This window comes from Leucopleurus acutus (assembly GCF_964270905.1).
Source record: "Leucopleurus acutus genome assembly, chromosome: 1".
Classification (NCBI taxonomy): Eukaryota; Metazoa; Chordata; class Mammalia; order Artiodactyla; family Delphinidae; genus Leucopleurus; species Leucopleurus acutus.
The window spans coordinates 190,883,793-191,172,150 of record NC_139142.1 but is presented as its reverse complement, the minus strand read 5'-3'; the positions used below and the strand labels follow the sequence as shown (position 1 = coordinate 191,172,150).

The 288,358-nt window shown below is 42.5% G+C and overlaps 1 protein-coding gene across 1 annotated transcript; it reads left to right on the top strand.

Moving 5' to 3' along the window:
* Window positions 1-65,802: 65,802 nt before the first annotated feature.
* PIP4K2A (phosphatidylinositol-5-phosphate 4-kinase type 2 alpha) lies at window positions 65,803-245,310 on the top strand. The gene is made up of 10 exons (XM_082846835.1): window positions 65,803-66,145; window positions 170,492-170,589; window positions 171,848-171,944; window positions 185,115-185,267; window positions 198,785-198,931; window positions 203,028-203,066; window positions 231,535-231,648; window positions 240,143-240,386; window positions 242,442-242,545; window positions 245,046-245,310. Exons 1-10 carry the CDS (start codon window positions 66,002-66,004, stop codon window positions 245,124-245,126), a joined length of 1,221 nt encoding a protein of 406 aa, XP_082702961.1. The 5' UTR covers window positions 65,803-66,001; the 3' UTR covers window positions 245,127-245,310.
* Window positions 245,311-288,358: the final 43,048 nt, after the last annotated feature.

The window sequence follows — 288,358 nt, the reverse complement described above, 5'->3', positions numbered from 1 at the left end:
TAAAACCAATCCTACACAAAAAATTAGAGTGGAGAAGACTTTGCTATTTATTCTATGGAGCTAGCATTACACTAATACCAACACTAAAAAAGGAAATTAAAAGGATAGAAAACTACAGGCCAATACTCCTTATGAACACAGACACAAAATCATTAACAACATTTTAGTAAATCAAATCCAGCTGTATACAAAAAAGGAACGCATCATGACCAAGCGGGGTTTATCTCAGGAATGTGAGATTCATTCAACATGCAAAGTTTAATAAATGTAATCCACCACATTAACAGACTAAAGAAGCTGTATGATCAGCTCAATTGATGCAGAATAATATTTCACATTTTTAACACCCAATCATGATTAAACAAACTCTCAGCAAGCTAGAAATAGAAGGAAATTTTCTCAGTCTGATAGAGGAAGTCCACCAAAAACCTATAGCTAACACCATACTTAAAAATTTTAAACTGAATTATTTTCCCCTAAGTTTGGGAAGAAGGCAAGAATTCCTCTTTTGCCATTTCTATTCAACAGGAATTCCTAGTCAATGTTATAAAGCAAGAAACCAAAATAAAAGCCACACTATTTTGAAAAGAAGAAATGGAGATGTCATTATCCACTGGCTATGTGGTTGCACATGTAGAAAATTCTAAGGAATCTACCAAAAAGCAACTATAACTTGGAACTAAGTCGATCAGAATTTGTAAAGAATTCACAAAACAATAATAGGACAACCTGATTTTTGAAATGGGCAAAAGATGTGAACAGACACTTCACCGAAAAAGATATACTAGTGGCAAATAAGCACATGGGGGAAAAAATGCTCAACATCATCAATCATAAGGGAAATGCAAATAAAACTACAATGGGCTACCACTCTATACCCTCCATAATGACTAGAATTTTTTTGGTTTTATTTGGGCAATACCAAATGTGGACAAAGATGTGAAGCAACTAAGGCCCTCATACACAGCTGATAGGAATGCAAAATGGTACAGCCACTTTGGAGAACACTTTGTCAATTTCTCATGAAGTTAAATATACATTTACCATATGACCTGCAATCCACTTCTGCATATTCACCAAGCAAAATGAAAATCGACATCCGTGTGAAGACACAAATATTCATAACAGCTTTCTCCATAATAGTCCAAAACTGGAAACACACCACACGTCATCAACAGATGAATAGAAGAACAAATTATAGATCACTCCCTGGCAATGTGAAGGGACAGACTTCTGAGATGTGCGACAACATGCCACACTGAAATTCGGTTTTGTTTGTTCTTTCACTCCCTTAGCTGCCTCTCCACCACACACACACACACACACACACACACACACACACACACACACACCCTCTGTCACTATATACCCCTTGAGATCAGGAACTGTTTCCTCTTTTCCTTTGTATTCCCAGTGCCTAGCACAGAGCCTGACCTATAGTAAATGCCCGGGAATTATGTATTGAATGAAAGAATATTATTGCTTTTCAGTGTTCATGATGTTCTTATTGATGCCAAGTCAGCTTGCAGCTTCCATATTCTGGGGCGTTGGGCTCTTTTCTTGTGTACTCTGGTGAAGCACACCATCCACTTTGACTTCCAGATGACTGGTCAGCCGAGTTGACAGTGGCAGTAATGGAAGCTTCTGCACTCCTGCTCCAGTCTTTCCTCTTGATCCTCAAGGGGTTTGAGCTAAGGTTTCTTCCATCCCTCCTTTGGGCTCAGGCACAGTGCCAGCCTCAGCCCCAGTGTTTGAATCATATGCTCCTTTGGCCAAGTTTTAAGAGCCAACTTGCAATTTGGCCGTTGCAATATGTTCTGACTCCTTCGCATGTGGTTTGAGCTCATTGATATTCATGAGCTTGCAAACAGGAGACCCATCTCACTGGGAGGCTGGGCAGTGGACAAAGGGCCCTTTCCTGGTCTCCCTGTGATGTTGGCCAGGCTGCTGTGCCCACTGAGAATAGCCCAGATGCTTCTAGAGGGATTCCTTAAGTCCCTGTCCAGATGGAACAGATCTTTCATCCCTGAGCTTTGGGTATCTTGGCCTCCAGAGATGAGTACCCAGAAGCCCACGTCGCTCTGGAAGACACTGACTGTGTTTTCACTTCTTGGGGACCCTGATGTGTATTTGATTCAGTTAAAAATGTGTAACCAGGTCCAGCATCCCACAGCAGCTAAGAAGGAACGCCAGAGCAGAGAGTAATGTCCACAGTGGCAGAGGTTGCTGCAGTTTCATGGGCCAGCAGCCGAAGAGATTGCTTTTTCTTGAAATAGGTTACTATTTCTTTTTTTTCTGGTTAGGTCATAGACTCATAATACAAGCATGCTTTTGCTTCCCTTAATTCAATTAAGCCATTTTCCAGAATAAGCTCTCTAGCTCCTCAACTGAGTTCATTAACTGGTGTGTGCACATGCATGTATACGTGTGTACATGGGTATGTAAACAAATTAGGGGCCTAACCTAGACGGGCCACACTTTCAGGGAGTTCCGGCACATGAGGGCCTCCTGCCAGCTGTAGTAAAATAACAGTACTGGAATGTTTGTATTCAGATACATAGGACATACTATGTGTCAGGCACTGTGTTAAATACTTCTCAAGGTTTATCTCCTTGAATCCTTATGAGGACTATGGGAGGTAGGCCAGTCATAGCCCCAGTTCACAGATGAGGGAACTGAGGCTTATCAAGGTGGAGTAATTTGCGCAAAGCCACACCTCCAGAAGTGATGGACCTGATTTTCAACCTCAGCAGTCTGGCTTCAGAACCATGCTTTTTACCACCACATGTTGAGTGATGGGTCAGCCCTTGGAATAACACCATCAGATAAAGAGGGTGGACAGCAGCCAACTCTAATTTTATATTGTTGGCTGTGAACGAGCCACCTTCTGCTCAAAGGGAAGAGCCCAAGTGTCTGGACTCTGACTTACAGCGCCGGTTAATTTTTGGCAGAAGGGACTGTTTGGTGTCTCTCCAACATCCTCTAACCTAGATGCACAGGAACTTGACCGTGGTTCCTTGAGGTGGGAAGGCGGGTAGTGATTTTCTAGGAGCCGGTGAAGAACTGTAACTCTGTTGGGAAGAGAGCCCTCCTGACTTCTGAGAAAGCAATGGGAGGATCCATTCCTTCGCTCATTCATCAAATATTTTTAAGCACCTCTTTTAGGGGGGAGAGAAAGGCAGCAACAGACCCTGCCTTCATAGAGCTTACAGTCTGGCAGAGAAGATGGCAGTTAAATGAGCAATTACAATGAGGTGCCTGAGAGCAATGCTACAGGAAGTGCTGGGAGCAATGGGTGCATGGGCCCTGGAGAACACTGTCTCCCATTGAGAAGTAACATCAAGGTCAAGGTCGGGAGACTGGAGAGGCTCAAAGGCAAACACCAGGATCAGCCCAACGATGAGGAGAGGTAGATGAAGAACACAGGGGGCTGAGGAGAGCCCCGTCTGTCCTCGTCCCAGGACATTTTAAGTGACCATCAAAAAATGTCATGAGCAAAAAAAAAAAAAATGTCATGAGCTCTCAGGGGCACCAGAACCAAAGGCCAAGGGAGTTTCAGGGTTCTGGCGTTTCTGCTAGTAGGCATGCAGAGCCACAACGTTTCTTATTCTCATTGCTAACATCAACCACGCCGCTAACCGACTTTGATCTATAGAAGCTTGATTACATTAAGCACTTGCTAAAAGAAGTTTCCTTTCTTTCCCTAAATACCATATTTTTTTTCACATATTGGATCTGCCACCCTCCCAGGGAGAGTGATTCATTTTCCAAAGTTGATTTTTCTAAGAAGTAAATTCTCATCCACTTTGAAAGCCTACCACAAAGTGACGTGGCAAAACCCGGGGAACAATTGCAATAATTAAAAACAGTGTTTCAAGTTTTCCCCAAATTTTCATCAAGTGCTCCCACAACAGAGGGGAGTCAAACCCTGCCCCCTGGAAGTTTGGAACATCCTTACAGCTCTCAGGAAGGTCTTCGAAGTTTTGTGGGGGTTTTTTGCCGTACGCGGGCCTCTCACTGTTGTGGCCTCTCCCGTTGCGGAGCACAGGCTCCGGACGCTCAGGCCCAGCGGCCATGGCTCACGGGCCCAGCCGCTCCGCGGCATGTGGGATCTTCCCGGACCGGGGCACGAACCCGTGTCCCCTGCATCGGCAGGCGGACTCTCAACCACTGCACCACCAGGGAAGCCCTTTTGTTTTATTTTAAAATGTTATACCAACATTAGTGAATTTTGTGTTAACTCTGTAACATCAGAGATTATTTTAATATGAAAACAGTATATTGCAGATGAAATCCTGCCATTTGTGACAACATGGATGGACCTTAAAGGTATTATGCTAAGTGAAATAAGTCAGATAAAGAAGGACAAATACCATGTGATTTTGCTCATATGCGGAATATAAAAATAAATAAATGAACAAATCCAAACTAACATAGATACAGAGGGCAGAGTAGTAGTGGTTACCACAGGGGGAGGGGCAGAGGTGGAGTAGGAAATGGGTAAAAGGGGTCAACTGTACGGTGATGAATAGAAACTAAACTTCGGGTGGTGAGCACGCTGTAGTGTATACAGAAGTAGAAATGTAATGTTGGACACATGAAACTTATATAATGTAGTAAATCAATGTTACCTCAATAAAAGAAAAGAAAAACTGTATTTGTCACCGAATCTTTGAATAGTTGATGCTCCAGGAAGATGAGCCAGCTGCATGCTCCAGAGCAAGAAAATCCTTTTCACTCTTTTTCATTACACAGTGCTTTTTTTAAAAACCATAAAAACCACCAGTAAGTACAAAAAATTTAGAGTGAAATTTGAAAATATTCTACAACACTTAACAATGGTTTCCTCCCCACTTTGGGCTGGTGATCCTAAATGTAACCCAGAAGGCTGCGATTCATCCTAGATCTCTTTGAATCTCTTTGAATACAAAGATTTTGTTTTTAATCTATAAAATGGAGACAAAAACATTTGCCGCATAGGGATGTTATAAGGACTAAATTGAATTAGCGCATGTAAAGTATTAGGCAATAATGGATACCCCATAGAAATCTGTTTCTTTCTCATAGATGCATCTCAGTGCAATCTAGACAAACTGCAAAGAAAAAAAATCAGTCTTGGGCTTGCCTGGTGGCTCAGTGGTTGAGAGTCTGCCTGCTGATGCAGGGGACACGGGTTCGTGCCCTGGTCTGGGAAGATCCCACATGCCTCAGAACGGCTGGGCCCGTGAGCCATGGCCACTGAGCCTGCGCGTCCGGAGCCTGTGCTCCGCAAAGGGAGAGGCCACAACAGTGAGAGGCCCGCATACCGCAAAAAAAAAAAAAAAAAAATCAGTCTTGCTAAATCAAGATAGAATTCTTCACCGAATTATCTGAAAGTCAAAATACTTAACATTTAAAACAGATGATTACGATTTTGGAAATTTCATTTCTGCTTTCAACTCCCCCGCTACTTTAGAAATTCATTAATTCCTTCTGTGCTGTGGTCTTACCATCCAAAGGTTGCAGTAGTAATACTGACTCCTTATGGAAATAAATGGATGAAAGAAAGACACTTAGACATACATCAGTGACTGCTCTGTGTACCATCCTTGACCATAGTCTTCTAAGTGCATTTCAGAAGTTTGATGAGCACCATCCTGATAGAATGAGAATTTCTCTTCTCCCAGGAACAGACAAGAAATACGAGGGAAAAGGGACAGGCCGACCTGCCGCTGGTGATGTAGTAACCACTGAGCTGGCCATTATAAGAACATTAATGGCCCTGACTTCCACACGTCACAGAAACCAGCACATCTGTAAAGGCTGGTGTTAGACTGACAGTTTGGAACAGATGATCAAAGACTCCCTGAGTGTCTTTTTCTAAAATTACTGCACAAGAAGACTGAAAAAAGGGGAGGAAAAAAACGTCATTGGACCTCCAATCTCTAACTTATGTTTTCTAAGTCACAATAGGAAATTCTGTATCATCAAATGACATTTAAAAGAAGAATCAATGATCATGTATGATTAAAATAAATATATATATATTCTATTTTTTAAAAGCACTATGAGACCTAAAATGAGCTGTGTAATGCAATAAATGAATTCAGTAGGAATCTGAATGAGATAAACCTTCCTATTACATTTTTTGCACAGTAAATTGCAATGTATTATTATTTTCTTATAAGCAACAAAAAAATGTTTTAATATTTAGGTATAAGTCACTGAGAATTATTTTTATAGCACATTTACTATATAAATAAAGCACATTTATTATATAAGTAAATTATATATAATATTATAAATTATACATTATTATTTATAATAAATATAAATTATGTATGATAAATATTATATATAATAAATATAATTTATTTATATAGTAAATGTGCTAACTTTAACTATCTTAATTAAATAAAGGACTGTTGCAAAAGATTTGATAGACAGTATTCAAAAAAAACCTGAGGCAAATTCTCCTTCTTACCTTGGTAAAGAGAGGGAAATATTGCATAAATGACTATGATACCCTGAAGAATTATTACATTTCTTTGATAAATATGATAGATGGAAATGGTCTTGGAAACAATAAGCTAGATATATAGGGTGACATTTTATTGTGCACATAGAATCCTCATTAGTTATGTGTTAGATGTATTTAGATCATACAACTATTGTTGGCATTTTCCTTAATCTATTTTGTTCATTTACTGCCTTCATAATAACCACAGTGCCCTGCAGGCAGAGTCGCACAAACTTAATCTTTTCCTGTTTGGTTGCATTTTCATATTTACAAGGCTCCTTGGAAAAAAGGGAGACCAGAGGAAAAAGATGCCAAATTGTCACATGAAATTAAATCTATGTCGTAAAAATGAAATGGTGCACTCAGCGCATGGCTGTGCTCTTTGCAGAATTAGATCTACCATTGTTTCTGGTCTTTCATGCTGCTAAGAACTACTTCTCGCTGTCTGGAAAATTCCTTTCTGAAATGATCTGTGCCATACTTCATATAAATTGCAAGATAGGATAATCTTCTGCATTTCACTAGCATTTCTAGAACTACTATGTATATAGATACATCAGCCTAAAGACAGAACACTAGCTCATAGGAGTAGTAAGAGACACAAATAGAAAAAGCACTGTTTCTGTATAGCCATCTGAGACTGAAGCTAATTATCGAGGATAATCTTTTGTCTTGATTTGAGCTGTTAACACTTGAAAATCTATTTCCTGAAATTGGCTTCTTGTTATGAATATCAAGGCATGTGAATCTCAAATAAACATGGAGGAGGCAGACTCATTTTAATTTCCTAAGAGTTACAATCAGATATTTTCATATATGTGTATGTTTATATCATGTTTACTATTGACATAAGATAATGGAATGGCAATAACAATGTGAATTTGTTGAATGCCCCCTATGTGCCAGGCATTGTGCTCAGTATTTTTCATGATTTATTTCCTTTAATCCACCAAATTCTATGAAGTAAAGACTCTTATCCCCATTTCACAGATGAGAAAATGGAGGTTTCGTGCCATTAAACAGCTTGCCCAAGGTTGTACAGTCAGTAATGGTGAAACAAGGATTTGAAATGAGACATTTTGACTCCAGCTCTCATGATCTTAAACTATTATTCTACCTCAAAAAAATTTTAAGGTAACTTGAAAGATACACACCACATATTAAAAGAACATGAATTTGGAGCACATGGGAAAGAGGTTAGAGAAGAGGAATGTCAGTGGAGCCAGGAATTAGGCCAGTACGTGAAATGTACAGGATTTGCTTAGCTTGAACCACGGATGTATTCTACACTTTCTAGCAGTCTTTGCAGAGACCAAACACAATGATGGGGCCTATATCATCAAACCAAACCATATGATTAAGAGAAGCACAACTATTCTTTATAGTCTGACGATAAAGACAGCCTCTTAAGGATCCTCGTAAACAGAACACCACGTAATGTAATGAAGTCCATTTTCAACAGAGTCCTTACAGTAAATGTGATGGTGCATTTCACAGGGCTCTTTCTTACTGCTCTGCCAACACAGGCAAATAGCACAATTCATTTAAAGCGATTCTCGAGAAAGCCAGCACCACACGGCCTAGATATGCAAGGGCCATCGGCAAGACCGGGGACACTCATGAAGCCAAACAATCTGCTTTTCAAATCGAAATCGAAACCAAAACACAAGTAATAAATTTACTGCCAAGTTTTCCCTCACTAACGGTAACAGCTTTTTGTCTGTAGTTGTGATATATGTACAATATTTTTCAAGAAGTACAAGTAGGGCTTCCCTGGTGGCGTAGTGGTTGAGAGTCCGCCTGCCGATGCAGGGGACGCGGGTTCGTGCCCCGGTCCGGGAAGATCCCACGTGCCGCGAAGCAGCTGGGCCCGTGAGCCATGGCCGCTGAGCCTGCGCGTCCGGAGCCTGTGCTCCACAGCAGGAGAGGCCGCAACAGTGAAAGGCCCGCGTACCGCAAAAAAAAAAAAAAAAAAAGAAGTACAAGTAACGAAGCATAGAATTGATATCTTAAGCAAGAGGGAGTTAAAATAGCATGTGGTTACCTTTACAGGTATCCATGACTTAGAAACACGTAATTTTTACATCTGCTGCTACACATTCCCCTCTTCTCTTGTCTGTCTCTTCTATGCTACCATGACAGGAAACACTGTGGAAAACCGTATGGAGCTTCTAGAAAACCTGAAGGTACAGAAGTAGACAAAAAAGAAGTTATAAAATTCAGTTGAAAAAAACCTGCTTATGAGGTTGTATCAAAAGGTCAGATTTCAAGACAAAGCTGGTCTTTTTAATAATCTTTGTTGGACTTCCCTGGTGGCGCAGTGGTTAAGAATCCACCTGCCATATGTATATGTATAGCTGATTCACTTTGTTATAAAGCAGAAACTAGCACACCATTGTAAAGCAATTATACTCCAATAAAGACATTTAAAAAAAAAAAAAGACTCCTCCTGCCAATGCAGGGGACATGGGTTCGAGCCCTGGTCCAGGAAGATCCCACATGCCCAGAGCAACTAAGCCCGTGTACTACAACTACTGAGCCTGCACTTTAGAGCCCACGAGCCACAACTACTGAGCCTGTGTGCCACAACTACTGAAGCCTGCGAGCCACAACTACTGAAACCCGCACACTCTAGGGCCCGCGTGCTGCAACTACTGAGCCCACGTGCTGCAACTACTGAAGCCCGCGCCTCCATAACAAGAGAAGCCACTGCCATGAGAAGCCCGCACACCACAACAAAGAGTAGCCCCTGCTCGCCACAACTAGAGAAAGCCCGTGCGCAGCAACGAAGACCCAATGCAGCCATAAATAAATAAATAAATAAATAAATTTATTAAAAAATGATAATAATCTTTGTCCCCAAATTATCTTGCCCCACACTATCTGAATTGCTTCATTTCACCTTGTTAGACTGCAAATAAATACCCAGGAGAAATAGTTTGGGGCTAGCAAGCATCCTCTTTTTAAAACTACAGTTTCTTCTGGCTGAGTTAATGATCTTTAAGTCATTCCTATCTAAGTATGAATTAGTTTAATCAATGACTATTCTTCTATCACTTAGCAAAGGAGATTTTCCTGGGGAAATACAAATACACAAGGTATTTCGAAGCCTCCAAAAGGGAAGAAGGCAGGTGCCCAATTATTTCAGAATTTTCCCAAGGCAGACCTTTCTTTCACCCAAGGAAAAGAGAAAAAGATATTTTCCTCTACCGTCCTCCTCTTTCTCTTCTAAGCAGCAAACATAAAAATAATCTGAGAAAGGGTAGCATAAAGGACACATTTATAGTGATAGAACAGTTCTGTATCTTGACTGTGGTGATGGTTACATGAATATGTACGTGTGATAAAATAGCATAAAATTAATGCACATACACAAGTGCATGCAAAACTGGTGAAATCTGAATAAGGTGGGTGGGTTGTACCAATGTCAATTCTCTGGTTGTGACACTGTAGTTTTGCGAGATGGTACCCTTGGGGAAAGAAGCTGGGTGACGAATATACGAGATCTCTCTGTATTATTTCTTACAATTGGGTGTGAATCTGCAATTATCTCAAAATAAAAGTTTTTTTTTTTTTTTTTTTTTTTTTGCGGTACGCGGGCCTCTCACTGTTGTGGCCTCTCCCGTTGCGGAGCACAGGCTCCGGACGCGCAGTCAGCAGCCATGGCTCACGGGCCCAGCCGCTCCGTGGCATGTGGGATCCTCCCAGACCGGGGCACAAACCCGCATCCCCCGCATCGGCAAGCGGACTCCCAACTACTGCGCCACCAGGGAAGCCCAAAATAAAAGATTTTAAGAGAAAAAAGTTTAAATCTTAGAAATAGACTTTTTTTCTTTTTCTTTTACTTTGTATCTATATGAGTTGTTGGCTGCTCACTAAACTTACTGTGGTAATCATTTCACGATGTATGTAGGTCAAATCATTATGCTGTCCACCCTAAACTTACTTATACAGCTGCATGTCAGTTATATCTCAATAGAACTGGAAGAAAAAAAAATCTTACAAATGGATCTTTCTAAATTCCTGGTGTGACTGTTGACCAAACTCACCCTGTGATTTCACATTTACTTGCCTTCGTTTATCTAATTTGCGCTGAACTCTCATGTATGCTTTTTGATTTTCTTTTCCTCTACCTGAAAAAAAAAAATCTTACCCTTTATGATCCAGCTTCGAAGACTCCTCTACAAATTTTTCTCTGACTCTGCTCACCTAACAGAATTGAACAAGTCTTATCCTGTGTTTCTATAGCATCTCAAATAGAGTAATAAAGGCTAGTACATGTTTAGCCCTTACTATACCCCAGGCACTTTAATCTTTACAACAACTCAGAGAGCAAGACGCTAGTACTCTCCCCATTTTACAGATGAAGGAATTGAGGTACTGAAGGTAAAATAACTTGCCCAGCGTCACACAGAGAGCAAGTGGCAGAGTCAGCTTACACAGCTGAGCAGTCAGCCTCCAGACGCCCCAGGGTAACTGGTGTATGTCCTGCCTCTTCTATGAATCACTGGTTATCACACGGCACATGGTGTTGAGTCGTTTGTATTCTCACCTCTCTCCCTTCCTCCAAAGGAAGAGTCGCCCACACTCGCTTCCTCCCCTTCTTCATCTCCCACTCGCTGTTCTACCCATTAGGATCTGGCTTCTGCCCCCACCACTCCCTTGAAACTAGAGTTGGCCCTCTATATCCACAGATTCCATCGTATCCACAGGATGTGACCAACCGAGGATGAAAAATATTTGAACAAAAAACGCAGAAAATTCCAAAAAGCAAAACTTAAATTTGCCACTCACTCGGCAACTATCCGCACAGCATTTACATTGTACTCGGTATTCTAAATAATCTAGGGATGATTTAAAGTATATGGGAGGATGTGCGTAGGTTATATACAAATACAGCGCCATTTTCTGTAAGAGACTTGAGCATCTGCAGACTTTGGTATCCTGGGGTGCGGGAGCGAGGAGGAGGTGGTGGTCCTGCAGCCAACCCTCCTGGGGGTACAGAGGGACAACTGTACACTCACAGTGGTCACCAATGACCTGAAGGTTCTCAACACTTTTCTGTTTTTCCCTGACTTCTCAGTTGTGTCAGAAACTTCCGACCCCTCTCCCCCTCTGGAAACAATCTCTTCCCTTGGCTTCCCCGGCCCCTCCCCGTTTTCTGTTTCTCTTTCCCTATTGGCTGCTTCCCCATCTCCTTAGTCTCCTCAGCTGCTTGCTCCTAAACTTCTATGCTGCCCTCCCCCGCCCCAGGTCAACTCCTATCCTACAGCCTTTTCCTAGGGAGCCTCCTCCACTCCCAATTCGTTCTTTGCAGCCCAGATATTTCTTTTGACCTCAACATCCACATAACCAGGTGTTCCTACCCCACCCTGGTTTCCTAGGTAAACCTCTATCACAGCACCTCTCTTTTATTAATTTTTTCTTAGCACCTTGCATAAAGCAGGTGTCCAATAAATATGTTTTTAAATAAGAGAACTTAGGTAAAACAGGTTGGAGGGTGTTTTGGTAAATCAGGCCAAAATGATGTTGCTATAAAGTATAAAACTCCACTGGAGAAGAAACTGGATTTAAAGACAGAACAGGCTGGGCTTGGGGGCTGATAAAATGCAGAGCTGGGAGTGAGAGTCAAACGTAACTTCCAGGTATCTGAGTGTAATGTGTGCAAAGAGAGAAGGTTGGCCCTCTTCTTTGATCAGCTTTCCAGATAATTACCAATATTTCATTTTATTTTGTTTTGCGCTGTGTAAGATAGACACAAGGGAGGAAGATCTTCTTCCCAAGCATTGGTTAACTGCACCAGTTCCACCAGCCTATAAGCACCATGAGAACAGAGACCCTGTCTATTTTGTCCTCAGTGCCTTGCCCGGGGACTAGTATATCCTAGGCATGCAACAAATATGTATTATTTTTCTATTGAGCATCTTCTGTGTACCAGGAACTATATTACATGCTTTGCATATATTTTCTTCTTTAATACTCACTACAATTCTGACACCAAGTTCTGATGTGTGGGGTTCTCACCGCACACCAAGCAATTCTTAGACACCAACTGAGTGCCCCACAATTCAACTCAGTTCCAACACTCTCTGCTTGGAGATAGTGTCAGATCCAGTGGCTTAAGGGGTCCTACAAGACTGCCCCTCACTTCAGAGGCCAATCTCAAGCCCAAGTTATCACCTGTGCTTCTGACAGCTATGGATCCAAGGTTCCCACAGCCTACTCTTTGGTCTGATTAATTTGTTAGAGCGGCTTACAGAACTCAGAGAAACATTTTACTCACTCGATTACCAGTTTGTTATAAAAGGATATGACTCAGGAAGAGCCCGGTGGTAGAGATGCTTAGGGCAAGGTATGGGGAAAGGGCACAGAGCTTCCAAGGCCTCTGGGTGCACGACTCTCCCTGAAGCCCCGTGTTCACCAATCTGGAAGCTCTCCAAACCCCGTCAATTTGGGTTTTTATAGAGGCTTCATTACATCAGCATGATTGATTAAATCATTGGCCACCAGCAATTGATTTGACTTCCAGCCCCTCTTCCCTCCTCAGAGGTCATGGGGGGGAGGGGGAGACACAACTGAACGGTCAGACTTTCCAGTCACCAGTCACTTCTGGCAACCAACCCCCATCCTCAGGTGCAGTCCCAAAGTCACCTCATTAACATTACAAAGACACCTTTGTTGCTCCCATCCCAGGAAAATTCCAAGGGTTTTAGGAGCTCTGTGCCAGGAACCGGACAAAAATGAAACGTATATTTTTCATTATATATCACAGTATCACACACACACAAAAAAAAACACATTTTAGGAGTGAGGATGGTTTGGAAAGGTTAAGTGGCTTGTTCAAGTTTATACTGCAAGTAAAGTAGCTAAGGCAGGAGTTAAACCTAAATGGGTCTGTAAATCAACTATACCTCAATATTTTAAAAATAATAAATTTTTTAAATATGGGGGAAAAAACCTAAATGGGTTTGGTACCAAAGGCTAACCTTAAATATGATACTATACATCCTTCCTATATGTAGTTTAATTTTCCAGGGAGATAAATTTATGTAATAGTGAAGAAACTTTGTATTCTATTACAAGTTAATCACTAAAATTATGTTGCCTATAAGTTTAAATTATACATAATGGCCCATCTCTGGGAACCCTGCCTCCCAGGTAATGAGCTTTAATCTAAAATACCTTTGTTTACCTCACAGGAAACATCCTGACCAGGCCCACCTGTGAATAACTGCAGGATGGAAGAAAGTAACACATCCCCTCCAGAGTCTGCCCGGAACCAGGACCTTACCCTCTCCCTTTTGGTATAAAAGAAGCTTGAATTCTAACTCGGGAAGACGGTTCTTTAGGACATTCGTTTGCCATCTTCTCGGTCTGCTGGCTTTCCAGACAAAAGGGCTATTCCTCGCCCCAACACCTCATTTCCTGATTGATTAACCTGTCGTGTGGCAAGCAGTATGAACTTAGACTTGGTAACAAATTTTGGTGAAGCCAGCCAGGAGCCTTGCTGCTGTGGCCAGTCTGCCCTGATTGGGTTCCAGTAAGGCCCTAGCAGCTACTGGGACCTCTTGTCCTGAGGATCTTCCCTTCAAAATTACCCGAAGCGGCACCGGCTGCCCCAGCACTTGGCAATTGGAGCAAGGAATGGACATCTGGGAGCTGACAGGTTCCATACAGTAGGGTAAGTCGCTCCAGGGTGTACAGCCAGAAACTTTATTTCTTCTCCGTTTGGGGCTTTCATTCTCCAGAACAGACCGGTTTGTTTTGTATTTGAGTGGGGTACCCTGTTGGAGAGAGGAAGTGATGGCCGGACTTTCACCCAATTTGTGAAGCAGTTTGTTTATTCGGATGCCAGCATTTTTGTGTGCCCTTTGTGCTTTGTTTGTCCTGTATTTAACAATGCTTGGCCACAGTAGCTGTTAGGATCTCCACAAGGGGTTTAGGCAGGGTTATCTTGAGACCCTGTGGACCATGTACTGTCCCCCTTGCTGTGTTAATTACCTCGTTTGTGGTCTCCTGTGTTGTTGGCCTGGATCCAATAGCTCTCCAAGGAGTCACATTGCATGGGGGTTGAGTTTGTGGTTCTTGTGATGTGTAAAACCCTCAGACCAAACTTGAGGGTTTATTTAGGATTTTCTGTTTTGTTTTAGTACCATTTCTCCATTTACAGACTGATGTCAAGTGGAGGAAAGGAACAGTAACAAAAAAACCTGTCCGTTCCTGTCTGAAAGTGGGACATTCTCAGGGACAGGAGAAAGGTTCCACTTTGTTCCTAGAATCACCAAAAGCCCCATCACAGAATTCAGCCCAGTTGGTTGATGCCAAGGCAAGAGGCATCCTTTTAATGGTTAGAGATTATCAATGGCTATTTATGGTGGCCTTTGGGTGGCTCAATAGCTATTCTGTGAAGGGTGATGAAATCCTCTATGTGCAAGCATTTGTGCTATTACATCAGGGTGGGAAAAAGTCAGACAGTTGTCACCTTATGGTAAAAGGAACCCAAGGGAAAATCTGTCATACAGGAAGGAAAAAGAAGGGAGTGAGGGTGAGGCTATGTTGCTCCAACCTCTGGCCAAGCCGGCTGTCCCAGCTGCCCCAGCTTTTATGGCAATATATCCACCCCTTCCCCACCTCCCATTCCCAGCCAGCCCCAATTCCCAACACTGGGGCTCACGGAATGGTTGAACTGGCTCCCCTTCCTTATAAGGATCAACTAGAAAATCCTATGTTAGTTCCTGGGGCACAGGGGCCTGGTCTGGTATCCCTGTCTAAGACCTGACAGGGCGCCCAGTTTGGGCCAGGAACCATTCCCGAGGCAGGGCAATTTCCCTTATGCTGTATCCCAGAGGGAGCCTACATGCAAACAGCCAGCTGGCTGGGTTTCTATGGGTGGATAGTCCTCTCCCCACCTCAGTCTTGTTTAATTGGAAAGATCGAAACCCCCCTTATAGGGAGGATCCTCTCCGAAGGATAGAATTGCTCACGTCATTTTTTTCTTTTTTAATTAAAAAAAATTTTTTTTAATTAATTTTTATTGGAATAGTTGCTTTACAATGTTGTGTTAGTTCCTCCTGTACAGCAAAGTGAATCAGCTATACATATGTATCCTCTCTTTTTTGGATTTCCTTCCCATTTAGGTCACCACAGAGCATTGAATAGAGTTCCCTGTGCTATACAGTAGGTTCTCATTAGTTATCTATTTTATACATAGTGTCAATAGCATATATATGTCAATCCCAATCTCCCAAGTCATCCCCCCGCCAACTCACTTCTATTTTTGCTACCCACCAGCCTTCATGGACAGACATACACATTCTTCTCAATGTGATGCTTTCAGGAGATGAAAGGAGAATGGTCGTTGATAAAGCCAGGGAATAAGCATACCAGCTCCACCTAACAGACCCAAATGGTGCACCTGAAGCCCCCTTGGCAGTACCCATAGCTGAACTAAGTTGGGACCCAGTGAGGGAGGAATTCCCTTATTAGAGCACTACCAGAAGTGCATCTTGGCAGGGCTTTGAAAAGGGGAACCAAAGCAAAAGAGTTTGAACGAAATTCAGGAGATTCAGCAAGAACCAAAAGAAGACATCTCTGAATTTTTGGAAAGAATTTATCAGGCCTACAGATGTTATACTGATGCAGATCCCAAGGCCCCTGAAAATACTAGAATGGTAAATTCAGAGCGCCTCAAACATCCGGAGAAAGTTGCAAAATTGAGATGGTGCATTTGGAATGAACCCTTCTCAGTTGGTAGATGTTGCCGTTTAAGCGCTCAACAACAGGGAACAAGGGCAGAAGAAAGAAGATGCAAAGGGGAGCACCATTTTTCTGGCATTGGATTCCCAGAAGGCAAGTAACCCAAAGAGAGGTGAGGCCCCCACTGGGGAAGGAGCAAAGCACCCACTGTAAAGAGGAGGAACATTGGAAAAGAGATTGCCCTAGGCTAAATAGGAAGGCAAACAATAAAAGACAGGAGCATCTCATATGGTAGAAGGAGAGGGGCACATTCATCTTCTGATGAATGGAGAGGTCCAGGGGCTTTGGATGAGCTGATTGACTTTCTGATAGACTTCAGGCGCAGTATACTCTGTGGTAAACACCAAGGTGGCGCAGAAAGCATCTCAATCCATCCCAATCACAGGAGTCTCTGGAGTAGAAGATCGTTCATTCTTACAACGTCTAGAATGCCAGCTAGGAGACCTCACCCTGAAACATAGTTTCTTATATATGCCAGAGTGTCCAGTCCCTCTTTTGAGCCAAGATCTTCTTTGTAGAAAAGGACAAAGAGAGGCCCAAAGAGTAGGGTTTCACTCCTGATCATACCTCACCTGGCTGGAAACGTAGAGTGCAAGGAATTGTTTTGATCCCTGAGGCAGTCTTAGGTACTGTGCTATGCGCAGTCATAACAGTACCCATTACCGGAGAGATGCCACCATACAATGGATTCAAAAGTACACAATGGGGCCTAACCTACCAAAAGACCATCCAGCGAGGCACTCAGAATTGCATGATTTGTGCTAAAAATAACCCAAAGACTGCTGTCAGACCTCCCAGATGGGAGCTCAACACAGAGGGACCAGCCCCACTGAGGACTGACAAATAGACTTTACTCAAAGGCCTCGAGCTGCAGGAAATCTCAGATACCTGCTAGTGTTTGTGGACACTTTTTCAGGATAGATAGTAGCATATCTCACCCAGGTAGAAAAGCCTCCGAAGTGGCTAAAGCCCTCCTTAAGGAAATTAGCCCTTGGTTTGAGTTAAAGCATTGCAAATTATCCAGTTTTGATGTGTTTTATTGAAAGAGTAATGTCTAAAACTGAGCCCATGAGAAAAAAATTTTTTTTCTCCTAAAAGAGTGAAATTGTAGAGACTACTAGGTCGTTTCCTTTTTAAATGATCTTCCCTCCTTTAAAAAAGAAGGGGAAAAAAAAAACCAAAACTGTTGTTTAATGTCCCAGAAAGTTTTTTGAAACAAGCAGTTTGTCCCTTTTTTCTAAGCACAAGGCCAAAAAATAGGAATTATTTGGCTTTCTCTTCTGAGGCAGATCTGTGTAAGCCTAGCCTGAGAAAATCCTCCTTGCCCATTAACTAAGGGAGCTGTCACAAAGGAATTCTGGGAATCATGATATGCATTTATACACAAACCGTCTGAAGGGAAACAAAGCTTGACCTGGTTTTCTTCAGAACGAGACCACACTTCTTTTTTTCTGCTCCCTTTAAAGATGGGGGGGCGGGGAAACAGCTTCAAGCCAACATTGCTATCTTCTCCTAAATGCTGTTAAATTGAGTCACCAAAAGGAAGATGGTTAACTATCTGGTATAATCTGATTTTATAGGTATTTTGACTCTTGATTGAGTAAAAACATGTTGCTTATCAAAAGAACACATTTACTAATAATAGATCATCTTTGCTGAGTGTGTCTAAGGCTCCTGGCCCCCTACCAAGCACTGTATGTGCCAGTTTATTTAATCTTCAGAACCCTGAAAGGAAGTGCTATGGTGAGCCCCATTTTACAGATGCCTAAACTGAAGCTTAGGGAAGTTGAATAAGGTGGTTGGGACTAGAGCCATTACTCTTGACCACTGGGCTCTAAACTTACAACTCAGTTATGGAGCCAGAACAAGAAGCTGCAAATATATATTTTTAAATTTTTATTGAGGTATAGTTGATGTACAATATTATGTAAGTTACAAGTGTACAATATAGTGATTCACAATTTTTAAAGGTTATACTCCATTTATAGTTATTGTAAAATATTGGCTATATTCCCCACGTTGTACAATATATCCTTGTAGCTTATTTTATATCTAATAGTTTGTTCCTCTACTCCCCAACCCCTATATTGCCCCTCCCCCTCCCCACTGGTAACCACTAGTTTGTTCTCTATATCCATGAGTCTACTTCTTTTTTGTTATATTCACTAGTTTGTTGTATTTTTTTAGATTCCACATATAAGTGATACCATACAGTATTTGTCTTTCTCTATCTGACTTATTTCAATAAGCATAATGCCCTCCAAGTCCATCCATGTTGTTGTAAATGGCAAAGAAGAACCTACAAATATTTAATAACACCAGTCAGCATACGCTGTCTGCCAAATAAATGGAATGAACTACTATCTACATGGAGCCCAGAAAAGGGATGCTTTCACTGCAGCAGAGGCCTGAGACTAGGAGGCAGAACTAAAAGGAGGACTGGCTTCTGGTTGAGTGGATATACTGATGCTTCCGCCAATAGCCTTCACTGAGGAACAGTAGTAAAAACCTCTTCAGCAGGCTAAGAAGGAAGTTTTTTTTTTACAAACACTTTATGTTGTTCTCTATGTGTGAAACCGGCTTTATGAACAGGCATTCGATCCTAGGAGATGTGTATAGAGAAGCCATCAGTTTGCCGTTGGAAATCTCTTTAATTCTCCCCCTTCTCACCCACTAGAGGAGTAGGTTCTTGGATTTCAAGGCCCTTCTACTGCGGCCATGAGTTTTCTGGGCTGTCAGTTTCTAGTGAAGGAAATCCTAGAATAAATGTGGACGATTATATGCCCTTATCTTGAACAGAAAGAGGAAAAGGTCTTTTTTCTTCTCCCATTTAAAATTGTCATATCTTCTCTGCAGTTTTTGGCAGACCTTTCAGGAAATAAGTTAGACTGACAATTTGGAGATCTCAGTAACTTTCTGGGCTACTTTATTTATTTTTTAAATTTATTTATTTATGGCTGCCGTGGGTCTTTGTTGCTGAGTGCTGGCTTTTTCTAGTTGCGGCGAGCGGGGGCTACGCTTGATTGTGGTGTGCGGGCCTCTCATTGCAGTGGCTTCTCTTGTTGAGGAGCACGGGCTCTAGGTGCATGGGCTTCAGTAGTTGTGGCACGTGGGCTCAGTAGTTGTGGTGCACGGGCTTAGTTGCTCCGCGGCATGTGGGATCTTCCCGGACAAGGGCTCGAACCCCTGTCCCCTGCATTGGTAGGTGGATTCTTAATGACTGTGCCACAAGGGAAGTCCTCTGGGCTACTTTAAAACATCCACTGTATTATGAATACAGTCTAAAATCATTGAAACATTGATTCTTTGTATTTCAGTACATACAACAGCTGCCTCGAATCAGAATGAGGAACAATAATCAACTGAGGGGAAAAAAGGAGGAATTTTTATGGGAGCTAAAATGTCTTATGTGACAGAAATATTTTAATAACTGCCAAGCACCTTACCCCATGCAAATATTGACTTCAAAGAAGTCACAACATTAAAGTTTGTTATTACTTCCTCCTTGCATCCTACACAGAATATAGGACTTCAGTACAGTTGGATAAAAAAAGTGTTGACCACTTAACACAGCAACTGCAGTAGCCTGGGCTGCAAATATGCCCTTCCTTCAGGGGTGCACATGTAGCCTATCTTCGGAGGACAGATTTGAAACAAAGGAAAAGGAAGTGGTGAAGGCAACTTCATCTTCAGATGTAGCAACAAACAGTGTGCAACCAAATGGGAATTTAAGGGGGTCTTGTATTTTACACAATATGTCGCCCTTTGCTTTTTTTGGGTTCATTTCATGCAAATACAGTAAGATGTCAGAACTACAGACAATTTACATGTGAGAACTCTCTGCTACCTAAATCGAAGCCTATGCAAATTGTACACTTCTCCTTAATCTCACCATTGATCAGACTCTTTGCCAGCCACTAAACTGTGACAAAACATCTCCTTTATTGAAATAACACATTAGCATTTCATAAATGAGTCCCAAATATTTGTGAGCTATTTTCAGACATAGTATTTATGAAACTATTAAAAACTCATTACTCTTGCCATCTTTTTTATGAGCTGAGTATTAAGCACAGGTTATTTATATCATGGTCCTAGAGACACTAGTAATTTTGGTCTGGGAGATATTTGCATTTAAGATATATCATGCAACTGGCATAAGTTTATTTATTTAGCATTATGTTTATACACTTATCTGTTGGTAGCAAGTCTAGCTTGTTCTTTTAAAGGGCTGTGTAAAGGGAATATATCATGTCTTTATTTGATGAATGTAGTTGAAGTGTCTTATGCTTTGAAGTGAGAACAGAGCAGTGTCTGGAGAAATCTGAGTTGGACGTTTACTCTCTCCATTAAACCGGACCAGGAAGGAAATAGGACCAACCCCAGGACAAAAATTATCCTGAGGTCTTTCCCTTCTGTAAAAAGAGCCTCAGACTTCCCGTTCTGTGTGGAATAGATGGAACACATGTTAGAACTGACATACACATGTCAGAGAGAGAAAAAGAAACATCTTGGGGCATCAAAAGGCCCCCGGGTGTGAGAGCATCAGCATCTGGTCCAAAGTGTTACACACACTTTGTTTTCTCCCAGTTAACTTCAAACGACACACACGTGTGTGTGTGTGTGTGTGTGTGTGTGTGTGTGTGTGTGTGTGTGTGTGATGCCAGCCTGAATGATGCTAGCTTCCTTGTCCATGTGTCTACGGTCTCATTTTTCAGAAGCTCTTACCTGAGACCAGTTTTGGGCAGTGGCCTGAGTATGTGAAGCGGTTATACTGATGCGTGTACAACCATCTTAAAAACAGTCCAGGGCGAGTTAGACAGTGTCCAGCAGAATAGGTAGGAACCCCTGGTCTTGGAAGCCAGAGTCCCTGTTCCTGGTGCTCTAGTTGTTTTCCTTGATTCCTGATCCTGAGAACCAGACCCCTCTGTCCTGGATCATTGCCTGCAGCCATTGCCTTGGACTTCTGTAGGCTTGTTTCTCCACGCTATAATTTTGATTTGCTAAGTAGGTCCAAACTGGCAATAACAGAGTGAATCCTACATACCAAAACTTAATCACACAAATGACCCTAGACCTCTTTCTTCCCCGACCTGTCACATCCAATTTATCACCCTGTCCTCTCAATTCTACTTCCTAAGCCCACGTGGAATCTGCCCTGGGGGCTCCAGGCTCACCGTCCTCTCACCTTAGGGTCTAATGACCTCTTACCTGGATAACTGCACAGGGTCTTCTCTAGCCTTCTCTGCATGCTCCCCCTCCAGCCCCTCCTCTCCAGAATGCTGAGGCGGGGATGCCCCAAAACAAAACAGCGATCATACCTACGCCCCTGGATAGGATAGAGAGCCCTTCCTTGCTTCTCCATGGCAGCTCTCCATGGCAGCTCCCCATGGCATCGAGAAGGATGTTAATGCAGCTGGGTGTGCCCTTCAGCATCTTTCCAGTATCCCCGGCCCCTCCCTGCCCTGTCATGCCTCGGCCACACCCACGTGAAACACTTTATGCCCCAGGCCCCTGCGCATACAGACTCTGAGTTCGCTCTTTTCCTTCGGGCACTTGCTCTTTTGTACGTAGCATTCGCTGGGCCCTGGGACCCTGCTTCTCCCCTGCTTCTCGTCCTGCAACTACCAGAGCATGCGTCACACTGTAGACTCATGGAGACAAGGCAGAACAGGGGGGGTGTGGGTAGCTGGTATAACTGTCAGAAATTCTGAAGAGAACACATGGCACCATCCAAACCTAATCTGAAAGAGATGCTGTTATTGTTTAAAGCAAGTAAAAGAATAAAAATAAGGTTTTCAAAGAACTGGAACTTTTGAGTTCTAGCCTCTCAAGAATAGTTTTTCTGTTCAAACGAATGACTACTGGACTATCTCTCCGGCTCTTTCTCTCTCCTGAAGGTGCCTCTCTCAGCCCTAATGACTGCAGGATGACAGTATGGAAGAATATTTTTTCACCCTGTCCTCAGTCAACCTTGGTTTTGTGTGTACGGCAAGGCCACAGTCACAGCTTTTATATGGCCAACATGAATTCAGAATGGACAGACCTTTCCCCCCAGACATACAAGCAATTGATAGCCACACAATCAATCAGATTAAAGGACACAAGAAGAAAAAAAAAGTGTGACATTAGACGGCATTTTGAGGAAATATCTAGTTGACAAGTCAGATAGATAACCTGGCATTTTCACCTCTCACCCTCTGAAGGGTTTAGTTTCAGTTCCTCCTCTGCCCTCATCCCTGTCTCTCAGTTTAGACTGAAACAATGAAGAGATGGAAAGATCAAACAAATAGATCTTTGTGAAACACCAAAAAGAAACAAAGAGGAACAGTGGGGTCTTGAGGTGGGAGGAGGGGGCAGAGACTGTGTCTGCTTGCCTTCCTGGCTCAGGGGGTAGAAGGAGAAGAGATGTAGCCATTGACAGGAGTTAGAGGAGGGCTGCCCACCTCCCCCCATCAAACCCTAATCCCAGCCCATGATGATGGGCTGCTCTTTAAATACAAGAGTATTGAATTTAGAAAATCGTCTGCTGATATTGCAGAGTGACTCTGGGGCCAGACTGCCTAGTATGGATCTTGGCATCTCCACCTACCGGTTAAGAGGTCCTGGACAAGTTTCTTAACCTTTCTGAGTCTCAGTCTCCTCATCTTTAAAATGGACATGAAATTGCACCAACCTCCCAGGATTGCTCTGAGGATAAAGATGAGTTAAGATAAAATAGAAAGCATTCAGAAGATTTTCTCAAGAAATGGTAGCTATTATTATGGTAAGCAAGATACGTAATTATTTTGGGCCCTGGTTTTTCAATCTGTAAACTTGAATTTGTTTTTACCAACTGGTCACTTTAAAAATAGGGGTATGAAAAAGCTGGGAAAATATGAACTAACACGTCAACTTGGGAGACGTATTGAGAAAGACTTCATAGTCACGAAAGTGTTTAACAAACAAGAAAAAAATAACCCTGTCCACACTTAATCTCACTTCTTTCAAACACTTCTCCCTACAGATAGCGTTCATTCTAGCTGCTCAACACATCAGCAGGCAGAGAAGACAACCATCTGCCTTGAGGAGATAAAAATGGAGTTTCTTCATCAACCCTCCAAGTTCCTGTGAAATCCAGATGAGAGGCTGAGTTTGTGGTCTTGTTGGCCAATCGTCTGAAAATTTAGAAGCTAACAGCTAGCTAGAATTTTAGTACAGACAGTCCCCAACTTGATGATGGTTTGACTTTGCGATTTTTTTGGCTTTACAATGGTGCAAAAGCAATCCAAATTCAGTAGAAACCATACTTCAAATTTTGAATTATGACTTTTTCCTGGGCTAGTGATATGCGGTCCAATCCTCTCTCATGATGCTGGGCAGGGGCCATGCCTCCCAGTCAGCCACAGGATCACGAGGGTGGACAACCGATACACTTACAACCCTTCTGGATCCAGACAACCATTCTGTTTTTCACTTTCAGTACAGTATTCAATAAATCACATGAGATAGTTAACACTTTATTATAAAATAGGCTTTATGTTAGATGATTTTGCCCAACTGTTGGGTAACATAAGTGTTCTGAGCATGTTTAAGGCAGGCTAGTTTAAGCCATGATGCCCTGGACATTAGGTGTATTAAGTGCATTTTCAACTTTCATGAGGGGTTAATTGGGACGTTTCTCCGTGGTAAGTTGAGGAAGGTCTGTACATTTTATGTGCCAGATAATGCTTAGCTACATTACATGTCTACCCACAGGAACCTTATGAGCAGAACTATGGTTATCCCATTTGACAGAGGAAGTACTAAGGTGTAGAAAGGTTGAGTAAATGGTCAGGTCTGTCTGACTTCAGATGCTGTTGGCTCAACCACTGTATTATGCTCCCTCTTTTGCTCCTAAGTATACTGGATAATGTTATTTTTTTACTGTTTAAGTGTGTTGGGTGGGGGAAATTTCCCCCTCTACCCTTCTTGAGTTTTTGTGGCTGGACTAATAATAAAATTGACACAAGACAGATTAACAGGAGAAAAAGAAACAAATTTTCATTTATACACACAGAGGTCTCAGGGAAATAGGACCTAGGAAGTGGTCAAAGCAGACAGCTTTTATACTTTTTAGACAACAAAACAATAAATTTGTGAGAAATTGACAAGACAAAGAAATTCAGTTTTTGAGTGCCCAATAAGTGAAGAATTTAAACAGAGTTTGGGCTTGGGGTCATAAATTAAAGAAGTAACCGGATTTGTTTATATAGGTTTCTTGGCCTGTATTCCCTATCTCTAGCGTTAAGGGTGTCCTTCCACCTCCAGATGCAGGGAAGTCACCTTTTTTATGGGAGATTTATTTCCGCTTTCAGGGAGACAGAAAGGAGGATCACAATGTCCCTCTTGCATTGGTCATTTTTTAAGTAACTTTAATTCAAAATAATCTGCCATTGTGGCATATTTTTGGGTAGCCTGCCCTGAGCTCCTGAGCAACATTTGATATTACTAATTTTGAAGTATTTTTCAGTTGCCAAATCCATATTCTAAAAATCATTTACGGATTTACCAAATGTGCTTTCCTGGGAAGGCCTGTCCTTCTGAGATGACATCTTTTCTACATTTGTGGATTAAATGCCCTTTTGAAAAATGGTCTCAGGCTGTGCTATAGTCTTGAATGTTTCTGTCCCTCCAAAATTCATATTTTAAAATCCTAACCCCTAACATAATGCTATTAGGAAGTGGGGCCTTTGGGAGGTGATTAGTTCATGAGGGTGGAGCCCTCATGAATGGGATTAGTGCTCTTAGAAAAGAGGCCCCACCTCCTAATACCCTCTCATTAGGGGTTAAGTTTCAACATAGGAATTTTGAGAGAAAACTTTCAGTTCATAACATGGTATTAGTAGAACGTAAATTTTCCTTCTTTTTAAAGAGAAAAAAACAAAAAACCTCTTATGGATCTTGCCAATTATTTCTTTTAATGGATAGACTAGAAAACTAAGAATATTACAGCATCCGTTGCAGAACCTTCACTAGTTATTTAGACTGAAGACCTCATGTCTCGATCATCGCTCTCTTTTCTGGAATCACAAGAACTTGCTCATACATCTTGTTAAAATGAATGGTCATAATTTGACTTGAACAAATCAAGTGAAAAAAGATCTTTTTAAGGCAATTAGGGAAATTAATTATAGACTGACTCATATGATACCAAGGAATCATTGTTACTTTATAAGGTATGATAATGACATTGCTGTTTTTTTTTTTTTTTGCTGTTATTTTTTAAAGTCCATATTTTTTAGAGACAGATACTGACATATATAGGGGTAAAATGATACATCTGGTGGGTTCCTTCAAAATACTTCAGCAAACTGAAAAAGTGAAAGAAAAAAGGGAGAGATGAAGCAAACACGTCGGTCTTAATAATTGTTTAATCTGGGTGATAAAGAGACATTTGTAATTATTTTAAATTTTTCATAGTAAAGATAAATATAATCATATGTAATTATTCAAATCATGTTGTCAAGTACCAATATGTTTTTTCCATTATTAACTATGTGGACTTGAATGATTTCCTCTTCTATGAAAATGACGTGAGAATATCCAATTTGTAGGTTGTTTTGGGGATTAAATGAGATGCCTGGCCCAAAAGAAGTATTCAATCAATGTTAGTGCCCTACCCTCCACTTTTCTCCCCCCTCTCCCATGCTGTATACAAATTCAGAATCATAAAATGATATTTAGGTAGTAGCTATTCACTTTTACCAAAGGAGGTACTATGGACTCTTAAAAACAACAAACTTCTCTAGTGTAGCTATATGATTCAATTTATAACTATAAAACATAAAGACAACTTTGCAGAAACATAATTTGTGTAAAATTAAGATATTGTTGGAATAAGAAATAATTGTCATTTGACATGGTGGTTATAAAAGTGTTGCTCCAAAATTAAATTTTTTAGAAATTCTGAATATTTTCAAAGTTCTAGTTTATTAAAATTTTTGTAATAACTATTTTATTAGTTTATGCAGCTAAAGTGTAGCTTATTATGTGGCTGGAAAAATCCTTCAGCCTGTATCACAGTTAAGTTGCTTAAATTTCTTCTTAATACAATTTTATGAAGCTGCTTTGAAGTTGTAAGTGATGCTGAAAACTTAGCAACTTTTCTGTAGCAAAAAAAAAAAAATAGGTTTCTCTATTGCTATAAATAATTATTAGTAATTTCCATAGGTATATTCACTCTTTTTATTGGTGTAATATGTTAAGGTTCTTAATGAAATAATAAAGAATAATGTCTAAATTAGAGAAAAAAGATCTTTGAAAGGTTTGACGAATCAAAGCTGCAAGGGACGCATTAAGAAGAAAACTGGGGCTTCCCTGGTGGCACAGTGGTTGAGAGTCCGCCTGCTGATGCAGGGGACACGGGTTCGTGCCCCGGTCCTGGACCATCCCACATGCCATGGAGCGGCTGGGCCCGTGAGCCATGGCCGCTGGGCCTGCGCGTCCGGAGCCTGTGCTCCGCAACGGGAGAGGCCACAACAGTGAGAGGTCCGCGTACCACACACAAAAAAATGATAGCAGAGTAAGACGACATGGAGCTCACCTCCCCGCACCAAAAAAATGAGAAAATAAGAAGAGCAGGCTTGGGCTTCCCTGGTGGCGCAGTGGTTGGGAGTCCGCCTGCCAATGTAGGGGACACGGGTTCGTGCCCCTGTCCGGGAAGATCCCACATGCCGCTGAGCGGCTGGGCCCGTGAGCCGTGGCCGCTGAGCCTGCGCGTCCGGAGCCTGTGCTCCGCAACGGGAGAGGCCGCGACAGTGAGAGGCCCGCGTACCGCAAAAAAAAAAAAAAAAAAAAAGAAGAAGAAGAAAACTGATCCAGAAGATACATTTTTCCCTAGCTTATTTCTCGGATCATCCTATTATTGATTACTGAGTGTAAACACAGTGCTATAAAAGGTACTCAATTTTTTTTTTTTTTAATTCACAAAAGACCAAATGCGTTTACTATGCTTTTGCCACACGGATATTTTAAAATTTTCAATTAAGACCTAACATTCATCATCTTCACTAGCACACTCGTGTGTCCAGACCCTTTTAAAGGGCATTGGAACAATTTCATAAGTTAAATCCTGTCAAAAATAACCTATCAGGCAGATGACAAAAGGAACCCTTGCTTTGAAGCTTGAAAAAAAAAATTGCCTTTCACTTTGAAAAATCATCTGTCTTTAGGATCTGTTTCATGTTTCTTCAAACGTTTCATGTCAACCTTTCCCCAGAGCAAAATCTGAGATGAAGTTGAGTAATTTATTGTCATGCTTTAAACATGTTATATTTATTCTTCCCTTTGATACCTTTTTTTCTCTGAGGTCCTTGGAAACACTGAACAATGAATTGACTCTTCCTGTGGATGCTGGGAAAGGGGACGCAATTAGCCAAAAGTAAGGAATAAGAGGTAGGAGACCAAGAATGGGGAAAGTGGCAGGTAAAGTTTCTGGGCCTAAAAATAAAAGGTCAACCCAGAAGTAAATATTACGGATATCAACAGGGGTAGGGTCCTTGCATCTGGTCTAACTTAAAGAAATCAAACCGAGTCCAGTAGTCTGTTTCAAACTGGAAAAGAGAGGGAAAGGCCTATTTACTGGCTGTCACAAACTGTGGTCAGTAGGTTCTTTCCATGTTTGTCTTTTGTCATCCTCATGACAACGCTGTGAAATACTGCCCCTTTCTCAATATGCAGATCAGAGACTGAGACTCAAAGAAATTATAAAATAGCTCTTACATGCCTTTTGTACCACAGCAGAGCTCCGTCTGCTCATTCTAAAGCCTGTGATGCTCCCCTGTCAGAAATCATCTTGCTAGAACATCAAAGTCCTGTTCTGTCTGTGGCCTGTTATTTTACTCAACTGTGGTCCCAAATCAATCAACAGCATATGAAAGAACAGATGTAAGAAAATCCTGGAAATTGAAGTCTTTTAAGACATAAGTTAAAGAAAATCAATGAGGAAATGCATCCAAATGGGACAGAGAAAAAAAAATCAGTATATTTGTTGAGTTGGTTTAAATGACCCATTTATTATCCATATTCATGGTTCTTTATCTTTGCTTGGATCATAGGACCCTTTGAGATTCTGATGACAGCTATGAAGCTGCATATTCACACAAATGTTCATAGGGCTTAAGGACCACCACCCGAGTTTATTTGGGTTAATAACCCACACTCTATATTATTCAGAGTGTAAAATGCATTTAAATGTGATAATGTTTATGCATGTAAATTAAGGACTTTTCAGATAATTTTATGTACTCTGCAAAACAAATTGCCTGAAACTTGACTACTGGTGATCGTACAACTTTTGAGTGGATCATTGGTGATTTGCATAATTTTGGACCCATCAATGTCAAGTGTTAACTTGGGCCTTGGACCGTAAATCCATCCATCTTAAAGAAACCACATTAGTAGGGAGCCATATAGGAAAGCTGTTGTTGGCATGTAAAAACAGTATCGCGGTTACTGCAAACAGTATCATGGCCCTCAAAGCTCTGGCGAAATATACCCCAGGGTGAATGCAAATTCCGTTGTTAATTTCACTTTCACCTGTTAGATGAAGTGACATCTTTTTTTTTATAAATTTATTTATTTTATTACTTATTTTATTTTATTTTATTTATTTATTATTTTCGGTACGCAGGCCTCTCACTGTTGTGGCCTCTCCCGTTGCGGAGCACAGGCTCCAGACGCACAGGCTCAGCGGCCATGGCTCACGGGCCCAGCTGCTCCGCGGCATGTGGGATCTTCCCGGACCGGGGCACAAACTCGTATCCCCTGCATCAGCAGGCAGACTCTCAACCACTGAGCCACCAGGGAAGCCCACTTACTTTATTTTTTTTTTGGCTGCATTGGGTCTTCATTGCTGTGCGCGGGCTTTCTCTAGTTGTGGCGAGCGGGGGCTACTCCTCGTTGCAGTGCATGGGCTTCTCATTGCGGTGGCTTCTCTCGTTGCGGAGAATGGGCTCTAGGCACACGGGCTCAGTAGTTGTGGCTCATGGGCTCAGTAGTTGTGGCTTGCAAGCTCTAGAGCACAGGCTCAGTAGTTGTAGCACAAGGGCTTAGTTACTCCACGGCATGTGGGATCTTCCTGGACCAGGGATCAAACCCGTGTCCCCTGCCTTGGCAGGCGGATTCTTAACCACTGTGCCTCCAGGGAAGCCCCATGAAGTGACATCTTAATTATTTCATGTAAGTTAGTACATGACAGGACAGGCCTGGGCCAAGGGTCCAAAACCCGACAACCCCCAAGCATTGAATGCACTGGTTGGCCCTCTCCCAAGGGAGAAGGAAGTTGTGAATGGAATAGGGACTTCACCACCCACCACTGCCTCTCTTCCCCAAAAAGTGAGAAGCAGCTAAAAGAGCACAGGAGAAAAGTGAGCCAGCAGATTGAGACAATAAGACAGCCTCCACAAAAAAAGATGGTGGTGAATAAGGTGGGGCACAGTAATCAGCTCTACAGACATTGTACATATTCCTAGGTTGCAAAAAATTGGTTTGCAAAAGACAGCACTTTAGGAAAGTGAAACTGGCAAGTTAAATTAGTCTACTTTCGTTCACTGTTCTTACTTAGCTTTCCACATTTTTATGCAAAGCGTCTATTACTTAATAGTACCACCAGCAAGGCGTTTTCTAGCGTTGGCTCTGCCACCAATTTGCTTTGAACACTCAAGAACTTCTCTTACACATAAAGGGAACTAACAGGGCTCTCCAGTTTTTCTAGTGTTCTGACAGTCTGTAATGCACTGCAGATACATATGGAAAATTTTCCAGTGGTACAACAAAAACAGGAAATAGGAAACTGCTGGACCAATTCAGATGAGGGTTATTCTCCACCCCTCCCTGCCTGAAGTAAGGGGACAACTAGAAGTTGGTCTGCGGGGCTGCTGGGGTCGGGTGCGGGGGGATTTGGATGTTTGAGTGGATAATTTTTTTTTCTTTTCTAAACTAAAAATTAAAGCCTTGAGACAAATTCTCAAAGTAGGCAGTTTATTCCTGGCACCATGCTACTCTCTGCCTTTCTGTCCCAACTTCGGGGCCTCCTGGCTATATATTTTCTCCAGTCCTTCCCACTCACCCCCCATGAAAGCATGGCTGGGACTTTGCAGACTCAGCAAGCCCAGCCCTCTGAACTGCTTCATGCCTCAAAATTCTTCCATAACCCCAGCAAACTTGGTACCCTTTATTTTTTAGATACTTTAAGAAAAGCAACCTTCTTGAGCCAATTTGCACTGATATGAATGACTAAGAGTCTTTTAACATTCAAAGGCATTTGCATTTTTTAACAATATCCTGGAGAGAGAGAGAGAGAGAGAAAGAGAAAGAGAGAGGAGAGGAAGCCAGCTTTTCAACAGGTAGGATGTTGGGGAAAGTAAAATGAGATTTTAAAAGAGAAAAAAAAAGGCTTTTAGTTTGAGAGCGATCTGAGCATGTGAATGCACCAGGTCTACTGAAGGAGATTCTTATACCTGCTTTACATGGTCCCTTTCCTCCTCCTTTTCTGAAACTGGAGAGGCTCTAAATGCTCCTTCCTGACCCCCTCCCTGCTGCTTGACAGCTTTTATGGGAGTAGCTGAGGCTTCAGCATGGAGATAAAGAATAAACATTTGCAATTGTCTGTTATTTATAAGTCAGGAACTGTTTATATTTATAAGCGTTCTAAAATTCCACTTCTAAAATTGTGACTAATAACTCCTTTCTCAAATATCATGTTAATGTTTAAAAAGCAACTCAAGAAATGGAAATCATCCCTCTTTGAACCGTACCGTTTCGCTCCTAACTCTGTTTCTGATCTTCTGAAAAACTCAAATGTGGAAGAAGAAAAAAAACACAGAAATTAAAAGAGATTCCTGGTGTCTGATTAGTTAAGAATTAACAAGTGCACAATTTGGGAAGCCACCCATATTGCAATCTTTCTGTGTCCCTTTGAGATTTATAAAAGTGATTTGGAGGTAATGAAAACAGGATCTGCAATTTTCTAGAAATTGCCCAATATTGAAAAAAATATATGTATACACACACACACACAAACACACACACAGAAAGTATATATGTGTGAATATATATATGCATGTATATATGTATACATATGTATATATTTGTGTGTATATACATATATAGACACACATACAAATATATTTGGATTTTACTCTAAATCTGTATATTTTATCCTCCAGCTCACCCCACTCATTTTAATTGATAACATCATTTTGTAATCCTTTGCATTAGAATAATAACATTTTAAAGCTATTGGTTTTAAAATAGGAGATCAAAAACAGCAAATATACTTAACACTGGGCTGCAACTGAAAGTTGCAGCTTTCCTCCTTATCACACAGTTCTATTAACACCAAAACTTTTAAGCTGTTACGTAAATAACTGTCAACAGAAATAAAATATGTGATTGCCTTTGCTCATGACGTGGACATGATTTGAGATCTGATTCAATCTGTGCTCTAGCAAAGGTTATTTCTATCATAGACCATAGGAGCAATAACCAGAATACCAAACATATATATTGTGTTTCCAGATATTTGGAATTGTACTAATCTGGACTGTTAAAGGGTCCTTTTGCACTGGATCAGCAAAAGGTCAACTTGCTAAAGTTGCTAGACAGGAAAGCTGTTTAGGTGGCAGAGCCTTCATCAAAAACTTAAGAAAAGACAGTATAGTTTTTTCTTGATTTTTTTTTTTTTTGGTAAGATCTCATCCTCAATGATAGAAGCTACATTAAGGAGATTTAGGAAATTGTAACTAGTGAGACAAAAATGGACGAAAGGGCAAAGGAAAATAGAAAAGGTCCCAAGGCTTTCTTTTGTCTATGATAAGCTGTTTTTTTCTAGTGATGTAACCTTCCCCTTGGCTTTGGGCTAGATCACCGTTTAACAAACATACAGTCTCCTCTTCAGCAGAGCCATGTGCTCTGAAATCCACACTGTTAGCACTAGGAAGGCACATGTTTTCTCTGCACAGTCTAGACACAGGTTGGATCCAGGGCATCAGAATTGGGTAGGAAAAAGAGTCTGGAGTCAGAGATGACTGAATTCAGATCCCACATTTGCCATTCATGAGCTGTGTGACCAAGGGCACTTTCCTGAGCCTCTGTTTTCTCATCTGTATAATGGGGATAAGAGAACCTATCTCATAGGTTGTTGGTGTGTTAATGTGCGTGTTGCACCTAGCATATAGCGGTATGGTGGCTGTGGTTCTTCTTAGAATGGCCGTGATACAATGACACAAGAGCTCTAATGTACCCTAATCTACCTTTTATAATCTGTGAGGACTTCATGGCTTTTGTGCATAGGACTGTTTTTCTGGATGAAATGTCACATGATGGAATAACTGCAGTGCCCTTTATAGGCTCTTCAAACAAGCAGCGCTGGGAATAGGAATGGGGCAACGTAATACTAGGTTTGAACTTTCACCTGATAAGTTACTTTTAAATGTTACCAAAATGGTGTGTTGAAGGGTATGGAATTTGTTCCCTCTTGATTGTCTCCCATTAGAAGTCCTGGGTTTAAGCCCAATTCCACCAGCTATTAGCAGGGTGATGCAGAACAAGTTCCTTTACATTTTGAAATTTCAGTTTCCTCATATGGAAAAATACCATACTCATATTTCAGGGCTGTTATGAGCATTAAAATAAAATAGTGTAGTTAAAAGAGCTGTGTAAGCTGTACAGTTCTAAACAAATATGATTACATTTGTAACAAAAATTAGTCATTCAGCAATGATATTCAAACCTTGTTTTAAAATTACTCCCTAATTACGGAGTTTAATATAAGCCAGATCTTTCTCAAAGCTCATCAAAGATAATTGATGTAAAGAAATATCTCACCTCATTTTAAGGGGCTGTGGAATATGCATTAGGATCATTGTATCAGGAAGGCTCTTCTTATTTACCATGCTGTGTGAAAGAAGTCTTTTTCATATTTCAATTTTAAAAATAATTAATACAAACCCAATAATGAACTCATTGAGTATGACTGCTAGTCAAAATGATTGCCTTTTTAAAAATGCTTTTTTCTTTATTTCAAAAAGCATACATACACACACATACACACACGTATTTTTGGAAGAAACTTTAGAAGATACAAATAAGCAAAAAATTTTTTAAATCACTTGGAATCTCACTACTCAGAGGTCACCATTATTAATATTTTAGGTTACAGGATTTCATGCCTTTTTTATATATAAATATATATGTAGAGAGAGAAATATAGATACGGCTATAGAGTTTATTAAAATGTTGTGTGAAATCATTTATCTCATAATATGACTTTTTGGTTCAATAATTCAACCCAAATATTTCCATGCCATTGCAATACCTTTTTAATGGCTTTCTGATATTTCATTGAGGACACAGCCCACATTTATTCAGCCTAGCCTGTGCTGTGAAATGTTTTGTTTATCTTCATTTCTTTCTGTTTTGAACAGCAATGTCATGAACATTCTTGCAGCTACATTTGCAGCTACATTTTTCTCGGATAGTCCTGGTTATTTCTTTAGAATAAATTGCTAGAAAAAGAATTACTGATTCAAAGAGTGTGTAAAATATTGCAACTTCTGGTACATATTGCTACATTCCCCTTCTGAGGTGATATGCCAGATTGATGCTTTCATTAGTATTTTATTAGAGTGCCTATTTCCTTCTATTCTCTTTTTTGTTTTACTATTATTGTACATTTTTATAACATATTCATTGAAGAATGCTTAGAAAGCATAAGCAAACAGAAAAAATTAAAATTTTCATAATCTCAGTACATGATTTAATATTGTTAGCATTTTGCTGTATATATTTTCAGTCTTTATAAGTATTTACAGTTCAATGTGTATATTGTGGCTTTTTGACTTCTTTGATGTATTTATTTTTCTTGTGAATTTGTAAAAGCCCTTTTACAAAACACAAGTTACAATTTTTTTCCTGTTTTTTTTATCCTTTAAGTTTTGTTTGTGGTATATTTTGATGTACATTAAGTTTTTTAAGAGTATATGTGTATGACTTGCATAATTCTTTTAAAAATTTTTTTGTATTTTTTTAAAAGATTTATTTATTATTTATTTATTTTATTTGTTTTTGGCTGCATTGGGTCTTAGTGGCAGCATGCGGGATCTTCTTTGAGGCATGTGGGATCTTTTGTTGTGGTGTGCAGACTCCAGGGTGCATGGGCTCTGTAGTTGTGGCACACAGGCTCCAGAGCATGTGGGCTCTGTCGTTTTGGCACACAGGCTCTCTAGTTCAGGCACATTAGCTCAGTAGCTGTGGTGTATGGGCTTAGTTGCCCCGCGGCATGTGGGATCCTAGTTCCCCAACCAGGGATTGAACCCACATCCCTTGCATTGTAAGGTGGATTTTTTACCACTGGACCACCAGGGAAGTCCCTGATGTATACTAAGTTTTTATTCTCATTACCCAAATCTATCCTTTAACCTTTTGTGTTATGCTTGAATAGGCCTTCTACATAAATTTTTTTTTTTTTTAAGTTAGCTTCTTAATCCATCTGGAATCAATTTGGCATCTAGTGTGAGGCTGAGAACCATTTTTTTCTTAAATAGCTAGCCAATTGCTGTAACACTTTTTTTGTTTTGTTTTGTTTTTTGTTCTTTTGCTGTAACACTTTGATTTTTCTTTTAAATCATCTTTTTTGTGATCAATGGGAAAGTCTTCATTTTCTTTGGACTTTTATGCCATCTTACTCTGTTTAATTGAGCTTTCTGGCTAGTACTGTGCCAGTACCACTGGTTAAATTATTATTATTTTTTAATTGCTCTGAACATGAACAATTTCCTCATTTATTTATTTATTTACGGCTGCGTTGGGTCTTAGTTGCTGCGCGTGGGCTTTCTCTAGTTGTGGCAAGCGGGGGCTACTCTTCACTGCAGTGTGGGGGCTTCTCATTGCGGTGGCTTCTCTTGTTGCAGTGTACGGGCTCTAGGCGCGTGGGCCTCAATAGTTGCAGCATGTGGGCTCAGTAGTTGTGGCTCGTGGGCTCTAGAGCGCAGGCTCAGTAGTTGTGGCGCACGGGCTTAGTTGCTCCGCGGCATGTGGGATCTTCCCGGACCAGGGAGCGAACCCGTGTCCCCTGCGTTGGCAGGCAGATTCCCAACCACTGCACCACCAGGGAAGCCCCAGGTTAAATTATTTCAGCTTCATCATAAAAGCGCATATAGGAGCACAGCAAATTCTGCCTTGTTATTTCTCCTTGGGAATTTTTCTTGGCTTTGCTAGAATGCTTGCATTACCAAAATAATGATTGCCTTTAAAAAATATTTTGACAGCATGTTTAGAGCCTTATGATGTCATGCTAAAAGAGAAAGTATTTTTTCTAATTAGAAATAAGTGTGTAATTGCTCTGTCCTCTCGTTGTGTCCTGTGCACCACGCTGAGGGGTACCTAAGTCTTTATTTTAGCAGTTTCTTCATGCCTGTGTCTCCCCCAGGATGACCCTCATGTGGGAAAGAGATTTTTGTTTTGTTTCTTGTCATGAGTTCCCCATCACCTGGCACTTCTCACACTGTAAGCAATCAAAAAATTTTTAAGCTTGCTGAATAAATAAATATCTAATTATAATACATCACTTTAAAATATTTCATTATTCTCTAAGAGAGCTAACTTTGTATCATAAGCTCTGCTCCTGTTTCCTTCCTTCTAAAGAATAGATGTAAACACACAGACACACAGACACACACACACATGCGCGCACACACTCCAAGGATTATACACGAACAGAATTGAGAGCATCAGTGAGCGAGGCATGAGTCACTCCAACGTCCCAAATGGAAAAATAAAATGGCAGAGGGAAAGAGAATTTCCAAAGTACGTGGGAAACAAATTATACGTGGAAAACAGCAAATTTTTCTCTTTTCTCTGATAATTTACTTTGCTTATTTTCATGAAGATAGAAAACAAAGCAAGGAAAACCTGATCCCTTTGTTGTAACTCAACTGCTGAGGACACTTCAATTGCATCAGCTCCCTCCAGCCAGCATTCTGCCAACCCGAGACACACACGTGTTGATTCATGTTGGTACACACAGGGCTGGCACTTATCGGCGCACAGATTTCTTACTGTTCTTCAGTGGTTCTTATGTTTCTTTATTGGTAACCCAAATTTTTGAAAATTATTTTTAAAGAAATGATTTGACCCATTTTCCACCAAAATTTCTAAGCATTTCTTCTCTATGCTACCCCTCTGTTCATCAGGTGGAATTCCAAATAATAGGACCATAGAATAATCTAGCATTTCATTTTCTTCAATAACTAATCATTGTACATCTGTGATTAATATGTATTAGAGAATTATGCAATTTAAAGGCAAGAGCCTGTCCACGGTTTGAAATGCATTAAAATAAGTGATGGGTAATATCAAACAAAAGTTACCTACAAAGTACAAAAGGGTTTTTGCAGCTCAGAAAGTTTTTAAAAGCTTTGGTATTTAGATTTTTATGTTTGAATTACAATATTATACGTAAACCCAGCACTTACATAGTGTTTACCATATGCCAAGAATTGTTCTAAGTGCTTTTCTCATCCTCAAGACAAATGCTAAAAATGCATCCTGAGATGCATGTACTGTTATTATCCCCATGTTACAGATGAGAAAATTGAAGTACAGAGAGGTTAAATAAATGACCTTCCCAAGAGCACACAGCCAGTAAGCATAGAGCTGGGGTTCAAACCTAGGTAGCCAGGTCCGGCTTAACCATTACACTATTTACCAATTCTGGCTTTAAAATACAAAAACATTCAGAGACCATGAAAGCAGTGAATTTTATTTGAAATTACTGCATTGTTGGCCAGAAGGTGATGACGAAACATGACTGATAAATTTGGAGATGAGAGTATCTGAAAATCAGAGCTAAACCTTTTTCTATTTTAAACCAGTGTTTTACTGAGAATGAAAGTGATAGTTTGGGGACTTGGAAATAATCAAGAAAGTAAAAATAGTTACATATTGAAACATATGAATTCTTGAGATAAAATATTTGGAATAATAAAGACAGAAATGTTGCAGGGCATCATCAATGAACTCTGTTCCTCAGCTTATTCAAAGAAATGTGATGAGAGATGAATGGCAGCATGCAAGAACAGCTGTCGATGTGTGTAATACACACCCAGAAAATATCCCAGGCCACATGCAATAAAGCTCAGATTTTAAATGCATCTTGATGTGGCTGCCCTACAAGGCTTGACCTCATCGACAGCAAATCAGACTTGATTTGAATTACAACAGATGGCCAGCCTAATGAAGGCAATGCCAACAAGAGGGAACATTTTAAGAATTAAGTGTGGAGAAGAGACAAGAATGTTAAATGAACATTGTCAATCAATGGGTCTAATGATCACGAGGATGTGTGAAAATATTTTAAGACTTAAAAATACTTTCAACATACAACAGCATTCACCCATCTGCAAAGAAATTATCAAGTTTTTAAGGGAATTATACGTGGAATATAGATATAAAAATGCTGAATACTTTAGAAAAAGCATATTGGACACTATTATGTTTTATTAGCTTGACTGAGAAGTTTCTGGAGATTATTAAAAAACTGGGAATTGTGTCATAGACTTTTTCACACAGGTGTGCATTGAATCCAGTGGTTGGCTGATAATTCCTTCCAGATTTGGATTTATCTGTTGCTTCCAAATTTTTATTATGTGCTAACGTTACAGAAATTCTTTCTAAAGAACTTGAAAATGAAGCCAAAGATATTTTTCTTTGTCTTCTAAACCTAAAGCAATATTTTGTTATCATCTGAGAGAAATGATGGATATTTTAAAATCATTTGGAACAGAACCAGTGAATAACACCGAAATCATCCTGAAGAGTTTCAAACTTAAACCCTTCCTTTCAAAGGAAAAGAAAAATTCTGAGAAAAATAGATAATGGCTATTTGTATCAAACATTTTCTTTACTTCATAGGAAGAGTGGAATAAAATTATTGGTCATAACTATAACTGGGTACTATCATATGGAATTTAAATATTTTTAGAGAGCAATTATAGCGACATGAAATAAATTCTAGGTTCACTATTTAAATGGAGTGAGCCATGAAATACAGCAATAACCAAACATGTATAACAATTTTACAAGCATGAGGCAAATGTGATCCTAGAACTTCAGTTTGAATGCAGCTACCAAAAGCTCAATTTCACCCACCATGATATCAACCTCAGTGACCCTGGCTGTTTATTTAACATAATTTTTCTTGTACCAGTTTTGTGCCTGCTCAGAGCTATTATTTATCGCTTTGATTTGGCCAATCACTAAAACAGGTGCAGGCCATTTTATATGCTTTTCTTCCTAAAAACCTATTTTAAAGAGTCACAATACAGTCGAGGGAATGAAAGCAGTTCTGTAAGGCTAGGAGTAGATTTGGGCAGGAGCAAGGAAGTCAGTGGCGAGACCTAAGATTGGGAAAGTCCATGGCTGTAGGCAGAAAGCTTTTGAGAGCTGTCTGCAGGAGTTGGCACTTTCTCCCGAGAGTACTTTAGGATAGTGATATGGTTGGATAGGCATTTTAGAAAAATGTCTCTGACAGCTGTCTAAAAAATGTATTGGGGGAAAATAAAAAGAAGCAAATGAGGAGACCAGAAATAGACGAAGAAAGATATGAGGGAATGGGATATAGTCAAGAGAAGGGCAACTCCTAACATTTGGAGATACAAGCTGGAGAGGAAATAACTCCTGAGTTTTTAAGTGTATCATTGTAGGGAAAAGTACAAAAGTGATCGTTTTGGTGTATCCCCAAATTCTAGTTAGATGAATGGCATCCAGTCCAGTGGTTTCAAAAAGCAGCGCCATTTTTATTGTTTATTTGGGATTAAATAATGCAAAAAGGAGACAGTAGCCAACCATTGGTCAGAAAGATGATGTATGAACTTTTAGACCCCATATACACAAATGGCTCAAAAGTATGTTTCCAGCCAGACCTCTCATCTGAGCTCCAGCCCATCTACCCCACTGCCTACTTGGATATCTTCTCAGGAATCTCAAAAGCATTTCAAAATTGACGTGCCTAAATCCAAACTTAGGATCATTCTCTCCAAATCTGATCTTCTTTCATTGTTCTCTCTCTCTCAATGATTCTTTTCATTCACCAAGAAAGAAGCCTAGCAGTCTAAACTGAAAAAGCTACATACTATTTGATTCCTTCTATATCACATTCTGGAAATGGCAAAACTATGAAAACAGTAAAAAGATCACTGGTTGGCAGGGGTTGGGATGGGAGAGAGGATGAACAGGTAGAGAACAGAGGACGTGTAGGGCAGTGAAAATACTCTGTATGATACTATAATGATGGATACATGTCAATACATATTTGTCCAAACCCACAGAATGTACAACACCAAGAATGAACCCTCATGTAAACTATGGACTCTGGGTGGTTATGTTGTGTCAATGTAGGCTCATCAATTGTGAAAAATGTGCTACACTGGTTAGGGGAGTGTTGATATGGAGAAGGCTATGCATGTGGGGGTAGAGGGCATAAAGAATTTTGCTGTAAACCTAAAAGGGCTCTTTAAAAAATAGACCCTAAAACAAATTTTAAAAAATAACAATTAACTGTAATGCTCTTTAGACTTTACAGGTATGCAAATAAATAATTTTCAAATTACAAAATAAAAAAGAAACCTAACAGTCACCTTTGATAGGTCCCTAGAAACCTGCCGTTTGCAATAGCTCATCAGTCAGCAACACCTGTTATCTTACTTCCTAACTCTCCCTTGCATCCATCCATTCTCCCTGCTCCCAAGGGATGCACTGCACAAATCTAGGGACAGCCACTCTTGTAAACAACAGAGTGAATAGCAGAGCTGCCTGGGGTTGGGCAAGGGTATGGCCCTGTCACCATCACCAGCCTAGCATACACTGTTATGGTCTCTTGCCTGATTGCTGCAACACCTTCCCTGTTCTGTTCTGGCCCCACTGAATCTGTTCTTCGTGCTTCAGACAAATTCCCAAACCCACATCTAGTTATGCATCTTTCCTGCTTAAAACCCTCATGTGGTCTCCCATTGCTCTTAGAATCAAGACTCAAGTCCTTAACAGGGTCTCCCAGGCTCTGCGCAGCCCTGCCCCTCCCCACTCAGCCCCAGCTCACATCGTTTCCCGGAGCTGTTTCTGATCCATCCCCACTGTCTTCTTTCAGTCCCGGGAACTGCCATGCTCCCTCCTCTCACTGGGATCTGCACGTGTGGCCCTCTGTCTATAAAATAAAGCTCTCTGCCTGGTTTATCCCTACCCATCTGTATCAGTTAGATGTTACGGCTAATAAATATTTCAAAACTCAGTCTCTTAAAACCACGATCACTTGATCGTGGCTGGAGATTGGTGGGTCAGCTGGATGGTTCAGCTGCTCTGGGCCAGGCTGGGCTGATCTCAGCTGACTCGCTCATAGGTCTGTGCTTGCTTAACAGGTCAGCTGGGGCCTAGCTGGTCTTGGATGGCCTTGCTCACATGTCTGGCAGTTAGCTTGTTGTTAGTTAAGGGGTCAGGGGCGACTGGGCCATGTGTCTCTTAACATCCAGCAGCCTAGCTCAGCTTATGCATATAGCGGTGTCGGAATTTTCAGAGGGAGAACCATGAACCCTCTTAAGGACTAAGTTCAGAGCTGACTCACCATCACTTCTTCTGCTAAGGGATGTCACAGAGTCAGCCCAGATAAAGACGGTCATTGAATAGATTCCCCTGATGGCAGGAGTCGCAAGTCACCTTGCAAAAGGACGGAAATAATTGGGACACTTCTGTAATTATCTACCACGTTATCTTTTAGATTTTGCCTCTGGATAAGCTTCCTTGGGGGAAGCCCAGATTAAATCACACTATTACAGACTTGCTCCAGGAACCACTCCTTCACTGCACTTGTCACAGTTGGAATTCCACATGTATTTGTGGATTTTTTTTTGCTTAAAGTCTGTTTCTTCCCCTCCCCACCCACCCTGCTTCTTCCCAGACTTAGAGGCCAACAAAAAGCTAATGTCCATTCGTGCTCGCCTTGGTATCCCCAGCATCTGGCACACAGTAGGTACTCAATAAATATTTGCTCAATGAATTATTTTACTTTACATTGTGTTAGTTTTAGAACAGATTCCCTGTCTCTTAATAAAATGCTTAAAAAAAAAAAGTGACCTTTTGCTTATATGGGGGAGGTAGCCAGAGGATATTGAGTCCTGTCCACAGCAGACCCTCCAAGTGATAAAGTGAGAATTATCGCCTCTTTGGGACATGTGGTCAAGAAAGAACTGCATGGAGAGCCATTGGGTGCTGGACAGTAGCTTCAGAACTTAATATATAGAGACTCTTAGGGTCTTCTCGTTCATTGAGGCAACACATATGCACGTACACACACACACATACACGCACACGCGTGCCCAGGAAAAGCAGCAGGTTATTGGGAAAAGAAAATGAGTTCCATTGTAAATTTATTGAGTTTAAGGTGTCCAGAGAACATCCGTGAATCTAACACTTGGGAGAGAGCTCAAGATTGAGACGGCTGGGGAGCTTACAGTGTAGACACTGGTGGGGAGCTGCAGCCATCGAAGCAGATGAGCTTGGGCAGGGAAAGAAGAGAAGCCTCAGCGTGGAACCCAAAGGACAATAATATTTAAGAGGCAAGAGGAACAATCAAGGAGCAGTGAGGGACGCTCAGAGAAATGAAAGCGGAATTGAGAAACAGCCAGTCTCAGAAGTTAAAGGAGGAAAGGGCCTCAAGAAGAAGGAAGCAGCCACTAGCTCTGAATGCAGCTGAGAGGTCAAGAAGATAAGATGCAAGAAAGACTGGTTTCCAAACGACAAACGCTTTAAGGTTATGAATTCTTTTCCCTCAAAGGATTATTTCCACTGATGTGTATATTCTGAAAGTCTTAAATACTGTGTAAGTTGCAAGAAGACAATTTACAAGCACTGCAATTCACATATTGTCCATTTTGTGGATGGACTTCTACTTTGGTTGATTAGGTAAGCCCTGTTCAAATTCCTGTTCCCTTCCCCCTGTGCTGTTTGGCCTCTCATTTATATGCATAGGTGAAGTTATTTTGATAATGTTCACTGCCACTTGCATCAGTAAAAAATGCCAGTATAGCTTAAGTATAATTTATTCCCATATTCCACTTAACTTCAGTTAAATATCATTGTGGCAAAGTACCTCTAAGAATAGCTTTTTTTTTAAAAAAAAGAAAGACTGTCTAATAAAGCAAATAGGACATGTTCGATCTCTACCAGCAAGTGAGAAGGCTATTGCCAGAGCTGGAACAAATTCATTCAGTTGTTAAATAAATGTTGGCTGTTGAGCTATCAACTGAAAAATGTATAGAATTCTCCTCTAAGTTCTGTCTTTTCAGAGAATTACAGTACAATTAAATTATAAAATCAATGAAAAGAGAGGAAATATTAAGCAAGAAATACTGAATGTTCCAAGTATTGAGGAAGCCCATGTCTTCCTTTGTAGATAGTTTTCTAATGTTGAACTAATCAGAAGCACGATTGTTCAGCAATTTTTTTTTTAAAAAAAGGCTTTTTAGAAGTTATCTTATCAAAAGTCTTTCAGATCCATTATTTTATTATATTTTTAAATAGAATTGAGCTGTAACAAAATGGGATACGTAGTGCAAGAGAAATAGTCTGACTTCTACCTACAACCAGGTAGCCACACAAAAATTTTTCCAATAATTTTCAATAATTGAGTCTCTAACTAAAGACTTTGATATTTCTACCCTTATAGATACCTGGGTTTTGGTGTCGCCATAGATTTATTCCTCAAAAAAGAAGCTGTAATTTTACCCCTGAAATAAAACAGTGATCTTGTTCCCCAGAGCATCTATTCTATAAATAAAGAAACTGAGCCTTCAAGAGATCAAATGATTTGCCTAAGATGGCAAAGGATAGAGGCAAAACTAAGACTAGCCCCCAAGACTCCTCCCTCCTGGTTTCCCCACCCTAGTATAGAAGTATTTATAGTAATATGTAAATAAATTTTTAAAATCAAATCTTATTTTAATCTAGTCGGATAACATTATCTAAGAACAATAACCTTTTTAAACAAAGAAACCTTTTAAAATGTTGCTATCTTGTTCTTGAGGTTGCTGTGTTATTTAACAAGGTATGTCAGTGAAAGATTACATAGTATTTGCATTTCAAGGCGTTCATTAGAAAACATTTCAATATTTACACTCAACCAGAGGCTCTGATAACATCATTTAACAATGAAAATGTTAATGAGAACTTGGTGCTACACTGTGGTAAATAATACTTCATATCAATGTAATGTTAATCTAAAGAGAATGGATAGATTGTGAAAATAGCCACAAATTCTTCCCTCCCTGCATGCATTCCCTTGTGAAGTGACTTTACAGATTCTCCTATTGGGGAGATGGAGTCTATTTCTCCACTCCTTGACTCTGGGCTTGGCCATGTGACTTGCTTTGGCCAATGTAACATCAGCAAATGTGACACAAGTGGAGATTGAAGCACTTGCACATTACAGCCTGCTCTCTTTTATCTCCTGGGGATTCCACTACCATGTGGAAAAGCCTGGGATTTCTACTGGTTAATAAGAGACTAGGTGATGTGGTCCCAGCTAAGAGGTGAGCCATCCCAGCTGAGCCTCCAAGACTAACGAGCTTCCAGTGTACCTGGATGCTGACCATAGATCCATGAGTGAGTCCAGCCAAGACCAGTAGAACTGAGCTCACTCCAAATTGCTGATCCACAGACTTGTGAGCTAACTGAAGCCACTGAGTTGTGGGGTGGTTTTTTACCCAGCAAGACCTAACTCATCCAGGGAGAGAGAATAAAAACCATCAGAGATATATTAATGTTTGGTAAACAAAGCTAAGTTAGAAAGAAAAGAATATTATCCTTTTTATCTAAGAAAAGAAACTAAAGCACAATGAAGTCCCACAACTTTCTCAAAGGTCACATTTTTAATATAATAAAGATTATGGACAAAAACAATCAAAATAGGTAACGTACCAGCTGTGTTCTAATTACTATTCTGTAATTGTTCCAGATACTGTTGTTCTATCAGATTAAAAGCTGATTTGGATTTTGGTATGCTGATCACTATTATAACTAAAAATTCTAGATCATCTAGGCTGTAGCCAGTTGGGTTGCAAAGTAATCAAAGAGAATGTTCCCCTAGTTGTGGGAGGCTGTATTACGAGATTTAGAGTGACTAAACTTTAGTTTTCATTGTTCCAGAATTAGAATGGGAATATGGAGGGTTTTCCTTACTGATACTTTGAGTGTTCTAGAATCTCTATATATTCCATGTATCTTTTTATGGGGCTGTGTTCAGGAAAGACTGTCTTCCTCCTACGGTTCTCCCTGACTCTTCCCACACACTACTACTACACTCACAGGGCTTCTGACACCAAGTGTAGGGATTTTCCCAAATACAAAAAGATTTAAACAAATATTTTTTAAAGGTTAGACTTTAAAAAAATCTCATTGGCAGGTACAAGGCTGTACCCTATACTTTTTTTTTAATTAATTAATTTATTTATTTTAATTTTTTGGCTACGTTGGGTCTTCGTTGTTGCACACGGGCTTTCTCTAGTTGCGGTGAGCGGGAGCCGTTCTTTGTTGTGGTGCGCGGGCTTCTCATTGTGGTGGCTTCTCTTGCTGCAGAGCACGGGCTCTAGGCGAGTGGGCTTCAGCAGCTGTGGCACGCGAGCTCAGTAGTTGTGGCTCATGGGCTTAGTTGCTCCGCGGCATGTGGGATCTTCCCGGACCAGGGCTCGAAACTGTGTCCCCTGCATTGGCAGGCAGATTCTTAACCACTGTACCACCAGGGAAGCCCACCCTGTACTTTTTATGTTGGAAATAATACGTACAAATGAGAATAACTAAAGACTATTTAAATGCATTTTCCCATACGTCTGGTACAGATTTTCTTAAAATATAACTCTTTGATTATGTAAATTTAATCTACATTTTAACTTATTTTCTAATCTATGTACTTCTAAGGTGTTTTGTCAAATTTCCTTTTATATTAAAGCAGTTCTTACTTTTTTGTTTTTGAGAAATAAAATGCTGCAGGTACAGCAACCCTTTCTTATCCCATTTATCTCTGTTCCTCTCTGGGGGTAACAACTATCTGTACTACAATGGTGAACTTCCCACCCTGTTTTTATATTTTCATTACATATATATGTCTCCATGAGTAATATATACGATTGTTTTATGTATTTTTAATACATACACTGTAGGGAAGGAAAAAAAAACCACCTTTATCTCTATCCTCCTAGGTTCTGTGGCTGGGTCCCTGGAAATTAAACTAACAAAGACAGATCAATAAGAGAAAAACATAGTTCATTAACACACATGGTAGAAACTCAGTGATGAGTAATTCAAAGTGGCATTAGAACTTGGGGCTTATATAGCATCTTGACAAAGAATAATACATTTGTAGAGAAGTGACAAGACAAAGGAAAAGGTGGTTAGGCTTTTAGGGGTGGCAAACTGTGGGAAGGTAAATGTATGGGGAAACTGAGGGAAGACAAGGGCGGTTGAGTGAGATTTGTCAGGCAAAATCCTCTCCAGGCTGATAGATCGAGTCTCTAGTCATCCCTGGACATGAAGAGTGATCAGGTGATGATGAGTTGTTCTCCTCTTATGTACAGCACGGTGACTACAGTTAACAGTTCTGTAGTGTATATCCGAAATTTGCTAAGAGAGTAAATCTTAAAATTTCTCATCCAAGAAAAAAAATTATATCTATGTGGAATGATGGATATTAATTAAAGTTGTGGTGGTCATTTCACTATATATACATATATCAAATCATTATGTTGTACACACCTTACACTAATACAATGTTATATGTCAATTGTATCTCAATAAAATGGAAATTTTTAAAGATAATAAACCAACAACAAAAAGTTCTCTTCCTGGTACTAGAGAGAGTACATTTCCTTTACAAATGGAAATGTATGTCCTGCTTTTAGCCAGACAGTGGGAGGGCAGAGAGCTTTTTTTTTTCCTGTCTGCTGTCTCTTAATTTATTTAAATATGTATCTTTCTGCGATATTTTTAAAATTCAAAATAAAGTAGCCAAGCTGTATCCCTTTATTTTTTCCCCAGCTTTATTGAGATGTATTTGATGTGTAATGTATCCATTTAAACACGTAACATCAAGTTCATTCATTTTAGCTGCTGTGAAGTCTTCAATTCAGTCATCCATTCTCCCACTGATAAAATTTAGGTTGCTTCTAAGTTTTTGCAGTGACAGTAATTCTTTAGTGTACACCTTTGTATGCACTTTTGTAGGAATATGTAAAGGCATTTCCCAGAGAAGTGGGATTGCTGAGGAACAGGCAATTCACATCATCAGCTTCCCTAGATATTGTCAGATTGTGCTGAGAAGTTGCACAAATTTACATTCCACCAATTTACATTTACTGGAATGCAGTGGCTAAGATTTCTGATTTCCTCACATCTTGACTAATTCTTTGCGTAATTAGATTTTTTAAAATCGGTGCCAATCTGATGGAAGAGATATGGAACAGTTTAGTTCAGGTTAGATTTCTAGATTACTCAGTAATCTGTTGTCACATGGCATCTAACGTTGCAGCTGAGAGATAGATACCAGTTTAACTGTCATCCTTTTTAGGTGACTTATTTCTCTATCTTTAATATTTTTCTTTGTCTTTGACATTAGGCAGTTTACTATAACATGATTAGGTGTTGATGTTTTAGTTCATTCGGGTCTAGACTAGGTGTCCTTACATTAGAGCCTTTATAACTTATCATGATTGAAAAATTCTCAATCATTATCTTTTAAAACATTGTCTCCTGACTTCTGTTTCCAGCAATTTGGTAAAATTTGGTGTAACCATCCAGGTACAGAACCCTTTTTAAGTTATGGATAAAAATAGGAAAGAATATGTTTCAAAAAGATGTTTCTCTGCTGTCGAGAATGTAAGGGAAAACAATCAGGCTGTAAAGCACTTGAAAGCATGATTTCCAATCACTCAACCCAGCGTTTAACCTGAGGGCATCTGGAGATCCCTGATGGCCCAGAATCTGAAGGCCAAGCAGAGTAAAGGGCAGACTAGAGGAGGCCCACAAAAGCCAGAACATTCCGCTAAAGATGATTTTGTAAATGGATGAACTAGGAAAGATATACCTTGAAAAAAAGTATTTGCCTGTATCGGCCTTGACTCTGGGTAGAGTAATAAGAGAGGATTGACAAGTCTGTAGCACTTTAGCCACAGTGTGTACTCACGCAGCTTGGGGAGCCAGAGTCATACTATTTGTATGGCAAAACAAGGTCCAAGCTGGCATCGTCTCTAAAGGAACATACTTTAAGCATAGGTCCCAAGGAATACCAAAATATTAAGTTCCAAACACACAGTCCTATTAACACCTTGAGTTTAGCCCAGTGAAATCCATTTCAGACTTCCGACCTCCAGAACCAGAAGATAATAAATTTTGTTGTTTTAAGCCATGCATTTGTTGCACTCCCACGCCCACATTCCCAATCCAAGCTCTCTTGGAGAGACCCCTGTCTTGAGGGAGAAGCAGCCCCCTGACATGTCAGCGTGTTCTGTCAGATTTACTGTGATTTGTTACAGCCTCAGGAGGAAACTAAAAGTCTGGCAAAAAGCCTTAAGTTTTCCCGTGGATTTAGTCGGTTTGCAGAAAGTAGCCTGCCCAGCACTTACCAAGATGAATGGCAAACTTTTCTGGCCCTTCACCAGGAAAGTGGCCGAGTTCTTTCTATTGTTCTCTTCATGGGTGGGGCTGACTTTTGAGCTCAGGTTTATGCACACGACTCAGTTCTAGCTTTCAAACCTGTGCAGAACCTAGGTCATGACTCCTAGGATTTGAAAACTTTAGCAGATGACCCCTCAGGCCTTTTTCCCATCAGCCTTAGGAAACAGGGCAAACATGGCATCATTTTCACCTAGTTATAACATTTCATTCTTTATTTCTGGCTTCTTTTTTTTTTTTTTTTTTTTTTTTTTTTGCGGTACGCGGGCCTCTCACAGTTGTGGCCTCTCCCGTTGCTCCGGACGCGCAGGCTCAGCGGCCATGGCTCACGGGCCCAGCCGCTCCGCGGCATGTGGGATCTTCCCGGACCGGGGCACGAACCCGTGTCCCCTGCATGGGCAGGCGGACTGTCAACCACTGCACCACCAGGGAAGCCCTCTGGCTTCTTAAGGTATCTTTTTTATTTCTGCTGAGCTACTTACTAAAAACATTTTTGTTATATTTTGTTATTTCATTTCCAAATAATATTAGGTTCAAAAGGACATTCAAAATAAAATTACAGACTCTTTGGAAAAGAGCAAAAATGAGGAAACCTTAAACCTGTGAGATGCAGGCAGAGTGGTAATTAGAAAATATTTACGTACTTTTTTTTTGGCCGCACTGTGAGATGTGTGGGATTTTAATTCCCCAACCAGAGATTGAAACAGGCCCTTGGCAGTGAGAGCACGGAGTCCTAACCACTGGGCCACCAGGGAATTTCCGAAAAAAATTTATGGATGTAAAGGCATATATTAGAAAAGACGAAAGATTAGAAATTAATCAACAAAACATCTAATCATTCAAGAATCTAGAAAAAGAATAAAGTAATCCACAGAAAGTAATTAAGAAATTTAAAAACTAAAATTAAAGCTATAAAATTATTTTAATCAATAAAACTTTTTTTTTGAAAGGAAGAATAAAATACTTGGAATTCTGTCAAATAAGATCAAGAAAAAAACAAAAAAAATACAACTTGAAATTGTACATAACTTCAGGTATAAAAGATATTAATAATTTACAGGAGATTACTATGTAGAAATTTATATCAATAAAATATAAAACCTAAGTGGATAATTTTCTAGAAACATGTATCTTATCAAAATTGAGTCCAGAAAACTGAACAGGTAAATAACTCCCCTCCAAACCCAGACATAGACACTCTGACAAGAGGGTTTTATGAGTGTTTTCTGCTGTACCAGATGAACAGATGGAGCATATTTTATTTAAATGTGATAGGAAAAACATGTAAAGTTTCAAACTTATCTGTTACCAAAACTATGTAAGATTTGTTAATAAGAATATCATTATAAACCAATCTCACTTATGAACATAGGTATACTAAAATGTTAGTAACCAAACCAGCAGATTGTTACATGTGTAATATAGTACATCACTGGAAGAAAAAAAAAAAGATTCCATTGACAAACGGGAGGGAAATAAGCAAAATTCTTAGAAGTAAACCTAACAAGAAATGCAAAGTCCTATATGAAGGAAATATAAAATTTTACTAAAGGTAATTTTTTAAAAATCTTAAAAAGAGAGAGAGAGAGGTGTTCTTTGGTGAGAAGTCTCAAGTTGTGAACTTGTAATGTTTCAGTTTAGTCTACACATTTAATGCAATCAATAAGACAAGTTTATTCTCAAGTTCATAAGAAAGAGAAAATGCTTAAGTACGGATAACAGATTACTGGAATTTCAGAGTCAAAAAATATTCCCATTTAAGTGAAAATTTTAATCCTAGTATGTATACCCATTTACATCTATCTATAGAGAATAGTCTACTAAATACATGGTGTTGGACATCGCCTCTTACCATGAACACAAACTCCAGAGGAATTAAAGAGCTGTAGATATTTCTTTAAAAAGATGGAACCATGCAAAGAAAATATAAATATTTTTATAATCTTGGAGAAGAGAAATGGACAAATTTGATTATCTAAAAATGTAATAGATCTTCAAAATAAATGACCCCTTAAAGTTGAAAACTAGCAATAGACTGAGAAAAAATATTTGCAACACATGCAATATATAAAGGATTAATATCCAGAATAAAGCACCACTACAAATCAATAAAAAATCAGAAAGACTCTGAACAGACAATGCACAAATTAATAAATACAGTCAGTGTAATGCGTGCTGTGCTGTGCCCTAGTCCTGAAGGATTTATTCCCCCAGCTGCTGAGAGGGTTGCTGGCTGACTGCCCTCAGCTGTCAGCCTCTCTGGAAATGACCCTCAGTGGAAAATAGTTGCCTCATCCAAGGGTATGTGCCTTCCCAGGGCAGCCTTCATCCAAGGACTGGGCAGCACAGGGGTGTAAGGGCCTGGCACCATGTGCTACTCAGGACAACTCCGAAGGGCCATCCTGACTTCAGAGTTCACCAAGAGGTCAGCTGAGGCCTTACTTGTGCAGCCCAACTTTTCCCTCTGCCTGTTCCTGCCTCCCTCCCTTCCCCCATGGATGGTAATCAAAAGAGCACTCCCTAATAACTTCCTGCACCCTAATCTCTGTCTCGGCATTGTCCTCCTAGAACTTGACTTGCAACAGTCAGTGAACATGGAAAGATGTCTTACCCCAGTTCTAATTCGAGAAATGAAAAAAAAATTTTTTTAAATCAAAGATCCTATTTTGCTCATTAGGTTGGAAACATTTTCAAAAACTGATAGTATCAGGGTCAGTGAGGGTGTGGGAGAAGAACATTTCATACACTATCAGAAAGTAAACGGGTACGTTATCTTTGTAAATTTGCCATAACCTGTCGATTCCACCTATAGGTACCTATCTTAGAGAAATTCTAGTACCTTTGTATAAAAAGACATATATAAAGATGTTTCATCGAAACATTTTTAATAGTGAACAACTGCAAACAACGGTACGTGTGCTGGTTTATAATCTCAGCTTTCCTTCCTTTGGGGAATCACCTCTCTGCACCTCACTTAGTGCAGGTGGAGCTGTCATTTACAATAGGCCTGTGATGGTTAATTTTATGTGTCAGCTTGACTGGGCTAAGGGATGCCCAGATAGCTGGTAAAACATTACTTCTGGGAGTGTCTGTGAGGGTGCTTCTGGAAGAGATTTGCACTTGAATCAGTAGACTGAGCAAAGAAGTTCCCCCTCACCGGTGTGGGTGGGCATCATCCAGTCCATTGAGGGCCTGAATAGAACAAAAAGGTAGAGGGAGGACAGATTTGCTCTGTGCTTGAGCTAGGACAGTCACCTTCTCCTGCCCTCAGACATGAGTGCTTCTGGTTCTTGGGCCTTTGGATTCACACTGGGACTTACCCCACTGGCCCCCTTGTTCTTAGGCCTTTGGGTGTAGACTGGAGCTACACCACCAGCTTTCCTAGACCAATCATGAGACTTCTCAGCCTCCATAATCACATAAGCCACTCTCATAATAAACCTCTTTCTGTAGATCTATATCTATACCTATACCTATGTCTATATCTATCTCTATATTTGTATCTATCCTCTTGGTTCTGTTTCTCTGGAGAACTCTGATTAATACAAGCCCCTTCCTCTATCTAGGCACAATGGCAAGCACAGAACTGAGTCCTGATCAACCACAGCATCTCATTCACCTGTACCAGTGACAGATCCAGAGGGGTACCCTGATTCCACCATGGCCAATCTGAGACCTGGTCTGGAACTGATGGATAGACACTGGTACAGAGGAGTTAAGCCAGGGGCTGTCAGGGACCCTCTTCTCTGGCCCATGAAGAAGCCTGTTGGTGAAATGAAACCAACACACACACACACACACACACACACACACACACACACACACACACACACACACTGGGGCTGATCAAGAGATGGAAGCACTGATCTTTGAAGCAATCATTCAGTCTCCACATCCAGCTATGCCTAAATCTTCTACTTCAGAAAATCAGCAGTTCCCCTAATTTTGCTAAAACTGGTTTAAAGTGTTTGTAAATCTTGCAGCCAAAAGAGTATTAACATAATTTGTTGAGCATTCATGGCCATAATTAGGGGACACGTTAAATAAGTGACAGTACCTATGTACCAGGAGTCAGCAAACACTTTTTCAGTAAAGAGCCAGGGAGTAATCGTTTTATTTTAGGCTTTGCAGCTCATACAGTCTGTGTTCACCTCTGCTGCTATGGTGAGAAGCAGCCACAGACAAGATGTAAATGTTGACAGTGGCAGTGTTCCCATAAAACTTTATTCATAAAACCAGGCAGCAGGACTTCCCTGCTGGTCCAGTGGTTAAGACTCCATGCTTCCAGTGCAGAGGGCCCAGGTTTGATCCCTGGTCAGGGAACTAGATCCCGCATGCCACAACTAAGAGCCTGCATGCTGCAACTAAAAGATCTTGCATGCCGAAACTAAAAGATCCCACATGCCGCAACTAAGACCCGGCGAAGCCAAAAAAAAAAAAAAAAAAAAAAAAAAACCAACCAGGTGGCAGCTGGATCTGGTCCTCAGGAAACAGTGTGCCAAGTCTTACTGTACCATGGAACCATGAAGTATTTTAAAAGTCATGTTCTTCTATAGATACTCATGTAGTAGGATAATATTTTGTGTCATAAACCCATAGCTTTTCATTCTCAGTAATTCCTTTTAACCTCTCTGCATTGGAGCCTTTGTACTTGTAGATGTTCTGCCTGAAATACTCTTTCTGCAGGTACCTGCCTGGCTGGCTCCCTTCCTCTTTCAAGGTCATGATTCAATGTCTCCTCAGGGAGGTGTTCCCTGGCAGTGCTATCTAAAATTGCAAGCACTCTCCTTTCTTCCTCCCTTGCTTTGTTTCTCCTTAGTTATTTTTCCCATATACATATTCTATATTTTTCTACCCTGAATGTTCTATGAGGACAGGTCTTTTACTCTGTGTTATTCTCTATTCCAAAGCTTAAAACAGGATCTGGCACATAGTAGATGCTCAATAAATATTTGTTAAATGAATGAATAAAAATGATACCATTTGGCTTCCCTGGTGGCACAGTGGTTGAGAGTCCGCCTGCCGATGCAGGGGACATGGGTTCGTGCCCCGGTCCGGGAAGATCCCACATGCCGCGGAGCAGCTGGGCCCGTGAGCCATGGCCGCTGAGCCTGCGCGTCCGGAGCCTGTGCTCCGCAGCAGGAGAGGCCGCAACCGTGAGAGGCCCGCGTACCGCCAAAAAAAAAAAAAGATACCATTTATTGACCACTTACTCTGTGCCAGGCTCTGTGGAAAGTGCTTTATTCATTACATTAATCCTCACAACAACCGTCTGCAGTAGGTGCCACTAAATCTCTGATCTGTATCTGGGCAGGGAAAATGCTGGCACCTATTTCCACAGAGAAAGGCCAAAGAGCAGAAAATACAAAGCGAAAATCCTTGGCTTTTCCTTCCAGAATAGGTCCTTGAAACTCAGAGAAGGTAATCATCTTGAAAGCCAGGGCATTTTCTTCAAGGGCGTTTTAAAAAATAAGAAATGTGAGGTTTTCGTGTAACCAAAAGCCAAGTATCCAAAGGATTTGAGCATAAAGGTTATCCTTAAATGATAGTTGGGATGAACATATGCCTTTTAGAGAGAGATGGGTAAAAACACTTCTGGTGTAGCCTGGAGATTTTCTCAGAGTACAAGAGCAGCAGAATCTGTCCCTGGTAAGGGGTAGGAGTCCCAGATCAGAGAAGGTCCAGGCCTTGGTGACTGGGTGTGTCCCAGGAGGCTGAGAGCCTCACAGAGAACAGCCAGGGAAGGACCAGGGCATGGAGCAGTGCTGACTGATTGAGGCTCCAAGGGGAAGCCCGGTAGCCCAGAGCCCCGGGGATTCTCTTAGGGAGCCTGGATGGCTGAGGGGGGAAGGGTAGGTGTGAAGGGAACTGGAGTTGGGCTGGGAAGTTTCCTGACCACAGGGGCCTAAGTAGAAGAGACTGTGCTGTGAGAGGGGTCATCTCGGTGGACCCCAGGAGAAGGGGATGCCCACAGTGCATCAGTGGTCCCCAGGCCACAGTGCATAAGCCCCCTGTCCCCATCCCAAGTCACTCCTAGGAAGAGGGGAATTGACTTTCACTGACAATTTACATACTGGAGACGGAGAATAACTCAGAGTTGACCGAGTTTATCCAGAAGGGACTCGACCAAGTTCTCTGCGGCTCAGCTAAGAACTGAGCTAAAAGCTAAATGAAGTACACAATGGATTAAGAAAAAAGACAATTTTGTATACATGAGATTTGTGATAATGAGATCAGTCCCTGTTACTAAACTATGGAAAGATCTCCAAGGCATAGTGTTAAGAAGAAAGGAAGCAAGTCGTAAAACAATACGTAAGGTATATTCCCCTTTGCAGTAGTCTTCCCCACTTTTATCCTCAGTTTTGCTTCTTGCCATTTTAGTTACTCATGGTCAACCTGGGTCCAAAAATATTAGATGGAAAATTCCAGAAATAAACAATTCATATGTTTTAAATTGTGCGCCATTCTGAGTATCGTGATGAAACCTTGTGCCATCCCACTCTGTCCAGCCCAGGCCTTGAATCATCTCTTTGTTCAGCATATCCGGCCAGCTAATCACTTGGTAGCCATCCTGGTTATCAGATTGACTGTTGCATATGGCAGTTCTTGTGTTCAAGTGACCCCTGTTTCACTTACTCATGGCCCAAAGAGCAAAAGAGGATGCTGGCAATTCAGATTATGCCAAAGAGAAGCTGCAAAGTGCTTCCTGTGAGAAGGTGAAAGTTCTCAACTTAATAAGGAAAGAAAAAAATCATATGCTGAGGCTGCTACGGTCTACGGTAAGCACAAATCTATCTGTGAAATTGTGAAGAAGAAAAAAGAAATTCATGCTAGTTTTGCTGTTAACACCTCAAACTGCAAAGTTAAGGACACAGTGGGTGATAAGGGCTTAGTTAAGGTGGAAAAGGCGTTAAATTTGTACAATAATATTTCTCAAGAGAGAGAGAGACCACCGTCACATAACTTTTATTACAGTAGATGGTTGTAATTGTTCTATTTTTTTAATGTATTTATTTACCTATTTACTTATTTTGACCTCCTGTTACTTCACATCCTCACCAGCATTTGGGTCTGTCAGTGTTCCTAATTTTGGCCATTCTACTAGTGCAGTGGTATTTTATTGTTGTTTTAATTTGTATTTTCCTGATGACATATGCTATGAAGCATCTTTTTATATGCTTAATTGCCATCTGTATGTATTCTTTGGTGAGCTGTCTGTTAAGGTCTTTGGCCGATTTTTAAACTAGGTGTCTACTTTCTTATTGTTGAGTTTTAAGTGTTCTTTACGTATTTTGGATAACAGTCTTTAATCACATGTGCCATTTGCAAATATTTTCTCTCTTCAAATGCTTTTTCCCCCAGTTTTGTTGAGATATAATTGTCATACAGCATTGTATAAATCTAAGATGTACAGCATAATATCAGTAATGTGACTTATGCTCGTCATGAAATGATGATCACAGTAAGTTTAGTGAACATCCATCATCTCATAGAGACACAACATTAAAGAAATAGAAAACAATTTTTTTCCTTGTGATGAGAACTCTTAGGATTTAGTCTCTTTTTTTTTTTTTTTTTGGCGGTACGCGGGCCTCTCACTGTTGTGGCCTCTCCCGTTGTGGAGCACAGGCTCCGGACGCGCAGGCTCCGGACGCGCAGCGCTCCGCGGCATGTGGGATCTTCCCAGACCGGGGCACGAACCCATGTCCCCTGCATCAGTAGGCGGACTCTCAACCACTGCGCCACCAGGGAAGCCCAGGATTTAGTCTCTTAATGTTCGTATATAACATGCAGCAGTGTTAATTATATTTATCATGTTACATTACATCTCCAGTACATATTTATCTTACAACTGGAAGTTTGTACGTTTTGATCACTTTCATCCAATTCTCCCTCCCCCGACCCCCAACCCCCCCCACCCGCCAACCCTGGTAACCAAAAATCTGATGTTTTTTCTATGAGTTTGTTTGGGTTTTTAAAAATTTATTTATTTTATTTATGTACTTTGGGCTGTGTTGGGTCTTCGTTGCTGCTCGCGGGCTTTCTCTAGTTGTGGTGAGCGGGGGCTACTCTTCGTCGCGGTGTGCAGGCTTCTCATTGCGGTGGCTTCTCTTGTTGTGGAGCACGGGCTCTAGGCACGTGGGCTTCAGTAGTTGTGGCACGCGGGTTCAGTAGTTGTGGCGTGCAGGCTCAGTAATTGTGGCTCGCGGGCTCTAGAGCACAGACTCAGTAGTTGTGACGCACGGGCTTAGCTGCTCTGCGGCATGTGGGATCTTCCTGGACCAGGGCTCCAACCCGTGTCCCCTGCATTGGCAGGTGGATTCTTAACCACTGTGCCACTAGGGAAGTCCCGTCTGTTTGTTTTTGAAGTATAATTGACTTACAAAATTATGTTAGTTCCTGGTACACAACATAGTGATTTGATATTTCTATACATTTCAAAATATTCACCACAATAAGTCTAGATTTGATCTGTCACTGTACAAAGATATTACATAGTTACTGACTATATTCCCTACACTGTACATTTCATATCTGTGACTCATTTATTTTGCAACTGAAATTTCTATTTTATTATTAGTTATTGTTGTTAATCCCTTACTGTGCCTAATGTATAAATTAAACTTTATCATAGGTATGTATGTGTAGGAAAAATCATAGTATGTACAGGGCTCAGTACTCTCCACGGTTTCGGGCATCCACTGAGGATCTTGGAACACATCCTCCAGCATAAGGGCACATTACTATATACAAATGGGAGCAGAGGGAAGTGGGAGGGGGAAGGGAGTAGGAGAGGGAGGGAGAAGGAGAAAGGAGAGGGGGATGTGGTGGACGAGTGGGAGGGAGACTTTCTCTTTTTAGTTCATGACCTTCTATACAGCTTGAACTCTTTACAGGAATGCACTTAACTACTTTTTATGTAAATACAACAATGAAATAAAGTGATGCAATGATTATGCTGCATTTTTTTTCTCTTTTACTCAAGAACCATCATTTCAGGACCACCCTCTCTGGCTCTGACCACCCAGTTTCCCTCCTTCCTCTACCTGATCCAGTGATCTTCCTCCATGTACCCCTACGGTCTCACTATAGCATGTATATAGCATTGGAAACAGTTGGCTGATGGATTTATCTTCTCCACTAAACTATGTGCTCCTCAAAGCAAGGATGCATCTTAGTCATGTTTGTGCCCAGAATCTTCTAGGACCTCAATACATATGTGATGAATAAGGAAAAAAATTATCATAAACCTATTTCTGACTTCAGATTTGTCCCTGAGTTCTATTTTATCAGGTTTTAAAATATTACTATTATGATCTACTTAAAATTTGAATATGAAAGCTAAAACATAAAAAGCCTAAATTAATAAAGGGAAAGCAGCATTCTTTGTTGAAAGTTAGTTTTCTGCCAGCTCTCTAAGGAAGAGCCATGTCACATTTAAGATGAAAGCACGAATAAAGGCCATGAATATAATGAATGATCAACAATCTCCGATCTTTAAAATTCAGGCCTAGAATTTTATGCAATAATGATTTCATCTATAGCCTCCTTTTAGTACATTTAAATATTAGCTGGCACAAAAATATTTAGGGGAATTAAAAGGTACTCTTCTGAGTCTAAGCAACCCAGGAAGTCCATCCCCCCCTCTTTAAACTTTAGGAGACATGACTAAGGCATGGCTGGGGGGACAGAATGGACACCAGATTATGATGACTGAAATTGACCAGCACTTTACAGGCTAGGCACCCAAACCTAAAACAGTGAGAAGACTCAGGCGTAGAATTCTGAAATCTTTGTACAGGTAACAGGGAAGGTTCAATGGTTTTGCATATTTCTGTATAACTTTCAGGGGTACAATTGGGGTGCGAAAATGGAGGCTTCCCAGGTTTGGGAGAAGTGGTGTGAGAACATTGATGTGCCTAAGGGATTCCTTTACAGCACACCTCCTGACTGAGAGCTGCTTCTGCTTACGCAGGAAGCAGGAACAGCTAAGTTCAGGAACTGAGAGCAGCGAGGAGGAAGTGGAAACAGCCTGGGTAGGTCTGGGAATCTCTCAGGAACCTCTCGTTCCTCTTTCCCACTTCAGTTCTTCCCCTCCCTGGCTTGCAGGACTAGACCTGCCCGGGGTTAACCAGCTCAGACCCTGGCTGCTACCAGGATAGGAAGGCTTTTGCCCTTTGTTAACTCTCAAGGCTATTGTTTTCTATCTTCCATTTGGTTCTCAAGCGCAGCAAAGACTATGGAAACCATCCCATCTCAGACTATTGGACACAGCAGCATGAAGATGGCTGTGATCATTTTCTTTATGCTGATTTCAGGTTACATTTCTTTGGATGTGTTTCAAATATACACATCAACTCTCTCTCTTAGGTTTTCTTTAGTGTAGCATCAGTATAGCAGATACTAGATGTGAGAATTAAAAATACTTCCATGAAAGCAGACTTTAGGGGAGATTTCTCTTTAGGTGCCTTTTTGTGAAGAGCAGCAGGCACTTAAACCAGGGTGCCCTTTGGTTGCAGGAATGTTAAAAAGGGCAAATGAGGCAGTGGCTGAGATCTCCCACTATGTGCCCCGTTAAGCTGAGGCCAAGTCGGCACTTCCTCCACACCCATCCACGTTAAAACACGACTGCCCCTCCTAGATGAATTTGCCCACTTTTGCCTTATCTTTATTGTCAAGATGTTAGTCCAATTCCCCGTCATCTCTTACCTGGATTCCTGTAATAATTACCTTGTTTGCCTCTCCATTTTGACATTTACGTTCCTTCAATCTATTGGGTCCACAGGGATTTTTTTTTTTTTTTTTTTTTTTTTTTTTTTTTTTTGCGGTACACGGGCCTCTCACTGTTGCGGAGCACAGGCTCCCGTTGCAGAGCACAGGCTCCGCACGCACAGAGCTCCGGACACACAGGCTCAGCGGCCATGGCTCACGGGCCTAGCCGCTCCGCGGCATGTGGGATCTTCCCGGACTGGGGCACGAACCCGTGTCCCCTGCATCGGCAGGCGGACTCTCAACCACTGCGCCACCAGGGAAGCCCCACAGGGATCTTTTTATAAACAAATCCTCAGCTTCCCAAGGGCTCCCGTTGCACTGAGAATAAAATTCAAATCCTTGCCAGGGTCTCAGTGCTGAGCCCTGCCTGCCTTGCCAACCTAGGCCTCCTGGGGTTCTAGAACGGGAGTTCTCATGGCTGATGACCCCCTCTGTCCAGGCTGCTCTCCACCCCACTGTTTACGTGGCTGACTGTTTCTCATCTTTCAGGCTTATGTATCTTTTCCTTGGAGAGGATCTCCTTGACACTCTGCCTATTTTCTATCAAGGTGCCGGGGTTATTACCTTCAGAACCCTCATCACAATCCGTAATTATAGGATTGTCTGTTTACTTGCTTCTACTCTATCCTCTCGATCTGTAAACTCTATGAGGGAAGAGGTCATACGCAGTACCTACAATGGTACCTGGCATATAGTAGGTGCAATCAATAAATAGTAGCTGCATGAACACGTTTTTTCTTAAGCGTCAATGAAAAAATAAATGTGGAAAATACCAACCGCCTTAACAACAGTCAGACTTAACTCATGCCACAGCCATAAGGGATTGGGCCAAATTCACAGGCACCCTGCAGGGTTTCCTGTCTTCCTAGTAGGGTCAGGGTTCCCGTGTTTTCTGCATCTGGACACCGTGGATTTTTCCCTTAGCCGGGACCAAAATCTCAGGCGAAAATCTTCTGATTCTTCTGGTCTTTTCATTCAACCTTGACTTCTGAAGGTCACACCAATTTCTATGGACATTGTTGATCAACAAAGAATGGAACCTCCCTTCTTCCCAGAACTAAGTGCCCGGTATTCTTATTTTTGGAGGCTCCACCCACTCATTGTATCAAGCATACTGAGATGAGTTCATATCCCACATTTAATACAATTCTCTTGCTGTAAAATATATTAGAAAAGGTGTTTAGAATTTTGCTCTTAGAATTTTTGGCTATGACTGACATTTAATTTTTGATTGGCTATTATATTTTTAGGCAATCATTATGTATCCTTGTAACACGAAACCTAACTCACAAACAGCTTCTGTCATATTTTTTTTCAAATGTTTATTTATTTTTTAAATTTATTTTTATTTATTTTAGTTTTTGACTGTGTTGGGTCTTTGTTTCTGTGCGAGGGCTTTCTCTAGTTGAAGCGAGCGGGGGCCACTCTTCATCGCGGTGCGCGGGCCTCTCACTGTCGCAGCCTCTCTTGTTGCAGAGCACAGGCTCCAGACGCGCAGGCTCAGTAGTTGTGGCTCACGGGCCCAGTTGCCCCGCGGCATGTGGTATCTTCCCAGGCCAGGGCTCGAACCCCTGTCCCCTGTATTGGCAGGCAGATTCTCAACCACTGCGCCACCAGGGAAGCCCTGTCATGATATTTTTTATATAAAATCTAAAAAACTTGTTAGTATTATGTTACGTGTTGTGCACAGTTAATAAAATGTTTATTAGAATATTAATTTTGCAGTTTTCTTTTGGAGTCTGTATTTTTTTTCCTGATTTCAAACTTTTTATAAAAAATAAAAAAATAAAAATTCATAGGCCCTATGCATTGGGGATATGATGTCTAATAGATAAAAACAACACTATTCTATTTTCCTCGTATTTGTAGCCTTCCTTTCTCTTAAGGACTTTTTGTGAACTCAGGGAAGCTTCCCTCCCCTCTACATGTAGAAAAATGGCCTGTTCCACTAAGACTTATTTTAACAATAACTATGATAAATAGCAAGAAGTAACTTAAAAAGCTGTTCTCTTATAGAAATTGAGCTACTATGTTGAATGCCATTACTGTGTTATTTATTTAATGAGGGAAGATGGTTGCATCTTTTTATAAAAGATGGATTTAGACAATAATTTAAAAATTATTATAAAAGACATGAATTTTTACAACAGTACAATGTATTTTCTTTTAGTGTTTTACATGTATACATACACAAATACATCTTCTAATCTTAATATACAATATACAATTTTGTATCCTATTTTTTCACTTATTTTAATATCATGATTAATGTCATTACATTTTATGTGAAATTACCATTTTTATTGGTTGCATTATAGTCTGCCATAGGGATCTACTGTAATACATTTCATTGCTCTGTCAATGTTGGAAATTTCTATTTCTGTTATGAAGGTATACATAATAAAGATATGATGATATTGGAGATTGACTCCTGTCCTCCACTCAGCTTCCTGTCTCCCAAGGGAGCGACTAAAGTCCTCTTCGTCTGCTTGGGGAGTGGAGGGGAAGGCAAAGCAGGCTGGGAAGTGGTCACCCTAGTGTTGGCTTTTTTATATACTGTCTTCCCTGTCCGATCTGCCCAAGTCAGGCCAACAAAATAACTGCCAACCAAGAGGAAGATTCCTGGAATTGCTGCCACTGTCCTGGAAGTGCCAGCCAGCTGCAGAAGCCAGAAGAATCACCATCATTTTCAAATGGGTGGACAACCCCTGCCAGCGGGTTCCAAACCACAGCCAGCTCAGGAGGCATTTGGATGGCACGGCTAGACCCTCAGAACTCCCGGATGGCAAGCTGTGTTGCATCGTGTCAACACCTTCCCCCCGCAAAAGTAACTCATATGTCACAATTGAATTCTTGGATCCCATTTATTTGGCTGGCATTCTGGCTGAGTTTGACTGTATATGCACTTTAATAATGGTCTTCTAAAATAATACCATTTTTAATGGCAAGGCTCTGGATGACACTACAGAAGATTGAATGGCCTTGTCCCACATTTTGCTCTGATCTCTTCATAGAGCAATGGAAAGCATAACAGCTTCCAAACAGCACTAAGGGAGTTACTGAATTTATTTTCTCAAGGAAGAATTCTAATTGAATTATTAAATTGAGGAAGTATTTTTTTTGATGAAAAGGGTAATAAAATAAAAATTCAGAGCATCCACCCTATTTCAACCTCCATTTCTGGTATTGCGTACCTTAGTTAACATAACACTTTCACCATACTCTCCTAGGACAGTAAATAAACTTGATTACAGTAAAAGAAAGTATTTTTTTAAAAAAGTAACAACAAGCAGAAGCAAGTCAGTATTGGGAGGCTTTCAATCTTCCCAACATTTCTTTCCTTCTTCTTGGTGAACTTGGCTGCTAGAGCATTTCTGGCAGCTGTGATGGCCTTGGAAGCTGGATGAACAGCCCAACAGGCCAAATGCAAAGAGGTGGGAATGGCCTTCTCCTTGACTGACATGACCACATCCCCATCCTGAGATGGAACTTCCTTCCTCTTCTTTCTCTAGCCACGCCTCTTATCAAGACCATTGTCGATTGTTGATGGTTGGGGTGCTTCCACCCTTGATATATAAGCAGCCTGAATTAGATGCTGAACCAAAGACATGTGTATTGTTTTGTTATCACACAAACTCCAAAGGAAAACAGTGATCAAATTGCTAAGTTGTTAAATCCAAATGTGGCTAACCCTCAAGTTTAAATATTATGCCTAACCTAACCTAATTTCCCAATAAAGTATTTCTAAATGGACCCCTCCACACACAGTTCCTGGGTGTAGAATCTTGTAACTTTGATGTGAGAGATGAAAATTTCCTTTTCATTTATTCATCAAAAGTTTGCCATAGGTGCTATGGGAAAGGGAGTATGTTAGGTTCATTGGAAGCATACAGAGTGAGTATAACACAGACCCTGCCTTCAAAGAGTTTGTCTCCCAACAAGTCAGGAAATCACTTAAACTTCTCTAGATCTCCATTGTCTAATGTAGATAATCTGAGAACTGGGTTAGGTACTTTCTGAGGTCATTTCTGCAACTCTAGAACTCCTACACCACATACATCCTCTGCAGAGTACAAAGGTAGTGTGAAAGGTCGTTGGCAAAAATCATCTCATGACCTATTCCTGAATGGCATTATCGTAAATGCCATTCAAAGTAAGTTAAATCACCCAAAATTCTGTCCCTTAACATGATTCTATTACAAACTCTAAAGTTTCTAAGAGAGTAAATCTTAAATGTTCTCACTGCACACTCACACACCCACCCACCCACGGTAATTATGTGTGATGTACGTGTTAACTAAACTTAAGGTGGAAATCATATATATATATATATATATATATATATATATATATATATATACACATCATCGAGTTGTTCACCTTAAACTTACCCCATGCTATATGTCACTTATATCTTAATAAGGTTGGAAAAATATTTCTGTCCTTTCAAAGCTACAGGTCTTCTCATTACTATCTGAAAATACCAGGTGGATTTTCATCTCCATGCCTGCACCTCAGTCTGCCCCTAACAGGGATGACACTGTGTGCCCATCCAGACCTTGTGCCCTCCTAAGTGAAACCTCACCTGACAGTGCCCACACATATCCATCTTCCCTTCCTGTAGGTTCATTCAACACTTTGTCATCACTAAATTCAGCTTTTAAGCCTTCACAGCTAGCGTGTCATCTTCCATTATTAATATACAGTTAAACCCAATAGAGCCGTCATAGAATAAAGTGCTATGGAAGCACTGAGGTGGATGGATTAATTTCAACTAGGGGGACCAGTGAGAGCACCAGGGAAGAGATAATATTGGAGCACAATTTTTTTCATGGACAGGACCTGGTAACAGGGTTTATGTGGAGTGGTGGCGAGAGGCAATAATCAGTGATGATCCTAAGCTTTGAAGCCTGGGTCAATGAAAATTTGTTAAACGAATGAACTTGTGGTTGGAGTAACGCAGTGACATGAATGCCATTTTCAATATAATAGAAAAATGAACCAACATGTGAGATGAAGGACAATGTTGAACTTGGTTTTAGACAATTTTTAAGCTGTCTGTGGGCAATTGATGTAGAGATGTTCAACGAGGCACTTCTCTGAGGTCAGGGGAGAGTTTACGGGTCATCCACAAGTACTCTCCATTTCATCTTGTATGTATACAGTGCTGTATGATTTATAGAGTGCTTTTCAGAGCCATTGTCTACTGTTGATTTTGATTCTAACGAACATCCTATGAAGTAGGTAGGGCAGGATTATAATTACCAGGCCCAGAGTAGTCCCTAAAGTGACCTTTGTGTCTGATTATTCTATTATTTTATACATTTATTTATTTTTGGCTGCATTGGCTCTTCGTTGCTGCGTGTGGGCTTTCTCTAGTTGCTGGCGAGCGGGGGCTGCTCTTCGTTGAGGTTCTGCGGGCTTCTTATTGCAGTGGCTTCTCTTTGTTGCTGATCACAGGCTCTAGGCACGCGAGCTTCAGTAGTTGTGGTGCGCGGACCCTAGAGCACAGGCTCAGCAGTCGTGGCGCAAGGGCTTAGTTTCTCCGAAGCATGTGGGATCCTCCCAGACCAGGGCTTGAACACGCGTCCCCTGCATTGGCAGGCGGATTCTTAACCACTGCGCCACCAGAAGTACCTTGATTATTCTATTATTAACACAAAGAACCTGAGGCTCAGAGAGGTTCTCTGCTCAAATAGGTGGGAGAACTGGGCAACCCCACCTCTTCTCACTGCAAATTCAGGTTGTTCTTTTTTTTAACCACTAAGAGTGGTGATGGTTGAGGCTGGGGGAGCAGATAACATTTGGGACAATAGTATGAAGCAAGAGAGAAAGAATAAGAGGATGTTGGGGCAACCCTTGTGTTTAAAAAACAGTCAAAGCAAAAAGGAGCAAATGAAGGTGACCACGTGACCTGTCACTTCCCACCCTTCGAGACTCATCAAGCTCCTTAAGGGATCAGGATCTGTCATGCTTTCTTTCCCTGAGAGAACCAAGCAGGTTAACTGGTACACAGGAAACCACTATACTTGAGGGGGAGTATTAATGACTTGCCCAGTGGGCTGAACAGGGTTATGATTACTGGGGAAGATATAGGGACAACAGGTTTTTAGACATACTTGGAATGGCAGCTTTCTGAGGTGGTTCAGGTATTCCCAGCATTAAGAAGGGCTAAATTTAGGTGTACGTGTATGAAGACAGTGAAAAGGTTTCCGCGGAAGGTGAGTGAGATGAATTAAACGGATATAGGAAACATCGCGGAGGATTTGAAACAGAAGGTGCAATTTGGGGCATGATTCTCCTGGCCAAACCAAGGGCTCTAAATGAGGAATCAGGGTCCCATCTAGGGAGGGCGTTAGTGGTGGTGGGGATGACAGCCCAGCGGCTTAGGTGGGAGTCTCCCTTCTGCATGCATGTGGGAAGGCCCAAGTTTAGGGTCCAAAAGGCCCGATGGTTAAAGGCACAAAAGGATTAATAAGTTCATTGCAGGGCTACTTTGGGAGACGGCCAACCATGTGCCCAGGTCCTTTCCCTCGGTGCTAGGGAAGCCCTGGTCTCCACGCAGCGTTTCACGTCTCACTAGCTCTCCTGATTCTTGGCACCGGTAAGCGGCGATGCCCTGAGCCTCCTTCCTTCGCCTGACCACCGTCTCTGGGGGCTCCTCTCCTCCGATCTCCCTACTCTCCCCATCCTTCCCTCTTTTCTCCTGAGGTGCAGAAGGGATACCTTGCGGGAGTCCTCACGCTCCCCGCGCCACACGCCCACCCCGCGGCCTCCTGGGCCGGCGGGGAGCTGCCGCCCCGAGCTCGCCTGCGACCCGGGGGCGGCCAGGCCGCCGCGGAGCCGGAGCGCGAGGGCGCAGCTTAACGGTCCCGCGGCCGCGCCTCGCGCTCCGCGCCCCGCCCGGCGGCGCCGCAGCTGCTGCCCGCCCGCCCCCTGCGTCATGACGCCGGCGCCCAACGCGGAAGCCGCTCGCGGCGCGCCCGGTCCAGCCGCGGGCTGAGCTCGGAGCCGCGGCGGGCGCGGGAAGCGGGCCGGAGCGCGAGCCGAACGTAGCCTCCCTCGCCAGCCGGGCAGAGCGGGCACCGCGGGCAGAGCGGAACAAGCGTGCCGGCAGCCGGAGCGGGGCACGGCGCGCCGGGGCCGCCGCCGGGGGAGATGCAGCTGCCTCCCCGGGCTGGCGTGTAGAGAGGGCGGGTCCCCGGCCTCGGGAGCGCGGCGGTGGAGGGGACAGAGGCGGCGGCCATGGCGACCCCCGGCAACCTGGGGTCCTCCGTCCTGGCGAGCAAGACCAAGACCAAGAAGAAGCACTTCGTAGCGCAGAAAGTGAAGCTCTTTCGGGCCAGCGATCCGCTGCTCAGCGTCCTGATGTGGGGGGTAAACCACTCGGTAAGGGCTCGGGCTGCGGCGCGCGGTCCCTTTCCTCGTCCTCGTCCTCCTTGTCGTCCTCCTCGTCGTCGTCCTCGTCCGCCGCCTCCTCCTCCCCCTCCGCCCCCTGCAGCTGCTGAGGGGCGGGGAGCCCGAGCGGGGCCCGGGCCCTACGGCTGTTTGCCCTCCGGGGCTGCCCGTTCGCCGCGGCGCCTCGGTGCCCCCAGCCCCGCGCCGCGCGCCCGCCCCTCGGGGCCGCCCAGGCGCCACTTGGACCCCCTAGGGACCTAGGGCCGGATGCAGGACGAGGGGGTCCCATTTGCAGTGGAGCCCTGCGGCGGGTACCAGTGTCGCCCCCGGTCCGTGCGTCCGCTTGCTGGCCGATCTGTCCCCTGCAGCCCGGGAACTGGGAAGTTTGTGCGGGGCACGACTCCTCCTGGGCTGTCACCCCGGCGGGGGCTGTTGGGGCGAGAGTCCCGGCGCTTTCTTCCTCTGCGGGGGCGGCGGGGGAGGTCGGGTCCTCCGCCGTCCGGCAGGTGTATCTGCCCGAGGCTGGGAGCCTATGAAGCCTCCCCGCACCAGGCACAGGGGTGAGAATACTGGAGATCGCGGAGCTTTGGGCAGCGGCTTAGTGCTTAGGTCCTTTTTTCCCTTTAAAGGCGATATTCTTGGACGCCAGGAATCTTTTTGGCAAAGATAAAGCCAATGTAAATATGGCTCTGGTGTTGAGCATCTTCCTCTGCTCCTCTCCCGCATCGCCCTGCCGCTGTGCCCGCTGAAGAGCTGCCTGGCGGGGAGTCTTACTCCCCAGACCTCCTCCCCCACCTTGGGGAGCCAGGCCGAAGTCGCCGACTGCGGAAGGGCGGCCTGGGGATGACAGCGGGAGGGGGTCTCGGCGGGCGCGGTGGACGGCTGTATTGAGTTGACTGTACCCGTTTGGGGGGGTTTGTTTCAGAGGTTGGAGGAGACGGCTTGGAAAGGTTAGCGTAACCCGCTAGCCCGAGGTCCTGGAGATGCGCCGCTGCGGGCTATGCGGACTGCGGTCTGAGGGTCCGAAATAGTTTCCTGCTGATCTTCCAGCGAGAAACTCTTGCAGTTTTAATCTTCTTGGGATCAGGAAATCTAATAGGAGCTGTTGGCTGAGCCATGAAAGTTTAAATGAGCCTGTGAATTTTGACCATGACCTTACCCACTGCAGTCGGTTAGCTTCTGAGGAGAAGTGTACGCTTGCCTTCCGTACTTTTGATTTCGATGGATGTCTGTGGGCCCTTTTCAGCATAATAGAAATGACAGAAAACCATGTTGGATTTCGAAAGAACATTCTCGGTGTAGTGAAGTTGGTTGAAATGGCTCAAAAGCATCGTATTTGTATTTTTCTTTCCCAGGCTGAGCTGGGGAAAAGGTGAAACTGTATCAGGATTGATCGATAGTGCTTGCAAGCAGTGACTGTTTTTAAGAAGGTGGAGACTTGATTATTCCTATCAGCCTAATGCCTGATCGCCTGGAGTTCATTTTAACTTCCTGATAACTTCTTGAGCAATTAAGAATGCAAGCTTTTGCAACAGCCGACACTACTGCATCAAAAACCCCCTACGTTTTATTAAAGTAAACAAAGTGTTATTTTTTCTGTGTAATAAGTGTACAGTTTAGAGTTATGTTCTAAATTTAAGTTTTTTTTATTATGTTGCTGTTAGTTGTTTTTTAAAAAAATAATATTGTTAGTTCTGTATGTATGGGTGCTTTTATCTCCTTTGAAGTTCTGGTGTTTTGGTCAGGAAAGTGTTTGTGTCTGAGCGTTTAATCTAGTAAAGTAGTGATGATAATATGCCACTGAAAGGGTGTGCTGTCTGGGAATTAGTCCCAATTCCAGTTTACTTTAGAAAACCTTGTAATTGTGTGGTGTTTTTACTGTACCCACTTCTGTTGCTACTTTATACTTTTGAATTGCTACATTTGTTTTAGAGTTTCTTGCTAATTGGAAATATTTTGAAACTACTTAAAGCTTATTAAAATAATGTGATTTGTAGATAGTGCATTTTCTTTTGCTTTCAAGAGAAGTTAGCAAGTCTAAGTGTAGTCATCCAGAGGAGTCGTTTCCATAGTATGCAGTATAACCATGTTATTCATTCAACAAATATATATCAGGCACATTGTGCTAGCCTCTGTGCAAAAGATTGCTAAAAATGCCCCTCACATTTTTGTCCAAATATTTTTATTTTTAGGGCTCGAGTTGACATAAGAAAGGTCTGTTTCACAGACTTCTTTTTAAAAATGTTTATTTTGTTTCTTTCTTTTTTTTTTAAAGAAAGGACGGGTATATAAAGATGAGATCTACACTCAGATGCCATGTGTTTCTGGTTGATTTCATTTTAGGTAACAAAGTCTTAGATAAATGTTTTCATATGACCTTGTATGCACCAAAGTCTACAGTATAATATGAGAATAAATTTGTCAGTTGTATTGTGTATGAATGGAGACATTTGAGAAAGCCTAGTAGAGCAGGAAGAGATCATTCAAATCAGTCCTTCCCTACATTTCTAATGTGATCAGGATTAATGGGAAAAGATGTCATGAACATAGCAATTTCTTGCTTTTAAAATTCATGTGCATTTGTCTTAAGGACATTTAGAAATAACCATATATTTGGAGCACTAAAGGGGAACCGTAGTCATCTACTACATGGAGGATCCTTCAAGCATTTTACAAGATTGGGAGTCATCTACACACCATAGTAAAATGCTCATTGGATCCATGTTCTAATTCTTTCTCTAATGCTGTTGACCTTGGGCCTGTTAACTATTTTTGTATCAATATTTGTATCTGTGAGTTAAGGTGATTGGAATGGATGATTTCCAACTTTTTTTCTAACTTCAAGATTCGACAGTCGAGTAGGTTCCTACCATTAAGTTGGGAGCCCCAGACTAGGAAGAATAATAGTGTATAACAAAAGTTGCATCGCTATTATAACCTTGCAAATGCAGCCACACTCAGGGAATTTTCAAGGCCATGGTTGGGGCAAGGAAATCTGTGGTGATTGCAAGAGATGTGTGAACTAAGAGTTTGTGGGATTGACTGTAGTCGGACTGCGTTGCAGTCTATTAAGTCCAAGTCTGTTTGATTGAAATATAGAAACTTGCAGTTAAGGTGGAAAATTTCAAGTCCATTGTGGTGGTAATTCTCAATGACAAGAATAAGCTTGACTTTGTGTGGTTAATTCGATATGTTACTGCTTTCTGACTTAGACTACCCATCAGTGAATGGATCACTGCCAATTTTTATTTTAAGTATTTTAAGCGGAGAATATAATTGAATACATAAAGGAAAAGATGACTTGAGGCAATTTTGTCTTGTTACATTTGGAATTAAACTAAAAACGATCAGGGAGTTAGCTTCTTACAATTATATTTTAATAGTGTGTGGAGAATGCATGTAGAATGTTAGGAGTCAAGCCTTGTTTTAAATAGATATTCTAAAAGATTTTTATGCGGAGTGAAATGAGGGCCTTTTAGAAATGAGTATTTAAAAGCCTATTTCAATATCTAAAGGAAGACCTTTGCATAGAAAAAATTGAAAGGGCATAAAACTTGTTTAAAACAAACGTAGTGTTTCGAAGTAACCAACATTAGTGTTCGTTTTTTTGGTTGCAAGCTGTGGAAATGTGGATGAGCAGAGGCAAAATCTGTAAATATTAGGAGGGTTTTGGAGGTCACAGTGGAAGGACAAATTGGTAAGCAGACCAGGAGAGCAGGGCTGGGGCTGGGCTTTGGCAATAATTGGAACCAGGTGCTTGGGTGTCGTTGGGTGCGTTTGGCTATATTCTTGCTCATTGCTGTCCGGTTTCCTCCACAGGGCGGGGAACTAATGCTTCCTGAATTTCACATTTTGTAATTTCCACCCCCCAAAAGGGTCTTTCTGTCTCCGATTCAGTTATAAAAGTCCAATGGAAGGATTCTGACTGGTTTGGCTTCCATCATTTGTGGCATTTCCCTAGACCAAGCCGCTGAGAAAAGGTGGCAGCTCTTGCCCATTGGAGTTGGGGAAGAACAGTTCTCAGAGAAGGGACAGGTGACATCAGGCAGGTATCCATCCTAGTGTTAGAGCTAGTACTTACCTAGTGCTCATCTAAGATTGTCTTGGTGCCCATGCGCCATGTTTTGTGTGTCTTGGCAGATAACGCGGTTTTCTGAGCTGAGCATCGTAGCCTTTGTTATATTCTCAACAAGGTCCTGGAATTGAAATAATATTGAAGAAATAGTGATGTCTTTTAGGTTCATGGGTTTATATTTGGGCACTGAAAAAGGTAAAAGAAGGAAACTAGGGTTTAAAAGTGAAATAACTATGAAATAGTGTCTGAATGGAACGTAATGAAGTAATTAAATGAGAACAGTAATGAGCTAGACATTAGATGAACCCAGTGAATGGAACCCAAATAACCATTCATTCAAGAACTAGTCTCACACAATTTTTCTTTCTTCCCTTTACTTTAGAGAAAAGAAGAATGCCAAGCACACAACACACACAACACACACACAGAGTTTATAATTAGGGAAATAGTTTCATACCACCTAAAACTTGGGACTACATCCTGAGAACAGAATACATTTTGTTCTCCATTTATTGGCTACCGTAGAATGAACTTGAATATTCAGAATGATGCCCTTGGCAAGACCATGATTTCTCTTTCTATGATAGGATTGTCTGCTGTCTGCTATGTCTTTAGAAAGATTTTCAGCAAGAATTGTAAATAAACAAACAAAATCTACCTTATGTTGATTAGAAAATGCAGTCCCCCAGAGTAATTAAATCTGCCAACATACCCTTGGAGATACAAATTTTGGAATTTAAGGGAATTGGTGCAATTTGGCCAAATGGTTTGTGTTCAGACAGGTTAGGTTCAAGTCCTGCCTCTGTCTTGATGGGCTGTTTGAGCAGATAGATGATTTATTCTCCTGAGCCTCAATTCACTCATTCTTACAAATGGAGATGATGATGATTACCTCACAGTATTATTTTGAGGGTAAGATAATGTATTTAAAGCCTAGCACTGTAATTGGCACAAAATAAGGATTCAGTAATTGATACCTAAAAATGAACAAATTCAGATGCTGTTAGGCTAGTAGCATATTAATAAGCGCTAGACAGGTGTTTCTTAAAATTTAATGTGTGTTTGAATCACCTGGGGACATTTTAAAAATGCAGATTCTGACTCAGCAGGTCTGGGGCGAGTCCTGAGATTCTGCTTTTGTCACACTCTTAGGTGATGAGACGCCGCTGGTCCACAGCCTGTACTTGGAGTACATACAGTAGAAGGAATATCGTTAAAAATAAGGAAAAATGTTCAGGATTTGTCCTCTGACAGCATGTGATGAATCCTTGGAAGAATGGTGACCATGTGATTGAGCTTGAAAAGTTAAGAGAAGGAATTGTGTGTTGAGAAAGGATACACAGATTTTTGATTTGAGATGTGTTGAGTTGCAGGTGATGGTGGTGGACAGTTGCGGGGTGTTGGAAGGTAGCATCGGAGCTCAGGAGAAGGTTAGGGCTGGGATGGAGAATTGATAGTTATCCATGCAGGATTGGTGGTTGAAGCCATGGGGGTAAATTCAATCTCTGAGGGAGAAATAGGAACACCTGGGACGCTTGGCTTTGAGGGAGGGGTGGAGAAGGAAGAAATGTGAGACAAGAGAAAAGTCAGCCGGAAGGTTAGCGGAATTAGATGTGCCGGAGAACACAGTGTTCATGGATATACTTTTGAGACAGTGATTGATTCGGATGTGTGTGTGCAGGTGTGAGAGCTTAAAGATTTATGGAGCCAATGAGTAGAAGTGGGGCAGCTTCTTCTAGAAGGTTAGAAGGGAGGTAAAAGATGCCGTTTTATTTAGGAATACCTAGGTATTTCCCTTGACTCTATATCTTAACATTCTCATCTCTACCAACCAAACCAGGTTTATTTCCTTTCTTGAACAGTTAAAAATACCTCCTAGCTTATTTCTCGGGATATACTTTTAACCACATTTCCGCTTTTTGTGCCAGGGACCCCACGGGAGTCCAGTGAAGGCTGTGGATCCCTTCTTAGAACAATGCTTTTGAACAAATTAATGAAAACACATAGGATACATCCTACCCAGTTCACAGATCCCCTGAATTCTATCCACGGACCACTTGAGGGTTCATGGAACCCAGTTAAGAACCGTCGCAAGAATAAGTTGGGGATGGTGTGGGGTGGGAAGCCCAGCGGCTCGGAAGAATAGTAGGAACAGGCAGAGGTTGAATTAATTACCTGCCGAGATCACAGTGCTAGTAGGTGGTGGGATTCAATCTCGTACCCTTAACCGTGGAACTGTGCTACCTGGGACAGGCCCGGGAGTTATTCATTTCTTGGAGATCTTTTCTTTCCTTCCTTAGTCTTAAAGGCTTTGACAAAGTATTAGCTATTAGCATGGAGAAAAAGAGAAAACAGTTTTTCCTTTACAGAAAGAAGAGCATTGCTTATATTCAAAGCACGTAGGAAGAGGGCATATATAAAACTTCTTTACGAAAAGTCTTGTAGGGAGTTTTAAAACAGTAACCTACCTAAAGATAAACCTTGACATTCAAAGTAAGCATAGTTTTTCACCGGTCCGCAGTGGTTAGGAGTTCAGGCTCTGAAACCACACTGTCTGGTTGGCTGTGTGACCTTAGTCACAATTCTTTTATGAAAGGAGATATTAGTAGTGCTTATTATGGAGGTTATGTGGGTTAAATACGTTGGTACTTGTAAGATGCCTAAAGAGTTGCTGGCACGTGGCAAGTTCTTAATAAATGTTAGCTTTCATTTTATCATTTTTAAAGTATTTTAAATGGCAGAACATGGAAAATTACTAGAGCGCATGTTAAATTAATTGTTCTCTTATCCTGGTTCACAGACAAAACATCACCATTGCACTTGGCATCCTTGTGCATCTTTGAGTTACAAGTTAATCATTTTAGAGTTATCTTGGTGCCCTTGCTTTGATGTCTTTTTCTGCTTTGTTATAATGTTCTTCTTTGTATCTTTAACGCCTTGATCAGGCAGTTCAAGGAGTCAAAAATGTAGTTCAGATTCATTAGTTACAGGTTGTGTCAGCTATTAATTTGATATTTCACCTTTTTTTTTTTTTAACATAAGGACACTGTGCAGGACGCTTGGGATGCAAAATGAATATATTGTGGACCGTACCTTCAAATTGCTCATAACTGCAGGGGAAACAGACATATGCATAAACATGTGTATAAACGACTATAGTATCAGGAATGCTGGGGTGGAGGGTGTTATATAGGGTGGTCAGAGTATAAACCTTATGAAGAAGACATTTGAGTAAAGAGATGAAGATGAAGGGGTTGGGCATGAGGATATCTGGGGGAAGGGCATTTTAGGCAGAAGGAATAGCTCATGCAAAGGCCCTGAGGCTGGTGCTGACTTGGCATGATTAGAAAACTGCAAGGAAGCCTGTGTGGCTGGAGCAGAGTGAGAAAGGGGGAAAGTGCGGGGGGTTTGGAGGTGGGGGCGACTGGGTCATGATTACTTCTGCCCAGGACTCTTGGAGAAGGTTCAAGAGGATGTGACATTGAGAGGCCCTTGAAGATGGAATAGAGTCTCCCAGCTGGAGGAGGCAAGGAAGGGTGTGTGTGGCCAAGGGGAAGTACTGGCAAAAGTAAGCCGACCGAGTGAACGATGCAATGCTGAGGGCTCTGCTGTGGCCGTGGCCTCGGGCCTCGCCGCTCACTCCAGGTGTAATCCACAGACACATGGCAACAGCCGTCACCCAGGAGCCTGCTGGAAAGGCAGCACTGTGGGCCTCTCTGCAGACCGTCTGGGGCAGAATGTGCATTTTAATAAGACAGGTGATTTGTAAGCACCTTCCAGTTTGAGAAGCACTGTCCGGGGTAACTCTTTGGTTTCAAACCCTGGGGTTCCCTGGAGGTGCCTCTGAGGCTGGGGGCAGGGGGCTGAGTTGGTGGGGGAATTTATCCCTCACCTCAGCCTCATCCAGAGCAGCTTGGTTTTGTTCTCATCGTTGTCAACTTTTTTTTTTTTTTTTTAATTGCGGGCAAGGAATACATACTGTACAGGTACAAGGGAAAAAAGGTTCTGCCACCAACATCGAAAACCACAGAGGTGAATGAGGGGGAGTGCTAGGAGATGGTCGAGAAGGTAGTTCGAGGGCAGATTTTCAAAGGCCGAGGAGGCTTTGTTTGCCAGAGAAAAACTTAACAGTTCTGACAAGGGCCACTTTAAAATTTACCATCAAAAGCAAGTGGTACTCAACCCTGGGACTGTACTATTCTCTCTCAGTGTGTTCTCTGCTCTCCTTAAACTTCCCTCTGGTGTTTTGTCCCTCTGTCTCCCCCACCCCCTAGCTGATTACCTTTAAGGCTTTAGAAGGCGTTGAACACGTAGAAGGTATCGCCTTCCACTCTCCCTGCTACCCAATCCACCAGCTTTTGGACACCGAATCCATCAGCCTGCAGATGCGCTGGAGCACCGTGCTGTCTAGTTTGCTGGCTGCTAGTCGCAGATGGCTATTTAAATCTCATTTAATTAAAATTAAATCTTATGATTCAGATTTCCCTAAAGTGCTCGATAGCCACCTGTGGGTGGTGGCCACCGAATTGGAGAAAAAGACTTTTTCTTTCCATTGTTGCCTCACTTGGTGTTGGACGGCGTTCCCGGCTCTGGGACCTCCCATCTCGGAAACAAAATAAACAGCCCTGACAGCGGAAACCCTCCTTTGGTGTCACATCTCTCATGTTAGCGTCCACTCTCCTTCTCTGCTCCTTGTTAGAGCAGAAGTTGAAAACCCTCGCCTGAAGCCGCTCTGTCCTGTGGTCTGTAGTGGCTGTCCGGCCCCCCTGCGTCCCACCTGCCATTTCCACCTTCACCGCTCCCGGGAAGCTGCCCCTGTCAGCCTCACCTTCATGTTTTCAGATCCAGAGGCCACCTTCTTGGTTTTATTCTTGTTTTCCTTCACTCCTTAGGTGCCTTATCGAACTCTTCATCCTTCTTTCAGCCTCTAAATGTTAGAGCGCCCCAGGACTCTGTCCAGGGTTTTCTTCTGGAACTACAGAGTGTATTTCATCTGCATGACCTTATTTGTTTAGTCCCGTGGCTTTTCACGCTCATAGTTAAGAAATGGACATCTTCCCTTCTGACCTCCCTGCCGGGCTCCATATTTCAATTTCTTATTTGGTATTTCACCTGACTACCTAACGGGCACCTCAGATGTGTCCCCACCAGGACTCCTGGTTCCCTCTCCCTGTCCTGCCCCACCTCCCGTCATGCCCTGAACTAATTTCTCCCTCATCTCAGTCAATGGACCACCATCTACCCAGGTGCTCAATCCCCAAACTCAGGAACAAACCTTGATCCTTCTCTTTTCCTCACCTCTCCCTCCTGATCCGCATTTCTGAGTTCTGACTCTGCATACTTCTCTCTTTCCGTATGAATTCTCTTCCTCTAGAACATGGCAGGGGCCCTCAGGTCCCTCGGGTGGTCCCTTTGCCCTGTCTCAGTCCCAGTTCTCAACAGTGGTGGCAGTGATCTTTCTGAAACGTAAATGATGTCCTGTCACTTCTTCAGAGAAAACCTTCCAGAGGCCTCCCTATATACGTATAACTGAATCACTTTGCTGTACCCCTGAAACTTACAAACATTGTAAAAAGAAAAAAATAAGTAAAAAAATAAAAACAAACTTGAGGGACTTCCCTGGCGGTCCAGTGGTTAAGACTTCACCTTCCAGTGCAGGAGGTGAGGGTTCGATCCCTGGTCAGGAAACTAAGATCCTGCATGCCTCGTGGCCAAAAAACCCAAAACATAAAACAGAAGCAATATTGTAACAAATTCAATAAAGACTTTAAAAATGGTCCACATCAAAAAAAAATTTTTTTAACAGCCAAATAAACAAAAAGTACAAACTTGAAGAGGAAAAAAAAAAAAGCCCGACCTCTTTCCAGTGGCTTAGACTTCTTACTGGCCTGGCCCCGACTACGCCCTGTGCCTTCTCCCTTCCAGCCACGCTGGTCTTCTGTTCCTTACACAAGCCAAGTTCAGAGCAGCCACAGAGCTCCTGCGTTTACTTTTCTCTTTGTCTGGAATGTTCTTCCCTCGGGCCCCTTGTCATTTTACTTTGTCAGCTGAAGGGTTGCCCTTTCCGAGAGCCTCCCTGACCACATCTAAAGAAGGCCCTCCACTCTCACACAGCTCTTATCCTCTCTGTGACACTTGACACTGTCGGAAAAGGAGGTGTTTACATGTTTATTACTTCTCTCCCCCCGCTGGGCTGTGAACCCGTTAACTTCAGCTCACCAGCAGCTGAGACCAGGTCATATTTGCTGCCACCTCCCTGCACCCGGAACGGTGCTTGCATGTAGTAGGTACCCAATAAATACTGTTGAATGACTTAGTGGAGCCGCTGAAGTGCTCCACGGGTGTGCTGTGAGCCCTTCCACGTTGAATTTTCATCAGCACGTAAGCTCTGTTTTTGCTAGGATTGAGCAGAGTGTTGAGAGCGGTTTGCTGAGCGGGTTGAGCAACGCCTGGGAGAGTAGGGGAGGACTCGCTGCAAGCTGGTGATAAGAGATGTGGGGTAACCACAAGCTGATGACAAACCAAGAGCCGATGGCCACAGCCGCCTGCGAGAACTTTGCCTTGTGAACACGGCAGAGAAGTTTCAGGGAGAGTCAACAGCTTCTCTCCTAGAACGTCACCAAGTCAATTGTGTGGAGGCCTTGAAAGCACTTCTGAACAATCCGAGACCTTATTTCATAGAAGAGCGCACTGCCATGTCATTTCTGCTTTATTCCCCGTAGTTGGGGCCTGTTAACAGCCTCAGGCATGCCTCTCAAAGTTCTAGCGTTCAGAAACGTGCCGTAAGTTAAACTTAAGATTCTTCAAGCATTGTGAGAATAGCGATGATACTAGTACCTTGAGTCTTCCGGGGTATCTTTCTACCATGTTGCGTTTCTGCTGGTTCTTAGTCATGGTGCCTTGTTCCCATGTTTGCTTGGTAATTTTGGCCATGAGCTGCTCATTTGCCTTGAACCATTACTCGAGGAGGATTTTCAAGTCTTGGAGTGAAAGTGTGTCCCTCTAGAGAGGATTGTCTCCTGGGCCAGGTGGCTTAGGGGCACTACAGACCAAGGCCATTGTAGACTAAGCTCACAGCTTGGGAGTTTTTGGACTTGCTGGTGATATACATTTGGGCTGCAGTCCCCTGGGGGTGGAATGGGTTTATTTTGGGATCACCTTTACGCTGAGGCTGTGACCCTTTTGGATCCTACCCTTACGGAGAAAGGGTTTCCCATTAGATCCCCACCTTGGGGATCCGACTTCTGTTCCTCTCAGCCCACGGGACCATCAAAGCCGTCAGAGTGAGTGGCTTCCGTGGGAGCTCATGGCTCTCGCACTCTGCTTTCACTCAGATTTTGGCAAGGTAACTCCTGCCTCTTCAGCGCTTTGATGCCTTTAAGGAGATGTATGAAAAAATATTTTATTCAGGATGTTTAGCTGTTTTCAGCGGCAGAGTTGATCTGAATAACCTATTTCCACCCTATTAGCGGAAATGGAAATCAGCATCAAAGTTTCTAAACAGAGGGAGTGACAGGCAACAAGGGAGAAGTCAGAGCCCCAGGGTGCTCGGGTGTTTCTGTGGCCACCCCAGGGATGGGTCAGTGACGGGACTCAGTGCCACCAGAGGAGACTCTGCTAAAGCCATTGCTGTCCTCTGGGTAAGAGGCGACCAGAGTCTGAACTAGGGCAGTTCCGTGGTGGCAGAGAGAGGGTGTCCCCAGAGATGTTTGGGAAGTTGACTGAGCTGGATTTGGTAATTACCCGGGGGAAATGGATGGGAAGGAGTTGAGGGCGACCCCAGGTTTTCTAGTTTGGGTACCTAAATAGTTTTCTTCCGTTTACACTCTCCATTACATTAACGGTTATCTTTTGGGCTATTAGCCAAAAGGAGTTCTTATTATCTGCACTTAGGTTACTCATATGTGGAAATGATGTTATTTCCTATTTTGGTGTTTTCACAAATCTTCCAATTTTTAGGTAAATCCAGCATTTGATGTACTTCATTTTGTAAAATGTCATTTTCATATCTAAAGTTCTACTACCAATAACCTGTAATTGGTTTAGGGTGGTTTTGTTTTTTTTTTTTGAGGTGTTTTCTTTAAGGCCTTAGAGGAAGCATTATGAAAAAGACAGTTTTTGCTTGTAAGGAGTTCCTAGTCCTAGTGGGAAGATAGGCATGTAATTATGTAAACAAGGTGCTAAATTGGTGAATTAACAGAACTGCCTTCAAGGTTTATTTGGTTGTAAATGACAGTCAGATCAGCTAAAAGAAAACACAGGGAGGGGTGATGGGGCAGCTCCTGGAACAGATGGGCGTTGAGAGTCCAACAGAGACCAGGATCCAAAGCTCCTCCTTCCTCGCTTTCTCGCTAATCTTTGCATCACTTTTCGTGAACCTTTTCTCTAATAATATTGTCTTTTCTCAGCTGCTTTGTACAAGTAGACCCCACACAGCAACTATGTTTATTTGCCCCCAGATCCAGGTCCATTCGGATGGCATTTAGTCACCCTACATCCTAATTTCAGATTTCGTATGAGGGAGAGAAGGGTAGAGACAAAAAAGAGAGCGGCCATCAGATCAGACAGCTGCGGCCATTGGGTCTCCTGCCGTGCAGGCTTGGCTGCTGGGTGGCACCTGGGTGGAGGGACAGTGATAGTTCTCAAGCCTTGGAATCCTTCTAGACGAGGGTCCCCTCTCCCCAGGTTGTGTGCACAGATCTCCAGACAACAGAGGCTCCATAAACTTCCCCGGGGAGAGTTAGTGCTATTTGAGTTGTATCTTGATGAATGAGTTGACATTCAAAGAGGCTGGAGAAGACGGTCATAGGCAGAGTAAGCAGCATGTACAAAAGCATAAAGGAGGCTTCCCTGGTGGTACAGTGGTTGAGAATCCACCTGCCAGTGCAGGGGACACGGGTTCAAGCCCTGGTCCGGGAAGATCCCACATGCCACAGAGCGACTAAGCCCGTGCGCCACAACTACTGAGCCTGTGCTCTAGAGCCCGCGAGCCACAACTACTGAGCCCATGAGCCACAACTACTGAGCCTGCGCTCTAGAGCCTGCGAGACCCAGCTACTGAAGTGCGCGCACCTAGAGCCTGTGCTCCGCAACAAGAGAAGCCGCTGCAGTGAGAAGCCCGTGCACCGCAACGGAGTAGCCCCCGCTCGCTACAACTAGAGAAAGCCCGCGTGCAGCAACGAAGACTCAATGCAGCCAAAAATAAATAAATAAATTTATTAAAAAGAAAGAAAAAAAAGCATAAAGGGCCTGTGTCATTTTCAGGGACCTGCTGAACCTTTCCTCAGGTGCCATTATGCTTCCCATCTTCTATTTTTACAGTTCTGTTTTTTTCCATTCTCTTGCATGTATTCCTTTTTTTTGGGGGGGGGGGTGTGCCTCTTGGCATGCAGGATCTTAGTTCCCTGACTGGGGATAGAACCCGTGCCCCCTGCAGTGGAAGCATGGAGTCTTAACTACTGGACAGCCAGGGAAGCCCCACGTATTCCTATTTAAATTGCTTCTGTTTACATTGATTCCTTTGGACTTGGTCATTTAGGATTCAAATCCTATCTGCAAGTTGCTGGACCCCCTAACATTCAGAGCTTAGTGCTATTTGTAATTGTAATAAACATGCTCTGTTTTTGTTTCCACCTGCATGTTGAGGAAGGTATTCTGTATTAACCGACCCCAGAATGAGGGACCTGGACGGCACTGCTATCACATCACCTGCACAGAGGCACCTGGGTGGAAGGGGCAGTACTGCCAACCACCCGCGGCAGAGGGCCACAGCTCCCTTTTTGTAATTTGCCTGCACAGAGGAAGTTCATCTTCTGATGTGCACAGAGGTGCCCTGTGTGCTAGCAGCTGCCCTGCTTTTCTCAGGTCATGCATCCCAGACTTCTCATCTGGAATTCCTAAGTGTTGGTATCCTGGAGGAAGCTTTCACGCGGTGGTCAGGCTGGATGGAAGAAAAGAAAGTGGGGTTTCCTTTACAGATTTGAATCTACTTTAGAAAATGCGTAATCATGCAGGCTTTTTTGCTATGTGCGTGTTTACATTACACAAATTAGTTTACACAAGTTTGGTCAATGGGGAGTGCTGACATACGAGGCAGAAATTGGTCCCTACACAGTTTTCCTTGGACACAGCACTGTTTAATGCCTCCAGATAACAGCAACTGGATGCAAAAATACCCGATGTGGCCAAAGGAGCAGACCAGGTAGGACAGCGGGACACCTGTCCCCCTTGTCCTTGCTTGACTCAGGTGGACAGGTCCAATGTCTTGGAAGAACTAATTTCATGGTTCTGTCCAGTCTATGTGCATTCGGTTCTAGTCTGTATAAACTCAATCGTTCCTTATATTATTTGTGTTGAATGATCTTCACAATTGTATTTTTAAAGGTAAAATTCCTTCTGTTTTTCTTAGGAATTAAACAGTTTTGAAGACGGACATGTATATTTTTAACATTTTTTTTTCTTTTTTTCTTTTTTTTTTTTGCGTTACGCGGGCCTCTCACTGTTGTGGCCTCTCCCATTGCAGAGCACAGGCTCCGGACGTGCAGGCTCAGCGGCCATGGCTCATGGGCCCAGCCACTCCATGGCATGTAGGATCCTCCCAGACCGGGGCACCAAACCGTGTCCCCTGCATCGGCAGGCAGACTCTCAACCACTGCGCCACCAGGGAAGCCCAACATTTTTTTTTTTAAGCCTTTCACAGGTTTTGAGTGTTCTCCCTAAAATCTATTTTAGTGTTAGGCAGAACCTAAAGTTTTTCAAGAACACACCTATCGCATTATAAATAGAAACATTTGTATTTACAGTTTATTTTGCATACCTGTACACCCAGATTGGAATCCCGCTACACACAAACACACACACAATCGCTGTCATTGTTTTTGTTTGTTTGTTTTGTTTTTCTAAATAAATTTATTTTTGGCTGCGTTTGGTCTTCGTTGCTGCACGCAGGCTTTCTCTAGTTGCGCTGAGCGGGGGCTACTCTTCGTTGTGGTGCACGGGCTTCTCATAGCAGGCTTTCTCTTGTTGCAGAGGCTCTAGGTGCGCCAGCTTCAGTAGTTGTGGCTCACGGCTCAGTAGTTGTGGCACACGGGCTTAGCTGCTCCGCAGCATGTGGGACTTTCCCGGACCAGGGCTCGAACCTGTGTCCCCTGCATTGGTAGGCAGATTCTTAACCACTGCACCACAAGGGAAGCCCAGTTGTCATTGTTTTGTTTCCAGGGATAGCCAAGTATGAATGGTGCTGGAAGCCTTGCTGACTGAGTCATCCATAGTCTTAAAAAATTTGAAGACACTCATCTAAATAAGCAGAAACTTAATTTCTTTACTCTTGAATTTCCTGAGTCATCCTCCTCCAGCCCGACCACGTTGCCCTCTCCGTCTTTCACATACCCAAGGCCTGCGGTGTTCATGCATCTTTCACAAGTCTTCCCTGACTCCTGACATTTCCATGCTCCAAAATGACCGGTTTCACTGTGCTGCTAATCAGCTTTACCTTTCTGAAACTGTGCTCTAGCTTTCTTCTGTGCCCAGAAGCCTGAGAAGAAACTTTCTCTTCAACTAACCCCTCCCTCATAGGACCAAGACCCCAGGCTTTTACTCCATTAGGAACTGGACTACGTTTCCCCATTGAAACAAACAGCCACCTTCCAAATGAACACTTGGAATACAACCCATTCATAAACCAGACTCTGCCTGCACACAGGTGAAAAGTTCAAATGCTTTGGCATAGCAAGAACTGTTCAGAAACAACTGTGATAAACCCAGAAGACACTTCTTTTTTTTTTGGCACATTGAGGCAAAGTAGGAGGACAGGAGCAAATTTAAGAGGCATTTTAAATGAAAAATATAGGTTAGGAGAAGCTAGTGTGTCCCTTTGACTTACTTTTCTTTTGCAGTTGCAGCATCAGATATTCACAGATTTAAAACATGTCAATGAAAATTTGGTCCAGTAAATAGGCCACAGTGAATATTTTTATTTTGTGTTATATGGAACTTCTTTTTTCTTATGTCTGTTTAGGTGAACTAGAGCTTTTCATGGTTTTCAGTGGCATTTAAGAGGAGAGACGTGTGTGTGTGTGTGTGTGTGGTATATTTTCATATGAAAAACTTGAAAAATATTGACAAATATAGTGAAGAATTACCGTGATCATTTTATCCAGAAGCAATCAATGTCAATGTTTTGGTGGGTATCTTTCCAATATCTTTTTAAAAAATCTCTTTGAGATTATACTGTCTCTATATTTCCTCATATCATTAAGTATTCTTCACAGTGACAATTTTTAATGACTGCCTAAAAGTCTAATGAAGTTTCAATAGCCTGTATATTGGTTCCAGTTCTTTGCTACCATAAATAATGGTGCCATCAACATCTCGTTGTATAAAACTTTTTCTTATATTGGATGATTTCCTTAGAACAGATTCCCCTTTGGGGGAGTTACTTGTTCAGAGGGTATGAATATGTTAGGCTCTCAGTACATGTTGCCCGGTTGTTTCACGGAGGGGCTGCACCCGTTTGTAGTCCCAGCAATGTGGGTGAGAGCCCTTTACCCCATCTCCTACTCTTTTTTTTTTTTTTTTTTGCGGTACGCGGGCCTCTCACTGTTGTGGCCTCTCCCGTTGTGGAGCACAGGCTCCGGACGTGCAGGCTCAGCGGCCATGGCTCACGGGCCCAGCCACTCCGTGGCATGTGGGATCCTCCTGGACCGGGGCACGAACCCGCGTCCCCTGCATCGGCAGGCGGACTCTCAACCACTGCACCACCAGGGAAGCCCGTATCTCCTACTCTTGATTGAGTATTTCTAAGTTGAACAGGAAAGATTGGAATAAAAAGATACATTTTTCTTTACATATATATTTTTAAGAGGATGCTAACTTTTTCAAGCTCTGTTTAGAGAAGTTTTAGGCAGAATAATAAAAGGGATGCCCACATGGGCAGTATGGGGGCGTCAAGTCTGGGGGATGGAGGACCGGCTGCCAGGTAGGCTGGCGGACAGAGGAGTCTGCCCTCTAAGGAGAGCCGCTTTCAGCTGACCCACTTCTCACAATTTCGTTCTTCCTTCTGCTTTAGAATCCTCAGTGTCTCTGAAAATAAAGCTTGATAATTTTCTAACTTCCTTCCTTCCTTTTTCTTCCCTTCCTTCCTTCCTTCCCTCTCCCTCCCTCCCTCCCTCCCTCCCTCCCTTCCTTCCTTCCTTCCTTCCTTCCTTCCTTCCTCCCTCTTCCTTCCTCTTCCTTCCTTCCTTCCTCCCTCTTCCTTCCTTCCTTCCTCCCTCTTCCTTCCTCTTCCTTCCTTCCTTTCCTTTCCTTTCCTTTCCTCCTTTCCTCCCTCCTCTCTCATTCTTCCTTTCCTTTCCTTCCTCCCTCCCTCCCTCCCTCCCTCCCTTCCTCTTTGCTCTGACATACAGTGGGACGGTGGTGTGGGTCACTGGAAGTTGGTGATTTGTCAGGCAGAGTCCTTGGATCTCAGAAGCAGTGCGGTATCCACTGTTTGTGGTTGACTCACTTTAACTGGTCCTACCCTACGTAACTTACGGTACACCGAACCCAATGGCGTTTATCGGCAGGCAAAATTCTCCAGCTAGAAGTATCCTAGTCAGGAATTTGTCATTAGTTATTTAGTCTTGCTGCTTCACATCAGACTTGACTTATGAATGATTCAGATGAATCTGTTCAGAAGATGTCATGGGCGTCCGGCGGAGTCCACAGTCAGAGTGTATGTGTTTGCTTTTTATCACCCGTGTGTAGTCCTGTTGTTGGCTTGGAGCTTGATTGTGTGTGCTGTGCGCTCTGCTCGACCTTATCTGATGTAAACATGTCAGTCACCTGTGCTGACTTTACAGCCATCCTGCAGCCTGGCAAGGCTGGGGAGGGGGGGTTGAAGCTTTAGCCGATTTTAACTGTGAGTGCCCGGCTCCTTACTGTTTAGATAACTGGTATACAGAAAGGAGAAAGCAAGGTAATTTTTCCTTTCGGCAGAAATGAATGAGTATACTGTGTATTTTCATAATATAATAAAATTACCTATTTTAATTCTTTTACACAATATAAAAAGTAACATTTCTCTTTTGCTGAAGAAAAAGAACTGAGAACATTGAAGAAAGTTGAAGGAACAAAGGGTAGAACTCTTAGAAAGAAAGGAATTCTTATAAACCAGAGCCGTCCAGATTAGCTGTTATTTCCACTTTATGTGAATGTGTTTTGTTGTGACAGTAGTAGATAACAGTTACCAATTTTCGGGAGGCCTAAATTACTGACTATTTCAGATGGATGTAGGCTTTAAAATTAGCCCCTGGAGAATACATTTGTTTAAAAATTGAACCTTAATTGATTTTTTTTTAAGCTTGAATTAGAAAATTAAGGGCCTTTTATAAAAGATGGTAATATATATTTAACTTGAGTGATTGAGTACCTAAGAGAGAAATATTCCTATCCTGTAATTATTTTAAAATATTAAATGCTTGATACAAAAAGCAGAAAATATTCTATCTTATTAAAGAAATCTCTTTATTCACGTGTTATGAGTCACAGACCATTCTGAATAGGCTTTGGGAAGTGTGTTGAATGAGAACATAGTGTGACTTCAGTTAAATAAACAATATCAATTTTTCATTAATTTCAAAATAAGGACTTTTAGAATTATGAATATAAATCTTTCATATTCTTTTTGTTTTAAAGAAATTACCTTGTTTCCTCATGTGAAAAAGTTTTGCAAGAGTTCAAAAAAGCTTCAGTGCACAGTAACATTTTGAAAGGAATTGTTGTTTTCCACTTAACCAGAGTGGCCAAATACTATTTCAGAACAAATTCATCCCCATTTCTGCAAATCTGAAACAAAAGACCATTTAAGAATTCATTTCAACTTGGTATTTATGAGAAGAAAAGACTGTTCTGATGATATGCAGAATAGTGCTAAATAATGAGTTATAAGCTAGAAATATTTACCTAAAACTATTGGATACACCGAGGAGAGACCTTCTATCCTGTGTTTCGTTAAAAAACAAAAACCAAAACACAGATCTTTCATAGTAGTACATGAATTGGAAATAATATGAATGTCCATTAGTGTGATATTTGGGCTAAGTGAAATAAGATGTATCTGTATATTGAAATACATTGAAACTATTAAACATGTTTATGGAGGTGAATGTTCTACTACGGAGAAGTGACTGAATATTGAGTGAGAAAGTAGCCAGTGCATTTAAAAAATACTACATGCTTTTCTGAGGAGGGAAGGGAGTGTGGATAATTTTTCACTTTCTACTTATATCTTTTTCTGTGTGTGATTACTTCTGTCTTTTTATAGTTTGATTTATTTTCCCCACTACTACTCATTGCAGTACTTTTACAGTTAGAAAAACAAGACATGTACTAAGGTGTGATGGGTAGAAAGAAATCTTTTACATATTGAATTTGATGAGGCAGAAATAACTTGTAAATTTCTGTTTGTGAAATAGGTATACTTGCTTGGTACAAGGCATTTTTTTCTTTGGGGAGCCATCTCAGGAAATCCTTTGACTTAAGGCGTTATTTATTGTATTGGGAGAAATGATTAAGTAAATAATGATTCTAAAGGTTGTTACTTTTTTGCAAGCTTGGGAAAAACAAAGATAAATTGGTGTGATTACCACAGATTTACCAGGTGTCCAAGTTTTTATTGTGCATCACACCAGGGGCAAAAATCTGAGCACATGCTCTCAACATTTGCATTTTAATTTATACGTGTCATGTGTGTACTACTGCATTATTTTATGTTTTATAATCTACAGGAATATTAAAAGGATGCACTAAAGATAAAATAAATATTAAAGCTAAGAACTTGCTCTTGTTAAAAATTATCATTGATATGTTGTGGGGTGTTTTTTTTACCTTAATGAAGGTACTGTGGATGAATTTGTACCATTGTCTTTAAAAATCTCGGTAAACAGCGGGGAAGCAATTTGAAAGTCTAGTCCTACATTCAGTTTATTTTGCTATTTGGTTTTAAAACTTAGAATAGCTGAAAAAAAGGTTACCTCACAAAGGTTTATTGATCCAAATGGACGAAGAGCATTATTGGCTAAATTTATTAACTAAAATTAATTCTCATTTTTAAACAATCTACCAGTTATGCAACAGTTTTGGTTAAAATCTGTCTGGTAAATTTCTATTTTCATTATGTTCTCACAAAAGGTATTAGAGTTTATATTAATAAGGATGAGGGAGTTCAAAATAAAAAAACCTTTTTATATTTATTGAAAATGTTAAAATAGGGCTTCCCTGGTGGCACAGTCGTTGAGAGTCTGCCTGCCGATGCAGGGGACACGGGTTCGTGCCCCGGTCCGGGAAGATCCCACATGCCGTGGAGGGGCTGGGCCCGTGAGCCATGGCCGCTGAGCCTGCGCGTCCGGAGCCTGTGCTCCGCAACGGGAGAGGCCACAACAGTGAGAGGCCAGCGTACCGCAAAAAAAAAAAAAAAAAAAAAGTTAAAATAGATTAGAAAAGTATTTCTAAGTTCTCTATTGATACAAAAGCACATCTCTTTTCAAAATGCTTTCTCCAGAGTATGTTTCTTTCCAAAAGGCAGCTATTTTCTTGCACTTGTTAAAACCTCATCTTTACCTTGAAGGGATTAAGTAAGCTCATTGAAAAAAAAAAAAATCTGCCAGTCCAGCTGTGATCATAGAATACGTCAGTAAATTTAGAACAAGTTCTTCTATGTATTTTGCCATAAAGTAACTATATCACCTCTGTATAGTACAAAATATTTTTGTGGTCACTCTTCACCTCATTGCTGAAAGGTTTTTTTTCTTTTTTTTTTTTTTTATAAAACCACAAAGATGACTTCCTACCGTAAATAAACCAGACGCTTGACATAGGGCCATCTAACGAGTGAACCCAAATGAGGGTGCTGATGTTGATCTAAGATGCATTTCTTTCCTTTTAAGGTAAAAAGAACGATGAACGGATGTTCTGGTCATTTTTTCTTGCACCAGTAGATTGATAGTCTTGCTTACTCCTCTCCCCATACACACCCCTAAGGAGATTCTTCTAGTACAGTATGTAAATGAAGGAGTGACTCCAACTTTACATCTCTTTCATCAGATTCTTTTCATTTCTTAGATTCCATCTCAAAAAATCATAAAATGTTAGAACCGGATAGTGCTTGCGACTTTTTTTTTTCCCTAATGGCTTCATTTTGCAGATGAGAAAGCAGACACAGAAATAAAGAGACAACACTCAGTGATGGAGCTGACGTTTCCCGACTTCACACCAGGCTAGTTTTTGTTAAATTCATCTCTGGAGAGTGTGTAGATGACCAACAGCTACCCAGATGTGGACTAGTGAAGATTTGTTGATAACTAGCTTCCTAGAGACTAATTTCCTTCCCACATCTCTCTGCTGTGTTCTTTTGCTTCCCAAGCATATGGCCTTGAAATCATCTTCATCTTTCTCTTTCTCCTTCCTTTTATCATAGACACGTATGCTTCGTCTAGATATTACTGAGTCTTCTTTCCTGAGAAGTAGCCTTCTAAGTGAATCAAGATGCAGTGTATCATCACTCTGACTCCTTTTCTTGATGAAGATGAAATCCTTATAGGTGTCAGCTCTCCAAAAACCTTTGAGGCTTTTCACAATGAAAATATAGGTAAAATAAAACAGAAAGCAAGCGGGGTGAAAATATCAAGTTGGAAAGAAGGAGAGGGCCATATATATTTACTATAAATTTTTGCAGTCTTGGTTAAGGACATTTGAACTTGAGACTTAGGTTTGAATTTCATAGCAGCCCTGAGAAAGCTGTTATATAACTATTCTTGTCTAATGGGAAGACAAATACTAGTTTATTTCCATTCCCTGGTTCTGAGGGGAATTTGCTATGAAGGGAGTTAAATGACAAAATGAATGACCCCGATTGAGTAAAAGAGGATTAAAATTATTGGATATGCATAACTATTTATTACTGACTTCAGCGAAAGCCGAGGGCAGAATGTGACACGGGGACTTAGTAATGTAGGCCAAGTGTATGGCCCTCCCCTCGTCTGGCTTTATACAGAGATAAAGCTTGAATAAATGATTGCTTTAAGGAATCAGCTTTTCCAGTCTGGCTTGGTGACAATATGAAGTCATTCTTGAGTGGCTAAGGACGTGTCTTCTACAAAGCTGACTGAGAGAAGTTTCATATACTGTAGGTACGTTGGTAGGTAGGTAGTGAAGACCATGTAAGATGAGAACCTGACTCGCGGACCCGTCATAATGAAGGGCCATCTCTGTCTAAGTCAAGGTCACAGGCAGGACCTGGATCTTTCTCAGAAGCATTCAGTAGCAGTACTAAGCTGAAGCCCCCAAATCCTGAGCTCTAGAGCAGGGAAGACAACGTTTAGGGTAGAGATAGCAAGTACCTGCCTTACAGGAGAAGAATCCAAATACAGCTTCCGTAATATGCTTATTTAGGAGCATATCCTACCCTACGCTCTTCCTCAAATGATCTGGTGTAGATTTTAGACTATTTTCTGTTGTCTAAGAAACTGACAGTTTTCTGATACATGGTCCAGATGGACAATGCCAATAATTCGTTTTCAGTAATTATTAGAAATGTGATGAAGAAAAGCTTATTTCTGAGACGTTAGCCGTGTGCTGCTTTGAAGTGTGTTCTTGAAAGTCACTTACGAAAGCCCTGTGGGTCCAGCCTTTGCCGAGAGCTGCGTTTCCTTTCTATCAGGGGCTCACAACTGAAAATGCAGGAAATGACATCCAGCTGTCACGGCCATGGATAAACCACCTCATCCTTTGTGGCATCAGGTGGGGCACACATAAATAAAGAACAATTCTAAGTGTTAGAGAACTTGTATTTTGTACAGATGACGGTGTAAGGACTTATATTTGATGATGAAAAGTAAGGAGTAAAAAATTTTAAAAACTCAGTAACCAAAAAGTTCTCTAAGTCCTTCTGGAGGAAATAAAAGCCCAGCCCCCTCTTTCTCATGCGACGACGCATATACACAGAAATCTACTGGGATAGAAGTCAGTCATCCCGAGAAGGCGGAGAAGGTGTGAGAGAATGAGAAGAAACCTGGGGCTCCGTCATATACAGATGTGAAGAAAAAAGTGATGGGTCTGGAAAAGCACTCCCGGTTTTTGACCTCCAAGGTCCTGTGAGACAGAGCAGGAGGGAAGATGACAAGGACTCAGGAGGGCACAAGCCTGATGTCGTCGGGCTGAGGACGGGTTGCCAGGGAAAGACCTCGGGGTTCAGCTGAAACCCAGCCGCCATCCTGAACGCCGCTAGTGAGCACGGAGTGTCGTGGGCAGTGTGGACGGCGGCTGTCGTTTGGCAACAGACACTAAACATCAGCGTCGTCTGAGCCTCCAGTCTTCTTCAGGCCTCCCCAGAACTCTTTGGTTTTCTTATTTGTCAAGTGTGAGTACCATCACCTCCTCTGCCTCTCCCAGTTTGTTCTGTGGGGACACATAAGATGACGTGAGCTCGGAGATTAAGGACACTTCCAATCCTTTAGCGGGAGCAAGTGCTGACCAAGGGGCAGGGGTGGTAGAGTGTTTGCTTGAGCACCCCACAGCCAATTTATACCCACTGCTCTTGTGTTTTACATTGAATCCCGTTGTTAATTTTTCTTCTCGTTTGGAGGAAATACATATATATTGATTTTACAATCCAGGCAGCGTTGCATAATAAACAAAGGGTTGGCCTTATTTAAAATCTTCTAGTTCGTGGACTACACGTTACGATGGTAAATAATCTCAGGAAATCTTTGAAGTTGAATGATTTCCAAGGAGGGGGTACCCTAAGCATTTAAGTGGGACCTGATTCTGTATTGGAGACTTATGAAAGACAGTCACACGGTGCCCAAGAGTTCAGATTTAGGAGCCAGACTGACTGGGTTCCAGTCCTGACCCCATCACTTGTTAGCTTTGTGATCTTGGGCAAGTTGATTAACCTCTCTGTGCCTCAGTTTCCTCATTTGTACAATGGCGGGGGATAGTACTAGCACCTAGCTCATAGGGTCCTTCTCCCCTGCCCCCAAAATAGGGTAGTTTTGAGAATTAAATGTGTTCATATACATAAAACTCCTAGGACAGTGCCTAGCACTAACTGCTTTTTATATTACTGTTATGATTCTACTGCTGCCACTGATGTAATGCTAATAAGGTTAAGATTAATACACATTTAAAGAAATAATTAGAATACAGTATTTTCTAGGGATAAGCAATTACTACAAGACTCTTTTTTTCCCCACACTCCTCAGGGTTCAATTGTCCAAAAAGAGTAGTAAGCAAATTTGGGCCTTGTTCAGGGCTGTCCTTAGAGTGATCCATCCTTTTTTGACATGAAAGCTTTTACCAAAGAAAAGCTTGAGCTGTCAGTGAAGACCCTACCGGGCGTTGTACCAACACCCTCCGTTTGCCGTGGTCACGCTTCGTTAGTTGCTTTCCTCGGGTTCCACTTTCCCAAGGTAGATAACACCAAAGCCATATATTCCTTTCGTGGTATTCACGGAGGAATACCTGTGTCTGTTTCATCTGAGGGATCAGTGACATTGCAGACCAGTCGGCTTGTTAACATTTCTAGGTATGTGAAAGGGGAAGAAGGGCTCTGAGTGGAGTGGCCTGGAGAAAGGGCGGGGGTGGGGAGTGGGGGGGCGGTGGAAGGAAGGAAGGACCTGGAGCTCAGGGGACCCCGCCCCAGCAGCCCCGTGAAGGGTTCCCGCAAGCCCCGCTTTGTGAACTCACCTAGAAGGAAAACCTTGCCCAGAAAGGAGAAAAGGGTAGGTTGGTGTCTTTCAAGTTGTAGACAGACATGTAGCCGAATCCTGACGTGATTCCTTTCTCAAATCTAAGTCTTGATGTAATCGGTTATTTGGAGATGTGCGGATAAATTATCATAAGCCCAGATCTTTGGGCTCTGGGTTCCAGACATGCACATACGTAAAGAACTGAACGGAAATAGGAGTGCCTCGGCTTTTGTGAGTAAAACACTTCATGCTTTTAGAAACCGTGCAGTTTTCCTATCACATGCCAGCACTACAACTGAAGAAATATGAAAGTAAATCCTATAAGGTGGTTTTTAACCTTGTGCTTGATATCTGAGACTGTGTACAGGTTCATTAGGTGCAGTCCTCTGTTTTAAGTCTGTACAGAATCCTGTTTTCTATTGACACCATATTTTAACTCTTGCGTGTTACGTGATCATTTTCAAATTTTTCTATTCATATTGCTTCCTTAACGTAGTCAGAAAATGTTTCGTATTGTTTTCATTTTGGTGGGCCCTTTTACTCCTCTCTAATAAGATGTGAACTGTATTCATTTTCAAAGTTAAAATATTAAAGTGGTGCTAACCCACTCGTTACCACACTGGCCTTTGTCCGTAGATTAAAACGGAAAGAAGAGCCTGCTTGCTTGCTTGCTTCAGTTACTGATTGTCTCTTTAACGTAGAATCACTGCCAGGAAGAAAGTAGTCTTTGACACCTATTAATATCACTTTTCAAGTCTCTGAAAGGAACCCAGGGGTTCCGTGTCCTCTCCCTCCATTCCTTTGTGGTGTTTGATGAAGATGTAATACACAGAGCTGATTGGAGATTAGATTTCCTTCGGTAGATAAGAACAACTGTCTAGGAGGTCAAGTTGTCCAAGGATGAAGTCAGCTGCCTGGGAATAATGAGTTTCCTGTTCCTGAAATTCTCCGACACTGCTGGGTCAGCACATTTCACAGTTTTTTCCAAGGTGGTAGACAAGATTCGTAAACATTCACACCCGGAGCAACTCCCATGGGCACATTGGGTTTGGGTGGCCTTCCTGACCCCCAGCCTTAAGCCCACCCCTAACCCCTCGGTCAGGAATGGATATCAAAGCGAGAGGCAAAGAGATACAGTGGTCTTGAATCTACTCACATTCCTATGTAAAAAGTGAATTATTACAAAACTGTAATTATTGCTGGTGTCAAATGACCAAGAACACAGTTGCTAACTGAGCAGTGCCCTGTTTCCAGCATTGGAATTGACAGCGGCTGCCCCCAAGGCCTGTCCTTATCCAGGGGTGGCAGCACCACGTAGGTGATGGGATTAGGTAGCTTTTAACTTTCTTTTTTTATTATTAAAGTATAGTTGATTTACAATATTATATTAGTTTCAGGTGTATAACATAGTGATTCAGTATTTTTATAGATTATACTCCATTTAAAGTTATTATAAACTATTAGCTCTACTCCCTGTGCTCTACAATGTATACATGTATCTAATTTTATATATCGTTGTTTGTACAGGGTCAAGTTTTAACTTTCTTGACCCTGGGGCTTTGATTCTGTATCATGACCAAAAATTCACAAGGAAAATTTTATTTTAATGACTCACTTTTCTTGTGAAATGTATTGCAGTTGACATTATGATTCAGAGAAGTAGAGACTTATGTCCTAGCCCATTCTGCCTATGTCCCTATGTAGCAGTAAGTACTTGACCCAATACTAAATATAAAAATCACTGGGTAAATAAAAGAAAATCAACTGAAGAATATGCACAGGTACTCTGTTAAACTCCTCTTAAAAATTATAGGCATAAAATCTCTTGTGCTATCATTATACATTATAATTTTCATTCCATGTCTTTAAACACTCTCAAATGAAAGCAGAACCATTTTAAGAATCAAAATCCTATTGAAAATGTAAACCTGAGAATTCCAGAAAAAAAGTACACATGGCCTATCTGCCATAGTTGACATTAAATGACAAGATTGTCACCAGTAACGAGGATTTTTTTCCTTTGCATCTGTTGCACGAGCATGAAAGTAATCCTTCTTAACCCGCTGTTTTTCGAGGCTGGACACTTGCCGAAACAGCCGACAGTACTAGCAGTCAAGCAGCTGTACATGTTGGGCTAAAGAGAAACAGCTGCGAGCAAGATGGGCATAAGAAATGCTCTAAGGACCCACCAGAGCACAACTTGAAATGATTTGGCCGAGCAGTGAAATGCTAGGAAACAGCAGTAATAGACCGGGCTCTTTCCCAGAAGTTTTCAAAGAACTTGAGGGTATTTTTACAAGTCCCTCTGCCATCCACCAGAGACATCATAACAGTTTTCAGCAGGTGACTCTGCTTCCAAGGATGATGCCCCAGGTGACTCTGGTGTCCTGTAGACCAGGAATCCCTTTGATAACAGGGAGCTTGAGCTGATAGTGTATATTGGGAGGGAGCTTCCAGTTTTCTGATAGACATAAATGATGTTTCACTAATATAGTTTCCTTTTGAGGTAGGAAATATCTTTAAGGGGATAAGTAGAGCTGGTATGTGTGTATGTATATATATATATATATATATATATATATATATATATAAAATAAACATGTACACAAAAGGGTATAATGACACGAACAAGTACAGTTCAAAGAATAATGGTAAACACATTGGCTGTAAGCTGGGGTTTGGGTGGGGGGCACAGAAAGAGAGGCTTAAAAGTTTTTCGACAACTTCCTCTGGCAAAAGAAGTGGAGGGACTGGCTGTGAGAGAAGAAACAAGGGACAGGACAAAGGATACTTAGTGTTGACTGTTAATATCACAGACATTGATGCTGGTTTTTAATAAAAGGAGACCCAGTCTGTAATATCTTTGAGATTGCCTGAATTTATGTTTTGATATTAAGCATTTTCAGACAGGAAAATAACAAACCAATGGGGAAGATAAGGCTGAAGGTGATCTGCCCCAGCTCTGAAGCTGTAGGAGTGGGCAAGCCAGCCTACTACATCGTGTACAGAAAGAAAACTGTAAAACAGTGCATTTAGAACCACTACAAAAAAAGAGCCTACATTATATGTAGCCAGTTATCGGGCTCCAAAGTTGTATTTCAGGATCATTCAGACTGTTTCTAACAGGTATTTGGCTGATGTGCTGCGTGTTATAGCCGATGACGTCCAGGAAATGCTGGGCGGTTCCAGGACAGTTATAAATATTTCAAGATCTTACGCTTTGAATCATGTGCACGCTTGTGTATGCGCTCTGTGTGTGTGTGTGTGTGTGTGTGTATGTGTGTGTGTTGCTATTTGGTAGAAGGGCTACAAGAGCGCTGGAAAGAGTTAAGAGGAACAACTAAAACACCTACCAAACCAGGAGAAGAAATTAAAATCAAAAAGGACTCTTCAGTCTGGAAAGATGAAACTGTGATTACAAACCAAAACAAAAACATAGGCTCATCTGACTTCTTTCCCAGCCCCTGCAGACCTGAACAAAAGTTAGTTGTTGATGCTTGAGGAAGAAGGTTTATAATAAAAGAAAATAGCTTTTGTTTTAACGTTTACAAAGCAGCTGTACCTTTGTCACGGGCTTGACCTTTACACAGCCCTGAGAGGTCAGAGGGCATGGGTCATCATTCACGTTTGACGGATGAGAAAACAGCCCAGGGAGCCAGTTGGCTGAGCAGACACTGTTGGGGGGGTGGGGGGGAGCAGGGGCGGGAGCAAACCCAGCTCTGACTCAGGCCCCGGGCAGTGGTCCCACCTCCGTGTTTGAAAAACTCAGGATCAATACGCCCCACATGTGGAGCCTGTCTCTTTGGTGACTTAAAATGTGATGGCAGACTCTAGGTAATGAAGTACAAATGTAAAATGTGAATAGTATTAAGATCCTCAAGGAAAGCCTTGACTCTGTGGTGGTATTAGCATCACTTTGGAGAGTCAAGGTCACAGACAGTAACCTGTCATCTCTTAGCTCCCTTGGTGAAAGGTTGGGGACTGAATAGGATAAGGTTACTGACTTGATCCAATATATAAAGTCTCGTCATTTTTGTTTGTACTGTACTATCATGTAAAATAAGTTTTTTTTTTTATCTTGGTATCAGAGATGGCCTCTGCTAGGCAAAAAAAAAAAAAAAAAAAAAAAAGCTGAAGGATCCAAAAGATCAGTCTTGTTTGAAAAAAGGACTGCAGGTAACACGGGAGATGATGGAACACTGCTCCTTTCCTGGGGCAGGGGCGCTGACAGCATTTTCAGAGGCAGATCATGCATATTTAAAGATTACCGGACCATCTGTGCCTCTTCACATGCCTGGTGAGAATGCCAAGTGTTCCAAACAAGGGTTAATGTGGTATGTTGACCCCTTAGCTGACGTCAGGTTCGAGTTGTCCCTCACTGAATAAAGACTAAGAGCCAGATTCAAATGCGAGGAGTTCACAGACGAGGCAGGTTCAATGTCAGAGCAGATACTCTTAGTATTTTAGAGGCTGTCATTCCCTCTGTACCTGGCAGCTTGGTCCTGCCACCATACCATCACCAAGAGCGTTGTTTGTTCCTTTCGTATGTTTTGAGCTAAACTGACAAGTGTCTAGTTGCCTGCACATTTTTTTTTTTTATGTTCCTGGATACTGTTAATGTGATCATCAGTATTTTTTTAAATCATTTGAATAAAACACTACACTAGGAATAAAATAACCAGAATAGGGTAGTTTTGTCATTTTTAGGTTGCTGGCATTTTCTAGTAAATAAAGGCAAAGTGGGCTCACTTGAGGTTGGAAGGCTGACACAGGAAGAGCACAGGCCTTACTGTTGTCAGTAGCAAAACAAAAAGAAAAGAAACCAAGAATTGAAGTAGTGAGAAAAGTTGAACGGAAGGTAAAACGGCTCTTCGGTAGAGCAGTTTGAGGGCAGTGAGAACTTTGGTAGCTGCAGGTTGAAGGTTCTACACAGGAAATGCATGTGGCTGTGTGTGTATAAGGTACTCAGCGGAGTATTTCCTCTCTTGGCATTTTGATATATCTTTTGAATTAACTATAGCACAGGGGTTGGCAAACTATAGCCTGTGGGCCAAATCTGGCCCCCTGCCTGTTTCTGTATGGCCCTTGAGCCAAGCATGGTTTCTGCATACAACCTAAGAATGGTTTAAAAAAATTACAAGAATATTTCATGACGGGTGAAAATGATATGACATTCAAATTCCAGTGTCCATAAATGAGTTTTATTGGAACACAGCTACACTTGTTTCGTTTGTATACTGCCTGTAGCTGCTGTTGTGTTACAGTCAAGCAGAGTCAACTAGTTGAGACAGAGACTGTATGGCCCACAAAGCCTAGAATATTTACTATCTTCTCTGCTATAGCCAAATATGACTAAAATCGAGTTTTCCCTCTTTTTTTTCTGTGATTTTTTTTTTTTAAATAGTGAAGTTTTAGCAAATGGAATGGGGCTGTTTATCAAATGAAGGGGCCAGTATTTTTTCAGTAGACTGCATCTCTTACAAGAACAGTAGAAAATAGGGGCCAGGGGCTTCCCTGGTGGCGCAGTGGTTGAGAGTCCGCCTGCCAATGCAGGGGACACAGGTTCATGCCCCGGATCCCACATGCCGCGGAGCGGCTGGGCCCGTGAGCTATGGCCGCTGAGCCTGCGCGTCCGGAGCCTGTGCTCTGCAACGGGAGAGGTCACAACAGAGGCCCGTATACCGCCCAAAAAAAAAAAAAAAAAGGGGGGGGGGGCCAGATAGCAGCCTTTCACCAAATACAAAGTTTATCTGTTGTGTTAGGGCTGACTCTACTGGTAATGGGTTTCTCTGGGTGTGTCTCCAAACTGCCTGCAGACAGGTTCCCCAACAATCCCTCCCATTCTTGCGTCACGTACTGCTTCTCTCCTCGACAGGCAGAGTCTGTGCTCTTCCCTCTGAATCTGGCCCATCTGACTTGCTCTGACCAGTGAAATATGGGGATTGTGATGCTCGGTGGCTGCAGGTACAGGCTTCCTGCAGTCCGCTTTCGCCCTCTTGACCACCAGCCTCCAGGAAAAGAGGCCTGAGCTGGACTCTCACATGGTGAAGGAGGGATGTGGAGAAGGAAGGCCCTCCAGCTGACAGCCATCACCAAGACCCAGAAGTCAGAGTGGGGTCACCTTGGAGAGTGGAGTGGAGCCCTTCTCGAATTGTGAGCCCACAAAATGGTGGTGGTTTTAAGCCACTATACTTTGGAGTGCTTTGTTATGCAGAATTAGCCAATGGGAAAAGTTGGGGGATATATGCGACTTTTTACTATGAAAAATGAAAGGGAAAAATATTCTCTAATATACGATATTAATAAAGGATCTGCAGTTAAATAATAACTACAGTCACATGCTTGCGTTCCTGGTGCATGTGGTTCATCTGAAAAATTAAATAGCTGCTTTTATGATTGTAAAAATAATGTATGCTTGTTGGATAAAATTTAGAAAAAGGATAGAAAATTCTAAAGCACAGTATTTAAATTACTCACCATTCTGCCATCCTAGAGAGAATCCTTTTTTCTTTTTTTTACAAATATATTCTTGTTTTATAAAATTATAATTATATGTAGTTTTGTACTCTGCTGTATTTGTTTACTATTATACCATCATTAAATATACTTCAAAAACATGGTTTTTAATGACCACAGCAGCCTATTTAAGTGGATTATAAAAAATTCACATAATTCAAAGGTATTTATTACAAGGTCTTCATCTTCTATTTCTAGGTTTGCTAGTTAGAGAATTTTTTTTACAGCAAACTTTTTTTTAACAGCTTTATTGAGCTGTAATTCACCTACCATACAAATGTACAACTTAAGTACCATTTAAAGTGTACAATTCAGTGTCTTGAAAGAAACCAAACCATATCACCCTCCCAACCCCCATCCCCAGCAGTAGGCAACCGTGAATCTCCTTGTCTGTAGTTTCATATAGCCTTTTGTGATTGGCTTCTTTCACTTAGCATAATGTTTTCAAGGTTCATCTATGTTGTAGCATATAGCAGTACTTCATTCCTTCTTCTGGTCAGATAATATACCATTATATGGATACATCCCATTTTATTTATCCATTCATCAGTTGATGGATATTTGGGTTGTTTCCACTTTTTGGCTATTATGAATAATACCACTTGAACATTCACATACAAGTTTATGTGTGAACATATGTTTCTGTTTTCCTCAGGTATATACCTAGGAGTGAAATTGCTGGGTCATGATGGTAACTCTGTCTAACTTTCTGAGGAATTACCAAACTGTTTTCCAAGGCAATTGTATCATTTTGCATTCTTACTACCAATGTATGAGGTTTCTAATTTCACTGCATCCTTGCCAACACTTAATACTGTCTTTTTGATTATAGCCATCCTCGTGGGTGTGCAGTGTGTTTTTGATTCACACTCCCCTAATGGCTAATGATGTTGAGCATGTCTTGATATGCTTATTGGCCATTTTTATATCTTTTTTTTTTTTGAGAAATCTCTATTCACATATTTTGCCCATCTTTCAATTAGGTTGTCTTTTTATTACGGAGTTAGAATTCTTTCTGGATACAAGTCCCTTATCAGAGATGTACTCTGCAAATCTTGTCTCACATTTTGTGGGTTTTCTTTCCCTTTCTTCTTTTTTTTTTTTTTGCGGTACGCGGGCCTCTCAGTGTTGTGGCCTCTCCTGTTGCGGAGCACAGGCTCCGGACGCGTTGGCTCAGCGGCCATGGCTCACGGGCCCAGCCGCTCCGTGGCACGTGGGATCTTCCCGGACCGGGGCACGAACCCGTGTCCCCTGCATCGGCAGGCGGACTCTCAACCACTGCGCCACCAGGGAAGCCCTGTTTCCCTTTCTTGATAGCATTGTTTGCAGCATTAATGTTTTCAATTTTGATGTTAGTCTGTTTTATCTGTTTTTTGTTGTTGTTGCTTCTGCCTTTGGTGTCATATCTAAGAAATGATTGCCTAAGCCAAGGTTACAAAGATTTTAGAGAATTTTAAAATATGTTATTTTATTCATTTATTTTCAACTCTACAGCTAGTACTGACAGGGGTTGGGTTTTTTTTTTTTTTTAAATGCAGACCCCCTCCAGGACAATGCATATGAAGCACATTTTTAAAAATAGCTTCATAATATTCTATGGTGGAAGAATAGACTATTTTCCACAGACCAACAGAGTGAAAGAAATGCAGAAAGTTTTGGAAATAGCCACTAAGAACGGTATCTCAGTGTGCCCCATCTTCTATGTGGATTTATTTTGGTGGTCCACATAAGGACACACACATACCCAGCGTATGTTGATGTATAAACTAATGGGATTGCTCTGGGAAAGTGGAGCCTGTGCTGGTTCTTTGCTGAGGTCCCATAACTGATATTTAATTTCTTATGTATTGTTGAAGGGGGGATTGGCAGGGCTAAGAAGGAGGTACCTGATGTTTTACAGGCGTTTGTGACAAAATAAAGACATTTTAGAAATGAAAGTCAAGCAATTAAAATCAAATATTATTTTTTGTATCGTTTATTCCTACTGGTTTAAAAGGAGTGAAAAACCTAGAGGAGTTTTAACTGATGTCCTGGCCCTGTAAAATCTATTTTAACATAATTACTGGTCAGCTTTTCACTTACAAGTACCAGAGTGGCAGGGTATGTTTTAGTAGTTTTATATTCTTTCAAGAGCCCTTAGTGGCCTGTCGTATTTGACTCTACCGTGGGACACACTCAGCCTCCTTTTAATAAATCTTCGTATCATTGCTGTTATTTAGACTCTGGTGAGAGGGCCACTTTGATGCCTCAGTGACTGACTGAGAGTTATAGTTTAGCTTCATTAACAAATTTTTTTCTGATGGTTTTAGAATCTGTTGTTGCCTGTTATGAGTTAAACTAAGTAAATCATTTATAGGAAACTAACAACTAGAGGTGCTTTTGAGGGCATTAAAAAAAATCTTTCTATTAATGGAAACTTTAAGACTTTTCAAAAGTAGAGAGAATAGGGCTTCCCTGGTGGCGCAGTGGTTGAGAGTCCGCCTGACGATGCAGGGGACACGGGTTCATGCCCCGGTCTGGGAAGATCCCACATGCCGCGGAGCGGCTGGGCCCGTGAGCCATGGCCGCTGAGCCTGCGCGTCCGGAGCCTGTGGCGCCCAACAGGAGAGGCCGCAACAGTGAGAGGCCCGCGTACCGCAAAAAAAAAAAAAAAGAAAAAATTAGAGAGAATAGTGTACTGAACCCCATGAACCTGTTCCTCATCTTCAGCATTTAGCATCTTAGAGCCGATTCTGTCTCATCGTTCTGTGCAGTCATCCTGCATGGCAGCCACTAGGGCTGTGGCTTTTGAACACATAGGCTGTGGCAGGTCTGAATTTAGATGAGCCTCGAGTGTAAGATACCACTTCACAGCCGGTTTGGACATTCTGCCCTCCCTCCTCAGGGAATCCTTCCCCGACTCCCATATCTAAACAAACCTTCCCTCACCCCTTTTCCCTGCAAACCCCTTGTTTGTTTGTTTCCTTTATAACCACAACTTTACAGCTGGTGGTTATTTAACTGTTTGACTTGCTTGGTAAGTTTCAGTCTGACTTCCCACAGTAATGTAACTTGCAGGAGTGGGGGTGGGCAGCCCGGACATGCCCGTGATTCGTGGTGACTACCCGGTGAGCGAGGGCTCCATGGTCGGAATATTCAACCCGGGTAGATCCCACACCTCCTTTTTTGCAAAACATAATTGTAATCTCCTTTACTGTCTTGATGTGAAACTCACAGATTACAGAAACAATCTACACACATAATTTAAAAAAAAATGAACAGAGTGCCCCAACTAGAATGTCCAAGAGAAATGTAACTTGTAAAAAGCAGCTAGCTTCCCCTTATTTGCTTCCAAGTCTGTCAGTCTATCTGTCTGTCTGTCTCTCTCTCTTTGCTGTAGCATGATTCTTAGGAGTAGAGGTGTCTAAGAAGCATGGAAACTGCTTTTGAAGGGACGATTCACCCAAAGAAAGTGAAGTGAAATGAAAGGGATTACTAGGGAGACAAGTGTCGATACAGATGTCAAGGCTAGTTAACATTTTGTAAGTACCCACGGTGAGCAAGGTACTATCTCCAGTTGCTTTAACGCTAAAATGTTAGGGAAAGTGAGAGTCGGCTTCCCGGTGGTTAAATGTTTCATTGTCAGCATGCATGAAATAGACATGACACCACATTAGAAAGAGGAAGAAGCAGAAGCAAAGCAAAGGTTCTGTGTAGAACCAAGAGGGTGGAGTAGAGAAGGTTTGCTTGCACAGCACATTTCTGCAGAAAATAAGTTGGTCTTTAGTTGGTGAGATGACTTCATTTGGCTGTAATCCTCTGGGATGGCTCTGTGAATTCAATAAAACAAAGCTAAAGAAAAACCTATTCTGTTTGAGGGAATATATAATTAACCCATAGAAATTAGTGCCATCCAGTATATTACTGAGGAAAAAGGATTAAATACTGGTATGAATAAAAATAGTATCTATTATTGTTCTCCCTGGGATAACAATTAAAAGGACTGTCAATCATTCTGTGCAAGGGTCTAGTTTATTATTGGTTGGGTTGGGAACAGTGTCTTCTATCTCCCTGTTACATAATAGTCCACAATTAGGTGAATAGTGGGATTTTTTTTCCCCTTTTTTCTTAAGGGTCTGGTGTGAGATGCTACAGGACCAGAAAAGGCAGTTATGGTTGTTTTGGGATTGTGTTTGGTATATGTTTGAGTGCTGTTAGAGGGATTTGTATACCTTTCAAAATTTCTTTGTTGGTATTGCATGCTACTTTTTAGTTTAATATATCCTCGACTTGAAACCAGACCCCCAGACCAGAACGGGGACACCTGGTTCTAGTTCTAGGTCTGCCTTTGACTTTTGTGGTCATTTTAATTAATTCATAAACATTGATTGCATTTTCCTACATTAATTTCTTGGAAAACAAAGCACTAGACCCCAGTTCCTGCCCTTAAAAAATCAGTTTAGTCATGATGATAAGCATGATGATAATGTGTATGGACTATTTTGTGATGTAGGGAAGGAGCCCAAACCATTCTTGGTGGGGAACAGTGGGGAAGACTTTCTGGAGGAGGTGATACCTGAACTCAGTGGAAGTTGCCACCCTGGGGGATCAGGCGATTTGTAGGATATTTGGGCCAGAGGCAATCGCACAGCAAGGCATATAGTATCTGGGTATTTTCAGAGGACTTAGTGGTCAGAGGAGTTATTGGTCCAAATAGTATCTGGGTATTTTCAGAGGAGTTATTGGTCCACCTCCTGGACCAGGAGGCAGGACATGAGATCCCTGGATCTGTTTCTGCACCTGAAAAAGAGGCTGAGTTAATATTAGAACACTTCCAAAGAACTCATTAATTTTCTTGAAAAATTTTACATTGCTCCTATAGGAGAAGAAAAATGTCTTTTTTTCCCCTTTGTCCATCATAGATTCATTGGCTGGGGCCCTGTAAATTAGGCTGACAAAAGACAGATTAGCAAGAGAAAAACAAATACAAGTTTTTTAACTTGTGCATGGTACACACACCTGTGAGTACCCAGTGATATGTAATTCAGAGGACTGGTGAGAATTGGGGGTCTATACCCCTAGTTTAGAAGGGAAAAGGGAGGGACAGAAGGTGCTTTTGGAAAAGCGAATGACCTTTTGGAAGTCACTGGAAGTCATTGGAAACGGGCCCTTAGAAGAATAGATGGGAGATGTAAGAGTTTGTGACAACAAGATCTGTCTGGCTTTGGTGCTGGCTTCTTTTTCCCAGAAGGGAAGATCAGAGTTGCTGCCAGAGATGGGGTCTATGACTGTGAGTTCTTCTGAGAGCTTCTGCTTTTAAGCAGAAGCTACAGAAGCTACAGGATTTCAGGAACTCAGATGCCTTTCAGCTTAAAATAATTCTTATGTCAACGTGGCATATTTTGGGGTGTCATGTCTTGATCCCCTTTGCTGTTCCTTGGTTGATAACATATTACCCCTCAGCCCACCTTTTTAGGACGTTGAGGGCTGGGTATTTACTGTCTGGCACTTGGCATCGTTTTGAACAAGCACATCCTGAATCAAGGTTGGCATGACTCAGGTTTGAGATGTCAGACTCTTCCTTACGTTTCCCGGTCTGTATCTGTTGGTCTTTATCTCCATGTCTGTCTTGTTCTGTAGGTCTCCATGTGTCTCTTTTTGCCCCTTCCTAATCTCTTCTGGAATTTATCCCTGCGTCCATCTCTTCTGGACCTAAATGCTTGTTTCTGTTTTCTCTAGTCCTTCCCCAGTTCCCATCCCCCATACGTGTAGCTGTCCCACACATTTGGCTGGATTTGCCCCTATGCATATCCTCAGGTATTCTTTTGTATTTTCAAATATTTGCACTAGTGAGAAATATGCATAAAAAGAGACTGAAGTGAGCATGTTTGTAAGGTTAAATCACTGTGGACAAGGAATCTCTTTATCCATTTTTGAAATTCTCTGGAAGCAGAATGTGAAGGTGTAAATAGATTCACTGTTTGAGGACACTGCCCCTGCTGATACGTTATTCATGGTGTAATGGAATTAAGGGTGTTAGATGGCTAGGCTCCTTTTTTCTTTTTTAACAATAACTGCATATTGTTGATTGGTCTTTATCCTTAAAAGAATTAGAATTACAAGGAGTCTTTTTGAGGGAGAACCTTTGCTTTAGGTTGAGATATACCTTATATGGTTTTCATTGTTAGAATATATGTAAGACATAGCTGCATATTTTTGTAATAATTTTGATCTACGTTGGAGCTTTGGTTGCTGAAAGAAATTATTTCATATCAACACGTTATTAGTTACTTTGATAATTTATTCTTCCCAGTGGGTGCCAGTCCAAACATTTTTATGTTTCTTAATGGTAATGGGCCTGCATCCTCCGTGAAAGAACAGCTTTCCTTTTACATTTAGCTAGAAGAAGATTCTTGGAGGAGAGTCCTGGACTGCTAATTCGTGTGTGTGTGTGTGTGTGTGTGTGTGTGTGTGTGTGTGTGCGCGCGCGCGCGCATATATGTGTAGATTCTAACTAAATCTGGAAATTAAGGCAAGTAAGAGTGAGAAGTGTCTTTTCTCAGTAACCTTTTTTCAAGTCTCAAATGACATTTCCTCAAGAAGTCCTGCCCTGGCTTGTTAGATCTGGTTGCACCCCTTTGCCCCCCGGCACCCCGTGTGTAATTGCTTACATCACGCCCATGATTACTCACACAGCGTGGAAGCTCCATGCAGCAGGGCCTTGCAGTCTTGTTTATTGCTGTATCTCCAGCAGTGCCAGGACTCAGGCTGCCCCCTTCCAGCTGCGTGCCCTAGTCACATGGTTCTGAGGATGAAATGAGATGGTTTAGGTCAACACCCGAGAACAATGGCTGACCATAGTACGTAATCAATGAATATCAACTCTTGTTAAAAATTAATCAGTGCTTTGTCTCCGTCCAGAAGAGACCAGCAGTTAAGGTTCACTAGGTTTTTCTTCCCCCTTCGTTCTTTGCATTTTTATTCATATTTCTGCAATTGTTTATTACTAAGGACATTAAATAAATAGTATTTAATTAGCTATTTTGATAATATTTTAGACCAATATATTCTTACTTCATATATATGTGTGTATATTTATAAATATATATGATTATATATACATGCATATGTGTATTATATATATACATGTATTATATATACACACATAAGTATATATAAAATGTTTTCCCCAACTCTTCACTAAGAGATTACCGTAAGCACCAGTATTCACCGCAGTGCCTGGTGAGTATTCAGTAAAGGGAAGGGCATTCACATAACAGTCGTTAGTCACTGGATGCCCAGTGTGAGGATGCCAGTGCGAGGATGCCAGTGTGATGTTTTCCTTCCTGCTCTCTCACTTGGAGTCCATTCATTTCAGGACCTTTGTGCTCATTGCAGCTATGACCGTACTTGCAATCAAATCATAGTTTCCAGTGTCACACTTACATTAGAAGTGAAACTAATCAACTGTCTTGCCTTTTTTTTTTTTTAATTAAAGGTTAGAATTACATTACTATCCCTGGCAAGAATTTTTAGTGGAAAAAGATAACCAAGCATTTTTATGATTAATGATAAGTACCAGTTCATTATAATATGTCAAGGAGTCATATTATAATGTATTTTTTAAGATTTCCGTGGTGTGAAGTAAACTGTTTTTAGGTACCATGGAGAAGTATAAGAGTGAGTTCTTACTGATTTAGCTTTGAAAGTTATATAAGCAATATAATCTTACGGTAAAAGCAGAAAATATGGATGAGCAAGAAATATAAAAATTACAGTCATTATTAATTGCACTGCTTAGCCCCTGGAATAGATCCTGGAACACAATACATATGTAATAAGTGGTTGTTGAATGAGAGGATGAATAAATGAACCCCTGGACTTTATAGAAGGGAGGCTTCGGAGCAAATAAGGGCACAGCTGTTTACATCTGGGAGAAATTAAGCAGGTAGAACTTGCAGAATGGGTGTGCAGTCTTTTTAATTGTCAGAATGAGTTACATTATGTGTGTTGTTATGGTTACTCCGTTAAGACTGCAGTTGATGGAAGCACTAAGAGACAGTATAGGTCATTGTAGTGTTGCATAATCATTTATACCTGGATAAATGCTGAGACCCCCTCCAACACTGTGATGAAGCCTCAGCTAGCACAACCTCCCTTTCTGTAACCATGGTCAGTATGTCAGCAAACAGATCATATTCATTTACACTGCGCTTCTGCAGATAAACAAATGTGCAGATCATAAATCAGAAAACCAGTCCTGTGTTTTGCTAGCAATGATTATTTGGTAAAAATTTAAAAAGTGAATGTGCCGAATCTTCAGTCCTGCACTGCCCTGGTACCTACTCCTGGAACTTCGTGAGTTGAAAACCATCGGTATGGTTGCTGTTCTCTGAGCTGTGACCTCCTTCCCAGCCAGAGCTTTGCCTCGTTCCACCACAAGCCTTGCTCTTCCAACTCAGTGGAGAGGAATTATGGGCCAGGGTTGTCCTTTCTCCTTCTTTCATAACTTAGTTTCCACTTCAGAGAGGTGTTTTTTTTTTTTATTGTTTATATAAACATACCTTCCCTCCCCTCTTTTCTTGATCTTCAACCTCTCCTCTTTCTCTTTGTGTGCCAAAAAAGTCTCCCCTAATTATAGTTGAAAAACATATGGTTAGCACTTGTGACGCCTCTTAGAGAATTTCAGAACCATACATTCTGAATTAAAGTGAGGCTTAAATAGTGTCCTCTGTCTCCCGAACTCTTGAAAGCTCCGTAGAAATGTTTAAATCGTCTTTCTCTCCAGTTAAGCATGTTTTTCCTAAATAAATTTAAACTGATAATTTTCTGTATAATAGTAGTGTATTATTAGCTAGCAAGAAAAGAATTGGTATTGAAACCAGGGTTTCACTAAAAATGAAACATGTAGAACAGAAGTTAACAGAAGCCAGACTTCAGAATTACAAATGGTTTTTTTCTCTATACTTTTTTAACTCCCTAAATTACCCACCATAATTTTGTATTACCTTCTTAAAAATTTTATTTTATTGAAGTATAGTTTATTTACAATGTATTAATTTCTGCTGTATTACTTTTAAATATATATATGCAATTCAAATTCATAAATACTTAAAATTTTCAAAAAAACCACAACAGAAGCCAGACTTGATACATCCCCAAAGTTTGCTATTAAATTTTTGCTATTAAATTGTCTCACTTGTTTGTTTTACAAAAACAGCCCAAATTATGTTTTGCTTCAAGCACCAGGCTTCAAGATGAGTAAAAATTTCTAATATAATTTCCATTAGTGTTTGGTTTTTGTTTAATGTCTAATGTTGATGATAGAATGGATATTGCAAAGGAAATTATTTTCTGGTATTTTCTGCACTGAAACCCATGTAATAGTATTCATTTACATATGGGTCATAGAATTTTGTGGACTCATTTGGAAAACCAACTTCTATTTATAACATTAAATTTTAGGGAAAATGCATTTTGAATTGGGAGCTACTTAACTTGTAAGCCAACAAAGGGCTTTTACTTTGTACCATGTTGAAACACGATCCAGAAGCATCTAGTTCATCTAGCAGAAGGAAAGCTTTTTTTGGTAATTAGCCAGGAAAGGCCTTAGTTTTCATTGACAACCCATTGTCTTTTAATTCGCTGACGAAAAACACCTACAGAGAAACTTCTAGAGAATTTTGAAAATTTTAATGCAGAGATTTTAAAAGAACAATTTAAAAATATTACTTATGTAAGTCCACTGAAAACTTCAGGATTTTCCATGGCTAAGAGTCATATCAATCATGAAAGCATGACCTATCTTCTAAAATATTTCAGAGGGGTTTTAAAACTGGTGTTCAAAGTTTTTTTCCAATGTTCTTTCTACAAGTGGGGAAAAGTGTCTGAAAGACACATATATTTTCTAATTAAGAAATACAAGTAAAGGATTCACTTTAGAAGAGAGTTTTAATCTTATAACCCTCCCATATTAATGTTTTGGTGTGAAAATGTGTGTCCAGGGAAACATGTAACATGAGAATTCATTCCTTTGTTAGGTGTTAATTGTTTTTATGACCATTAGTTTTATAAATGACCCTTTGTTTGTTGAAGAATGATTAAAAACCACATAGATGTGACTTTCCCACTTAAAACTTTTGGATGAAAGCCAACACATTCAAAGCCAAGGAGTTTATAATGAGATTTGAAGGTATTTGCTACCATAATTGTGATTTGATATTCTATGAAATAATCACGCAGTATTTCAAGAGTAGTATGCTGAAAAAAAAAAAAAGAGTAGTATGCTGTATTTGAATACACACATCAAAATTTGCTGGTTACTTTCTTTTTCCTAGATGGGAAATTTAATTTAAGACTATTTAATGGAATGTAATTGAACTGTATAGTTATTTTAATTTCCTTGCTACTTGATTGAGATCTTGTTCTTTTAAGCATCATATGAAACCATTAGTACCCACATTCGTACCTGGTAAAATAAGGTGTTTTACATGATGTGGAAAATATTATTCTGAATCTGATGAATTTTTGTGCCAGTTACACATTATTATTATGATTATTTTTTTATTTTACAAAGTTACAGTCTGTGTATTAGAAGCATGAGTATTTTTTTCTTCTCATTTTATTTGGTATAATTATTAATATTGTCAAAGTCTTTTCCTTTTTTAAAAGTAAGTTTTCCTAAAGTAAGTAGTGAATTGGATTCACCTGCCCTTTTTACACATGGCCCATAGAATGGCATCAGCCAGTGATGAACTTTCCTGTAGAGATTCGAATGCTGGTTATTCTGATGCTGTACTGGCATATCACTCATCAGCATAGAACTATTAAAACCTCTTTGCAAAGGTAATGGGAAAATGTGTATTTGGGGAGCAAAGGGGTAGCGTTTATCAAATGCAAGTGACTGCTGGAGCAGCTCTGTTTCAAATGGGGCTTCAACTCCGTGTCTGACAGGGCCTGTGGAAAAGTGCGTGCCCGGAAACAGTGCAGTGAGCGCTTAGGTCCTTGAGCAGACCTGCAGCTGGGGGTTGTGGCCACTGAAGCAAAGCGTCTGATGATAAGCCAGCTGCAAGATGTTTTCGGGTTTGGAGTTGCCTTCTGCGTAGAATTTTAGAGCTGCCCCTTGGTTCTCCCTAAGTATTTGAGTATATCGTTTTGGATTGATAAAATTTCAAAACAGACTTCCTAAATTAAGGCCTTCCTGCTGCATAAAAAGGTATTCTTTGATAAACTGGGGAGAGAGGACTTGAAAGGTCCTGGTTTCCTTTGTGACTTTTGTATATACTCAGTGTTTTCCCCCCTGGAGCTTAGATGGCTAGCATAAAAAACTGTGGTTGATAATCAGTAAGTTTGTCAATATATTTTAAAGTCATTATAACGCTCAACATTTTTCAGATGTTGATTTTGAAATTCATGGTGGAAAATTTTATTTTCTGTGTTCCTTAAGTAGTATCAATAATTAGAGTGTTAAAGATGTTAAAAAAATAGTGTTAGTGGCAAACAAAGATAGTATTAAAAGTAGCACAAACCGTATCATTAGAATTTGGGGAGACTAATTAAAATGTGGTCAGTGGGTATTTAATTTTTTCCTCAGGATATAAGTGATAAGTCAATCTCTACATGGTCAAGTTTATTAGAAACCTATCTCAAACATTGTAAGATAAGGCTATATGTTTATAGTCTTTCTGGAAAATGATCTGGAGATAACTATCAACATTAAAAGTATATATAGACCATAGCCACAGTCCCACTCATGTTAGTCTTTCCCTAGAAATAAAAGCACTGGGCAGGAAGGTCTTATATATACAAGTACATTTATGGCATCACTGTATATAGTGTCAAAATGTTGGAAACAAAGTGAATAACCTTCAGGAGTGGAATGGCCAAATAACCTGTAATACACTCATACTCTGGGATATTGGGCAGCTGTTAAAAGTGAGTTAGACCAATGGGTAAGAGTTAGACCAGTTGGGTGAACTCTATGATGTAGTTAAGGGAAAGAAAATTTCAGAGAAGTGTATGTAATAAGATTCCGTATTTTAAAAATACAGAATGTTTCTCTGCATTGCGTTCTTTTTTTTAACGTGTGTGTGGTTTTTTTCCTCTCTGCAGTGCTTTTACTGTCATATCTTGGGAGGGGCAGGAAGGTTAGGGGAAAAAAGTGAAGTGATAAGACAGCTGTAGAGCCAGTTGTTTATGTAGAAGTATCTATGTGTGTATATGTATGTCTGTGTGTCTCTATATGAATGTATTGAGTATATGCATAAAGATATGTATATAAAAATGTTTAAAATATTAATGTGGTCACCTTAGGTATTAGTATTATAGTAATGTTTTTCTGTTTTTTCCTAATTTTTCTCTATTTGAATTTTTTTCCCCCAAAAACCCCATGTCAATATAATGTGAACAAGAATAAAACTTCTTACAGCAGGGAACAAGCGAACAATGCCGTCTAATGTTCAATTGTGTGTTCCTGTCACTATGATATAAACCCCAAACCTTCAATGAAATGTGCTGCCTATGTAGAAATACATTTCTTTACAAAATGAAAATAATCTTTGGCTCTGGGATAGTAATTTGTATACATCATAAAGCTATTTTCTTTTGTGTTAAATCTGTGTAATAAATACCATTTATTAGTATTAAAACTTAAAAAGTAAGTTTCAAAATTGTAGAATTTTTGTTTAAAAACGCATGGATACCAGACTGAAAACATAAAGGGAAAAATATAGATATAACCACATAAAAATGAAAACGTCTTATCATCAATGCTTACTATAGTAAAATCAAAAGAAAACAATGGAGAAAACTTGGCAACCATAAAAGCATACTATTTTGTGTGTGTGATCAAGAAAAAACAATTCAGTAGAAAATAACATGATAAACATGAACAAAAAAAACCCAGAGATAAAGAAATATAAACAACCAGTAAATACAAAAATGTTCAATTATAGTAGTAAGCAAGGTAAATTAAAACAACAGTTATACATTGCTGATAAGAATATAATAAGGTCGGGCTTCCCTGGTGGTGCAGTGGTTGAGAATCTGCCTGCTAATGCAGGGGACACAGGTTCAAGCCCTGGTCTGGGAAGATCCCACATGCCGCGGGGCAACTAGGCCCATGAGCCACAACTACTGAGCCTGCGCGTCTGGAGCCTGTGCTCCGCGACAAGAGAGGCCACGATAATGAGAGGCCCGCGCACCGCGATGAAGAGTGGCCCCCGCTTGCCACAACTAGAGAAAGCCCTCGCACAGAAATGAAGACCCAACACAGCAAAAATAAATAAATAAATAAATAAATAAATAAATAAGCCAAGCATTTGAAGCCCTTTAAAAAAAAAAAAAGAATATAATAAGGTCTTTCCAGGCAAGAGTTTGGTGTGTGTGTGTGTGTGTGTGTGTGTGTGTATATATATATATATATATATATATAAAATTATATATACATATATAATTTTATATATATATATACATTTTAGTGCCTCAAATTATGCATATCTCTGACCCAGTAATTCCACTCCTTGGAATTTGTCATGATTTAGCTAATTAGAAACATCTTCCCAAAAAAGTATGTACAGTGATCTTTATTATGCAGCTCTAAGGGCCAAATATGAAAATTATAAATGCACAACAGTAAGGATGGTTAAATTATGGTATGGCTATACATAGTTGAGTCTTATTAATACTAATCATGATGTAACTGTATTTATATGGAAAATCAATACAAAAAATTGCAAAATAATATATATAGTATGATTTCCATTTTTGTAAAAAAAAAAAAAATATTTATAGAGTATTGCATGGAAAAAAGTCCGGAGGAATATATGTTGAGACACAGTGATATCCCTGGATGATAGAGTGAGTGATTTTTATCTTCTTCTCTTTGTATTTGTTTAAGCATTCTGAGATAACCTCAAACTTTTAATGAAATGTGGTGCCTACGCACAAGTGCATTTCTCGACTTATAAATGTAGCGTGTAATATTTTCACTTTCTACAATGAACATGTATTACTTTTATAATTAGAATAAAATGACTTTTCTCATTTGATAAAATGAAAAAAAGAAAAAAAAGCCAAAAAAAGAAAAAGCCAAGTGGAAAACCACATGGAAAAAACACACAAAGTTCAAAGTTAGAGGGGAAGAGGAGGGTCAAAGCAGTGAACATTTATTAAGCCCCAACTGTGTGCGAGTTCTTTGCATACGTTATTTCAGTTAAGTATTCCTTTATTTACTAAGTTAGCAAATATATATTAAACACCTACTATTGTGTTACAGTCACAACAAACAGACCTCTTTACAGAAAAAGAAATAGACCCAGAAATATGTCTTTGGAGATCATATGGTGCGTTAACTGGAAAGCCAAGGACTGACATCCAGTTAGAATCGCCAGGATCCTCTCAATTTACCGCTGACACGAAGCTCGAATGGTTAATCTGCCAGTGGTCACCAGACTGTTGGTAGGATTCGCAGAATATGCATCCTAATTCCAGGGTGATCCCAGAATATTAGAGTTTACCAGCTGCCTCCCCTCTCTTCTCATCCTGGGCTACATATTCTGGATGTTGGAGAACCACATGTGGGCTGCACTGCTTGTCCCAGACCTTCCTTCATATGTGCATTCCACCCTGTGTCCAGGCATGGTCAGATGGTCAGAATTGCATCACCATGTTTAGATGTCCCTGCCATTGGCTTTTAGCCATTTCCCCACCTCTCTGAGTCCAGATACACTGTTAGTATAATTTCTTTGTTTCCTGGCGGGGGTGCTGTTCGTTTCTAAGCCATTCAGGCGGTCCTCAGATCAGGCCACAGGTTCCTTATATGTTGCTTGACTTCACATCTTGTCAAATAAGCTTTTAATCTGGCTCAGGAGTGTATTTTCCCCCCAGATGAACAATGATGTGCCTTGCATATTAAAGGACAAAAGCTGAACACTGAAGGCAAGAATCCTTAATTATGTGTAAAATGTTTTCAACTGCATCTGCTGGCATGCTCGCAAGTATCAAGTTGAGGTTGCCTCTTAGAAACCTCACAGCGTTACATTTCAGAAATCCTCTTCAGCATTCAGCAGAATCCCACTGAAATGTTGGACCCAAACCAGAGAGAACGCTTCTGATCTCACAAAAGCCTCTTGGATCTTTGAGTTATATTTAGGAAAGTGGAAAAGGAAAGGATTTGGAATGTGGGAAGAGAGGAGATAGAACTGATGGAACAATGAAATCTGATAGAAAAATGAGATTAAACGATTTCAGTCTATCTATAAAAATGAAAATGTGGTGGAATAGGAAGGTGGAGAATGTAAGTAGATAAGAAATGGTGCAGATCCAGTACTGACTAGATATCTGATGTTGACCTGATACTGATTTGGTGTGGAGACTAGATAGCTTTTCACTTCTGCTTCCTCCAGAGTCATCGGTGGTTACTTACTTGGGTTTTCCTCTTGTCATGGCTTGTGCCCAGCTTTTCAGAGTCAGATGTTTCCAAGTCAGATGCTGTCATCTCTGCTGGTTAAGGAATTTTTATTCTAACTAACTGTAAGCTCCATTTTGGCCTCTGACTGAATTTCATAGGATTCTTTCCACATCCCATCCCCTTTCCTCATTTTTCCCAGTGTTCATCTGTGCTTTTCCTCCTGTGACTTGTTCTTTCATTTTCAGCCTCTTCTCTCTGGTCCTCAATCCTAGATTCTGCATCAAGTATCTGTAACGCCCTGCTCAGAAATACCAAAAAGAATATACTCATTTATTGACTGGTTCATTCAAACAGCGTTTGTTTGGTACCTACTGCCTATACCAGGTGTCAGGGGAAGGGGAAGAACATCAGTAAAAAGCAAGTTCCTTGCCCTCAAGGAGTTTATGGTTTAATTTAAAAGAACCTTTCGATTTAGACCATTGATTTCGACAACTAGAATGAGGTGCAAAGAAAAGTGTTCCAGAATGTGAAGGGCAATGGGCTGGCTGCTTGCACACCAGCAAAGGAGCAGCTGGGAGGGAAAGGGCTGAGTGGCTGAGGGTGTACTGTGAGCCTTGAGCTTCTCTCCAGCGGTGATCTCATCACCCTGTGGGTGGGATTTTCCATTTCTGGCAAGGAATCCCTTTGCTGTCCAGGCACACTGCTTTTCTGTTTCCTCATTAATATTGTCAGCCCTGCTCTTCCATTATTAGGAAACATCGCTCTCAAAGTCTGCTCCGTCTTGCCTTCTGATTCACACTTGGATTAAAATGGCCTCCTCTGAAGGCTTATTGATTGGTTCCACCTTGGGGACGGGGTCTGGAGGGAGGAAGGTGTCCTTGATGATGGGGGTTCCATGGCCCGCTTCAGAGCAAGTGACATTGCACGTCTTTGTTCTCATGTATTAAAAGCATTCATACAGATAGTATACCCTCATATACACAAGTCCGAATTAAAAACAAGATGAATTTGGAGGATAAGCATGCATCTTTCCTGGGAAAACTCCATCTGATTCATTTTAGGCGCTTGCAGATAACAAATGATTTTGTCATGCTGTGGTTTTGCAACTGTGGGTGTAAACAAAGGGTCTCGGTTAAAACACTCAAGTCTTTAACAGTGTAGATTAACTGGGGTCGTGTCCAGGTTCCATGGCACATTTTTTGCTTTAAAAAAAATGCTGCAAATTTTCTTGAGTGATAGAGGCTGTCAAGTATATTGAAGTATTTATTGTCGTCAGGAGATGGAGGATGTACAGATTATTAAAGAAAAATGTAAGGAAATGCTCCATCTGAAATGAAGGTTAAGATTCTTGGAAATTATTAGCAATATGAGTTCAATGCATAAATCTTGTCTTTCAGGAATAGGTCTTTTGAGCAAAATGAGACAGGCCTGTACTCGGGTGTGTGTTGAATGGGATCTGTGAGTCATAGAGCATATAGATCACCTAGGTTCTTTTCTCTCATCTGCCTTCCTGCCTGCCTTCAGAAAAAACAAGGAAGGGAGGGAGGGAGGAGGGAGGGAGGGAGGAAGCAAGGAAGGAAGGAAGGAAAGAAAAGAAAGAAAGGAAAGTCAGTTTTCAGGTGAACGTTTATTGAACGCTGATTATGTGCGCAGCATCGTAGCAAGGAGGAGGTGCCGAGGATGTAGGGATAAGTGAGATGGTGTTCACGCAGTCTGGGAGCCCACATCTTGCAGGGCAGACAGGCATGGAAACAACCATCAAAGCTTGCCGCAGGGTGTGATAAGGGTACGCTGTCTGCAGTTTGCAGCTGGGAGAGACTGAGTTCTTCTGTGGGTGGGAGGTATGTGGGAGGGAAAGCTGCTTAAGACCAGGACGTTTCAGCTGCATGAGATCACCAACCCTACCACAGCCCTGTCACCCTGAAAACAGCCTCTAGAAAGATCTCCAATAGATTCCCAATAGATCTGTCCCGTATGACCTCTGTCCAGTTTGTCCTTAGGGTGAGTCATTTTGTGGCTAAAAGGTGTAGAGTGACATGTATTGTGCGTATATGAGGTGATATATGCTTAAGAAAAGAAAAGGAAAGTCGTTGACACCTGCTTAAAGCTAGATTTCTCAAACTGAGCTCAACTCTTAGAAAGAGAAGGAACCAGGACCCACCCAGTCCAACCTCCTCCTGAGCTGAGGCCCAAGGGCTGGGGCTGTGTCTGGCCCGAGGGGAGCCAGGGACAGCTCCAGATCTCTGAGATTCTGGTTGGTGCACATTCCACAGCCCTGAGCTGCCCCAGGCAGCCTCCAGGAGCCTGGAGATCTGCTCTGGGGCCTTCTGGAGCCCTTATCAAAAGGACCTGAAAAGCTGTGGGTTTTGTGTGGGATTAAATATGACTTTGTGATCTTGGGTGAGTTATTTAACTTTTCTGAACTGAGTTTCCTCTTCTTTCAAGTGGAGATAAAAATTCATATCTAATGGAATTGTTCTGCAGACATTAGGAAATAATATATGTAAAATGCCTAGGATATTACTGGGTTTAGGATAGCGGCTTAGAGTTAATTAAAAAGGACATTCTCATCTGCATTCCTTTGGGATCTTTCGCTACATAGCAACTATATAATCCCTGTGGGTTGATGAGATAGAGATCTGGTAAAAATCTAGTGAAAGAAGCTTCTCATTTTTTGTTTTTTGAGGTTTTTCTTTCTTTTTTTTTTTTAACAGATAGGTATGGAATTTCTTCTAATTGCGATTCTTGAATTTGAGTAATTTTCACTGCCTCACTGTATTTCGACCTTTTTGTGGTTTAAACCGATTATCCTTCTTGTTTTTCTTCTCAATGTATTTGCATCATCACTTCAACATAAATTTTTTTTAAAGTTCTCAGATTCCTATATGTATGCAAAACATGAACGTACCATGGCTGATTTCTCCACCAGAGCATGGACTTCAAGTGTTAAAGATGGTATTACGTTGCAAAGTGTTGCAATTCTTTCCAACAATGAAAAAAAATCTCTTTCATTGTACTTTATGTCACATTCAACCTTGGAGTCATTTTTCATAACTGTTGCATTTTCTAATTGGCAATATTTTTCTAAAATGATTTATATTGTGGCATGACATTTTGTTGCCACATGTTCAACTTAGAGCAAAGCCTTGAAAGTCTAATTCTGAAAAGATCAACAAAAGTTTATCGAAAACAGTTTCCCTCTGGGTTGAGTCAAGTATTTTTGCATTTTACTCATCGCTGATTGCTTAGAAAAAAATTACACGTTTCTTTTTCTGTCTGTACATTTGGTGTCACATAGTTCTGTAGCAGTGACCTCAGTATGGTTTGTAACCTCCAAACTAGGTTGGTCCTATTTGTAAGTCCAGTTGAAAATGATTTCACAATAGTGCCAGCTTATATCCATCAAAGAAAAAAAAAAAGAAAAGATACTGGTTCTGAAATTTAGTATGACTGTAGCCATTTAAAAAGTCATAGTAATAATAATATTCCCATCTACTATCTCCTGTCTCATGCCTGGACTTTAAGCTTTGCAGGTAGACAGACCAGCTATACTATATGCCTTTCAAAGAGTCACACGTGGTAGAGAACACATTTCCAAAATTCAAGCTTGTCATCAAGTCTTGTCTTCCTTGGTGGGTATATTCTTTGAGAACACATTTATATTAAGAACAAAGAGGGGCTTCCCTGGTGACGCAGTGGTTGAGAGTCCGCCTGCCGATGCAGGGGATACGGGTTTGTGCCCCGGTCCGGGAAGATCTCACATGCCGTGGAGCGGCTGGGCCCGTGAGCCATGGCCGCTGAGCCTGCGCGTCCGGAGCCTGTGCTCCGCAACGGGAGAGGCCACAAGACTGAGAGGCCCGTGTAGCGCAAAAAAAAAAAAAAAAAGAAAGAACAAAGAGCAAGACGATTAAGGTCAGGACTTACCTGGCGGCGCAGTGGTTGAAAATCCGCTTGCCAGTGTCGGGGACACAGGTTCAATCCCTGGTCTGGGAAGATCCCACATGTCGCGGAGCAACTAAGCCCGTGCACCACAACTGCTGAGCCCGCGCTCTAGCACCCGCGAGCCACAACTACTGAGCCCGCGAGCGACAACTATTGAAGCCCATGAGCCTAGAGCCCATGCTCTGCAACAAGAGAAGCCACTGCAATGAGAAACCCGTGCGCTGCAACGAAGAGTAGCCCTTGCTCGCCGCAACTAGAGAAAGCCCGTGCGCAGCAACGAAGACCCAATGCAGCCAAAACTAACTAAATAAATAAATAATGATTAAGTTCTAGCCATCTGCTGTACAACATTGTGCCTATAAGTTAACAATACTGTATCGTACACTTAAAAATTTAAGAGGGTAGATCTCATGTTAAGTGTTCCTTTCACAATAAAAAAAAAATGAAGAAGGACAGAATGTTTAGTGTTATAGACTCTAAATTAGTTCTAGTTTTTAGTCTTTTTTGGTTTTGTTTTTGTAAAAATAGTCTTTCTTTCAGTGACATGGGTCTTTTTCTTTGCTTTGGAGTGTGGAGATTAAAGACACCCTTTTGGAATCCTTCAGGTGAAGAGACAAATCTGAAATTGCTCTTGGAGGAATTGTTATAGCCCCAACAGAAGTAAAAAATAAAATTTAAGAAGTTCCTTGAAAAGGCAAATGTTAGTCCCTTGAAATTTGGAGGTGTTGACAGAAGACTGGTGCTTTGTTCCTAAAAAATCACTCATCGCCCTAAGTGATCTGGGGTTATTCTCACCTGTTCTTCCTGGACACCCAGAGGGATAGGCAGAGGGCAAGAAGCATGGCATTACCAACAGCACTGTCTCCACCAGGCTGTGATGGGATTGATACTTAGGAGACTGTCTTATTCCATTTGGAAGTATGAGTTCTGAAAAGTAACAAACAGATGTTCGGTGTGTCCTTCGCAGTATTAGGTGCTAGGACAGAAACAAAACAAAATAAAACATATTCCTAGACCCAAGGTCTACATTAAACATCGAACACTGTTCTCGATATTGTTGGGAGCCAGAGGACACTTACTTAGGCTCAGGGAATTTAAAATCCAATTGGCAAATAATTTAGGACTCTAAGATCAGTTTTAATACCTCAAGCTGGCTTGATCAAGAAGGGCACTTCCTGTCCCACATGTACAGAATCCAGGTGTCGTTCAGCCTAGAGGCTCCCAGAGTTCACCACTCCCTGCGTCTTCCTTTTTATCTCAACGCCACTTGCTTGGTGTTTGCTTTATCTTCACCCTTGTGGTGGCAAGATGGCTTGGACTGCCCCAGCTCTACATTTTTCATCATTGAGTCCAGCAGGAAAGTGTCTCTTGCCCTAATAAAAGTTTGAATAAAAGTCTTGGGCCTGTCACTGGTTCAGACTGGGTCCTCTATCCCTGATGGTGTTCACGTGTTCCACTTCTGGGGCTGGGCTGGAAAGCAGAGAGGGGCTGGTTGCCCCAGGTAAGGACACGGGATGCCGTCACCAGAAGGAGCTGAATAGATGCTGAGTGGCAAGAACAGCAGGTGACCATCACAGGGAGACAGGACTAATCCAAGAGGAAAAAAAAATAACATGACATTAAACAGTTGGGGGCGATTATATAATTATTTCATCAAATGTGCTATAGGAGTTGAGGGTAGGGCTCTCAACTGAGGGCTGGAGTGATGAGGGCATTAAAGCTTCTTAGAGCAGACGCACGTGAACTTGGTCCTTAAAGATGGGTAGAATTCTTGGTTTAACTCTCCCAAGATGCTGACGAGGCTGATGGCTCATGCTGTCAGAATTAATGGTGTCCCTTCCAATCCTTTGTGAGTCTCCAGTGGAACAAAGCAACACTGCGTAACAGACCCAGCCGTTAGCCTGATAAAGGAACTGAGAAACTAAACCCTCCACCTGAGCAAATCATGGGTGTGACAAAATATGGGGGTCAACAGTATTTTTTTTTAAATGATGAATTATGGTTCAGATGCATGTTAGAATATTTTCTAGCCATTTAGTCATGTTTACCTTTCAATAAATAGTTACTGAATACCTATGCACCAAAATATTTTGAAGACTTTTTAAAGGAGAAAAGTAGGCTGCAGGATGGTTTCAGTAAACCCCTCCAGTTAGGGGTTCAGCCATCTGCAAATGATTTTGAACCCAAAAAGGCTAGAAGGAAATCCATCAAAATGATATGCAGTTGCCCCTGTTCTTGAGACTCACCTGTATTTTCAAAACAAATAAAATGTGAACCAGCTAAATCAAGAGGTGGTGGTGTCTGAAACGTGGAGCATCAGGCTTCTGCAGAGGTAGAGCAGGGATCTCTGCAGTTGTGAAAGTCAGGGCAGAGGTCACAGACAGGCCTTCCACTCCTGCAAAGAGCTCCAGCCTGGAAGATGCCATCCAGGTGTGCAGAGACAGGTGCAGTGTTAGCGAAACTTTCCACAGTGCCTATCCCGTTGGTTTAAGAACTCCTCCTTCCCTGGAAATCTAGGGAGCTCTGCCTCCTTGGCGTTGGGTCCAATCATTCTTCCACCTGGTGGTACCCCAGGACCTCTGTCAACGTATCTTGCATGCGCCCCATCTCCTCCCTCTCAAGACGCACTGTTTCATCCCCTGATTTCTTTCCCCTGCCGTTTCCTCGGCGAAGCTCCAGACCTGCTCTTGCCAGGGCCTTCCTCTTTGGCTTTAACTTGAAGAGTCGCAGGCGTAACCCTTCATAGTTTTCAAAACAGTCTCACACATCTCGTTGGATACCTTGTGATATAGCCAGACAATGTTCTAACGCCTATATCAAAGTGTGAGGAGAGGGCTGAGGGGTTTTCACTCGCCTGGAATCACATAACCAGGTCCTGTGGCTCCCGATCAGCTTACTTTCTGTGGCACTGCGTTGATTCACACTTTAGGGAGTGCTTTCGTCTCACCAGCAGAAGGACCAGGTCCTTTGCTGGGAATTGCATGGTGACCCCCCCGCCCTTGCATCTCTTTATAAGCTACCACCATTTGAAGGCCTTGCTTCTCAGAGACAACTAAATTAGTTCTCTTCAGTCTAGCTAACCACCATCCCTCCCAACACCTTTTAAATCCTGAAATCTTAGCCCGTGTTGAGAACACCTTTCACAGATGTAGTTGTTAATAGAATTCTCTAGTTTGTAATTTTTTATACTTTGTGATTGGAATCACTTGTCCACTAAGGATCTGTGTTTCTCCGTTTTTTTCCCCTCCTCCTTACACTGTAAGTTCTTGGAAAGCAAGAGCTGTGTTTTCCATTTCCTTAACGGTTGATGTTTCTCCTAGGGGAAAGTTCAAGAAGTGCTGAGTAACTGACCAGCCGACCTTGGGGAAATAGAATCATTTTCATCCTTCAGGAACCTTTTCATGGCATTTCTGGAAATGATTATGAGATTAAATTTTCCTGAAAAATTTCCTGAAACATCTGTTTTCCAAAATTAAATTGGAAATAGGAATGGCCTTGGGCATCTCTGCCCAGCAGAAAGTCATTTACCATTCCAGATCCCCTAGCCAGGAGATTTCCTTTATTCCGAGTTATTAAAATCTATGCCCCTTGGCAACAGGGACACGATGCACTTGCCCCAAAATCCAACTTTACGAAACGTACGGTCACTTCAGAGGCTACAGCTGTTTGGTCTCGGCATTAATACTGACCTACAGTTATTCAGATTGCAGACCTTCACCAAAGTCTCCACCAACTTTGGGAGTGTCAGATTGACATCTGTCAGAGCGATGGTGGGAATCTCAGAGCACCGCCTCCCAGCAGGATTCTTTAAGCCGACAGAAGAGGTGTCTGTGCAAGTTTACCCCCAGTCGTTTTCTCACCACCCCGTTAGAAGCTGCTGATGGGCAGGAAGCACCTTCCCCTCTTCTCTCTGTCTCAGGGCAGCGTGTGCAGTGTCTCTGCTGACTGAAGTCTCTGAGAAAAGATGAAGATTGCGGGGTGGAACCTGTAGCCTGCTGATGCTGGAGTTCACCTCCCCGGCGACACTGGGCAGTGCAGAGAAGACAGAAGGATTGAGAAGTTTGAGAGTTAGCTTTCTGCATCAGCCTGGCTCAGGGTCTCGGGGGACCTTCTCAGAGTGGTCTTTGGCGAGGCCCCGAACTTCACTTACATCCAGTTTGATTCACACCCCCAGGGGTGGCCTTTCTCATAAACATTTTAAAGCAGCTTTGAAGTAGAGCACGGAGCAGCATTTTCCATTGAGAATTATTTGTTTTCTGTTCATCAAACCAGCTATCATTTTCCATTTCCCTGCATCGCACATAATAAATATAACCTGAGTTCTAAGACTGAACTTAGCACACAGTAATAGACTTTAAAAAAAATTTTTTTTATTGAAGTATAGTTGATTTACAATGTTGTGTTTATTTCTGCTGTACAGCAAAGTGATTCAGTTATACATATACATTCTCTTTCATATTCTTTTCCTTTTCTGGTTTATCACAGGACACTGAGTATAGTTCCCTGTGCTATACTGTAGGACCTTGTTGTTTATCCATTCCATATATACCAGTTTGCATCTGCTAACCCCAAACTCCCAATCCTTCCCTCCTCCACCCCCTCCCCCTTGGCAACTGTGAGTCTGTTCTCTATGTTTGTGAGTCTGTTTCTGTTTCATAGGTTCATTTGTGCCATATTTTAGATTCCACATGTAAGTGATACCAAATGGTATTTGTCTTTCTGACTTACTTCCCTTAGTATGATAATCTCTAGCTCCAACCATGTTGCTGCAAATGGCGTTATTTCATTCTTTTTTTATGGCCGAACAGTATTCCATTGTAGATATGTACCACATATTCTTTATCCAAGTGACAGACTTTTTTGATTCTGAGTTTTAAGACACATTTGACTATCTTAAAAGCAATCGTTCACCTTCGACCCATAAAATAATAGGCTTGATGACTTTTTATCACAGATATTTAAACTTTCTGATTTTAATTATTTCTTAATGAAAGGTAACCACAGTGTTACATCACTCTGAAGACATTGCTTTGCCAAAGGAATCAGCCCACAAAATATCACAGTTCAGCTATAAGTCTATAAGACAGTTGCTAAAGTGGATAGTTAAAAATTGCCACGTGTGTAGCTTATAAATTTGTTCATGAATATCAAGTGGTCACTCAACCCACGTCAAGCACTGTCCGAGTCAGAGTTCAGTTACAGAAATCAGAAGCTACTGCAGCTGATATAACTAGATAATAAAGGGGCTTCCCTGCTGGCGCAGTGGTTGAGAATCCACCTGCTAATGCAGGGGACACGGGTTTGAGCCCTGGTCCGGGAAGATCCCACATGCTGTGGAGCAGCTAAGCCCGTGTGCCACAACTACTGAGCCTGAGCTCTAGAGCCTGTGCTCCACAACAAGAGAAGCCACCGCAGTGAGAGGCCCGCACACTGCAGCGAAGAGTAGTCCCCACCCGCCGCAACTAGAGAACCCCCCCCCCCCCCCCCGCAGCGACCAAGAGCCAACGCAGCTAAAACTAAATAAATAGATAATAAGTAATCAGATGGATTAGTGGGTATTAACAGTGGCTCAAAGAATCTTTGCAAATGCAGAAGAAGCGGCTCTAGGTTGAGCTGGAGGTAGGGATTCTGGTTTTATATCCAGAGGGCTACTGTCAAGGAAGTTTGAGAAATGTAGTTTTTAGCCCCCAGCCTTGGCAGTACAGGAAGGCACACAAGAAGGAGTGGAAATGGGGAATGAGTGCCGGCCAGGCTGTCCGATCCGTTGAGCTTGAACCTGAGCGGACTCTTGGGTGGCACTAAACTTAAGGGTCCTGGTCTGCTCTCCTGGGGAGACAAACACTAAACACATGACACCAGTAGCGATCAAGACAATCACGATGAGGCTGAAAAGGGCATGTACAAGATGTAACTTAATAATAAGTGGACTTGGGCTTCCCTGGTGGCGCAGTGGTTGGGAGTCCGCCTGCCGATTCAGGGGACGTGGGTTCGTGCCCCGGTCCGGGAAGATCCCACATGCCACGGAGCGGCTGGGCCCATGAGCCATGGCCGCTGAGCCTGCGCGTCCGGAGCCTGTGCTCCGCAACGGGAGAGGCCACAACAATGAGATGCCTGCGTACCGCCAAAAAAAAAAAAATAATAATAATAAGTGGACTTAATCTGAACTGGAGGTGGTGGTGGGGTGCTTGGCTCTTAAGGAAGATGCCTTTAAGCCTTAAAGATGGAGGTGAGCTTGCCAGGTGAAGCAGGAAGTGGGGTGGGTAAGAGAGTTCCAGGCGGAGAAGCACACATGAGACCTGAGGCTCACTGGAAGGAGGCGAGAAGGCCCGTTGGGGGAGTGACGGGTGACAGGGCTGCAGAGCTGGGCAGGGTCCTATCAGGCAGGGCTTTGAGATCCCAAGAAGGATTGTTTCCTAAAAGCAATCGGAAGTCATCTTTTGAATATAGAGTGATAGGGGATGAGTGTTTTGTTTTTAAACAACCCCCGATTTTTAAAAAATATTTGTTTATTTATTTATTTATTCATTTATTTGGCTGCACCGGGTCTTAGTTGTGGCACGCGAGCTCTTTTAGTTGCGTCATGTGGACTCTTAGTTGTGGCATGCGGGATCTAGTTCCCTGACCAGGGATTGAACCCGGGCCCCCTGCATTGGGAGCGCGGAGTCTTAACCACTGGACCACCAGGGAAGTCCCGCAGATGAGTGTTTTTAAATGATGCCAGCAGAGACCAGTTTTGAGGCTAGTGTGGTAGACAGACCAGGTGGTGGAGCTGGCTTGGATTAGGGTGGTGGAGATGGAGAGACGCAGATACGGATGCATATTTAGGAAGTGGACTCTCCAGGACTCAGGGAGTGATTGAGTGTCACGGGTCAGTGTGAAAGAAGTGTCAAGAATAAAGTTTCCTGGGGCTTCCCTGGTGGCGCAGTGGTTGAGAATCTGCCTGCTAATGCAGGGGACACGGGTTCGAGCCCTGGTCTGGAAGGATCCCACATGCCGCGGAGCAACTAGGCCCATGAGCCGCAACTACTGAGCCTGTGCATCTGGAGCCTGTGCTCTGCAACAAAAGAGGCCGCGATAGTGAGAGGCCCGCGCACCGCGATGAAGAGTGGCCCCTGCTTGCCACAACTAGAGAAAGCCCTCGCACAGAAATGAAGACCCAACACAGCCAAAAAGAAAAATTAATTAATTAATTAATTTAAAAAAATACAGATTCCCAGCCCCACTGTAGACTTTAAAAAAAAAAAAAGAGTAAAGTTTCCTGGGTTCTGGCATAATTAACTGGGTAGTGAGTGCTTTTGACCCATCTCCATGGAGCTGTCAGGAAAGCCACTGGATCAGAGGAAAGTGTGAGCTGGGGTTATAAATCGGAAGTTGTCACACCCAGCAGCAGAAGAGGGAGCCTTGGGAGAGGATGTAGCACGAGAGGGCCTGAGCCCGGCCAACCCTGACACGTAGAAATGGGCCAGAGCGGGGACAGCCAGTAAAAGATGGAAAAAAAAAAAAATTCAAGCAAAATCAGTATATTTCCAAAAAAGAGGAAACACTTCATCAAGTTTGGTGGGGAATCTTTACTTTTTGGAATAGACCACTTCTAAAAACTGGAGAGATGAATTCAGTATGTCCTGTTCTGCTAGCAGCTAGACCATGCCTAGAAAAGTTCATTTAAAATAATGAATTTGGGACCTCCCTGGTGGTCCAGTGGTAAAGAATCTGCCTTCCAATGCAGGGGACGTGGGCTTGATCTCTGGTCAGGGAACTAAGATCCCACATGCTGCGGAGCAACTAAGCCCGCGAGCCACAACTGTTGAGCTTGCGCGCCTCAAGAGAGCCCGCGTGCCGCAAACTTCAGAGAGAAAACCCGCATGCCACAACTAGAGAGAAGCCCGTGCGCTGCAACGAAGAGCCCACATGCTGCAACAAAGATCCCGCGTGCCGCAACTGAGATTCGACACAGCCAAATAACAATAATAATAAATAAATACTAAAAACAATAAAATAATGAATTTATTTCTATCATGTTAACTGTCAGCGGCATACCGTGAGTGATACCTAAATGTGAAACTATACTTTTGAGACCAGAAATCCCGATTATTAACAAAATCCAGCTCAAATATGGCCTCACATCGATAGAGCACTGTTACAGTGTGCCCTGATGCCTCATGGTGCCTGTTTCCATTTTACAGTTGAGAAAACTGAGGCTAAAAAAAAAAGGGTGACCTGACAGCCAAACATTGACACCCCCTAATAAATTCCTCGGATGGATCATCAGATCAGCTGTCTGTCACCTGAGAAGTCCCCAAGGGATGAACAAGTACAGATAACAGAGAGACTGGGGGTGCTCTTGTTGGTTTCCTGTAGCCAGATGGGAGGGGAGGGTGGTGTGAATGACCTTAAGGGAAACACAGAAAAGAAGTGGCTGGTGGTCGTTTGCTGAAGAAAAAATCTGCTTAAGCATTTTGGTCCAGGATCAGACCTCCCTCCTACACTGCACAAGGAGTCATGTTTTGTTCCTCTTATCAAGTTAATCCCCTGTTCCGTTGTGTAGCCATGGGCCCCATGGCTAGACAAGGTACCAGACGCAACATGGCACTTGCGTAGAAAAGAAATGGCAATTTGGCATGTATCGGGGCTCGGAATATTTTCTCACATTCCAGAGTGATTCCCATCACTCTGCCCTTTATGTGTGGAACATGAATCATTTGATAGCCAAGTTAATATTTTCAAAATGTGAACCTAACAAAGAAACTTCTCTTGAATCGAAAAATTATAGTCGAAGGAGAAAGAAACTTCGAGACATCATAGATTCATCTGATAGTCAGTGGAATACTGGAAAATGTTAAATTATTCATAAGTTGCTTGCTAACTGGTGAATAAATGCATGACGGAACATTTAGAATTTGGCAAAGCCTTCTAGAGAATCCATTAAACAAATGCATGCATGCTCAGTCTCACATTTGCAAGAATTTCTGGAGAAATTTTCTCAAAACTTGAATGACATATAAGCTAAACTCCAGTTAGCACTATGAATGAAAATATCCCAGTGCCTATGTTAGTGATTTTTTTTAAATCAGCGCTTTCCGACTTGTAAAAATGAGATTTTGAGATTACTTCTTGATGGTAAGGTATTGGTGTCAAGAATGTGCTTATTGCCCCTAAGCAAATACCTTTGGGCTACATTCTCATAATCAGAAACATCTCTCTGCTTTCTTATTTCAGGAATGTGTTTCTCCAGCTTTTATTGGCCAAATTGATCTCTCATAGACATTGTGGTCTGGCAAAGACACTTCTTGCTAGTTAGGCTTGGAGTAGGTTTTAAATAGTTACATTTAATTATATTTGTTGCCTTGAAGCAAGTGGAAAAAACACGCCTGTTTCAGACCACAAAGAGCAAGACATTTTTGTAATGTTTGATTGTGGTTAATCCATTTTCTGTTCTTCCTGGAGTTAAACTGCATTTAAAAAAAAAAAAAAAGTGTTCCAGGATCCCCTCCCATAAAATCAGAGAGATTTATGAAATGACCGAAAAGAGTCAAACTCAAATTAATGATTGTTTTTCAGTCTGAGGAAAAATACTTAAAAGACGCAGAGAGTTCATTGTCTGGGACAAGTGGTTAAAGATCTTCATAAAAATTTGAATACGAGGAATAATGAAAAGAAGCTGTTCTGTGGAAGAAAATTCCTTGATATTACTTTTCCTCTTCTTTGATACGGTAATAACCTAAGGGCCATTTAATGTTGGCGAACAGAAGATTCACAGAATGACTGCACTATGCAGCTTTGCCCCTTTATTTAAATGAGTGCTAGTTGTTTTTGTTGTCCGAATATTTTCTATTCATAATATCACTGATTATTTGGTGCCTAATATTCTTTTTTCCTTTTTCCTTTACTCAGTCTATTTTAAGATACAACCTTTGCAGAAAAAGAGAGAGAAAACTATATGTATAAACACTGAATGGTCTGTTAATATCCTGCAGAGGCTCACTGACTGGCAAGAAGATCAGTCAGGCTGGAACATCCCGGGATGGCTTTGACGGGGAGAGAGATCAAATTTGAACAGCCTTCAAGGATGGGTAGATGTAGGAAAGGATTTGGGAGGGTTTTTAGAATGATTTCCCAGGGGTAAAAGATACGGTTGAGATGTTCTCCTTGGTATTTTATTTTTATCTTCTAAATGTTTTTCTTGGAACATAATTCTTAATTCTTTTCTCACATTGTATTTTTTTTGTGGTTCTCAGCCCTCTGCTTCCAAGGGCTAAGGCTGACTTCTGTTACTCACTGGAGATTTTATTGCATGAAATTCAAAAGGGTCACTTTGCATATACTTGTTGTCAGTAGCATATTTTCATTGGGTCACTGTGGCTTAATTTGCCAGCTTCCTCAATGGACCCGATGCACAGCAAGTCTCCACAGCCCCATCCTCTGTGACCTTTCAGGGGCAATTCCCTTGTTACTTGGAACACAGATGCGATGGCTAGTTGTGGGAAGAAGCATTCCCTGTCAACCATCGCACCAGTCACTTTTCATTTTTTCCATATAGTTGAAGGCACACTGAATACTTGTCATTTTTTTTCTGTTATTGTCTTGCACGTTGTGATGGGTCTCAGGTGGGGTTTGAGAGGGGCTGCCTTAACCATCGAATCGTGCGAGTGTGTGTTTATCTCTAACTAAAACCTCCTGATGCTCCTTTCATTTTCTTGTCTGTGTCCCTGCCTCTACCTACATCCCAAACCCTTTCACAAAATAATGGCACATCTACTTTATGACAAAGCAGGAAAACACACACACACCACACACACACCACACACACACACACCACACACACCACACCACACACCACACACACACACACCACACCACACACACACCACACACACACCACACACACACCACACACCACACACACACCACACACACCACACACACACCACACACCCCACACACACCCCACACACACCACACACACACACACCACACACACACCACACACACCACACACACACACCACACACACCACACACACACACCACACACACACCACACACACACACACCCCCCACACACACACACCACACCACACACACACACACCACACACACCACACACACACCACACACACACACCACACACACACCACACACACACCACACACACACCACACACACACACCACACACACACACAGAGTATTTAGACACCGAATTATCTGGGAAGACTTAGAATGTGATCCTCCCTCCTTGCTGGTGCTACTGAATGACAGGCATGTGGCCACTCTTAATAGGCTTCTTGGAGCTCAGGAAACAATGAGAAGGATAATGACAATGGGAGTTATGAAACCTTGTATTATTTGTGGGATTTTTTTTTTCTGCCACGCCTCGAGGCTTGCAGAATCTTAGTTCCAGGGATTGAGCCCGTGCCCTCGGCAGTGAAAGCTCAGAGTCCTAACCACTGAACCGCCAGGGAAGTCCCAAAGCCTTGTCTTTATTCTGCCTTTGCCAGAGAGCCATAAAGCCTCTTTTAGAAAGTGGGTATCCATCCTGTTTAGAAAAAAACTTTGTAGTGTAAGCAAACAATATTGTTTATTTATTTTAAGGAGAGAAAACATCCATGGCGGTCAGCCGAGTTGACAGACGAGTCAACTTTCATCCTGTTTGTTTTTTTCCTGCTGATTCTTTTCTGTAAGAAGACTCAGTCTTCTTACAGAAAAGAAGGCAGTAATTAAAGAAAAGACTATGTCAGCCAATTTATCTTGAGAATGATCTTGGTCTTTCTTTGATGTGTGCGTCTAACACTTGGGGGTCGTCCTAACTCTGCAGGTAGGGGTTATAAAGAGAGCAGCTTCCTGGAGATTCTTCCAGGGAGATCACGCTGGCTCCCACCCCTGCTCGGGTTCAAAAGGGGAGGAAAACATGTCCCTCGTAAGTTAGAAACTCAGCGTAGAGACTGTAGCTTTTACTCTGATAAACAGATGGCATTCCCAACAATTATTCCCAGCAGAAGTAAGGGTGGTCTTGACTTCCTGCCATCCAAACTCCTCTGCTTCCTGTCTCTCGGAGCCCAAGGCTGTGAGTAAGAAAAATGTGTGTACTTAAACCCACCTAGAAGCAAAATGCAAGCAAAATACAAGCTCTCAGTTAACTTCCTTGGTGTGAGGTGAAAGAATAAAAATGCAGTATCAGACGGTTTGAATTATTTTTTAATAAAAAAATTATATTGAAGTGTAGTTGATTTACAATGTTGTGTTAGTTTCTTCTGTACAGCAAAGTGACTCAGTTTTATATATGTGTTCTTTTTCATGTTCTTTTCCCTTATGGTTTGTCACAGGATACTGAATATAGTTCTCTGTGGTACACAGTAGGACCTTGTTGTTTATCAAATTATTTTTTAAAGTAAGAATAGAGTTGGAACTCCAAGGAAATCTCAACCTTCCCTTCTCTTCTCTTGGCCCTTTCTCCAGCTACATTTGGGGACAGGCCCTGTCTTCATTGAGAGCCACATCATGACCCCAGACGTGGGTCCCTCATGACCAGAGAGCCAGCCTGCAGAAAACAGAGAAGATGTTTCTTTGTAGTGCATGTGGAAAGTTAGCTTTCAGATGTGGTCCTATTTGTTGATCTGCTGGGCACTACCAGGGCTATCAGTTTCCTAGGGAAGTTGATCATGAAATGAAAAGTGTTTTACCTGGGTTAATTATGTTATTAAATATTATATCCGATTGTAGCTGAGCAGAAAGAGGGCTTTGTCTCTGGGATACTAGGGTGCTTTCTGGAGGTTAAAGCCTGCAGCATGGCAGGGACCAGGGCTACCGACACTGCTAGGACCTGTCTGTTTCATCTTCTGCTTCGGCCCTCTCCAGGCCAAATTGTGGAGGATGCTGACAGCCTCCATTCTTTGTATCTCATCATTCAGCGGCAGGGAGAGGCCAGCGTGAAGCTCCCCAGTCCAACCTGGGGAAGAAGATTCGTTGCACCTGCGTGGGGCTGGGGCCAGCCCTGAACAGGGCAGCTTTGGCAGGGAGTGGGGAAGTCTGACGACCAGGGAATAGGGTCCTAGTATATGTCAGTAGAGTCCTGTGTCCTGTGTTAAACAGGTGGGTGTGGGGAGGGATGTGAGTGGTGAGCAGGGCATTCAAAAGAGGTGGCTGAGTGTGCATTAGATGAGTAAATATGAGGTCTCTTGAAGACAATAACAGTTCACTTTTTATGCCAGTGTCATCAGCTTAACGTGATCTCTGAGGATCTATTTTCTGAGACAGACTGTGTTTGTCGTGACACAGTGGCCTTGGTAAGCTCAGGACCATTTCAAAATGCCCTCAAGCCTGTTTTCTTCATTTATAAAATGAGGGAGTTATATTAGGGGGTCTGCAGGGTACTGGGTACCCTCTGAATCTAAAACTGCTTTTCTGTCTGCAGCGTCATTTGTTGTAGAATATCATAAATTTACCATGAGATTTGATGATAAATTTTAAAAGTGCTGTTGCCCTACAAGCATACGTTGCACTTGTCTACTTGATAAGTAGATATGGTATGATATGGTATGATAAGTTGATATGGTAGAGGCATTACAATATTTTTTTCAAAATGGAATGTGAAACATATTACGTATTTTTTTCCCCAAAATCTTTCTCTTGCTTCTTGGAACTGTGGATTGCCTTTTTGTTTGATAATTTTCCCCTAGATCTCATTGGGCTCCACCTCTTTGCTACATGCTTATATAGAGTCTTAAATGTTGTTCTCTTTCATCTAACTACAACTGCTTCTCCTTTATCTAAGCTGCACTTTACTTCTGCTTTGCAATAGGGAATACAAAACGGAGCCATGTTTAAGCAACTTAGTGTCGATCACTGGAGTCTAGATTCCATTTTCCCACAGGCTGAGAAGAAGGTAAATAAATTGGACCGAGCAAGAAGCCTGAATATTAGGATGTGCCCATAATTGTCTTTTTCAGCAGAACTCCATGAAGAGGGCAGGCAAGTCCCCGGGGCGGTGCCCAGGTCACCGGGAGTGCTGCCTTATCACACAGCATCAGCATAATCCACTCTCGGGGTCCTTTGTGGGGCAGGGGGTCTCGGCCAGCCTGTCTGCCTGCCACAGCTGCCGTCCTACCAGCCTATTCTGCTGCTCCTTAAATGCTTTCCCCTAATTTTTTATTCCCATGAAAAAGACGTGTCGGCCAACAAGCTGACACATCTACGGGATGAATCTCGTTTCTCATTTCGCCCTGCCCCAGGACTGGCATGCTCTCGTGTCTGTAGAAAGAGCACTTGATTGTTGCCAAGGTTTCTTTTGGTTCTAAAATACCTGGTGCTGCTACCAAGGGAGATATTGAAGGCGTGAATTTCCCAGATGTAATACCGTCATCATTCTTCCATGATTTATGAGTCCCTATTATGTGAAGCTAAACAAACATTTTCCTTCAGTATTCTAGAACTAATGAAAAATCCAGTGGGCTTCATGTAAAGGATTGTGTTTTAATAAAAGTGGTAATTCAAAACACCTGTTTAACTCGTGGCTCTCAGTTCTAATCAAAGCTCTGTTAATCCTTTGCTTGGGACATCTTGATTTTTCTTTTGCTTTTTCTTAAAAAAAAAAAAGACAACATACCCATTTGATTGAAATTTGATTCTTCTCAGTAAAACTGCCAGTTTTAATTAAGTTTGAAAATTGGAATACAGCTGTGAGTTGGATGAAATTCAGCATAGTAATTTCCTTCTCGTGTTCTGTGTGTTCTGCTTGGAGAGATTGTGGATTTGTGTAGATGAGGACATCGCACGACTAATTGTTCCCGCTTCGATGAATTAAATACAACTTTTTAGTTTCGTCGGTGTTCATAAAAGTCCTTTTATGCGTATTGAAGTAAGAGATCACTAAAAAAGATGCTCAGTTTTAAGCTATAGGTACTTCTTTTTATAGCTATAGCAAATAAGTTTTTTGATTGGGAAAATTAGAGGCATTTTGGGCTTGGAAAAATTGTGCTCTGATTTTAAAGAAATTTTAGGTACGGTATTCGTCTGCGATGGTGCACGCTCTGTGTTTTTACCGATTTGCATTCTTGGGTGTGTTATCCACTTTTTTCCTTACTCATTTCCAAGTCTGTTTGGACCTGATAAAAGTTGAGGATATACATACTTTTTTAAAAAGGCTCTTGATCATGACCCTTGAATGGTGAAAGTAAGAGAAATGCATTTATTTTGTCTCAATTAATTAAAATATTAATTCCTTTTAAACCTTCTTTGATTTCTCTTAAGTATAAACAGGGGAGCCCAGGAGGGCATTTTTGGCAAGCTGAGCTGTGGTTTCTGTGAGCACTTTCTGGTTTGCTTGCTTTCATGGTAAAAGTTGACAGTGATGTAAATGTGCTTCAGGTATTTTTTCCTGGTCTCATTGGATTATCTGTATTTGCCTTTTACTTTATTTTTTTTCTCTGATATCTTCCTTTTGATGGGTGTCCTTTTTTTTTTTTTTTTTTTTTGGCGGTACGTGGGCCTCTCGCTGTTGTGGCCTCTCCCATTGTGGAGCGCAGGCTCAGCGGCCATGGCTCACGGGCCCAGCCGCTCCGCGGCATGTGGGATCTTCCCGGACCGGGGCACAAACCCGTGTCCCCTGCATTGGCAGGCGGACTCTCAACCACTGCGCCACCAGGGAAGCCCTGATGGGTGTCCTTTTACTGAGGATTCCCCCCGCCCCGCCCTGCCAACTCTGATCACATGTTTGGGTAATTGTTTTTCCTATCAGTATAACCAGACTATTGATTGATTGATTAAAGTATAGTTGATTTACAATGTTGTGTTAGTTTCTGGTATACAGCAAAGTGATTCAGATATCTATATATAGATGTATATATAGAGATATATATATGGGTTATTACAAGACACTGAGTATAGTTCCCTGTGCTACCTAGTGGGTCACTGTTGTTTATCTATCTTACGTATAGCCATGTGTATCTTTTAATCCCATGCTCCCAGTTTATCCCCTCCACACTCACACCTTTCCCCTTTGGTAACTGTAAGTTTGTCTTCTCTGTCTGTTAATCAAACTAATTTGATTTTGCTGCCTCTGGTTGAAGGTACGGGCTAGTGCATCTGGTTCTGGCCTCGAGAATATACCTGCCAGCTTAACTACCCTGTTAGTCACAGCACACCCTCAGGGTGCTGTTAACAAAAATACTTTTATTTATTTTCGAACAGATGCCGGAGATCAGTGAAGATTAAAAAATGCGGATAGTTACAAGAAAGATTTTTACTTGGGTATACCACTGCTAATATTTTAGAGAAAAACTGTAATAAATATTCCAAGACACTGTAATTTTTAGACCATCTCCTTCTTTGAACTTCAAGGCCCCACAGAATTCTTCTAAAACAAAAACCAAAAGAAGTGTGTCAGAATTTCTTGTGATTGGACATAGAATAATAGTAGAAAAGTGTTTTTCTTTTTCCTTCCCTTTAAAAAAATTCCTGTTCATTTAGGGAAATGGTAGTAGACAGTTTCTATTTTAAATGTTTATTTTGAAAAATGTTTAGATGAGATCAAGAAAAAGTCGGAAAAAAAGAAGAGGGAAGGAGGGACAGGAGTTGTGGACTCTTCCTGCCCTTCCTTTTGGTTTCACACTTAAATATGGGATACTTTCAAGACATCCTTTAAGGATAATTGGAGGCAGGAAGTCAGGAAAATTGATTCTGTGGAGAGGGGAGGAGAGAAGTTACTGAGACAGGTTATAAGTTTAGGTCAAATCAACCAAAGAACATGGCCACACGTATATAGAAACTTAACAGGGAGCTATAAAGAGATTATTCAAAGAAAAGGGACAGTGTGGTAGAGACAGTGGAGTTCGTTTAATATGATGTGCTTTTAATATCTCTACACCTCATTTTATATCATATAGTGTTTTTATAAACATTGCTTAATCTACCTCATCAGGAAGGTGGATTATTTATTTATTTATTGTTTTTGCTGTGTTGGGTCTTCGTTTCTGTGCGAGGGCTTTCTCTAGTTCTGGCAAGCGGGGGCCGCTCTTCATCGCGGTGCGCGGGCCTCTCACTGTCAGGGCCTCTCTTGTTGTGGTGCACAGGCTCCAGATGCGCAGGCTCAGTAGTTGTGTCTCACGGGCCTAGTTGCTCCGTGGCATGTGGGATCTTCCCAGACCAGGGCTCGAACCTGTGTCCCCTGCATTGGTAGGCAGACTCTCAACCACTGTGTGCCACCAGGGAAGCCCCCATATAGTGTTTTTAAAGTCAAAACCTAATGCTTTTTATTTTTATTTCATTTATTTATTTATCTATTGATTTTTGGCTGTGTTGGGTCTTCGTTGCTGCTTTCTCTAGTTGCAGTGAGCGGGGGCTACTCTTCGTTGCGGTTTGCGGGCTTCTCATTGCGGTGGCTTCTCTCGTTGCGGAGCACGGGCTCTAGGCACACGGGCTTCAGAAGTTGCAGCACGTAGGCTCAGTAGTTGTGGCTCACAGGCTCTAGAGCACAGACTCAGTAATTGTGGTGCACGGGCTTAGTTGCTCCGCAGCATGTGGGATCTTCCCGGACCAGGGCTTGAACCCGTATCCCCTGCATTGGGAGGCGGATTCTCAGCCACTGCGCCACGAAGGAAGTCCCAATCCTTTTTACTTTAATTATATTAACTTATTCTTAGCAAGTACAGTCAACCAGGAAGATGAAACCTGCTTCAAAATGCAGGTTATTACCCAAAATGCAACCCTCCTGGAGCCCCGATGGAGATCACTAGTGCAAATTCCACTGTAGGTTTACAATGAACCCGGGGGACCGTTCAGAAAGAGGGATGAGGAGAGAATAAGGCAGCCAAGTTGCGAGCGCTGGGTCACCAAAGGGCAGATTTTCCAGAGACAATGTTTGTTTGCAGAGCCATCACAGAATTGCCTTGGCGCTTATTTTCAAATTATCCATTTAAATCATCCTGTGAATCCTGTGAGTCAGAAATGCCTGTTTCAAAGTGTATTGTGAAACCCTTTCAGTAAACAAGTACTGTACATCCTGGGACTCAGTGTGCATCAAGGCTAATTGTTGCAGCAGCGTGGTTTTCAGTTGCTCTGGTGCTGGTGGCAGCCGGAGTTCTGGGCTTGTCTCGGCCCCGTGGTTACTGCCACCCTTTAGCCTGTGCACTTCATGCTCCTTGCCTTGCTGCGTGTTACTTCACTGAGCACCACCTGGATGATTCCATCCAACCATTGAGCCTGACTTGACGAAGAGGAAAAGACCGTGCACCCCGTGTGCACTAGGGCATGTAAAAGGCTGGCTGTCTTGCGGACAGTGAGTCTATGAATAGAGTCCTTACACACTAAACTATGCCTAGAGTCTGGTTATGACCGGGCAGGTTTGTACAGCCCAGAGCACATCGGGCTGAGGGGTAGCAGCTCTGGATTCTGGTTTTGACGCTAGAAGTAATTAATTTGCGGCGCTTTAGAAATGAGTCACTTCTTTGGCTTTAATTTCCTTGTCTTTTGGTCATCTCTAGAACCTATCTGTTCTTAAATTCTGAAATCCATATTTGTAGATTATTATGGATGGAAACAACAGGTGAGAATGTAACAGTTTAAAAAGAGCCATCTGGGAATTCCCTGGCCGTCCAGTGGTTAGGACTTGGTGCTTTCACTGCGGGGCGTGGATTCGATCCCTGGTCAGGGAACTAAGATCCTATCCTGCAAGCCACAAGGCGCGGCCAGAAAATAAATAAAAATTAAAAAAATAAAAAGAGCCGTCTGGTAAAGGTGTTCAGTGCCAGAGGGACGAACCCCAGTCTCAAATCATGGGGCCATTTTCAATCTTCTGTGGAGACTGAGTGAGTTAACCTTTCATTCTGAACCTCAGACTTCTTCCACATTTGCTCTTTCTTGTCTCCCCACATACAGGTGCTTTGCCCCCATCTTTAAAATGTTCTGCAACAGTTAGTTATTTCTGTACAATAAATCACCCCAAAACTCAGTGGCTTAGAAACAACAGCTCTTTATCCGGTAATGATCCTGCAGTTTGGGCCAGCCTTTGCCAGGCCGTGCTTCTGGTCTCACGCGGCTGCCGTTACCTGGGGAACCCACCAAGGCTGGCTGGCCCCTGATGGCCCCTCTCAAGTGTCTAGCGGTCAGCTGAGGCTGTCACAGCAGCGGCAGCCCAGAAGGACAAGCCCAGGGCACAGAAACTTGTCAGGTTTGTGCTTATGGTCTTGTCTCCTCCGCTGATGTCCCACTGGCCAAAACGAGCCTCATGCAAGGCCAAGACCAGAGTCAGTGAGGCAGATGCTACCTGAGGGTGTGAATGTGGGAGAAGGGATCCACTGGGGACCGCTAATGTGCAGTCTACCACATATTTATCCCCTGAACTTATAGTTTAGAAGTTTGTACTTCAGATTTGAAGTACACATTTGTATTCCTTGTCCTAGATAGTAAACTTTCAGAAAGTAACAGTGTAGGTTTTGCTTAACAATATCTATGCCCTGTAGTGAAATGGGGAGGGGGCGTGTGAATGATTTGTGATGATAGGGGTAGATGTCTGTATCCCCGAGTGTGGCCAGGAGGGAGCATTCCCTGCTGCTTTCTGGTTCCTCCATCTCTAAGTACTCCTTTTCAGACTCCTTTGCTGAGTCCTCTTCCTGAAGATTCTGGCCACTTTCTTCTTTCATTCTGAATGAGTCCCTTTGCAGTGTTATCAATTTCTATAACGGCGGTTCTTCTGAAAGCTTTAATTACTATCTCTTTGCAGGTTACTTCTAAATATTTTTGGCCTCAGAACCACATTTGTAACTGCGTGTTAGACTTCTCCACATGAATAATCTGTGCACACCCAAAATAATACATCTTCTATGCACCCGAAATCTACTTCTCTTTCTGTATTTCCTATTTTCGGTAATGGCTTCACTGTTCTAGTCTCAAAGGCTCAAAAACCTCTTAAGCGTTCTGAGCCCCTCCCTTCCCCCCTCCCCTCCTGGGTCCCTGCCGCCACATCCTGTGCCCCAGCTCATTGCCTCAGGCCTCACTGTGGCCTCCAGGCTTCATCCTTGCTCCAAATTCCAGCCCACACAGTAAGGAGCTAAATCCTTAGATGGTCCTTGTCCTGTTACCCTCTGGCTCAGGACCTTCTGTACCTCCTCACTGCCCACGGAACAGAAACCAGCCCTCTGGACCCGGCACGCAGACTCCTGTCAGTTGGTCCCTTGAAGTCCTCCACGTCCCTGGCCATCCAGTGGTTAAGACTCCGCGCTTCCACTGCCGGCGGCGGGGGGGGGGACGCAGGTTAGATCCCTGATCGGGGAACCAAGATCCCGCCTGCCGCGTGACACAGACAAAACAAAACAAAAAAACTCCACGTCTTGGGCTTCCCTGGTGGCGCAGTGGTTGAGAGTCTGCCTGCCGATGCAGGGGACACGGGTTCGTGCCCTGGTCTGGGAAGATCCCACATGCCGCGGAGCGGCTGGGCCCGTGAGCCATGGCCGCTGAGCCTGCGCATCCAGAGCCTGTGCTCCGAAACGGGAGAGGCCACGGCAGTGAGAGGCCTGCGTACCGCAAAAAAAAAAAAACAAAACTCCACGTCATTTTCCAAATTAGTGCCGCGTTCTCTTCTTATCCAAACCCAAGTCCTTTCCCTCCTCCAAGCTCCAGCATCTCCTCAGACAAACTCCGTGGATAACAGTCTCTTCCTACCTGATGCTGTAGCACTTTTTTTTTAAAAATTAATAGACTTTATATTTTAGAGATATTTCAGATTCAGAACAAAATTGAGGGAAAAGTTCCAGAGTTCTCCCTCACCCCCGCCCCCAGGCGCACCACTACCATCACCATCCTGCACATCCAGGCAGTACCTCCATTCCAGTCCATGAACCAGCACTGACACCTCATTACCAACCCGAGTCCATAGTGTACATTGGGGTTCACTCTGTGTTGTACATTTTATAGGCTTTGACAAATGTACAATGACATGTATCCAGCATTATAGTATTATCCAGAGTATGTTCACTGCCCCCCCAAACCCCCTGTGCTCCACTTATTTTTCCCTCTCTCCCCCCAAAGCTGCTGGTACTTTTCACTCAACTTACATATGTCTGTTTCTGTCACTTGGTTTTGAGCCCTGTCGTCTTAGTCTCCCTTCACTACATAGATCTCTAAAAAATATGGATACGTAGATTACATCTTTAAAACCTCACCTGAAGAGCAGTAAATGTCTCCTATGGAAGGTCTGGATTTTACACAAATTGGTATTTTTGCGGGGGGAACACAGCACCAAGTTTACGAGGTTGCCTTTGGAAGAGAACAATGAACCTTGACAGTTAGGGAGACATTCTTCAGCTTAGCTCAGGTCAACAAGTATTTGGTGAAATTAGAGATAATCTTTGCTTCATGTAACAGTCGTGCTCCTTCCTCAATGGTTTCTCCATCGATTAAAAAATCTATGCTTCCTAAAAGCTTTGTACTCTGCTGAATTGAGAGACAGAGACAGAGAGTTGGGCCGTGGAAAAGAACACTTCAGTGGATTCTTCCTTAGAGCCACCTCCTTTTCTAACGTAGAATAACCACCTCTTAATTAGCTTTCTAAATTCAGACTTTTTCAAGATGGTGTTTCATTATAATTAAAAAGTGAGTAAACGCCAAACAGGTTAGCAGTAATGTATGCAGAGCATGATAACTGCTGCAGAGAGCTCAACAAAAGCATATACAGGGTTCTAAAGTTGTGTGAACAGCATTGTCAGCAAGTGTCTAAATGTTCCGCAGATCTGCAACCACTAAGGAAATGAAGGTTCACAGTAAACAAGAGATATTATAGGAAAGGAAGGGGAGACACCAGAGAAAGACATCATCACAGTTTCTCAGAACAAAAGGTGTGATGTGCCGTTGTCTCAGGTTTGCTAATGGTCATGAAGGAAACGGGCAACGTAACTTCTGGAACACAGTCCTGTTTTGGTCAAGCCTCCTTCCCCCATCCTCTTTCAACTGAGTTCTTTGGTCCTTGCTGTAATTTGTGGCCAGAAATTTTCCAGGCGCTCGGGGTTGCCTTGGACTCTCAGCTGCAGTGCATCTGCTCCGTGGAATGTCAGCTGTAGCTTCTCACTTTAGTTGCAGACTCATCAGGTCTCTAAGCCAAATAAGCATTTCTCCTTTTTCCAGTTTTACTGAGATATGATTGACGTACAGCACTGTATAAGTTCAAAGTGTACCGTGTAATGATTTGACTTCCATACGTCATGAAGTGATTGTCACAGTAAGTTTAGTGAACATCCGTCATCTCATAGAGACACATTAAAGAAATAGAAAAAAAAATATTTTTCCTTGTGATGAGAACTCTTAGGACTTCCTCCCTTAACAGCTTTCATATATAACACACAGCAGCATTAATTATATTTATCATGTTGTACATGGCATCCCGAGTAATTATTTATCTAAATAATCACATTTTGATGTGACCACAATTTGTTTTAAATGAAAGTCAGCAGAGATTTACTAAAGGTCTTCTCTGGAGCAGCACCCCGGGGATATTGATGACAATGACAGCCAGGCTCGATGACCAAGTGCCAGGCAGTGTTGTAGACTCAGTGGGGTCCTCCCAGCAACCCCAAGCACATGGGCTTGTGCTCCGAACACTGCGTCTGAGATGCCTCGAAAAGATACACTATCTTTGTCTACGTGTAGAACTTTCACTTCCTGTGGCCGGTTGTCCCCAGGCTGGGGCGAGAATTTGAGAAAACAAAACTACCCTAAAATGCTTAGTATTTGTTGTCTCACCTCTTTGGTTGTCACTTGTATGAAGTGTTTTTAGAGCATAAAATTATGAACAGCTTTTGGGTGTGGCATCACAGAATGACAGCCCAGTTGCGAAGGAATCAGCGCCGTCCGGGAGGGGGAAATCTCCCCCTCTCCCCCTCTCCCTACCCTCTCCCCCTGCTGAGTTCACGTGGCTGGACTAAGAATCAGATCCACACAAGAAGGATTCACCAGAGAAACAGAAACACATTTTAATTCATGCGCAGGGAGGTCTCACAGAAACGGGACCTACAGAGTGGCCAAAGTAGGCAGCTTTTACATGTTTTAGACAAAGAAATCAATTTGCAAGGAATTGATGGGACAAAGAAGCTTAGGTTTGGAGTACCCAATTAGTGAAGAATTTGAACAGAGTTTGGGCTTGGGGTTGTCAGTGAAAGAAGTAACCAGGTTTGTTCATATAGGCTTCTGGCCGCAACTCCCTGTCTTTGGTGATAAGGGTGTCCTTCCACCTCCACAGGCAGGGAGGGCATCTTTCGTGGGAATTTATGTCTTGCTTTCAGGGAGACAGAAAGGAGGGTCAGAGTGTCCCTCTTGGGTTGGCAGTTTCCTAAGTCACTTTAATTCAAAATAGTCACTATGCCACTGAGGCGCGTCTGGGGGTGGCCTGCCCTGGGCCCCGCCATTGAGGCGCATCTGGGGGTGGCCTGCCCTGGACCCCCACGGCACCCCTTCCCTCTTGGGCTTCTTGCCCCATGTCCCTCTCCCCCGCCCCCCGCTTTCTCCCTGCACCCTCTCCTCCTGGGAGGAGCACCCAGAAGGTGCAGCCTACACTGAATGATGAGGGTAACCTTGTTTTTTCCCTCTCTTTACCAACTGACCGGGCAGAGCTGGGATTTTTTTCCTGAGGAATTTCTACTGTGGGTGACTGGGTAACCTAAAAAGAGCAGAAAACTGTGTAAACTTAAAGTGGACAAGTGTACTTTACATAGAGCCTTTGGTTTGTTTTAATTAGTTGCCATCTGCCCCCTAAGCAGTTTTCCTCTGGTTACTTTAAGTAATTGAACAGGCGGTTTTTTGGTTTGTTTGTTTCTTTTTTAAATTTGTGTCCTTTTTATTTATTTATGTGTATATAAGACAAGGGGCAGTTGAGTGCCATGGCTGAGAGCCCAGGTTCTGGAGTTGCTCTGATGGCTGAACAGAATCAGGCCACACTGTGTAGAGGTCACTGTGACCTTGATCCAGTCACTGAACTGCTCTCAGCCTCCTGTCTGTTTAGGGCTGGAGAGTCTAACAGTCCTGTTCATTTCACAGGCTTGTTAAAATGATTACCTAAGAAAGACTATAAAGCAATTTGCAGATACCTGACACATAGTAAGCCCTAAATAAATGTTAGCCTTGAGAATGTGTTGTTGTTAATTTTTAGAAATAATGAATGCTGAGGATGAAAAGGTGCTGCATAGATAGAAAACCAAAATAAATAAATAAATAAAAATAAAACAAAAAATAAAACCCAACTGCTTTCCAAAAGTAAGGCTTTTTTTCCCCCCCCCCTTGACTGGGAATTATTCATAAAACTTGATAATGAACAGAGTCAAGAATATATCATTCCTATTCCCCTTGACTTTTTCCCCATAATTTTAATTCTTAAAAAAATAAGCATTAAGGATCCATTCATTGATTCATTCATTCAACACTGAGCCAGGCACTGAGCCTGGTGCCTGGGCTGTAGATACCTGTCTTACCCCTGAGGGACATGCTTCTTGTTCATGGAATAGAACAGATGGTACTCTTGTCCCAATGGGGCATGAGAGAAATATTCCAGTTAATACTATATAAAATGCATATGTGGCATAAGAGCTGCAAATTGACGTAAGACCAAGTTAACTTCAGTGAACAGGGTGCAGATGATTGAGGAGAGAAACGATGGATGTTCTATACTAAAAACACAATTTTAATTTTTTTTAACTTTTTATTTTAAAATAATTTCAGACATAAAAACGTTGCAAAAAATAGTACAATGAATTCCCATATACCCTTCATCTAGATGTTACCATCGTACGTAGCCAAGAATACATTAATGAAATCAGAACATTAACACAGATACGATGTTATTATGAAATTAATAGATCTTATTCACATTTCCCCAGTTGTCCCATTTTAGTTTCCTTTCTGGTCCAGGATCACGTGTTGCATTTGCTTGTCTTATCTCCTTAGCCTCCTTCCGTCTGGACCAGTTTCTCCATCTTTTTGTGTCTCTCTGGATCTTTACGCTTTTGATGAAGAACACTAACCATTTTCTTTTAATAGAATGGCTCTCAGTTAGGGTTTGCTTCCTAATGATTGGATTCAGATTATGTGCTTTTCATCAGAATACCAGGTTATCGATACTGTGTCCATCTCAGTGCATCATATCAGAAGACATGCGATGTTGATTTATCTCAGTACTGGTGATGTTAACTTTGATCTCTTGATAATAGTGGTATCAGCTTCCTCCACTGTACAGTTAATTATTTTTCCCTTTGTTCTTAATAAGCATTTGGTGGGGAGATACTTGGAGACTATGTAAACATCCCGTTTCTCACCATACTTTTGCTCATTAATTTTAGCATCCATTGATGATTCTTGTCTGAAACAGTTATTACTATAGTATTTGCCAATTGGTGATTTTTTTTTTAAATTGCCGTCATTCCTTCTACATTTATTAGTTGGAATTGTATTGTAAGGAATCACTTCCTCTTCTCCTCTGTCTGTTTGTTACCTTAGCATGAACTCATAGATTCTTATTCTTTGGGTTACAATCTATTATTACTGTTATTTACAAAAAGGTTATTTAAAAAATTATATTTGGGAGAGGGAGTATCAACACCAAGTTCAAGTGCACATCGTTTGGTGTGGGGAGTGTACCATGGTCTTATCTGGGCAGCGTACATGACTTGGCTCCTGACCTGTGAGAAGTTGGCATCTTAGTTCCTGCCAACCTTCTTTCCATTCACTAGTGTTTGCTCTTGTAAAAAGAGTGAGAGAGTTGATGTGTCAAACTTGGCCTGAGTCTTTGGCTTAATTGGGATGGAGGACAGAGGGAGCTGAGAGGACTCAGAACTCAGGTGCATCGCAGTAACTGGCAGGTGATGAGTCAGACCTCAAATTTGCACACGTGTCTAAGCTTTACTGGGTGTTGTGGTTCCTGAAAGTAAGACTTGTAGAACATGAGTTTTCTGTTACTCGTTTCGAGTCTTTTGCTCTCTTCTCTGGCTCTTTCTAAAATTTTGCTGATAATCACACAGTTGCCAATGTCTAAAAACAGAACACCATGGTCACTGGTGTAAAGTGAATAAATGCAGCAGTTCTAGAAGCTGCTGACTTGATGGACTCACATTTACAAGGTAAAGCAGAACTCCATTCCATGTGTTATAAAGATCATCTCGATCTAGTTAGATGTTTAACAGTCATTTAGTAATTCTGTATTTTAATATCTAATTAGAAACGTGTAACATATTCTGAATGGCTGCAAAGTAGAACATTTGCAACAATCTTTGTAACATCACAGTATATAATACATGCTGTCAGGACTCTCAGTTTTAGTGTTCTATGTCATAGGGTTAGAGGAAAGAGTATAAGCTGCGTAATGAAACTGTTTTTGCAATCATCGATGTACTATAAGTCATTGTTAAAATTGGCAGTTGGGTGGAGGAAATGGTATTGTATCATTAACAGCTTCCTATCAAACAGGAAGGCAGTCTGTCCTATATACTCTATTCATGCTGTGGCCTCTGGTTGGAAACCTAGCCTAGTGGGCAAGCAGTTAGTCAGGAGGAACCTGCTTATCAAGTACAGACCATCATGTACACGATCCAATCAACTAAAAGGTCAGACTTTTGGGGAGAACATCTGTCCTAGTCCATTTGGGCTTCTGTATCAAAATGCCACAGACTGGATGGCTTATAAACAGCAAAAATTTATTTCTCACGTTCTGGAGGCTAGAAGTCCAAGATCAAGGCACAGGCATGGTCACGTTTGGGTGAGAGCCCTCTTCCTAGCTCATAGCTGGCATCTTTTCTCTGTGTCCTCGCTTAGCAGAAGGGTGTAGCCATCTCTATGGGGTCTCTTATGAGGGCACTAATCCCACTCCTGAGGGCTTCACCCCTATGACTTATGCACCTCCCAAAGACCTCACCTCTACTACCAGCATATTTAGGGGTTAAGATTTCAACATATGAATTTTGAGGGAGCACAAATAGTCAGACTATAGCAATACCTAATACCTCTTTCTGTTTTCCATCATTTAGCGAACATATCTTTTTTTTCTTAATCCCGTTTTGAAAGAAATCTTTTAGAAAGGAAGGTTTTCCCCCCTCTTTAGAATTGAGCATATTTATTGCCATCAATAATTACAGGCTCTGTCATCTTTGTTGTGAAGTAATACTTTACATAGGAAGTATATATCCCTCTAGAGTGTTAAAAAAATAGAAAAGATAGGAGAAAATGGTGAGATTGGGTTAACAAATCAAGACATTTTCTAAAGCTTTGGTGAGGTTAGGCCTATCTTCTCAGTAAAAGTGGTAAACCACCTCAAATATTACATTTGGCTATGTTATTATTTGTATTTTAAATTTATCTACAGTGTTATTTACTTATTATCTAAAAGTCACTCTTGCTTTTTGAAATATAACATAGAATTTTTTTTTAACGGACAGCCTTTTTTTATAGTTAACTTGGTTGATATTTTGCTTTCCTTGAAATAAAAATAGTCATCCCCCTCTAGGTTACTGTGTCATTTGGGATATTACTGTCCTTGTCTTAGAGTAATCCAGGGTCTCTCGAGCTCTTGATGAATCCACATTTTTAAAGAACTCAAGTAGATGACATTTAACCAGATGTTAAGTAAAGTATTAAGTAAAGCATGCTTATGATAGCTGGTTTCTTTTTCTTTTTTCTTTTTCAGGCTTTCAATAGTGTTTATTTAGAGATGGTGAGATTAAAGATGCTTGTGTATTAAAACAATACATTCTTAAGCTTTATTGAACTAAGTTTGATTAATACTCTATTGTTTGATTTGCTGTCAACAAATTATATGGGAGTGGGAGAGGAACTTGTGTTTTGTTTTGTTTTGTTAATGTGAGGAATTACTGTTTCCTTAGTGTAAAGTAACACTTTAAAGTACTTAGGGCAGTGGTCCCCAACCTTCTTTGCGCCAGGAACCGGTTTTGTGGAAGACGATTTTTCCACAGACCGGTGGGGGGGGGGATGGTTCGGGATGATTCAAGCGCATTACATTTATTGTGTACTTTATTTCTATTATTATTACATTGTAATACATAATGAAATAATTATACAAGTCACCATAATGCTGACAGGAGGCGGAGCTCAGGCTGTAATGCGAGCGATGGGGAGCGGCTGTAAATACAGATGAAGCTTCTCTCGCCCGCCTGCCGCTCACCTCCTGCCGCTCACCTCCTGCTGTGTGGCCTGGTTCCTCACAGGCCGTGGACCAGTACCTGGGAGTTCGGGACCCCTGACTTAGGGTACCGTTTTTTCTGTGATTTCTGGGCCTTTGGATGATGTCAGAGGTTCATGTAGTATAACGATGATTTAAGTAAGAGATATGAACATCCTTTGTAAGTTTGAAATGCTATGCCGATGTACAAAAACAAACGTTATCTTCCTCAAGAATTGCTCAGCTGGTAGAATTAGATAGGGTTGGAGAATATTTAATTTATTTGATTTTATGCCAGTAAAATGATCTTTCCATAAGTCATCTTGCATTCTATCAGCCCAAACTTTGATAACTTGGTAAATAGGAGTTAGTCATTGGCATTGCAGGTTTTGGTTTTCTGAGGGATTGATACAAAGAGCAGGACTTGTCTTTGCTAGATAAAATAGTAGAGTCCCTTTTAAGTTTATAAGTGATAGATTTAGCTTAAAATCTGTTCAGCAACTATTTCTTGTAGTTGGTCCCTGGGCTGGGCAGGAATGTACAAAGATGAATAAAATCTAGTTTCCACCCTTAACGTGCTTATAATCTATTGGGGTAAAAAAGCTGACTATGGGCCAGCTTTTCTTAATATGAGAAATTTTGCTTTATTCTGCCGTTACGGCAAATGCCTCTAGTCGCATAGTCTCCATAGTTTGTCCTTAGATAAGGGGTCATTGGGGCCCTTGAATAATTGCTGTCACTGAATATCACGGGGATTCTTAAATCCAACAGTAAAGGCCTTGATCATAGTTGGAGGGCAGTGATGAAAAGCATAATTTGTCATGTACTGTAGCAGGGTTTTAAGTGGCTTTCCTTCTCTTTGTTCACATATTAGATTTTGGTTTAACAAATGCAGGTTTATTTCAAATATTTCTTAGAGCTCACATCCTCAGTGAGCAGAAAAAAGCAATACAGTAGTTTTTGGCTGCCTTCCTGTTCATGGTCTACCACAGAGAGTCTGAGTTTTGTTTTCGTTTTTATCTGGAATTGGTACCAGTGAGCATTGGTTAAAACTCTCGTTCTTCACTTTCAAAGGTGTAAGTGGTTCCTGTGTGTCATCACTGAACATTTCCATCAGGCCACAGTGACTTGCTTGTGGCCAAAAGTGTCCTTTCCTGCTACTGAGAGACATAGGAAAATTCAAGCCCTTTGGCCTGTCCTGAGATACTGTGTTGACCTGTGACAAAAGGGGAAAAAAAAGAGAGCATGAGAAAAATTAATAATTAACAATGAAACAATAAAATTTTGGTCTTTCTCTAGTAGAGTTAAAAAATATTCATGATTCTCATGGAACTTCACACAGCATTGCCTTGATTTAACCTTAAGTAGGTTCAGAGGTATCAATAGAAAACAACCAAATTGCCAGGAATGAACTTATTCAGAGCTGCCAACACATGGATTTGGAGTTATGCCGCGTCTCTCTCTAGTGGATATGCCTTCTACCTGAGATGTGACTGATGAACTTTGTTTAGCCCTTTAAGTCATGTTTTCCAAAGGCAAGCATGCTTCAGACACTGAACCTTTAGCCTTTAAGATCAAAGAGGAAAATAGACGTGAATGCAAAAGTAGACTCCTGAAGTTAAGGCAAAGGAGACGTTCCTGAGAAAATATTAAAAAAACGAATGCACTATTTTAAGATCTGCCTCTTAAACCTCATACCTTACCTTGGAGAGACCACTTAGGGCAGCCCTGTGTCCTGTGTTGTTCCTGGGAATATATTTGTGATGCTGGCGCAGGGAGTGGATTAAATGCCCTCCTGCAGTCTTTTCCTTATCTTAATGAACACCATTAGCCTCAAATGATTGAGAAAAAAGATGATCGAACTATAATGAGGGGGAATTCCCTGGCTCTCCAGTGGTTAAGACTCCGTACTTTCACTGCTTGTGGGCCTAGGTTTGATCCCTGGTCAGGGAACTAAGATCCCACAAGCACAGACAAATTGAAAAAGAAAAAGAAAGAAATATAATGAGGAAAGAGAAACATTTGGATCTTTTGTAACAGCTAAGAGTACAGTTCCCTGTCCAGACTTTTAGAAGTTTCCAGGTTTAAAATAGAGACACAGATGTAGAGAACAAATGTATGGACACCAAGGGGGGAAAGTGGCTGGTGGTGGTGGGATGAATTGGGAGATGGGGATTGACATGTATACACTAATATGCATAAACTAGATAACTAATAAGAACCTGCTGTATAAAAATAAAATAAAATTCAAACAAGAAAAAGAAAGAAGACAAAAAAAAATCAGATGAGCAGTGCCTGGATTAAATCTGGTGTGTTGCATCCTTAATTCATGTTCATAGCATGTGGAGAATGAGAAATTGATGTCGGTTGAGCTAATTAGGAATTAAGAGTCTCTGTCATCTAATTCTCTGGGGACTTTTGCTTACCTATTTTTATAGCTGATAGAGTACATAGAATGTAGTGGGAGGAGGGGGAGAAAGGAGAGATTAATTTATGCAAAACTCATGTGATGACAAGTACTCTTTTTCCTAAAATAATGAAAACAAACAGCATTTTTTGTTCTTTTGATAGTTTGTGAACTAGGAGTATTTGTGGATAGGAGATCTATATTCATTGGTGTGACATCTTTTTGAAAATTAATGAATCATGAAATGGTGACAGTTTTTTTTTTAAACCAGGTTAAATAAAAGTGCTTGTTACTTGTATTATTTGTAAAACACTTCAGGACATTTATTTGTGAGTCTGTATGCACCTAAGTAAAGGGTTAAAAAGATCCTATTTTCAGCCATGAAGAAGAAATTAGCCGAGCTAATGATTATTTTTTAAACCACACCCCTGTGCTTTACAGCAAATGGAAAATAAATTTGTATCTGTACAAAAAAGTGATTTTCTGTAGTTCAACGTGATGGAAGTGTAGGTATTTTAACTGAAATCTAAGTTGAGCTTATCCTCAAATTTCAGAAGCATTTTCAGTGACAAAAGAAAATTATGTAAGAAATGTAGTTTGGTATGTCTTAGAAACAGTATCCTATTGTTCTGAATAAAATAGCTTTGGTCTGTTGTTTGCTAAACAATTATTTCTTTTCTGGACAAAACTTGAGTTGCCTATTGGCTTTCATTTTTTAGAAAATGCATTTACACATGCTTGAAATAGTCTTTTAGGCTAAAGAATGTAACTCACCAGGAAAACATGATTAATTCAGCACATCAGATAAAAAGGCTCAGAAGCAGGTTACTCTAAAGTTTTTGAACAAAATGTATTTTAGAAATGGGGGAGGGGGGAGGAGAAATTAACCTAGAAGATTGTGATTAGAAGATTGGGTACTAAAAGTGCGGTTAATCCCTTGCAATCATTTGATATACATTTATATTCCCAACTTTCAAAAGTTTGTGCAAACTCCTCCCACCTGTGCTAAGCGGACGCATCCTCCCACAGACCCACAGAAGGGGCTCAGCTGGACCCCTGCTCCTTTGTAAAATATGGGGCCACAGGGGTGGCTGCAATACCATTTCTTTCCATGGGGCACCCCCTTCGGGACTGTAGGGTCCAGTGTCAGAACCGTGTGTGCGAGGTTGGCACGAGCATAGGGCTTAGCGGAGAGGCGTCTAGTTCTACCTTTTCTCATGATCTGAGGGAGGCCGTTTACCCTCTCTGCTGAGTTATTTAACTTTATTTCTCATCTGCTCAGTGAGAATAATCCTACGTCATTGTTACGAGGGAAAAAGCAGGTATATAAGAAGGTTTTGGTGGGGACAGTTTTTAAAATGAGCTGTTGCCATGGCCAAGCGAATGCTGAACCGTATGCCTGCCTCTGGCCAGCACAAATGTATCAGGATCAAGCTTCTTCCTCACTCGTGATCACTAAATGCTCCGAGCCGCAGAGGGCCCGCTGGCTTCCTGGGGGGAGGGTGCGGGGGGAAAAAGAGGGGGGAGAGGATTCTGTCAAAAATACCTGGGGACTTTTTATTCTACAGAACACACAGCCAAATTCCTGTTCCCCACCACAGGGCTAGTGGATGGGTAACGATAGGTGCATTTTGAAAAATCCCCCATAGAACGATGTACTCCAGCTTTTTTTTTTTTTTTTTGCGGTACAGGGGCCTCTCACTGCTGTGGCCTCTCCCGTTGCGGAGCACAGGCTCCGGACGCGCAGGCTCAGCGGCCATGGCTCATGGGCCCAGCCGCTCCACGGCATGTGGGATCTTCCCGGACCGGGGCACGAACCCGTGTCCCCTGCATCGGCAGGCGGACTCTCAACCACTGCGCCACCAGGGAAGCCCCCAGCTATTTTTGATCACACATCATGTGGATGAAATTTAAGCATGCTAACATGTATACTTATTTGTACATAATGTTCGTATGCAAATCTTAATGTTGTGTACATGTTACAGCATCTCCAAAAATGAAAAATGGTAAGATTAAATATGTTAAAATAATTTTAACACTATAAAAAAGTCTTTTGCCCTCATTAAAAATGATTAATTTTTTAGTGAGAGAAGTATACTTTGTGTATTTGAAGAAAAATTTGTCTTAATATTGATTTTTTTTAAAGCTACCTCTAAGGTTCCATGTATTTTGTTTTTATTGGAGTATAGTTGATTAACAGTGTTGTGTTAGTTTCAGGTGTACAGCAAAATGACTCAGTTATACATATACATGTATCTATTCTTTTTCAAATTCTTTTCCCATTTAGGTTATTACAGAATACTGAGCAGAGGTCCCTCTGTTTTATAGTAGGTCCTTGCTGGTTATCTGTCTTAAATATAGCAGTGTGTACATGTCAATCCCAAACTCCCAGTCTTTCCCGCCCCCCACCCCGCTTCTTGGTTTTAATGGCTTTTGTTTAATGGCTGAAAAATATACTCACAAAGATTTATAAATGGAAACAGAAGAGGTGTATCACTAGCCATTGTCACTAAATCATCATATGCCTTGTCTCGGCCCATCCTGCCAGTTTCAGTTGACTTGACAAAGCTTTTAGTTGACTTTCAGATGTTAAATTTTAATTTTCCTGAAAACTTTAAAATTTACTGGAAGGTATTGTTGTTTTTAAAGTTTTAACAAATGGGTTCAGCATCCAGTAACAAATAAGCTTTGAAACTCTTTGGCAAGATTTCTAATAGGCTGGAATAGTCTACTTCCAAGGTTTTGAGTGTGCTGATACAGGAGTTTTCAGATGGCACAGTTACACTGTTTTTGGCTACAAGATCACAAAACAGTGGAAACATCTCCCAACATCTGTTTTCTTAGAACCTTCTCTTTTCAAAGCTTTGGTTTCTCTTAAAAAGCAGTTATTTTCTTACCCCATGTTGAGTCTTTACTTTGAAAGGAAGCTTAACACGTGTTTATTTTTTTGCTTCTCAGTAGCATGCTACTGACAGGCACCTCCCACCCCTGCAAAGGTCCACGAATTTGGAACACTTGTGTTTTTGCGAAGGAAAAGTGCATGGCTCATGCCTTAAATTCCACAGCTTTTTAAAGTACACGGGTCTGCTTCCCTCTCAACCACACACAGTGGTTCTTTGAATATATGGGATAATTTAGCAAATACCAAAAGCAGAAACATGTTAGAATCCTCTTCACTTTGATGCAGCTATAAAGGAAATCATGCAGGCTACATAATTTGTTCTCATCCTCAAGTCTTAAAATACTGACCAGTATTTTCTGTGTATCTGCCAGTAGTAGTTGCCGACAAAGGAACTCATTTGAATTTGGTGCCATATCGGTTTTTCATGTACTTTTGGCCATTTTTACCTTAGGTGGGAATAATGAGTGGTATGTGGTTTTTAATCCTCGGCTGTTAAAGGAACCCAGAAAGTAGCTTCAGTATGTTAATCATTAAATTCGTAACATTTTGTGGAGTGCTAAACTTGGTAGTTTAGTATTACATGACATTAAACATCATTGAAAAAACTACAGCTGTTTGTCTTTGGTTGAGTGCTTAGTTTTTAAACGACTTGCCCATTTTGATAGCTGTCCTCCATCTGTCATCAGCTAATGTCTCAAGGTACAACGTACTAAGACTTAGGGAAGTGTACGTATATCAGTTAACCAAAATGTATGGGAGTCCACATTTTAAACAGTCTTCTCAATAATTTCAGTTGTTCTCGAACTATTCTTGTCCTATCTGATTAAATCATCAGTTCTTTGACCTCATGAATAGTCAGTGGAGAGAATGTGGCAGAAGCTCGGCTCTCTTAGCGCTGCCATAGTCTTGTTAACTGGTGCTTGTGTTTTTAGTATTAGTTTCACTTGGTGGTTTCTTTTTGGGTATCCTCTTAAGCACAGGTCTGTTTTTCGAGGGTTGATTTAGCTTAGTTAAATCCAGATGGTATGTTCTGTAAATCCACCCAGGTGGGCACATGTAAGATGCAAGCCATTGCAACACACCAGGCATGGACAAAGCTGGGGTGTTTCCCGCTGCCAACCCCTCCACTGCCAAGACGTGGTTCCTACTATTTCTTCAGGTGATCTCCCCTACAATATACAGCACATGACAGTTTGATATATGGATTGCAGAGGCCATATGTCAAACTGTAAAATAAATTTCGCGAAGGTTAATTTTCTTAGATAAAAGATAAATAGAAATGCTCCAATCTCCTTGCAGGGGAACATGCACCGCTTGTGGGGAACCATTGACTTGGAGTTACATGATATGCCCCTGAGGTAGAAACTTCACGAGCGCTTTGGTTTTCCCCTTCATCATTATTATGAGAATAACCATGTGAGGAACTTCACCTCCAGCCCAGACCCCCAAACCTGCTCCTCTAGCTTTTAGGTACTTCCTATAAGTTTCGTATACAAATGTATGAATGTATAACATTTCTCAAAAACAGAAATGAGGGTGTATTAAAGGCATCTTGCTCTTTTCACTTCATACTGTTTCTTAGAGAACTTTCCATATTAGCACACACAGATATTCATAATAATAATTTCCCCTGGTATTTACCCCTATGCTTATAGGTAATAAGCTTATACTGTTGTTTATGAATTTGTCAATTATAGATATCACCTGTTGACTTTCTGCCATGATAGATGATGCTATATTTCCTGTTCCTTTTCATTTCTCCTTCCATCCCTCCTTTTGGCTAAAACAATACACAGCTTTTGGTTAAAGGAATGGTGTTCACCTTACTAGGCCTCAGATTTTTTTGTTTGTTTTTGTTTTTTTCCCGGTGGGGTGGGTTTTGGCTGTACTGCACAGCTTGTGGGAATCTTAGTTCCCTGACCAGGAATCGAACCTGTGCCCCCTGCAGTGGAAGCATGGAGTCTAACCACTGGACTACCAGGGAATTCCCTGCCTCAGTTATTTTGAGTACTTTGTGAAGTACTGAATTTGGTGATTTAATATTATGTGATGTTATATATCACTAAAAATTGTAGATTTCTTTCAGTCCTTTTCTTCCATATTAGAAGCTTTCCTTCTATATCTGGTGGTTCATTGCTATCCATTCAGATTTCAGAATGAGATGTTGGAAAACAGATCCCGCCCTCTGGGCACGTGGGAACGCCTGACCTGCTGGGCTTTTACATGAAGGTGGGTGGGGAGTGGGACAGCCTTTCTCAGCGGCTGTTCCTTCTGAGAGGCGTGGCCACTGGATTTGGGTGTGTCTGGAGCAGAGCAGAGAGCAAGGGCTGAGGTCCCAGGGGTGACAGCGGAGATTTCCACTCCTCCCGTGCCCCAGCCCAGCCCTGCTCTGGGCCTGGTGTTCCCAACTCTGAAGCCTCCTGGGTTCAGTTCTCTAAAGAATCCATCCCCTGTCTCCCGCGGGGAGCCGTGGTTGGCAACGGGCAGTGCACCTTCTGTTACCTGAACCCTGGGCGCCTGGCCTCTGCATCTCTGAAGCAAAGTGGCCATGGGCACTGAAGTAGCATCTTTCTCTCCTCTTCTATCAGTTAACAATCCTCCCTTTATTTTTTTGTCTTTGAAAGATTCTTTGACATTTCTCCTCTTATGTTGTCCATGTTACAGTTTTCTTTGTTAGGGTTGTTTTTTCCATTGCAAGCTTCCTTTATTGTCATTTTAGCAGGGTTTCTGGAAGGGAAGGAGATAAAAACGCATGGTCAATTCATCACTTGACACGGGAATCCGGGAAAGCTATATAAACTGCATAATGGTAACCTTCCTCATATTGTTCTTTCTTGTGCAATAAAACAAGCCGCCCCTCTGTTCTGCTGATGGAAAGGAAAACAAAAGTTCAGCCCTAACCAAATCAGGAATTCAGTGCTTCCCTTCTGGAATCTTAATATAGGTCCCAACTGCTGAAAAAAATCCTTTTTTAAAAAAAAAGAAATGCTGAACTATACATGTTCATCCCCTTCTCCATCATCTGGTAGGTTTTATTGATCGTGTGTGAGTGATAGGTTTTCTAAATGCATGCGATCTCTCACTGATTTTTCAGCAGATGTGGTCCCCTGGGTGTACCGGGGAGATAGCTGTCTTCCACACCGGACTCCACCCTGTCTTCTTCGTAGCCAGCCAGGCCCCACTCCTGGAGGGCTGTGGGACTTAGGGCCCCCTGCCAGAATTGCTGGCAGCATCGGGTCTTCCAGTGCCTTATGGAAGCCTCTCTTTCACAATCCACTTGGGGGACCCTCCTTTTAGGGTGACCTCATTGCAGGATGAATATCCAGAAAGCCATCAGGAAGTATTCAGTGATTTTGGCGTATGTTAGATCTCTGACTATGAGAAGTAAAATATGTTCATTGGAAACTTTCAGGATCAGTTTCCAGAAGTGTTGTGTCCTTGCTGCTAGCATTCATCTCCCCCAGATGAAAGAGGTTTATATCCATTCTGTCTTCACTAAGTGTTTTGAGTGTTGTATTTGGATGTCTTCAATGGCAGGTGTCAGAAACCTAACTTCCGCTGGCTTAGAGGGTTGGTTGGTTTGCGTATCTGGGAGGTACTGCGTGGGTAGGCTGGCCTCAGATACACCAGGTCATCTCATCTCCACCTGGCTCTTGTCTTTCTCATTCCACCTTTCCTGTGAGTCCACCTTGATGCTCCTCTGGAGACACAGTCACAGGCAGCTGCAGGCGTACATCTCCGTTTAGCATCCCTTCCACATCTTTATGTCGATTGCAGGGAAGGCCCAAGATCATGCCTGTTCTTGATTATAATACTGGAGCTGTGGCTTATCTTTCTACCTTGTCCCTGCCTCCTCCACCCATATTAACGCCATACTTCATGAGGTCTTCTGTTTCTTCTAGGATTAAGAGAATCTCTGGGGACAGTTGTTTCACGATTAATTTACGTTTGGGAGACTGTCTGCTGCATGCCAGGCACTGGAGCCGAGGGGTGGCCGAAACCCTGGGATGAGCAAAGACATTAGGCCAAAGACTATAGGGAATGGTGGGTCCTGTGCCCGACTAGGGGCGCATCTCTGCCACTACTCAGCGCCGGGTGAGTGATGCTGGGCAGGATGCCAGATCTTCCCTTTTTTCAAAGAAGCCAGTATGTAAGCCAAATCCGTATGTAGATTTTCTCCAGTCTGAAAAAAATTGGTGATTAATTCAGACATTTTCTAAATCACAGTCTAGGCCAAACAGTACATCATTTGCAATGTCTATCTTCTCCAACTCACTTTTTAAAAGTATAAAGCGAGATCATGAGAGTTGGGGGCTTCCCTGGTGGCGCAGTGGTTGAGAGTCCGCCTGCTGATGCAGGGGACACGGGTTCGTGCCCCGGTCCGGGAAGATCCCACATGCCGCGGAGCGGCTGGGCCCGTGAGCCATGGCTGCTGAGCCTGCGTGTCCAGAGCCTGTGCTCCGCAACGGGAGAGGCCACAACAGTGAGAGGCCTGCATACCGCAAAAAAAAAAAAAAGAGTTAGAACAATTTGCCCAAGGGTAGGCAGTGATGAAGTGGTAGGAGGACCAGGGCTCTGTCACAGGTCTCCTGACTCCAAGCCCGGGCTCCTTTTGAATGGACCACATTCACATTGTTTTCATCAGCAAATTTTTCTTGAATTCTTTTAAAGCCTGTATTACCTCTGTAATAGCCTCTAAATCTTTGGTCTATTTCAATAATTTCATGTCAGAGTCTTTGGGAGGTAAAATTTTAATGTGACTTCATTCTTTTCGTTGAAGTTGGCCACAGGTCAACCAGTGAGAAACACCCATCAGAAGTGTCTGATCGAGCTTGAAGATACCACGTTGACAGATGGTCTATGGTAGAGTGTACGTCTCTGATACAAATTAAAGTAAGATTCTAAGCAAGAGTTTAAGTATTCCTGATGATGTTTTAATTTTAGTCAAGTAGTCATTAATCAAAAGATTGATTTAATGATCCTTGTTCAACACAAAAATCCCCTTAAGGTTACTAACTTGGGCTTTTGAGTTTATAGATGCTGGAATGGCAGACCTTTGTACTCTGATTCACATCTCTATCCAGCTTTGCTATGGGAACACTTTTATTTGTCTCGTCAAAATAAAACATTTATTTTCTAGACATCTAAAGGTAGCTCACATTTCAAAAGAAGGCTTTAATTGAAACCTACGTGTGTCTTTGCTTTTGTCTTATCTGCACACAGAAAGATATTAACTTTTAAAATATGGTAATCTTAGAAAATGAGTGTTGATGGAGCAGTTGTTGAAAATTGACCTCTTGCCTCAGGACAGATAAAAACACAATTCACAAACATTTTCAACTGCTTGTTTTTTCCTGCCTCTGTAATTGACTCTAATTTGCCGTGTCTGCTCCTGTGAAACCTCAGAACTTTCAAATTGCTGTTCAATTTGCAGTCTAAGTTGTAATGAGAGCCACACCTTTCCAAGAGTGGGCTTCATGCTAGAATCGTATTGAGACATCAGTTTTTTAAATTCTAAATTATTTCAACCTATATTCTTTACAAGATTATAAAACTATTTCCAAATGAGAGCTGATGTTCAAGTTAATATATATAATTTAAAACATAGAATAAGAAATTAGATATCAAAAAGTAAAAATGAGATTAAAAATTTTAGGTGATCTTCTCCCACTGCCACAAACTTGTTAAGAAAATTAGTAGAAAAAAGTCCTTTTATGATATTCTTTGTTCTGAGATTGTTATGGTTGCTACCACCACCATAAAATAGAAACTTCAGTATGTAAATTGGTGGCGGTATCCCCATTTTACAAAGAAACAGATATAATTCAAGAATTTTTTAGAAGTCGTCTTCAGAAGGTATTTGGAAGGGGTGGTCATAGGTATTGCACCTAATTTGGACAATTCTGTACAGGCCAGGCAGGCTACCTAATTGCTTAAAGTTTGTTATTACAACGCTTAATGTTATTACATCTCTCTGCTTCGTGGCTGCTCCCCAAGCTACCGCTCCCCACCCTCCCCAGAAACAGGGAGGCAGATGGTCTGGACAAGAGTGTGGAGAGACTTGCACAATCTTGGTGACCTTTTCTAGGTCACGCTATGGAAACTATTTTCTTAAAAATGCGCCGGAGGTCATTTTGTACACCTTTGGGGGAGAACCAGGGAAAGTTCCCATTCACATTTAAACGACCCCTGCTGTTTGTGGAACAGGGACCAAAGCATTAGACCATCCAGCTGTGATTTGTTCCAATCGCTCTTGGAACACCCTCAACTATTATCTCTTGGTAGTAGTAATTTTAGTTTTCGACTCACTCACTTCCTAAAGCCAATGAACCCTGGGGCAGAAATGTTCAGAGTAAATTATTGGGTGGGAGGAATCCTATGCTTATCAACCATAGAGTCATAAAGGAATTTTGTGGGGGTTTTTTTAGGATGAGTCCAGTAAGTGGAAAGTATCTATTTTCAGACACAGATATGAAGGAATATGGAGGGGGGAAAAGAGATTTTTTTGTTTTAACATTAATGGTGAATTTGTATCCCTTTTTTTAAATTGTGAAGTCAGGATTCTTTTGTAGAAGCTAGACGCAATTGCAAAACTTGTAAAGTCTAGGGGATCTGGTATGACATATTTATTGATTTCCCTAAGAAATTAATTAAAGTTAAAATAGTATCCAAAATTACAGTCATGTCAAGTTACACATTATAGTTCTTTTTCCCAGTGGGTCCTTACTGATCTTGAATCCTTTGTGGTTATGTTGTTCCGTTTTCTCATTGTTCAGTCTACCCTTTTTATTATTATCATCATCAAGTTGTGTTTTAAAATATGCATTCATATTTAAGTGGTAGGAAATGTTCAGGAGATAAAATAAGCCTGGTTCAATCTGTGTCTTGAGATTTTGAGGAGGAATAAATAGCCCTTTTAAGATAATTCCCACTCCTGCCGTGTCCGACTTGCTCCAATCTGGGACGTGCTCCCCCCACCAGTGCCCATGTACCAGCTTCCATACCCAGCACCATACCCCGCGGCCTGATGTGCTGGATGCCTCCTGTTTCACCTGAATGTGGCATAATTTGTAGTGAATTGTCTATTATAATCAGATTAAATATCTCAGTGTCTACTGCGTGTGAGAGATTTCTGTTTTTTTTTCAGTCCTTTTTGTGTAAACTTGGCTGAATGAAAACCAATACAATTCTGCATTCGTCTGGGAACATAGTATCTAGGGTGCATATATCTGAATTAATGAAGTGTCATTAATAATGCCTCACGATTTATAAACATGGTTTTGACTGAAAAAAATCATGTAAATTAGTGAAGTTGATTTTTTATATGTCTCAGTGTGAAATGGCTATGCGAGGACACGTCTGTATGCCTTCACTTCAGAACCATTACCATCTGGGTCTCACTTATTTATTCCTTGTCCAGTAGTTGTTTATCATTCCCAGGTTTGCAGCTTAACCGCAAACTCGGTTTTCTTGCCAGTGTGAATTCAGTGTTACCTCTGCAGGAATGACACCCCTTGCAATCAGCAGATTTAATACACAAAACAAATAAACAAAGGCCATGTTTTGCAGCATTGGAGGTGACTTGAGTGGGATAGAAGTTTGAATGTTTTGCTGAAGAGAGTGATCAAGATACCTTTTGTGAGTTGGGTCATTTAGTAATATAAAAGGAAAAGTAAGTCACATGAGTTTTACTGTACCATGTGTTAATCATGCTTTTCATAAGGGAAAACTCAGCAATTTGCTTTAATAAATAATGGCTTTCGGGCTTCCCTCGTGGCGCAGTGGTTGAGAGTCCGCTTGCCGATGCAGGGGACGCGGGTTCGTGCCCCGGTCCGGGAAGATCCCACATGCCGCGGAGCGGCTGGGCCCCTGAGCCATGGCCGCTGAGCCTGCGCGTCTGGAGCCTGTGCTCCGCAACGGGAGAGGCCGCAACAGTGAATGGCCCGCGCACTTTAAATAAATAAATAAATAAATACTTTGGAAATCAATTTCGTATCCTTTAAGGATACTATTTATGATTCATTAGGATTTAATGAAACTTTGAGGAATATTTATTTTCTCCTTTTTTTGTGTATTTTTTTGTTTTTTATTGAAATATAGTTAATTTACAGTATTTTCCCTTTTTTTGAAATGACAAGGGATGTCAGAGAAATGAAAACTTCTCAGTGATACAGGTCTTTGCAAAGTTAGATTGCGCTTATTAAAATCACAGCTGATGTCATTGTAGGTTATGGCGCGTATCCAATTAAACATGCATTTAATCATTTATTCTAAACATCTGTTTGATTACTCCTTAAAGAAAAAAAAGGAAAGGACTCCTTTAGAAGTTTTTAACATGATGAAGACTTGAATTTCAGGTGGATGGTTTCTGACGTTGCTGTGACTCTTGCCTCAGAGGCTGTCAGGATCTCCAAAGGATCTTAGGGTCAGCCAGCCGTGCTCTCTGACTTGCATATTTGAGGTAACTCATGTGAGTTGCCTGACTGAGGAAGGTTTAGGCTGGACTAGTTTACCTAATCTTACTAAGCCTCAATTTTCTTATCTGGAAAATGGAGATAATAATACTAGTACCTACTCCATTTGGTTAAAGATCAGATGAGATACGGTGTCTAGAGTGTTGAATGTGATGCTTGGCAGGTGTCCACTAAGTATGAGCAGCAAGGTTAATGCCAAGTATTAATGTGAGTCAAGGCCAAGGGTAGCCTAGACCTCACCAGCTCCCCCCACCCTCCTCCCTCTACCATCCTCCATGTCAACAATATCTTCCCCTCTACACACTCTCCCCCGACTCTAGAATTGTAATACAATCAGGAACACTTGGGCACTTTGTACTAAACCTTTTCCTCACCCTCCCACCCTCCACTTTGCCCTTGTGTCTGTTGACGTTCACAACAAAGCTTCTTTATTTAATGTCTTATGTTGGGCTCCGGCACTGTCCACTCTGATGCCCAGTGGCTCAGCGGAAAGACTGGGCTGGTCCACATCAGTCTGTTGGACTGACACGGTATAAACAGGAACAAGAGGCCCTTCCCAGGGCACCGGGGAGAAGCCTACAGCTTCTCTGTGTGGGAGTATCTACAATATACAATCATGAGCGTTATAGGACTCTGAATGTGACTGTCAACACAAATAGAAAATGAAAAACTATTTGCCCAAGTGGTTTGATAACTATTAAGTATAAAGTGGTATTGCACCTTTGTTGTGAGAGTTTATTAAATATTTGCAACCTGAAGGAACTTTAAATGTTGCCTTCATAATACAACTAGTGCTTCCAGTTTATTATTTAACTAACCAAATAAAAGTTTAATAAGTAAACTCCAAAAGCACTTTTATCTCCATAAATTAAAAACTATTTGGATTTCATGATGCATGCTTATTCCTGCGGGGTGTGTTATTTTTTCCTTCAAAATAGTAATGGTTAACACAAATCTTTTTGTTTTCTTTCATGAATATTATGTAGCATATATAAATGAAACTATATATGTGTGTGTGTTTCCTATATATATAGAATATCTATAAAGACAGGAAGAAAAGTATAAATGCTTTGTTAAAATACTGATGTAAAGGGCTTCCCTGGTGGCGCAGTGGTTAAGAGTCCGCCTGCCGATGCAGGGGACACGGGTTCGTGCCCTGGTCTGGGAAGATCCCACATGCCGTGGAGCGGCTGGGCCCGTGAGCCATGGCCGCTGAGCCTGCACGTCCAGGGCCTGTGCTCTGCAACGGGAGAGGCCGCAACGGCCCGCGTACTGCAAAAAAAAAAAAAAAAACCTGATGTAAGCTAATGATAATAAACCATTATTAGTTGTGCCACCAGTTTCGAGGTAGGCCATGTAGCAGTAGAATGGTTGAGCTAGGTAGAATGCCAAACTAATAAATTAAAATTTTCTCAGACTGAAGACTTTGAAACCCAAGAATTTTGTCCTAAAGTCTGAAAGTTCACAGTCCATTGCCCTAAGTGGAAGATAGAAGTTAACAAATAAAATCAACTCAGACTTATTCAAGATGATAGCTCATTAAGGTGAATTAGAGACAAGGATATATTTTAGTTTGTGTGATGTCAAAGTAATAGGCTACAGGAGAGAATTATCCAGGCCTTTCAATGATCAGGCAGCGCTGTAGTTAATATTTTGGTAAAACTTATGAATGACTGGTGAGCCCTATATATAAAAAAATTAAATGTGCTTATAGAAAAAAGGGGGGGGCTCACGGATACACTATTGAAAAATATTGTTCACTACTTAAGAGGTTCTTTTAAGTGGTAGAGCCTGTGGTTTGTGAAGTGTTTGTGTGCAAATCATTAAATCTAGCTATTCACCTGACCAAGGGGTGTGGGGAGAGGATGGGGGGGGGGTGGCTGGCGCATGGAGAGAAACCCAAAGGAAACGTGAAGGCATTGTGAAGGAAAGGCATTGTGGAAGAAATGCTGATGCAGTAGCTGTCTAGTACAACTCAGTGGCAAGCTCCTCCTCGATTATAAAGGCTCGGCCGTACCAGGGGGTGCTGTAATCTGCACAGTGAGACATTAGCATTAGACTGGGGGATCGCTATGGGTCTCCGTTATTTTATTTATTTATTTGGAAAAATGAAGAATATTTAATACACAAAAAAGCACAACAGAATCAACAGGTCTTAAAAGCATTACATAGTGCAAACACCAGAAAGATACAGAGCTATTAACTTGGCGGTGCTTGTAAAAGGTTAGGCAGGAACTCATGAAAATCTCTCCTTTGCTACGGGTCTCTTTTAATTTCATCATGATTGGCTTTGACTTCTCGTCTCTTTTCTTCTCAAATAACGAGGGCCAAACATTCCCTTCTTCCTGGGGAACTCTTGGTTTGTGAAGACGGAACTTGTCGAAATGTATTTAAATGAAACACTAGTCACGTCTCTCCATCTTTCAAGAGCCACATCGGGCTTCACTCCCTCCCAGAAGCCCTTCCGCACACCTGTCACAGGTCCCTGCCCTGAGTTCCTGGGACACTTACTGTCTGGACTCTAGCTTTCCTGCTCTGCTGCTTTGTCCTTCACACTGTGTATGTGCTGCCCCATCAACTACAGTGGGAAACTCTTTGTGGTCGGGGATGAGTGTTTTGTACTGACTTTCCATTTCTGAGTGATTATCCTAGAATTAATTCCATTGCTCTCTCCGTGACACTTTGTGTCATCTTTCTGGCACACCCAACTAGCAAAAACCTCAGACCCAAAGAAGCCCAATCATCCTCTATCAGCAGCTTCTTCCTGCGGCCCGGCTCTGGGGAATGCCACTGCACGGGTTCGCCTGGTGCCCTGCACACTAACCATCACCGCGAACGGACTCCCAGCTCTGCCCCAAAGCCCAGCCACATTTCTCTCTTCAGACTTGTTCTCCCACATCCTGCAATCACTTTTTCAGCTTCTCTGTGTTCTCTCTAAGCCCCCGCACCGCTCGGCCTGCCTCTCACCCTCAGCAGGTCGTCATGGCTCTCCTTCCCAGAGAAAAGAGGAGCCCGTGGAGGGAACCCCGTCTCCCCTGGGGCAGGTTCTGCCACGCTGCACAGCCCCTGTCCCCTTTCCCTCTTCTTGATGGAGAGACTGACTGCCTCCCCAAAGCCATTCCCTTCAGGCAGGCTGGGAGTCCGGAGCCCACACCTCCCCAAGAAGGAATATCCCGTCTTTAGACTCAGCCCCTTCCTCCATCCCTCACCCCTCCGCATCTCTCTCCTTCCAGACTTCTGAAAACCTAGCCAGATCCGGGTCTGCCTTCTCCCACCTCCCCCTGCTCTCCTCAGCGTTCCCCAGCCTGGTTTCCTTGGCTGTCCTCCATCAGAGCCCCCAGCCCAAGGGCCCCAAACGCTTCCAACTGCCATGTTACAATCACCGTCCCACTCCGCTTCTCAGAAGCATTCGCCACTGTTCGTCCCCTTCTGTTCTCGACTCGCTCGCTCCTTGCTGCCCACGAGCTGACCCTGCTTTCACTCCCTCCCTTGCAGGCAGTTCTTCCTGTTCGCCTTCGCCGCCCCCGTGGATAACCTGTGTCTTACACACAACGTGCCTGTTTTCCTCCCTCCCACCCCACTCCTCGTCTCCCCGGGAATGTCAGAGCCACAAGTCCACCTGCCTGCCTGACACACATAAGGTGTCTCAAGAGCACATCAAATTTCACAAGTTCAAAACTGGACTCTTCCCTTGAAGTGCGCTCTCTCGACAGATGCACTACGCTGTCCTGTCCCACAAGCGCGTGTTTAGACCCGTGCTGTATCGCCAGAACCTTCTCCCTTCCCCTCCGCCCCGTGCGTCCTCTCTTGGAGCGCTCCTGTGGCCTCTTACAGCCCTTTTAGGCGGTTCAGCGCCATCCCGTCTCGTGCGCCTGGATTCCTGCACTCCTAACACATTAAGCTGCCGTCTCTCCAGTTAACTGAACCCCCCACACACAACCCCGCCACAGGACCTTTGCATCTGCGACCCTGCTTCCTGGAACCCCTGTCCCCTCCCCCTCGTGCTCCAGGCTGGCCCCTCCTTCACCTCCATCCCCGCCCTGGGCCACGCCTCCGTCCCGCTTGCTCATAGCCCGATGACCTCCTTCCTCCTGACACTAGTCATTGTTGGAACTTTACATTTGTGCACTTCTTCAGCTAACATGTGGGCCCCTCTGGACTGTGGACTGGGTGAACACTGGTCTCTGCACGGCGCCCAGCAGAGCGGATGCTCACATAACAAGGCTGGGTATGGAACACATATGGATGAGGGAAATTCACAGATCACACATTCCATTTGGGCTGGAAGGTTTTCATGTTTTTAGAACAAAACATTTTTCAGAGCAGGATCTCCAAAGTTCCTCTTTCCCTGCTGGCTTTCTAAGGAAGATACTGTTGTTACCAACACAGATCGCAGCAGCACAAGAGTGGAATGGATGGATTTCCATGTTCCTGCTGCCAGGTGGCGTTTTGCTTTCTCAGAAATCACTGGAAGCACAGATGCGACAGGAATCACTTATTATGTTCTCTCCAACTTTCTTCTGTATAATTTGGTGAAAGCAACATGAAGTTGTCTGCTCCTTCACTTTTCCTTGTCACCCTGTAAATTTCCTTTGTTTTTATTTATTCTCTTCTATTTCCCATACGATATTGAGAAATGGATTTAATTGCCATCCAGCTTCATTCTAACTGTGCTTGTCACAAGTCTTGGTTTCCAGGTCTTATTCTCTCTCTCTCTCTCTTTTTTTCCCCAAACTTTGATATTCCAGTGCTAGCATAAAGAGATATAGATTTTAATTTTTTACAAATATACTCTGAGAATTAGTTAATATTGTAAGATACATGAGTAAACTGAATGGGAGAGATTATATGATTTTAAATCAGTCTAGTGGAAGTTTCATACATTTTTATGGGCCATAACACAGAGGAGATTTTAATAATATAGTATAGAATGGGCTAAAAGTGATGTCTGATTAAGTTATTGCCATAATTTGAGAGGAACAGAATTGTAATTTGGCTTTGCACAAATGCAGTTGATATAGCGTTATCCCAAGAAAGCTGTTTGCTTGGGAAGGTTATAGAGATCATCAGTTTATACGGGCTGAGGATTAACTGGTGATTGTAATGAAGGTCGTTTGAGGTGAATATAAAGTGGTTATATGTTATAATCCAGTACAATGCATTTAGGGGATTATTCTGATTATCTTATTCTATAATTAGATTATGTCATTTGCTCTTTTAAACATCTGCTGCTGTTTATAGCTGTGGTCCCCAAACAGTGCCCTGGGGCACTGCAGCAAATTCACAAGGAGTACGGAGGGAGATTTTAAAATTTCAAGGGAAGCAGGGCGCTCTCTACATCTGTGAGACACCATGCAAACTGCTGGTTTGAGGGAGTTCACAATTTCAACTTTGTACTACTTCCTGTAGCACAGTGATAATCTTTAGGAAGCTGGAATCTCAACGGTTATATGAAAAGAAAGCAAATACCACACGAAAGTCAACGTGGATCCAGAAATGAGGGTGGTGGTATCCAATCTGAAAATCTGTGCAGTGCTCAACATAATATAATTCTATACTAATTATTATAAGTAGTAAATATTGTATGAATATATATTTTATAACTGTAGCTGATAGTTTGCATATAAGTTTTTTTGTCATAGGGTTTTTAAAGAAGTATTAAATTTTTAGACCAGTCAGTTCTTTAACATGATTCAAAAATCAAAAAGCGTAAAGAGAAACACGGTGAGAAGTCTCCCCCATCTCGGTCGATGGCAGCTCCATCTTCTAATTGTTCAGACCAAAGCCTGTGAGTGGGCCTGAGCTTCTGTCGTTCTGACACCCCCGCTCAGAGCTCCAGGAAATCATGTCTCTACTTTCCGAAAATATCCACAATCTGACTCCCCGTCTCTAACTACACTGCTGTCGTCCTGGTCAAAACAGGGTATTACGGGACTTCCCCGGTGGTCCAGCGGATAAGACTCCGTGCTTCCACTGCAGGGGGTGTGGGTTCAGTCCCTGGTCGGGGAAGTAAGATCCCACAGGCCACGAGCCGCGGCCAAAAGAAACCCAAAAACCAAAACAAACAGGCTATTACTACACTTGCGTGTAACTGGTCTCCCTATTTCTATGACTGTGCCCACCACCCCGTCATCTTTCTAAGCCCTAAGTTCACTGATATCATCTCTTTATCACCCAGAAGCTGCAAGAGCTCCCTTATCTCTCAGAGTAAAAGCGAGTCTTTCTAGTGACCCGGAAGGCCCTATAGGAACCCCTTGCCTTTCCCGCTGATCTCAGCTCTTACTGTTTCTGCCCTCACATAATCTGCTCCGGCCACACTGGTCTCCTTGTCCCAAGCATACCAGGCATGTCCCTACCCGAGGGCCTTTGCACTGCAATGTTAAATCTGATCTCCTCCAAACTCTGGCCTACTTGAATCCACCCTGTTTTAAATACTTCAGTGACTCCCACCTGTGCCCTGATGGGTGCTCCCTAGCTCTTTTGTCCTGCTCTTTTTCCTTTTTCCATAGCCTTTTAACATAGTAGATAATTTACTTCTAACACAGTAATTTACTAAGTTTATTGTTTTATCTTCTGGCTCTTCCCACTAAAACAGAAGCTCCAGAGGGCAGGCATCTTAATCTGTTTTGTTCCACAGTGTATCCCAATCATCTGGAAGAATACTTGGCCATAATATAATAGGTATGCAACATATTGGCTTCAATATGTTGTTTAAAAATCTCTATCTTTCTTAATTTTGTGTCTGTTTAAACTGTCAATAAAAGCACATTCAAATGTTCCTCTATAATGATGGATCGCCCGTTTTCCCTGAGGTCCTAACAATTTTTGCTCTATACTTTTCAGGCTAATTAGGTGCTTATAAAATATGAATCCTATCTTCCTGGCTAATTGAACCTTTTATCATTGTGCACAGACCTTCTTTATCCTTAGTGATGCTTTTGTCTTCAAGTTATCAGTTTATTTGATACTAATAAAAGTAGGCTAGCTTTTCAGTAATTTTTAGTACTATTTAATATATTTTTTCTGTCCCTTTTGATGTATTTGAGTTCTTATGTTTTAGGTGTGTCTCATGCACATACCTTATAGTTTTTAATTCATTATGACAGTCTTTATGTTTAACTGCTAGCCTATTTATGCCTATTGTGATTAGGTATATATCCAGATTTATTTATATCACTAACTTTCTATTTGTCCCACTTTTGTTGTGCAAATTTTTATCTCTTGCTTGCATTTCTTTTTTTATTTTTAAAATTTATTTACTTATTATTTATTTTTGTGTTGGGTCTTCGTTGCTGTGCACAGGCTTTCTCTAGTTGCAGCGAGTGGGGGCTACTCTCTGTTGCGGTGTGCGGGCCTCTCACTGCAGCGGCCTCTCTTGTTGTGGAGCATGGGCTCTAGGTGCGCAGGCTTTAGTAGTTGTGGCACATGGGCTCAGTAGTTGTGGCTCACGGGCTCTAGAGTGCAAGCTCAGTAATTGTGGTGAACGGGCTGAGTTGCTCCACGGCATGTGGGATCTTCCCGGACCAGGGCTTGAACCTGTGTCCCCTGCACTGGCAGGTGGATTCTTAACCACTGCGCCACTAGGGAAGCCCCACGTTTCTTTTTTTTTTAATTGAGTTTTGTTTTCTTATTCTGTTTTTCCCCTTCTACTAGTTTGGAAGTTATCTACTGTGTTTCTTATTCTTTTAATGTTTGCCCTTGAATTTGTAGCATAATACTTAAAGTCTGCAGTTAATATCTTACCTCTCCTCCTGAACAATACCATGAGCATTATAACCGTGGCCATCTACTTTCCAACTCATACTCTGTTGCTATTCAGTGTGTATTTCTGTCCTTTTTAATCTCATAAATTTGGCATTATTACTTTATATAGATGATGTTTACTTACATTTGTCCTCATATTTACCAGTTTATTTACTTACTAATTCTTTTTGTTATCTCAGACCTTCCACCCACAATGTTTACCTTCTTTCTGAAGTATATCTTTAATAGAGTCTAAATAATGTGCTTCTAAAGCTTGTAAGTTCCTCTGGGGAGGTGTGTTGTAGATAAGTTCTCAGTTAAAAGCCTTTATTTTGCTCTCATTTTTTTGAAACATAGTTTTTTTTTAAATTTTTATTGGAATATAGTTGATTTACAATGTTGTGTTAGTTTCAGGTGTACAGCAAAGTGAATCTGTTATACATGTACATACACCTACTCTTTTTCAGATTCTTTCCCCATATAGGCCATTACAGAGTACTGAGTAGAGTTCCCTGTGCAATACAGTAGGTCCTTGTTGGTTATCTAATTTTTGTTTGTTTGTTTGTTTGTTTTTGCGGTATGCGGGCTTCTCACTGTTGTGGCCTCTCCCGTTGCAGAGCACAGGCTCCGGACGCGCAGGCTCAGCAACCATGGCTCACGGGCCCAGCCGCTCCGCGGCATGTGGGATTTTCCCAGACCGGGGCACGAACCCGCGTCCCCTGCATTGGCAGGCGGACTCTCAACCACTGCGCCACCAGGGAAGCCCCTAGTTATCTATTTTATATATAATAGTGTGTATATGTCAATCCCAATCTTCCAATATATTGAAAGATAGTTTTAATGGGTTTGTCCCACATGTGTTTTTTTTCCAATATCCTGAAGCAGTAAGTCTGTTCTGACACTGTCTTCCTGGAGATCGAATCAGACCCCACAGGTTATTAGCCCAGTCCCACAAGACTGCCCCTTCCCCGACTTCAGTTACCACTCACAAGTCTAGGTTGTTACGTGTGCTTCTGACCAACTGGCTATAAATCAGAGGTTCACACAGTCCCCTCCTCCAGTTCCATTGTTTTGCTAAGCAGCTCACAGAACTCTGAAAAACATTTATATATGTTTACCAGTTTATTATTATTATATGTTTAAACATTTGTTTAAACATTTTATATGTTTAAACATATATGTTTAAACATTTATATATGTTTACCAGTTTATTTATTATATATGTTTACCAGTTTATTATTATTAGTATCAAATAAACTAATAACTTTAAGACAAAAGCATTACTAAGGATAAAGAAGGTCTGTGCACAATGATAAAAGGTTCAATTAGCCAGGAAGATAGGATTCATATTTTATAAGCACCTAATTAGCCTGAAAGTATAGAGCAAAAATTGTTAGGACCTCAGGGAAAACGGGTGATCCATCATTATAGAGGAACATTTGAATGTGCTTTTATTGACAGTTTAAACAGACACAAAATTAAGAAATATACAGATTTTTAAACAACATAAACATAAAGGATACCGATGCAGAGGTACATAGGTCCCGAGTGCAGGAGCCTCTGTCCCCATGGAACTGGGGTGCACCACCCTCCTGGCGTATGGATGTGTTCACCAACCCAGAAGCTCTCCAACTCTTATTGTTCAAAAGTTTACATAGAACTTCATCTCCAGCATCTCCCCTTCCCCTTCCCTGAGGTCAGTGGGTAGGGCTGAAAGTTCCAACCATCCAGTCACTTGGTCTTTCTGGTGACCAGCCCCATCCTGAGGCCATCTAGGGGTCTGAACCTAAGTCACCTCATTAGCGTGAATTCAGGTATGCCCCGAAAGGGCTTCTGGGGAACGACAAAAGATGCTCCTGTCACTTAGGAAGTTGCAAGCGTTTTAGGAGATTTGTGCCAGAAACCCAGACAATGGTCAAAATATATTTCTTATTATACCACAGTATACAATTTTATGTTGACAGTAATCTTCCACTCTGAGGATATCCTTCTACTGTCTGTGGGCTTCCAGTTTTGCTGTTGGGAAGTAAGCTGTCAGTCTGATAATCATTTTTTTGTTGTGTTCTGTCTTTTCTCTCTGACCACTTTTCTTCTCTTGGTTTTTGGTATCCTTTAGTTTAGCTGCAGTGTCTCTAGGTGTGGATTTCTTCTGTGTACATTAGGTATTATGCATCTACAGATTTATAACTCTCACAGTCATGAAAAATTCTCAACCATTACATCTTCAAATATTATCTCTTCCCCATATTCTGTATTGCTCTCTTCCTCTAAGATTCCATTTAAACCCACTCCACTCCCCGTCTTAACCATTCTCTCATATATTACGTTTCCATTCTTTCTGTCTGTGGTCTTCTAGGTAGTTTTCTCAGATCTACCCTCTGGTATACCAGTTATCCAATCTGCTGCGTAAATACTAGGTCAGAGGCTTTTTGTTTTGTTTTCAAGTCAACAGTTATAGTTTCCATTTTGTAAAATTTTTATTTGATTCTTTTTCAAGTCTGACTGGTCATTTTGAAAGTCTCATAGTTTACTCATTTTTGCTAGTCCATCTCTTACTCTCTTCATACATTTTATTCATAGTTTTTATTTTCTATTCTGTATCTGATTGTCCTACCAGCTGAAGCCTTGAAAATAACATCAGTCTTTGTTGCTGTTGACTCCACTCTTGTTGTCTCTGTGAACTCATATTTGGTTGAACTTAATCTGTGGGAATCCTGGAGGTCTGTGTTAAGGGTGTTTTCTTCCAGGCACCCTTTACATTTACTTCCACTGGGTTTTGGGACCACTTTCACTTCCTTCAGGGGTCCTAGTTTAATGTTGAAGTCTTGGGTTGAGCTCCGCAGTTACGCTTTGACCCAAAGTGTGAAATTGGCATCTATCTTCAGAGAAATCCCTCCTTTCACACTTACCTGATGGTCACCACATGCCCTATGGACGATTAAACTCACTTTAGGGGAAGGAAGGTCTTGAAAATTTCCTTCTGCTTTCTGTGAACCCAGCAGTGGGTTAACAACTCTGCTCCATCAAGAACCTCATTCTGTTTGTTTTTGTAACTGAGAACCCTTCCAAGTATCTCACATTTACTGGAAGTATAAACCTTTAAAGTGGTTTTTATTACTAGCAACCAGGGAGTTATCACTTGGGAGCTAAATGCAAAAATAATTAACCAAGAGAAGGTTCAACTTTTTCAAAGTCAGGTGTCAAAAGCTGTCCCTGTCCCTGCCATTCACTGGAATGTAAACCGAAATGGATTTAACCTTTTGTTCTCTGTAACCACATAAAGATGTGTCTTTGTCTTGACCCCTGACCAGCCCATCTCCCTCTCATCCAATTGCAGGGCCACATGCTTCCTTCCTTTCCTTCATGAAGGTTCCTCTTCTGGTAAATTCATGCCCTATCCCAATACTTATTTTTAAATTAGTTCCCACAAGAAAGGTAAAGACCACATGAATGGCAGTGTTCCTTTTTAGTACCCCAAAGTGTGAAGAAATAGTCTTATTGATTAATTCAACAAATATTTATATCAGAAATTAAAAAGCCCTCTTTCTCAGAGAATATTTTTTTTGTTTTTTGTTTGTTTGTTTTTTGTTGTTGTTTTTGTTTTTGTGTTTTTGGATTTTTTGTTTGAGAGAATATTTTCTTTACAGAGGGAAATTGACCTGGACATGGGATCAAAGGAGCTCTGGGTCAAGGCTCTGGAGGGGCAGTGGGAGGGTGGACGGGGAGAAGCAGGGACAGCTGGCCCTGAGGGTTCACCCTCCAGAACCCCTCCCTTGCCCCTGCCATCCGGGGGGCCAGCGGCAGACAGGGCTGAGCCGGGGAGTTGCAGCCGATGTGTGCTTGGGGGCAGTGGTGACGACTGATGAAAAGAGGGGAAGGCATCAGAAGAGACGATTTGGGGCAGGAACAGGGAGGAATGTGGGCCAGGAAGTACAAGCATCCAGGAGGTTTTCTTGGTAAATTACACGTTTAAGTCAAGCACTTCCCACCTGGATACTTACCACCTGTGCCATTTATTTTATATTTTTCTAGATCAATGAACTGAGCCATGTTCAAATCCCTGTTATGTTGATGCCAGATGACTTCAAGGCCTATTCAAAGATAAAGGTGGACAATCACCTTTTTAACAAGTAAGTACAAGCACAGCCTTTTGTACAACTTACGTGGCTGCCAGGAGTGTGAATTCGAATTTGAATTTTTGTGAATTTCTATAATCACATTATTTTTCAATGGGTGAGAGTGAAGTTTTGCTGATAAAGTTTATCCTGTGATAAACATAACCATCTGTCATTTTCAGAGAAGCAACAGCAGGCCCTCTTGGGTAATATCTTTTTGCATACGGCATATTGTTCTCTGTGAATATCTTATATGTTAAAAGTGATGTTCTCATTACTGTTTAAATGTTTGAAGCTGTACATTGCTTGGATTCTTTTTTTTTTTTTTTTTTTTTTTGGGCAGCTATGGACCTCAGCTCTCTTATACAAAACTCTCCTGATGATTCCTTTATGAACAGAAATGCCTACTTCCTAAAACAATAAAGAATGAAGGCGCATTTTTATAAAACATAATTGGATGCTATGTTGGGCATTGAGACTATTTCTCCCTCTTTTGAATGTCATTTTAGACATCATTATGGACCACCCTCTGTGGCAGGCAGTCCATTGAGAGCCAGACATACACCGATGTATAAGAAACAGTCCTGCCCTCGGGGGTTCACAGTCAGGCGGGTGGTTGAAAATGGACACATATACAAATTACCATCACTTAGTGTGTGGAGTACCACAGTGGGGGCACGGGGTGTGTGTGTGTGTGTGTGTGTGTGTGTGTGTGTGTGCGTGTGAACACAAAGGGGGAAGCAATTCTGAATGAGTGGGATGAGCCCCAGAGAAATCCCTCCCATGTGAAGATCAATTGTGAAATTCCTTAATGGGGCCATTGTTCTAATGTGAAGCTGATGTGTTAATTATTCTCATAATGCCCTTTAAAGGTTGACCTTTTGAAGGGATCTTTTCTATGTGAATATAGAATGTGGTATGTATATAAAAGATAAAACAGGTCGATCTAGGAGTGAGAGTCAGTCTTGTTTTGTAAGATTTCATCAGCAGGCAACCCAGGACCAGTGTGGGAGCCCTGTTTGTGGCTCTCTGTGCTGCCCCTCCCGGCCTCGCCAAGCTCTTTGCTTTTCCTTCACCGTTTCCCCTGCGTGTCTGTCCCTTCTGTCCCCCGGATCCTACTGTGGGTTCTGGTTGGCCCCTTGAAACCCACCTGTGCCTTCTGTGGGTCAGGAACCCCCAAGTGCTTCTTTGGCTGCAGGAGAGCATGATGGTGGCAGATTCGAGTCTGGTTCACTGTTTGTACGTCTGAACTTTATTCCCCAACCTGTTTCAGAGAAAACATGCCGAGCCACTTCAAGTTTAAGGAATACTGCCCGATGGTTTTCCGTAACCTGCGGGAGAGGTTTGGAATTGATGATCAGGATTTCCAGGTGAGTTGCTTTCGTAACATTCGTTTCACATGGGTTTCATCGTGCCTTTTGCGCTGTAAAATGGGATTCACATTTTTGTCATGACAAGTAATTAGATAAGAGTAATTTTCATTTTGTATGAGAATTTTTCAGTGTTCTTTCTGAAATAAAGGGTTCTTTCAGTTAGGGACCACTATACAATATGATTTCAGTAGTCCGCAGAAGAAATTATTCTTTGGGAAGGGAGCAAGCCTGTGAGTTTTATATAATATTCTCACTTACAGATGAAAGCATTCTGCCCGCAGAGCTTCCTTTTGATTTTCTGCCCTCAAACGGGTTGGCAGCCCCTAGGGCTGTGTATGTGTGTTGAATTCACATTTCCTTTATTTGCAGAGGCCACTTAGGAATCTTAGAAATTTGTTTTCGTTCTTGCTGATTTGCCGAATTGGCCCACCCTGGCCCTCCCCGCGGTATTTTGTCAGAGACCCCCTTAGAACCCTGCAGTGCCCAGCGGGCTAGTGACTGCAGCACCGCTGTCACCACCGGGAGCCCGCCAGTCCCAGGCACACTTCTGTGCAGCCCCGTCTCCTGCTCTTGGGACCCACCATGTAAAGATGTGCCCTGTTGCTTTTCTCCCCATGTTTGCTCAGTTCTCAATTTCAACTTTCAAAATCGCTGTCAGATCTGGTCATTTCTGGTCATCTCTCCTGAGAACAGACCAGGCATCAGTTACCTGATTTTCACAGAGCTGGCCAGATTCGTAAAAGCCAAGGATTTTTTTAAGAGCAGAAATCTAAGTCAGGAGATACAAGAGCTGCTTTCTGGTCTTTTATGGCAGGCCGTTTATTTTACTGTAAGAGTACTGACTTATTTTAAATGTGGTAAACACTTTCTCTCGTTTGCCCCAAACCAGAAATCCTTTTATGTTGCATTACGTGTCCTGTTGCTGCCCCGGGTGACCTTACAAGGTGAATACTGGCACAGCTCACCCTGTACTTTCCCTTAAAGAACAGGGCCCTAAGGCAAATCAAGCTTAGCCAGCATGCTTTCTTATAGATCTGTGGGCCTCCCTGCCCTGCCCCATTGTTGAAAGTTTCCAAGAATCTCTCACAGGCTCACTCAGGCATGAGAAGCCTTGAAGCTGCCATGTTTTGAAAAAGCAACGCTGGCCAGGCTGCCGGTGACGTTCCCTCCTCTGTGGACCTGGCCAAGGTTTCCACGGAGGTCCGGGCTCTGAGCAGAGGCTCGGGTGCACCCCGGAGAGGGTTGAGGGGAAGTGGGCGGGGAGGGTGTGAGCGCTCGGTTTGCTTTTAAAAACTGCGATGGAGCCAGTGTTCAGGTGTGGGCTTCATGTGTAAGAGAGAAAGAACTTCGATCACACTTGGACTTGAATTTACTGCTGCAAAAGCCAAGTCACCTTTAAAGAATAAATTTTGGAATTGTAAAAAAGCCTCGTATAAAATAAAAAGGAATCATTCTACATTATGTAAGAACTGTTATTACATTTCAAGAGGCCTATGAAAATAGTATGCTTTGAAAAGAATGAACAGCTGATAACTTTGACATCCTAAGAAAATCTCCTCTGACTCTGCTGCTACATTCAAGTGTGTATCTTCCTTTGTGCCCCTCCTTTTTTTTTAAATTTTAATTTTTAAAAATAAAATAGCTGTACTGGCGTTTCACAGAAACTGACTTTCAGGGCCTGTGCTACAGGATCTTGTTAAATTCCTCAATTCATTACCACAGTGAAGTCCTTATATTTCTTCTGAGAACCAGCCCTGTTAAATGAGATCCCAAGTGGATCTATTAGATCCTTAGTTGCTGAAATACTAAGACAGGAACGGGGTTTCCCTCTCTTTTTCCCCCCTAAAAACAAAACCATGTAAGTTGATATTTAAGTAAGTGCAAATTGCTGATACAAACTTTGAAGGCAAATTAGGCGAGTGGAGGATGATTCACACGGAACTAATTGGCAAGTCTGTTAAGGAGAGATCAGTACAAGGGAGAACCGGTGTGAGTGTAATTAATCATTTGAACACCACTCCTTCCCTCAGCCATGCCTGGTGCTTTTGGCATTTAGATTGCTGCTTTCTCTTTGGCAACTGTATTTCTATTTAAAAATAAAAAAGTGGGTGTTTACAGTAACTTTAGTAAACCAGACATACACAGTCCCTCTGCACCCAGATTCCACCAACTGCAGATCAAATTGCAGTTGGAATCTGCGGATGCGGAATCTGCGGATGCGGAATCTGCGGATGCGGAATCTGCGGATACGGAGGGCCGATTGTACTGGCCCCATTTCTATGTTCCTTTCCCAATATTTGTACCTCTTAAAATTTTTTCAGCTGGGGCAGGGCCCCTGAGTTTAAACGGAAGATAAGATCGTACACATGGGGCTTAGCCCACCTTGTTGGCTACTTGGTTTGGAAAACGGAGGAAGTTGTGCCAACAGTGGCTCTGGCTTGGTGCGTCTGGGTGCCCGCGCGCCGCAAGCCAGGGAGGAGGAGTGCAGTGCGCTTGCGGGGGCCGGCGGGGCTGTGGTCTCGGCTCTTCGGCTCACCACTGCCCGGACACTTCATTCACTGTGGCCAGAACAGGTAACAGGTATCAGTTGACACCTAGTGCCAAACTGAACTCTTTCTCAATCTGATTTAACAAGTGGGATCAATGACCCGGCGTCTCATCCTCTTCGGAGGCACTGGATGGCTCAAGGGGCCCAGGCCCCTCACTGTTCCCCTTGCCTTGCTCTGTTTAATTTTCAGAAGCGCTTGCTCATTGGACAAATGACTTTGAAATCTCTGTGGCGAAAAGGAGTTCCACCGTGCGGTTCATTTAGTATTCAAACCTTCATGTTATATCAAATGGATAAATGTTCGCCACCTGCCTTGCGTGTGTGAATGCAGTTTTGCTGCACCTGAAAAAAGTCAGTATCGATCCATCTGATCAAAGTAGAACATAGTAATTAGCCAACTTAATTGACCTCCGTCAGCCAACTTAAACTTCTTAAAAGGAACTGAGAAACATCCCTGCTGGGTCCGTAAACACTTGTATCTTTCCTCTGGTTTTGATTTCTTGAAAATGTCTTTTAAAAACAACTTCTTTTTCTTGCTGTTAAAGATAAATTCAAGCAGCAGTTCTAGAATACTCATTATTAACAGTGTCACTGAACATACATATGTAAACCTGTGTGCGTATGTGTATGCATGTATGCTCAGTGCTTTCAGATTCAAAATTTTCTCCAACTTATTAGGGCTTTTTAAAATCACTTCACTGGTTTGTAATATGCACAGAGGTGAACTGTGTTCTGATCATTGTTGGGACAGTGTGACTCCCCATGACCGTTCTTTTAAGATGTCTTTCAAGTTGAATGCTCCCCCAGAGGCCTCGCTGTTATGGTTGCTACAGTTCTGTTCTTCCATCTCCTCTGCCACTTTAAGCTCTGCTCCCCATAGGTGGATGATTTCACGCACGATTATCAACTCAGTGTGTGTTTATTTGCACCTACTGTGTGTAAGGCTCTGTGATAGACATCACAGGGAATGCAGAAGAGAAGAAAGGATGAAGGAATTTTTTAACTATTACATGACAGATTCTGTATTAGATGCTAATGAGATTTACAGAAACCCAGGCATCTTGATTTTTAATGTTCTTCAAGAAAACCTGCATCCCTCTTTCCAGTCTCTCATAGTATCAGAACCTCTTATGACAGGCCTGGGAAGTCAACTAGAGGCTTCGGTTGAAGTTTCTGAGCTGCAGGAAGGATTGCCCACCAGAAACCAAAAAGTTATACAGGATGGCGATGATGCAGTTAAAGCTAAATACACCGTATAATAGAAACTGAGCCCTCTGGTTCTTTGTGGAGGATAATACTAGGTTTGCTCTTCCCCTGCTGCATCTTCCGAATTAGAATCGCTCGTTATTCACATTTGATGCATTTTCTTCTTTGTATTGGTAACAGAGGATTCTAATTTTAAAATAATTAATTTTAAAAGCTAACGTTTTAGGGCTTCCCTGGTGGTGCAGCGGTTGAGAGTCCGCCTGCCGATGCAGGGGGTCGCGGGTTCGTGCCCCGGTCTGGGAAGATCCCACATGCCGCGGAGCGGCTGGGCCCGTGAGCCATGGCCGCTGAGCCTGCGCGTCCGGAGCCTGTGCTCCGCAGCGGGAGAGGCCACAACGGTGAGAGGCCCACGTACCGCAAAAAAAAAAAAAAGCTAACGTTTTAAACTTTTGATGTTCTTGTTTCAAGTTTAAAAATAAAATTCTCACGATGAATAGCGGACAGAAACTCCACCTGGGCTGGAAGCCAAAGGGCACCCCTCAGATTGGACATCTCTCCTGACAGACTTTTGGGAAAACTCGCTCCCAGCCCATCAGCATCCTCAGATTTTTTTCACCTGCTTTTTCTGCTTTCTCAAGTGTTGAACCAATTACTGCCCCACCACAAACTGACCCCACCTGACAGCTCAGCCTTGCTGTTGGCTTGCGTTTTCCATTCCTGAGCCCACGTTGGGTTAAGTCTCCTCGTTTTCAGCCGAGCGCTGACAATCATCCCTGCCAGGGAGCTCCTGTCCAGGGCAGATGCTGCCTGTTTGCTTATCAGGAGCCTCGGACGCAGGCCTCTGGTATTTTAATCTGAGTCAAGTACCAACCCGATCTTTGTAAAGGCGATCTCGCGGCGCTCAGTGACGTTCCTGCAACTTTTCTTCTTTCTCTGCTGGTCATTACTGTTCATATCTGTTTCCTTCTTTTCTGGTAAGTTGTTTCATGATTAATAAGTGTTCAATTGCACAGTGTTCTGCCCCCCTCTGCAGTGAAAGCCATTCCACGCCTGGGATCACAGCTCAGACTTTCTTTGAAATTCCCCAAGAGCATAACACAGGGCTTTAAACACAGTGGGCTTTTAATAAATCCTGATGATGATGTTAGCACGTTGGTCTTCCCCTCCCTGATGAGGTCAGAGGACCATCTGCTCACTCAGATCCGTCAAACGCAAACCCAGGTCCAGGCTGTGGCTCCCGGCTCCTGGGCCGTGTGATTTGAGGCGTGTAATCGTAATCCTGAGTTGTCAGCAGGTCAGGTGTCAGGTCCATGAAACAGGTAGCCGGAGTTGGGAGAAAGAACATTTTCCTGCGAGTTGAGAAGCTGGTTTGCGTCTTGGATCTTCAGTGACGGATACTGTGACTTAATCTGGTCGCTTAGCCCTGGTAGGTCTCAGTTTTCTCATCTGTGAAATGAGGGAGAAGGACTCCATGCTCTCTGAGGCCCTCCCAGCTGTCACATTTCTGAATCTGTTATTAAGTCACGGCCAATAGGTCACTGACTGTCACTCAGGTTCCTGTACATGATACTGCCGTGTCTCCTTTGTAAGGTGCTGGCTTTTACACATTTGAGCATGGCAGAATTGATTGTACATGGCCTTCCTGTTGACTAAATGGAAAAACTTTCATACATTATTTTTAGCAGAAATACAAACTCATATCAAAATGGAAAAAAAAAACCCAAATGTCTGTAAGACTATATGAGTAGTTCAAGGGTATTAAATGTTCAAAATGCTTGGGTATTGAAAAAATGGATCGGGGACCGTAATGGTTGATGTTGATAGATTGTGACATTTTTATGAGAAGTATAGAAAAATTGGTGGCAAAGATGAGCTAATTAAATTGACATTTCCTCCACCCCCTGGAGGCCCCAGTAATCCTGGACCTCCCACTGTGGAAATAAACATCTTCAATGCAGACTTTTAGAGGCTTGGAGGCGAGCACCATTAATCCCTTTCTTTGGGGAAAGGAGAATAAATTTCCAATTATAAATGTAGGAAGGCCATTCAAGAGTGAGTTTCATCTCTCATTATCTTCCTTTATTTCTCATTGAGGGCTGACATGGCACTAGAGATTCAAACACAGCTCTTGAGGTTTGAGATGGGGTGTGGTAATGCTACCCACCGGGGTTCTTGGACTCCTTAATCAACAGAAATTGATAAGAGGCCAGAGGAGAAATTCAGGCAAGGCCTTACTGGGACTCATACTGCAGCACTAGGGAGCGAAAGCACGTAACAGGTGCCCATGCTCGCTCACTGAGTGGGCAAGCTGGTCCTTTAAACGGGGTGAGGGTGGGGGTGGGATGGAGGGGGGCTTAGGGTGGTCAGCCCCTCCCCCAGGTGGTGCTGGGCGCAGGGATCGTGTGCAGGACCCTGCTTTTCTCCCGACACCTCAGAAGTGGCAGTTGTGTTTTTGGTCTTCTTGTATCTTGTTCACAATCTGCCCCGGCTGCATGCAGTTGTTTTTAGTCCCTTACAGTTTCCTTGTATCTCTTGCTGGAGGAGATGCTTGTCCAGGTGCAAGCAGTGCAGCAGAGGGTCCCAGGTCCCAGCCTGTCTGTGTAGATCTGTGAGGTACTTGGCTGTGGAAAACAGGAGTGGTGGACAGTGAGCTTACTTACCCAGAGGCAAGATCGTCCAGCAAAATGGACTAAATCATCCTGCTCTTACGTGCCCTGCATCTACTAGCTTTGCCCTAGAACTTTAATTTCTTTTTTTTTTTTGCGGTACGCGGGCCTCTCACCGGTGCGGCCTCTCCTGTTGCGGAGCACAGGCTCCGGACGCGCAGGCTCAGCGGCCATGGCTCACGGGACCAGCCGCTCCGCGGCATTTGGGATCCTCCTGGACTGGGGCACGAACCCGTGTCCCCTGCATCGGCAGGCGGACTCTCAACCACTGCACCACCAGGGAAGCCATAGAACTTTAATTTTTGTCCAGCGGTTTATGGTATCCCCAGCTCCCCAGCAAGCCTGGCAGCATCCTCAGCAGCAGCATGGGCTGGCTGTCACGGGTCCACCACACTGGACTGAACAGGGAGCACCCATGATGTCGCCTCGCTCGCCCAGACACGGCCCAGGGTCGCCTACAGCTGGACCCCTCGGGGTGATGCGTGTGCTCCGGGGACTCGGGGGAAGAATGTTTGGACCAATCACAGCCGCCTGTGTGCTGGATGATTGTGCAATAGGAAATGTCCCGACAGGCAGATCTCTAGGACAGAAAGTGGATGAGAGGTTTCCTAGGTGGGGGGTGGAGGGAGAATGGGAGGGACTGCTTATGGGTATAGGGTTTCTTTTTGAGGTTGATGAAAATGTTCTAAAATCCATTGTGGTAATGGTTGTTTAATTTTGTAACCGTACTAAAAACCATTGATTTGTATGCTTTAAATAGGTAAATGGTCTGGTGTGTGAATTGTATCTCAGTAAAGCCACTAGGGAAGAAGAATGTTTGGAGTTTCAGATTAGTTTATATTCAATAGAAGAACTTTTTCCCCCTCCACCATTGATTTTGGCTGCCTTTTTCTTGATGTAGGGGCTTATGTTAATAGTATTTCCACTTAGAACAAGTGAATTTAAGGAATTACATAGTTTATAATATACAACTATCAAACGCATAGAAGAAAGGGTAGCCAGTGAATAAAAGCAAGTTTGTTGCTGTTTGCGTACATTTATCATTAGATTTCCCCCAAACTAAAAGCAAATCATCGTCCATTTGCTAAGTCTCCACAAACTGAAAGCAGTAACACATTAATGAATCCTAATTAGTAGAGCAAGAAGGAAACCTAGAGACCATTAAGTCCTACTGTCTTTCCTTGCAGATAACCAGATAACAGAGTAAGGAGTGGAGGGTCTGACTGCCCTCAACTTCTCACTGCTTCTCTTTCTGCCATACATGCTGAGACCTGAAAACCTGAAAAGGACAGAAAGGTAGTAAAGGAGTGACGGTTGTGGGCAGACGCTATGTCAGATTTCTATTACGTCTGTATTTTCAGTGTTGAATTAAATAAGCCTTTTAAGGCTCTGCGTTGAACGGGATTGTGGATTTTGTGGTAGCCCAGTACGTTACACAAATGACTTTCCAGACCGGCATCCCAAGGTTGCTTTTCTAAACCTTCTCTCCCCTCAAGCCCTCCCACAACCCGCCGCGGCTCACCCTCCTTGCCCTTGCTGCCACCTCAAGGTCACTAGAGGCCCGGCCGTCAGGCTCCCTGACGTTCCCTCCCCTGTACCTTCAAGTCCGTTGGCATCTTCAGCCAGCCTGCTTTCCTCCCCTCCTCGGGAAGGGGTCACCCCAGCTCTCCTGGCTACCTCCCCCGTGCTTTCTCCATCTTTTAAAGAACTGGCCTACTCTCTGCCATCCCTCCTGCCCTTTGGCTGGAGAGGATGCTGGGAGCTGAGCAGGGGCCACGGATAGAAGGGAGACCTAGTGGGGCTGGAATTTTTGACTTGAAACTTACTTGTGTAAAATATTTTAAATTCTTTTTCAAACTGCAAGTGGTTCTTATTGAGGGCTGTGGAAAGTAAGCCGTGAAATGGAGAGTATGAGAGTGACAAGAATGTGGTTCTTGATCTTCACTGGGTAGGAACCAGAGGCTTGGCCAGGGTGGACTCAAGAGCCAACTGAAGGGACTTCCCTGGCAGTCCAGTGGTTAGGACTCCTTGCTTCCACTGCAGGGGGCACGGGTTCATTCCCTCGTCGGGGAACTAAGATCCCGCCTGCCACACCGTGCAGCCAAAGAAAGGAGCCAACAGGAAGAACCCATTCTGTAAGTCCTTCATTTTTGACTCACCAGCTCACAGAGTAGTTTGCTAATGTTGATCTGCACCTCTAAATGTCTTCCAGGTTGAAATTTGCTATTTATAATGATAGCTACCATTAAGGAGTGCTGCTGTTCCAGGCACTATTATCAAAACTCTGTCTTATCTAATTAACCCCCAGGCAAACTTTTAGTGATGGTGATTCTCATCATTATTACCTTTCTACTAGTACGGAAACTGAGGCACAAAGAGCTTAAATAACTTGCCCAAAGTCACACAGTCTTAACGTAGAGCACCCGTGTGTGATGCTTATCCTGTCTTCTAGCTTCAATATCAGAGCTATTTGGAACTTGAAAGGTCATCAGACCTCTGCTTATGACAATATGAACCTGAGAGAATATGAATAAACTAAATGTAACACAAGAGATAGTTTTGATGTTCAGAACCCTCTGATGAGTGTGTACATCATGGGCTTAGACTGTCTGCTCTTCTGATGGCTTCTAGACTAGGGTAGGTCTATTAGGATAGTTCAGAAGACCAGTCGGGGTGGAGGCCTCTGCAAGGCCCTCCACGGATGCCGTCCCACTCAGGTCTCAAAGCAAGTGGTTTCTGCCCTCTGGGCCTCTGTCTTCTCATCTGTAAATTGGGTGGTTTGGAATAATCTCCAGGGTTGCCTCCACCTGTCATGCTCTTTGATTATGACGTTTATTTACACATAAGGGGACCCTCTGGGGCTTCTGGAGGTCACTCCCCAGCTCTGTTTCTCTCAGGCCTTTCTCCTCCTGGCCTCCCAGACTTGCCCAGGCACCCTGTATGAGGCTATGGTTCACTCTTCCTTTGTGACACAACAAGGGACACTGAGGAATTTCAATATTCAATTTCTAGATAGCAGACTGTTTTGACTACATTCCATGTGTGTCCGCAACCTCCTTCCCTTAGCTCGTCCTCTCGTTCTTGCTGAAATTGTCCAAGTACATCTGGAACCTCTGATGTGTTATTTCCATGCTGCTCTAAGAACTATTGCCATCTCTCTTTAGTCCTGGCCCAGATGTCCTAAGCCATCATCATGCCCCTGCTCAGACGGTGGTTGGACTCTCTTGTGACTGGACTTACGCTGGAAAACATCAAATCACCTTCTGAGGCCTGTGCTGCCCTGCACTTCCTAGAGCCATATCTTCGAGGAAATACATTTTTTAGAGTCATAGGAGGTCTGAGGGAGAGACCTAGTTCAGCCTGCCCCCTCCCCTGGGCTTATCCTCTGTCACTTTATAGTCCCGGGAACTGAGGCTCAAAGATGCTGAATGCCGTATCCAAGGGTCGGTGAGTGGAGAGAATGTTCTAGGTCCCAGACCAGCACCCTGCCTTACTCGGTACTGCCCTTACCAACACACACTCACTTCTATCTCATGTCAAAGGTTACAAAAAGTCAGTGATTATGGTATTAATTAATGGCAAAAGTTTAGCCTTGTCTTTGTAAATTGCCCCTTTTTGTTACCTCAGAGGAAGCTTTTAGGCGGGAGCCTTAGGCATGTCACTCGGTTCCACTGTACCCCAGGGTTTTATTATCTTCAAGTGGAAAAATGCACCTGGCTCTTTCTATCACATAGGAGTGTTGTGGGAATAAATGAGTATGGATTTTTCCAGGCCTTAGAGCCATTCCAAGGATCACACATTTTGTGTAAAATTGCATTCACTCTTCTGATTGTTTGTCTAAGGCTTTCTTTAAATCTGATTCATATATTTTTATATTCATAGTGATTATAAAAGGTACATTCTGAATTTTGACAGTGTGATTGTTCCTAATTTCACTGGTTATTGGAAAACAATGAGCCTTAAAAAAATTCTTCCACACATTGGAAGTAGATATTGTGGGTTGGGACTACTTATGTGATTATTGAAAAATTGAGTTAAGGCAGAATCAAGATGAGAATTTGTAAAGTTTTATTTGCCAGGCCATTATGGGAGGGCCTATGGCCTTATACAAAATCTGTAATAAATAATTATCAATGTCTGAAACTGAAGGGAAAGGCAAAGAATTTGGAAGGAGATAGCATGTGTGCTAAGGAGTTTGTACATTTTTGACTCTGCCTTTCTAGCCCTTTAGTTTGTCAATCCATACGTTGCTTTGAATGTAGTAGTATTAAACATTTCATTAATGAATTAATGCAGTGAATGCAATGAACTATCATTCTTCACTGTAAAGTTTCACATTTTAATCAAACCAGAGTTGGACAGACTATAATGGGACAGGCGTTCAGGCAGGTACGTTTGTAATTATAGCACACTTAATACACTAGACTCTCCACGCTCTGCACCAGACAGATCCCCTCGTAGCCACGATTCAGTAGACTCTTGGTTCTCACGTGTGGTCTGCAGACCTGCTGCAGCTGTATCGGCGTCTTCTGCTGCTTCAGACGCCCCATCCCACACCTGCCAGGTCAGACGCTGCATTGTCACGTGATCCCCAGGTGACTCCGTTGCTCATTAGAGTTTGAGAATCGCTGACTCTGCAGCTTTCAGTTCTGTTCTTTCCCACTGGTCCGTAATAGAATGTTACATTTTCATATCCAGTACGCCTAAGAAAACAGGCTATGAAACTGATGCTGCTGTAATTCTGTCCTTTGCTAAATATAATTATCCTTTACTATTCCCCCCTCCCCCCAAAAAGTTATTTTACATGTGTTGTCAGTTTTACACAGTTTATAACCTGGTCCGCCTGTCTTTCATTAAGTTGATTGTTCCTGCTTTGATTTTTATCCCTGAAAGTAATTTGTAATCTTACAGTTCCTAGTGTTCTTGTTTTATTTGGAATAACCTTTTACAAATTAATGTTTGGGAGGAAAAAGACCGTTAAGCCAAGAGCAATGATTGCTGTTTTTGGCCAGTGTTTAAAACCCCCGAAGAGGGCATTCACTTTGATTTTCTTCCCTTTTGTTCTTAGTAGGAAGTGGTATAAAGGAGGAGTTTTATGTTTGAGGGAAAAAATCAATATAAGTAAGAATCAGACTCTTGTTGTTATAGCCATTTTCATCCTGAAAATCCTTTTCCTCCTTCGCAGCCTATCTGATGAGTTTCAGCTGTCTTCATCATTTAACATGGCCAGTTCCTGCTTTTTAAAATCATTGGGAGTTACACTGATTTCCCGCCCCCTTCTCTCAAGTTTTCTCATAAGCTAAGGAAAGCAAATTCAGTTAATTGGCAGGAGCGGCTCTGCACTTGGCAGTTGTGCCCGGCTACATTCAGATCAGGATGTGCTGTCTCAGGATGTAAAGACAGCAGCCGAGGTGCCAGGGCTGGTCCTGGAGATGAGAACGTGCTCACTTCCCTCAGCCCGAGGAGGCCCTCCACAAGTTGCTGCACCACCGCAGTGTCACTAAGACCTCACACGGCTCAGTCCTGCTGGATTTCATCTGGGAAAGAAGGAAAGGTTAGGGAGGCTTGAACATTCTAGACTGATGGGGAACTCTCACTGACAGTCATGATGCAGTGATACCACCTGCCTCTCTAAAGATATCTGTGTCCCCCTAACTAGACAGACTTTGGTTCGTTGGGGCTTTCAAATGCCCACTTCGGGAGAGGAAGGTGAAGTGGGACTGTCTTTCCCTGTGAATCCCTCATACGCCGTCCAGTGGGGCTGGGCAGGGAATGGAGGTCGGTTCTCAAGGGCACAGTTAGCAGAGGCGAAGACCAGGCTTCCTCAGATGCTGGGGGTTTGCTGATCCACTAGCCTGGTGACCAGTGTAAGACGGTTGGGGGAAAGCGGGACAGACTTCCTGGAGGCTCTAGGAAAACAGATTCAAACAGGGGAGTCACAGGTGAGAGCAGGGGAGACAGCAGGAGTGACAGTGAGTATGGAATGGAATGCTAGATCCTGGAGTGAAGTGATTGCAGAAGAGCGCCCGCTCAGAGCCCTGCCCCATCCTCTCCAGGAGATGAATCATCCTCAAAAATGGCTGAAGTGGGGTGGAGGATGGGCCAGGTCAGAAACTTCTGGAGCTGGGTTAGAGCACACCTGCCCAGGCCAGGCCCTCCCAGGGCAGCCGTGGGCCACAGGGTTTAGTAATTAAGTTGTTTACTACTTGAGTAGTTGACTAGTTGAGAACTTGGGTTCCGAGCCAGCCATACTGCAGATGGCATTCTGGCTCTTCCCCTTACTAGCTGTGTGACTTTCTCCCAACGATTATACCTCTCTGATCCCCATCTCCTCGTCTGTACAACGACGGTGATATCACTAGTAACCATTTCATGGGAATGTTATCAGAGCTGGGAGAAGTCCTCTGTGTATAACGCTTGGCAGAATACCTGTCACACAAGGAAACACTCAGGGAAAGTAAGATGTCCTTTCATGGCTGGAACCTAATTTTATTGAGAGGGAAATCTCAGCTCTTGTCCAACTCAAAAGAACAAGGTGAACAAAGTAACTTTGATTATAATTCTAGACATTAGAATCGCTGTTTTCCTTTCTGCCATTTGAGGTACAATGAATAGAAAATGTTGTCCTCCTACTTACCAACTTCTTCCAAACACAGATGTTTTTGAAAACTTGTGGTGACAACAAATGACCTGGAAATTAGTCTTTAACCGGTTCTCTTCCCTCCTCCCCTGTCTTCCCACGGGAAGAATTCCCTGACCAGGAGTGCACCCCTTCCCAACGACTCCCAAGCCCGCAGCGGAGCCCGTTTCCACACGTCCTATGACAAGAGGTACATCATCAAGACCATCACGAGTGAAGATGTGGCTGAAATGCACAACATCCTAAAGAAATACCACCAGGTAATGTTTATCTTTATGTGAAACTCTGAGAAGGTTGACATTTGTGACAAATTATCATCAAGGCCAAAGATTTAAATATATAGTTAGGACATGACTAGAACACATTTGACAGAAAAATTCCCTCTAGCTGTGTTTTTAAAAATTACTGTGGCCGGATTACCGACAGTTAACATTTAGGAATGAATAGATCGGTAGTTAATAGACGTAACACGTTTAATCTAAATACCCTTCTGTACAATAGTTGTGATGATTACCACTCTGATTTTAAAATCACTCTGCTTAAGGTTTGGCAACATTTCGGAAGTGATTTTGCACGTGCTGGAAGTGAGGTGCTGACCTCTGAGTATTTATCCATTTACACCTACAGATCCTCTCCTGCTTGCACAGGTCTCTTCCTGTCCTGGCCCCAGAAAGGCCCACCGCCCCCACCACCACCACTCACAATCTCCTGCCCAGAGAAGTTTCTGATTTTAGAAAGTGTTTGTCTACTCACCACCTCCTTTTCACGTCAGCATTATCCCCTCATCATCACCTGGGCATAAAGTGAAACTACCCTTGGGAACAGCCATCTCTTTCTGTTTCTTTCCCACCCCCCAACCCCCCCTCCCCGACTCCCTTCCTCAGTACGTTCCAGCACAAGGGCCTGGTAGAGCACACGATCCCAGCCCCCAGCTAGAGCTGTATGAGGTCATACTGTGAAGTAGTAACAGCATGAAGTCCCACGTCAGACAGTCCTGGGTGCAGATCTCAGCCCTGTCACTCACTAATAGCCACGTGACTTCCAGACTTTAAAGCCTCAGCTTCTTGATTTATACGGTGGAGATGGAAACATCAGCTGACTCCGGAGCCCTGACGATTGTGGGGCAGGCACTCAGCACAGTGCCTGCCACACGCCAGGCTCTCCACACGTGGTGGTGGTCATAGCAGTCATCAAGTCCTACACCAGTGGCCAGTAACAACAGTGTCACCTTGAGAAAGTGTAGTCTTATGGCATGAATATGACCATTGATGGCAATATCGCAGCAGCCACCTTGAGAACTGGTGTTTAAACCACACACTGAAACACACACAAACATACACACACGCTGTTGCTGTTAACCAGAGGCTTCTCAAGTGTTTAAACCATCACATCAAGTACCAGCCTCTCAAAGTGACTCCTTCAAAGGTACTGCTTGGTTGGATTTGTAGGCTCTGAGGTGCCTGTAAAAGTCAGCTTCCTTCCTTTACTGTCACGCTTTCTGCTGACATCAGGAATTATTTCTTTTTTTTTATAAATTTACTTATTTATTTATTTCCTTATTTTTTGGCTGCGTTGGGTCTTCGTTACTGCATGCAGGCTTTCTCTAGTTGCGGCGAGCGGGGGCTACTCTTCGTTGCGGTGCGCAGGCTTCTCATTGCGGTGGCTCCTCTTGTTGCAGAGCACGGGCTCTAGGCACGCGGGCTTCAGTAGTTGTGGCACGCGGGCTCAGTAGTTGTGGCTCGCAGGCTCGCAGGCTCTAGAGCACAGGCTCAGTAGTTGTTGCTCCGTTGACATGTGAGATCTTCCCGGACCAGGGCTCGAACCTGTGTCCCCGGAGTTGGCAGGCGGATTCTTAACCACTGCGCCACCAGGGAAGCCCCAGGAATTATTTCTTGGCAGTTGCTTATTCTTCTCAAATATGAACAACTGCATTTTAAAAAATTTTTAATTTTTTTTTAACATCTTTATTGAGTATAATTGTTTTACAATGGTGTGTTAGTTTCTGCTATATAACAAAGTGAATCAGCTCTACATACACATGTATCCCCATATCTCCTCCCTCTTGTGTCTCCCACCCTCCCTATGCCACCCCTCTAGGTAGACACAAAGCACCGAGCTTGATCAACTGCATTTTGCTTGCAGTGAGGTCTGTGAACATCTTGAAGCTACCTTCTGTTTCTGGAAACTTAGGACTGCCCCTCATTTGTTTTTCTCAAAAACACTGTTCAGCCTCTAAATCCATTAAACATCTAATCAATCTTTTATAACATCTATTCCTTTTGAAATCGGTCCTACAGCGCTTATGCTGTTGCCGATTGTGAAGGAAATTTTGAAGCGCTGGGTTAGTACCTATGAGGGTAAAAATGCTCAGGCGTTGGCTTCTGAATAAATGGAATTCTAGGACGCAGCTTTAGCCATTCACTCCTCTCTGGAACTTAATGTCGCGCTGATGCATTCTTTTTCTGCTTTCTTTAAATTGTCTCAGAACTCTTAAAGCAATGTGATACTTCAGTGACTGATGAAAACATATTATTCTGATAAGTGACTATGATACTATTCTAATACAGTGTGACATGCAATTCAAATATCAACTTCTTGATGACATCTTTGAGTTCAGAATTTTTTGACTATACAGAAATTACAGTTTGAAACGTCTCCTCTGGGGTAGTTACTGTAACAAACATGCAGATTTGACATATCATCATTATTACATAAAATACATTGGGGAGCAAAATATTAACATGCTCCAGGGGCTGTCACAGTACTAAATATTTCATTTCACTGCTACAGAATGATTATTTTCTTGGTATATTCTTTATCCAGAAAAAGCTCATTTCTCATTTCTTCAGCATCTGTGTTTTGCTTCTTATAAAAAGTATTTTAAATATAAAGGGTCTTAGTGTTAACCTTAAAACAGAGTGTTGTAGGTCAATTATTCTTGAAAAACAAACAAAGCCATAGAAAAAGGGATCAGATTTGTGGTTACCAGAGGTGGGGGAATTGGATGAAGGTAGTCAAAAGGTGAAAGCTTCTAGTTATAAGTACTTGGAATGCAATGTACAACATGATAAATATTAACGCTGCTGTGTGTTATATATGCAGGCTGTTAAGAGAGGAAATCCTAACAGTTCTCGTCACAAGGAAAATACGTTTTTCCTATTTCTTTGCTATTGTGTCTCTGTGAGATGCTGGATGTTCACTAAACTTACTGTGATCATCATCTCATGACGTATGTGGGAAATCAAATCATTATGTGGTATACCTTAAACTTTGTACAGTGCTGTATGTCAATCATATTCAATAAAGCTGGAAGAAAACAAGTTTTAAATAAACAGAGGTAAAGGGTCTTAGTGATTGAGAGTCACCATTGTTAATATGATTTATTTAAAGGACACTACATTGAAAGTCAGGAGACCTAAGTCATAGTTTGTCACAAACTGGTTACTTAAGCGATCTCTGAACCTCAGTTTCCCCATCTGCATTTCATTCACCCTTTCATTCGTTTGTGCATGTATTTACCCTCTTTCTTCTTGAAGTGTAATTGACTTACAATATTATACTGGTTTCAGGTGGGCAGCATAGTGCTGCGATATTTTTATAGATTATGCACCACACAAAGCTATTATAATACTATTGACTGTTTTCCCTGTGCCGTGTATTTACTCTTGACCTAATTCCAGAGAGGATGTAAGGTGGCCCAGACTACTTTTAGGATTTATGTCTAGTCAAAATTTTTCTGTCTCCTGCTTCAGTGGGGACTGTCAGTTCATATATTTCTTCTTGCTTTTTGTTGCTTTTACCTTCGAATGTGCCTTTGCTTCTGAAAATCCCCACCCCGTCTGGACAGGTCAGTAGGCGTGTTCAGATCCCAGATCAGTAGATGGACAGGCTCTCAGAGAGGGCGGCTCCTGCGGAATAAATTGGATGGGCTTTCTGACAGCTTTGGTTACTCTGTGGCGCTTGACGTCTCTTTTTTCTTTTCTTTCATTGTTTTATTGTTTTAGTAAGATATATCCGGAGGTGCAGCTGTATTCTGGAAGGTTAAAATTACCCCGAGGCCAGCCTCTGGAGAAGTAGAACATTGCTAGATATTTAAATAAATTCCTCTTAGGGTTAATTTTCTGATGAGCCAACCTCACCAGCAGTGCTGTGTGACAGGTGGTTTTCAGGGCACACACTCTGCAGCTGACTGCTTTGCTCCCGACCTGCTGTGTGACCTTGGCCAAGTTTCCTATCCTCTCTGCACCCACTTCTCTGTCTATACAATTTGGATAATAGTACCTCCTTCATCCAGTGTTGTACTAATCAGGTGAATTGATATTTATTATATAACCTGCTCAGAGTAGTGCCTGGTATATGATAAGTGCTATGTAAATGATCGAATAAGATCATTAAATACCTTTCTTGCACATACTTAGTTGCCATAGTCCCAGTGTCGAAATCATTTGCTCTTTGAATCCACTAGGGGGCCTGGTTTCTGGTAGAGTGTGGCACAGATGGAGAAAAATCTGAAGATTCAAACCATGAGGAGTTAGATTTTTTTTTTCCAAGCTCCAGCATCTTGCCTTAGTCCTTATTTGCTGCCCAAATCCTACCCTAATTTCCACTGTTCGCTAAGAAAAAATAGCATCATCTTTCAGACGAACGGAAAATTTATATTAAGCAGAGCAAACTTTTATGTCTCTTCCTTTTTCTCTTTTTTTATGGTTGGGAAAATAACTTAGTGCTTTGGTGTAAATATCCTTTTCTTCAAATTTCTGTTAGGTTAGGACAAACTCAGGTCTTACAAATTACGATTATCCAAAGAAGAGGGGATATATGTATATGTACAGCTGATTCACTTTGCTGTGCAGCAGAAACTAACACAACATTGTAAAGCAGCTATACTCCAATAAAAATTTAAAAATATAATAAATAAATGGCGATTATCACCTGATTAGCTGAGCAATGCTGAAGAGCATTCAAAAAGGAAAAAATGGTCAAGAACCTTCTTGAATGTCTTATTTCTTCGAAATTGACTGATTTTTCTTTTTTGACCTGAATTCATTGGGAGTTTTGGTATCGTGTGGCTTCGGCTTTAATTAAGAGTCAATGTCAATAAAATTTTAGAAATTTTAGCGGAGGGAACAAGTTCCAATGCAGATGATCAAGAAATGCCTTACAAAAATAGTGTTAGGAATATCTTTTACGTTTTTGAAATGTAGTGTTTAAATTTATTTGTTTTTTATTTCGAAGTGACTGAGTTGACAAAACTGATAAAGTAACCTAAAAATCCTTTCCTGTCCTTTGTTATTTGGGAGACAGCACCTTGAACCAAATCTAGAAGTTACACCTAAAAATCTGAAATCCTTGTTGAAAAAGCTAGCTAGTACCTCAAGTTTCAGTAAAGGATTGGGGGGTGAATGCTTGACTTTTTTGGAACCTCCTTGGAGTACATCTTTTTATCCTCCCATGAAGGACAGTCACATTGGCCGCGAACAGAGAGAAACCGAGAAAATAGGTCCCTTAAAAGCCAAAAATTAAAATTTAAAAATTGAGGGCGTGGTGCCCAAAGAGAAGAAGTTACACACTCCTTCAGCGCTTCCCAAACTGCCGATCATAGACGGAACCCCCGCGCATCTTGTAAAAAATTCACATTCCAACTCAGTAGATCGTGGGTGGACCTGAGATGCCGTGTTCTTCACGTGCTCCCGGGTGATGCTGACGAAGGCCCTGTAAGTGGCAGCACAGGACCAGCTTTCCAGAGCAGGAGAAACGTTCCGAGTCTGCTCTCTGGCTTTTCTGTTCTCTTTGGAGGAGAGGCCAGTCGAAATGTGAAAAGCACATTAAAGTGTTAAGCCCTGTAAGCACCTGGAACTGTGAGATTCAAGGCAACTCCCAGCAGAGCCTCTGTGCCTTCAGAAGCTGCACAAACTTTTCTTGCTTCTCTCTTAGTAAAGTCTGGAAGGCGCTGCCACCTCCAGGGTCCCTGTGGCCTGGGGAGCACCCCTTCCAGTTCCACTCTGCAGACACTTTGCAGGTGGGGGCGTCACCGTCTGTTCCCAGCGTCCCAGCCGTCGTTCCCCAGGTTTCCAGCTGCGCAGCCCACTCAGCAGCAAGTGTTTCCTGCAGCACGTTATCTCCAGTTTCTTGAATTCCCGTTGTTCTTTTTTCTTCATACATCGCCTGTCTCCCCGCCTCTCTCCAGCATCTACGGATTTGACATTTTCATTCCAGCCTCCACGGCGCTTCACTTTCCTTTCCCGTTTTCCGTCTCCAAACATCTCTGCTCCGTTTGGGATAAATTTCTCAGCTGTGTCACCCACTCCTAATTCTCTATTCAGCTGTTCTAATCTGTTGCCTCCCTGTCCAATGGTTTTTTATTTCAATGATCATATTTTTCCTTCTAGAAGTTCCATTTAAAAAAATCCACCAGTGCACTCCTGACCGTTTTTTATTATATATGCTCATTTCTGAACTTGCATCCTTTTATTTCTTCAAATGCTCTATGCATAACTCTTCAAGTTCTATTTCCGGTAGTCCTAAGCGCTGCCATTCCTGGAGGTCCTGAATCTGTTGCCTCTTGCGTCTGCTGCTCAGGAGTGACTGGCCTGAGCAGAAGGCCTACAGCATGTGGAGTCAGGATACTGATTAGGGATGGAAGCCAGTGAGGGAGGAGGAAAGGAGGAAGACTGGACAGAGGGGGAGGGGCAGGCTGCCAGCCAACCTGGTGGGGCCCTTTGGGGTCCTCCACCCAGATGCGGCCATGTTGGGCCAAAGGGACAGGAAGGCAGGCCCAGAAGGAGCTGCCAACCAAAGGCTGCTGACTGCACTGCAGAGCTGGGCAGCCAGGCCTCCCAGAGCGCGTAACACCGGGATGCTTGGGGCGGTCCATCTGCATTTCAGTTGTAACCACTGAGTAAACTCCATCTATACTTATGGTAAGGTGAGTTTTTTTGTTTTGGTTTTTTTTGGCCACACTGCACGGCTTGTGGGACCTTAGTTCCCCAACCGGGGGTTGAATCTGGGCCCTTGGCAGTGAAAGCTCAGAGTCCTAACCACTGGACCACCCGGGAAGTCCCTGATAAGGTGTTTTTTACAAAGCCATATCATCTTTAATGATGATGTTATGTATGGGTCTCTAGAACAGCATAACAAACAGAGTTAGGGGCACCAATGTTTGCATTCAGGTACATTCTGCAGTATCTCAGTACTAAGAATGTTTGTAAATACTGCAGAGGAATGTTTATTCCTTTTAAGCCTGCTTTTTATTAAGTTTAAGAAAAGTAGTAAAATTTTATACTTACATTAGCTTAAATGGAGTCATCCTTACATTCTTTTATGACTTAAAACTATTTGAAACCGAAAGATATCATATTAACTGACATGGACCATTATCCCAAAATTCAAGGAATTTTGAAGGCTAATTCAAAATATTCAAGGAATGTTTGGATTATTTATTTATTTGGTCCTTTTAAAGCAAACCAATCCTTAATTTCAGGCTGGCTTCTTTCTTTTCTTTGTCTTTTCTTCCTTCCTTCCTTCCTTTTTTTCCTCTTTCCTTTTTCTCTCCTTCCCTCCTTCCTTCTTTCCCTTTTTCTTTCTTTCTCTCCCCCCCCCCACCGTTATGAAAAGAATGTTGTTGCAGCGATCTGTAAACATAGGCAGAGGCACAATAAGGATTACAGATAATTTAACCTTTCAAAAACATTAACTGAAGCAAGACTTTACATTGAAGTATTAATTTGATGCTATATTAAATTGTCACTTCAAGCCTCTAAAAAAAATGAGTGAAACATGATAATAACAGCAATTTCCAAGAGCTGGAGCCCAGGTTCACACTATCATGCGGAGATATAAATATTTATCCGTTCCAGTACATCACTTAGAATCCTCTCTGCTGAAACCTTCAGTCAGCTGTGAGTCTTTTAATGGCATTTCATTTTGCATGAGAAGAAGCAACAAATCGGGGATTCATAATACTTGTTATTCTTGCTGAGCACCCAAGAGCAAAGGAAACCGAGATCTTGTGGCTGTTGCATTTTATGTTTTTAAAATTCCTATTTCACCACGTCAATTTGTCATTACATTACAGTTCTGACAAGCTGTTATATAGGAAAAAGCTCTAAGGGAGACTAATGAAGAGATAAAATTTGCCTTTACTGGTGACACCATGGAGTTTTCGTACAAGAAGATATTTTTTAAAAGAAGACAGAAAAAAGTAAAAACTGTTATTGGTTACAGATGAACATTGCCAGCAAATACAAGTGTCTGAGAAGCACTCTTGGAAAACACAGAAGCCACTGCAGGATAAATGACAACGCAAGGTGACACGAGGCATCCAGCTATGAAAATGCAAAAGTGAAAAATACTTAATAAAAAACAATATTTTAAAAATGCAAATGTAGGTCATGCCGTGAGTTTAACACTGAGAATATGGACGCTGATCCCAAGAACACTTGTGATGGTTTTAGCTCCATATAGTAAGTGTAAGAAGAATTGATGACCATCAAGGTCACTTTTTAAAAATTTGGGACTAACTGTTCCATGCCTTATTCAGATGGAAGCTCAGTGTCATCACTGAATCGCAAGCATCTGAAAGCTGCCAGTTCATGTGCCAGACAAGACTTTCCCTGTTTGATGTGAGAGAAGGTGACCTAGAGAGCCTGGAGGGGTGGAAATAACAGGCCAGCTTTGGGCCACAGATGGGAAGGCCTCTGGGAAAGGAGCGGATCTAAGGAGCCACTGAGAGGAAGGCTCTGCAGGCTTGTACGTACACAGCTGGGGCCCTCAGAACAGTCAGCCCTCTGGCAGGTGTGTGCTCTTAATTCCTGAGCCACACGTGGATGACCAGCTTCGCCAAGTGTTTGGTCCACTTGTGACCTCTTGTCTCCCTTGGGACCTCAGAGTGGCACAGGGCAGAAGTCCACAGACTCATCTGACCTCTAGGGAAGAGTCTACTGGGTGGCACTAGGGCACTGCACCTGTTGAGTCTGTAAACAGATTTTAACATGGCAGACAAGGAACATCTGCGTTATGTCCTTTGCCAGTTAGGCAGGATTGCCTTGTAGCCACATCAGAACAGTGGTTGAAAGTGAAAGAAATACCTACACTTATTTTTATTTTATTTTATTTTATTTATTTTATTTCATTTATTTTATTTATTTATTTTTTGGCCACGCTGAGCTGCTTGGGGGATCTTGGTTCCCCGACCAGGGACTGAACCTGTGCCCTGGCAGTGGGAGCACCGAGTCCCGACCACTGGACCGCCAGGGAATTCCCCTACACCGTTTTTAAAGAGTGACCCTCGGGATTAAGTCGCTATTTCTCCATTCTTGTAATTACAAGAATTCGAAATTAAGCATTTAAAAAGGATGAAGCAAAGGTTCATCCTTAGATTGTCTTGTAATCAAATCAACAATGTTAAAAAGAAATTAATAGATGCTGAGGCTGTAACTATTAAACAAAGGTTGCTCGTGCCAAAAACCTGATCATGATACTGTAGTGCTACCAATACACCCTTTTAAAATAATTTTTGAAGCATTTATTTACAGGTTGTTTTGTTAATTTGTCAGTGGTTAAGCTTTTGAAGGGGAAGTGCTTAGAGTTCTGATCCTAAAAGCAATATGAGTGAGAAATATAATTTTTTAGTGTTTCTTTCACATTTACAAAAATATCGCCTCACTTTATAAATAAATACACACACATGCAACGTTATTCATTTTTGGTAAGTCTGTTCTGTGGAGATTCCCTGAAATTGGGAGTTCCCATCCTGCATTTAAACAGAATCCATTTCTCAGGGAGCATTTGAGGAGCACATCAGGTGCAAGCTTGCCTCCGTCGCCCTTTCCTTCCCTACTTCCTTTCCCACCCCTCGCCCCAGGGTCCTGGTTTCGTCTGGCTCCTGCTTGAATCACCGCCATCCTTGCAGTGCTGTTTCCCTGATCTTCACACCCTTCACAAAACCCCTATGCTCTCACTACTAATCTTATGCCTCATCTCCAAATGCAGAGACACAGAGAGGTTGAATAATTCCCCAAGGTCACACAGCTAGTGAATGTGGAGCTGGATCAGGAAGGCTCGAGCAGCGTGCTGTGGCCATGAGTTTACAGTCTCCCTAGATGTGGGATAACGTCCAGTAGTTTGTGGGGTGGGGGAACCCTCATAGATGTGCCCACTGATGTAGGGGGTGTGTGCACAGCATTTCCTGGGTCAGCTGGTGAAGAATCTGAGGGGAATCGTATCTGGGCCTGTTTGTGTCAACTCCCACACGCAGTGACTCCGTGTGCAGTGGTGCCCCAGCCCAGGTGCTCACAGACCCAGTGAGACCTTCCTCCACTGACGTGAAGCAGCGTCTTCCCGGTGCGCCCACCCAGAAATTCAGTTCACGGGGAGAATTTTCTCTTCTGCAAAGTTTTGATGCATAAATGCTTTCTAAACCTTTGCTACCAACTGCTGCTTGTCAATACTGAACTCTAACGTGAGAGGCTTTCTGTGGTTGTGGTTTTGTACATATTTATAAACTCAGGAGTTTTAAGTTTATTAACTCTCTATTTTTCAAGGTGTTCATCAGAGAGCCTCATAGGTGAGCCTTGCCTTTGAGAACAAGTGCACATAGAAACTTGCTGGATGAAGTGGATCAAATTTGATCTGTTTTTTTTAACATGGAGTAACTTATGTAATCTTAAAGATAGAGGAGTTGTAGAATGTAATCTGTGTGTGTGTTTTCCCCTGGGGGAAAAAAACAGCTTGTCGGTGATTTCCTGTAGTCAGGTTTCTTTAATATATTCATCAATATGGTTAGTGGTCAGTATCTGCTGTGTTCCGGGTGCTCTGTGACTGTACCAAGATTTTGATCTAAGAGATATCTTTTACCAGCAGGACTTTTAAAAGGTAGGCCATGATGAGAATAACTGAGCAGAATGGCACAAAGGCAGGGGACCTGAACAGCCAAACTGAAACCTGTGTGCCTCCATGTGTTTAAAAGGCCCATCCAGCCATCTCTCTTCAGAGGTACCAGACAACCACTCTCTTTTGTTGCTTTACATCAGATGTGAGAAATCTTCATTTCAGCCAAGAGCTCTTTACCACCTATTTTGTATTAGCGAAAATCAAGTTAATTTACTGTTTTTTGAAAGGCGAGAAATAGAAAATGTTCCTCTGATCAGACTTTGCATTAAGAGCAGGTTGTGGGTGAAACTCAGAAAAATCCATCAAACTAAAATATAGCTCAATTATGGTCGGTAAGATTTTTTTTTAAGGGCAGGAGCATCTTTAAAGTCTTCCAAAACTCTGGGTGGCAAAAATCAAACTCCTCTACTGATGCTGTTCATCTTTTCTTTAATGATAAAAACTAAAGGCTTTTAAAAAAAAAATCTTAAGTTGGTTTAATATTATCAGAGTTGATTATTACAGTGTTTACCACTAAAAAGTTTGAAAGGGCATTCTGATTACTTTCTTATTTTTATAAAATGTTCACTGTACAACAGAAAACTTCGAGCAGAATAGTTTTTTTTTTTTTAAAAAAGGAAGAAAGCAGTTACCCTAAATTTCACCATTACCATAGTGACCATTCTTCCAGACACATCTCTGTAAATAGGCACAACAGGTACCATTTTTACAATTTTGGAATCATGTTATTCATGCTGTTCAGTTATCCTAGAGAGTTCACACACATGTCATGGGAATAAAAGAGCTTTTTTGAAATCTTCTTTCCCCTTCATTTTAAAGAAAGGAAAACCTAACTTTCCTTCGGAAAGTGCAATGGGACCCAGTTTGTAAGGATGGTCTTTTGAGGAGAAGTGTCTCCATCTTGTGGCCTTTTAGAGTATCGTCATTCAAGACTGATAAACGCATGTTGTGTTTTTGCAACTCTCCTTGGAAATGGTGTCAGTTCTGGGACTTGTTCAGTGGATTTGATGAATCCAACGTGGGGCCAGAGTGTGTCCATCTGTCTGTAGACTGGGGGCAAGCCCTTTTTCACACCGCTGCTCTGGTGAGCAGTTTATTTATTTCTTCACTGACATGAATTTTTTATTCAATGTCACTTGTAAATATACAAAGTATTCATTTTAATGTATCCAAAAAAAGAAGAATATTTTTTCATAAATTATTTTTTTTAATTTTATTGAAGTATAGTTAATTTATAATGTATTAATTTCTGCTGTACAGCAAAGTGACTCAGTTATACATATATATATTCTTTTCCACTGTGGTTTGTCACAGAATATTGAATATAGTTCCCTGTGCTATACAGTATGATGTTGTTTATCCATCCTATGTATAATAGTTTGCCTCTGCTAAAATCAAATTCCCATTCCTATCCTCCCTCCCCCTTGGCAACCACAAGTCTGTTCTCTATAGTTGTGAGTCTGTTTTTGTTTCATAGCTATGCTGATCTGTATCGTATTTTAGATTCCATATATAAGTGATATATGGCATTTGTCTTTCTCGTTTACTTCGCTTAGTATGATAATCTCTAGGTCCATCCATGTTGCTGCAAATGGCATTATTTAATTCTTTTTGATGGCTGAGTAATATTCCATTGTGTATATATATACCACATCTTTATCCATTCCTCTGAGGATGGACATTTAGTTTGTTTACATGTCTTGGCTATTGTAACTAGTGCTGCTATGAACAGAGGGGTGCATGTATCTTTTCAAATTATCATTTTTTCTCAGTATATGCCCAGGAGTGGGATTGCTGGATCATATGGCAACTCTGTTTTTAGTTTTTTTGAGGAACCTTCATACTGTTCTCCATAGTGGCTGCACCAATTTACATTCCCACCAACAGTGTAGGAGGGTTCCCTTTTCTCCGCACCCTCTCCAGCATTTGTTATTTGTAGACTTGTGAATGATGGCCATTCTGACTGGTGTGAGGTGGTACCTCATTGTAGTTCTAATTTGCATTTCTCTAATAATCAGTGATGCTGAGCATCTTTTCATGTGCCTGTTGGCCATTTGTATTTCCTCTTTGGAGAAGTGTTTTTCGAAAAACCAATCTTTGATTGGGTTGTTGGTTTTTTGTTGTTGTTGAGTTGTATGAGTTGTTTGTATATTTTGGAAATTAAGCCCTTGTCGGTTGCTTCATTTGCAAATACATTCTCCCATTCTGTAGGCTGTCTTTTCATTTTGTTTATGGTTTCGTTTGCTGTGCAGAAGCTTGTATGTTTGATTAGGTCCCATTTGTTTATTTTTGCTTTTATTCCTTTTGCCTTGGGAGACCAGTGGGCAATTTAAACATTAGAGTCTGAATAAGAAACAGGAAAACCAGGACTGGAGCCCAACTCTCCCAGCTTCTAACACTGAGCTTTCTCCACAATGGCCTTTTTAACCTCGACTTCAACACTGTTAAAGGAGTTGATCTTAGTGGCCAAGTCACGCTGCCTCTCAACCTCATGAAATCATCACAAAGGCTTCTAGGGAGGAAGATGGCAGCCCCAGGTAGAGTGTGATTTCACTTTAAAGGAATTACAGAAAGGACCAATCACTTGTCCTCTCACCCTACACCATTATATCCAAGTTTTGACTTTACAAATTAGTTTGGAATGTTAGGGAGAAAATATCTCTCGAGATAGAGTTGAATTTTATCTGTGTCTGCACGGTGGATGCAGACCTGTACTGCTAAAGGCAGTACAAACATGGTCATTTTCTGTAAACAGGACATTAATAGTTGGATAATAAACCATTATCACTTTGTATAAACACCAGAGCAGAAGAGTTACATTTTACATCTGAATGAACACCTTTTGACTGGATCATTTCCCCCCCTTTTTTCTTTCTCTCCTATGCAGTATATAGTGGAATGTCATGGGATCACCCTTCTTCCCCAGTTCCTGGGCATGTACCGGCTTAATGTTGATGGAGTTGAAATATATGTGATTGTTACAAGAAATGTGTTCAGCCACCGTTTATCTGTATATAGGAAATATGACTTAAAGGTAAGACTGATTTTTATTAACTTTTATTCATTAAGTTTGGTCATCCACGTTGTATGTAATTGATCATGCTGAGCACTTAGGAGGCGCCCAGAGCACAAAGCTGCCAGGAGCGCTCCTTTGTGTTAAGCGAGGACCACTTGTACCTACGAGAGATACCATGTCTATTTTATTCAACAAGTATGTATCAAACACCAGCTATGGGCCAGGCACTGCTTTAGGTGCTGGGAATAGCTCGATGAACAAAACAGACCAAACCTGCTCTCAACGAGCTGACATTCTGGTGGGTAAAGATGGATGGTAATAAGTAAAAGGGGTAAGTAAATCATGGAGTATACTAGGAAGTGATCAGTGCCATGGACAGAAGTAAAGACGGGAAGCATGGGGAAGGGATGCGGTTTGGAATAGGGTTTTGCTTCACTGCAGACCTGAAGGGAGGTGAGGGATAGGCTGAGGAGCAGGCCTGGAGACAGGCTGTTTCAGAGACCCCAAGTGAGGGGCGGACCACTGGAAATTCTGATTGTGGAGTGAGGGGATCTGACTTCTGGGATCACCGACATAGGCAACGTCCAGGTCAGGAGCTGGCAGGCTGTGACCTGCCTCCGTGGCACAGCCAACATGGCCATTTTTGTAAATCGTTTTATCGGAATCCCACAGTGCCTGTGGTTTGTGTATCGTTATGTGGTTGCACTGTAACAGCAGAGTTGAGTAGTTACCATAAAGACCGTTTTGGACCACAAAGCCTGAAATACTACCCCTCTGACCCTTTTCAGAAAAAGTTTTCCAACCTTTGGTCTTCATCAGTGGATCTTGAATTTTTTTTTTATCATCTCAGACTCCTTCACACCCTTAAAAGAGGACCCCAGAAAGCTTCTGCTTATGTACTGTATTATGTACTAATACTTACAATATTAGAAATGAGACATTGAAAAAAACTTGTTTAAAATAGTAAAACCATTACATGTTAGCATATCTTTATGAAAAATACCTTCCAAATCAAAGAGTTTAGTGGAACAGGTAGCATTGTTTTTTTATCTTTGCAAATCTCTCTAATGTCAGGTTTGGTGAGACAGAACATCCTGTCTGGTTTGGCTGTCCACCTGTTGCCAAGTTATTTGATTGAAGTGTATGAAGAAAATCAGACCTTACACAAATATGTAGTTGGAAAAGGAGAGGAGGAGTTTTTAATAACTTTTTCAGAAATTTGTGGATGTTTTCCTTTGATATCACACCTTAACCTGACAAGTGGTAATGTCTCAAAGCTGAGTTACAGTGTGGAATCTGAAATCACATCGGTGAACTTTGCGCACGTTGGCCTGGCTACGTCATGCTTTGGTCATTTGGAACGATGGATTGACTGAGTTAGGTGAACTGCTTCCTCGAGGCTATTCATATGTTTTATGACAAACTCCACTAATACCATTTGGTGCCACTGCTGGGTTTGTGCTGAACTGCCAGCAGTTTTACCCACCATTGTATCTGCAGTATCCGTGCAAATATCAAGGTGGTGAAATAGGCAAATAGTGTCTCAGTATTATTATAGAGATAGTTTTGCCTTTGCAGACCCCTGGGTGCTGAACTATGCTTTGAGAAATGCTAGTCTAAGGGAGGGGGAATGTTCTAGGCTTATCTCCTACCCTCTGCAGTTAAGCTTCCCAAATACAGCTTTGCTCTGTCCTGCCTCCGAGTCGTAGCTATTTTACAGGTGGAAATCCCAGCCTACAGGGCTACAGGGCTCTTTGGAACCATCTCCCTCATGAGGCCCTTGGCAGTGTTACTTAGCTCACTCTGCTGAGTATTATAGGTCTTTTCATTGGCCTGACTCTCCCGTGTAAGAAGCCAGTTGACCTCTGAAGCCACATGTCCTGGTTTTTTACTACTTGTTAGCTGTGTGCAAGATGCTGAACCTCTATGAGCCACAGTTTCTTCATCTGTAGAACAGAGGTGATCTTACCTCCGCTGCTGTGAGGATTAATGAGATATGTATGTGGCACGTCCACCGTAAGGCACGGCATGTGGGGAGGAGTGGATGGATTTTCATTGTCTCATCCATTCTACTGATAAGTCCCTTAAAGGCAGTTGTTTTGGTTCTACTTTTTCATCCCCCGGAAATGCTTAAGGTTAGTGCCTCTATCTTAAGCATATCCTGCTTGAGCATGTCCTGTTCAAGCATATCCTGATGTAAATTATGCTTATAGACTGGATGTTATAGTTTTAACCTTGGATGTCATGATTTCATCTCCCTTTTTAGCTTGTAGAGTAAACTTTTCTTGCCAGTACTTGCCATTGTGAGAGAACCTGGGCATCTGGCATCATTTCATGGCTCAGACTCTCAGCCTTGACTGACTTAACGTTTCTAATTTTGTTTTAATTTTTAAATTCTGAATGAATTTAAATTTGGATGAGTTTTTCCAGGCTAATGCTCTGCATTTTTACATAGAGACGAAGCTTCAGTGAGAATTAGGAGCAGAGTAAATTATATCGTAGAGGGGAAAACACACACAGAGACTAAAAAACTTGGTTAAAGATACAGAGACTCAGGTATTACACGTATTTAATACCTGAGGATTTAGCCCCCCCCCCCTTTAAATTTGGGAACATTCTTTGTTAGCAGTCAGTGTACAGAGGAAGAGACGATGGCCCGAATTCAAGAATCTGTAAAGGAAGAAACAAACCATTGCAGGTGACGGCTGCTGGGCTCAGCCAGGCAGAGGGCTCTCCTTCACGTGCTGGGTCAGCTTTGTGCTCCTCCGACACATCCCCCAGAAGCTTCGAGCATCTTCCCTGGGTTGGCAGCAGGGTCTTTCAGATCCACCAGACCTGGGAATGCTGAGCATGGGGCAGATGGAAAAGTGGCCCCAGGGACCCCCTGGCCTGGGCTTGGCCCCCTTCCCCAGTACAAGGAGTCTCCCCAGCTGTGAACACGTTGCACACATCCTGACTAATGCCTGAGCTGCTTGAAGGCAAGATGGTCATAGAGCAAAAATGTTAAGAGTGGCCAACCTAGAAGCTACTTTAAATTTTCCCAAGTCACATACACATTCTCTTAATGATTGGCTAATGCAAGTATTCCAGGCCAATAAATATCTATTTAAAACATGGTCAGGTAAATGGATCGCTCCAGTGACCTAGTCATAGTCTGGGCATCCAGTGCTGGCAGGGGAGGGAGAGCAGTCAGTCGGGCCATGATCCTCCTCCAGCCGTTCACTCAGCAAACACTGGGCGTTGCTGGGTGAGACACTGCGATGGTCACCACGGAGCACAAAGGATAAATGCTCACTGTTGTATTAACAAAGTTAGGAATTCACTGGCCATTTGTTTCCTAATCTATCTTTTGCATTAAGATCTTCCACAAACAAAGGACAGTTTCTGTTCTTGAACTCTACCCCAAAGCACCCCTGTCGGCATCAGGAACGCTCTGTCATTTCAGACAACACAGAACCGAGGGCATCATTTGGAAAACCAGTGCAGTAGAGTAGAAATTGCTGCGACCAAGAACTGTGTTTTCTTCTACTTTATACCTCTGTGCTCAGCCTAGGTTCTGACACAGAAGCGGTGCAAGGAGACGTGTGTTTGAAGGGACCTCCAAAGTGAAAGGGGCCGGGAAGTACCCACTGGGTCTTAGTCATGGTAAGTGAGGAAGCACATGCATCAGTAACCCTAAGCCAGGGGAGAGGGCATTCGGGGGCCAGGGCACGCCCCCACCTAGAGGACGCAGCGTGGGAAAGAGGCCTCTATGCCCCAGTGGTCACTGCGGCCAGCTGACGGCCCACTTCACTTTGAAGACCCTCATACCAACCACTTCTGACAATTGATGTTTGACTCCACGTTTAGTAAGTCATTGTTCACGTGATTGTCGGGTTTTCTGATTTCCAGCAGGAGGACAGGAACCAGGGAGAAGACAGCACAGGTGACACGGCAGGGAAGGGGTTGGAGACAGGTGGACAGAAATCCCTGCAGAGGGTGCAGCACACTCGGGGAGGGGCCAGAGCAAAGTCGGTGCTCATTTATTTCCGTGCTCTGCCCCGGAGTGTTTGCATATTTCACGTGAAGCTGATACCTCGCGTGCGCATGGTTTCATTATCTCTTTCTCTTTCAGGGCTCTACAGTGGCTAGGGAAGCAAGTGACAAAGAAAAGGTAAGTGCCCGGCATCTCTCTCACCTCACTCCCGCGGACATGCGGTTCTAGCCATTTCCCCTCCGCTACAGTGAGAAGCTCTTCATGGGCCTGAGGGACGTTCTCCTCCAGTTCTCTCCCTCAGGTTGGCTGCCCTGTTGGACAGTGAAGCAGTTATTAGTTTGAGGTGTGTGTGAAACATTTCCTATCAACGTGATCTTGAGAAAACAGCCGCCTCTGCTGTCAGCACGCTCCAAACTGGCAGGTACAGCCCAGCACCCGAGTCCTAGCCCCACGTTATGACTAACAGGGCAGGTGTGACCTTGAGTCAGTTTCTCTGCCTCCCTGAGTCCCAGTTTTCTCACCTGTAAAACGACAGTGTTGAGCTTCAAATTCACCAATAAAATATTGGCTTAATGAGCTTCAAACTCCTTTCCAACTATAAAATGTTAAGATCTCATTAGCGTATTTTTTGTGTGTAAAGACTTAGGGATGGACGAGGAGACTCTTTACTTTCTTCTGAGTCACTGGACATTAAGTAATACTTGAACCACATTTTGTTGATTATGCAGGATTATAAACAGATTCAACTGGAATCAGTTTAAGAATTTGGGAGGCAGCTTTCCGTGTGCAAACCTCAACTGCCCAAAATGGGGATTTGCTTACGTGAAAGGCGCCCCGGTGCTCTCAGCTTACTCCTCATGATGTTGAGGTGCCTTTTCTTGACCAAACCATTTGAAAGCTGGGCTCAAGGTTTTTGTTTCTAAATTAAGTTATTTAGGATGATATCACTCAGTTTGGGTTTGAATTTTACAGATTTGGAAATCTCCTTTTACTTATTCATCCAGAAGTTTGTGAATGTCTTTATGGTTACTGTCCTAGCTTCAGGGGCTAAAATAATGAACCACACACACATGGCCTGCAAAGCGATCCAGACATTAAATAGGAAATGACAGTATCATGTGGTAAGTGCTTTGATAGGAAACACGTAGCAAGGGCACCTAAATCTGGCTTGGTGGTCTTCCTGGAAGAGGTGATTGGAAACCTGAAGGATGAGCAGCAGTTGGCTAGAGAAAGAGGGAGCACTCGGTGCTTTCATTGGAGGCTGGGATGAGGCCGCACAGGTAAGCAGGGCCATCTAGAGTGGCTGTGGAAATAACCCAGAATAGATGGTGGCCCGACCTGGGGTGGTGGAAGAGGATAGAGAGATTGAGGAAGAAGAATCCACAGAACTCAGAGCTTGAATATGGGAGGTGAACAGTGCCAGGGAGTGTGTGTGGAGGGAGGGTGACTCCAAACTTTCTGGTTTGGACAGTGGGGGAGGTGCTGATTCCACTCATGGAAAAAGGAAGCAGGCAGAGTAGTTAGAATTGTCAGCACAGCATCAGAACAGAGATGTCCAGTAGGCATGAGAGGGCTTCAGCGGGAAAAGGGGGCTTGGGAAACCTGCCGGGAAGGATGATCAAAGACAGGGAAGTGTCAACGAGGTCACCTAGGATGAGCCTAACATGAACACTCACTCAAGTCCAGGAAGCACGGAGAGCCCCATACAAGATAAACCCAAGGAGGAACACACCAAGACACATATTAATCAAACTGCCAAAAATTAAAGACAAAGAAAAAATATTAAAAGTATCAAGGGAAAAGCAACAGTTGTTAACATACAAGGGAACTCCCAGAAGGTTATCAGCTGATTTTTCAGCAGAAACTCTGCAGGCCAGAAGGGAGTGGCATGATATATTTAAAGTGATGAAAGGGGAAAACCTACAACCAAGAATACTGTATCCAGCAAGGCTCTCGTTCAAATATGACAGAGAAATCAAAAGCTTCACAGACAAGCAAAAGCCAAGAGGATTCAGCACCAGCAAACCAGCTTTACAACAAACCCTAAAGGAACTTCTCTAGGCAGAAAATAAAAGGCCACAACTAGAAACAAGAAAATCATGAATGGGAAAGCTCACTGGTAAAGGCAAACATGAAATAAAGGTAGGGGATCATCCACACACAAATATGTCGTCAAAACTAGCAATCATGAGAACAGGAGAGTACAAATGCAGGATATTGGAAATGCATTGGAAATTAAGAGACCAGCAACTTAAAACAATCTTGTATATATATTGACCGCTATATCAAAACCTCATGGGAACCACAAACCAAAAATCTATAGTAGATACACACACAAAAAAGAAAAAACAATCCAAACACAACACTAAAGATAGTCATCAAGTCACAAGAGAAGTGAACAAAAGGGGAAAGGAAGAAAAAAGACCTGCAAAAACAAATGCAAAACAATTAACAAAATGGCAATAAGAACATACATACCTGGGCTTCCCTGGCGGCGCAGTGGTTGAGAGTCCGCCTGCCAGTGCAGGGCACACAGGTTCGTGCCCCGGTCTGGAAGGATCCCACATGCTGCGGAGCAGCTAGGCCCGTGAGCCATGGCCGCTGAGCCTGCGCGTTCGGAGCCTGTGCTCCGCAACAGGAGAGGCCACAACAGTGAGAGGCCCACGTACCACAAAAAAACAAAACAAAACATACATACCAATAATTACCTGAAATGTAAATGGATTAAATGCTCCAGCCAAGACATACACTGGCTGAATAGATACAAAAACAAGACACATATATGTTGTCTACAAGAGATGCACTTCAGATCTAGGGACACATACAGACTGAAAGTGAGGGGATGGAAAAAGGTATTTCATGTAAATGGAAATCAAAAGAAAGCTGGAGTAGCAATACTCATATCAGACAAAATAGACTTTAAAGACTGTTATAAGAGACAAAGAAGGACTCTACATAATGATCAAGGGATCAATCCAAGAAGATATAACAATTGTAAATATATATACACCCAACATAGGAGCACCTCCATATAAAAGGCAAATGCTAACAGCCATAAAAGGAGAAATCAACAGTAACACAGTAATAGTGGGGGACACCCACTCTCATCAATGGACAGATCATCCAGACAGAAAATAAATAAGGAAACACAGGCCTTAAATGACACATTAGACCAGGTGCACTTAATTGATATCTATAGAACGTTCCATCCAAAAGAACAGAATACACTGTCTTCTCAAGGGCACATGGAACATTCTCCAGGATAGGTCACATCTTGGGCCACAAATCAAGCGTTGGTAAACTTAAGAAAACTGAAATCATATCAGGCATCTTTTTCAACCACAACTCTATGAGCTTAGAAATCAGTTACAGGAAAATAAGTGTAAAAAATACAGACACGTGGAGGCTAAACAATGTTACTAACCAACCAATGGATCACTGAAGAAACCAAAGAGGAAATCAGAAAACACCCAGAGACAAATGACAACAAAAACACGACAATCTAAAACCTATGGGATGCAGCAAAAGCAGTTCTAAGAGTGAAGTTTATACCAATACAATCTTAACCTCAGGAAACAAGAAAAATCTCAGATGAACAACCTAACCTTATACCTAAAGCAACTAGAGAAAGAAGAACAAACAAAACCCAAAGTTAGCAGAAGGAAAGAAATAAAGATCAGAGCAGAAATAAATGAAAGAAACAAGAAAACAATAGAAAAGATCGATTAAACTAAAAGCTGGTTCTTTGAAAAGATAAAATTGATAAACCTTTAGAAGAAAAGGGAAAGGACTCAAATCAATAAAATTAGAAATGAAAAAATGTTACAAGTGACACCACAGAAATACAAAGGATCATAAGAAATTACTACAAACAACTATATGCCAATAAAAAGAACAACCTAGAAGAAACAGACAAATTCTTGGAAAGGTACAACCTCCAAGACTGAAGGAAGAAGAAATACAAAATATGAACAGACCACTCACAAGTACTGAAATTGAAACAGTGATTCAAAGACTTCCAACAAAGAGAAGTTCAGGGCCAGATGGCTTGAGAGGCGAATTCTATCAAACATTTAGAGAAGAGTTAACACCTACCCTTCTGAAACTCTTGCAAAAAATTGCAGAGGAAGGAACACTCAGCTCATCCTATGAGACCACCATCACCCTGATACCAAAACCAGAAAAAAGATGCCACAAGAAAATTACAGGCCAATATCATTGATGAACATAGATGCAAAAGTACTCAACAAAACACTAGCAAACCAAATCCAGCAATACATTAAAAGGATCATACATCATGATCAAGTGGGATTTATCCTAGGGATACAAGGACTCTTCAGTATCCACAAATCAATCAGTGTGGTATACCACATTAAAAACTGAAGAATAAAAACCATATGATCATCTCAATAGATGCAGAAAAAGCTTCTGACAAAATTCAACAGCCGTTTATAATAAAAACTCTCCAGAAAGTGGGCATAGAGGGAACTTAACATAATAAAGGCCATATATGACAAACCCACAGCTAACATCATTCTCAATGGTGAAAAGCTGAAAGCATTCCCTCTAAGATCAGGAACAAGACAAGGATGTCCACTCTCACCACTATTATTCAACATAGTTTTGGAAGTCCTAGCCATGGCAATCAGAGAAGAAAAAGAAATAAAAGGAATCCAAACTGGAAAAGAAGAAGTAAATCTGTCACTGTTTGAAGATGACATGAAACTATACATAGAAAATCCTGAAGATGCTACCAGAAGGCTACTAGAGCTAATCAATGAATTCGGTAAAGTTGCAGGATACAAAAGTAATACACAAATCTCTTGCATTCCTATACACTAACAACAAAATGTCAGAAAGAGAAATTAAGGAAACAATCCCATTTACCGTCACATCAAAAAGAATAAAATACCTAGGAATAAACCTACCTAAGGAGGCAAAAGACCTGTGCTCTGAAAAGTATAAGAAACTGATAAGAGAAACCAAAGATGACACAGATGGAAAGATATACCATGTTCTTGGATTGGAAGAATCAGTATTGTCAAAATGACTATACTACCCAAGGCAATCGACAGATTCAATGCAACCCCTATCAAATTACCAGCGGCATTTTTCACAGAATTGGAACAAAAATTTTTTTTAGTTTTTATGGAAACACAGAAGACCCCGAACAGCCAAAGCAATTTTGAAAGAACGGAGCTGAAGGAATCGGGTTCCTTGACTTCAGACTATACGACAAAGCTACAGTAATCAAAACACTATGGTGCTGGCACAAACACAGAAATGTAGATAATTGAACAGGATAGAAAGCCTAGAAATAAACACACACACCTGTGGCCAATTAATCGATGACAAAGGAGGCAAGAATATACAATGGAGAAAAGACAGTGTTTTGAATAAGTGGTGCTGGGAAAACTGGACAGCTACATGGAAAAGAATGAAATTAGAACATTCTCTAACACCATACACAAAAATAAACTCAAAATGGATCAAAGACCTAAATGTAAGGCCGGACACTATAAAACTCTTAGAGGAAAACATAGGCAGAACACTCTGACATAAATTGCAGCAGTATCTTTTTTTGATCTACCTCCTAGAGTAGTGAAAATAAAAACAAAAATAAACAAATGGGACCCAATTAAACTTAAAAGCTTTTGCACAGCAAAGGAAACCGTAAACAAAACAAAAAGACAACCCCCGGAATAGGAAAAAATATTTGCAAACAAAGCAGCCGACAAGGGATTAATCTCCAAAATATACAAACAGCTCATGCAGCATTATGTCAAAAAAACAAACAACCCAATAAGAAAATGGGCAGAAGATCTAAATAGACATTTTTCCAATGAAGATATACAGATGGGCAGAAAGCACATGAAAAGATGCTCAACATCACTAATTATCAGAGAAATGCAAATCAAAACTACAATGAGGTATCACTTCACACTGGTCAGAATAGCCATCATCAAAAAGTCTACAAACAATAAATGCTGGAGAGGGTGTGGAGAAAAGGGAACCCTCCTACACTGTTGGTGGGAATGTAAATTGATACAACCACTATGGAGAACAGTATGCAGGCTCCTTTAAAAACTAAAAACAGAACTACCATATGATCCAGCAGGCCCACTCCTGGGCATATATTCAGAGAAAACCATAATTTGAAAAGATACATGCACCCCAATTTTCACTGTAGCACTAGTTACAATAGCCAAGACATGGAAGCAACCTAAATGTCCATCAACAGATGAATGGATAGAGAAGATGTGGTACATATATACAATGAAACATTACTCAGCCATGAAAAAGAATGAAACAATGCCATTTGCAGCAACATGGATAGACCTAGAGGTTATCATACTAAGTGAAGTAAGTCAGAAAGAGAAAAACAAATATCATATGATATCACTCATGTGGAATCTAATTTTTTTTAAATGATATAAATGAACTTATTTACAAAACAGAAACAGACTCACAGATTTCGAAAACAGACTTATGGTTACCAAAGGGGAAAGGTGAGGGGTGGGGGGATAAATTAGGAGCTTGGGATTAGCATACATACACACTACTGTATGTAAAATAGATAACTAACAAGGACCTACCGTAGAGCAAAGGGAACTCAATATTCTATAATAACCTATATGGGAAAAGAATATGAAAAAGAATGAATATATCTGTATGTATAACTGAATCGCTATGCCGTACACTTGAAACTAACACAACATTGTAAATCAGCCATACTCCAATACAATTTTTTTTAATGAATAAAAATTTTTAAAAAAGAAGTGAGGCAGGACTTCCCTGGTGGTGCAGTGGTTGAGAGTCCACCTGCCGATGCAGGGGACGCAGGTTCGTACCCCAGTCCGGGAGGATCCCACATGCCGCGAAGCAGCTGGGCCCGTGAGCCATGGCCGCTGAGCCTGTGCGTCCGGAGCTTGTGCTCCGCAACGGGAGAGGCCACAACAGTGAGAGGCCTGCGTACCACAAAAAAAAAAAAAAAGTGAGGCAGAGAAAAAGGAAACGGTGGCTCCTTTGACAGTTTATATTTTTACTGTGCATCAGTGACTATATTTTCACACTTCCAACCTCTGTGTAAATCACCGTGACGCCACCGGCTTTGGCCAAAAGCAGCAGAAACAACAGATTGTCAACTTCTGTTTACATGTTGCTATGTAAACATTTTTTCCAGGTGCCAAAGACTCAAGCCGGTGTTTGAGTTTTAGTCCATGAGAAACTCAGAGGCTTAGTATTATTGGGATTTTCTGCTAGGAGAAAATATCTGGGCTGTTTAAAGAACCACACACTGGCATTGAAAGAAGGCTTTTTCAGCGTCATCAAAAGAAGGCAGCCCCGGAGTAAGAGCTGTGGCCCTGATGCTGTGCGCTACTCCACAGGGGTTGCTCTGTTTTTATTTCGTTCCCAGGTCTCTTGAGACTACTGCTAGTGGCCTTTTTTTTCTGTTCATTTTGATGTGTCCAGCTTCTAGGCCCAGGGGCTTGGTCTGCTATGACAATAACAATGCCAAGAAAGACAGTTACAGCCAGTGGGGTGATTGCTGCAGAATCCGAAGTCCTAAAACAAGGACACATAGGAAGGAAAGCCACAGTATTTGACGTGGCTATGACGGCTCATCCTCAAGAGCAGAACATTCAGTTACCTGTCTGTCCCTCCGCAGCTCTGCCTCTAGACACTTGCCAGGAACCCAGGGCATCTACCACAGTTCCACCCCCCGCCTCACCAAAAATGTTTAGCCCTTCATTCGTGTAGGTTTCTGTGAAAAAGACATGAAATTACAGAATGTGTTTAACAGAAACCCACTTTTCTGAGGATGCTGCTAGGATGCTTTTATCGTCTATTGAATGTGCACAAATTGTTCCTCAAAACATCTCCCCTGGAGGTGGACTTAGAGACGTCAGAGACAGGAGGTACCTTAAGAGGTCAGAGTCCCATTTCCCCACCTCACAGGTGATCGATTTGAGACCCAGAAGCTTACGTTGCCACACAGTCGGTGACAGAGGCAAAACCTTACCTTAACTGCGGGTTATTTTTTTTATTGTTAATGTACTGGGATTTAAAAGGTAGGTAATAGTAACCAACGTTTGTTGAACAGAACGTATACTATATGCCAAGCCTGTTGTAAATTTTACACCAATTTGCTCATGTCATCCTGACCACCACCTTTAAGGTGGAGGCTATTATTACTTCCTTTGCGTCAATGAAGTTACTTGACAGACAGGCTGTAACTTGCACCACAGTTTTGACATGACACAGCCGGGGTTCCAGCCCAGAGCGCACATTTCTAACCTTCTAAAATGTTTGAGACTTATTTCGTTTTTTTAAAAGAAGAGGATTTATTATCAAAAATTCATATTACCCCATGAATCATGAAGATGAACAAGGAAACATTTCACTACAATGTTTCATTGACAAAAACATGTAACTCCAAACCAATATGGTACTAAGGCAGTTCGTTGAGTCTTGATTTAAAAGTAAAAAAAAAGTAATGAAATAAATCGTTTGGCCTCATACCATGTTGGCAAAAATAACCAATTCATATTTCCTCCATTTAAGAAGTGCAGGTATTTCTGTAAGTACAGCCTGTTTCACTGTATCTTACACTATGTAAACATGAGGCTTGTCTACGCAGTAGCCCCTAGGAAGAATTCAGTGCTTTCTACTTCTTTCTGGGCTTGGGGTTCCTGATAGCTATTCTTCCAGGAGGAGCAGCTCCAAAGCATCATCCGCCTGCCCTTTTAGCTTACTGGCGCTCACTGGGCACAGGCACTCACAGAGGAAGTAGCTTGAAGACGTGGGATGTGAAAGTAATTAAAACTGGTAATTTCTGGAGACTGTGCCTGCCTTGACAATAGGACATGATGTCTCTCTGATATGGCAGTTTGTTTATAATCTGGCGACAACCAAGAACATTTACTAACTGTAACACATAACAGTAAATGAAATGTATTAATGGAGCTGAACTCTTAAAACCCTTGGGTTTTTAAGTTCAAAAAATTTTCTTTGCTTTCCTTTTTCTGTCAATTTTCAGGTTTTCTTTCCATGATCAGTTAATATTTTTGACTCTTCCAAAAAGCATGCTGTTCTTTGTCTTCACGAATAAAACCATAAATTATCAAAGCATTCATTGTTATCTCTAGTTAGAAATAATTGGAGAAGGCTGAAAATATTTTCTACATTTTAGCCTTTTATAAATGAAACGAAATGGTCTGCAAGAATATTTTCATTGCAATCATTGTATAATCATTTTCTACGAAATTGCAAAGAACAGTTTTCACAGAGTCTCCATTGATGTGGCTTAATTAGTAATCTGAATTCTTAGTTTTTCTTTCATTTGCGTCATTGTAGCTGTTTTAATTTCACATACTTTTCGCTTGTTGGTGGTAAGTTTTAAAACTGTCATTTCAGATATTTCGTGATATAGGTGCAGAAAGGTCCCCTCCCTATGATTTGAGCTTGACACGTAATTAGTGTGATTTGCATTAGCATAATAATGAAGATGGAACTGAAGGAAATAAAGAAGTTATATTCCAACAATAATGGAATCACTTTCACGGCAACAAGTATCAGAACATGCGTGTACAGATGTCTTGAATTTTTTTTGTAAAAAGAGCAGAACGGTGGTTTTTTTTTTTTTTAAACCGTTGTCAGATTCTGACAGCTGCTATGACTTGTTTTATTCTTTAATTCTTTCCTTTATTAATGGAAGGGCATCTTCCATTCATGGCTCCAGCAGTATCGCCCCCTCTAAATGAGACAGAAATGCGAATCTCCCTGGTGGTCCATCTTTTCACAGCTGCACTGCAATTCCAGTGTGACATCAAATTAGTAATTATAGCTGAGCGGACCGCTTTTTACAAATGACAGTCTTAGCATGCTGCCAGCAAGCAAGCTACCCAGCAGGGAATCCGGGCAAGTAAAAGAAAACATAACTGGACTCACTTGATTTCTGGGGGATTTGACCTGACTCTTTAAAGAGTCCATGTTCTTGAGAGGGAGAGAGAGCGAGTCCTGGGGATTTACACAGATATGCATTTTGTTCATCGTTCTATGCAGTTCTTCTCAAAACTCATGTCTGGTTTTATTAAGTAAAGTAAAGCCTGTATAATGGGGTCATTGGGTCACAATAAGAAGATTCCTTTTAACATCTAACCTTCTCCCTGGAACCCGTTTGAAAGAAAACAGCTGCCCTGCAGTTGGCATTTGTATAACTATATTGGCAATAATCGCTGTTGACACTTTGATAATGGGCTACAAAAAGCTGCCTGGTCGATTCTTCAGAATTGTAAATTGCCCTGGCAATTAACTGACTGTCACCATCTCTGACATTTTACCTACTACTGACTGAAGGTTCAGGAAAATTAATCATTAATACCCTCACATCAAAAAAAACAAAACAAAAAACAATGCTTTCCTAAACCAGTTTTCAGCATTTCTTTTGTGATCTTTAAATTGCAACGAATTATAATTAATTACCACCTCCATCTGGTTCTTTAGGATGAGTTAAAGGCAAGGTAACAAAAGATGGTAAGCTTGGAGCATAAGGTACAAAACAGCAGTGTGTCCTTCTGGGAACCTTCCTTTGCTATCAGTTAAAAAGCGCTTCCTTTTCCGTTGTCAGTGGATGATCAGTTAATGGGAGATTGTCAAGGTTTTTAGGCCCTCAACTCCGCTAATGCTTTAACCTTCTGTGAAATTCATTTCTTCTGTGAATGAAGAAAGATTGGTTTCATTTCTTCTGTGAATCATTTCCCTTTGCCAGCCAGTGTTAGACACAGCTATCCTGGCGCCCAGAGTGCAGGGGGAAATACGCCATCCGGGCAGAAGCAGGGCCATCTGCCTCCTGGCCCAGAGATGTTTTATAAAAGGGGGTCTGGAGGGGAAAGGCACCAAGCAGAGCCCTAGCAAATCTGAGTCCCAGCCCCTGCTCTGGCACTAATGGAAGTTTGGGGTTTGGGGATAAATCATCTGACTTCGTCTTCATTTATTAAAGGGTTTCATTGGTCCTCATGCTTTAGTGTTTGCAAGAATCCCTTTTTTCAAATGAGGCTTTCCCTCCCACAGAGGTGCACTTCAGCAGACTTGACAATCACTTAAATCCTGTCTGCTCGAGGCATGGGTTAAGGTGATTGCTATTACTAATGGAAAAAATGGTCTGAACTCTTACATAAGTTTGCAGATGTCTGAGCAAAGCCTTAAGAACCCTATAATGTAAAAACCATGGGGGTCATTCTGGGAAGCGGAGTTTTAAAGTGAGTCCTTTGGACTTTGGTAAGAGTGGCATGTGAAGAAGAAAGATAACATGAAGTAACTCCTGTGAGCATCTCCCAGATGACAGCATTAGTCCTCAGGCCAGACTGGTTTATGGCAGTGTATAAACTCAGTTTCACTGGAATGAACTGAACTCAGATTATCCCAGTCATACAGAAGCAGTGTTAGATGTGGGAATTTTTTTTTTTAAGCTGACAACTTACGCAGTTGGTTTCAAAAAGAGTTGGGGTGGAGACACAACTTCCAAAATATAGTATGTGGCTTGAGTTTAAGCCAACCTGCTGCAGATGTATAATAAAACAATAAACTTATGATGTTCACTAGATTAGTATTAAACCAGAAACCATACGACTTAGCAAACTTCTTGCATTTTCAAGATTTTGACATTTCTTAGATTATCACCATCGACATCCGTGCAACAGAATCTTCCAATCAGATGGAAACAAATCTATTTTGTAGGGCTTGCACATGGTTTAACTGTCACATCACAGCTCATGAAGGAAAACCAAACTGTCACCATGTCACTTAGAGTTAAAGGGTCATTCTGAAAAGTCTGACAGTATTAGAAAAGGAGTAAGTTTCACTTCCTAAATATCAGCTTTTAGGGAAAATAAATAACCAACAGCTGGGTTCCACCAGGCATAACAGTTCTAAATTGTAGAATTATGGTAGGGCTCATCCGGTTTTGTGCTTCTTAGTTGCAGCGCTATTTCTACAAGTATGTTGAGGTACATTCTCTTTCTACATTTACACAAAGAGATTCAGAATAAAAATTATGAGACTTTCGTATCCAGATGCTGGTCACAAATGTGTACATTCTCATTGTGGAAATAACTAGTTATTAAGACATGTTGGATCACTTCCCAAGCTGTGAACTTGTGTAGACACCATGCTTATGTTGTTAAAGGTTATATGTACCTTTTGTGAGAAAACACCTGCCATCTTTGCCACTTCTGTCTGAACTTTACCCATATTCACTAATTTGCCTTTCCATGTAACAAATCTGTGGCTTGGATATTTTGAGAAGCAGAACTGATTTTATTATAAAATCTTTAACATCTCTTATTACCCCAAAACTGATACCACATATGTGATGTTATTCAAGCAAATTATCTTTAACCTAGCTCCAATGTAAGGATTACCTAAAAAGTCTCCCGTTTGCAGAAATATTTCTGGAGTATATCTTCAGCCCCAGAGACTCTGATTTCTTTTTGAATTTTATTTATTTTTTTATACAGCAGGTTCTTATTAGTTATCCATTTTATACATATTAGTGTATACATGTCAATTCCAATCTCCCAATTCATCCCACCACCACCACCACCACCCTGCCACTTTCCCTCCTTGGTGTCCATATGTTTGTTCTCTACATCTGTATCTCTGATTCTGCCCTGCAAACCGGTTCATTTGTACCATTTTTCTAGGTTCCACATATATGCGTTAATATACGATATTTGTTTTTCTCTTTCCCACTTACTTCACTCTGTATTGACAGTCTCTAGGATCCATCCACGTCTCTACAAATGACCCAATTTCATTCCTTTTTATGACTGGGTAGTATTCCATTGTATATATGTACAACATCTTCTTTATCCATTCGTCTGTCAAAGGGCACTTAGGTTGCTTCCATGACCTACCTGTTGTAAATAGTGCTGCAATGAACATTGGGATGCATGTGTCTTTTTGAATTATGGTTTTCTCTGGGTATATGCTCAATAGTGGGATTGCTGGATCATATGGTAATTCTATTTTTAGTTTTTTAAGAAACCTCCATACTGTTCTCCATAGTAGCTGTATCAATTTACATTCCCACCAACAGTGCAAGAGGGTTCCCTTTTCTCCACACCCTCTCCAGCATTTGTTGTTTGTAGATTTTCTGATGATGCCCATTCTAACTGGTGTGAGGTGATACCTCGTTGTAGTTTTGATTTGCATTTCTCTAATAATTAGTGGCGCTGAGCAGCTTTTCATGTGCCTCTTGGCTGTCTGTGTGTCTTCTCTGGAGAAATGTCTATTTAGGTCTTCTGCCCATTTTTTGATTGGGTTGTTTGTTTCTTTAATATTGAGCTGCATGAGCTGTTTATATATTCTGGAGATTAATCCTTTGTCCGTTGATTCATCTGCAAATATTTTCTCCCATTCTAAGGGCTGTCTTTTTGTCTTGTTTGTAGTTTCCTTTGCTATGCAAAATCCTTTAAGTTTCATTAGGTCCCATTTGTTTATTTTTATTTTTATTTCCATGACTTTAGGAGGTGGATCAAAAAAGATCTTGCTGTGATTTATGTCAAAGAGTGTTCTTCCTATGTTTTCCTTTAAGAGTTTTATAGTATCTGGTCTTACATTTAGGTCTTGAATCCATTTTGACTTTATTTTTGTTTATGGTGTTAGGGAGTGTTCTAATTTCATTCTTTTACATGTAGCTGTCCAGTTTTCCCAGCACCATTCATTGAAGAGACTGTCTTTTCTCCAGTGTATATCCTTGCCTCCTTTGTCATAGATTAGTTGACCATAGGTGCATGGGTTTATCTCTGGGCTTTCTATTCTGTTCCATTGATCTCCATTTCTGTTTTTGTGCCAGTACCATATTGTCTTGATTACTGTAGCTTTATACTATAGTCTGAAGTCAGGGAGTCGGATTCCTCCAGCTCCATTTTTTTCCCTCAAAACTGCTTTGGCTATTCGGGGTCTTTTGTGTCTCCATAGAAATTTTAAGATTTTTTGTTCTAGTTCTGTAAAAAAATGCCACTGGTAATTTGACAGGGATTGCATTGAATCTGTAGACTGCTTTGGGTAGTAGAGTCATTTTCATAATACTGATTAATCCAATCCAAGAACATGGTATGTCTCTCCATCTGTTGGTATCATTTTTGATTTCTTTCATCAGTGTCTTATAGTTTTCTGCATACAGCTCTTTTGTCTCCCTAGGTAGGTTTATTCCTAGGTATTTTATTCTTTTTGTTGCAATGGTAAATGGGAGTGTTTTCTTAATTTCTCTTTCAGATTTTTCATCATTAGTGTATAGGAATGCAAGAGATTTCTGTGTATTAATTTTGCATCCTGCAACTTCACCAAATTCATTGATTAGCTCTAGTAGTTTTCTGGTGGTATCTTTAGTATTTTCTATGTATAGTATCATATCATCTGCAAACAGTGACAGTTTTACTTCTTCTTTTCCAATTTGTATTCGTTTTATTTCCTTTTCTTCCTGATTGCCATGGCTAGGACTTCCAAAATTATGTTGAATAATAGTGGTGAGAGTGGACATCCTTGTCTTGTTCCTGATCTTAGAGGAAATGCTTTCAGTTTTTTACCATTGAGAATGATGTTTGCTGTGGGTTTGTCATATATGGCCTTTATTATGTTGAGGTAGGTTCCCTCTATGCCCACTTTCTAGAGAGTTTTTATCATATGTGGGTGTTGAATTTTGTCAAAAGCTTTTTCTGCATCTATTGAGATGATCATATGGTTTTTATTCTTCAATTTGTCAATATGGTGTATCACATTGATTGATTTACATATATTGAAGAATCCTTGCATCCCTGGGATAAATCCTCCTTGATCATGGTGCATGATCCTTTTAGTGTGTTGTTGGATTCTGTTTGCTAGTATTTTGTTGAGGATTTTTGCATCTATATTCATCAGTGATATTGGTCTGTAATTTTCTTTTTTTTGTAGTATCTTTGTCTGGTTTTGTTATCAGGGTGATGGTGGCCTCGTAGAATGAGTTTGGGAGTGTTCTTTCCCCTGCAATTTTTTGGAAGAGTTTGAGAAGGATGGGTGTTAGCTCTTCCTAAATGTTTGATAGAATTCACCTGTGAAGCCATCTGGTCCTGGACTTCTGTTTGTTGGGAGATTTTTAATCACAGTTTCAATTTCATTACTTGTGATTGGTCTGTTCATATTTTCTATTTCTTCCTGGTTCAGTCTCGGAAGTTTATACTTTTCTAAGAATTTGTCCATTTCTTCGAGGTTGTCCATTTTATTGGCATAGAGTTGCTTGTAGTAGTCTCTTCGGATGCTTTGGATTTCTGTGGTGTCCGTTGTAACTTCTCCTTTTTCACTACTAATTTTACTGATTTGAGTCCTCTCCCTCTTTTTCTTGATGAGTCTGGCTAAAGGTTTATCAATTTTGTTTATCTTCTCAAAGAACCAGCTTTTAGTTTTATTGATCTTTGCTGTCGTTTTCTTTGTTGCTATTTCATTTGTTTCTGGTCTGACCTTGATGATTTCTTTCCTTCTACTAACTTTGGGTTTTGTTTGTTCATCTTTCTCAGTTCCTTTAGGGTTATGGTTAGATTGTTTATTTGAGACTTTTCTTGTTTCTTGAGGTAGGCTTGTATTGCTATAAACTTCCCTCTTAGAACTGCTTTTGCTGCACCCATAGGTTTCGGATTGTCGTGTTTTCATTGTCATTTGTCTCTAGGTATCTTTCTATTTCCTCTTTGATTTCTTCAGTGATCTTTTGGTTATTTAGTAACGTATTGTTTAGCCTCCATGTGTTTGTGTTTTTTACATTTCTTCCCCTGTAATTGATTTCTAATCTCATAGAGTTGTGCTCAGAAAAGATGCTTGATATGATTTCAATTTTCTTAAGTTTACCAAGGCTTGATTTGTGACCCAAGATGCGATCAATCCTGGAGAATGTTCCATGTGCACTTGAGAAGAAAGTGTAATCTGCTGTTTTTGGATAGAATGCCCTATAAATATCAATTAAATCTATCTGGTCTATTGTGTCATTTAAAGCTTGTGTTTCCTTATTAATTTTCTGTCTGGATGATCTGTCCATTGGTGTAAGTGAGGTGTTAAAGTCCCCCACTATTATTGTGTTACTGTCGATTTCCTCTTTTATAGCTGTTAGCAGTTGCCGTATATATTGAGGTGCTCCTATGTTGGGTGCATGTATAATTGTTATGTCTCTTCTCGGATTGATCCCTTGATCATTATGTAGTGTCCTTGTCTCTTGTAACATTAAAATCTATTTTATCTGATATGAGTATTGCTACTCCAGCTTTCTTTTCATTTCCATTTGCATGGAATATCTTTTTCCCTCCCCTCACTTTCAGTCTGTATGTGTCCCTAGGTCTTAAGTGGGTCTCTTGTGGACAGCATATATATGGGTCTTGTTTTTGTATCCATTCAGCAAGCCTGTGTCTTTTGGTTGGAGCATTTAATCCATTCACGTTTAAGGTAATTATTGATATATATGTTCCTGTGCCCATTTTCTTAATTGTTTTGGGTTTGTTTTTGTAGGTCCTTTTCTTCTCTTGTGTTTCCCACTTAGAGAAGTTCCTTTAGCATTTCTTGTAGAGCTGGTTTGGTGGTGCTGAATTCTCTTAGCTTTTGCTTGTCTGTACAGCTTTTGATTTCTCCATCGAATCTGAATGAGATCCTTGCCAGGTAGAGTAATCTTGGTTGTAGGTTCTTCCCATTCATCACTTTAAACAGATCATGCCACTTCTTTCTGGCCTGTAGAGTTTGTGCTAGAAATCAGCTATTAACCTTATGGGAGTTCCCTAACCTTATGGGAGTTCCCTTGTATGTTATTTGTCATTTTTCCCTTGCTGCTTTCAATAATTTTCTTTGTCTTTAGTTTTTGTCAATTTCATTACTATGTGTCTTGGTGTGTTTCTCCTGGGTTTATCCTGCCTGGGACTCTCTGTGCTTCCTGGACTTTGGTGGCTATTTCCTTTCCCATGTTAGGGAAGTTTTCAACTATAATCTCTTCAGATATTTTCTTGGGTCCTTTCTCTCGCTCTTCTCCTTCTGGGACCCCTATAATTTGAATGTTTGTGCATGTGATGTTGTCCCAGAGGTCTCTTAGGCTGTCTTCATTTCTTTTCATTCTTTTTTTTTTTATTCTGTTCGCAGTAATGAATTCCACCCTCTGTCTTCCAGGTCACTTATCCGTTCTTCTGCCTCAGTTATTCTGCTATTGATTCCTTCTAGTGTATTTTTCATTTCAGTTATTGTATTGTTCATCTCTGTTTGTTCTTTAATTCTTCTAGGTCTTTGTTAAACGTTTCTTGCATCTTCTCAATCTTTGCCTCCATTCTTTTTCCGAGGTCCTGGATCATCTTCACTGTCATTCTGAATTCTTTTTCTGGAAGGTTGCCTATCTCCACTTAATTTAGTTGTTTTTCTGGGGTTTTATCTTGTTCCTTCATTTGGTACAAAGTCCTCCGCCTTTTCGTTTGTCTTACCTTTCTGTGAATGTGGTTTTCCTTCCACAGCCTGCAAAACTGTAGTTCTTCTTGCTTCTGCTGTCTGCCCTCTGGTGGATGAGGCTGTCTAAGAGGCTTGTGCAAGCTTCCTGTTGGGAGGGACTGGTGGTGGGTAGAGCTGGATGTTGCTCTGGTGGGCAGAGCTCAGTAAAACTTTAATCCACTTGTCTGCTGATGGGTGGGGCTGGGTTCCCTCCCTGTTGGTTGTTTGGCCTGAGGCCACCCAGCACTGGAGACTGCCCGGCTCTTTGGTGGGGCTAATGGTGGTCTCTGGGAAGGCTGACACCAAGAAGTACTTCCCAGAACTTCTACTGCCAGTGTCCTTGTCCCCATGGTGTGCCACAGCCACCCCCCAACCTCTGCAGGAGACCCTCCAACAGTAGCAGGTAGGTCTGGTTCAGTCTCCTTTGGGGTCACTGCTCCTTCCCCCTGGGTCCTGATGCGCACGCTACTTTGTGTGTGCCCTCCAAGAGTGGAGTCTCTGTTTCCCCCAGTCCTTTTGAAGTCCTGCAATCAAATCCCACTAGCCTTCAAAGTCTGATTCTCTGGGAATTCTTCCTCCTATTGCCGGACCCCCAGGTTGGGAAGCCTGACGTGATGCTCAGAACCTTCACTCCAGTGGGTGGACTTCTGTGGTATAAGTGTTCTCCGGTTTGTGGGTCACCCATCCAGCAGTTACGGGATTTGATTTTATTGTGATTGCGCCCCTCCTCCAGTCTCATTGTGGCTTCTCCATTGTCTTTGGATGTGGGGTATCCTTTTTGGTGAGTTCCAGTGTCTTCCTGTGGATGATTGTTCAGCAGTTCCAGACTCTGATTTTTATGAAGTTACTTTGGCAAGCCTGATGAAAAGGGGCTTATACTTTCTTTTCAAGTTTGTTTTTATTCAGGTGAGCTTGGACTAACAAGTGTAGCAGGAACATAATAAGCAGTCCCTAACTTGAGACAATAGTTAGTACATGTTTTTTCTGTTGTGCATTCAGCTCTGAGTGTCATAATATGGCCCATCAAAGGGACACCAGGCAGCAATCTTAGATGTCGAAGGTTACAATTAGACTTTTTAAAACAGGTTGTCCAATGAGCACATTGAGGAAACAGTCATTTCTTTCTGAACTACAAGTCCTGTAATCACGGAGTGCTATGCTGTGCGTTATCCTTTGCACTGAAACCTTCTGGGGCCAGAATCCTGTTGGCATTAAACACTCGAGTGTGACAGAAGTACATTCCATCTTTCTGTTAAGGTTTCCATGCTTAAACATGACTCTGTATTATGTAAATTTTGGCTCTGTGCATTTTTAAGTACATGTATTTTTTTTCTTTTTCCTGTTAGTGGCAATTTAATAGACTCTTTGCAAAAGTTAATTGTATAATGATGTTAAATCCAGTACATTGTAGTTTGAATTCCGTATTTAAAGTTTTTGGCTGTAAATATAGATTTTAAATATTTGATTTAAAAATTTTTGAGTCATCCAAAAGACATTTTAGTGACATTAAAGATCTAATTAAGATTTCCATGTAATTTCTGGCTTCACTAACTCTTAACACATTCAGTATTACTAAGCTCCATGCAAATGACAGCAGTCACGCACCAGGTCACAGAACCCAATGAAATAATTAGATATTACAAACAGGTTAACTTCTTTTCGAAACAGAAGATTTAAATCCTTTTGATAAGCATTATCTTTTGTTTTCAGAGAATGTGCAAAATTTAGTAATTTAAAATTTTAAAGTTTATAAAAAGTGCTAAATATTTTTATATTAGAAGGGAAGTTCTAATGCCTTGTCTTTTTAAAAAACCTCCTGTCTACCGTTCTAACGGGAGGAAGCAGAGCCCCGTGCTTCCTTTGCCCTCCTGGAATCTAATTTTCTCTCTGGCCACTGCATTTACGCCTGGGTCTTTGCCGAGCTGGCCACAGAGGCACAGTTCTAAAAACGAAAGCTCTGGACTTTGTAGCTCTTCGTTCTGAACATTTGTCCTTTTTTAATCTCAAACCCCTAGCCAAATCTCTCCTTAGAGATCATTTATATCTTTTATTGAACCCTAGGGAATCCTTATATTCAGAAGCATTTATACACTTAGAATACTATCCACACATTGGTTATCTTCAAGCCCTGATGCAGTTGTGTGTATACCTCAACTCTCAGGTCCACTTGTGTTTTAGTTGCACATAAAGCATCTTTGACCATGACTGACACTGTTAATAGTGTGTTTCTTACTATTGAAGAATATGGACTTGCCAAGCGACAGCCTATATAATACTGTGCCTTAAAAGAAACTAAAAACTGGAAATTCCCTGGGGGTCCAGTGGTTAGGACTCAGCGCTTTCACTGCATGGGCCCAGATTCGATTCCTGGTTAAGGAACTAAGATCCCACGAGCCACATAGCGCAGCCAAAAAAAACCCCAACAAACAAAAGACTTTTCACCCAATAATGTAGTTACAAAAAGCAGGGGCGGGAATGTTTATAATGAAACAATTTTCTTTTTACAGCTCATAGCAAGTGAAGTGTTCCCAAGGAGCTTGTTACTTTCTAGTTTTGGGGTTGTTTTCTGGCTACTGGGATTCCAACTAGTGAATTTTTGCTTTAGGTCAGCAAAATCACATTCACTAAATTACCCACTATCATCACCTACTTGCTGAGAAAAACTAAACACGTGAAAAATTAAGGTAAAACAAAAGTCAGCAAACTTCTCTCTTTGGCCATAGATATCGAAGTATTTTATTCCATAGTAATAAAATATACTTTATTACTCTAAAAATTTAACTTACCCAATTATTATAAAGCAACATTTTATTCTCACTTGGGTTTCAGTGAGGTTTTCTGGCTAGGGAGAGCTTTTGCGGTGACGAGAGGTCTTTCTGACCAAGAGAATTCACAGTCAAGGTTTGGACAGCAGGCAGGGTAGGGGCTTATGCCAATGTAGCCTCTAGTGCCCCTTGTCTGATACAGTGAAGTGAAATAACCTTGCACTTGTGTGTGCTAGGTGTGTGTGCAATAAGGAAAGTATCTTCAGAACTTAAAGGCCGTGTGTAGAAAAGTCACGTGAGGTTTGTGCCTAATAATAAAACCTGAAAACAGGCAATTTTAAGCATGGCTTAGGTTACTGATACCCCAAATTTAAAGAGCCTACTTCTTTTAGAAAATCAGGAAGGCTAGAAGACGATGGGCAAGTCTGTATTCTTTAGTAGTTCGAAACACTATGTAACAGTATTGGTCACGGTCAAAGCTAATGTGTAACTAAGACGCAAACTAATATCTAGTGAGTTCTCATTGCCAAGCACTGTCATTTCATTCACACGCTAACCCTACTGGATAGGTATTATTAATATTCCACTATATAGATGAGGAAACTGAGGTTGCCTATCTATTGCCTAGCAGCTGGGTCTAAACACCCCAACTATTATAAAAGTGTTAAATGTGCTTTAAAAATATGCAACTTAAAAAAAAATCTTGCTCTGAATTTATCAGTGATGAACTTTTCTCTAGATACACACGCCATACTTGAGAATATGACCAGCAAATAACAAGAACATTTATATATAACTCTCTACATGGCAAGCAGGGCCCTAAGCTTTTTAGGTGTATGAATGGGTATAGTCCTCACAACAGTGTGGTTTGCTAACCCCCATTTAAAGATGAGGAAGCCAAGCCACAGAGAGGTTAAGTAACTTACTCTAAGTCACACAGCTAATAACTGGAGCAGCTGAGATACAACCCTGGCGGCCTGGGTCCAGTCTGTGCTCAGAAGCTCATGCTTCAGTGTCCCAAGTAGAAATCTGGGCCATACTGAATCTACGTGGGGTCTGGCATCCCCCAGCATTGAAAGTGCCAGGGATATTCACTCTGCCAATTTTATCCACACAACAAAATAAGGATAGCTCGGTTGCAGGGGGACTGACATCGCTCTGCTTATGCCTTTAGCTGTGTTTGTACATTGACACATCACATTAGTAGAGATGAATGCCATTTTGAGTCCAACCCACCCTAGTACAATCACTTCCTGCAAAAGGGAACTAGCCAAAAAATACCTAGAAACAAATGACAATGGAGACACAACGACCCAAAACCTGTGGGATGCAGCAAAAGCAGTTCTAAGGGGGAAGTTTATAGCAATACAAGCCCACCTTAAGAAGCAGGAAGCATCTCGAATAAACAACCTAACCTTGCACCTCAAGCAATTAGAGAAAGAAGAACAAAAAAACCCCAAAGCTAGCAGAAGGAAAGAAATCATAAAAATCAGATCAGAAATAAATGAAAAAGAAATGAAGGAAACAATAGCAAAGATCAATAAAACTAAAAGCTGGTTCTTTGAGAAGATAAACAAAATAGATAAACCACTAACCAGACTCATCAAGAAAAAAAGGGAGAAGACCCAAATCAATAGAATTAGAAATGAAAAAGGAGAGGTAACAACTGACACTGCAGAAATAAAAGAGATCATGAGAGATTACTACAAGCAACTCTATGCCAATAAAATGGACAATCTGGAAGAAATGGACAAATTCTTAGAAATGCACAACCTGCCAAGACTGAATCAGGAAGAAATAGAAAATATGAACAGACCAATCACAAGCACTGAAATTGAAACTGTGATTAAAAATCTTCCAACAAAGAAAAGCCCAGGACCAGATGGCTTCACAGGCGAATTCTATCAAACATTTAGAGAAGAGCTAACACCTATCCTTCTCAAACTCTTCCAAAATATAGCAGAGGGAGGAACACTCCCAAACTCCTTCTACGAGGCCACCATCACCTTGATACCAAAACCAGACAAGGATGTCACAAAGAAAGAAAACTACAGGCCAATATCACTGATGAACATAGATGCAAAAATCCTCAACAAAATACTAGCAAACAGAATCCAACAGCACATTAAAAAGATCATACACCATGATCAAGTGGGGTTTATTCCAGGAATGCAAGGATTCTTCAATATACGCAAATCTATCAATGTGATAAACCATATTAACAAACTGAAGGAGAAAAACCATATGATCATCTCAATAGATGCAGAGAAAGCTTTTGACAAAATTCAACACCCATTTATGATAAAAACCCTGCAGAAAGTAGGCATAGAGGGAACTTTCCTCAACATAATAAAGGCCATATATGACAAGCCCACAGCAAACATCATCCTCAATGGTGAAAAACTGAAAGCATTTCCACTAAGATCAGGAACAAGACAAGGTTGCCCACTCTCACCACTCTTATTCAACATAGTTTTGGAAGTTTTAGCCACAGCAATCAGAGAAGAAAAGGAAATAAAAGGAATCCAAATCGGAAAAGAAGAAGTAAAGCTGTCACTGTTTGCAGATGACATGATCCTATACATAGAGAACCCTAAAGATGCTACCAGAAAACTACTAGAGCTAATCAATGAATTTGGTAAAGTGGCAGGATACAAAATTAATGCACAGAAATCTCTGGCATTCCTATATACTAATGATGAAAAATCTGAAAGTGAAATCAAGAAAACACTCCCATTTACCATTGCAACAAAAAGAATAAAATATCTAGGAATAAACCTACCTAAGGAGACAAAAGATCTGTATGCAGAAAATTATAAGACACTGATGAAAGAAATTAAAGATGATACAAATAGATGGAGAGATATACCATGTTCTTGGATTGGAAGAATCAACATTGTGAAAATGACTCTACTACCCAAAGCAATCTATAGATTCAAAGCAATCCCTATCAAACTACCACTGGCATTTTTCACAGAACTAGAACAAAAAATTTTGCAATTTGTATGGAAACACAAAAGACCCCGAATAGCCAAAGCAATCTTGAGAACGAAAGAAGGAACTGGAGGAATCAGGCTCCCAGACTTCAGACTATACTACAAAGCTACAGTTATCAAGACGGTATGGTACTGGCACAAAAACAGAAAGATAGATCAATGGAACAGGATAGAAAGCCCAGAGATAAACCCACGCACATATGGTCACCTTATCTTTGACAAAGGAGGCAGAAATGTACAGTGGAGAAAGGACAGCCTATTCAATAAGTGGTGCTGGGAAAACTGGACAGCTACATGTAAAAGTATGAAATTAGATCACTCCCTAACACCATACACAAAAATAAGCTCAAAATGGATTAAAGACCTAAATGTAAGGCCAGAAACTATCAAACTCTTAGAGGAAAACATAGGCAGAACACTCTATGACATAAATCACAGCAAGGTCCTTTTTGACCCACCTCCTAGAGAAATGGAAATAAAAACAAGAGTAAACAAATGGGACCTAATGAAACTTAAAAGCTTTTGCGCAGCAGAGGAAACCATAAAGAAGACCAAAAGACAACCCTCAGAATGGGAGAAAATATTTGCAAATGAAGCAACTGACAAAGGATTGATCTCCAAAATTTATAAGCAGCTCATGCAGCTTAATAACAAAAAAACAAACAACCCAATCCAAAAATGGGCAGAAGACCTAAATAGACATTTCTCCAAAGAAGATATACAGAGTGCCAACAAACACATGAAAGAATGCTCAACATCACTAATCATGAGAGAAATGCAAATCAAAACTACAATGAGATATCATCTCACACCAGTCAGAATGGCCATCATCAAAAAATCTAGAAACAATAAATGCTGGAGAGGGTGTGGAGAAAAGGGAACCCTCTTACACTGTTGGTGGGAATGTAAATTGATACAGCCACTGTGGAGAACAGTATGGAGGTTCCTTAAAAAGCTACAAATAGAACTACCATATGACCCAGCAATCCCACTACTGGGCATATACCCTGAGAAAACCATAATTCAAAAAGAGTCATGTACCAAAATGTTCATTGCAGCTCTATTTACAATAGCCCAGAGATGGAAACAACCTAAGTGTCCATCATCGGATGAATGGATAAAGAAGATGTGGCACATATATACAATGGAATATTACTCAGCCATAAAAAGAGACGAAATTGAGCTATTTGTAATGAGGTGGATAGACCTAGAGTCTGTCATACAGAGTGAAGTAAGTCAGAAAGAGAGAGACAAATACCGTATGCTAACACATATATATGGAATTTTAAAAAAAAATGTCATGAAAAACCTAGGGGTGAAACAGGAATAAAGACACAGACTTACTAGAGAATGGACTTGAGGCTATGGGGAGGGGGAAGGGTAAACGGTGACAAAGCGATAAAGAGGCATGGACATATATACACTACCAAACGTAAGGTAGATAGCTAGTGGGAAGCAGCCGCATAGCACAGGGAGATCAGCTCGGTGCTTTGTGACCGCCTGGAGGGGTGGGATAGGGAGGGTGGGAGGGAGGGAGACGCAAGCGGGAAGAGATATGGGAATATATGTATATATATAACTGATTCATTTTGTTGTGAAGCTGAAACTAACATACCATTGTAAAGCAATTATACTCCAATAAAGATGTTAAAAAAAAAAAAAAAAAGGGAACTAGCCTTAGACTTGGGCTGTGCTGGCCTTGGTCCTGGGTTTGGTTGTACGCAGCCTCACTCCTCTGGCCAGGCTGGACAGACTGGGGAGGGCCATGTAGGAAGAGCAGGCCCATCCCATGCCTCAGCCTCCTTGGTGCTGCCTCCCAGTAAGTACCACGTGAGGTACTGCAATTCCCCATCACGTTTGGAGGCTGCCAGTCTACATGAAACTGGCCAGGAAAACTTAATTCAGAGCTAATAAGTGAAGACTCAACCTACGACCACTTCAGAAAGGTGGCTGACCGCTGGCTGGAGGCCGGCGTCCGAGTCCACAGTTCAGAAGTGTTTCTGAGCTGATGTCTTCAGCCCTGGTGTTTTCCTCTGCCCTCTGGCTCGTATCTGCATTGAGCTAGAAAGGGTATGAAAGATGCCCATTAAAGGAACCAGACCCAGTGACTTTGACGCTTTCAAAACTCCCCGCTAAATGCAAGTAATTCAGTGTCACAAAACAAAGGGTGGGACCGGTTGCTGCCCACGATTATTTCTGTGCTGCTCTGCAGACATCACCTTTGTGGGCAGTGTCACACCGAGAGTTTATGATGTTCATTAATTCATAGCAAAACGGTTGCCCTCAAAAAAAAAAAAAAAAAAAGGTGTGTCTTTAGTATAAATGCTGCTCGTTATCAGAGGGATATATTGACATTTTTAAGAAGCCAGGCAACAAGGTTTTCTTGAGGGTGTGTTACTGTCAGGTGACTTCATCCTCGTCATTCAGTTTTTAGTAGAAAAAGTTCATCTCTGTTTTTAAACATCTTCTATGCAGCATTACTGAATGCTCACGGCAGTGACGACACTAACCACTTGCCTCACTATTTAAATGTCACAGGGGTTTTGGTCGAATCCTCAGTCATTCAGCTAAAGGTCGAGTTGTACTAAGAGTCAGGCAGCCCGGGTCCGCATCTCAGCGCAGGAACCGGCTTACCAGCTCCACTTACCAGGCTGTGAGACCTTAGCTGTGTTGTCTCACTTAACCCAGTTTCCCTGTTGGTAAAGTGTGGATAGTAAGAGTTAAGGTTGTTTCGACGAGTAAATGAGATAATGCACTTAAATAAATAGATGCCTGTCAAGGGCTTAGCAGGGTCTCCCCCTTCTACACATATGCAAACGGCCTGGAGGGGGTCCAGAAACTGGCCCCTGGCAAGTAAGGGGTGGATGGAGGGTGGGAACCTCAGGATTCATGTCTCCAAAACCCTGTGCTCCTAAAGCCTCTGCCATCCTGCTGACACCGGGGGGTGGGCATTGGTGGACCAGTGCTGGGTTCCTCTAGCAGCTGCCCTAAGGACCGGCCTGCACCTCTTGAGCCTTTCAATATGCCCTTAAGTCTTTTAACCAATCTGGTTGCCCTTTTTTGAATTTGATCCAATCTAAATTCATCCCTAGTGCCTGCGAAATTCACAAGTAAGCCTAGTAATAAAGTACAGGGTGTCCAGAGTGTTATGAGGTAGGATTATACTCTCCCTGTCACATGAGGTAATGCTGCTGGGGTGACCCTGAAATGGCATTCATCTGCATTAATGAGACTGGTATCACCAACACGGGTCGCTTACCGCTGTCTGTAGCCTGTCATCCCTGCCTTCAGGTTTCTCGCACACACGCACCCACGCACAAAAACCCGTCTCCCCTGCTCTGCTTGCACATACAAAATAAGTTGCAGAGTTCAGGCAGCTCTTAATCCTCAATGCCCCCAACCACACACCACCGTCCCCTAAACAGACAAATGCCCAAGCTGTCCAATGCTTGGAGAATCATGACCCTCTCCATCTCCTGTGTTTGTGCATAAATCTGGCTTCAGCGCTTTCTAAAGCACCCCAGTTTGTACCTTTGACAAAGCTTCTCCGCTGGCCTCTGAGTTTGTTAAACTTCAGATCCTTGCATTTCATTCACTGTGAAACTGTGTTTCAGTTCTAGGAAAAGAACTTCAGGTCTGTGTGCTTAAACATTTAACATGAACACGCCATCTTCACATTCAGGGTTTTCTTTCACATTTTACCTTTTTAAATGATGATGAATTTACAGAGTTAGTCTACCAGGCCCCTCCCTAGTTGTTGTGTAGAATGGCACTGCATCTCATTTCCCCAGACTCTGACTCGGCATAAAATATTTGAAAGTAGACCCGTCTCTCCCTAAGAACCGTATTCTTTATCTATAGGCCTTACAAACTCATGCTGCCTTGTTTTCTTACCTACTTGCTTTGGTGTGTCTCATACAAGATTACAAACTCCGTTAGAATAGAAATGTTGACCTATTCATTTTTATGTTTCTATACGTGACATTCAGTAACGGCTTATTGAATGGGATCTTTGGATTTCTGAGCTTTGCTATACCTGCTTTGTAAGGATAATTATTTTGGCAATAGTTATATCGAATTCGAAACTCACAAAACTGCACATTTTCTCAAAGTTAAAATGAGTAGCAAAGCTAATTTAGAATTGCATAATATACATGCATGTGTGTGTGTGTGTGTGTGTGTGTACAGATAGATGTGAGTAGTCTACATACATGTGTGTGTACCTTACAGAAAGAAAGGAAAAAGTGAGCAGTTTAGGGATTTGGATGGTGGTTCAGTAGACAGATGTACCCAGTGAGCTTTTAATCACTCTGAATGAGGGGGAGGTAGTGTGGAGACCAGGAAGGACAGTATGTTCTTTCCTTTTTTTTTCCCTCCCCATTTAGTTCACACTATGGAAAGGAGGCATTCATTAGTATACTAAGAAAAGCAATGTATTATGTTGGATTCCTTTCAACTGGAAGAAATAAGCAGGAGTGGTTATTTCTTATAAGGTCAGCCCAAAGGTGTGGGGAGGGGTTTTGAACTCTCCCAGAATGCAGGTTGCACGAAGTTGAATAATCCACACTATTTTAAAGGTATATGCCTCTATTATCTTATATGCTGCAGTACAAACTGGTTTTTTGGTTTGTTTTCCTTGCCTGTGACCCATATTTTGATAATCACGCATTACTTTGTGTTGCTCAGCCTAAGTTGCCAGCTCACTACCCTCTCCTTTATTTTTAAAGGGTAGAACTTCTCATCTTAATATGCTTTACTCTAGAAAACATTTTCCTTCCATATTGCCCAGATGCAAACAGAGTCTCCTTCTTGGAGTGGTGCGCAGGAAGGCTTAGAAGGGCAGATCGCTAACCTCTGGCTGCATATTCTCCCTGACTCAGAAATTAGATAGGATTATGGGTGGTGCTTTTCTGAGCAAGACAACATGTTATTTGTAACACGAACCCAGCAAAGGCTATCCCAAAAGTGTGTGTGTTGTCAGGGACGGGTGGAGTTGAGTTATACCAGTAAGAAAATTGAGGGTTCCTGACAAAGAATTCCAAGGGTATGAATTCTATACCTAGGAGACTTCTTGTGAATCTTCTTTAAGAAAGTGAACCTAAGAAAGCAGTCAGGTTCGTTCATATGAAAACCATGAAATCTGTTACAAAAGCCTCATAATATGGAGTACACCTGACCCTCCATTCCTAGTGGAAATGCTTCCAGTGGTCATAGCTCACTGGTGCCCCCTTGCGGCACTCAAGCCACCTCACATGTCGTTGCCTTGGGTAAGACCTCTGCGGTGAACAGGGCAGATTCAGCTTCCAAGAGTGGAAACTTAACCTCCAGGACTGGAGGGCATACATGTCTTTTAGATTTTAGTCAAGCTTCTTTCTTACTCTTCTTCTTTTTTTTTTTTAGGCCAAAGAACTGCCAACTTTAAAGGATAATGATTTCATTAACGAGGGTCAAAAGATTTATATTGATGACAATAACAAAAAGGTATTCCTGGAAAAACTGAAGAAGGATGTTGAGGTAAGAAAAAGAAACTCAGTATAAGGGACGGCCCATTGTATGAATGTCAGCAGTACTGGGTTTTCAGGAGCTCTTAAAACCGTCTCTTTAAATCGGCAACCGAGGCAAAAACATATGTTGTACATTATCCAAAGCAGATATAAACAGGTATATCTCACATGTGATCTGGTTTAAAAGAGAAGTGTGCCAATTCAGCAGCTCCCCCCTTTAGAGGACAAACAAAAGCAAGCACGCGGCGCCTTCTGGTCTCCCCTCCCTCCGGTACCCGTCTTCTCTGTTGGGTAGGGGGGTAGACTGACTGCCCACGGCAGCCAGGGCTGGGGCCGAGGGGCTGAGGGCATTCTGTCAAAGAGCACAGCGTGTCGACAAGTGGATAGTAACTACCTGAATTCGGGGTTTTCTCCATCTGAACCACATCTTGGTGTTGCAAAACCCAGCCTCAGTTGCTTAGTGCTTCATATTTGCGCCAGCCTCTGTGGAGTTAGTGACGTTGGGCCCATCAAGACAGCCTTGCCACCGCATGGGAATGGCACAAAGGCAGTTTAGGACACCAGGGTCATGCGGGATGTTGTGAGAAATAAAATACTATGTGGAAATGGGCTTTGAGTCTGTAATGGAGCTCTCTTTGTAAATGCTGTTTTACGAATTAAAAATACACCTTTCCCTGTCTTCCATTTATTGTAATTGCATTGCAGTTCTCCCACCGAACTTCCTTATATATAATTCTTCTAGAAATAAATTCAGGAAAAACGTTCTTTTCTTGAAGTTTGTTAGGTTACAAAACAGTGCAAGGAGAGTTCTAATTTAAACAGTTACTAAGCTATGTTTTTCTTAGCTGTTACTTTTTTTTTTTTTTTGCGGTATGCGGGCCTCTTACTGTTGTGGAGCACAGGCTCCGGACGCGCAGGCTCAGCGGCCATGGCTCATGGGCCCAGCCGCTCCGCGACATGTAGGATCTTCCCGGACCAGGGCACGTACTCGTGTCCCCTGCATTGGCAGGCAGACTCCCAACCACTGCGCCACCAGGGAAGCCCTCTTAGCTGTTACTTTTGTTCATGTGTGTGCAGTTTTTGTTTTGGTTTTTTTAACTTTGAAGTACAGTTCTCCACATACCAGTACAGATCTGCTCCTCAGAGAGGCTTTGTGGAAAGATTTTCCTGTGTCATTAAAAACAAAATGACTTGGGAGTTCCCTGGCGGTCCAGTGGTTAGGACTCGGTTCTTTCACTGCCGGGGCCCAGGTTCCATCAGGGAACCTGGGTCAGGGAAATAAGACGCCACCCCCCGGCAAGCCCAGCCACATGGCCAAAAAAAAAAAGAACCCAAACAAAATGACTTGGGCCGAAGAACACATGTCATGGATTAGATTATATCCCCCATGAGGGTAGAAGCAGTCTTTTTAATCTTCTAACATATTTCATTGCAAGACATGCAGACTGACCAAATTAGTTCATGATTATTTTTAGGTTATAAATTATTTTAAGAAATTTTTTTGCACTTTAACCTACATCATGTATATGCTTTGATTAGAACCTAGATATTGGTTATTTATGAAGGATACAAGTGTCTTTTTTTAAAAAGTTTTTCTCCAGTTTCTCATTATTAAGCATTTATTTTTCCTCAGTTGTCAGTGGTTTTTATTAAAATGCATATTAGCTAAGTATTTCCCTTTTACTTTGGGGTCAACTTGATCTGATAACAAAGTGACACAGGTAGACATGCTCTTTGAGAATTTTACTCATTATTCTGCAAGTCTTTGATCCCAAGAATCATATTGTTTTAGCAATTATGGTAAATAGGCCTTAGGGTTATCTGATCTGCTGGAAAGATGGTTTTCATCTTTTCTGTCGGCTGTATATTACTATGATATTTAGACCCCACAAACAATGTAACTGAAGCCGTTCAAATTTACAGTTGAATTACACAAGGATTCTCTTCGCCCTTTCACTGTCTCTAACAGTGTCTTGATTAGAGGATTTGGATAATTTTAACCCCATCCATGGCTCTCGCACTTAGCTGTTTTGTTGAACTGGAGGCAGGGCATAAGGCGTTCTTTCATTTTAATAAATTCTCAATGGTCGGTAAGTGTCTAGTTTTGAAATTCATGCAGAAGCATTATTAAATTTTTAAGCAGGTAATTATGGTGAAGTAGCTTGACATCTGATCTTGATAATGAGACTAGAATGTAATCTCGTTTCATTTTTCCATCAGGTCCATGCTTTCTAATTTAGCTGGCCGGCCTGTTTAAGTACAGGATTTGGGGGTTGGGGGCTGACTCAATGCTTTAAGTAAAAGATGAGTTTACTACAGCTCAGTAAATATTTTTGTAGGAAAATTAGAACCTAGGGGCTTTTTTCTGCGTTTGAAATTCTGTTCTATTCATATGCCGCTCAAAGTACTTTAGTTCTGATAGCTTTACACGTGAGTATCTGTGAACCCTTTTCTCCAGAAGAAAGCACTCTACGGAGAGTGAGAAGTCACTTTTGCCCTCTGACCCGCTTCTTGTCCGCTCTGACCAGGGCCCACGCTTATCTCTCGTCAGCTCACACTGGGATCCAAATTTCACACAATGCAAAACTGTGCTTTGTGTCCTGTGGCATCCGCCCCATCATAGGCCATCTCATCCCTCACGTCTTGGGTCGGCGGTGGGGAGGGGAGGGGGCACTGCGGGTAGCAGGATGGTTGGCAGCCAACTTTTACAGAGCATGTAGAGCGTAAGTCCTTCCTGTGCAGTCATTCTCTCCCTTCATTCTTCTAACTCCTTGAGGCTGAGTGCTGTTATCCCAATTTATGGATGAGAAAACTGAGCCCAGAGACACTATGTAATTTGCTCAAAGACACACAGCTACTAAATTCAGACTGGGATTTGAGGCCACTGGCAGCCACACTCCTAAACTGCTGATATAACATGCAGGTTAAGGATGAGACTGTTTTCAGATAAAGTACTCCAAGAGAGGATTATTACGGCTTTCAACAAGCGATTAAATATAACTGAAATAGGGATGGTTGGAATTTTAATCCTGCATCACAGATGTGTTGGGAGGTGGTGATTCAGCAGAACAAGTGTGTTAATAAACTTAGTAAAAAGTAAATTCAAATCTGTTGTAAAGAAGTTTTTTTTAAATTTTATTGTAGTTGATTTACAGTGTTGTTTGTGAATTTCTGTACAGCAAAGTGACTCAGTTATACATATTCTTTTTCATATTCTTTTCCATTATGGTTTATCACAGAATACTGAATATATCAGTAGTTCTCTGTGCTGTACAGTAGGACCTTGTTGTTTATCTGCTCTATATATAATAGTCTGCCTCTGCTCATCCCAAACTCCCACTCCTTCCCTCCCCCACCACCCCTCTTGGCAACCACAAATCTATTGTCTGTATCTGTGAGTCTGTTTTTGTTTTGTAGATATATTGATTTGTATCGTATTTTAGATTCCACATGTAAGTGATATCTTACGGTATTTGTCTTTCTCTTTCTGACTTCACTTAGTGTGATAATCTCTAGGTCCATCCATGTTGCTACAAATGGCATTATTTAATTCTTTCTGATGGCTGAGTAGTATTCCACTGTATATAAATATATACCATAACTTTATGCATTCATCTGTTGATGGACATTTAGGTTGTTTCCATGTCTTGGCTATTGTAAATAGCGCTATGAACACAGGGTGCATGTATCTTTTTGAATTATAGTTTTATCTGGGTATATGCCTAGGAGTAGGACTGCCGGATCATATGGCAACTCTACTTTTAGTTTTTTGTGGAACCTCCATACTGTTTTCCATAGTGGCTGCACCAATTTACATTCCCCCCAACAGTGTAGAAGATTTCCCTTTTCTCCACACCCTCTCCAGCATTTGCTATTTGTAGACTTGTGAATGATGGCCATTCTGACTGGTGTGAGGTGATACCTTATTGTAGTTTTGATTTGTATTTCTCTAATAATTAGAGATGTTGAGCATCTTTTCATGTGATCCCTATCAAATTACCCATGACAGTTCCCACAGAACTAGAACAAAGAATCCTAAAATTTATATCGAACCATAAAAGACCCAGAATTGGCAAAGCAATCCTGAGAAAAAAGAACAAAGCAGGAGGCATAACCCTCCCAGACTTCAGACAATACTACAAAGCTACAGTAATCAAAAGTGTGGTACTGGCACAAAAACAGACATTAATGGAACAGAATAGAGAGCCCAGGAAAGAAAACACACACCTACAATCAATTAATCTTCAACATAGGAGGCAAGAATATAAAATGGGAAAAAGTCTCTTTAGCAAGTGGTGCTGGGAACGTTGGACAGCCCCATGTAAATCAATGAAGTTAAAACACACCCTCACACCATACACAAAAATAAACTCAAAATGGCTTAAAGACTTAAAAGATATGACACCATAAAACTCCTAGACAAGATCACAGGCAAAACATTCTCTGACATAAATCGTACCAATGTTTTCTTAGGTCAGTCTCCCAAGCCAAGAGAAATAAAAACAAAAATAAACAAATGGGACCGAATCAAACTTACAAGCTTTTGCACAGCAAAGGAAACCCATAAACAAAATGAAGATAACCTATGGGAGAAAATATTTGCAAACGAAGCAACGGACAAGGGCTTAATTTCCAAAGTATACAAACGGCTCATACAACTCATCAACAAAAAAACAAACAACCCAATCAAAAACTGGGAAGACCACCTAAGCAGACATTTCTCCAACGACAACACGAAGGAGAGTTTATTAACAGCTCTTTAGCCACAGTTGTCTAGAAGGGTTTGTGTGTGACAGGGCTCATAAAAACCTTGAGGGAGGTACTAGCTCAGATTTGGTATAATGAGGAATTAATTATGAAGGAAGCAGATTAGGTGGGATATTCTGAGGGAAAAAGAGGCTGATCAAGGTCTGGTGGATAATTATTAAATAGGAAACCATGGGACCTAGAGATTATAAAGATTTTTAAATCTTCATGCTTTGAAATCTTATGTATTTAGAAATCACTGATTTGAGTTAGAAGCTTAAAGGGATGACAGAAAATAGCAAATGTGTATTAAGTTCCTAATGTTAGCTGGAGGTAGACCCCTCCAGGGGGCCCTGAACCCCTCTTCTCTTTGGGGTCTGTCATCTTCAGCCCACAGTAGTTTTGTGATGCCCAGCAGGGACTTTCTCTAGCAAGAATCTCAGGTCTGCTGCTGCCTTGTGTTTCCCTCTGCTTTAGAAGAGATTTTAAACGGCGTTTTATGACAATAAGAGCTGAGGAGTCAATGGGCTCTTTAGCACATCTCCCCTCTTGGCCCACCTCACTCGAGCCCGTCCCCATGTTTAAGTTACCTACTTGATGAAAAAAAGGTTTTTACCACAGTAACCACACGGACAATGATAAAACCGCGTCCGCTGTTACACGCAAGGCACTTTTCATGGCCTCCACTACATTCCCTCTAATCCTTTCCACACCACTGTGAGTTTAGTGGTGGTGTCCCATTTCATAGTTAGAATAACTGAGGCTCAGAGAGGTGAATTTATCATCAAGGCACAGAGCTAGTAACATAAAATTTAATTGCCCACCTGACTCCAAAACTTTTTTTTAAATCTTTATTTAGGATTATCTGATACTTTAATGGGTCACCTTTATCAGCAAAAGCTACACTCTTAACCACTGTGCTGTCCTTGGTCTTTTCCATTTCTGTCTCAGCCGCACAGATTTGAAGATTTATATAATCCCCATTTCTTATATAATCCCCATTTGGGGCTGCAACTGGTTTCCTTGATCTTGAGTATGTCAGAACAACTTCTTGTCAAGAGATGCATTTTTCATTTCACTGATAGTTTAGTGGGTGATGCTGGGAGCTAACTTCACTTTTATTTATTGAATACAAATGTTTCCTTACTGGGAGAGGAGCCTAAGCAGTGGTCTGACCACAGATCAGAGACCCAGGAAAGGAGCTCTGGGCCTGGCTGACGTTGTGAGAGCAGCACAAGTGCCAGGGGAAGACGTGGGCCTGGAGACCCATCCTACTTCATGTGGCAGTTCAGCCCTGGTCATCACCCCTTCCCTGCCTGACCTTTGGCAGGTTAATTACAGGCAGTCCCTTTTGTACTCTCATACATAAAGCACACCTGATAGTGTATTTGTACGGTCAACCATCTGCAGGTCAAACAAACCTACGTGTTAAAGAGAGATTCTGCTCTGCAGAGCAAAGATATATCGTAAATGGGGCTTCCCTGGTGGCGCAGTGGTTGAGAGTCCATCTGCCGATGCAGGGGACGCGGGTTCATGCCCCGGTCTGGGGGGATCCCTTGTGCCGCTGAGCGGCTGGGCACGTGAGCCATGGCCGCTGAGCCTGCGCGTCCGGAGCCTGTGCTCCACAACGGGAGAGGCCACGGCAGTGAGAGGCCCGCGTACCGGAAAAAAAAAAAAAAAGATATATCGTAAATGGTCTTGTTTTGCTTCCAGTAGGTGCTGCCTCTTGCAGTCTCAAAGGAAGGTCTTTTTGTTGGTGCTTTGTTCTTCGTTTTTATTTGGTTCGGGTGGTTATTCTTAGAGGAAAGGGCCAGGGGAAATTAGGGAGAGGTAAGGAGGACTGGGGAAGAAGCAGCAGGCATCCTGTTCTCTTGTTCAATAAATACCAAGTAGCAACATCACTTACCTGGGAGTTAGGAGTGCAGCGAGGGTGTCACCGAACCAGGCTCGTTTGTGCCCGACGTGCAAGCCGAACGCAGAGACGCCGAAGTTTGCAGCAGAGAGGGTTTGTTCGCAAGGCAGCCAAGCGGGAAGAGCAAATCTCAAATTCGCCTCCCCAAGGCAAGGGGCTCGAGGTGTTTATGGGACAAGCAGCAGCGGCGCTGCCTGAGGCCCGGGGAGCGTGAGGAAAGGCGACTGGGAAAAGGTAGGGGAGTCGTCTTTCTGCACGGATTTAACTAGGCTACTGGCCTCTGCGCGATCCAAGGGTGGAGCTTTCCATCCTCTGCACGTGTGAAAAGACCCTCACGCATGCCCAGTTGGAGGGTCAGTGTTCCTATCCAATCTCAACCAACTCAGCTCAAACTAGACACAGCTGACTCCAAGTTTCTAGAAAGCAGCTGGGCAGACAGATATCATTGTTTAGGCTACGTGCCCCTTGGAGGACATGCAAGTCTTAAAAGACCTTGATTAGTGAAGGCAGGTGAGATGGATTTGACTAATAATGGCAGTTTCAAGGGCAAAATCGGCCAGAGCCCCGGTCCTCACGGGGCTGCGCTGTTTGGGGAAGATAGAAGTTACTCAAGTCATCTAATGAGTGTGCAGCTAAACCAGGTGTCCTTAAGGGAAAGTGTGCAGTGCACACATGCCCGGCAGGAATCGGGACCGGCTTCCGTGAGCAAGTGCCCTGCAGTTGAGACCTGAAGGTCAAGTGGGGGGTGAAGGGGCGCAGTGAGGGGGCCAGAGGCCAGCACAGGGCTCAAGATGGCCCGAGAGGCGATGAGGCCAAACTACCCAGGTCCCGAGGACAGTGTTAGAGTTTGTTTCCACCCTGTGAGAAACGATACTCCACTGAAAGGTCTTAGGCAGGGGCGTGACCAGATCAAATTCTTCCCTTGCCAAAGGACCAGAAGGGGAAGTTCGGGCAGCATGCAACCTTTGCCACTTCCCAGGGACCTTCCAAGGGCCCAGAGGGAGAAGCAGGGATGGGGCAAGGGGGCTTTTGCCTTGTTACCCTGCAAGCGGAGCAGGACCTGGCCCGACCAAGCCCCACGCTGCACCCACTACACACATGTGGGTGGGAGATGTTGCCACCCGGCAGTCCAGCTTCTCCAGCTGTGCCCAGACCTCTGGAGGGCATCCAGGGTACGCAGTGGAGGCGAGGGGAACGGGCCAGAGAGAGCCCCCAGATAAAGGGGGTCGGTCGGGGCAGGCACTGTGCTGGGCATGGGAGGGGGTGATGGAGGAGCGTCTCCGGCTCCCGCTTCCGTCAGAAGGAAGCCCCCCAGCAGGCCTGAAGGGCAGCGCTGAGCAGAGACACAGGCATTTGCTGGTTGACTGGGACACTGATGCTTGTGCTTATTTGTGATGGACGGCATAATACTCTCCTCCACAGTGTGCTGCGTTTCAAAGTGCTTTTCACAAGCCGTTCAGGGGCTCCCCTGGAAGCTACGTGGGAGGTCCCTGGTTTCCCCATTAGCCAGTCTTAATTGTTCGGAGAAACGTTTTCTTCCCTGCGTCTCCTTGCCAGCCATGCTCTCTGCTCTTTGGTGTAGTACGACCTCCGTGTGATAAATGCATCCCTCCCAGCATCCCGCTTTGCATCTCAGGGAGGTAATCCTAGCTCTGAGCCAGCCTTAAGTGCGAGGCTACAGCTTTGGCTGGAGAAACTTCCAGGGACCGTGACAGCACCGTTAAAGAGGCTCCCGGCTGCTCCTGGGGAAATCTTCTCGCCTCTGCCGCCCTTTTGTGAGCTTGCTGTCTTTAACTCTGGGGTTGTGTTTAAGGCATAACTGACCATGTCGCTTCCCACCTTCCAGTTTCTTGCCCAGCTGAAGCTCATGGACTACAGCCTCCTGGTGGGAATCCACGATGTGGAGAGAGCCGAACAGGAAGAAGTGGAGTGTGAAGAGAACGACGGAGAGGAGGAGGGGGAGAGCGACGGCACCCACCCTATTGGAACCCCTCCCGACAGTCCTGGAAATACGCTCAACAGCTCACCGCCCTTGGCTCCCGGCGAGTTTGATCCAAACATCGATGTTTATGGAATTAAATGCCATGAAAGTAAGTTGAGTTACTATCAACTCTTTTTACCATTGGTTGGATTTTTCTTTTTGCATGATCTGCTGGTAATCATCACCCCGGTTAAAAGCATGCTGCCCTGGGGCTTCCCTGGTGGCGCAGTGGTTGAGAGTCCGCCTGCCGATGCAGGGGACGCAGGTTCGTGCCCCGGTCCGGGAAGATCCCACATGCCGCGGAGCGGCTGGGCCCGTGAGCCATGGCCGCTGAGCCTGCGCGTCCGGAGCCTGTGCTCCGCAACGGGAGAGGCCACGACAGTGAGAGGCCCGCGTACCGCAAAAAAAACAAAAAACAAAACAAAAAAACGCATGCTGCCCCGTAAGACTCCTTCTCAAGAGTCCCAATCAATTGATTTCGGGACAAAGTATGTTAAAGGTAACTGTAACCTCTGGTTTTGAACTGTAATGTGATGAGGTCCTTGAATTGTGTGATGTTGAGGGAACAGAGTGAAACCACACAAGTGTGTGTTGTACATACACAACACACATATGCACATGCTTGTGTAAATGTCCATACCATATATCAGGAATGGTTTAAAATATTCTTTTTCTTAGCTATCTCTATTTTATGTGGATCTCAAGTGTCACAAGTCTATCCTGAGCTAGGTACTTACGTGGTCCACTCCAAACCCCCTGTGGACATCGTGTAGGGCAGGCATCTCATTGCTACCAGCCCTTTCCTTCTCAGGAGTGCTGAAGCTGGCCCAGGGTGTGGGATGAGAATCTCCAATTTGCTGCTGTGTCTGTCCTCTGCTCTTTCCCCCATTAAGGTGTCTGTGGCCCTCTTCTCTAAAGTGAGATCCATCTTTTCTTTTTTTTTTTTTGTGGTACGTGGGCCTCTCACTGTCGTGGCCTCTCCCGCTGTGGAGCACAGGCTCTGGACGCGCAGGCCCAGTGGCCATGGCTCACGGGCCCAGCCGCTCTGCGGCATGTGGGATCTTCCCGGACCGGGGCACGAACCCATGTCCCCTGCATCGGCAGGCGGACTCTCAACCACTGCGCCACCAGGGAAGCCCGAGATCCATCTTAATCCTCAAAATCTGGGTGATTAGATATTTGTAGGAATATTACATGCTACCTTAGCTACTTATACATGGGAAAAAAAATTTAGAGATAAAAGCAGGCCTCTGATTTTTTGAGTAATAAAAATTGTGGTCCATCATTGTTTAAAAAAATGTCTCATGGCATAGCAGTCAGGTGAGTTTGAGATTTATTTATTTATTTATTTATTTATTTTATTTATTTATTTATTGCGGTACGCGGGCCTCTCACTGTTGTGGCCTCTCCCGTTGCGGAGCACAGGCTCCAGACGCGCAGGCCCAGCGGCCATGGCTCACGGGCGCAGCCGCTCTGCGGCATCTGGGATCTTCCCGGACCGGAGCATGAACCCGTGTCCCCTGCATCGGCAGGTGGACTCTCAACCACTGTGCCACCAGGGAAGCCTGTTACGTTTTTTATTTTGCTCAGCAAAATTGTTTCTTCAACACAGAAAATCAGATATAGTCAAATGTACTTTTTTGTATTATTCATAATTGCAACAGCATCATATTTGTGGAAATATGTAGAAGATGGGTACTGTAGGTGATATATGCCTTTATCCAGTTCTGATACTAGATCCAATGAGAATTAGTGAACAGCTCATTAGGAACAGTATGTAATGGTAGAAAGTATTAGGGAGCATAATTACTTCTACTTGTTTTAGAGTATTTTTTAAATAGCATTTTTCTTTATACCAAAGCAATATACAATCACTAAAGAAAATGAAGATTAACAAAAACAGTCTCAGCCTTGCACCTCTACTGGTGATATCCTGAGGTTATATTCTCTTTTTTACTTTTCAAATTGAGAGAGAATTGGGGACAGAAAGTTAAGCTGTTTCACAGGGATATGCAAGACTTTTGAAAAGCCTCTATTGCCTGTGTTTTCAGACCCCTTCGACCCCCGCCCCACTGAATCCCTCGCCTCTTCCTCCGTCAGCAGCTCGCACTCTTCCAGGTGCTGTCATCACCTGTCCCACAATCATCGCTCTCATCCCTTACAGATTCGCCTAGGAAGGAGGTGTACTTTATGGCAATTATTGACATTCTGACTCATTATGATGCAAAAAAGAAAGCTGCCCACGCTGCAAAAACTGTTAAACACGGCGTAAGTATCTCCGTTTGGTTTCCCTCTCTGCTCCCTGCTTCCTGTCGTGCAGGGACCGGCTCAGGTCCGCTCCTTTCCCCTGAGCTGCCCACAGGCCTTCATTGGCTCTGGTTCCCTGCAGGGGTCACGCTCTGATGCGGAGTCAGAGCCAGCACGCGCTCGGACCGCCGCTCCCAAGTCACTTAAACCCGGCGCGGCTCTTCTTTCACCCGCCGGGGTTATTAACAGACACATGCATCGTGAGACTATTACACGGATGCTTTTTTGTTCGAAAAATGTTTCAAAAGACAAAAGGGCTAAATGATGACAACTAAGAGTTTTAATATGAAATGTTCAGAACTGAAGCACTATTCTCTGCTTCAGATGCTTCCAGGATACACAGTATTATATTCCTTTCCGCACCGCAGATTGTAATTTTTTCTACTACAGAAATTTGTTGAGCGCAGGCGCAAAGTTGAGTAATACGAACCCCTCACCTTTGCTGTCCTTGCTCAGAATTCTCACTGTCCGGGCCTATGGTAACTTGTTGAGTCCCCGGGACGAGCCTGTGAGGGAAAACCAGTGCACTCCTGCTTACAGGTGAAGAAACTGAGGGCGAGAGCTTACTTGCCAGCCAGGATCGCGTCCTAGGCGGTGGTAGAGGGAGGGCTGCTCCTCAGGACCCAGCCCCACCCCCAGATCTCCCAGTGAGGCCCGCCTGGCCGGCTGGGCTTCACAAGTCGTGAGTCTGCACTGTGCCTGCATCGCAGGGATCCGTTTTGGCTTTCAGGCGCGCCAAGAAGGCCACAGACCCCATCCCACAGGGATGAGCTTGTGCCCTGGCTCGTTCACACTGGCAGGAGAGATGCTTCCCCAGAGTGTGGAGCCGACCAACACGCAGCAGAACATCAACCGCTACTAAAGGCTCTTTTTCTCTATTTTAAAGTCAAACAGGCTGTCGTGTCAGCAACGGAACCAGCCTAACACCATACCCCACTTGCCACAGAAATATTTCAGTCACACCGTCAACTATTTCTGGTGTGCCCGCTGTGTGCAGCGCACGGACCACGACCTACCCAGCCCACCGAACGTGTTAAGAATCCTCTATCGGTCAGAGAGAAGGGTACACAGCAGTTCTCACACGGGGGTCGGCACTGCCGCCTTCTGAGCACCATTTGCAAACTGTGTGCCTGACAGATGCACCACCCCTTTCCCTGATTCTGAGTCCAGCTCAGGAGGCTGGGGGAGGGGCCTCTAAGAGGCTCGGGTAATTCTGATGCTCCTCTCTGGTTGAACCACCTGGGTGTATTGCAAGGACAGAGCTGGGCCAGAATCCTCTCTCACCTTTCCAGTGTGTGACCTGGAGGAAGCGCTTTGGCGCTTCAGTTCCGCCAGCTGATGAAGGGGTCCTAATGGCTTATTGATGAGATTTTTGTGGTGAACAGACTGAACAGTGGGGGGCGCTCCGTGTTTGTTCCCACCCCTCCTCAAACCTGCTGTGATATTCCAGACCACGTGCAGCTGGAAACGTGCCGTAGCAAACATGGCTTCATTTGCATCTCCCCTGTAATCACCAGCTCAGCTCCGAGACACGGCACACGGCCTAAAGCTGGGTGCAGTTTGTGTCAAGCTGCTGCTGGGAACCATTCTCTGCCTTCAAAACTGGGGCTCCTCCATGGAGATCCCAGGGGCCCAGGCCAGGCTTGGAAATTACAGGTTCTCCTGTGAGCTGCGTGTGTAAAAACAGCCTCTGGTGACTTAGTAAAACTCTGGTCCTGACCTTTGCAGCTCAGGAGGCTGGCTGGTAACTGGGGGGGATCTGCTGGCCCTACTGTGCCCTTGTCATAGGAAACCCCCCACTGAGCCTCTGCGAGGGGCCGGCTTCCCAGCTCCAAGCAGGTCTCTGTGAACGGGGACGATGGCACCCGTGCCCGTGCCCCTCCGGGGGAGACGCAGTCACAGTGCTGTGTCTCGCCTGCTTACGGGGCCAGGAAAGAGCCCCGGCAGCTGACACCGCCCCTGCTGCTGTGGCCGTCGCCCCTCATTTCTGAGCACCCAGCCGCTTACCTCGGTCCTGAAAAATGAACACGGTCCTTGTGTCCTTGCCATTGGAGTTTCCCTTTGGCCAAACGTTGCTGTTTGTGTCATTCTCAAGGAATCTCCAATCTGCTCTCTTGAGAAACAGAAGCATCCTCCCTTGGCTTCTGAATGTAGGCCACGCAGATTCCACATTTGACGGGAGCATCTCAAACGTGGTTGGTAGGATTTTTTTTTTTTTTTTTAGTGGCAGCAGTCACAGTGTGTGTGACAGTGGCATCTGTTGGTCCTACGACTCTGCCTCGTTTTCACACACAGATTCCTAAGAGCCTTGGCTATTCAGACCAATATCCAAGCTATTCTGAGTTACGAGTAGAGGCTGCACAGGTTTGAAAATGACTGGCTTCATATTCAGCTGCAGTGGAAGTTCCTGCAGCTACTGATAGTAATTCTGTCATTGTTCCTCTCCTCTCACGCTGCCCAGGCTGGTGCGGAGATCTCCACCGTGAACCCAGAACAGTATTCCAAGCGCTTTTTGGACTTTATTGGCCACATCTTGACGTAACGTCCTGCATGGCCGAAGACGGACGTGAGCGTGGGAAGGACAGAGGTGGCTTCGGCACAGGAAAAATGAAAACCAAACTCAGTGAAGCACACCTCCTCGTTTACATCTTCAGGCCAAGATGACTGATTTGGGGACTACTTGCTTTAACAGCTACCTGATATTTCCCAACATCACTCCAGCTATTTCTGACTTGGGTGTGTATGTGGGGGGGCGGGGGGGGGGGCGTGCGTGCGCACGCGCACGTGAGCATCTTAAAAACTGATGGATTGGTTGATGGAAACCGACTTCGGTCAGAGTGTGTTTGGAGTAGTAACCCTCTGATTCCAGCTGTGGATGAATGGATGAATGAGTGAGTGAGTGAGTGAGCACATGCAGGGGGGAGGGGAGAAGGCGATGTCAGACCACCCAGGTTGGCACCACACGAGAAACTGTGGATCAGTTTATCTTTTGGAGTTGAAAGATGTGAGACGGTAATCGTAATAATAATGGAGATAATAATGATGATGATAATAATAATGATGGTGATTAAAAGGAAAAAAAACTTACTGCAGATGTTACACTTCTACCACGCACGCTGACACTCCTTAATAGTTGCACCCCGGGCGCGGGACGGAGGAGGCTGGCATCTCCCGCGCATCCTGGTTCAGGTGTCGGGACTCACGGTGTCTGGGGACAAAGGTCCCTCCTCCAGCAGGAAGCTGATGCCCCTAGTGTCTCTCTCTGTACATTTTCACCTCAGTAAATACGCCCAGGAACACTGCTTGCTTCTCTTTTCTTGCCTGGAGCTTCTTCACTGACACACTCTTACGTTGCAACATAGTAATTAATGCTACAAAATAAAAATAAAGCTTACCTGAAAAGTGCAGTTTTGGGCAATGGCATCTACATCTCCCATGGTGGGAAGGTGAGCAAAGCATTTAGAACTCTCAATTTTCCAGTTAAACAGTGGTATTTTGTTATGAATTTGCCTTTAACTGAAACCCTCAATATTACTGTTTACATTATTAGGAAAACAGGGATATTTTTGAATCTAAAAATTTAATGTACAGCATGTGATTTTTGAAGTTTACATGTAAAGTCACTTTACAGTGTAGGTGAAATGTCTGTCATATTTTGAAGTGTATCCTGCAGTCACATTTTAATGGTAGGCGGTCTTTTACAGTAAAAGGAAAAGGGTTGTTTTCCTCCGATGCACATTTATCAACCTAATGATTTTTTTTTTTTAAGAAAATGTTTAACCCAGATCTGGTTACACAAGTTCATTGCCCTAAACTGTGCTGACTGTGTCTAATCAAGTTATAAATTTCCAACATCGATCATGTATTTACCAACTTCCTGGCATTTTCTGAACGGTGTCAAGCTAAAATATTAGACTTGCTTAGAATAGGTTATCAACTCATACACTGTGCTAAAGCTGTGCCTTTGAAATTCTTTGTTTAAAACGTGAGATGATTTTTGTAGGCAGGTTCAGAAAAGAAAAAAAAAAATCCACCCCTCAGTAATTACTTACAGCTCAACAAATACCCCGCACCATACTGCCTCTGCCAGTGACTTTCCTTCAGGGCTTATCAAGTCTGCAACTGTGCCCAACGTATGTGAGTTGACTTCAGAAAACACCAGGTGACAGCAGCCGGCATCCTGGGACGCCAGCAGCAACTGACTTCACAGAGATCTGTTATCCTCAACAGACGATGTCAACAGCACTGTGACCTTGTTGTACAAATCTGTATTTTTTGTGTTTAAATTAATTGAGATGGTGATTTAGTATTCCCCCCCACCACCACCATTCATTCTGGCGTTGAGTCCCTTTCAGTGCTCTGAAGTTATGCTGTAGTTTCTTTGATCCAGGATTACAAAAGCGAGACCCTGAAGTAAAGAGAAGGTACCCGTACATTATTTGAGTAACTGTTTCCTTTGTGGCCAATCCGTGTATGCTTCTAGAAGTTTACAAAATGCTTTATTTTTGTCTGTAACAGTCTCTGTCATCCGTTCTGTTGATCAACTCTTCGGACAGAGTGAGGAAGTTTGCCTTGTATCTCCTAGTGCTAACAGTACACTCCAGTCATGAGCCAGGCTTTACAAAATAAAGCACTTTGATGACTCACAAGGTGGACCCTTTGTGCCTCTCTCAATTGTGTGTCTCTCTATTGCAAACAAAGTTTAAATACTCGGTACCAAGAGTGTCTTTAGCTGATCCCTGAAGAAGTAAAAGTAAAATTGAGTCTTTTCACGAACTAGAGCTTTGCCTTCAACCTGTGAACTATTTTATTAGTATAAATGATAGAGACTTCCATAACAAAATCAACTTACTGAAAGACGGACAGAGAAAAGAAATCTCTTCACTAAATACCCTTTAAAGTTACACAGTCTTATTTTTTAAATTTACCAACCATAGTTCTGTGTGTCAGCGTTTTTTTGGAACTTTACTGGGACACCATTGGTGGCTAGAAGGCTTTTTAGAGCGTTCCATTGTCACTGGTGCCAGGTGAGCAAACACAGTTCAGCTGTAGCACTTGTTTTGAAAATGCGTAACTGTTGTAATGCGATTGAGATGCGAGGGAATCATTTGAGCGCCATGCACTTTTCACATTTGCTGCATGCACGTTGGTCCTCACAGAACGTTAGATGAACACGGAAGACGGCATCCAGCTGAACTGTGCCAGTAAAAACATGCCAGACACACCCTCAAACATCTACCTCAGCTCCACACGCTGGGGGGCACAGTGGCCAGGACCTGGAGCTGTGACTGTGCCTCTGACCTCACATCACTCTCCCTTCCTCACTTCCAACAACCCAAGAGCTGCAGCCCTTCTGACGCCCACTACCCACGACCACAGGCATCCTCCAGGTCTTTTTCAAGATAATGTGCCACATTTATTGTGGTATTTATATATTTCCTGACCATTTAGTATGTTTAAAACTGTGCTATTGTTTGTATTAATAGGCTCCTTTTTTTTCAGTGTATCACTAATGACATTTTCGGGTGTTGTGCCCCGATCCCATCATTCCCATGAGCTCTGTGGTTTTTACTGGGCAATTTTGCACAGAGCAGGGATTTTTAGGAACATATGTTACACTACAGCAGAGCTGACTGTGGTCAGCAGGGAGCTTAAATTCCATTTTCTTTGTGGAACACAGACATTCATTTTCATTTTGGTTATTTCATTTCGTGGGTTGAATTCACATTAGTCCCAGAAAATTGGTTATTGCTAATTCATAGAACGACCAGCGTTGGTCTGAAGCATTAATCCTTCATGCGGGACTTATGGAAACACTGGTTAAGGGTTAACTACAAGAGATTAGGCACTGTATATAATACTAGTGAAGTGGTAATGCATATAATATATAAATGTGTAAAATGAAGTGGGGGAGTGGAAAGAAGGCAAGGCCGGGAGGTTTAAGCCCTGGAATTCTTAGCATCCATGGACTCTGGAGGCCCCAGCACCACTGCACACGGCCTCTCCAGGAATTCTGTAATTAACACAAAAACAGTGGTCACAGTGTGTGTCCTGCACGTGTACAGCCTTCTTCCAGCTCTTAAAATCACACCCCATCTCTTCCTCTCTCCCTATCTTAAACAGCACTTTACTCTGCTCCAGTCACGTGACTGCTTTGTTAAAAATGAAAGTTACCTCTGAAGGGCAGAAACCTGCCCGCCGTTTGGATTCCCGTGCACGGAGCTACCTGACTCGCCTGCTCGGTCCCGGCCCTGCTGCAGCCCCTCTTCACACGCGGCTGGCCTGGCTCTGCAACCGTCGGCGCACCGTAAAGTGGCCCAGAAGACCGGCGAAGTGTCTGGAAAAGTAGAATCGACAAGTTCCCGAGTGATTATTGAAAGTCCCTTCATAAACGGAAACCCCGTCATCTAAACCAAATGTCCTTCAGAAGTTTAGTCCTGTTTTTGTGATTCTGTGAAAATCCTGCCAAAGGGCCATTAACATGCCGTAGTCTATAATTTTCTCACTCTTAAATACTTGTTTAGTTTAACTTCATAAGAGAAGGACAAAGGTTAGGATTTCTCCAAATCCACCGTGATATGTCTGTGTTTTATGGAATCCTACACGTGCTGCTGGGAGAGGTTTCCCCAGATGAGGAAACCTTGGCCCAGAGAAGCTAAGGGACTTGTCCGAGGTCACATGAGAGTTGACGGCAAAGCCAGGGCTGGGACTGGGCTCTGCGGCAACTCAGGATTGAAAGTTGAATGTGTGAGCAACGGACCTGGTACCCCCTGGGGCTCCAGAGCTCACGGCCACCCCTCGTCTGTCAAAGCTCTTCTTTCACCTGTCCCTTCAGCTGCCTCTGGAGAGCCCTGCCTGGCATGCACCCTCTGGAATTTTATAGCAAATGGTCCACACATTTCATTTTATGAGAGTCAATCTATATCATTCCATTTTCCTATCATTTTCTCCTAGTCCAACAGCATTTTATTACTGTCACTTGACTTTTTAAATCAAAGGGTCTCACTGGGGAATATAAAAATATCCCTAGACCTACTGAATGGCAGTCTCTGGAGGTGGACCTTGAAAATCTATGAACGTTTCCCAGGTGCTTCTGATGCATGACCTGGTCTGGAAAACACTGTCTTGTGTTTTCCCTCCCAATGAACTGATCACTAATTTTAAATATTTTTTGTAATATGCTTCCCTCCCCCTCCTTCCTACCTCTCCCCCTCCCCCTTTTTCTGTACTTGTAATATATGAACAAAGTAGTTTCTTATTGATTAGAGCAGGGGTCAGCCAACCACAACCTGAAGGCCAAATCCAGGCCACCACATGATTTTTGTAAATAAAGTTTTATTGAAACACAGCCATGCCCATGCATTCACATATTTTCTATGGCTGCTTTCAAACCATAGTGGCAGTTTGTAGAGTTGTGCCTAAGACTGATGGCCCACAAAGCCTAAAACATTTCACCATGTAGCCCTTTTCAGAGAAAGTTCGCTGACCCCTGAAAGAGAGCCTCGTTTTAGTATCACAATGTAGTTTCTACAAAACCATGGACTTCAGCTACAATTATCTACATAGATCTTTCACCTCCCATCTGGAGACACTGAGATTTCTTTCATTCTTTTACTAAAGTTGTTGCGATTTCATGATTGCCCTTGGTTTTTACTGAAGTTATACTGTCCTTTGAGTTTGTTTTTCAGTACATTGCTGTGGTTATTTAAATTAACATCACAGTTACCAGTGGAGCTGACTGTCTGAGACACCCATTTATAAAAGGGTCATAACTTCAAGTCATTCGGTCAGTTGGTTAAAGTCCTGTGAAAAAGGAGGCCTAAGTTCTTCAACATACATGACATTTTCTTAAGAAACAACTTACAACATACACACTTTAAAAATTTTTTTGGCCTCAGGTACTATTAGTTAAGGTCTCTGTGGCAACTAATACATGCTATTGCTATTTTTACTTAATTTTACCAAACCTCATAGTACTAAAATGTAAGAATTTGGTTGCACTGTGTTTACATAGTATTTTTTCCTCTTAAGCTTCTTGGTGGTCATGGCGGGGGGGGGGGGGTCAGTGCCTTAAATGACCTCAGATAGTTTCCCCAAAATTCCAGAAAGGACCTTCTTCTGGCTTTGGTTGTACTTATATATCCCCAAACCAGGGTTTGACCAGGCAAAATAAGGGAGTTTTCCATTTAAATTCTGAGAATTGAAATCATCCTTCTCCCATCTGCCCTCTTTTTTTTTTTTTTTTCACCAGACTGTGGAGTTGATTTCCTAAAAATTAGCAGGTCTTTCTAAGTCTCTAAAGATAAATGAATAAAGAGTGAATAAAACATGTTACTGCAGCAAATGCAGATGCACTGCTGGGCATGAAAGCAGAATATCCTCACATTGTCAAACACAAGGCCCCCAAAATCAAACACTGAGCGTTTAACTGTGAAGTCATTCATTTTTTCCTCTAATATTTTCCTACATGGGGTTACTTAGTTTTTAACTAAACAAAATGCCATAAACTGAGCATCACCTCTTCTGATCAAAAATAAGCAGCAGCAAAAACGCTAAAAATACACAGATGAATTGTGTGTACTGATCACAGCTCTAGAGACCAGACTCAGGGGCATCTGGGATTTGCTGACTGGGCTCACATCCACTGTTCCCATGTGGGTGGAGGATACATATGCCATTGATGTATAGATGTTCTTGGCTTCTTCCAGTCTTCTTGGCTATTCTAAATTATGTTATGTAAAATGGGGTTTACATCATCAATGTGATAAAACTTAATTTTGCAGTCTTTATAGTAACTCAGGTGTTTACATTATGCTTTACAGTTTATAAAGCACTTTCCTTCACGTTCTCTCATTTAAATCTCATACCCATGGTTTTATTTTTATTACTGTTCTCCTTTCACAATTGAGAACACTGAGGCTCAGACAGGTTGGTTAGCTCTGAGGTAGTGAGTCACAGAGCCAGGTGGTCTTGGCGTTCTCTGCACCGTGTCCAGTGTTCTTGGCACTACATCCCATCACCTCTGCTTTCATGTTTCCCAAACTATTAGATGTCCTATCCAATTTCCTTCCATTTAGTGCACGTGGAGTCAAACTGCTTCCTACACCTTTGTATTGTACTTCATCTGATTTGGGCAGTCATAGCTGGCTTGCCTTGTTTACAGCTCTTTAAACCTGGTGCCTTCTGAGACTTACCCCCATGGCTTCCCTAGAGAGCAGATGAAAAGAATCAAACACTAATCCGGGTGTCGCTGTGAAGGTATTTTGTAGATAGGATGGAAGTCTATCATCCGTATACTTTAACTACAGGAGATTATTAGAGACAACCTGGGTGGGCCTGAGTCAATTAAGCTGAAAGGCCTTAAGGGCAGAACTTAAGTTTCCCAGAAGAAGAAATTCTACCTGTGGACAGGAGCTCCAGCTCATGCCTAAGAGTTCCAGCCCACTCTTCCTGGGAGTCTGCTCTATGGATTTTGGACCTACGTAAACAGTCCCCACCGTCGCATAAACCAATGCCTTGCAATAAATGTCTTAATATGGAACTCCTACTAGATGGGTTTTTCTGATGGAACCCTAACATACAGATCTTCCAGAGCTTTTTCAAAAACAAGGGGAAGAGGCACTTCTGGAATGATGGGATGAAAACCTCTGAAAAATCCACTCCTCCATGAAAGCAGTCAGAACTAGCAGACACTGTCATACTCAACTTTCCCAGAACTCTGGACATGAGCCAAAAGAGACTTTACTCAAGAAAACAAGTGAATCTTGGAAAGAACAGTGAGCTCTCTGTGTTTTATCTTACCTCATGTAAATATGAAACGAGGTCCTTTGAGCTGAAATGAGAGTGAAGTCAGCAAGATGGTGGCGTAGGAGGCCCTAGACCCTCCTTCCCCTACTAACACACCAACTCAGCAGCAATTCACAAAGTCTCTTTTTGAGAAATCCAGAAAGCAAGTGAAAGGCTCCTGCGCCTGGGAGAACACAAAACTAGACCCACTGAAGTCAGCAGGAAGATTCAGGTTTCCTTTTCGCTGTTGTCCCTGTACCTGGCACAGCACCCTACCATCAGGAAGAGACCCCCTCGCTCTCTGCTTAACCCAGCGGAAAGAAGGGATTGCTTTACACATCCAGCACCCCCTCAGCTCCTCCAAGGGGCCTCCTCAGAGGACTAGCTTCTGCCTTCTTTTTCTTTTTTTTTTTTTTGGCCGAGTGGCTTACAGGATCTTAGTTCCCCAACCAGGAATTGAACTGGGCCCACGGCAGTGAAAGTGCCAAGTCCTAACCACTGGACCGCCAGGGAATTCCTGACTAGCTTCTGTCTTGCCAGTCCTGGAGCTCTGACAGGTCTGGAACAGTTTAGCTGCCTGGGGTAAAACAGAATTGGGGCTTGGGCTGGCAGATGCCACAGACCTTCCCCCTGCCTAGCAGACAGTGAGTGGATGAGAAACCCCAGCTGTCGGCACCCTCTAGGGAGGGAAACAGCTGATCTGTACATCTACCACCCAAACTTCTCCAGGACTGTCCGAAGCACTAGCATTGGTCTTTCCAGTCTTGAATCTCTAACAGGCGTGCACAGTCTAGCTGCCTGGAAGAGAACAGAGACAACAGTTTGGACTGAGACGCCAGAGCTCCCCCCAGCCCCCTCACAGCACAGAGTAGCTGACAAAAACAATAGCTGTCTGCTTCTCCCTGAGGAGGGAAAGAGTTGACAAAGACCCCCGGAATCTCTAACTGGGCTGATTGATGGGGGTTTTCTCCTGTACAAGACCAGTCCATGAAGACTGGAAGATGCACCTGTTTTGTCCAATGCACAGATACCAACACAGAAAGTCAAGGAAAATGAAAATTAGGCAAAGATGTTCAAAACAAAGGAACAAGACTTGTATCTAGAATTCATCAAGAACTCTTACGACTCAACAATAAGAGAAACAAATTTTTAAACGAGGAAAGAATTTGAATAGACGTTTCTCCAAAGGAGATACACAAATGGTCAATAAGCACTTTGAAAGATGCTCAACATCATTAGTTATTAAGGAAATGCAAATCAAAGCCACAGATCACTTCACTCCCACTAGGATGGATAAAATTTAAAAGACAGACAACGGCAAGCATTGGTGAAGATGTGGAGGAACTGGGACACTCAAACACTGCTGGTGGAATGTGAAATGGTGCGGCCACTTTGGAAAACAGCCTGGCAGGTTCTCAAATGGTTACGCATAGGTTACCATAGGACTCAGGAATTCTATTCCTAGGTATATACCCCAGAGAAGGGCTGCATGGCTTCTAGAAGAATCTATTCCCTGCTTTTTCCAGCATCTAGAAGCTGCCTGCATTGTGGGCTTGTGGCCCCTTCTTTCATCTTCAAAGCCAGCAGTGTAGCATCTTCATTTCAATCTCTCTCTCTCTTTCCCTCCCACTCTCTCCCCACCTCTCTCTCTGACTCTGCTTCTGTCGTCACATCTCCTTCTTGATTAAATTAGCTAGTGGTCCATTTTGTACTTTCTTCCCAAAGGACCAGAATTCTGATTAATGGATTTGATCTACTATTTTTGTTTTCACTCTCAGTAATCTCTGCATTTATCTTTATTATCTTTTTCTGCTTTCTTTTAGTTCATTTTATTGTTCCTTTTTTCCCTAGATTTTTGAACTGGGAATCTAATTCATTTATTTTCATTTAAAATTTGTACTTGATATATGTGTTTAGGGCTATGAATTTTTTTCTGAACATTGCTTCTTATAATAGAAGTAATATGCTCTTGCTTTATAGACTTTTCATTATCATAACTTTTCAGAAATTCTGTAATTTTTGTTTCTAATTCCCTTTTAACCCAAGAGTTGTCAAATAGAAATTTTTTTTTAGTTTCCAGGTGTAAGTGCCTTTTTATTGTTTTTAGTTTCATTTTTAATTTCTAGCTTTCTTACATTGTGTTCAGAAACTGTTAGTAACATCTGACTTTAATGAAGGCCTGTCAATGATTTCCTTCTGCCCTAATATACGATAATTTTTCAAGACTGTTCCTATGTACTTAGAAAGAAGGTATATTCTATATTAGCAGGGAGTAGTGTTTGATACACATCCAAAGGATTCAAAGACCCAGCGTGCGCAATTCACTCTGTCAGTGATATTGTCTGAACTGTAACCCACAATAACTGTACGTCCCAGTTTTTGTTGCTTTGTTCAAGTTTACACACACTTTCAAGTGACCAAGAGCCCCCACCGCCGTCACACACTATCACTCTCAACTTCACTCAGATTGGCTCTGCTATCAAATCAATGGCAAAGTTTTCACTCACCTCTTTCTGATGACCACAATTCGAATTTTCCTATAGTCTTTAACGTCACAATCCTGGCGAGTGTGCATGACCCCCAAACACCGGGTGCCCTGGGGCAGGCTCAGAGCCGCCACAGAGCTCCGGGCCAGCAGATGCCGTGTTCCCGCCGCCATCTTGCTAGGCTGACGCTGGCGTGACGTTGCGTCTGTACCCGCATATGTGCACTCTCACTATCCTTTAATAGGCATCCTTTGACTCCTAATTTATGTGTACAGCAACATACAAGCTTTCTCTACTTTCTCTCTCTCTCTCTCTCTCCCCCTTCTCTTCCCATTTTGAGCTGCATTCTTTCTACTTTCTCAGAACATACATGTTTCTATGTTATTATTATGCCCATAATCTCACCTTTATTTTAGCCATGGATCTGCAATTAAATATGGGACATGCTCACCATCCGTCCTTTTACCCAAGTTTCCCCAATCATCTCTTATTAGGTCAGTCTCATCCCACTGAGCCTCACGTGAGACTCAGTGCTGACAACTTAATTGCAGCTTCATGAGAGACCTTTAGGCGGAGGCACCCAGCTAAGCTGCGGGTAGATTCCTGACTCACGGAATCTGTGAGATAATAGTTGTTTGCTATTTTAAGCTGTTAAATTTGGAGGTAATTTGTTATACCAAAATAGATAACAAATACCCCAGGATATCTCAAAGTTGATCGTCTCAGGTTCATTTTGAGTGTGCCCAGTTGCCCCCCCCAGCTTTTTTTAATGTGGTGAAATACACATAACATAAAGTTTTCCATTTTAATCATTTTTTAAGTGTAGAGTCCAGTACCGTTAGGTACTTTCACACTGTTGTACAAACTATCTTCAGAACTCTTTTCATCTCACAAAACTGAAACTCTATACCTATGAAGCAACAGCTCTCATATCCCACCTCTCCCCCTGGCAACCACCGTTTCACTTTCTGTATCTATGAACTTGACTCCTCTGGATTCTTCATATTAGTGGAACCATAAAGTATGTGTCTTTCTGTGACTGGCCCCTCTCACTTAGCAGAACGTCCTCAAGTTCAGCCATGTTGTAGCCTATGTCAGAATTTCCTTCCCTTTTAAGTACAGTATTCCATTGCATGTATACACCACATTTTATTTATCCATTCATCTACTGACAGACTTGGGTTGCTTCCACCGTTTGGCTACTGTGAATAATGCTGCTATGAACATGGATGCCGGCAGGTCCTTTTAATAGACAGGTTCAGGGTTTGTTTGTTCATTTCCAGAAGTTTTCTTGGATTATAATTTTAAACATTAGTTTAGTTCCATTGCTTTGATCTTCTGCAGGGTCTCCAACTATAACAATATTGGACCTACTTCGCCCTCCATTTCAACCAGTTTTTCTATGATCCATTTCACATCTTAATTTACCTAGTTTTTTGTCTCTTGATTTTTTTCCCTATGTTTTTCTTCAAAATCCTTTATTAAAATTTCATTAGAATCTATTCTCCTTTGGATACCTTGTAATTGAACCTTCGTTTCTGAGAAGATTTTGTATTTTCCTATTGTTTTCCTGAGTTCAGTATTCCCCTGTTTCATATCTTATCTTTTTCTTCTCATTTTTGTTCTTTATTTTTGTATTTCTGGTTCAAGATGTTTCATCAAATCTCCAAATGCTGTTCGAACATATTTAATCCAGTTTGAAGTATCACATTATAGTTTTCTTCAGCTTCACAGCTGTTTTTCTGGAGAGAATTTTCACTGTCGGAATACCGTGCTTTCTAATTTTACAACAGTTTCGTATGGATGGGGTCTGGTCTCTCCTCTTTCCTCACGTTTCCTCAGTAGGGTGGGAGGAGGCATTGGCATGCTTTTTGTTTCTGCAGGATCTGTCATTTTCTCCTCGTTTCCTTCCCTCACTGCCACATCTCCAATAGGTACCTTCTTTCCCTGTAGAGCTGAGTCTCCCCCAGAAGAGAGAAGGAGACTTGGCGGCTTCTCCAAGAGGCCACTTCCTTTCCTACACGCGTGCCAGCTGCTTCCCTGTAGCCAGTGCTATGAATTACCAAGTCCTGACTTGCATCCTGTATTTTCTATTTGGACTGTTTCTTTCTGGGAGTAACTCTTCTGTCTTCTGTACCCCTCTGCTCCTTTTTCTTGAGTCTCTTAAGCTTCCTTTCCCCTGCTGTCCTCACCCATAGGTTTGCAGTGGTGAGTGGATGAGGTGAGGACAGGAGCTGTTGGAATTTGGTTAGTTTTCTACCTACAGGTCATTTGAGCCTCATGGTATTCTCTATCTCCTCTTACTGCTGAAGAGGTGGGTCATGTGTGGTTTTATTTGCTCTCCTTATTGGATTTATAGGTATTTGGGGAGGGGAAGTGGGAAGATTCAGAATTGGGCGGCCACCATTGTCCTCCCAACCTGAAAGTTCTGAGCTTTACATCGTGTTCCCTGGGGTTGGGACCTGGGTCCTCTGCTCACGGTATAAAACCAGTTCTAGTCAATCTCAACTACTTTCATGACTCCAGTTACCAACTGTACACCATTAACTCCCACATATGTATCTCCTGCCCAGACGTCTCCTTTGAGATCCAAAACTTTAGCTAATTGCCTACTCATCCTCTTCATCTGAATGTTTCAAAGGCCCTTAATTTACAGACCCTGCAAACACCAAACTAAAGTCATGCTATTATCTTCTGCAAACCCAGGCTTCCTCCGGTGTTTCCTATCTTACTCCCATCTGTTTAGGCGCATAAGCCAATATCTTAGGAGTCATTCCTCCCCAACCTCAATTCCATCACCCCTCTGACATCCAGTAATATCACATCCTCCACATTCTCCCTCCTGAATGTCCCTCAGATTCACCCACTTCCTCCAAATCCACCCACCCTGTTTAAAGCGCCAGGCTTCACTCAGTTGCTCAAGCCACAAACCTGGGAACTTCCATTACTCATTCCTTTCCCTCATGACCCCATACCATCCATTAGAAGATCCTGCTGGCTTTTCTTTCACAGTATCTCGTTCCATCAACTTCTCTGTTTCCACGGCTACCATTCTGGTCCAGGCTGCCATCATCCCTCACCGAGCACCCTTTGGCTAAAAGGTATATTCTCTTCTTCCTGAAAGGTAAATCAAAGCATATCGCTCACATAAATAAAATCTTACAGTGGCTCTCATTGTACTTAGAATAAGATCCCCTCCTCACATGGCCTGCCATACCTTAGATCATATTGCCCCTGCCTGGGTTTTTGGGGGGTTTTCTGTTATTTATTATTGTCTTATTCCTTCAAAAGAATAATTTATTAAAGTATAGTTGACACATAACATATTAGTTTCAGGTGTACAACATAATGATTTGATATTTGTGTACACTGTGAAATGATCGCTACAACAGATCTAGTTAACATCCATCAGCTTACATAGTTACAAATTCTTTTTTTCTTGTGGTGAGAACTTTTAAGATCTGCTCTCTTAGCAGCTTTCGAATGTACGATACAGTATCGTTAACCTTAGTCACCAACAACTTATTCTCAGACTGGTTTAAGGTTTGATTTCTTGGAGCTTCCTCTGGATGGGGGACGTGGTCAGGTGTCTGTGCTTCAAAGGGCCCTCGTAATAGACAGTGGGACCAGCACACGGCTAGTTCTCCTTTCTGCTGGTGGCTGCGAGCCTAGATATATCTGCTTGCACGTTAAGCAGAGAGGGTGATGCATGGCAGCTTTTAAAGCCCTTGTGTTTACAGAGAAAGCTGTGAGTTCACCTTGAGTTAAATTCTCACTTCCACATTCTCCACACCCCCAAGCAGATTTCATAAGTCTGGTCACACCTAGGTGCTGACTGGCGGGGCCTTCTCGTGGCTGAATTAAATCACACATGTCAGGGATGGTACCAGCTGCATATAGATTCACCTCATTATTCTTGGAGTGAATGTCAATTCAGCACTTATAACTTTTTTTGTGAAAAATAGGACGTGATGCTCTCCCCACCTTTCTCCTTTTTATTTCCTCACTTATTCTCATGTATTTGTTATTCCCCAGCCAGAATTCTCGCAGAGGCAAAAACAATTGAAACATGTGAATCAGATGTCAACAGCAAGCCCTGATACTTGTGCAGGGAGCAGCCTTAACAGTCAGCGAAGGAAGGAACGGTGCTGCACGCGCGGACTGGGTCCCAGACGCTTATAAAACCCGGAAAGAGCCTGAGAAAGCACTGCCACGAAACGAGATCTCTGGACGAACGGAAAAGGCCTCTAGGATCTGACAGCACAGAATTGACATCATAATCTCCCACCTAGTACACTGTGTGGACCTGCTGCTGTGTGCTAAGCTTTGTGTGAGCCACTGATGATGTAAAAGTAAACGAACTAAAATCAAGGCGCTTGCGGCCCAGCATAAAAGGTAACGGCAATGTCCTGCCAGCACTGGAGGGCTAGGGCTCCTGAGGAGGTGGGACCATGCCCTGGGCACCATTATGCTAAGGGTCTGGGCCCCCTTCTCTGCTCGCTGCCTGCGAGTAGGTCTTTTGTCTCCTTTGCACACTCCGAATTTCTGAGTGGAAAGCTTAAGGTTCTTCTTCCGTATCCCATCGTAAGAACACAGACTTTAAAATCACTCAGATCCGAGGCTGAATCTCGGCTCTGCTGCGTGACCCCAGGCAGGCTTCTGAGCTTCCGTTTTCACGTTTATAGAAAGTGGACGATCTATAGCTCACATGGTTGCTTGGTGATGAGAGGAGATAACCTCTGTTATGCACTGGTTTTAGGACCTAGCACATAGTAGGTGTGTGTGTCCCACATTGCTCAGGACTCTGGGTATTCATCAGATGTTGCTAACTTATTAATTAGAAGGAATAATCCAATCCATTTCCATATGGTCGTCTAACAAGACAGGTGAGTACCATACAGCAGATGCTGGATGGTTGTAAGAGATCTGTCAGCGTTCAGTCCTCATCCACAGTTTCCATTCCTTTCTATTTATGAATCAAATTATCAGAAAATGGTCCTTCCCTCTGTTCATTCTTCCTTTAAAACTTCCTTTCTTAGGTATTCTTATGATGTCTCAGAACAAGGTCAGCCACGTCTAATATGTCAGAGCAAGGATGACGTTTGGGGGTTATGATTCGATGTGTAGGTACGACAAGGTAGGTTCCAAGGTAGTGGGAACAAATGGGTCACCAAACAGGATCAGATTGTGCCCTAGACGACGTGGTATCTTTTCAGGCAGTTACAGAAAGCAACCCTGGGACTTCCCTGGCAGTCCAGTGATTAACACTTCGAGCTCCCAGTGCAGGGGGCACAGGTTTGATCCCTGGTCAGGGAACTGAGATCCTGCAAGCTGCACGGCATGAGGCTTAAAACAAAAGAAGAAAAGAAAGCAAGCAACACAGCAACGAGACGGATATAACTGCATAGACTGGGGACCTGCCTCAGGAGCCTGGGCTCTGTGCGGGAAGGAAGGGAGAACACCGGCGAGGAAGGAGGCTGACTCTTCACCCCACACACACCAGCCTTCCGATGAGAATTTTCTCCCAGGCAGATGATGTGACAGACTCTCACCTCCAGCGACAGAAAAACAGCTTTGCAGGACCTGGTGTACACGTGACTCTGATGGGTTTTCTGCTGGGCCGAGCACTGTATCCGAAGGCATCGTAATAACATCTTAGACATACGTTTCTTCACCTCCACTTGCCTCATCATCACCCAGCTCCTCGCTCACCATCCTCTTGAAACCTTCCTCTCTGGCTAATGACTTCCAGCCTGATTTTCCTCTAGAGGTAAAGGGTGTGCAGACCCTCTGTCAGAGTATTCTTTAGAGGATCTAGGATGCAACTCAGAAAAAAAATAAGCTTTATTGTAGTAGGTGTTCAGGGAAAGCATGTTGATGGGTGTGTTCTCATCTTCATCTTGAGAAGTCAGAGGCACGAGTCTGGTGAGCGAGAATAAATCTCAGCTTCTGGGATGTTGTGACTAAGTGAGCCTTAGATGTTTTCCTAAATTTAAAAGCTAAATAATGAAAACTTCCTCAAATGTTTTTGAAGAGCAATGAAAAAGTGTAAAAAGTATAAGAAAAAAAAAAGATGTCAGTCTCATTAAATTGTAAGTCTAGGCAAGATCACAAAGAGAAACTCAATGACATAGATCCCCAAACCCTCAGTTTTTTGCTTGTGGCTTAAATCAGCCAATTCTCGCTTCCAGAGGATCCCGTTCTCAGAGCTGCCAGCAGCCCACTGAACAGAATCCCACTTAGCAAAGGTCAAACCCATCAACAAAGGTCAATGCTGTGGCGGCCCCCTCCTACAAAATTCTCCTGTCAAAACCTTAAGCACAGATTGGACAATAGCATGTTTCATTATCTAAAAGCAAGAATAAAAATGTAAGTAAAATAAATTCCTATTTTTCAAGAATCGAAGTTGTCTGAAAACAAGAGTTGGCAGATGCCTTTGCCGAGCGGCGCGATGATAAATGAGGCCTGGGCGCTGCACTATCCTGAAAGGCTTTATGACTCACCAAAGAGCCGCATCAATCATGGCTGGATGGGTCTGTGTGGTGTGAATGTTATTAGGGCCTTTGAACACTTTTTTGAAATTAAGTGGTTCACTTAGGGCATATTAATCAACTGAATCAGAACTCCCCATTTCCCAGTGATCCAAGGTGGTGGGGTCGGGGGTCTACAGGAAAAGCACTGATTGACCTTCTCTGGGATCACAAAAGCTTTCACTCCATCCACCCCAGCCATGCGAACAACAAGTCCCTACTGACACCTGCGTTACGTCACGGGAGCTCCGTGGCGCCTGCAGTTCCCCTCTCTACCCAACACCTTCACTCACCCATCTGTCCTTTTCTCCCCTCCTCTGTTTCTAATCACCTGCTGGTCCAGTCATTTGTGACAGAAATTGTGAAAGAAAGGCATGCTCTGTTTCCCCCAGACTTCTCATAGGTGTACAAGCTGATTGTTAAATGCTCGGGACTGAGACATTTCCTCAAATGCACACCTTCCTCTGAGAAACATTAGACGTTTTGATGAAACAAAGTATTCATTTATGCCCTGCTTCTCACAATTCTTGTTTTTACGGTGATTTCATGCTCAGATCCAAAGGCAGACATCACCTCATTTGACTGTCATGTGCGTCTCACACATTCACCCTCTGGTACCCGATCATCAATCTGCGGCTAAAAGCCTCTTCCTGAGACCGAGGCTGCTTAGATGTTACGACGTCTGTCAAGTGCCTTTTCAGAAATAAATTTACCAGAGAATCTCAATTTCCCTTCATAAGTCTTCAAATTAGGAAAATAAAGAATTCATTATGCACGAAATCTGAAATAATAGGATTACTTTCTAAGCAATTAAATACTTAACCGTTTTAGCCCTATGGATGGGAAACCCAGCCAGATGTCTCTTTCACACAGAACAATATTTTAACAAGGTGAGGGCACCTTCTTTCGATGGATACACTTTAGTAGAGCTTTAACATGGCTCTTTATTTGCAAACAGTAAGTGTAACCTGTATGAATGTTCACACAGTTGCAAACCTTGTCTTCACTTTTAGTTTTAACTTTGTGTCAGGAATCTCCTCTTTCTAACAGCAGCTGATGCTCTCTTCCTTACATGATAACACTACTTTTGTTTTTTTTTTGAAATCAGTAAAAAATGCATCCACATTCATCTCCGCTAGCTTTGCCAGTGACTGCAGGCATTCTGTCAGCACACGCTGGTTCTGCTCTGTGTCTTTAAGTCAGTCTGTCTCCCCCTGATTCTTAATACATGTTGACTTGGAGAAACTGGTCAAATTATTTTAAAGCATTTCAAAAACGTAAAATGTCATCACAGGGCAAATAAATAGCCATGATGAATATGGAAAGAGCGATAACGTTACAGCTAAATCCATTGCCCCTGAAGTGAGAGGAAAGTCGGTTTGGAGATGGCTGGAGGGCGAGGGGTGCTCGGTGAGGCCTTACTGCCCCTCCAGGAAAATCACCTTCTTGCATTTTTTGTGTTTTGCCGCAAAACACAAAACAACGGGACTGTTTTGCCAATGATCAATAACTCTTAACTCTGTTTCATAATCATTTTTATTGACATGCATGTCTCTAAATCTGGCCTGAATCAGCTAATGGCACGGGGGCTTAGAAGTAATCTGAAAAGGGTCCTGTAGGGGGATCCGATATGTCATGATAGTACTGAAGCCATCTCTTCTGACTTTTATGTGAAGCTCTTATTAAAAGCTCCTAACACTCCTGGGAAAGGTGGTTTCCCCTGATTTCCAAAGAACAAACACAGCACGGAAGGTGCAGGATGCCTCCAGCCACGCAAGAATCCTGGGGCCACGGTGAAGGTTAGAATTGGATGGGTCTGATTCTGAACTTTTAAGTCTTACGAGGAGAACATACTCCCTCCCCTTAGGCCAATAAGTCATATTAACCCAGGAATTGATGTTGCTATTCCAATCTAATCATAAAGGTCACTTTCAGTAATGGGAAAAGGACACATTTGCATATATCACTGGCAGTCCATTGTCCTGTGAACATTGCCACAAGCTAAACAAAGGCTTCCTCTCGCAGTGTAATCACCGGGGACTTCAGAATTCTTATCTGTCTCGATGGTCCTGAGTATACGGCCCACGCCACAGTACAAAAATATGACTGCCAGCTCAAGGCAAGTTTGTGTTACTCTAAATGCCACGGGAAACGTCTGTGTGTATGTGTGTGTTTCATCAAAGCCATTACTTACTATAGACCATCATTTTTTCCCTATGACCCTCTCTATACATCCTGGTTTTAAAAGGGGGAGGAGAAACAGGATGACCGGTGTAGGCGGAAATGTATGGGGAAAGTGCAAATGTTCGTGTTGATTATTGCAAACTGCAGGGCTGGCCTGGGTTGGGTTTTTTAAGCAGCTTCTCCTTGTTGGCAGAAAACAACTCCTGACAGATGAGAAGATAAACATCACTGAGAAACACCGCAAACTTCTGTCTCTTTTCAGCTTTAGCTGTGATGAATTGAAGGGCCTGCATCCTTCCCCTGAGGCTGGGACCACTGGACACTGAATGTATTCATCTTCCCTTCAAGCTTCCCTCACCCAGCGTCTTTCCTAACATCTATTTCCTACCAGTCTCCAGGCCAGTGCTAAACTTCAGATTTGGAAAAGGACTGGATTGGCTGCTGGCATTGGAAACTTTTCTCCATGAATGATTTTTATATTGTTTTGGTAGACACATAATAATATCAGCAGAGAGAGAGAGATCCTGTTGGCGGGAGAAAATACAACCTTAACATAACTGTAATGGCCTGAGTGGTGTTTTACATGTTCTGCCTGCTCAAGATTTATGTTAAAATAACCTTGCAAAAGAGGTTTTAGAAAAAGTCTATCAAGCTGCCAAAACTGAACCAGCTCTTTCTTTCCTGTCCAGTGACAGTTGGTTTAACAACCGAAACAACCTGGTACGAACTGGTGTTTCCCAGCAGTCCAAGACCTTGCAGGCCTGGTCTAATCTCACCCGGCGATTTTTCATTGACTTTGTAAATGTCTGAGCCCTTTTGCCCTCTCTCCTCACTTCTCACTCCTCTCTCCCCTTTCACCCTTAGTCTATCCTCTTTCTGACCCAAGGGACGTAGTAGCAATTAATCAAAAGGCATTGAAATTAATGTTTTAATTTGGAGACCACATTTGGAAATGCTCTTTCTTCACCCTAAACCCCTCCCTCAGACATCTCTGCCAGGCCCTCGTGTTGTCACGAGCACTCCCACGCCACTAATTGCTGATGGTTTCTTCCTGAGTTACTAGTGGTCACTATTCCATGCACACCCCCTCCCCAGAGCAGCTTCAGCAGCTCCGCTGCGGGCCAGCACTGCCCTGTGGGGAGGGACGGGTGGAAGCACAGGTCTCACCAATGCAGCTCTTTGCACCCCTACCTTCACCATGCGAGACTTCTGCCACCCAGGAAGAAGAAACACCTCTGCATCTACATAACTACGCAATATTTATATCTCCCTTAGCTGCCTAATTAATTTATCCTGCAACGCACACTTTTTCAATCTCTGCCTCTGACAGTCTGACAAGAAAGGTTATTTTCTGCCTAGGAAGTTCCTTCACGTGGTTTAAGGATTTACTTAACCTTGAACGAGGACTGGGTCTTTAATAAGAAGCCGGTCTAACAACAAACCAGGAATGTTTTCTTTCTTTTTCCTTTTTAATGTATTCATCATGGAGACGCCACCTGCTTCCACGAAGGAGCTGAGCCAGCGGAACCAGGTGCGCAGGTAATGAGTTTTCATGCTGACGTGGAACCTCAGATGCCTGGTAAGTGACGAAGGGCTACAGGCTAGAGAGGGAAAGTGCAAAAGAACTCCATAACCACCTTCAAGGAGGAAGGAGGTTGGCCAGCTCCTTTCCATTCTGAGTGAGGCCAGAGGAGAGAGAAAGCAGCTGAGCTGGTGACCTTGAGAGAGAGGACAGACTTGCCAGGAAACCCAGGTCTGGGTCTGAGGCTGTGCTGCCTCAGTGGGAGCCTCACCAGGAGGCTGATGAGTCCCCATCACAAGGAGCAGATGAGGCCCCTCTGGACACAGGGTTCTGTGTGGGGACTCTGAATCCCTGCCTGGACTAGGAATCTTCTCTAGTTGATTTGAATTTAGTGTTTTATATTTGCTCTAATAGTTTATAAACAAAAGACAATGGTGATGACCATCAAAACAAGAGAATATGCTGCTCAGGCCGACAGCTCTGCTTCCCCGACTCACACCAGCTGCGCGCTGTTTTCAGCTGTCTGAACAAGCAATAAAGCCCACATTGCCTTAAGGGGTGGGAGGTGTCATCATAGAATCTTCCACACGTGGGACTTCCGGGTGGGGATTTCCTAGTGTGAGATGTGAAGGTGGTTATTCCCTGAGAATATGGCGGGTTGGGAGAGGAAGCCTGTGTCCTGTGAGGACAGATTAACAATGCAATGATGCAGAGGGTACCATTTGTTCTGTCATTGGGAAAGACCCCTGCCCCAGCCCCTCGGTAGAAACTGGGCCCTCACCCAGTTTCTACCGAGGCATCTGTGAGCTGCTGAGCAGAACTTTGCCCAAGTCCTCCTCTCAAGCACCAGAAGACCTAAGCAGGGGAGTGACAAGATGAGATTCGTGCTCTAGGAAGATGCTCTGACAGCAGCGGGGACTGTAATGCCCAGCTCTGGGGCTGTATGCGGGAGACAAGAGGGGCAGTGCCCTTGGTTAGGAAGGAAGTGGTCCCTGTGGCTTATATGACATGTACACCAAAAGGCAAGACTCCTACCTTGTGGCATCTAAACAAGTCTGAGTGTTAACAGTGATTATCTCCAGATAGCAAGTCAAGAATGATGTGACTTCTTTATAACATTTTATGTTTTCCAAGTTATCTATAATGAGCATGTTTTACATTTATAATCAGAAAAGTTCTCTCTCTTTTTAAAGCAAAAATATTACCGGGCTTCCCTGGTGGCGCAGTGGTTAAGAATCTGCCTGCTAATGCAGGGGACACGGGTTCGAGCCCTGGTCTGGGAGGATCCCACATGCCGCGGAGCAACTAGGCCCATGAGCCACAACTACTGAGCCTGCGTGTCTGGAGCCTGTGCTCCATAACAAGAGAGGCCCGCACACCGCGATGAAGAGTGGCCCCCACTTGCCACAACTAGAGAAAGCCCTCGCACAGAAACGAAGACCCAACACAGCAAAAATAAATAAAAAATAAATTTTAAAAAAAATTACCAAAATTAGCATCAAATTTCAAAAGAACTTTAAGGACCAGGACTAGCCTCTTCACTCTGCACCTAGCGTAGCTCTGGAAAATGACTCCTGGGACGTCTGTGATAGCACCATTCGGCAGCACCTACGATGCTGGTGGCCACCTTGTGGACATCGGGCAACCCACACGTGGTGTTTCAGCCTGCTGGCCCTCAGCTGGTACATTGGTCCTCATATGCTGGAAGTTTGACAACTGTAGTCAATGGGGAATGGGCAGCAGGAGTAAAATCAGAGATAAAACAAAAATCAAGAAACAGAAAGCTGAATCTCTGCAAACTGAGTGCAGGGCAAACCAAAGGGACAAGCTAGGCTGGGGGGCTCACAAGCATCAGAGGTGGTGATTAAGGGGTGAGTCAACACTGGACAACTCTCCCCACCCAGGTCTAGAGAACCCAAAGGTCACTACAGAGCTGAAGGTCAAAGACAAATTAGTAATCAGGGCAAAGGTAGATCCCAGACACAGAAAGATCTTGATTTGGGCAAGTCCTGACTCAAGTATGAAAACTTTTATACTCTTCCTATTTTTGGAAGAAGGTGAAACACTTGCTGCAGTTTAGCAACCTGACATGCCAGGCAGACCCTGACATCCAACCAATCATTGGATGGATTCGTTCATTTAACTAATACTTACTGCTGTTTGTGTCCCTCCCCCACCAGATTCATATGTTGAAACCTAATCCCCAATGCGATGGTATTTGGAGGTGGGGCCTTTGGGAGATGATTAGGTCATGAGGATGGAGCCCTCATGAATGGGATTACTGCCCTTATAGAAGAGACCACCCAGAGAGATCCCTCACCCTTTCCTCCATATTAGGTTACGGTGAGAACCTGTAAGTGGACTCTCACCAGACACTGAATCTGCCAACACCTTGATCTTGGACTTGGCAGCCCCCAGAACGGTGAGAAAAAAATTTCTGTTGTTTATAAGCCACCCAGAATATGGTATTTTGTTATAGCAGCCCGAGCTTACCAGGACACATACTGAGCACCTACCATGAGGCAGGGACGATGCCTGGTGCTGCAGTTAGAGAACAAGAAAAACAAGTTGCTGACATGCATTATGTCAGTACCTGGATGCTACCTTGGAAAAAGTAGTTTATCATTTGCAAAAAGTTGGAGCATATTTAAATTGTCCATTTAGCAACTGAGGTGCCACTTTTGTACAGTAATCTGAGTTGTACCAGGTCTTACCATTGCAAAATGATTCAGTCAATGGGATGTGGTGCTGGCACCTTGGGTAAGCAGCATGGGCGGGGGGGGGGGGGGGGGGGTGCTACATTCCAGTCCCCTTCTCGGTGACTCAGCTTTCTGTAGGTACATGAACTGGAATTCCCTAAAAAGTTAGCTTGCCAAATAACACAACTTCGAGAAACCTCTCCAGATCTTGATATAATCTTCAGTGTCCCTTATTCTGGTCCACTATGATGGCTGTGTATCAGTGATGGTGGTGGTCTGAGACTGGCCTTAGGAGTCGATGAGAATCAATAGCATCATCAGCGCTTCTAGATAAATCTGGAGGTTTTAGAGAAGTGATACTTTAATCACTGAGTTTTCAGGTGTTTTTGTTAGGTTAGGGGAAATCCTCCTTTTGTGCCTTTTCAAGAGACCATGTACCCTCTCTCCCTTGGCATTAACCATAGTTGAAAGTTTACATTTAGGTGTGTGGTTATACAATTAATGTCTCTCACCCTTCAACGGTAAGTCACGAGGGTAGGCACCACAGCTGTTTTCTCACAATCTCATCCCTTGAATCTAATGTAGTCCCTGGAACAAAGCGAGTTCTCCACAGAGACCTGTGAAAGTGTGAAGGGTCGGGGTGGGGTGGGGGCAGAGGGAGGATGGACAGGAAACCGGAGGAAGGCGGAGAAGCCTGTTCTGCAGCCGCAGGGCAATGCACGTTTCCCACCTGGGGAGGTTTGTTTTGTGTCAACTGAGTTAAGCTGAAACTGTCCCCCTGAACCCTCTTCCCAGCAAGGAGATTCGGCCAGGAGAAATTTGCACTCGACTTGGAAGGCAGAAGCGAAGTGGTGGCCAGGACGCTCTGAAGGTCAAGGTTGGACAGCGGAGGCCCTGCAGTGCCTGCCTGTGACGTGCTGGCTTGTCTGGCCTGTCAGGGTGGACCAGCCCCTGGCCGGCAGCTCCTGCCTCACTCCTCTGGGGCCTGGGCAGGTGTGCACGCGGTACCAGCTCCTCTGCAGGCCTCCTGGGACTCAAGGTTTCCATCAGTGAGAGATAATGCAGATTCCAGAACCCTGTGGGTTCCAGTCAGTCCTCACTCTCTCCCATCTGCCTCCAGATTTTCTTCCCAACTGCCAGCCCTGCCCACCTCATGGACTTGGGGGTCGCCGCAGGCTCGGGCAGCAGCAGCCCGCCATTGTCTAATCTCTGTAATAAATCCTTTCTTCCAAATCACTCACAGTGCTGCTGCTTCCCCTGTGAGCCCCCAGACGTACCATCAGAGCAGTTTGAGTCTCTTCCTTCTGGGGGCAGTTGCTCCTATAAATTAAGTGCTTTCATTACTGATAATACAATCATCAATAGCATTAGCTACGAATTACTATGTGCCCGGCTGAGAAATCCACCCTGTCACGCAGCTGAGGCAAGGATTTGCGCCTAGATCTGTCGGCCTCTAATACCTATATTCTTTTCATCATGCCCTACTTTCTTTTGTATTAGTTAAGGTTTTATTTTTAAGTTGGACATTTGTCCCCCTTGAGTTTCACCCATGAGCCACAGTAAGCTGATGTTTCGTTTGAGCAAAAAACCCAAAATGTAGGGCTCTGTTTGGTAGATAGGGCTGCTCAGAGACACCAGGTGCCGTTTCTTCGGCACTAAAAGGATCAATATTCTATTTGCATGTGCTTTTTCAGTGTGAGATATCATGAATGAGGGACTCAAGGAAGTTGACTTTCCAGAAGAGAATTTAGGGAACACTTAAAGGACCGTGGGGCACTTACATCCATCAAAGCACTTTTCACGACGCAGGGCGTGCACTGCTGACCACCATCTTCTTGGGAACAGCAGCGACATCAACTTCATACTGTGGACTTCCCTGATGGCGCAGGGGTTAAGAATCCCCCTGCCAATGCAGGGGACACGGGTTCGATCCCTGGTCCGGGAAGATCCCACATGCCTAGGAGCACCTAAGTCCATGCACCACAACTACTGAGACCATGCGCCACAACTACTGAAGCCCACACCCCTAGAGCCCGTGCTCCGCAACAAGAGAAGCCACCACAATGAGAAGCCTACACACATCAAGGAGGAGTAGCCCCCGCTCGCCGCAACTAGAGAAAGCCCGCGAGGAGCAACGAAGACCCAACGCAGCCAAGAAAGAAGAAAAGAAAGAAAACATCACCAAAAATCCATCAGTCGATCAACTTCATATTGCTTCTTTGCACCTACCGTAGCAACTGGCAAACAGGAGGTGCCCAATAAATGCCTGTCGTTGAACAGATGAGCTGTGAGTAAGTTTCATTTATTCCACCCAGCATTTCATTCTACCAGCATACTGTTTTCTTTCTCTCATCACTGCTCTATCAGCCTCTTGGAATATTTTGACATATTTTTAGTGCGGCAATTCTTACTTCCCCATTATGTTGATTAAATAGTGATACGCTTAGCAGTTAGGGCCAGATTTGGGAAGTCTTTATGACAAAGAAATGAGCTCTGTCTGCACTATCTGACTCATACTATGTCTGCCATGAGCAAAACCCCAAATTACATGAAATGATGTCATCGGAGTTAATTTTCAAATATATTTTACTTCCTATAAAAGACTCCCATGACAGACACTCCTCTTCATAGATGGAAATCTACCTAGCTTCAAAATACCCTCAAAATTAAAGGGAAACTTTTGTACAGTCAAATGACAAATGGTTTTGCGAGATTTCACTCTTCTTCCAGTCTTCAGGGATGGGCCCAGGAAAGAAGGCCGTGTATCAGATAGCAATCTGTTTCCAAAGCGACACGTGGCTTTTCTGACAGGTTCTGTCATCGGGCTGCTGGAGACAGGATTTTTAAGGAAGTTAAACTGTGACTTTCAGTTCTTCCTGGCCAGTTGGAATTTGACAGTGAATCTGCTAATTTATTTTCCATATAAGACATTTATCTGGTCTTTATGAACCATGGACTTCATTTCTACCAGGCCAGTCCCTTTGGGGGATCAACAAACTGACGGTGATTTTTGGTAGAGCCTTTCCACCTGCCAAGGCCTTACTATTCTCAGAGAACTTGACACACCATGAATCTATTCAGCCCTTTTCACCTCTGTGATTGCTCAAAAGCAGTTAAGTGGTGTTCCTACGGCAAATATTTATTAGCAAATATTAGCAAATATTTATTAGGAACATACCATGCACAAGGCACCAGAGAGAATACAAAATCAGTAGAGGAGAGAGGGCCCGCCCTGGTCGTGAAGGGGAAAATAGTTCAGGAGGAGCATGTGGTAAAAGGCTGAGTGATCCAGGAGGGCTCCTTGGAGGAGGTGAGTCAGGTTTCCCTAAGCCCTGAGAAGTTGCAAGGTGTTAGAGACCAGTGGCGACTAATGACCAGAGACCTAGGACAACACATGTACTACAATTTTAAATTAAGGCGTGATGACTTAGTAAATAAACAGGCAGCAACAGGGTGAAATAACATGACCTAAAAATAAATCCACAGCCACAATCAAACAGACAGGAAAGGCCATCAAGTGACTTTAGTTTACACTTTCCTTGATTTCCTCAGTTTCAACCATCTTATCTTTATTCCATTCTCAGTATTCTTTTGAAGGAGAACTTGTCAGGGACCTAAAGTGATTCCAGGCTCAAACTCGGAGTTAGGCCAAGTAGGGCCAAACCCAGCTCCACTGTTACCAGCTTGAGAGAGGTAAGCTGTGTGAGACTCAGCCCCCTGGTGTGTAAAATGAGGGTCATAGCACCCACCTGGACAGATTGTACAGAATATTCAATAAAATTGTATGTGGGGAGTCCTTGGTATGAGCTCAGGAAATGGCAGCCACAGTGGTTTGATTCCTCTGGTGCAGCAAGAGTGGAGTGTCAGAAAGATGTTTCTTTCAGTGGAGGCACGCGACAGGCATGTACTAAATGTTTACTGAATGAACGACTGAACTCATGAAACAAAGGCCCTTCCTCCATTCCATTTAAAAGCTTCTAACAAATCAATGTGGCATTCATTTTATATTCCAGTGACCCTTGATCTTAATTGTTTTGAAGAACACCTGTGACAGAAAATGCTCTTATCTACTTGACCTCAGAGAAGATGAGTCAATAGTTCTGGTCTTCTACCCAAATTGCCAAGCACTGCTGATGAGGTCTCCCAGAAGCATGAGAAGCTGCAATGCAGTCAAGGGAACGTAGCAACTATTTCGATATGACAAGTATTTGGCTGCCAAATTCAAACCTGAAGAATTATGAGTTAAACGCCTTTCTCCTCCCATCGCGTTTTTCTGGGTCTTTACAATAAATGGCTCCCCCTCCCTTCATGTAAGAAGATCAGGTGAGTTTTTAAAAATATAAACAATGCATTGGTTTAAAATAAATTGGCTTTTTTTTTTTTTTTTTTTTTTGCGGTACGCGGGCCTCTCACTGCTGCGGCCTCTCCCGTTGCGGAGCATAGGCTCCGGATGCGCACGAACCCGTGTACCCTGCATCGGCGGCGGACTCTCAACCACTCCGCCACCAGGGAAGCCCGAATTGTCTTTCTTTAAAAGGAAGATGCACCACCCAGCAGAGGACACAGTTTCTGACTCCTATTTCTCAAAGAAGGGCTTTGTAAGCTGCTTTGATAGGCGAACGTTGCAAATTTTAAAGAGACATTTCAAGCCCCAGGTATACAGTCAGCTCACTGACACATTTCAGGAAGAAAAGTATCTGTTAAGATATCAAAATTGCAAAAGGAAGGCCAAAGGATAAATAGATTACAGAGTGCAGCATATCGGAATAGGGGGCGGCAGCGGGAGAAGTTGGGAAATGAACATTGGCAGTTAACCTGCCTCAGTATGATTCCTTGGTATTCTGGACGCCACATGGGTCAAATTAACTTCATGGTTCGAGGATATCCTGTTTTCTGAAGCTACTGTGCTTTGAACAATTTTGTAGCATCCGTTGGAAGTAAAATATAACCTGTACCAACTAACTTGTATTTCTTTAACTTTGCCTCAGCAAGCCCTTCAGATGTTCTAAGAGTACATAACCCACTGCTGGGGGCAGAGCTTTGGTAAAAGCTGATGGTCTCCAAGAGAAATAAGAGGCCCCTGCTTCCAGCCACTTTTCTGGAAAGGAAGAGTGGCTGGGCAAACGCTAACGGTGGCCAATGACTGCCTGAAACCCCACCAAGCACAGGTGCTGCTCCAGAAATGTTTTATTTCCCTGATTTCTTTTTTATGCTTAGATTTGTTCCCTGCATATTTGCAGAAAAAACAAACAAATAAAGAAAAACTTTCAAGATGGCCACAGACACACATTCTCCTACCTTAAAAAGGAAAAAGACAGGGATTGTGATTCATCCCTGGTGCAGTTATGGCTACAGCCCAGCTGCTAGTGGAGAACTGAGAATAATCCAGGAGTGAACCTTCACAAAACAGGGGGTTTGTGTGTGGTGGAGATGTGGAGGGAGGGGGAACTCGGCTGGGGAGAGTAACACCTTCTGGTCAGGCCATTTCTCTTCACCCCATGGGTGTGCTCCTGGGCCCTGGTAACTACCCATGAGCAGATCTGTAAAAAAAAAAAAAAAAAATGAAAACAAAAATTAAAAACCTCGGTGAATGAGTCTTAAAAGATTCAATGTGGGGAGGGCGGGGCAGGGGGAAAAGGTTGCTTGCTAAAACGCACATATTTAAGGTATGTAGGCAGAGATTATATTAAATTAGGAAAAATAACTCTGATATACATGGTATTTCCACCTCAGAAAGCCTTTATAATTAGGGGAGAACAATCATGTGTAGTCCCCAGAGGCTGTCTGACTACCTAGTAAGATTACAGAAAATTTTTCTTTTCCATTTTGGGAAAGTACAGGGAGAGGGAGGTGAAGACTAAACCTGAGTTAACGCGATCTACGGTTTCAGGCCACTCACGTTGACCTCAATGAAATATCGTTTCTGTTCTTTGCTTTAAAATGTTTTTACAGCTAAAAACATAAAAATCAGAGATGGCTGTGCAGGTTTCTGTTAAAATAAATATGTTATTATTTTTAAAGAAAAACACAGAGGCTATATATGCTTACTTGTTACATGATTCTATGTAAGGGCCTCTGGTTTCAGGGACAAAAAATGGCAGAAGTATGTTCCGTATTCCACCCAAGCTTGAGCTTGACCTGTTAGAGTTGAGGACGTTCACCCCTAATTAGCTTCAAATGATCAACTTCAGTTAGTTTTGATAAATAATACTGTGAAATAAAATCACCACTGAGTCATCTGGCAGTGCTGCAAAATGGATCATTTAAATCATGGAGCTATCCTTTTTAAATGTAGCTACAAAAATATCACAAAGTCAACCACAGGCTGGGATAATGTTTTAATCAGCTCTGAAAGATGAGGATCATTCTGTATAAAGTATAAAAGATCATTCAAATTCATTAGAAAAATTGACCCCAGTAAATAAATGGGCAAAGTATACTAACCACAATTTACATATAAGAGGAAAAACAAATTAGCAAATGTTTCAAAAATATACTTGTCCTCTTAGAAAGGTATAACCTTCCAAGACTGAACCAGGAAGAAATAGAAAATATGAACAGACCAATCACAAGTAATGAAATGGAAACTGTGATTAAAAATCTCCCAACAAACAAAAGTCCAGGACCAGATGGCTTCACAGGTGAATTCTATCAAACATTTAGGAAGCGCTAACACCCATCCTTCTCAAACTCCTCCAAAAACTTGCAGGGGAAGGAACACTCCCAAACTCATTCTATGAGGCCACCATCACCCTGATACCAAAACCAGACAAAGATACTACAAAAAAAAAAGAAAATTACAGACCAATATCACTGATGAATACAGATGCAAAAATCCTCAACAAAATACTAGCAAACAGAATCCAACAACACATTAAAAGGATCATACACCATGATCAAGTAGGATTTATCCCAAGGATGCAAGGATTCATCAATATACGCAAATCAATCAATGTGATACACCATATTGACAAATTGAAGAATAAAAACCATATGATCATCTCAATAGATGCAGACAAAGCTGTTGACAAAATTCAACACCCATTTATGATAAAAACTTTCTCCAGAAAGTGGGCATAGAGGGAACCTATCTCAACATAATAAAGGCCATATATGACAAATCCACAGCAAACATCATTCTCAATGGTGAAAAACTGAAAGCATTTCCTCTAAGATCAGGAATGAGACAAGGATGTCCACTCTCACCACTATTATTCAACATAGTTTTGGAAGTCCTAGCCATGCAATCACAGAAGAAAAAGAAATAAAAGGAATACCAATTGGAAAAGAAGAAGTAAAACTGTCACTGTTTGCAGATGACATGATACTATACATAGAGAATCCTAAAAGTGCCACCAGAAAACTACTAGAGCTAATTAATGAATTTGGTAAAGTTGCAGGATACAAAATTAATGCACAGAAATCTCTTGCATTCCTATACACTAATGATGAAAAATCTGAAAGAGAAATTAAGGAAACACTCCCATTTACCATTGCAACAAAAAGAATAAAATACCCAGGAATAGACCTACCTAGGGAGACAAAACACCTGTATGCAGAAAACTATAAGACACTGATGAAAGAAATTAAAGACGATACCAACAGATGGAGAGACATACCATGTTCTTGGATTGGAAGAATCAATATTGTGAAAATGACTATACTACCCAAAGCAATCTACAGATTCAATGCAATCCCTATCAAATTACCAATGGCAATTTTTACGGAACTAGAACAAAAATCTTAAAATTTGTATGGAAACACAAAAGACCCCGAATAGCCAAAGTAGTCTTGAGGGAAAAAAATGGAGCTGGAGGAATCAGACTCCCTGACTTCAGACTATACTACAAAGCTACAGTAATCAGGACAATATGGTACTGGCACAAAAACAGAAACATAGATCAATGGAACAAGATAGAAAGCCCAGAGACAAACCCACGCACCTATGGTCAACTAATCTATGACGAAGGAGGCAAGGATATACACTGGAGAAAAGACAGTCTCTTCAATAAGTGGTGCTGGGAAAACTGGACAGCTATATGTAAAAGAATGAAATTAGAACACTCCCTAACACCATACACAAAAATAAAGTCAAAATGGATTCAAGACCTACATGTAAGACTGGACACTATAAAACTCTTAGAGGAAAACATAGGAGGAACACTGTTTGACATAAATCACAGCAAGATCTTTTTTGATCCCCCTCCTAGAGTAATGGAAATAAAAACAAAAATAAACAAATGGGACCTAATGAAAAGCTTTTGCACAGCAAAGGGAACCACAAACATGACGAAAAGACAACCCTCAGAATGGGAGAAAATATTTGCAAACGAATCAATGGACAAAGGATTAATCTCCAAAATATATAAACAGCTCGTGCAGCTCAATATTAAAGAAACAAACAACCCAATCCAAAAATGGGCAGAAGACCTAAATAGACATTTCTCCAAAGAAGACATACAGATGGCCAAGAAGCACATGAAAAGCTGCTCACATCACTAATTATTAGAGACATGCAAATCAAAACTACAATGAGGTATCACCTCACACCAGTTAGAATGGGCATCATCAGAAAATCTACAAACAACAAATGCTGGAGAGGGTGTGGAGAAAAGGGAACCCTCTTGCGGAATTGGTGGGAATGTAAATTGATACAGCCACTATGGAGAACAGTATGGAGGTTCCTTAAAAAACTAAAAATAGAATTACCATATGATCCAGAAATCCCACTACTGGGCATATACCCAGAGAAAACCATAATTCAAAAAGACACATGTGGGCTTCCCTGGTGGCGCAGTGGTTGCGAGTCCGCCTGCCGATGCAGGGGACACGGGTTCGTGCCCCGGTCTGGGAAGATCCCACATGTCGCGGAGTGGCTGCGCCTGTGAGCCATGGCCACTGAGCCTGCGCGTCCGGAGCCTGTGCTCCACAACAGGAGAGGCCACAACAGTGAGAGGCCCGCGTACCGCAAAAAAAAAAAAAAAGACACATGTACCCCAATGTTCATTGCAGCACTATTTACAACAGGCAGGTCATGGAAGCAACCTAAGTGCCCATCGACAGACAAATGGATAAAGAAGAAGTGGTACATATATACAATGGACTGTTACTCAGCCATAAAAAGGAACGAAATTTAGTCATTTGTTGAGATGTGGATGGATCTAGAGACTGTCATACAAAGTGAAGTAAGTCAGAAAGAGAAAAACAAATATCGTATATTAACGCCATGTATGTGGAATCTAGAAAAATGGTACAGATGAACCGGTTTGCAGGGCAGAAGTTGAGACACAGATGTAGAGAACAAATGTATGGACACCAAGAGGGGAAAGCCACAGGGTAGTGGGGATGGTGGTGTGATGAACTGGGTGACTGGGATTGACATGTATACACTGATGTGTATAAAATTGATGACTAATAAGAACCTGCTATCTAAAAAAATAAATAAAATAAAATTCAAAAAAATATGTAAACTAGAGTAAAAAAAAAAATATATATATATATACCTGTCCTCATTTGTAATCAAAGAAATACATGTTAAAACAACCCCACAATGTGATTTTTACACCTGCCTGGGGAGCATCTTTTTAAAGTAATAACAACATCCAAGGTTATCAAGGTTAAGTTGAGGCTGGTTCCCCTTCTTCTTTGCTAGAAGGATTATATACTCTTGCAACGCCTTCAGAGAGCGATATGACTGGGCCTACAAAGAGCCATAAAGATGTTCATTTTTCTTCCCTTGAAACTGATCAATGAAAGACTAAAGGTAGAGGTGTGGCAGCGTCAACTGTCACAGAGTGACTGAGCGCCTGTCGGGGAGGGTGCCCTGAGCCGACTGAATCCTAGCTCAGGCCCTGACTGTGTCTGCCGCCAACACTCAACGCCTCAGATGCCAAGTCTGTGGAATAAGATGAATAAAACCTGTATTCTGGGGCTTCTGTAAGCCTAAAGTGAGATCATATATACTTTAAAGTGTATATTTTCTTAGTATGAAGTCTATAGACATCATGAGGTATTTATACAATAATATATTAAATAAACTCTAAAATAATATGCTTACTCTTATTGAAATTCTTCATGTGAATGCAGTGTTCAGAAATAAAACAGTTGTATACGGGTCGGGGGATTGTGGTTATTAAACATGATTTTAATGTTATCACACTTCTATTTATAAAATAAATTGTGTACCAAGATCAGGGCACACAAGAATGATTCCATACTTAGCATATACTTAGCATATTAAATCAACCAAATGTACTTTGTGGAGAAGAGAAAAGACTAAATCACTTTCCTAACCAATCATTTACATTTACTTAGTTCAAAATATTTCCCCTTTAAGAGAGTCTCTGTATTTCTATCAAACTAGCACTTTAGAGGTTGACTCATTCTGGCATAGATACATACAGACTATTCAGAAGAAGCAAAGAGAAAACCTTAAGAGTTACTCTGACTAAATATAGAGGCATAACAAAGCTTTTGGAGCTATACATTATTTGGAGCTATTAGACAGTACCTGCTTGGTGTAATTAGCCTTTTAAAAGTTTCACTAACAACCAAAAGCACGAGAATATGATACCATACGCTTTTTAGCAAATAAATATTCTGAGAATATTACTAGTCAATTAACCAATCCCCCTGGATTTCAGCCTCTTGATCTGTAAAAAGGAGCTGATCATATCCATACCTCAGGGTTAAATGGGAAATAAATAAGAAAACATACATAAAGCATGTAGCTCAATGCCTGGTACTGAGAATACAACTTTTCCTTTTCTTCCCCAATCCCACCTACTCATTTTTTCTGAGAAAGGATAACAGGCTCTATCTAACTCTTTCGATGTGAGAAGAATAAATGAAATAATATGCAAAAAAGTGCTCTGAAAAATAAAGAAGCATTCTAAAAACAGAGAGTATTATTACTAAAAAAATATGTCTCTAGGACTAGGGAAAATACACACGTGTCTAAAACGTTTTGAACCACAGCAAGGTTTTTAATAATCACTGAAACAAGGTGATAGCTTGAGAGTCAAACAGTTCTCTCTGAAAATCTTTAATTGGCATCGATAAAAAGCTCTGTGTATATTAATCTAGGCATTCCCTCTCATTCTCTTTCTTTTTCTTGTTTTCAACGCATTATTTTACTTTTGGTTTCATTTTGTCCACATCTCGTTTCTCTGGTTTATTACATCAATTTCAGTTAGCTTTATCCCTGCTGCCTCTCTCATTTCCTCTGATTTAAGAGAAAGATAAATAAGAAAGCAGTGCAGTGACAAGATGGACTGAAGCTTGAGGTAAAAGGAAATGTCAGTCATACTGTTTTTATTGAAAATTTTTATTGTTTGTTCATCTTGTATTTTTTGTGCTGATGTTGATTTTAATATTGCATTGAAATATGCATCTTGATCACTGAGTTTTTTGGCACCTCCTGAAATTTTGTGCCCAAGGCACATACCTCATTCACCTCACCCTCGTCCCAGCGCTGCAAAAAAGGCAGGTGGAGGTCAGAAAGCTAAAAGTAGTCCTAATAGAGCAGACACAGCAGCAAAGCGCGTAGGCACATGGAAACCTAACTAACTTGATTCTTTTACTCATAGGAAGAAACCTGCATGTGGACCATCCCACTTTCTGTCTTGCCAAAGACGGGAAAAAAGAGGGAAAGAGAACAAAGCCATCTGAAATTTTTACAAACCCACATCTCTTTCTGGAGAAATGACTCTGACATCCTGGATTCAGTCTCTTGGCTGAATGCCACCCAAGAGCAAAATGGATTGTTAGGACAGATGAAGAGGCAGAAAAGCATCTCTGCACCATGGATGGTAGGGTTTCCAAACTCTGATTTGCAGGGAGAGGATAAGAACAATTTAGGGAAAACGTGTTGAAATGTGAACAGATAGTACAAGTTGTAAAGAAGGGAAAGCCCTGGAAGAAAGTGTCTGGGTAAAACTGCCTCCTTTTGATTGTGAGGCCAGCACGTTTACATTTTTCTCCTTCCGAGGGCACAGTGAGTCACTGGGTTCTATCTGGGGCAGGCTGGCCTAGCCTGGGATCTTTCAGGGAGCCAGCCTTCCATTCCATACTTCGAGATAAGGCCCCAAGTGCCAAGAGGAAACATCTAAAGTGAGAGGCGGGGTAGAATATGCTTTGTAGACAAAATATTGATACATGCAATTGTGTAAAAGACACTGTTACCACTGACCTAAGGCACAGTGGATGTTGAATGGCTCGTAACATGTATTTTCTTTGAACACTTAAGCCCAGCTGCATTCGGAGCCATTTGGGGCAGAGGTTAGAAGAGGAATGAATGGCAACAAATCATTACATTTTAACAACTTGCCACCTTCTTCCAGGCTCAACCACAGGAATCTCAGCTCCAAGGGGGAAGGGGAAGGGGCAGGGAGGAAGGAGGAGAAAGAAAACTTGAAATGTGTTCTTGCTAAGAGAGTGAAGAATTAACTTTCCAAATGAAGCCACTTGGCATTAGTGACCACAGCTTTGGATAAACCAGCTAAACCTGTTTGATTGATGGCTTGCATTAATTCACAGGTGAACCAAATTTAGTCAGATCCTGACTCTGCTATTTACCAGCACTGTTACAGAATGGCTCTGGGGCTCAGTTTTCTCCCCTGTAAAGTGGGTACAGCCATAGTCACTACCCTGTAGGGTGGTTGTGAAGGTGAAATGAGTCAGTACATGTCAAGTGCTTAGCACAGTTGCCAGGTAATTAGACTCACTGCTTTGGTGAACAGCAGCTGAACTGTAATTTTCATACATTTATAAGTAGTTCACACAAATCTTCAAATGCTCATTAACCCCAGCCCTATCCATCAAAAAATGCCATTTTCTTTCTAACAATACACCTTCCTACCTCATTTCAATATTTTTCATGCCCCTGGGCTGAGAACTTGAGGTACTCTAAGTAGCAAATATGAAATCCAAGCAAAAAAGAGAAAGACTACATTCACTTCTTGTAGATCCCAGTCTCATTTTCTCAAGACCTAGCCAGGTGAGAGGTGTAGATGAGATTGGTTATTCAGGGCCGGGAATGGCAGGTGTGTCCCAGTGTCTATGCTATATAAAACTCAGGACGCATTACTGTTCTGAGGTTGTTGAATGTCTGGTGCTAATAAACATCACACACTGTAGCTTCTGAGGAGAAAAAAAAGTCCCAGTCCATGACCTGCACTGATAATCAAGGCCAGCTGCCCGGGCCAGTGTCCACTGAGTCAGGCAAGGGTGGAGGTGGGGGAAGAGGAGAAACAGGGTCACCCATCACCACCAGGGGGAAATCCCCTGTCCTGCCGCTGTCTTTATGAAAAGGGATTTCCTCTTACTCAGGGAACATCCTCCAGCTGGAAGGCCACGTACTGTGGAAAGGCCTGGCTCCCACTTTTCCTTGGCCCTGTTGGCTGCACTGCATGCACCCTGGTTCTTGTTAGGCACCCACTAGTCTCTCTGCCACTAAGAGATGTGTTTGCTAAGCAAAGCGGAGATGCAATTTGAATTCCAGGGTGAAACACTGATTAGAGTTCACAGTGTCTACTGCTGATTTTAAAGTGACAGGTGTGGTAGCAAGAACCCAAGGTCAGACTCACAAGATCCCTATTCTCTCCATGTGGCCTTGGCCTAAGCACTTAACCTCTCTGGGCTTCAGTTTCTCCATCCGTGAATGGAGATAATAAGGAGTTGTAAGCAACTAGCAAGAATGCTGTCAGCTCTAAAGCCCTACAAAGACGGAAAGTGTTATTTTGCGATTCCTGTCACAGCTCCAGGGTTGAGGGAAGATCACTCGACAGAGTTCTTGTTTGGTCCAGTCTGGCACCTCGAAGCCAGACTCAGCTGGCTGGTGACAGACCAGCAGCTTTCTGGGCCGTATTCTAGTGTTGCATCATCCTGGGAGGAACAGGGTGAGGCTGAGCCAGCAGAATTCAAAAACTGCTTCCAGACTTTTACTGCAAGAGAGGACTTAGAGTTGTGTGTAGGGTTTCAGATAGACAAGTTGGTACATGACTTTGATCTTTAGCAAGCTACAGAGTTACCACAAAATACAAAAAGGACAGATTTGTGAGTGTAGGGGCATAGCCGTGAGAGAAACAGAGAGAGGAGAGATTCCAGGGGCTCCCCTGGTGGCGTACTGGTTAAGAATCCACCTGCCAATGCAGGGGACACGGGTTCGAGCCCTGGTCCGGGAAGATCCCACATGCCGCGGGGCAACTAAGCCCGTGACCCACAACTTCTGAGCCCGCATGCCTAGAGCCCGTGCTCGGCAACAAGAGAAGCCACCACAGTGAGAAGCCCGCGCACACAATGAAAGCAGCCCCCGCTCGCTGCAACTAGAGAAAGCCCGCACGCAGCAACAAAGATCCGACGCAGCCCAAAATAAATAAATTTATTTAAAAGAAAGAAACAGAGATACCAAAACTGCCATTAGCAAAGAACAATGTCAAAATGCCCATTGTTCAGCCTTGTGAAACCCTTCTTGGTGGAGATGAGTTTCCAAGACAATTGGAGAAATACTCCCACTAGCAGAGTTCCAGATGGCTTCCTGTGCTCTAGGGACAGGTGGCCCTTGGAGCTGCCCACCTCCCACCACAGCAGAAAGAAAAGTTCAAGACAGAATGAATGTTACTCTGCGCAGCCTCTAGGCCTGATTCTAAACCAGGCAACTCAAGCAAAATTTCTCTTTAGAGAAGGCCAACCCCACGTCGTCGTGTTCACAGAGCTCTGTGTCTTTTACATTTACTCGACACCTGCTGGGGGCAGGAATAATAATAAAACCCATGCCTGTCCAGATGCCCACTGCTGCCCCCTCCATTTGTCTGGCAGCTCGGTGCCCTCATCATCACCTCCTCCCAGGCTTACTTTCCCACACAGGTGACCTGGGTGCTGGATGGAGGAAGCAGAGAGGGGAAGATGCAAAACCACAGTGTTAATGGTGGTAGCATTGACCCCCTGCCCTGACCACCAAAATGGGATCCTCCCCAACTCTGAGCCTCAGTTAACTACTTGCTGCCAGACCCTGGCGCCTATGTTACTGTCACAGGAAACTGATTTGATCAGCAAAAAAGCTGATCTTGCCTCTGGCGTGACTTGGAGAAACTGCCTACAGTTCAAATAGTTAGAGTCCAAGCATCTGACCTCTGAGGTGGATTTCTTTCTGTCCTTGTAGTGGACAGCTAACATTCATGAAACTCAGTGACCACCACAGGTCACCCTGATCGACACTTCCGGCTGAATAGCACATACAGGTAGTGAGTGTCTTTTAATTGGGCCTCCCTGATGGTTCTGCATATTTAATTATTGCTAAAATAAAATGGGTACTAATTTAACTGCTGTAGTGGCTTTACCTAAATCCTTATTTTACTTTTTGAACTTTCCTCTTGATGCAGTTTAAATGGGAATGAATCGAGTAAATGACCATTAATAATTTTAAATGTTCATAATACTCGCTGGGAAGTGGACAGTACCTCTCTGTCATGGGCAGCTCTTTGTTGGCACACAACTCCTCGAATAAGTGGAAATGAGTGGACGAGAAATAATGCGGCAGCTCCTCTTGGCCTACCATGGTGCCTTAGAAATCTGACTGACTACATCCACGCGCAGATGGCTGGGCCTCCTCGAGGCACCGATGGGTGGTGCGTCCTCCCGACAGGGCGCCCGGCCTCCACCGTTTTCCCAGGAGAAGCGCGGCTACGCTGCTCCCGCGCCGCGGACGCTTAGGTACCGCAGAGCCTCCTCCCACTGCTGGTTCCTGCGCCTGGGGAGCGAGGAAGGGCCTCCTCTCGGCTCCGCGAGCCCCCGGGACACCGAGCGGAGGCATGGGCCGGAATGTGGGCCCGCGGGCCGGGAAGCGACGGGAGCCCTCACCCCGGGCCTTTCCTGGCTACTCCCAGCGCCCGGCCATCTGCGAGCCCGCCGCCGGGAGGCCTGGGCAATGGGCGCAGCCAGCGCGGGGCAGGGCATCCCCGGCGTCGCGCCGAAACCCCAGTTCTCAGCTTCGGCGGCGCGATGAGAGTATGCGCGGTGAATGGCAGCAGCCCATGTACTCACCCCAACCTCCAAGCCCGGGGAGCGCGCGCTGAGCCACGGAGCAGCAGTCCCCAGCAGCCCGACGCCCCTTCGCCAACGCACGCGGCTCCTTAGGGGTACAGGGAGGAGCCCTCGGGGAAGAAGGGGGCTCGCGGGGCGGAAGGACTCCGACGCTCGGGGCACAGTGTGGCCGGGACTGCCGTCAGGAGCGTCGAATCACTAGGACTGCTCTCCTACGCGCAGCGGGGCCGAGCCCTTCCGCGGCCCACAGGCCTCGCCCGGGGCCGGGGCCGCCACAGGTGCCTTCGAGTCAGATCCGGAGCGGCCCCACCCGTTCGTCAAATCCCTCACACTATTGCTTCAGTAGCGTAAGGTCGGGGGTGGGGATAGAGGCCAGGTCCCCTGGTGGCAGGGAGACAAATAGTGCGCACGAGGCGGCCGGGGATGCAGGCTAGCGAAGGGCTGTCGGCTCGAATCTCTCCGAGGGTGATTTTAACACGCCGACAAGCGCAGCGTACGGTTTCCATGTTGGGCGGAGGATACAAACAACGACTTTGCGCCGAGGAAGTCGCCTGACACCAAAACCCAGCAACCCCGACTTAGGGGGCCCTGAGTGGCAGGAGGCTGGATTTTTGGTTGAGTTGCAATTAATGGGAGATAATTATGACCGGGCCTCTCAGCTTATTAATATTTATAGCCTGGAGCGACAAGACCTTCGCTCCCTGGAGGCGGGTTTTTCGGGCCCAGCCGCGGAGCCCGGATGTCTCCGGAGCCAGGGGCTTCCCCAGTGACCTGGGAGGAAAAAGTGTGGTGGGTAAAATGGAGACCGTGCGCCTTCTGCGTTTCTCCTAATTATATGAACGGTGGAAGTCGGGCCTGGGTGTGGACGCGCCCCGCAGGAACCGCTGTCCGTGCGTCCCGAAGGCTGCCGGGCCTAGCACCTCGCAGGGCCTCCCGCCGGGCCTTCGGCCCGGCCCCGGGCAGCGAGCGTTTCCGGAGCCCCGTTGTTGTCACTATTAATTACCCAAACATTGCCTTCTGTTTCTAGCTCCCGGGACAGCCGGGGTGTTAGGGAAGTGTTCCAATAAGTAGGCTAGGACTCGGGGGTAAACGTCTTTTAAGCTCCCTCCCTCCCCTCGGAGAGCCTTGTGGGACGAGGGCCAGGAAGAGTAAACGCGGCCTGGCTTTGGGACGGTTCTGCTAAAACGCCCACGTCGGGCCTCTGTCTCCATCTGTGGGGCGCCGCGCTGCGGTTCCTCCCCCGGGCGGGGTCCCAGGGCGTCGGCGGAGCGAGGGGGGCTCTCTGAGCCCCGCGTCGCGCCCCGGGCTTGGGGGACGCGCCGGAATGGCTGGGAAGGAGGGCCTGCGCGGGCCTATCTCGCATGGGCCTCCACCCGGGGCGTCCGGCCAGGCCACCAAGCAACGCTTACGAAGCGTTTGCAACGCGTCCCTCGCGCCGCGTCCGATTTCAGCTTTCCCCGCTAGGCTGACGCGGGCGGGGAAGATGCGAGTCCCCCCGGCCCGGGGGGTGGGGGCGGCGTCCGCGCGCGGATTCTCAGGTAATAAACGTCTGGTTCCGCAGGGGAGCCGCCGCGGTTCCCATGGCAACGCAGGGGCTCGCAACAGCCCGCCAGTCCGGGCTGCGGGCGGCTGCGCTGCGGAAGGAGCTCTTCTCTTGGGCCGCCGCGGCGGGCGGCCTCTTGCTCATCTTCATCTCGGTCTCCGTCGGCTCTGGTCCTCTCCACCAGCCTCTGCACCAGAACTGTTAACTGAAAAAAGGAATCTTTCGTCGCAAGGGGTGCTCCCGATGGAGCTGCGCGCCACAAAGGAGGGTACCTGCTACACCCTACAGGTACCAAAGCAGTCCTCGCCTCCGGCACCCAGGCCCAGATGTGGCGACACCAGACATTGCTTCACAGTTGTGTTCGGCCCGTCCGATTGGCTTCGAGGGCTGGTTAGCATCGACCCCCAAAAATGAGGAAGACTCACAGCGTATTAAAAGGGTGATGAACAGGATTTTATTATAATGATAATGGGTTATAGCATAAAGGCATATTTATCAGAGACACGGATGGCTCGTAGGCAAGTTTTCTTTACACACAATCTCTCTCTATATACACACTCACACCTGAGAAGAAAACGTTTTGGCAGGCACGAAATGAATTTTTCTCTTTACCTACATAAAGAATGTGTGGAAGTCTTGGGTGGTGGAGTTAAAACAGGACGGAACAGTGGCACTAGATAATTTACAATGACGAATCTGCCACATCGAAAATAGAAGCTATACTGTTTATCCAGTCCATTGCCATTTGTATGTGTACAACCTTTTTTAACGTGTTAGTCCAGTTAAAAAAAAATAATGGTAATGATGATAATCTTCAGTTTTATCATGGGAAAGTAAATCTGATAGGAGGGCATCTATTCGATGCTAATGTCCAATAAATAAAAACACTTGCTTTTTATGGCTAATTTACACTTACTGCTTGAAATAGATAATGCAGACGTTTTCATTTTCAGTTTCTTGACCTTCCAGTAGGGTTATATATATTTTCCATTCCCCACTCCCTCTCATCCTGCTTTTTTTCTATTTTTTAAAATAAGCTTAAATTTTTTAGAATAGTTTTAGGCTCGTAGAAAAGTGGGACAGTTTTCCTATACCCAGCCCCAGTTTCCCCTATTGTTAACACCTTGCATTAGTGAGGTACATTTGTCACAACTAATGAACAAATACTAATACATTATTATTAACTAAACTACATACTTCATTTGGATTTCATTCATTTTAAAATTTTCCTTTTTCTGTTCTTAGATCCCATCCAGGATATCACATTATATTTAATCCTCATATCTCCTTAGGCAGTGACAGGTTCTCAGACTTTCCTCGTCTTTGATGACGTTGAGAGTTTGAGGATCTGTTTAAATTGTGGTATACTGTAATTTACATACAGTGAAATGCAGAGACCCCAAGTTATAGTTTTATGAGTTTTGACAATTGCATATACCTAATATAATCCACTTTTGCATAGAAAACATCTAATCTTACATTTTTTTAATCTTACATTTGAAATGTCACACAAATATCATCTTTGTATTTGTATAGTTTCTCCCACATATATACACAATTTACTAAATATTTCCCCAAATCTTTCAATTCCAACTTAATATTTAAAAATTTTCAGTTCCAAAGGATATTAAAGTTATTTACCTGTTGTTATCTTAATGAGCTGTTGATCAGTTAGTTCAATAATCTTAATTTAAGCTACCGATTGTTCTTTATTCTAGAACATTTTCTCCTCTGTGGAGAGTGGTCTAGCATGCTCCTTAAGAAACTAGATAAACGGGGGCGGGGGGGGGGAATGAGTCAATCTGAGGACACTTACTGTGGTGGCTTAGCAATTTTAAAAAACAGAGTCTTCATTTTTAAGTTCTTAATATTGAAGTGATAATTAATGCACTCATTCATGCACAGCTCTTCGGGGAATTGTTTTTAAGTACATTTAAGCCATTTTATCATAGCTCACTGATTCTCCTAATTGTTGAAAAAAAAAAAGGTGTTTTACATTTAAGTCCTTGAGAATTTGACACATGGTATAACCCCCAAATGTATATATTTTAAGTGATGTTAACAAACTTAGAACTGGTAAAGGAAATAAAGGTCTTATACCCTTGTGAGCATGGACCCTATAACCCAGAACATGTAACAGGCGAGTTAACAGGTGAGTGCAGCACTCAGTTACAAGCATACCTCGTTTTATTGCGCCTTGCTTTATTGTACTCCACAGACACCACTGCATTTTTTTTTTACAAATCAACGGTTTGTAGCAACCCCGCATCAAACGAGTCTATCTGTGCCACTTTTCCAAAAGCATTTGCTCACTTCGTGTCTCTGTGTCATATGTTGGTAATTCTCACAATATTTCAAACTTTCTCATTATCATATTTGTTATGGTGATATGTGATCAGTGATCTTTGATGTTACTACTACTACTTGCTGAAGGCTCAGATGATGGTTAGCATTTTTTAGCAATAAAGTAATTTTTAACTAAGGTGTGTACATTTTTTTTAGACATGCCATTGCACACTTAACAGACAACAGTCTAGTGTACACATAACTTCTATATGCACTGGGAAGACAAAATGCTATTGCACACTTAACAGACAACAGTACAGTGTAAACATAACTTCTATATGCACTGGGAAGACAAAATGCTATTGCACACTTAACAGACAACAGCATAGTGTAAACATAACTTCTATATGCACTGGGAAGACAAACTTTGAGTGATGCGCTTGACTGCGTTATTTGCTTTACTACAGTGGTCCGGGACTGAACCTGCAATATCTCTGAGGTATACCTGTAATAGAATCTAATTTCCTCTCATTTCTGTGGTATTTCATGCTAGCAGGCTCAATGGATCATATTTTTATGGCTGGTAATACAGAGGAATGGACATCAGAGAGAAAATGTAAAATTTATGGCTGTGTTTCTCCTCTTTGCTATTCACTATTCATGCATGACTATTTTTAAGAAGCCCAGTGGGGTTGGA

Excerpts from the sequence above, each read along its gene's own strand:
- PIP4K2A (XM_082846835.1), top strand. The coding sequence starts at position 66,002 with ATGGCGACCCCCGGCAACCTGGGGTCCTCCGTCCTGGCGAGCAAGACC. Across the intron at positions 198,932-203,027 it reads ATAGGAAATATGACTTAAAG|GGCTCTACAGTGGCTAGGGA; the intron begins GTAAGACTGATT and ends TTTCTCTTTCAG. Across the intron at positions 231,649-240,142 it reads AACTGAAGAAGGATGTTGAG|TTTCTTGCCCAGCTGAAGCT; the intron begins GTAAGAAAAAGA and ends CCCACCTTCCAG.